The 213919-nt window shown below is 37.7% G+C and overlaps 9 protein-coding genes and 1 long non-coding RNA gene across 13 annotated transcripts; 5 read left to right on the plus strand and 5 right to left on the minus strand.

Annotated features, from left to right (window-relative positions):
- Positions 1–29226: 29226 nt before the first annotated feature.
- Positions 29227–111421, plus strand: LOC580257 (protocadherin Fat 1). 2 transcript variants are annotated; one of them, XM_030980582.1, is made up of 29 exons: positions 29227–29460; positions 43462–43529; positions 70565–70876; positions 71365–71584; positions 72248–72387; positions 72994–73480; positions 76731–78226; positions 78728–78905; positions 79622–79843; positions 80228–80857; positions 81273–81487; positions 82397–82496; positions 84387–84601; positions 85129–85273; positions 85665–86734; positions 87176–87329; positions 87754–87999; positions 88481–88870; positions 89237–89451; positions 89929–90066; positions 90747–90890; positions 91532–92540; positions 93048–93239; positions 93792–93955; positions 94634–95627; positions 96043–96252; positions 101772–101798; positions 103882–103910; positions 106073–106168. In XM_030980582.1, exons 1-28 carry the CDS (start codon positions 29340–29342, stop codon positions 103884–103886), a joined length of 9507 nt encoding a protein of 3168 aa, XP_030836442.1. In that variant the 5' UTR covers positions 29227–29339; the 3' UTR covers positions 103887–103910; positions 106073–106168. The 2 variants fall into 2 exon arrangements, with proteins under 2 accessions (XP_030836442.1, XP_030836441.1); XM_030980581.1 differs by lacking the exons at positions 101772–101798; positions 103882–103910 and having other exon boundaries at positions 106073–111421.
- A 3088-nt stretch (positions 111422–114509) lies between these two features.
- LOC580319 (E3 ubiquitin-protein ligase RNF14) lies at positions 114510–121803 on the minus strand. The gene is made up of 7 exons (XM_780386.4): positions 121670–121803; positions 118879–119131; positions 118340–118500; positions 117256–117792; positions 116135–116357; positions 115380–115552; positions 114510–114939 (listed from the first exon to the last, which is right to left on the minus strand). Exons 2-7 carry the CDS (start codon positions 119060–119062, stop codon positions 114700–114702), a joined length of 1518 nt encoding a protein of 505 aa, XP_785479.2. The 5' UTR covers positions 119063–119131; positions 121670–121803; the 3' UTR covers positions 114510–114699.
- Positions 121804–123388: 1585 nt separating this feature from the next.
- LOC115922381 lies at positions 123389–125699 on the plus strand. Its single transcript, XM_030981327.1, has 2 exons — positions 123389–124136; positions 124904–125699. The coding sequence occupies exons 1-2, from the start codon at positions 123862–123864 to the stop codon at positions 125562–125564; spliced, it is 936 nt and encodes a 311-aa protein (XP_030837187.1). The 5' UTR covers positions 123389–123861; the 3' UTR covers positions 125565–125699.
- A 2514-nt stretch (positions 125700–128213) lies between these two features.
- On the minus strand, positions 128214–134545 carry LOC575048. 2 transcript variants are annotated; one of them, XR_143688.3, is made up of 4 exons: positions 134402–134544; positions 132047–132171; positions 131022–131138; positions 128214–129163 (listed from the first exon to the last, which is right to left on the minus strand). It is a non-coding gene; the product is annotated as an uncharacterized LOC575048 (long non-coding RNA). The 2 variants fall into 2 exon arrangements; XR_004063357.1 differs by lacking the exon at positions 128214–129163 and having other exon boundaries at positions 131021–131138; positions 134402–134545.
- Positions 134546–139917: 5372 nt separating this feature from the next.
- Positions 139918–141042, minus strand: LOC100893347 (neuropeptides capa receptor-like). The gene has a single exon (XM_030981273.1). The coding sequence runs from the start codon at positions 141022–141024 to the stop codon at positions 139918–139920; it is 1107 nt and encodes a 368-aa protein (XP_030837133.1). The 5' UTR covers positions 141025–141042.
- A 5105-nt stretch (positions 141043–146147) lies between these two features.
- On the plus strand, positions 146148–176684 carry LOC762923 (CWF19-like protein 2). The gene is made up of 13 exons (XM_030980584.1): positions 146148–146219; positions 147997–148081; positions 149177–149302; positions 165249–165377; positions 167114–167329; positions 168441–169406; positions 170187–170426; positions 171488–171628; positions 172136–172348; positions 173116–173232; positions 173891–174046; positions 174473–174655; positions 175109–176684. Exons 2-13 carry the CDS (start codon positions 148001–148003, stop codon positions 175259–175261), a joined length of 2721 nt encoding a protein of 906 aa, XP_030836444.1. The 5' UTR covers positions 146148–146219; positions 147997–148000; the 3' UTR covers positions 175262–176684.
- Positions 152006–158783, minus strand: LOC580437 (uncharacterized protein PB18E9.04c). Its single transcript, XM_780495.5, has 2 exons — positions 158416–158783; positions 152006–154835 (listed from the first exon to the last, which is right to left on the minus strand). Exons 1-2 carry the CDS (start codon positions 158474–158476, stop codon positions 152353–152355), a joined length of 2544 nt encoding a protein of 847 aa, XP_785588.2. The 5' UTR covers positions 158477–158783; the 3' UTR covers positions 152006–152352.
- Positions 176685–177877: 1193 nt separating the features above from the next.
- On the minus strand, positions 177878–195255 carry LOC580557 (centrosomal protein of 44 kDa). Of its 2 annotated transcripts, none has more exons than XM_011685390.2 (5): positions 195155–195255; positions 193513–193607; positions 192325–192472; positions 180348–180538; positions 177878–178723 (listed from the first exon to the last, which is right to left on the minus strand). In XM_011685390.2, exons 2-4 carry the CDS (start codon positions 193599–193601, stop codon positions 180371–180373), a joined length of 405 nt encoding a protein of 134 aa, XP_011683692.2. In that variant the 5' UTR covers positions 193602–193607; positions 195155–195255; the 3' UTR covers positions 177878–178723; positions 180348–180370. The 2 variants fall into 2 exon arrangements, with proteins under 2 accessions (XP_011683692.2, XP_785702.3); XM_780609.5 differs by lacking the exon at positions 195155–195255 and adding an exon at positions 194757–195066.
- LOC100892520 lies at positions 181423–190405 on the plus strand. The gene is made up of 7 exons (XM_003728199.3): positions 181423–181941; positions 183845–184100; positions 184796–184884; positions 185416–185560; positions 185836–186605; positions 187280–187508; positions 188474–190405. The coding sequence occupies exons 2-7, from the start codon at positions 183887–183889 to the stop codon at positions 188629–188631; spliced, it is 1605 nt and encodes a 534-aa protein (XP_003728247.1). The 5' UTR covers positions 181423–181941; positions 183845–183886; the 3' UTR covers positions 188632–190405.
- Positions 195256–195447: 192 nt separating the features above from the next.
- Positions 195448–207293, plus strand: LOC580621 (F-box only protein 8). Its single transcript, XM_780669.4, has 6 exons — positions 195448–195533; positions 199905–200248; positions 204721–204847; positions 205138–205256; positions 205986–206170; positions 206888–207293. The coding sequence occupies exons 2-6, from the start codon at positions 199998–200000 to the stop codon at positions 207088–207090; spliced, it is 885 nt and encodes a 294-aa protein (XP_785762.1). The 5' UTR covers positions 195448–195533; positions 199905–199997; the 3' UTR covers positions 207091–207293.
- The last annotated feature ends 6626 nt before the right edge of the window (positions 207294–213919 follow it).

Genomic DNA, 213919 nt, shown 5'->3' on the forward strand with positions numbered 1-213919 from the left:
TAATTTAAAAAAAGATTTTGATGAGGATAGTGATAATTACGGTAATCATGGTTCTGATGATGTCATATGCACCACTCAGTAGGTTCCTCCTAACACCTTTCACACAACCCCCCTCGCTTGAAGATATCAACCTTCCATGCAAGGTAGCCAAACAGATCCATTGTCCCCCCTTTCATATCGTCAAGGCTCTCTCGATCTCACTCTGTAGACATTACATTAATTATTACCCAGTCAACACTGGACGATTACCCCGTACCCTGACTGGACATCGGTCCATCTTCTCTGGGATGGAGTTTGGTAGGAAATGACCTCAATCCTCTATTTACTCGGCAAACATGGCTGGAGAATAGAAGGGCTCGTTCCCATTGATAGAAAGAGTCTCATATGGGGCAGTGATATTCTATGTTTGTTGTAGAAGCGATCGGTCATGCGCATAGGACAGGGCTGTAGAATAGAAAGGCACATTCCCATAGAGGGAAAGAGTCTTGTGTTAGGCAGTATTCTGCAAGTAAGTTCTGGAAACATTCAGTCATGTACATGTACATGAGCATATGACAGGAGTACATGTTACCATAGTCATAGAATGGTACATGTGAAGTAGTTGTAGAACAGAAAGGAACATGCTCATCGGTGAAAAGAGTCTGGTTTGAGGCAGTATTCTGAGATTTTGAAATGTGATTGGTCTAAAACAGTTGTATACATGCAACATGGCTGTAGAATAGAAGCCAGAAGGGCATGTTCCCTTGTACGGAAAATACCTGGTTTGATGCAGTATTCTAAGTTCTTTAGACGTCTAAATGTGCAGTGGTGTGCATGAAGGCTGATATAAATGTCTTCCACCTCACTGAATTGATACTTGCATCTGCAACTGATTCCTTTCATGCTTGTCTTCATCTGTATGTCACTCCAGAACGATCTTTCTAAGGAAGTTAGAATTTGAATGATTTTACAGCCAATTCAAGGAATGATTTAAGTATTTCACAATAGAAGTTGCAGTAGAGAACACATTCTTTTTGTTTGTCTTTCATGAGTGATCTTTCCAAGGAAGTTTGAATTCAACAATTTTCAGGCAAATCAAGAACTAAAGAAATGAATGTACAATGATGGTTAGTTGATCACCGTAATGAAAGTATTTTAGAATAGAAGTTGAAATAATTAACATAGGCCATTCTTCACAAGACAATATTTCTTGTATAAAAGTGAGTGAAAATTATAGGATTACGCTGGTGTTGCTTTGGAGAGATGACTCTTCTTTTGCTAGTTGAAAAGGTCAGATAATTTATCTTCTAGCTGGGACATATTGGATGGCTATTTCATAGCAGGTATCCTGAAAATGTCCATTTGGCTGATAAACAGTCTTGCATATACTCTGATGACTGTCCATACATCATGCATGCATTGTGTGAGTGAGGCAAGAAATCCACCTAGTCTCAGGCATACGCTTTCAAGTAGGCCCCAATGCACCCATCTAATCTATTCATTTCATTTAGATGCATTACGATGCCCGACCAGCTCGCATCAGGCATTCATTATTTGATCTAAGGCTCTTTTTGGATGTTGAGCCGAAGAGACTGGCTAGAATGATGGTCGTGGATTGTCGAGGTAATTTAGAATTTTAGACGACTTTCAAAATTTGCATTATTTCCCCATTTTAGATCCTGTGGAGTCTCATTTTATGGAGGAAATGGATTTGTTAAGCAATGAATGTGAATAAGATTTTCTGGATAATGCATGAAATGATGGCAAGCATTGTGCTAGTACATCTTTGATGGAGGCATCTCTGATGGAGGCATCTTAGCAAGAAGATCTCAGTTTTAGAGACTTTTCTAAAGAAAATAGGTAAAATCACATCTGTTTCAAGAGTAAATCAGATATGAGATTAAATAAAGGAGTAGATTAACCATTGAGATATTCAAACATTCCATTTGATTATTATGCAAAATATCATATGGTAGACAAATGAAATGAAACAGTAGGAAACTAATGGTGTTAAGATAAAACTTCTTATATCTGTAAGAGTGGTGGGGGTCTAATGACCTGTCTAATTATTTGTGACTATTCCTAAGATTCTTGAACAATGGTGTACATATAGAAGTTCAAGGTTAGGTTAATCACGCATCACCATTGGTTTGCGAAACCAGTGTCTTTGTCAAGAGAAACCCACACTCGGACCCCAGTCCAACTCACAAAGTGGTTCTGTAAACAACCAGCTTTGTGCTGTTCTGTGATGTATAAACACTCGTCAATGAACTTCTCAAAAGCTGCCAACTGCCACTGCATAATGTATGTTTGGATGTGTACAATGCCTCTTTTGCTATCTCTCTTCTTTTCTCTCCCACCCTCCTTCCTTCTTTTTCTCTCCTTCATCCCCTCTCCCTCTCTCTCCTTTTTTTGGCCTGGCTGCTTTGTATTATGATTTTCAAATGTTTGAATTGTGTAGAAGTGGTGCATTTCCATCCTGTACTTGAACTATGACCTTTAAAGGAATATATAAACCCAAATAATGTCAAAGATACCTTGATTCCATCCATAGTGATGGCCAGTAAACTGAAATTATCAGTTGTCAAAAGTCAAATGTCAAAAGTTAGGCATAATTCAAATGATGTTAAACTCATAAAGGAACTCTATGAAATATGTAGAGTACATCGTGATCTACATGTACATGTACCTTTGCATCAGAACTTCTGTGAGCCCATGCAGTTAACTTTGAAGGGGGAATGAAATGGTTCCAGTAGAAAAGGGAATTGATGAATAATTGAATTACTGTGTGTATCCCTGTTTCCATTATTTACATGGGATGTACACGTATGGTCTTGTCCCTAGATTCAGACCTAGTTAATCGGTTCTGATGGAGACCCCTCCCCAATCAAACATCCTCCAGTGCCAGGACAATCACATTGTGCAAATTTACTTCAACAAAAAGTTTAACAAGTTAGTGAGGGTGGCATAGTCAGATTGTAAAGCTAAGAAGAATATGAATGATATAGAGGGATATGAAAATGCACTCAACAAAGAATTAAAATCATTTATAGTCAACTTGTGCTCCTTTCTGTACTTGAAGTTGAAGAGGACATATTGGCAGAATCCTTGCCCCCTGTAGTCAAATGATGCACCACTGTCTACAATTCATTCATGGGGGAAGGGGAGGGTGAACCCCTTGCCCCCTGTCCCCAAAAGTTCTCCGTTCTGTACATTTTGTTAGAGAGGAGTCTGGGGCCCCATGCCCCTTGTGCCCCTTGAAGTCAAAATGTTCCCCTTTTATAAGCCAGTATTTTACTTGACAGGAGGAGAAAGGGACCCCTTGCCTCCCCCTCATTCTCCATCTGGTTCCCTGGTGACACCCTTCCCATTCATATGAAGGTGGCAGAGATCTAAGGGGGAGGGTGTTTGCCGAACGTGGTAGACAGAGCCATACACCGGGGGTGTGAAACGACGGTATTCATAAAGTTAGAAAATTCAGTTCATGGAGTTACCAAGTAAACAAAGGGTGTATGATTTGAAGAAAGGCTAGAGGGAGAGGAAGTGATTCAGTTTGATTAAGGTAATAGCTGGACATTGTATTTCAGACAAGAATATTGGAATCAGACTGACATGTTTGAAGTGGTCATACATTGATGTCAAGTTTTGTTACAGAAATAGGGAGTTTTGATCTCTCTGTTCTTGACACAATGTTTGGCATTCTTTACTCCAATGCCTACACTGTGAATCATAACTGTGTGTCTCAACGCAGCTGAGATAATATAATGTATATGCTCAATATCAGGGATTGGCTTGTTGACTTTAAAAAGTTTATTTGCAATGAAAATAATCTGGACGTTACAAACATGGAATTTCAGTCTCTCTGAAATCTTGAAGCCTTTGTTATGCTTATGATTGAATACCTGATTCAATCACAAGCATAACGAAGGCTTCAAGATTTAAAAGATTTAAGATTTTCATCTTAATGAAATCTTATCTCAATGAAATCTTATTCCAATGAAAACTTATCCTGTGTTTATATGTAATTTGTCAGAAAAAAGTAAGACATGTTAAAGAAAATATTTCAAAGACATCCAGATTGAAACTAGAATGACAATATAACCGTAATCATTGAATTTTAAAATCCACAAAGGCATTGTATAAAAGTAGATCAATTTTCTGTTTTGGCTCTCAGCAGGCAATATATATACAGTACATGCCCTTTTTAAAGCAGCAAGAGGGGTCCATATTCATTGATCCACACCATTAATTTTTAGCAAATAGAGTCAATTTCTTTGGTGAAAAGTGGCTTTCATTAATCATTTGCACAGTCAGGTATGTTGTTCCTGTTTCTGGTTTTCCAGCATGTCCAGCAAGTAGGCAGTAAGACTAGTATTATCCATGACAGCAACAGACTTTTTGCTGGCAGCTGGTGACATCTTCATTTGTAGTTGTCCTTAGATGAACTGCTTGTATATCCACCTGCAATCTGGTTATCTAACTGTTGATCATGCTTCATTATTCTCTACCCAAACACACTACATGTGTGGCCTTCACCTTACATATCCCCCTCCTCCTGGACACTACACTGACCTTTCACCTTTACCCTTGTTATGTTGTAGCTAGTCTCAAATTCCAGGCACAGATCTGTCAAATAACTGATCTGTAATAAACTAGGAAAACCGAACAGAAAAGCCTATTATAAATCCAGAAACTTTCATAATATGAACATTTAGGAATTGTTGTTTTCATGGCAAGAAACTTTTATGCTTTAAATTTACAATTATTGCGCTAACTTTGCAAGGCCAAAGCAAGTTGGCAAGTGGGTTTGTAGCAGCACCTTGCTTGACCCTATCCAAAGGACGGGACAAAGCGCTACTATGGAAAGGTAAGGGCGGATGTCAGTGTAGCTTGGACATCTTCAGATTGTAATCTTTGATCAGAATCTCTCTCCCTCTCAAAACACATCTATTAGCTAATTGAGACATATGGCTTGATCCTTGAACAAACAGCCAATGTGTGTGGCCTTCAGCGTATTATTAGGAGGCATCATCCAGGATGGACGGGAGGTCAGGAAAGACAAATCTAGTATGATATCTAAACAAAACTTGTTCCACTGCTGATGAAAGCCAGGGATGCCATCCCTGGCTTTCCAAAGACCATAGCATCGTTTGTTGCTATGAGAAAGAAATGAAGAGAGGCCAATGTTTGGGGTTCGGAAATACAGTTCCTCTTACCAGTATTGCATAGCTGTTATGAATTGTGTAAGGATTAGCAGGTGAATGGAAAGTTCTGATTATTTGTACAAGTTTTATTACTTATACAGTGGACTGAAAACCTATGTAATGGCGTATAAAGTTGATATAAAAGGTTCTTTTATTGTAGATCTGTTAGAAGTTGTTGATAATTGGGAAGTTAGTATGATTACAAGTTTTGTTACCAAATTCATCATGGCTTTACAACCAACCATGAATCCCCCCTCTCAGTGACGGTATATTGTTTTAGAAAATTGCTCAATCTTCGGGCAGTTATGTATCCATCTCACCAAATCTGTGGAGTCAAACTCACCTTTTTGATATTTTGCATATTTTGATAGTAAAGAATTTTTTGTTTGGCTCTTAAATGGCTAAAATGTTACCCTAGTTACGCAGAAAATATGTCATCAAAGATGATTTGGATGCATGATTACCCAAGTGTTGGGTATTTTCTTTTTCATAGTATATTATTATCCTGTCCTGTATCATGCATCTCTCAATTTTGCCCCCTGCCCCCCCCCCTTTAGTCATGATTTAGGATCACAAGTCAGCTGGAATGTAATGGGTTAAGAGAGTAATCCGATAAAGCGTCATGATGATTGTAAGGCTGGTGCCAGAGAGCCCATCGTCTTGACAGTAATGTGGGTTGTGATGCTGTACAGATACCCCTTGGATACCCCTCCTGTTGACTTTAAGACTGCTCTTGATGTCCTTGTCAAGTGGCTATGCTGATGGGTAAACTAGGAGATTGCAAGGACGATGGGACCACTTTCACATGAGATTGAAAGAAAGATTCAAAGAAAGAAACATAGAAAGAAACATTGTGAAAAATGTCATTCTGTGGGCACATAACCAGTGAGGCTCTGTTGCGAGTCTTGTACGATAGTTTCTAAGAAGAAAATAATATGTGCCTCTCAGAGATGGGTTGTAATTATAGGAGTTTGTGAGTGAGTGAATGAATGGATGAGAGAGAGAGAGAGAGAGAGAGAGAGAGAGAGAGAGAGAGTCAGACAGAGACGGAGAGACAGAGAGACAGAGACAGATAGAGAAATAGAGATAGTAAGAAAGAATAACAAAAATAGAATAAATGCTTGCCCTTTTATGGAGGTTACTCCTTACAAGTTTGATTAATCAAGAAAATATACTTTGCTTTCCTCTGATTGATGTTGTGTCAAAAAACACACTCTTAATCCACCTCAAATTGAGCCGCCCTACTTATTTTGGTACTTGCCTTATATTTGAGTTGGACTTCTGGGGCAAAGCTCAGTGGGGTATAGCAAAACAGGCACAGCGGAGCACCCCAATTTGCATATCATTAGCGGCCCGTTCTATTTGAATAACCAACGGACATCTGCGTGAATCCGAACATGTGTGTGCTAGAATGTCAAATCTTAAAATTCGCGTTGCGCCTTTATTACTGCCAATATCGCTATGAAACTTTCCATACTAACTAAAATTATTATGAATTTTATGTCAGTGAAATAAATACGAAATTCCATGGAATAAAACTCGAGATATTAATGTGTTTTGAGCTTCGCCCCTCGAAAAACACGACGTCTACTTTATAATGCGATGACCCTATCAAGCAATGCACGAAGTAGAGACTTGGTATGAATATTCATTAGGGTTAAATCCATACATGGGCGAAATTTTCGCTTCTCCGCTGTATTTTTTTTGGTTATAACGTTCTTTTTCATGGGGCTTCATTTTTAAAAGTTGTAGTCAGCGAACTCATTGAACATGACGTCATCGATCTCAGCGATGTACTGCGCATGCGTCTTAGGCCCAGTGCATGCCAGATCGAAACAGCTGAGCCATTAGCGTGCACGTGTGCAGTCGGCTGGCAAGACATGTATAGCCAACGCACACGCGAGGTTCAGACATGACACACATTTGAATGTATGGGACTGGTCTAACAATTTTGCGACAACGAAGGATTATTTTTGTTCGATGAGATTCGGACATTGGGGTATGTTTTTCTCTGAGACGACCCTATCAAGCAACTATGAAAAGAGATATTTCACAAGGATTGAGATTATTAAATTTTCTTTCTGTTCATACGAGGCAATTCTTTCTCGCTCTAAAAGAAATGGTGAATTTTACGGTGATTTTGTATCTCATTTTTTTCGTTTTTGTTCGTCAAAACTATCCCTTAAATTTCACATTTTCTGTGCATCAATAACTCTTTTTATACACACGAGTGTCTTGCAAATTTATTAAATACTCGATTTAGTAGCTTTGATTGGTGATATTCATCACATTAATGAAGAATTTGTCTTCGAAATTTGTTTACTTTTTTTCGCATCGATCGGTACACAATTGTTGATTTTATGCAAATGATGTTTACTGGACGAGAGTCGATCGCACGGTAATTGGGGTGCTCCGCTGTGCCTGAAAAGGGCTAGTTTGTTATGTTATGCTGCCTGACATATAGCCATTTAATGCAACAGTGTTTATAATAAAAACATCTCAATCAATTCATAGACTTTAAAGGTGAAATTCTTCTTACTTTATGAACTTAAATGGTTGCTGCTATCCCCCTTTTTTTTAATAGCAGGAACTTGCTAAAGGTGTGTTTTCATTTTGTTTGCTTGGAAAAGGTGCCATATTAATTTATTATTAACATACTTTTTGGCTCTAAAGTTTGAGATGACCATCTCAGAATATGGAAAATTTAGAAATGATTCCTTTTCACGTTATTACTTAGTGCTACCCTCTACAAGTTGATTTTAATCCTAAAGTAGAACTTAGAATAAGAGATTATTTTTACAAACTTGTGTTCATCTGGAAGATAATTAACATGATTGTCTTGTTTTCTTTCTCTTTTTCTATCACATATACCATGCACACCCCATCTGATGGATCTGATCTTCTTATCATGTTGCCCATTCAGGTAAGAGAAATATGAAATATATAATTTCTGTAAATAACTCAGTATAACTAACATAAGTTTTGTGGTATATCAATTCCCCCCCCCAAAAAAAAAAAAAATATTAATACATGTTTGGATCATGCAGTCTGTTGCTGTTAGAGAAAACAATTTCTCAGTGGAAGATTGCCATTGTATTAGAAAAGACGACCTTTCTAAAATGAAAAATAAAATCTTAGATTATACTGTATGCCAAGAGGCAGAAGGGTGCAAGTCATAACTTTAAGTAAAATGAGTCATGGTCATTCTGGCTCTCGGCTGATGATACCCAGTATTTTGTGCATTGATGCCCCCTCCTCTGATTAAATGGTATCAACATGTTATGGCTTGTTTACCATCTTGTTCAGTCCTCACTCCTCCCCCTTTTCTCCAACAAGTGGTTTCTTTAATCCTACTCTTCTATAGCAAGGGCACTACACAATGCTCTTCGCAGACAAAGGTAATTGTCTCTTGATAAGTCTTGTCTTCAAAACAATTCCAGTGGGTCCTTATGTTTTCTGTGTAGTCCCATCTTTTATATTGAATTTGTAAGCATATTGATGGGCTTCTCAGTGAGCTACCCACTATAGGGCAAGGTGGGGTTATAGGAGCTTGTGGTGTCTTTATTGTTTAATTTTTTCCTAAGACTTCAGAATCTGTGACCCTAAAATTGGCTTTGAAAATTAAGGTTAATTGATAGCAACCTCAGACTATTAAATTAAATGACAATGAAACCTCCATGCACTGGTTTGAAAGGTTTTATATGGGAGATTTCCTAAGAAGAAGCATTTTGAATGGAGCTCAAATTATTTGTATGTGTTGAATTGAAGAGTGACATTGCCTGTTCAAGAAAAATGGCTGTTTTTCATACTTAATGGACTGGTTTCCAGGTAGAGATTAAGAGTAAGAGAGAGGGCATAGCTAATTTAAGCAGTGATTGGATTTAAGACTCTATAGCATCTATGCAGAGACTTCATGATAACTGTTTTGAGCCAGAAGGCATTAACTCATTGTTGAAATGTATGAGTTAAGCCCTTCTAGGTCTCAGCGGACCAATATTTGGCCATGCAAGCACATTTGATGTTTGCGAATGATGAGCTTCATTTGCAGAGGACTATTTACCCAGCCTTAGTACAGATATTGATAACAATCTAACATGAACTGTGCATGCAACCCTCTTGCAAGGTTAATTAAATTTACTGAAAACAAACTGACTTCAATTGTAGTCAACTACGTGGACACTTCAATAACATAGGCCGACATTAGAGTCTGTAATGAGTCTTCCAAAGTCTAGAACATCTTTGAGACTGAAGAAATTTTGTCAAATATCATTCCATTAACACTGATGTGGAATGACAACAACCTTTTAAACTGGAGGAATTTTGAGGTTATTCAATTTGAATTTACGATGATGCAGATTACATAAAAGGAAATAATTATCTGCGAATTGAATTTCATAAAGTTTATGCATCAAATTTAGAACAGAGACAAAATTGAAATTTGAAGAGCCATGCAGCTAACTGACTTTTAAGTCTTTAGTAGAATATTGGATAAATTGTCTGCTTAGAGCCTCAAAGGTAAAGACCAGAATTGGAAACGCCCCAATTTCAAAAAATGAAATGGAAACTTGTATTACCAATCATGTGAAAGAATATGTTTTGACTAATACATGATGATAACAATTTTGCCGGGAAACCGCCTACTAATTGATATATTTGGTAAATTAGTTTATCTATTGGTGTGTGAGAGATAAACGCACGTGTCGCGCACGTGTGCGTAGTCCCATATACATATTTCTGTGTACAGTGCTTGTAACTTTACGAAGACTGGGCCAAATTTCTTATCATTTTGATGATTCCAGAACCTTGCAGTACACACCAATACTTATATGCTAGATGATCAACCTTTTCTGATCGATTCCACAACGTTTCTTTCACAATGCAATCGCATGACCAGAACTGGTCTTTATCTTTAAAGGTGCAAACAAAAATTTACATTTACAGAAAGTCCTTACCCTTCCGACTCCCAGCAGACGATATAGAATGTATAAAAACCGTAGACGAGAAAGATTTTCAAAATTGATTAGAGAAATTTTTAGAAGAAAAAAATTGGGAGGGGGGTAAATTCTGGTGGTGATTGGAGTTAATCAACCCTATTGAAAGAGCGCTTTTATTGCGACATCATCACTGCACCGGGGAAGTTCAGGTCAATGATTCATCATAATTAGAGAAAGAAGAGTTTCGCTTCTTTGTTGATACGGCTTCTCTTCTTGTACATCTGTTCACTAAAGAATGGGCTTATTTGTAAATTGTGGTAAAATTGTATTTATGCCACTAAATAAACACTTATTAATCATCCCAAAGATTATAATTGGTCTGTAGTTTCTCATGCATATCATGTAGGGGGAATCTAAAAGTAGAAAAATCTGAAGTGAAGCAAAGAAAGATATAGATCTCTATCTTCTCAGTGCTAAAAGGGCTTTGGCTCTATGCAGAATGATATACAATTAATGCCTTTCTTGCTATAAATGCATATAAACCTGTTATATTTGACCACCGTTGTATATCATTTTCGATACTGTAACACTGTCATGACTTGTATATTTGTTTGCTTTCAGCCTAGAAGTAGAAGGGCATTGACTTGTATACTTTGACATAGAGTTAACGCCCTCCTGGCTCTCAGCAGATGACTTCTACTGCACTGTGTGAATGTTACATTGCTTCGGTTCTGTACAGAATATATTTTGATGTATTGATCGTGCGGCATCTTGTGGGTCTAAGGGTTCGCGCTTTATAGATTGACCTAAAATAACTCGCTTGTATCACATTGCCAAAAGCAGCATGGCAAGGGGTTACATTCCACAGCCATGTGGGCCATCCTAATTTAGTGATAATTTGTGAGCCAAATAGAGAACATCTAAAAGAAGCTACAAATGCAGGGTTCTCTGCAGGAGACTCAAAAACAGAAAAAATGGGAGATATTTTACGAGGAATCGTTTGTTGCCACGGTAAAAGGGGTAAAAAATGTGGTTGTTGAATAGGCTAGGTCAGGGCCAAGTTTAGAAGTTCTCCATTACAGGCTGCTAGGCATTGTTATCAACACATTTGTAAAGCAGACGGGCCAATTTGTTTCCCAGCACACGAGGCCTAGTGGGACGGTGGATTCAGTATTCATGAATTCAAGCTAATTAAGTTTTGAGGAGAAAAGAGGGAGGAGGTGAAACGGAGGGAGATGGGACTATGGAGGAAAATTTAGAAATAATTTCAAGGTTATAGGTTTTTAATAAATAATTATTTGCTAATGGGCAGTCATTGGACTGTGATTTGTCCTAATGTGGAGAAATAGATGCAATTACCAGAGCAAGTTCTATTTGTGTACGTCTTGTTTCATGTCTATCTGCTTCCATATGTTTTTTTTTAAACATCAACAAGCAACCATAATATTTTTCTCTCCTTTTTTTCTGTTCCCAAAGCTTTAGTTAGTGAAAATATAATAAATAATGATAAAAGCAATAAATTCAATTCTAATATTTGCTTTGTTGTTTTCATAACTTATTTTATATGGGCAAACATAATATACATGTACTTGCTGTATCAAATAATTTCATAAAAGATAAAGAACTTAGTTTTTCAATATACTCCATCCCCTTATATTTTGTGTTGTTGAAAGTACAGTCTGTAGTTCATTTACCCTATTCCAACAAAACAGAGTCATATAAACTCGATCGGCAAATATAAAAATGTCTTTTTCAATCAATCATAAACGCATATCAATATCAACATTATCTCATTTAAAGGCCCTTACTCTGAGTGATCTTGCGCAATTGTATAAAGTTCATTTATTGTCATAGCTCTTGAGATATCTTTGGATATTCTATTTGATGACATGGAATATTTTGTAGACTTTGGTACTGCAATCTATCGCCCTTATTAAACACATTGTCGTTGTGGTTTATAGCTATTAGAGGCAGTTTGTCAATTGTCCGCAAGAAGGCTGTAAGGAGTGTGTATTGTCTATGGTAGTAATGGCCTTCTTCCGGGCACCCGAGAAGTTATTACTGTACACATGCAGACTCACTATTCTGTACACTTCAGAAGAAGCGACATTTGTAGAGGCATTAGTAAATAATCTATGAACATAGGTAAACAATAGATGTTTAAACTAGGATAAGATATAGATATGGATGGGGTGGTAGAGAAGGGTCACAGCCTCAAGATTAGTTGAAGAATGAAAGCTGGTTGAAAATAATGTCCCATGCATAACAAATCACGGAATCTGAGGTTGTTTTTTGGGGGGATAATTTTAGACCTATATATGGTATTCCATATTGCCACATGTCCAACAAATATGCTCATGGGTTCCTATTCTACTTATTATACAGTTAAACCTGACTCAAGGTCTGAAATCATGTTTTTTAAATTTTTAAAAAATGAAACAACCTTCATAAAACCTTACATTGCACAAAGCCTTAAACCCGGATTCTAGGTTTATGTTCTAATAACATTAGGAGTCGTGGAGTTTATGTGTGTTCAATGTTTATTTTCATCTGTATGGCATTATGTTTTGGACATGAGACTTTTGGTCATGTGCTAAAATTATGCTTAAATGTAGTATGTGTTGCCTTTGCAATGCCTTGACTAGGCTAGGGTAATAAATAGAAGACATTGCATTAATAGAAATGATGTTATAATGAAACGAAAGTATAACATACACTGGACATCGTTTATTGACAAAGTGGGCTGATACTAAGGAGCAAACAATGTTACTTCAACCATGGACCTAGTAGGTCCATGTCTCAACCTTGGGTTCTTTGCATCATGTCTGCGAACTCGTTTGCCCCTTTTGAATCTACATATTTATCTGTTTGATTAAATAAAATCAATAAGTTAAGGAAGCGTTCTCTCCACCCGACCGACAATGAAAAGCCCTCATCAGGCATTATGTGTCAATAGCTAGGTCTATAGACACAGACATTCATCTGGGCGGAAAAATCCATAGTAATGTCCCAGCATTAAATAATTGAAAATGTCTCTTTTAGCAACCCACGCAGTTCTTAATGCAATTTTGTATGGTGTTTATATTGATGAGAGTTTGACTACTTGTAGCCTTGCAGAAAATAATTAGAATGTTTGCATGTATGTATAATGTTGTGTTACTGTTAGAGTCATGCAAGCCTTTTAAACGTACATCTTATTTAGCAACAGATTTACTCAGAGGGGTTCCTCGGTTCTCTTCAAATTAAAAAAAAATATTAAACACAATTATACAAACACATCGATAATCTAGTCTTTGATTATTTAGTTGATGGGAATCCAAATATTCTGGATTTTTTCTTTTTTGTGACAGTGTCTCTTTCTAGTCCTCCGTGTTGTCAAGGTCATGGTCACATGTTTAACATCTGGAGCCAGACGGCATATTGACATTTGCATACAAGGTGTGTTGTGTTTGCACCCTATAGGGCCGCCATGCATCAAAATGTTCCAAATATTGTTGATACATGCCCTTTCAATAGGCCATGGCTTGCCATTTGTCAGCTGATTCAACAAATATATGACTTTATAAGTGTGCTGTACTACTGAAGTATACTTGTCAAATACTCTGAAAGGATATGACTTTGAATTCAAAGTCAAACTTGTGTAGATTTATGTCTGAAATCATGTACAATTTTAAGAGAACATCTCGATATAAGCTTAGGTCACCTCAAAGTCACTTAATTCAGTTATGATGTGTGTTGCCACCTTCTTTCCATGGTCTGAATAATGTAACATGCAAATTGCTGATCTTCAAGAACATCTTTTAATTTGGAGATAGTCTTAATGAGACACTTGACTCCATCTCATTTTTCTGTATCACTTAAAAACTATATACCAACAGTTACATCAAATTACTGCAAATCTTGCTGTCAATTTAAGAACAAGCAAGATTCATTAGCCCATCTTCTTTAATTTCCATGGCAACTGCATCCTTCTCTCATAGTCATCAATGGAATCATGCTTTACACCATCACGTTACACCTCAGGCTGTTGCAGCTGGAGTCTTGTTCCACACCTTGCATGCATGCATGCAGGCATGGTATACGGTTGGCATGTGGCTAATTGCAAAACAGTATTACATTCACCATCGATTCATGCCATTTTATTTCCCTCTTGGTACTCTTGCCACGGAGATGGAACTCATATTCCCCTGTCCACGCTTGAATTACATCTTATTATCCCTTATGTTTTTCATGGATCATTAACGTTCAATATTAAAGCCTATTGTTTAGCTCTGGTGGTATCTAATATAATACATTTTAACTAACATAATGTGACAAAATATAGAGTAACTAGTAATCCTCCTGACACTATATCCTTTGAAATTACAGGAATCAGGAGATAGGGTCTCTTATTTTTTTTGACATCCTCACAGTAAATTTAAATTGCTGAATATTTTTCACTCACCCCCCCCCCCCAAAAAAAAGGTTGGCCCAACATTTATGAAGGATTCATTCATGCATATTCCTTCTTCCTCTGAGCTGCCAGTTACATTCCAGTCTCTCTGTTACCTTTATGTCTCTATATATGTGTCCCATCTCCTCACTCCTCCCTACCCCTCTCCTCGCCCTTCCCCTCTCCTCACCCTTACCCCTCTCCTCACCCCTTCCTACCCCTCTCCTGACACCTGCACCTCTCCACATCCCCATGCACCCCTAAGAACCACACAATGGGTGTAGAATCACGCACCTGACAGGAAGCAAAGTGCAAGCCAAATATCTGGCCAGGCAGGTAGGATGAGTTTCCTCCTCCAAGCCCTCGACGGGTCAAGCCAGGCATTAGTATGCACAGCCCAACCTCCGTGGCAAATCCTACAGCTTCTACTTCTTACTTATAGCAAGACATGAATGAATTATCAATGCTTTCTCCCTCCCTGCCTGCCTGTCCTGGCTGTGAGAGTAATGTAGTGTAGTGTTATGAAAAATTGGCTGCTGCAGACGCAGTGGTACGGCAAAACCAGGTTTCAAGCAAAAATAATGGAGGGTTTCAGGGAGCTGTTAATTGGTGGCCTCAAGAAACAGCAAGCTGATTCAACTATATCAGAGCTGATTTCCTAGTACTGCTTGATTTCGAGCTCTGACACACACCTCTTTGTTTCAGAAGAATTTGCCATTGTTTATTATAAAGCATTTGATTTATGCAAACAAGTTGTTTATAAGCTTTACTAAGAAAAACTACTCCTAGGTATGAGAGAGACAACTGTAAACAAAATGCCTTGCATGCAAGCTGAAGCAATTAGTATTGCCTGAAATATGGATGAAAAATACTATATGAAAATCCTTCATTTGGCAGACAAATGAAAACAGGAAATAGGCCTACAATGTTTTGGGGGTAATGCATAGTTTAGGGCGTTAGGAATATGAATTAGAGAGAGGTAATAGAATGTTTTGATCATCGGTAGGAATGTGAATGATAAAAATGCTTTTGTTGCCATGTGAAGAACATGGTGATTTAGGGGACTGCGTAGGTGTGATCCAAGCACGTTTGAGGGAATACCTAGTTGTCATCCGGCTATGTTTCAGGGAGGGGTAATATGTGTGATTGGTAGCTGCAGCCAGCCAGCCAGCCAACGGAAGTGGTTGTTGTATAATCCCAAAGCCTGCAAATCCCTTGCTATGGTCCCATGTTGACATACCTGCTCCCCGTCTGAGCTGAAAAGGAGATGAACATTTAGGCTTTCTCAAGGAGAAGAAAGCCCTAGTAATGGTGATGAAGCAAGGTAGCACGTAGTTCATGTAATTCATGTCTCGTGTGTGATAGTGAAAGGAAGAACAGGAGAGGAGAGATGGGGAAGGGGAGGAGGAGGAGGACGGAAGACGAGAAGAGAGAAAGGGAAAGGGGAGTTGAAGATGGGGATAGGGGAAAACTGAGCTGACAATATATTTTCATTTAAAATCTATTTATCGTAAAGCAACCATGTATGTGTCTGTGTGATTCTATGTTGCCTGGAGAAGTAAAAAATGGAGAAATAACAAGAAGAAGCTAGAAAACCATAACAAAAGTGACACCATTAACATGAATAATCACACATTTGAAATAAAATACAATATTTTGAAGTTATTTTAAACGTTTTAGATACTCATACATGTAGATCAACCTTTCAGATTAATTAGAATATAATGAGATGTAGATCAACCTTTCAGATTAATTAGAATATAATGAGATGCAACAAGCAACGTGGACATGCGTATGGATACTAATACTCCATGTCCTTACATCAAAATGAAATATGCAAAACAACAAGTATGTCAGACATCATCTTTGCACATCTGCTACAAGTAGAAGAGGTCCAGTCGTTGACATCTCTGTAAACGGTCCTCCAATGGCGAAGGACATTAGTAGGTTAAATGATAGAGCAGCAGTATAGGCAGGAAGCTGTAATGAATGGAGATCCCGTCCAAGAGGCCCCTTTGAAGCCATCCGTGGCACCGCGTGTCTTTTGTTTCCCCTATCGTAATCCCCTTAATCCCCCTCCGAAACCGTACAGCTCCCTAGTAGCACTAGGTCCTCCCTTTCCACACACATCCCAGCCCAGCGAGCACGGCGGCTTTTGCTTTGTGGGCCCGTATTTGGGGTGAATAGTGGTGATAACTTGACAACTTCTAGCCCTCAATCAATAAATGCGCAAACATATAACACAATTTCATTTAGTTCTTTAGGAAGATAAACCTTTAGACTACTTTCCTAGCTATGTACAAATTTCGGAAATTTTCGGAAAATATCAATAATTAGATGAGAAAATCATGATGATGAAAACCTTTCATTCGCTCTAACTCACGATTTCCTTGGTCGATTTCGCTGGTTGAAATGGCCATGCATTCAGTAGAGCTATCGGAGAACAGAAAAAGCATTTGATGACTAATATAAAGTTGCAATGGTCTTATGCTGTTAATTCTGTATTTTATATGTTATAGCTAAATACATCTTCACTGAACATGACTTAATTTTTCGGTGCCACGCATGGCTTCAAAGCTCGATGCTTGCATATATTTGCAAAAGAGTGAATAGAGAACTTAGGGAAGCAGATGGCGTTACGTAACATTTCGTACTATTTGGAATTCCAGAGAGGGACTGTGCATTGATATGGACAGCTGTTGATGGAAATGATGGTTGGAGAGGGTTACATTTCTTTTTGTTAAGCCAGGTTAATCTTGAATATTTTTCACTCGGAAAATTCTTTCGAGACGGTATCTCCATTCATTACAGCTTCCTGGTATAGGTTTTAATTAAACCTGTACACGATGCAACACGCCGGACGTCTTGTTTATTAATCTACCTGACGTAATGGTCATTGCCAGGGTAATGGTGGGAGTGCCTATACATCGGAGTTAATTAACCAACATGAAAGACAATATGCGGGGCATGCGGATTGTCATTCCAGAATCTAGAAACGCAATACACAATGGAAGCATTGAATATTTTGATGTCGGTTAACATGTTAGAAAATGATGAAAAATATTATCTTGAAAATGATAAATTTTATTTGTATATCCTTTGTGGTAGGGTTTAGAGGATGTAATATTAATAAATCTGCGGTACGATGTACAGGCTCTAATATAAATGAAATGGACTAATGAAGCCTTGTTAAATATGCCATGGTAAACTCCTGCAATTTTTAATGATGTAAGTGTAATCACATTTCTTTATCGTATAAAACAAAGGTAAGTGAATATTTGTTGGGCTTTTTTGTGTGCAGTAGCCATCCTATACACATTCAAAAACCGCTGCAGTTTACCCCTTCATATCTGAACGAGCCTTTGTGATGAGAATCTTTCATTTTGATGAAGAAAAATAAACATATTGTCTGTTTAGAGTTCAGAGTCAGAAGGATATTAATCCTCTGTTCAAAGAATATAAGTAAATGCCCTTCTGGCTCCAAGCAGGGGATGTTTCAACAAGTGAAAGTTATCTGATGTAAGTGCTGGAACAGTGTAAACACCCCTTTATTATTGAGTGTTTTCTTTTGTTTTTTTCTTCTCTGCCGCTAATCACATTTCATTCAATACGATGAGATATCAACTACAATAATGGAAAGAAAAACCTGACCAGATCTAACTCAAAGATCCTTTCATGTGTTCATGTTATGATATTGAGACATGTTAGTTGAGCAAAACCTGTCAGTTCAAAGACAGCCGCTACTGAAAATATTTTGTTCTCTGTCAAGAATATTATTAGGTCAAATGTGCACTGCACTCAAGGAAAGCTTTATAATCTATCATCGTGAAAAGATAATGGGAAAATGACTCTGTGGGATAAGTTTTGAAAACAAAGGAGATGAACTCTAAAGGGATAATCTAATGATCTCCAATTTCTGATTGATTCTGTGGATAGCATTGGTAATGTTATGTCTGGAAGATATGTAGAAGAGATAAAAGGCTATGGAATTCACCCCTAGCACTGAAGTTTAGAAAATAATAAATGAGAAGAATAGAATATAAAGAAAGTTCAGATGATTATGACAATGGAAGTGTAACACCTCCCCTTCCAGTATTTAAGTAATAAAAGTTCAATTAAGCAGAGAGGAAGTAAAACAGAGATAAAAGCCCTCCGTCATTGTTCCATTCTAACACACACAAAAATTGATAGGTGGCAAAACACATCAATCAATTTTACACCTCATGCAAATAGCATTTGAATTCAATGCTCTGCAAAGCATACAATCAATTGCAATCTCTGAAATTAGAATGTGATGCGCTTTGGCTGATTTCAATTAATAAGGTTTCATGAGCAGCTTCTGTGAAAATGATTAATTTCATTGGATATAATTGATTGCAAGGTATGTTCAATAGTATGTGAATTACACAAAGGATGCGTCTGAAGGTTAAATATAATAAAGCATACCAGAGACATACCATGTTAGCTTTATATACATAATATATCATGTCTATAGAGCCAGAAGTAATGTCTGGGTGTTGTGTTTACTCTGTTCTGTCTCGGTAGATGATGATGTAATTGATGAGAAGTCGACGTCATAACTCAATTATTCAAGAATGCTTTTATTGATTGAAATAAGCTGGTTTTATTGATTTATCATGATCTGATGCATGGCAGCTAGTGGATGTACATTTTTAAGAAAATGCATTTTGATGCTTTTACCATCCTTTCTGTATATCTATACCCTACAGTACAGTGTGTGTATGTTATCAAAAATATGAAGAGTGATTGATTGATTTTGTCTATATTTTTCTTAAATATTTCTTTAGAAATATAAGAAAAGATGATCAAAGTTGTGTTCATACCTTTTATAGGAACGCAACATATTTCTCAATGAAACTATGCCAAAATTTTGTCTACATTCAATGAAATAGAAAAGTTCTTCCATCTATGACAAAACCATGAGACGGCAGTGACTACAGCAATCAATTTACCTCATCGTATAGACGGGGCACACTGGTTATGTATGTGGTGGCCATATGTCTTGGTGAGTCTAGCTCGTAATGCCTCCATCTAACTAGCTACCCAGGGAGCTCAGACTAACGGACTCCAAACATTTATCATGGGGCTCAGGGAAAGGAGGAATCATTCTAGCTGGACCACAACTCAGCATTAGGCTCATTCACACGCAAGAAAACAAATGCCGGATTTAAATCACTAGTCAGATCCATCCCATTTTTTTTTTTTTTTTTTTTTTTGGGGGGGGGGGGGGTACCAGTTCATAAATGGATTATATCGAATTCATTTTCTTATCTCACAAATTCTGCTAACTTCAATTTAACAGAGTAATTTACTCCTTTCCTATGTTATATGGGAAAAAGGTGAGACTTAATGTGATACATAGAGTATCTCACTTCTTTTGCCCCATTCACACATGGAATAAATAATTTATAAAAAAATAAATCTTACTTTGGCTGATTTTGATAGTAAAATAAGTGCTCAACTGACCTTTTCCATAATACAGGGTATACATGTCAAATAAGCATGATTATTGAACATAAAAAGAAGGGAGGAAAAAAAAGTATTACGAGTATGATTTGAATTGCGATCAGAAGCTTTCCAATTAATGAGATCTTTTTGTTTGCCCACCGAGGGAGTTGATCACAATTCAAATATGGATTTTGCATCTTACTACTTACTCCATGTGTAAAAGACCCTAAGTGATTTACACTTTGCACACTGCAGGTAGATTGAATCATGACTTGATGTTTAGATTGCTTGAAATGACCGAGGAAGAAGAAGTCACTGCCCAGAACAACTAGATATCCGAAGATTTATCAAATCCTCATGAAATTGATTTGGTTCTCTCCTGCTAGCTACTTTGAGAGCTCCTTTTATTGCCCAGTGAAAATTAACAAAGTGTGTTTCCTGTGATGAAATACGTCCTTCTCCATGCTTGACACAAAGAAAACCCATTTGTTTGGAGAGTTCAGGGATGCCATCGACCCCTTTCTCTTATTGGGCAGTTATCAATGAAAATCTGAAGAGAATGGAAATGATGGGTGGTAATGGGGGGGGGGGGATTGGAGGGTTTCTCTCTATAAGTCGGATGTATTTTTGTACTTAATGACGATTAGTACATAGCACCCGGACTTAATTAGATAATCTTCATTGTGTGGATTGCCAGTTTTGTGCTCAAAATCATAGTTTATCGGTCGTTAAACTAGTGTAGATTTTTAAATGAATTGATGGTCGCTGTTGGTTTATTCAGAGGTTTTATGCATGTCAAGGTTTAGGAGATCCTACATTTGTTACCATCCTGTTGGTGGGTGTCCAAAATATCTTGGAATGGATGGCATAAACAAAAAGGCAGGGTTGTGGCAAATGTAGCATTCATAACTTCCACCTTCTGTTATTCTAGAAGCCTTTGAACTTTCTGATCCTTTCACATAGATCAATTCAGGTTTATTTCTGCCAAGATTAAAAAAGTAAACAATATTGCAATAACACCTAGACTACCCAATCCCATCTATCCTCTGTTTTGTGGCCTCCTTTCAAGACTTCATTCAAGCTTCAATATTCAGGTTTGGGAGGGGGGGGGGTGGCACTTTTAAAAGCGTTGATCACGATCTGTAACATTCACAAATTTCCATCAGCACGTTTTGTGTAAATTATTGATCTTGATTTAGATTATTATGTTTTTAGCACTTGATGAGTTGATTTGTAGATCAAAGTGATTTATAATTTTTTTTATTTTACATAGATGATATGATTATTTGTAAATCATTGATTTCAAGAAGAAAATATAGGGATCCATTTTGATGAAAATGAAAGTCCTCTCTGAAACCATTGGCAGATGTTTCAACGGATAACTTTTAAACTCTGCTTGGACAATGATTTAATTTCAACCAATCTCAGTTCCATTTAAAAGGAAAATCTTTCCTTTTGATCTGATTTCACAAACTGCTCCTTCCTACCTTTAAGCTAACCAGTCTCCCTCCGCAGTCAGTCTCCACGGGACAGGGCGACTGCAGAGCAACTGGCTAAAATGGCAGTTAGGGAATTTGTTGATGACCTGTTCGCATGAAGAATATCAGCTCAGATGGGAAGATGAAGGATAGGGCAATGTCCTTTTTGAGAAAGGTATCAACAAAGAAAAAAAAAATGGGCTTAATGTATGGGACCTACACTATAAGTGAATAATGAACTCACCCCTCTGACAGATTTGAACTATTTCATTTATTTTTATTTTCTTAAGGGAGCAGGACTGCAGAAGACCCTTGTAAGTTGACAAGATATACCAGCATAGAATAACTCTTTACTAAAGTTTATTTTACTGTAAACCAGACATTTTTGTGACATGAAACTTTGTGAATTGTTAAGGATTGTCTTTTTCATGGCCAGATACTTTTCAGACTTTAATTTAGCTAAGTTTTTGATCAAATCTAAGGCACCTTGAAATGTGTGAATCTTCACTAGTCAGATTTTACAATATTTTGTAATGATTTAAATCATCATTGCCTTGTTTGAATAACTTGGATTAAATTTGCAATGTGAAGAGGGGACATCATGTCTTAACTAGCACCCAGCATGCTCCTCCATGGGTCCACTCTATGTCGTCATGGCGCTGGGTGATGCAGGCCGATGTCTGACTTGGTTCGTCTTTGTCTCCTGCTCCAAATATCCCAATTTAGGCTGATCTGATTCTTAGTTACTTGAGATTCAATAACCGTCTTCTTTAATCCCATGACGGGACAAGCAAGTGCATTTTATTAGCAGAAAATTATTTGAATTAGGAGGATGCAGGTGCAAGAAGATTGTATACTGTGGTAGATGAATGAATTGTGTAGCTCTATCTGCAGTACTTACATTATGTAGCGTATGGCCAATGAACTTCTACTTCCAATGCCCTCCCCATTCATAATGTTTATGAGTTAGCCCACGCTCTACATAACATGGAATGAAACCTGATTAATGTAACACAATTTCCTGTTGTGCTGATTGAAGCATGTGTGAGATAAACATTGCTGAACTTTGTGTTGCCTGTTGTTTTATTATTTTATTATTTTTTGCCTACAAAATTAGTAGATGATATTCATCTTCAAGATTATTTTTGAAGGGAAAATTTAATGAATTAAAGTAAAGTAAATTTAAATTTAAGTCTAGATGCATATTTCTATCACATATCTCCTGATTCTGCAATCACATTTTGTTTGTTGTTTTAGCATCAGAGACAAATGGTCTGCATGTAATAACTTCATGCAGGACCTATATTTTTACCAGCCTCTAAGATTGCCTAGTAAAGTGGTTAAATCAAAATCCGGTATTAGTCATCCCGTCTGCGTAGGTAGCCATCTTTCTCGTAGCGACCACAGATAACATTGATTTATGCACGTTCCCCTTCTCCTCCCAATTGTTCCAGAGTAATAAAAGAAAGGCGGTTCAACAAAAGTGCAATATCATTTCATACAAGGTAGATTTGTATTCATCAAAATGAGATATAGTTGTGGCGAGGAACTGGGCGGCATTACACCGAGCGAGCGGTGCGAGGAACAGCATCCGCAGCTCACTGCACCACTGCCCGCAGACAAGGCCGCTAACATGAAATGCAATTTATGCGGGTCGCTAGCGTTTCATATTCGTTCCTCTCAAGAGAGAGTGTGGCGGTTGAAGCTAGTCTCGGGCAAAGATTCGTTCGGGAGATAGGAGTGAAATTTTAGAAGAGGGAGGCAGGATTGGGTTATATTGGACAATTCAGTGCGGGATAGAGACTGTTTGTAGCTCCCGGCACGCTGAGATTTTGTGATCAGATTCTAGTGTAAGCCAAGAGGCCGTTGAAGTATTGCTGTATGAAAATACGGAATGCATAGATCTGTTAGATCGACAGGGAGTGTGTAAATGTTTTGTAAATGAAAGGCTTTAACCTTATCATACCCTGTATGGGTGTATCAGCCAAATTAACGTGGACAGTTTTACTACCACAATGCACTTTTTACTACCATCATGCAGCTGCTACATGAAGGGTTAGTGAACTTTAGCCCTGATTTTAGGTAGATAATGACCCTTCAATCAGTTGACAAAGAGAACACGTACAAGGAACAAGGATATAATTATCATAATTAACAGAACATTAAGAATGAAATTAAGAAAGGTACATTCTCCATAATGGTGATCGAGAAGTAGAAGACAGACTATCAAGTAGAACATTACAATGTGTATTTCAGGATTTCACTTTGGACTATAAATTCCTGCTGAGCATACCAGCATGTATGCATTGGAATTTAACCATCATGGGAAATATAAAGCAAAATACGAGAAGTACAATGTGTAAGAAGGAAAACAAGTAGGAAATTACTATCATTACTATACTGAGATCAAATTTCTAAGAACGTGCCCTTGGGGTTCGTAATTATTAAATAGAACAGATATGAAATAATGGAAATTGCCCTGTTGGGTTCCTTGTGACCAGTAGAATAGGTATGAGTGGTTGAATCCATTGGGAGAACCAATAAGCCCCATTGACCCCTCTCAGGGTTGGAGGAAACTCTTGGAGCTAGTAGCCTGTCTTCCATACTAAATTTATTTTCATTTATTCAGTCTCATAAAAATTTAAGAATTTGAATAGTAGACAAGATGTCTTCTGACATCTATGTCTGACTGCCTTCTTTTGTAGGAGATATATACAATCATAGTCTATAATTGTTCAAGACTTGGTGATACATATGTCAGATATGATGAGGCCTACTTTCGTTTTAAAGAGAGAAGGACCTTTTGACCTGGAGGTGACCTAACAGTAACACCTTGCTCTTGTGACAATTCTGTGTGCTTTATTTCAGCAATGATGTAGGGTTAGGGTTACCTCAGGGTTTAGGTTAGGTGTAGTGTTTGGTCCAAGGTTGAATTTAGAAATTTGGTCAGTGTATGATTTTGACCACAGAGCATTTGTCACCGAACCATGTGTGAGAGAACCAGTCTGGAAGCCAGGCTAAGATGGGAGGAGAGGGTATTGCCCCTACCTCTATGATTCACTCATCCAGCCAGACCAATTCCTATCGCAGGTCAAACCAGGTCATCAGGTAAAGATGGTCCTTTATGGAAGGCATCCTTGAAGGAAGTAACCATCACATGTGTTCTTTTGATTTCAAGCCGACATGTATATCACTATACAGCACTTGTACCATGGTCATAAATGGTTTAATTGTTAGGCAAAGACATATAATTCGTCGCTGTTTTCACGAAGTGACGGTAGTGAAAAAAAATTGCATTCACTTTGCGTTACGATTTTCCTCACTACCGTCACTTCGTGAAAATAGGGACGAATTGTTCAACATTCATGGTTTAGAGTTGGATTGGACATTCTTTAGGCTTCCTAGATTACAGAACCAAGGACAAAATGTGGCCATCATTGTTTATGAATTTGTTGTTGGATTGTATGGCTTGTAGCATGGAAATTCAGTAGTTTAGACAAATATCTTCAACATTTTTGCTCAAAGACCAATCCCTAAGTAACTCCACATTAATGTAGTATTAAAACTGATATCATCAGATAATCAAGTTTCTTATTTAGTTTGATTATCTAACATCAACTTGCTTTGGCAATACCATAAAAATTCATTGGAATTCGGGTGAGAAGAGATATTAACCTTCATATATGACTTGGAATCATATAGAAACTTTCTATCTTTAATTATTTAGTGAATTTCATAATCAAGAGTCAAATGATGCAGCCCACAAAGGTGACATTAAATAAATAATGAGACCTACCCATCCACCAATCTAGTCGGATTGAGAAAAGGATCAGAGACACAGCTTCAAAAATCATACGAAGCTGCGATGTGCACGTCAGTAATAACAGCACAACTGCCCGTATACATACATTCAACATAATGGCGATCATATTTCACCGTCTGTTGGGTAATTTTCTGAACATTTATTCATCTCATCACCCAAGGTATCTATCTAACAAGATCACTGGGGAAATCCAATATCAGGCCAACGTATCCTTGGGCAAAGCCTAATCCCTCTAGCTGTAATTACAAGCCCCTATGCACGAATAGGTTTAGATAGTCTCTGACAGATAGACCTGGTGTCGCAGGTAAATGTAGAAGTTGTTTCAATATTCATGTGTTGTCTTCATGGAAGATCAGATATGTCTAACAATTCAGGGCTCCACATTAGTTTTTTTCTTTACATTTTTTACAGCATATACAAGGGTCAAGATAAAAATTTGCAAGGGACCCATGGATTTTATTTTAGGTCAGGGTTAAAATTTGGAAGTCTATATATGCCCCACCCCAGTTTGTATTGAGCTCTATTTTAATATTATTATCATTTATTTGGAGAAAAAAAAGAAAATCATTGAATACAAGAAAGAGTACTTTTGGAAAAGAGTCACATGGATGCGGGGAAGAGAAAAGAATTATATGCTCATTTAAGATTTTGTGTAAAGGTAGTTTAATATGTTGAGAAAAAAAAGGAAAGAATGAATTGAACCATTTATCTATCAAAGCATGCCGATGAAAAAGCTCCCTATGTGAGTTTGCTTTTATCGTGTTGATCTGTAATTTTCATAAATAATAATTTCTCTAGAGCATGAGATTGAATATGATATACGGCATTAGACTTGGCGGCTGTAGAGCCTTGAGAGAAATTATACATAAATATGAGGATGCAAGCTATAATGCATTCCGACACCAAGCCTGAGTGAAATTAATTGCTCATGAAAAAAATTGTCTGCAACGTTCATTAGCGGAAGATAGGGACCCCACTGTCTGAGCGGTAGAGACTACATCCATTGATTGCTATACCATTGCGGGTGCAAAGATCCCTAGTCTGTTATCATGAATGGTAGGATATCAAGTTCATTGTATCATTAACCTATACCTTCACGTTCAGACATTGGAAATTAAATGTTTCATACGATTATATGTACAGTAATTAGTAGTAATTATGCACCTAGCATGGGAACTTCCTTTAATAACATGAAGATTTGATGAAGAATCAATGTTGAACTGACTCCATGCTCCCTCATGGAAAGCTATACATTACAATACATTTCAATAATTTGTTTGTGTGAACGCGTTATAGTAAAATGGAGGTTTAAGCAATCTTTTATGTGATATTATAATAAAGAATCACGGTTTACTTGGGTAATGCACATGAGAATTATTACACATCAGTGAAAAAAAATAGTAGGCCCAGGGTGATATGCCTCCAAAAATTTATATAGATTCAAATAAATGAAAAAGGGCCCATCAGATTTTTCAATGAGTAGTACATACAAATATTTAAACACACTAGAACATTTATACCTTGGTAAATGGCTGTACATGTATACTTCCCAACAAGTTTTTTTTTTTGTATCCTCATAGATCCCTCCTGTGTGTACACCCCATTTGCCATATGGTCATCGATATTTATCTCTTCATATGTTTCTATATACAATTTTTTTCACTCGTGTGAAAGGGCAGCTTTTTTGTTACATTGTGAATGACACTAGATCAAGTTCATGGTATAATTGACCTAGCTGATGTATCAGTCTCCCATCCCTGTATCTGAAGCCATGTCCAGACTCTATTGTAACTGTGAATAAAAGCGACCCCAGTACGTTGACCTTAGCTGGACCCGTACCTTCGGAATTCCATTAATTAATCGTCCCGCGCTGAAGAGCAATAGGGTATTATCAAGGAAGTTAAATTCCTCTGTTGGTATGGAGGATTAATTGAGTGAGAATATGATTAATTCAGCATCAATCAGAAGTATGCTGATATGATATTCTATATCACTTTCTGTATATTTTGTACAGAAAGGAGATACAGTCGAAACTAATGATCATCTAGATGTAAATTGCTTGCAAACAAGTTTTGTGTACTTTTCTATGAGGTAGATTTTATCACAATAAAATGTATGTAAATTCTACATTAAAAGTGCCTATAACTAGTTCATTCTTTTTTTTCCCCCTTCCTTTCAACAATGACAAACATGACAACAATTTGCATAGAAGTGCATATTTTGAAACAGAACCTGTGAACTATTTGTCAAAGACAGAAGATAAATGGTTAAGCCATATTTTTAATTTTTTGCAGTAAAAAGAAACTAATCTCAGAAATGTGAATTGCGGTATTCCCATGTGACTCATTCACCCCTAAATCTCAACCCTAAAAAATAAAGAGGACTGGAAATAAAGCGCTATTAAACTCTTCAAATTTTATACCAGGAATTTTTACAATTGTTTGAGGAGAAGTCTGTTTGGTTGATTCTTGTCCATGCACCTGACCTAAAAATGACCTCGAGTCCAAACCCACAATGCTATGCTTGAGGTCGCTACCTGCTAGCAGTCCGAACAAACAATAGCCATTATTGCTCCTTGTGGCTATGGCTTTAATTTAATCTTTACCAAAGAATTATTGGTATTAGAATGTTTATTAATTCCAAAAAGATGAATACAAGAATTGTATTTAGTGCATGTAGTTCATGTGGACAGGGTTCAAACTGTTTTTAATTTTGATAGATTTTATTTATAGGTTTAAGGGAATGTCAAAATTGGGATAGGTAAACACATTAAACTTGAAGCAAACTATAAATTGTATTTTATTTTTATATGTCTGAAACAGTTTTGCAAGAATCCAACAATCAAAAGGTCATCCAAATTGTCATGGAATTGATAAGAAAATGGAATAGTACTACCGGTATATATTGTTTAGTATTTGTTTAAAAAATAATATCTTATTCTAAACCACTGAAAAGAAATTAAGAAGGTGTATTTTCCTCGTCTACACTTTATCAACCAGAAATAACTCCTATTTTTTTTCTTGCGTTCAGTTGCTTTGGGGCAATCTCCAATGCTTGAATATGCTGGTTTACCTAGGAATTATAAGCCTCTGATTTTGATCTTACATAAATGATGAATGAATAGTAATGAGATTTATATCTCTTGCCTCTAACGATTGGGGTGTGCTTATACCCGTGTTTGTCGACTGCTGTATTAGATTGGAGGCTTGTATGAATGAAAATGTGTTTAATGATAAATAATTTCCTGTGATCTCTGTCAGAGAAGTGTAGGGAATTATCAGATCATTATATCACATTTACTTTGTATTTGTGATTATAGGGTAATTAATATTGGTACTCTAGTTCGGCGGTTGAGTATTGATCTTGTAATTGAGAGTTCCTGCGTTGAAACAAATCCTTGTGTTAGTCCCCTTTGAAATGGTATAAGTCCTCAATTACTGAGTACCTCAGATAGGATGTATACCAATCAGTCCCCCTTGTTGCTTATCTTTAAATATCAAATATTCTTGCGTTCCCAGCATTTGACTGGGTTGCATGAATAAATTGTCACATTATATCGTTTGAACATTTTACATACAAGTTTCTATAACTTCATGAAAATGGAAGTGTAATATATAGTTTATCAGGACAGTATTCCTTATTTCCATGTCCATTCATTCTTCTTGTGTTTCATTATATCATTTGAACATTTTACAAACATGTTTCTATAACAAGTTTCTATAACTTCATAAAAATGGAATTGCAATATGTTGTTAATCAGGACAGTATTCATCATTTCCATGTCCATTCATTCATTCTTCTCATGTTATTCCTTTACTTCTCACAGGTGTGATTCGTACCACCGAGGAGCTGGACAGAGAGAGCACCCCACACTACTGGCTGACAATCTACGCCCAAGACCACGGTGCCATACCACTCCACTCCGTCGTCCAGGTCTTTATCGAGGTCCTGGACATCAATGACAATGCCCCTCTCCCAACGCAGCCGGTCTTCAGGGCCGAGGTGCCGGAGAATAGCCCTATGGGTGTGTACGTGCTGACTGTGGAAGCGGTAGATCCCGATACATCGTCTAGCGGGAACCTAACGTACAGGCTCAAGACAAACTCAGCAAAGAAGTACTTCACCATCGATGAACGCACAGGTGAGACAAATGTGTTGATTAGTCATCGTATACGATGCTGAGAATTGGAACAGGAGTATATCTTGTACATACAGAGGGGTTAGGGTAGGAATGATGCTTGATCCACAGATGTAGTTAGGAATTCAAACATTGTTCGAAATTGAATGCTGAGCAGTTAATCAGTCAGTTGTACCTAATCCCATAGTACCTTGAATGTCACAATGGATTTTATTTAAATTTATTGTATATTATAGTGCTTGTCTGTCATCTTTCAGGCATAATTTAGTTTACCATACATCACTATTTTTGCAAGAATACCCCAAATTTATTTGTGTACCCCCAATTTTTTGTGAAGATGTTAGATTAGCTGGATGTTGGCAACATAATCTGTACTGTCCCGCTTGATTGCATCGCTGCCTCTCATGGAAGGGCAAATAAAATGAACTAAGCCTTGATAGAATACGATTGTCAACGCTCTTCTACAACGCGTAGGCTTAGAGCACGGAGATGGGCTCAGAATGCTTGTTTGGTAGGATTAGTGTGGAATTGATTTATTGGGTTGGCAAGTTATTTCCAGGAGTTCATGTTGGGGTTAGGTTTGATGGCAGAGTCTGTCACAGCAGCGGTGCCTGTGATGCACAAATAAGCAGGGATGTTCGTTCGGGCTTCGATGGAAGATGAAGGAGAGGGAGGGAAAGACTGAGATGGAAAGATGGCGAGATAGGGGTTGATGAAGTAGTAGGAGAGAGGGAGGTTGAAACTGTATTATACTTTGATTTAGAAACAGAGAAAGAGCTCATAGAATTCAGTGGTGCCTGAGATGGACAAATAAAGAGGGATTTTTGGTCTTTAGTTGAAGATGAAAGAGGGGAGCAAAAAGGAAAATGACGACAGAGAGAAGGAGGTTGAGAGACAGATGGGTGAGGTAGATGGAGATGGAGATGGAGATGGAGAGGAAGGATAGAAATTGAAAAGTTCAGGATACTGAGTTATGGGTAGAAGAAATGCCGACAAAATTCAAATTTAGATCGAATGAAGTACCAAGTACAATATCTTTCAGTTATTTAGACTGTCCATGAAGAATCACATTGCACTCTTTCTTGAAAGTAGGAATGACCTTTCAATAACCCCCTTTTAAGCTACATGTTACTTGTATTCCATTCCTTTCTCTCAATAAAAGATATTCTGAAAAAAGATATTCCGTCATGGGCTATTCGTCGGAATATTAATACCCATCTTTATATGGACATTAGGAAGGCCACCGTGAAGCAAATTTTGAAATTAGAGGAATTTTTAAATTTTGTATTCTATGTTTCATTCAAAAGAAATAATACACAAGTTTTCCAGACATTTCGTGAATGGTAACTCAGCATGGGGCTAATGCTAGTATCCATGTTTGTATTTGCTTCCTAATCCCATCGTGGCAGTTTTGTCCTCTTTCTCTCAAGCTGCCCCCGAAAATTTGTAACAGTGAGCAGAACGTGCCGCTCGTCAAGCATTGAATTCGAATATTTCCGACAGAATGTACACAGAGCCCGAGGGTCAGTCCAAGTTTGGGTGTAATTGGCTTTCCACCAAATCTAGAAATGTGGTATTAATTAGCGGGTCAAATAACAGGGTTTTTATGCCTTGGATTTGGAAGGTGTATGACCTCTTTATAAGTTGTTTCCACTAGGCTTCTAGGGGAGTTTCGCATTACAGCTTGCTTGCTCAGTGTAAGCCAAACAGGAGTTATGGAGTTGAATTGGGCTTAGTATTCCTGTAAGCATTTATTGCGCTGCCTTGAACACTATATATTATGGAAATGAACTTAGATTAGAGCCTCGATAGTTAATAGGACTAAGTGGCCAATTGAAAACACATGCAGAGCCATATGCTTGTACCATTTTATTTGTCAAAATTGTGGTTTCAAAGAAGTCATAAATGAAGACACCTTTTTTAAACTTTTCAGCATATCACCATATGGGTTTATTTCATTCGGGCTAATCATTTTATTAGCAAGATTTAGTTGATGTCAGTTTGATGATGGTGGAAGGTTAACAAATGCAATGATTTGATGATACAGTGGAAGATTTGTGAAATGATTGAAGTCAAGAGCCAAAGAGGGTCTGGGAGATAGGAGGAGAAGTAGAAAGAATTGTTGGAGAAGAAAGAGTTGTATTCATTGCTCTTGGTTGAATTTTTTCTTAACAGGGATCTTTTATTAGCAAAATTTACGGTAGTCGATTTTAATTCAATAATGGTGGAAGGCTCTTGTACAAAAGAGCACACAATTTGATAATATAGTGAAGGAATTGTGAACTCGTTCAAGTCAAATGCAAAGAGCGTTGTGGTGTGGATGGAATAGAATGAGTAAAAAGAATTGTATTCATCGCATTTTGATTCAAATACCTGCTTTTGAAGTAGACAGGAAGCCCCCATTGAGAGGTCCATTCATCACGAAGGTTCAGGAGCCCGAAATAGTTTGCAATTTCTTTTGTTGCTTCCCAGACACGGTGATTTCGCTATTCACCCTGTCCTGCAAGAATGGGCCATTATAAAGATCGCAGCAAGTGCCCCATTTCTGCCTTTTGGTTGGTGGTTTGTTATTATTCTCCGCACTGTTCATCCGTAACAAGACTCTGCTAATTTGGCGAGTATCTCTCACCCAGAATAAAAAACACACTCTTATAAATACTTACAAGAAAGTGAGCTAGTTTGAGCTGATTTTGATCACCTGTAAGGATCACTTATTTCAAGAAGAATGCTTTGAAAAGGATTTTGTCCATTTTAGTGCAGATTACGTATAATTGCTTATTGCCTGGTAATTGTTATCACTGCATTTCAATCCGTAGAAAGGTGTATTTTTCAGTTTTGGAAGTAAGAAGAAAAAAGGAGATTGAGTACTTTTTATATGATTATCTAACTTGTGAAGAATTTTTTTCATGAAATGTTCCCTGAAATCTGGAGATTACAAAATGCTGAAGAATGCAACAATATTCAGTTTTGAGTGTAGAAATTTATTTTCACTCTCATAAATTATGCTTATTTGAGATTTGTGTCATTCAGTCTTCAATTTTTGTTGCTGTTTAATCATTAGCATGGCAAGTGTACAGTTGACTTATTTGATCTAGGTAGATCTATGAAAAAATTACCAAGTATCTCTTGCGCTTCAGTACAAAAATTAGTATCATGTCGGCTTCATGCATATCAACTCCTTTAAAGTTCAAAATTGTGTAAAGAATGTGCATGAGAGACTTTTTCATTTTTCGCTGTTCTATAATCATGAAATTGTGTAAGAACTTTAAAAGCACAAGCAAACAAGCATTCAAAGAGTACATACACTGTTCATCCTTGTAACAGGATGATGTCTTTGTAACATTTCCCCTGCATGCATGCACCCACCCGTTGCGCCCGTCCACTTCAACAGCCTCAAAGGCTCTCACCCTTCTTCCAGCTAATGATTTCATTGGGAGTCCTCAATGTAGGCCTTTGACTGATCAAAGATTTATCTTATTGATCCGGCCTAATCAATAAATAATGAAAGACTGGGCGAACATTAAGAATAGGGAAATGCCATCTCCACAGGGTGCATGGCTGTACGGCCCTGAGAGGTGTTTAGGATAGAATCGACCGGTGGGATTAGATCTGGATTATGTCACTGAGAAGAAAAGACGGCTGCGCCGAATTGACAAAGTTTCGAAAAGTGTTGTCACTTCTTGTTTATGTTCTGTCAATTTTTGAGCATACCTTTCCTATTTCTTTTTGATTCTGACATGGATAGTTGGCGTGCAGGAGGTCTGTAAGCATTGATAGGTCCATTGTTAACTTGTCACCTTTATCAGCGCCATTTTAAACAAGTTAGATAACATGCAAAGGTAATGAAACTGTTAACTTAGGGAGAAGAAGAGTGTCAGCTTTCAAAGTGGAGAAATAGATTAGTTAGACCTCTAAAATCATAATAACCTCATCAATGCAATACTTATGGTGTACTTCCATGATATAGCCTTCCTTTTTGCAGGCAGATAGAAACAGTAGATTGTTAATTTTCTCTTTGGAAAACAAAATTAGAAAATGAATATTTACAGCATTTCTGATTTGTTGAGAAAACCACTTGTGCCAGACTTTACATCACAAAATTGTTGAAAGATATGTTTCAAGAAGAAAAGAGAAATTACAGAGGTAGCCGGAGAAAGGGAGAGAGAGAGACAAGGGGGGAGGGGGCAGAAAGAGAGAAAGATAGAGATATATAGATAGATAGAGATATATAGATAGATAGAGATATATAGATAGATAGATAGATTTAGAGAATAGAAACAAAACAAAAGAAAAAAAAGAAAGTGAGAAAGAGAAAGAGAGAGAGAGAGAGAGAGAGATGGGGAAGAAATCAGAAGTAGAAATGATAAACTATACATTTAGATAGGAATATAGCAATAACATTTTGAGTATGTGACAGGTTAGGAGGTGACTATGAAATCATCTGCTGAGACCCAGTAGGCTTTATCTCTGATCAAAATGATGAGTTCATGTTTTTCTGACTTTCAGCAGACGATGTCTAGATGGACCAAAACAAAAATGAAATGTGGCTGATGAAGCAAGGATGCAAACATGCCAGAAAACATGTTCTTAGTTATTACAAATATAAACAAATACAATCAAGTAACAACAACAACAAGTGGGACAATAGCTCCACAGCTGACCAAGCGGATGACGAATCAATCAATAGTTTTTTGAATAGCGGATATCAATCGAAATCATTACGGGACCCCTGACTGACAAACCGGCAAGGTTTTCTAACTATCTCTTGGGGTATTTTGGTTTGACGGAATGCTTTGAAGTGGCTACGCATCCTTGTATTGTCAGCTGCACTTGTATTGTTGTCGTAGTCTGATGGATGAAGAGGGACAGAGATGGACTCTGTTTGTTTTTCACTTTGATCTTTCATTTTGGACTCTGTTTTGCAGAAGTCAAAGTCTTTCCATTGTGTAACTTTCATTGTGTTACTTGGACATGATTTGAATAGTTGAATGTGTTTCCTTATTTATTTCATTTTTCTTCATATTTAGATGTGGTGCTCTATATCTATCCCCCCCCCCCACCCATTCCACACTCGTACAAGAAAGTGTAGCCCTTTATTTCATTCATGAAGATCATGACCTGTAGGCAAATTCAAGAATTCTTAAAGGGGATATTGACAATTTCCACTCAACACTAGCCCTATCATAAATCACACTTCACAATTATGAAATGGAAATTGCATAATGATCCCCTCCAATATTGGAAGAGGGGTAACAGTAAAACAGTAAAATTTTGCATCAAGAAACTTTTGTAAATTAAAAAATATAGTGTTAGGACATGCTGCATAATTGATGAATTTTGTGGCCCAAAAGTTCGCGAATCTGGGCCATGTCACAATTTCCAAAAGCTTCTGGTTTTATAGTTTTATAGAAGGTAGACTACGGGCAACAGATCCAAAACACTGGCCTCAATGGACTGTGACCATGGAACAGAAAAGATGGTCTGGAGATGCGGGGGCAAAATCAATACCCTTCCAACCAACTTGTTTGTGCCTTGTAGCCACCCATCACTGTAATTAAAGGGCTTGGGTTTGATGTAACCCTGTACATAATGGCTAGCCCTGCCCATCATCGATACCAGTATTGACAATTAGCGCCATAATTATTGTCTCAGGGTTTTTAACGAAAGAGGTTAACCCTCCATAAAAATTGGGCGGTTAATGGTGAACCTTCAAGTAAGTTGTTTCCTTGAAAGAATAGAGATTTATAGAGTGGTCTTTCCATAAACAAGCCATGGTCTGAAAAATGGTCCAGAACAGATTGTTATTACTTTTGGCATTTTAGCACCATTGAAATAACTTTTCTATTACTATTTACAATAATCTTTATAATTGTTAAAACATGAAATATTCTGTTTACAGTCAGAATGTTTTGAGTTTTGAGATAATTAATATTCATGCTAATGTATTATTTCAAAAATTAGTGATAATATTTCTGCCCTAAAAGGAAATTAGATGAAGGTGACCCCTAAAAGGGATAATTACAGGATACAAAGTAACATTGATGGGCTAAACATTTTTCAAGCTATTTCATCTTTGCGACATTTAATCTCTACATAACATTATTCCCACTTGGCTTGGGGCAGCCTTTGAAAGCATGCGCTACAGGGACAGGTTATCTTACAATACAGACTTCTTGCAAACATGTTTTCTACTCCATTAGATGACAACCTCGTCTGCTTTCTATTAAACTATAGTGCATTTTCATTCTTTGTACAGATGCATTTATGCAAATTTCTATTAGGGTCTAGGGTCTATTCTGTATCTCTATAGGTTTTTAAGACCAGAACTTGTTTATCACAAGAAGAAACTGCTAATCTCATGTTTGTTACAACTTATTCCAAAGGGCAGAAATGTGTTTAGTTGTGCCCTGGGAATTAGAATTCTTGAGATTTAGGGGATTTTCTGACAAAAATACATTTGTCAGACTTCGGCGGGGGTTAATCTCGCTAATCCGATGACTAGCTCCCCTTTTCTTTAGACCCCTGCCTCCAAATGTGCTTAGAGTCTGAGCGAAATGAGGGTTTAATTTGGGAACATTGAGAGGAACATGGATGTTTCTTTTGTATTGGAAGAGCACTTCAGACTCAAGAAAGGAAAAAATTCTTTCAGGGCAGGATTAAGCTATGAATTACTTCTCTAACCATGAATGAACAGCTCTTGTATAGCATATAAAGTTTGTTTTGAGCCTCTAAACTTTGGATTTCCTCACAGTAAAATGGACCAAGTATCAAAGTGTCTTTCACCATAGACCTACCACCAACACCAGCTCCTATTGATAACAAGAGCAATTTAATATGTGGACATATTAAATTCCATTTTAGCTATCAGAACTATAAACATATTTTAAAAAGAAGAAGATATTCATATCCAGGGATCCAGGGTTCCAGGATTCATGTCACTGAAGAGGTAGAAATGAGAAGATTTATGATTTATACTAACAATAGTTTTGAGGGTCCATGATTTACTATGTTTGGATAGTTACATTGACATTGGTGCCAATTTGAGGGTAGGGTGTAGCAGCTTCCTCTTCATAATCTCTTTACGGTGTTTGTGTTGTGCATGTGTAATGTCCTTGTCTTCAATAATCAAAAGATGCACTGGTTCAAAACTCATTAGCACCCTCCCCATAACCCACATCCCGTAAAGCAATCAGCCGTGTGATTGGCCAGCAAGGAAAGATCCTTAAGAATTATAAGTAATTTCCTTTCCACAATTTCTGAAAAACAAACATATTTTTTGCTAATCTTTGTTTTCTTCTCCTGAGCTGGCTCCACATTTCCTTCTCTTGTTGTTGGTTATTGAGGAAGGAACTACCCCTCTCGCCTTCTTATCTCAGCCCCCTGTCTTGTAAAGAGGGGTTAGAACGAGACCAGATTAAATGTATTAGTGTGAATTTAATCTCTTCTTCAAGAAGAATACTGAAACCTTGTAATTCTCCCCCTCACAAACCGCGGGTTATCCCTAAATGTCCCCTTCAGTTAGTGGTCATTTGTAGATTTGAGTAAACAACCAGCTTTGACGTCAACTCCTCGGAGCAAATATTTCAAGGGTTTTTTGTATCGTAGTTGAGATCCTTTGCATTTTTGTGGAAAGGATTACATAACTTATAATCATATGTGAAGTGGTAATCTCTAAAAAAATCCATCTCAAGCTTCCGAGGTTTATTTGAATCTCTTTTGATTATTGTCCTTTTCAATCATGATAGTTATTTCTGTAACACAAACCGGTTTGGACCGACATACCAAAAGTAGCAGTGTCCATCCCGAAGTGGAAAAGATTGGACACAACATGGGAGGTTTTAAACGTCACCACCCATAATGCATTTTTGATTGATGTCTGGGAAAAATATGATTTAAAGAATGAGTTACACAGAGGAACCTGTTCTCTCTTGTATTTTCTTTTCATTGAAAGTGAAAGTGTCCTGCAATATTTAAGCTAAATATGTTATTTCTACCATTCATCTCTCCCCAAACTATTCACTATAATGGAGCGAAAGTGGAGAATAAATGTGCAGAAACGATTGGCCACTCAACTCAAAATGCACCTGTTCTGGTTTTGCAGACAAAATGAAATGAACCTTAATGGAATGGGGATGTTCTAATGGAAAGAGACTGGAAATGCACTTGAACTGCCAGTCACCAAGTGAGAAGAGAAAAAAATATATCAAAAATGCGGTCTTTTGATAGTTTCCCCCTCTGGTGAAATTGGGTGATGGGGCAATTTCCTCTTTTCATTTAAGCAATATTATGATCAATTTAACTTGTATTCTATTGTCTGTGAATCCAAATATACACCTTTAGGGGATCATCTTGTAATCTGTGCTGATCGATGGCATAATCATAATTTGCATTTTCCTCTCATAAAAACTTATGAATGGTTAATTCTATACATTTTTGAGTATATTTTGCTAGTATGTAATGATATTTGTTTTGTAATACCCTTTTTGTCTCGTAGGGGCAGATCCTGTAACTATGTTCAAATTATCAAATTAAAATGTTGCCATTTTGCCTGAAATGTAATTTATTAATTAGAAATAACTGATAATGAACTGAATTTAATTGAAACTCAAGAAATGGAAGAATGGATTATTAGGTACTTGGACATTGACTTTGACAAACTACTTTAAATAGTTTTGTTTAGGGTCTCAGGCAGAATATAGACCTGGGCCCCGTCGTACAAAGAGTTGATATCAATCACAACTTATTTGCGAATGATATCAACTGCAACTATATTCATAAGAGATAGGAGACTGCAAACTTGCGATTGATTGGAGGACTTGCAATTGATTTGGATCAATCGCAACTCTTTGTAAGACGGGGCCCAGTTCTAGGAGTAAACAAGGATCGCAAGCAGTCCCAACATATAACTCTCTGCTTTGCTCATGCATAGCCATCTTTCCCTCGCCTACACACATCACATCACAGGAAAGAACATGTCAGGCTCTTTTGTGAACCCGTCTTGGATAAATACACAAATGGAAAGATGAGATTTAGAATACGCCCTCTCGTCGCATTGTCTGTCATGTGAACTTGATCATGATTTTGTTGATTGAGCTAGGACAGTGGACTGCATTGTTGCCGGAGCAGAAAGCTGTCTCAGATTCAATCCCTTCGTTAAAACTTGGCAGAGAGGATAGATCAGTGTACAACAATAGTGACAATATCCGCAGGTGTGTTGCCAAATATCAATTAACAACTGGCAAAAACCAGCTCTTTAACTTGAAAAATAAGGTCAAAGCCAGTTTTTCGAGCAATGATAAATCCATCAAAATCAAAATATTGACCTTCATATAGACAATAATGATTTAGTCTTGTGCTATGTATGCATTGATACAGAGAACATACATGGACATGTAATATTAATGATATGAAATATGGATGCATTCATTTGACCTGGAGTGAGGATATAATTCTGTGAATTTTGATAACTTAGGAGAGATGTAATCGATACAGGCCTATATGGTTATGTAGACTGCCAGTCTTGCACTGTGTCTTGCCAGGAGCATGGTTTTTCTAGTGGTAGCACCAGGGCCCTGTTTCGTGACACTTTTTATCAATGAAAATGTTACAAGAACTGTTATAAGCTACTGAAATAGCTACATTTGATTGCCTGAGAGCAAATTTGTCATAGAATTTAGCATCTGTTATTGAAATCAAGTTTTATGAAACGGTGCCCATGTTCCATGGTTAGACAACATTCTTTATAAAACTTCATCAAGTGACTTTGCAGGCCCTAAAATATTTGAACAGATGGCATCATTTTGGGCGTTACCCCGCCCTTGCAACATTCCCGTTAACCTACACCCATGATTAAAACTGAAATGATATCATTCATGTGGAGGTACTAATCCAAAGGTACATAAACCACTGCACAATGTGCCTCTCTGTATATTTCCCCCCAAAATGTGATCCTGCGACTTTGTAGCCAGAAAAACTGTTTACTTAACATTTTTTCATCCCTGTGGCCCGAAATGAATGACATCCCTCTGGCAGCTGGGATACCCATCTTCTGGGCTGAACTTGCTTCGTCTAATGCATCCCTTCCTTTCTTTCTACCCCAATGCCACTAGGCAGACAGGCGGACAGACCATGAAATACCCCCAGTCCTAACTTGGTAGTCTGAAAGGGCAGACTTGAAATTGACACTCTGAAGAAATTTATGATGACTTGAGCCATGTTGCCTAAATCCACTTTAGAATCAATGGTTTTTTGTAAAGCAATAGCATGTATTATTCTGCTTGCAGATTATTCAGTCCGAATGGGTGACAAAGTCTTGTGTCTGCAGATACATCATGACAAACCGATTTAAATCTTGTGGGATCTTGTGATAAAAGAGAAAGAGAGCAGGATGGACAGAGACACAGAGAGGGGGAGATGTAGAGAGGAAGAGAGAGAGAGAGGAAGAGAGATAGAGAAAAAAATTAGATAATATGTAGAGGGCAGCAAGAAGAGAGAGAGAGAGAGAGAGCAAGAGTAAGATGGAGAGTGAGAGAGAAGGAAATTGAGATCCAAACAGACTAAAAGTGAAAGAGACTACTATATAGACTAATTCGATGGTATCGGTGGTTACTGGAGCAAGAACCAAGCTCTTTGATTGATATCATTCCTGTAGAAATATGAAATGGCATTTCATTATTTGGTTGTAATCACCTCATACACCGGATATCATCTGTCACCATTCAAGACTAAACTGGACTTTTTGGACATTTTCATCACACACATTATTGTGATCCGATATGAAGTCTTATTGCCACTAAAGTCTTTTATATTACTCCTTCGGTGGGTAGTTATTTGTTCGTTGAAAGGCTAGCTGGAGACATGGTTGTCTGAGCTGAGAGATTGGTCTGATGGTGATCTGAGAAAACTTTATTTGAATAGATTAGGATTTAGAGTATTTTGTAACAAAGTTCGATCACTATATGGACAAAAATATAGTCTGAATTTTATGTGAGTCTTGATTTAATGAGCTCAATTTCTTATTTATGATAATATAAAGCAGAAAGGAAGAGGATTTTTCATGGCATCATTCTGAAATATATACCAGTATTATAATGATCAAACCAAAAAAGGAGAATGGAATGAGTCAACAAATTACAAGTGAGCAGATTTGACTGAGGGCATGAACTTACAAAAGAACCACTGGCTGAAAGACTGAAATAAACTGGTAACTGTAATATGAATAAATGCAAAACAAAAAAAATATTATGAAGATATCTGTAATCAGGTTGATTTAATGCCAACATTTTTATAGGTAGTGACAGGATGGGTTTCATGCGGACTTATATTTTTAATCCTGTGAGCCTGCTGTTTTAAACACAGCTGCCCATTTTGTGTGCTCTCATTCAAGGCTGCACGAGTGTCCGATTGCCAATACATCCAATCCTTCCCAAAACTGTGGATTATATTTTGGCGATATGTCCGGACGTTTCTCTGTAAAATGGGTTTTAAAATGGGTTGGATTTCCAAGTTTTTCTTATGTGTGTTATGGGTGTTTTTCATCTTTTTAAAATGAAAAGGAGTGTGTTCAGCCTATTTAATCGGATGTCTGTGTATGATTCAATAAACTCATGTGCAATATGAAAGTCACATTATATCACAGCCGTATGAGATAAACCCTTTTTTGATTGATTAATTAATTAAAAATCCACGAAATCAATAATGACTCCTGAAGAGTGAAGTAATTAAAGTTTAATGTGACCGTCCCTAGAGAGGACCCTGTCCTTTAAGTGCTATACACAGTAGGCTTGAGTCGGTACGGTCGATCACACCGGGACCCGACCGTTGCCGTCGGGTCCCGGTTTCGTTTTTTGAGAACCGACGCTCCGAAAAAAATAACGAAATATGTAAGAAATTGCAGTTTTGCACACCACTAAAATCAATCCACCTTAAAACTTAAGTATTTAATTGTTACCAATCATATTCTAGCTCATCCTGAATCAATCCGAACTGTTGATATAAATATATGGGTTGCAAGGCAGTTCGCCCCATGGGGTTGTTGTTACCAGCTGCTAGCTAGCTACTGTACTGGTCGGGTCTCTCGGCAGGATTAATAAATCAGGTTGAAAGAAACATTAATGTTTGAATAATAAAACGGCTTTCTAAAAAGTACTTCTTTATAACATACCGATCGAATAATTTTTAAAAGACAAAATAGATATTTTTTCTTTGATTTTGAACACCGCATGCTTCTTTTAAAAGCTGAAAATTACTTGGTAATCACAAGAAGTTTCGATACGGATAGCTGTTGCAAGGCAAGTTCAGACTAGTCTCGGAAAATGCGCAGTGCTCCTCGTTAGCTGTAATGCGTGCCAGAATGAACCCAAACAAAGACGTGATCGTAATTCGTGACGAGAAAAAAATCATTAAAAACTACGAGAGCACAATTGGAAAGACAACTACTCAAAATTATCGTAAGCAGATACATAACTTGGAGGAAGAAAACAATAGTTGTCCAAGGAAAGCCACATAAATAGTGATATTTAAGGAGTTACTATAGGTACAATCGTTATCGGAAGGGCCTGCTGCAATATCCGAATTACACGTGTTTAAATTGAACACGAGGCTATCGAGGCAAATAACGCCCTCTACGGTAAAAAGCAGTATAACGAAGGATTCGAGTATTTGCAGCAGGCCCCTTGCGATAAAAATGTACCCAGTTACTCCTCGATTATCACAATTTCTGAGGCATTTCTTGGGCGATTATTGAATTCATTGTCCAAGTTATCTATCTGACTATGGTAATTTTGAGCAGTAGTTGTCTTTCCAATTGTGCTCTCGAAGTTTTAAATGATTTTTTTCTCGTTACGATCACGTCTTTGTTTGGGTTCGTTCTGGCACGCATTACAGCTAATTAGGAGGAGCACTGCGCATTTTTCCGATACTAGTCTGAACTTGCCTTGCAACAGCTATCCGTTTCGAAACTCTTGATTACCAAGTAATTTTCAGCTTTTAAAAAAAGCATGCGATGTTTAAAATAAGAGATAAATATTTATTTTGTCTTTTAAATATTATATGATCGGTATATTGTACAGAAGAAATTTTTAGAAAGCCGTTTTATTATTCTAACATTCATATTTTTTGACCAGATTTATTCAACCTGCATAAATCAAAATGGCGGCTCGAATGTTGTCTTTCTATTTCTGCCCCAGTTTTTTTTACTTTTAGAGGTACGAAAATGGCACTAAACATCGCCAATCATGGATGAAAATAATGTCAAATGGAAGAATATACCGATCTGAGCCGAGGTATGCATGTGTTGATTTATTTAATTGATAAAAAATGTCACTTTTAAGGGACATACTGATGATATGCGCTTTTTATAGTGGCAAGTGGCAAATCCTGCGAGCTGATTTCGGGACACCGGGTCCCGATCGGTACAAGGCCGTCGGGACCCGGTTTATGAAAATCCCGACATGACTCAGGCCTAATACACAGTTAATATGGGAATGTCACAATCAATAGAGCCCCTCATTTAATCTTGATCAATATCTTCTGTTATACTGGTATTCATGCTCTTCTTTTACATATACATCTACACGGTGGAATGTAACATAGGACAGGATAATAATGTTGGTATGAACATATATGTATACAGTCTGTATTTCCACACTGTCGTAGAAAAAACAAGCATAATATAAAGTTCATATTTGAACACAAAGCATTTAAACGTTATTACATCACAAAATGAACTTAAAATCATGAAGGAGCTGTATTGTACCACATCAAAACAAATAGCATTTTCATTTTATTAACTGAATTTATAATAATAATAATACATAAGATTTCTAAGGCGCCAAATCCACTTGACAATCAAATGCCATCTAAGTTTACCCATATATCATAAAAAATGCTGTAGTCAGAATTTGTGAGCAATATGTTTCAAACCACAGATAACACAATATACTTGAAGTTGACTATATATTTATATATATTTTTGTCCTACTTTTTTTCTCCCGTGAATTGCAGGTGTTATCAGCACCGCAAGCAAGGCTCTGGACCGAGAGGCCAAGAAGGGAGAGGAACATCACTTTGAGGTTTGTAAAGACACTTTCACTCCAAATCATACTCAATTATTGATCCTCCTTGCTTGCCTAGCGCTAGCTGTCGTATCAGCAAGCTGCGTAGTCTGTACGGCGTCATTCACCTCCGCCTCATTCATACATTTATATGCTGTGAACTAAAACAGAGCAACAAAAAATGGTGAAGTAAAATGTGCCATGAGTGTCATAATGCCAGAGATAACACAATACAATTCTTCACTGTGTTAATAAAGATAATAGTAATGATAATACTGATCATAGTAATAGTAAGAGAACGGACATTTTTGTCATTAACTATTGCCTGCTACCCGGGGCAACGGGCATAGTTCGGTTAATTGCAGGCATGGCTAAAATCACGACTCCAATTTCAGATGACTAGATTTATTCAACCTACTAAAGAGAGGTAAATAATAATAATTTTTGCCTGAACAATTTTAACACAATTTAATGGAGGGAGTCAGCTTAGGGAACTGGTTGTTGCACATAGCTTTTTTTTGTCATTGCCACTTGCCATTCCTACACATACTTCAAACATTGTTATTACTTGTCAGCAGCTGCTTTTATTATAGGTGGTTTATCGATGCATGTATGAACAGGGCTTTATGGTATACCCTCTGCATCCATGCAGTCGTGTTGGTATGCCTGACACTATCAGATGATATAATTGGAGAATGGCTTAGAGACGAGGAGTTTGCCCCGATGCTGAGGTGGTTGTGTGATTTTGTCACGTTTTGCACATCTCTGTTAGAAGATGGTTCTCTACCTCTTGTGCATAATATATTCCTGGCAGAGGAGAACAATTTGCTCCTATTTTTTTGTATTGGCATGCATAAAGATGACTGATTTAGCATTATTGGAAGAAATTGACAATCATCTTCCAAGTTCCAGAGAATAAGCGGGCTACAACATCTTTGATGTTACTTTTCAGAAATGGCCGTCATATATGAAATGAACGCTGTTAATAAGCCAGTTGAGATTAACCCCTATGGAAAGTGGTCATATGTTTAGGTTTAGGATGGATTTTTAATCTGAGTATTATGAGATTCAAGATTCAAGATTCAAGATAATTTATTGTCATGTAAAAAATACATAAAATTTGCCTTCAGAAATTTAAAGGTGCTATACATGTACATACAAATATAAATATCTAAATACAGACAAAATAATTACATTTCAACATAACATGAGGAAAAAAAAATTGTTTTGTAACCAATAATTGAAAAGACTGTCTGACGGTTTCGATTAGCTAAAAAGGATTTTCTTTAGACTATGATGAGATAAAGATGGGATTTATCATCACAATGAGGATCTCCTTATACAAATAACCCATTCTCTGTGTTTCATATGGCTTCATCAGTCGTCTTCAGGTCACCATACCCTAACAGCATCCTTTGGACCCGCAAACCCCAATCGGATCAATGTAGACTACAGACAGTAGCAGACAGACAGAAGCCTAGAGGTTGGCTTAGCCTCTGTAAACGTATCAAATCGTGGAATAACATTCCAAAACTATCATTCCCTGCTGTTACAATCAGTTACAGTAGCCTCGGATCGTAGCCTGCAACCACAAGCCAGCTTTATTCCACTTTGTGGAACCGTGAACATCTTGTGTCATCACCTCTGCCCACTTCCTTCTGCCGCAAGACAAACTAAGTAGAGTCTCTCAAGCGTCGTTGTTGTTTCTGTATCCAATTTATGAAAAGATGCGGCCTTGTTTGAGAAGTGGCGACAAGGACGAGTATCCACAAGCACGTTCATCTTTTTTTCTTTCAAATCTGGAGAGATTTGAAGAGACCAAGATCAAAGGCCTTCGTAATTTCATTTTTAAAGTATATTCAGAAGTCGCGATCTCCCAAGGTATTTAACCATTAATGACCCGGAGATCCTCCCTCTCATTCATTTCAGATTTGTTCCACACAATTTCCCTTGCAGCCTTGATATTAAATTCCTTGTAATCCATGTTATCTATCCCACAAGTGCTTCAAGACCTTCACGGTGCTACAGAAAGAAAAGTCACGATTTGAGAAACGTTTTCTATTATCCGGTCTAATACACCTGTAAATGAGATTAAAAGCCCTGTCATTCATGTGTTGCATGTGAACATTTGTTCAGGACACAAAAATGAATCTTCTTTTTGACAGACAAATCAAATTTGAAACTATTTCAAGTCTTAGGGGGTCACTCTGTGCAAAACTCTAGACATCCAGTGGAAATGTCTTCAATATGAAACTAGATATTTTCTTCAAACTTTCAATTCCTCTTCATAACTACTCACCCTTCATTATTGCCTCGGCATGGTTTCGACCTTAAAAAAGGGATCACGGTGGGATTTGTTTTGCGATGGCGTCATATAAAATTTGTTTTGGAGACCAAGTCCAATCTATATACAAACTGGGGGTACTTGTGGACACTTTTAGCTCCCAAGATTTACTCAGGGTTGTGACACATGTCAAACAATTGTCTTGCCTTATCTGTCCCTCCTTTGACCCCTAACCTCCTTTCTAGTTGCGGAAAAGACCATCTCTGCATATGTCCGAAAGTTTCTCTCTCTCTCTAAAAGCAAAATAGGAATGGTAGATAGATTGTGCAGGCCTAGAGTGTAGACACAGCATTTTGCTTATACATTTCAGTCAGCTCTGTATGAAAATGATATTCATGAATATGACATATTTTGTGTCTGAAATGAGAAGTTAGGCAATACATAAAAGGATTAGAGGAATGGTTAAGAAGTGAATGTATTGGAAATATCTAATAAAAAATTTCTATGAACTGGACCCCGTCCGTTTTTTTCTCTCTCTCTCCCGTGTCATATGTTTTTGAGGAATTGTCCCCAACCCTCATACAAATAATTGATTCCCCCGAAGACTGATTATGATGACCTCGTTTTAAATCTACATTTATGATTTGAAGTACACATTTACAATTACATAAAGGCTATACCAAGAAGGGTTGTAGACTTTATACTGCTGTACACATCTCTAGAAAAAAGAGGCATCCTTCTGGCAGTATTGTGCATCACTCCCACACAAACACATGTGTGAGTGTATCTGATATCAATGCCTAAACCGTGTAAGTCAGGGGCACATTCTTTCACTAACCTCAAGAAGCTGGACATTGACTTTGATTGTCAGGTACCCCAAGTTTGATCTGGAGCTAGGCTCGATCTCTGTTTGCTTCGGAGGCATAAGTAGACTTGTCAGTCATACATGGTCTGTTTTGTAGACTATAGCCACATGTGCCTTTGACCATGGTCAGACTGATGTAGGCTTGGCTGAAGTCTCAAATTTTGTGAAATGTTAGATTCAAGTTTGTGCTTGCAAACTTATCTCCCCTTATAAACTTTGAGCTAAACTTTTTCTTGCAAATGGAATGGATATGATTCACTCACTAAGATACATGAAAGCAAACTATGGAGAACAAAAATGATTTTGACCCCCCCCCCCCCCCCCCCCACCAAAAAAAAATATTTATTTATATATATATATATATATAAATATTTATTAGAAATAAAGGACGATATGCTTTTTGGAAGGCCCCGTAACTTGGAGAAACATTCTAAGTTACAGCAAAATCTTTTTTTTTGTCTGCAGATTTTCTTATTTGAGTCATGATTCTTGAATCATCGATGTACAATCATCTTTGAAAAGAAATAAAGAGAATAAGCTGTTTGTTTCAAATGTAATTCCACAGAGATCGGTCAAAATTGATTGCAATGGTTTGCACCTAATCCATAATCTACCAACATTCTCCCTACAGATTCTGAATGATTTCTTATTAAAGTCAAAAGGGTTGGCACATGGTGATGATCAATCATGAAATAGAGATAAATCCCCCGAAATTTGGTACATTGCAAAAACAAAATAAAATGGGCACTTGATAATGACATTCCAGCATTATCAGCAAGAGCTTTAAATTTTGGCCTTACTCACAATATGTTGACCTTATTCACAAAACAATGATACACATGAAAATATTCATCCTTGCAAGAAAGACAAGAGACCTGTTTTCATTAGACCAAACTAGCTTTAGGTTGAGATATTAATTAGACCAGTTGGCTCTTTTGGGAAAAAAAGTTTTGCTCAACGATTTCAACCAGAGTCTAGAGCAAGGAGTACCGGTAGTCCAAGTTCATTTTCAAAAGCAAATTAGCTTGAGTATTTAGTGAAAAAGTGGGCTATTTCAAACACAAGCCTTATTTTGCTTGGGATAATAAGTAGAGCTTGTAATATTCAGAGTGCAAGGGTGAAATATATATAGACTGTTGTTTGTGTTTTCACTGGGAATTAGCTCAAACTCTTTGTGATCAGGCTAATTTCTCTGGATCAGAGTCAGTGGGCTATTTTGAAAACTTGGACTAATGAAAACAGATCTTGAATGCCTTCGAGGAACCAGAGTACTCTCGTGTCCCAAAGAGAAATGAAATATTCCAGTGTCTCTTTCTCAATTTCTTTGCTTTATCTCTATTTTTGTCCATACCTGACCCAAGTTGCTGTAAATTTTCTGGATTATTTTGACATTTTCTAAAGGCAGTGGGCCTCGTAGGAGGGCTTGTGTTCGCCCATGAGGGGTGCGTGACAGTACCCGTTTATAGCTGGAGGGGCGTTATAGGGGGAACTGACATGCAGGCAGATTGGTGGTAAGGTGATGGAGGGGTGAAATTTCTGAAGAGATTTATGGAAGCTAAGTGGATTGAAATCTTTCAAAGCTGCAAAAATTATGGCCCCTCTCGCTCAATTATGGAGAAATCACGTGCTAGCGGAATCCCAAAATATATCAATCATTGTAAAATATGGATTCATGTTGAAGGAAGTATACCAAACTCCACAATTCCTCTTTATTTTCCTGTGAATGCCTTAATGTTATTTTGATATGTTGAGCTGAAACAGGCATTTATTTCTTAAATATAACAAAAAATAAAGATGAAACTACATCAGGTTAGAGGCTTGTAATGTGTTTATTTGTGGTATCCTGGGAATTAGAATAACAAAGTAATGCCTGTAGCTTATATAGAGGCCTTTTATGGTTCAGATATTTCTAATTATTTCATTTTTTAATTGCTTGCAATGACATGACTTGCATTGCCGTATTGGCAATATTTTTATAATTTTATTAATGAGCTGTTTTTATGTTAGAGCTCTTCGCTGGAACATCCTATATGGGCCCTATGTCCCCTACAGTTCAAAATAATTACATCTGAGACATGATTTAGACATGTTTAAAAGTGACCATGGACTGTTCTGTTTCAGATAAAAGATTTATCATTGACACAAAATGTTGATTGAGCCTTTGAGGTGGTGTTGTCAACAAACACCAAGTTTTATAATTGAACATATTTCACAAACTTGACTGTCTTGCTTTGACTGGTTCATGGTTCAAATTCCATCTATCAAACCAAGCTTCACCATATGTGCCAGTCCCTTCTGCTTAGGACGTCTTCCCCAACCTTGCTCATGACCCTTGACCTTACCCAGCCTTCTTAGCAAATGATTGACAGCCTGACCATCTCAAAGCTACAGACATCTTTAAGATGAAGGAATAGAATCGTGATTGGCCAGGATGGGTTGCGTGTAAACTAGCAAGAGCTATCAAGCACTTGTATTTGATCTAGATAAATTATGGTTGTCGGTACTGAGAACCGTTTCCATCGAGCTTTCATATTTAATTTGTTTGAATCACAAGAAGAGTATATAATCGAATTGAGATATAAAAAAATAAAATCTAGCTGAGTAGCTAATACTAGCTATAGTAACACATAAACAGAAACTTTGCAACATGTAGACATTAAATGATGGAAAGAAGATTAAAAATTGATATTTTGTGGCTTCTAAAACAACTTAGTAGCAGTGAGAAGAAGTCCTGTTTTCTTCATGAGTGAATCAATATACTTCCTGTTTTTCAAACCAGATTAAAAAGAAATAAAGAAGAAAGAAAATATAAAAGATTGTAAACTATGTGACTTTACATTGAATTAATGCCTTGGTCACAAATACCCTTACGGGCTGTTACGAACGCCGTACGAACAAATTTCAGACCATTTCGTAAGATCTTCTTAAGAAGGCCGTACGAAACAAACGTTCGTATACCGTTCGTAGACCGTTCGTAAGATCGCAAATTGGTCGATGGTCTTGTCCAAGATTTTTTTTAACATCGTACAAAACCCTTTCTTCGTAAGGCTGGCGTACGAACGCCGTAATTACATCGTAAGAACCACGCAAGATCTTCGTACATTTCGTAGGGTCGAGGGACAATTCTTGAAATTATTACGATGACCGTAAGAACGCCTCAAGTTGTTCATAGAGGGCTCTTACGGCGTTCGTAAGAACGCCTTACGAGCGGAGATTCTTATGGTCTTCGTACGAACGAATCCTGGCGCTCGTAAGGCGTTCGTAAGGTCCTCGTAATGTCTACGTACACACTGTATGCAAATTTTGAGTTTTAACGGTTATAAGCGCGCGAAGTTCAAATCCTCACTCTGTTCATAGTGTTCGTCGAGGGTGCATCTCCTGTCGAAGCAATATGGGACCAAAGGGGAAATCTGTTAGAGGAAAGAGAGGGAAGGGAAACAAACGTAAGGAAAGAGATGAGGAGGAAGGAGAAAAAGGAGGGGAGCAGCAACAACAATATCAAGCAGAGGCGCTGGAAATGTGGGGGGGGGGGGGCACTCGCCCCAACGAAAGGAACATACAAAAAGAACAAAACCTGAATTGAATCACATATAAATTATATTCCATTCAAAGAAAAGGAATTAACAGGAATTAAATTTGGTATACATTACGCTTGCCCCTACATTTTTCAATGGAGGTTTTTATAATATATGCGATTAGCGCATATCGTGGAAATATTGTAAGAGGATGGGAAAGTGTGTGTGTTCTTTATTATAGTGGTGAGAAGACATGAGCCCCTGAACGCTGGCGTACTAATTGGCGGGGGAGGGTATTTCTAATTCGATACCAGTGATTTACAAACGTTGCTGAAATGACATGATTTTCCTGTATTTTTTCTCAATTTGTTTGTAAATCATACCTTTTTATGCGTTTGTTGGAAAATTACTAATTCCCAAATTAACAGCTTGGCATACAAATATGCTTATTTAGAAGCCTTCATGTCAGGGCCTGCAGAACAGCTCTGGGATCGAGCCCCCTTCACCTTTTTTGAAAAAGAGATAAAAATGTGTGACCTACCAATGTCACAAATGATGTATCTGACCGTAATTAAATGCCAAAAAACCCTGAGTTTACGGGGGCTCCACCCCCTGGATGCTCATCTGACCGTAATTGAATACCTAAAACCACAAAGCTTCCGGGGGCTCTGCCCCCTGGACCCCACCAAGGGCCCTAAGGCGGGACCCTAGATGCTATGACCGTAATTGAATACCTAAAACCCCTGAGCTTCCGAGGGCTCTGCCCCCTGGACCCCACAACGGGCCCTAAGGCGGGCCCCCGGAGTGCCCATCTGACCGTAATAAAATACCCAAAACCCCTGGGCTCTGCCCCCTGGACCCCCGACAATTAGTGACCCGCCAGTGACACAAATAAAGTATCTAAATATGCTTATCTGACCGTAATTGAATGCCTAAAACCATGAGCTTCCGGGGGCTTAGTCCCTTGACCCCCGCCGGTCCAAAGCCCCTGGGACCCACGCCAATTTACTTTTCATTCGCTTCACTCACTACACTCTAACCTGATCGTTAATACTCCACTTTGAAAAATGTTCCGTGGGGCCTGCATGTAAAATGTAAGAGTGGTGGTGATGCAAATTTTCCTTCTGCCCTAGCCCCCCCCCCCCCCCCCCCCCCAACAAACAAAAAAAAAAAAAAATTTCCAGGATCGGTTGAACTTTTTTAGACCTCTTTTTTGACCTCGATAGATTACATGTATGTGCCCCCCCCCCCCCAAACATCAAACTCTGGCTACGTGCATGGGAAGGTGAGCCCCCTGGAATGTTTGCCACCCCAATCCCAAACTGCTTCCGGCGCGCCTGATATCAAGAAATGATGGCCATTGGAAGCGACCGGGAGGAGGCGGTGAAAGATGACGACGACGAGGAGGAGGGAGAACCATCAAGACGGTAGATTGATAGCGATGAAGATGAGGTAATGGGGAAACTAAGAAAGGAGAAGTATGACTTTGATGCTACCACAGAGCAAGACATTGTTGACTTCTTCGGTTAACACGATTGCTTTTATAATAAAGGAAGTAATAGATATGCTAACAGCAAGTTCAAGAATCACTTGATAGAGGTTCAGTTGCAGTTGCAGCCTTCTTGGCAGTACTGTCATCGTGAAATATCAAACTTTCAACAGTCATAGAATTTTCGACAGTAAACGGCAGCGCGACCAAATATTTAAACAAAATCGTAAGATCTTATTACGAATGACTTGTGAATGCCGTGAGTTACACGTACGACCACCTTGCGAGAACAAAAACTCGTAAAATTGGCGTAAGTCTGACGTGAGAAGAACTCAAGGCGTTCTTACGAAAAACGTACGATTTCTAGGGCCATTGTTTAACCGAAAATCACTTCATTTCTCAAGGAGGTCTTAAGTTGTTCTTGCGAATTAAACGGCGTTCGTACGAAATCCGTAAGAAGGACGTAAGAAACTATGCCCCATCTACGAATCTCTACGAACTCTGAAATTCGTAGAAACAGGGAGATTCGTACGAACGAATCGTTCGTACGAACATTTGTGACCGTAGCATTAAGTGCTGTTGTGAAAAATTTGCAAGCTGTAGACAAGTAGCGAGTAGAATAAAGCGAAGGTTTGACACCTTTTCCTCATTTTTCTTCAAGTTTAGGCATGCAAAAGTTGAATTGAGCAAATAACAACCTGGTAGCGATAAATACTTTGACACATTACCGGATGAGAAATTAAAGAACTAGAAAGGCGCCTGCGTGTAGGCGTGCATGTTAGCAACAAGTTATGGTGGAGGGGCCATGTTTGCTCGGATTGGTTGTGCCAGCGGGTAGCCATAGCTGAGCAGCAGGGAGCAGACCGAAGTAAAGACGGTTGGACAATTAGAGAAAGATCTTCTCGTAGTCTTTTGACGGCTGACCTTCAACTTGTTCTATTTCTGGCCATCTTTTTTCTCCCGTTGACCATCCTTGTTTGTTGTTGTTGTTGTCATGTCCCCATCTTATCAATCAAACAAACTGAAATATACTTTCTCTTTCAAGTGATTAGATAGATATTAGATACCATAAATCCATTTATTTGTGAAACTTGTGTGCATTGAAGCTTTGGTTCAACTCCAATGATAAATAAAAAATAATGTTTTATACTCTAGCACACACTATAGAAAAGTGGTAATTGAATCATGATTTGATCTTATATTTGTTTTCATATGAACTGCTCTGGAGAGAATTCAAATTATTAGTAATTACAGTGAAAGAGAATTGTCCAGATAGGGAGTCATGTTTGTTTGAATCATGGCTGATAAACTTTTGAAAAAGCATTAACTTTGCAAACTACAGTTTCTCTTTTTACCCTCTTGATAGCTGATTCTCTGTTATTACGCTGTATTTCTGACCTCTCTCTTTCTCTTTCTCTTTCTCTCTCTCTCTCTCTCTCTCTCTCTCTCTCTCTCTCTCTCTCTCTCCCTTTCCCCCTCTCTCTCTCTCCCTTTCCCTCTCTCTCTCCCCTTCAATATTCTCGAGAGACTTGTTAGCCCAGGCTGCCTCTGTATTCTTTCCGATTGTTTTTAGAAACAGCAACGAGATCTGCATTTAAGTGAAACAAAATACATTTGTAACCTAATGAACACAGCCATGGGCCTAGAGACTAAAGGACCAAACCCAAGCTAGAGCCTAGACCTGAGCTTTATTTACCTGGCCTTTGTAGTTCTGGGCCGGAAAGTGACTTCTTTTATAAAAGAAGTTTGTTTTTTCTGTCATTTTGGGAGATTTCCTTAAAAATATGAACACCTGGCAAGTGGATTCATTGAAAATATTGTTTTGTTGGCCGTAGAGACCAAAATGTCCAAGAATTCAGGCTAAAATTTCTGTCTCTTTGTCTCCCTCTATCTTCATTCACATCTGACATCACTTTATTCTTTTCTGGCATTTTCTATTTTGTTATCTTGTTTTATCCATTTCCACCCCAATGTATCCAATATTTATTCAATTTCTTTCCCTTTTCACCTCCTTTTCTCTCCCTTGATTTCTCAACATCCATCTCTCTCCCCTGAGCACTCTCTCAGTCTGTACTTCTCTTTCTTTATCCTTTCCTATTCACTTTTGATTGTCTTTCAGAATTTGCAAAAATCTTAATCGAAACAAAAAATAAAATCCTCTTTGCACTTATTTGCAGTCTAATGATATACAGCCTTAGATCTATGATCTATGATGTTGTAACTTTGGGGTCATGCTTTGCTAAAAGCAAATGGATAAACTTTTTGATAACTTGTGTGGTGACGCAAACTGCATCCTTATTGGTTTAGGCCTTACGTTGTGGTTTACCACCATATCCCCACTGCAAATGCTCATGGGATACCACTAGTCCGTACACCACTTGCTTGAATTCCAAAGAGAAAAGGACAATTTACATTGAGCTATTTCAGTGTTGACAGTAAAATACAAACAAACAGTAAAAATGTAAAGATAGGGCCTCAATAACCTGACACACTTTCTAAATGTGTTGGAATTTGTGGTAAATTTCATGTTTGTTTCATCTGTTTTGTTATTGATATGTGTTGATGACTTGACACATTTTCAAAAATGCTTTGGAATGTTAGCATAAATGTCATCTTTGTTCCATCTGTTTTTGTTTGCGATGTATTCATCTTTCCTCTCGTCATATTTCAACAACAACTTTCTGACTCCTGAGACTGCATCCTCCCTTGTGGCACACAATGCAGAAGAAAGTTCCATCCATCCATTGAGAGCAAGAAGGATACTAACTTCATGTTGAATGATACAAGTTAATGCCCTTTTGGTTCTTAGGAGACTATATTTATATTGATTAGTAATTGACACTCCAACACCTTTTCTAAATGCGTTGGAATGCCGAGTTAATTTCATGTTTGTTTCATGCGTTCCTTGTTTTTGTTTAGCATTCACAGTTTGCCCGGTTATATTTCACAAACAATCGTCGAACCCTGAGACCCCATATTCCCATATGGAACGAAAATGCGGTAGCCGCGCATTCCTTTACTCGGTCTCAAGTCTGGGGTTAGGAGCTGTGGTATAACTTCATAACTTTCCCTGACGTTACTGACACCTCTCACTCACTCTACCTGCGCTGTAGCTGATCATATTGAGCCCTCACGTAAAACATGATCTGCGTTGATATGCTGCCTGGTGCCTGGCCGCCCCTCGCGATGCTATCTTGAATACTAGATATGTTTGCACGGTATCATTGTAATTTTAAATCTAAAAAATAAATAAAGTTTATAATACAACAAACTTTTACAATATCAAAAATGTGTGTGTTCACATAGGACCGTAACAATGGAAGCTTGTCGGTTTAAACTGCAACCCAAGCAAGTAGTACCGGTAAGAGTACCTACAAGTTGACAAAAAATCTAAGTAAATCGTGTCTGCATGCCACAATACTTTGAGTGCCAACCATAAGACCTTTTATGGTTTAAAATGTTGAGTAAACTTTTAAGTTTTTAAACCATGAGTGCATCCACATTGTCCTTAACTACAAAATAATCTTAACATTTTAAAACTTAACTTTAAGTTTACAGCCTTTCATGTGAACCTAGCTATTGACAAGGTGCAAGACTTTTATTCTTAGGATGGGAGAGTGATATGACACTGCTAAAGGTTCTCAATCATGTATCCTGTCTTATCATGAGGTGGTAAATATGCAAACTTTGACCCCTCGAATCATGAAAATATGTGGGTTTTCACTCCGTAAAGCCATGCATGCATGGGACAGAATAAATAATCCACATTTTAAAGGCATGGCAGAGCTTATCTATGTTATCCATGTTCCGGAAATTGCCTTTTCTTTAAAATATAGTATTGCTATCAATTTCATATTGACAGTGGATTTACTGTGATACCATGTTCATAAAGGGATCATCTTTGTATTTATTTTGTTCATTTCTATCAAGAACCTTCGTAGTTTGTTGATAAAAGAGGAAAATTAGTTGCAAGTGGGGAGCAGTGAGAGAGAGAGAGAGAGAGAGAGAGAGAGAGAGGGAGAGAGAGAGAGGGAGAGGGAGAGAGAGAGAGAGGGGGAGGGGGGGGGGGGGTCACATTCGTTAAGTTTCATGTAACACTACTTTGCACACTGGTATAATGCATGCATTATAATCTTTGTTGAACTGTTAAAATGTCTTTAACCCTACTATTAATTGAGGGTAAAGCCCAGAACGCTACTAATTTTGTACATGATATATTTCAAAATGGGTTAACACTATAATCATTTGCAAGTTGATGTAACAAGTATGATGATCTTATAGCATGACACGAAAATCACTATGCAAATAATATGTTTTGCTGGTGTTTGTAATCCATATAAATAAGGGAGGTGGGTGGCTACAAGAATTGGCATTTACCTTTAGTAAGATGTAAACATAAAAAGCAATAATGATTCAAAAGAATTTTAAATAAGTAAATGACAGGGTGATAAGTGATGATTGAAAGATTGAAAAAATGGAAATAGAAAGGTAAGAGAGTGGCACTTTGGACTTAAAATTGAGAAGGGAAAGAGGCAAGGAATGGCAGGTTAGATGAAAGGATTATTTTGTTTTTTATTTGAGTTGGTAGGGGGTAAGAGAGAGTGACAGACAAACCAATACATCATCATACTTGTCAGCTGCATATTAACCCTGTAATGGAAACAAAACAAGACCCTTTTGGTCTTCATTCTGAGGAAAAATAATCCTGTTCTTTTGTTAGGTTGTCTCAAAGTTTCTGCTTAGAAAATCGGACAAATCCTCCACAATCTTTGAGTGGGATAACAGAGCTTAGGGGATGGGAGTGAGGGGTGGGGTGATAGTAAGACGAAAATATTCATACATGGATGAAAATGCAACCAAAACCGTTGAAATACAACCAGACCTCTTCCAACATCCACCGAGGAGGAATGTGAAAGATGTTGAGATGGAAGGAAAGCGAGATGGTTCTTGATATAGGGATTTAAAGAGGGATAATAATGTGTTTAGGAATTCTGTCCGAGATGAAAACATGTTGAGTGACAATGGATCGTGACAGGGGAGAGTCAATCCTGTAGGTTTATGGACTGGCTGTTGTCATAAAGGTCGTCTTGAAAGATACCAGGGTACCGCGTAATGGCTCAAAGTGGGCCCAGCCTGTCTGCTAGCTAGCGAGGGAATCGTCTGCAGCATCGCCATGGTTATTGTGGAGGCGGGTCGGAGTGAATGGGTGGAAAGATCGATAGATGGATGGAGATATGGAAAGATGAAGCTATGAAACGATAGGTGAGGGATCAGCAGATTGTCGGAGAGATCAATGGATTGGCAATAAGATAAAGGGATTCATAAGATAGAAAGATAGATGCTTTTGAAAGCTTGGTGGAAAGATAGAAGGATGGAAGAGATGGGTAGAAAATTAGAAATATTGATAATGCTCAGCTGTTTTCTAGAACTTGGAATGATAAATATTAATGTTTTTGCATATGGCACTGTAAGGGTTAGTGAGTTATTGTAAATAAGGAGTAAGGTACAAGGCTTTAAAAAGAAAGAACTGAAAACAATACATCCATAACTAAATTTGGTAGGTGTCTGTGACAGATCATCCATAACATGTATTGACATATGTCACCTGATGCCTTCTAAATCATTCCTCAGCGGCCCTTCGGGAAGCGTTGTTACATCTTCAGGGTGTCTTTGGGGTGAGACTTTCTGGGTAGGAACATTGAAAACGACTGAAACATTAGTGACAACATAGCTCTCTTCAGGGTTTCAAATGAAGGATTTCAAATCTTTAGGGGAAGGTTATTATTCGTGACATTGACATTAGGTCACGATTCCGAAGTTTATTGGACATCGGTCGGTCTCTGGAATCCCATTGACGGGTCTCGGTGGAACTGTTTTGGGTCTTCAGTGGACTGGGTTATGTTTGGAAAACATCCCCAATTAAATGTTTGTGACATGTTTGTTACTTGGTGTAATTCCTCGACTGGATTCCTCTATAGGTTACCAACATGTTTGTCATATGATACCGCATCGGCAGGTGCTGGAAGACAAGTAGCAGGGCCCCGTTCCATAAAAACTGTTTATGAAATATCAACTGCCGCAATTCTGCTTGCAGCCAATCATTATATTATACTCTGTAACTTGTTGTTGATGAGAAGTTTTACAAAAAAAAGGGGTCCATCTTTCTTTTTGCTAGTGTGTCCGTCAGGCAGGGCCCTATTTCTTGAAAAAAATCCTATGAATAACAATTGGCACAATTCTGCTCACAGCCAAGAAGATGAGTATAGGGTAAGAAATAATGTGAGAAGAATGAAGACGGTAGAATGAAGATGAAACAAGAGTGAGGTCTCTGCACTTTCACAATCTAACACTTATTTGCTGGCAGAGAAAAAAACAAGAGAACATCAAAGTTTACCTGTGCTATTCGCCGCTCTTGTTCTAATTGAATGTCGTCACGCTGTTTGAAGTAGATGGATGGTAGCTTGCAGCCACAGACCCTGGTCAGTTGTAATGCGTAATTGAATGTCTGAACTGCAAGACTACTTGGACCTGCACAGTCTTCTGCACTCCATAGGACCTGTGCTATAGCTACTCCTGACATAGCCAGGGACCGTCAGAGTTAGTCTTTATGTATTTCTCTTTAAGTGTCGAATATAGTCTGTTTGTGTAGACTAGATGAGGAGGGGGTTAGCATCATCTTTTGATACAGTAAAATGTCATTGGATGAAATAACGGGGTCTATTCGCTATTCATAAGGACCGCTATTCATAAGGTCCACTATTCATAAGGACCGTTATTCATAACGTGTAAATTCCCGTACTTCCTGGTCCGCTATTCATAATGGCAAAAGAGGGTCGCTATTCATAAATAAATAAGGTTCGTTAATCATAAGGACCGCTATTCATAACGTGAGATGAGGGTCGCTATTCATAATTCATATTAAGGGTCATTAATCATAAGGACCGCTATTCATAATATGAAATCAGGGTCGCTATTCATAATACGACGAGAGGGTCGCTATTCATAATACGAAATAAGGTTCATTACTTATAAGGGTCGCTATTCATAACACGGGAAGAGGGTCGCTATTCATAATACGAAATGAGGGTCGCTATTCATAATAGGAGAAGAGGGTCGCTATTCATAATAGGAGAAGAGGGTCGCTATTCATAATAGGAGAAGAGGGTCGCTATTCATAATAGGAGAAGAGGGTCGCTATTCATAATACGAAATGAGGGTCGCTATTCATAATAAGAAATGAGGGTCGCTATTCATAATATGAAATGAGGGTCGCTATTCATGATAGGAGAAGAGGGTCGCTATTCATAATAAGAGAAGAGGGTCGCTATTTATAATAGGAGAAGAGGGTCGCTATTCATAATAGGAGAAGAGGGTCGCTATTCATAATAGGAGTTGCTATTCATAATAGGAGAGGGTCGCTATTCATAATAGGAGAAGAGGGTCGCTATTCATAATAAGAAATGAGGGTCGCTATTCATAATAGGAGAAGAGGGTCGCTATTCATAATAGGAGAAGAGGGTCGCTATTCATAATAGGAGAAGAGGGTCGCTATTCATAATAAGAAATGAAGGTCGCTATTCATAATATGAAATGAGGGTCGCTATTCATAATAGGAGAAGAGGGTCGCTATTCATAATAAGAGAAGAGGGTCGCTATTCATAATAGGAGAAGAGGGTCGCTATTCATAATAGGAGAAGAGGGTCGCTATGCATAATAGGAGAAGAGGGTCGCTATTCATAATAGGAGAAGAGGGCTGCTATTCATAATAGGAGAAGAGGGTCGCTATTCATAATAGGAGAAGAGGGTCGCTATTCATAATAGGAGTAGAGGGTTGCTATTCATAATAGGAGAAGAGGGTCGCTATTCATAATACGAAATGAAGGTCGATATTCATAAAAAGAAATGAGGTTCGCTATTCATAATAGAAGTTTAGGATCGCTATTCTTAATAGTTGCCCCCCCCCCCCCCCCCCCCGTGGCTACGTTCCTGGTCCTGTAGGGGGGGGGGCGTCATATAGCCCTGAATAGTTGTCTCTTTTTAAAGTAGTTATATTTTATCTGTTATCTTTGATAATTATATAGAGCTCATGTGGTGACGAAAAAAAAAAGTAAAACATAACACACATGTAGTCCTATCGTAAATTGTCCTCCTTGTTGGACATCTTGCCCCACCACCCTGCCCCCGACTGATCTTATCCAGGCTACGCCACTGAGATATTAAGTATGCCAAGCAGGCCCATTATCCATTTTAGCTTGCTATTTAAGAAACTAGTAATTGTTTATACGACAATAATTGGACCTATGGACCTAAAAAATTGAGCGGGATTGGACCTGACCATAAGCCTAGTATCTACCTACCGAGCCCCCTCCCCCCCCCCCCCATCAGTACGCCCCGGCGCGGATCAAGAATTTTCCAATAGGGGGGGGGGGGGAACGGAAATTTGAAAAATGCGCAGACCATTTTTTCAACTCAACATACCAATACTGACAAGGTCATATTAGAAGCACAATACCGGTACCTACAAGCAGGCACAATTTTGGAAAGGGGGGCAAGCTCACTTAACGTCTCTTGTCCGATATAAACATTCCCCGTTTTTAAGATATACATTTTTTTGACATTTTCATCGGGGGGGGGGGGGGGGGGGCTAAAGCCTCTTGCCCGAAAAGGGATTTTTCTAGTTCACAATTCGGCTAGTAAGTGAAACGAGCGAGCAAAAATTTGAGCATAATATGTATTTTGTGAAAGTGTTATTTATTACCAAGATAAACGAGAAAAGATATCAAAAATTCATATTCGGGCAGCTCGCTGTTCTCCCCCCCCCCCACACCCATTACGCGCGAAAGTTTTGAACTTTCATTAATTATTATAAAAAGAAGACGATTTATTGTACCATTCTCGACTCTTAATCCTTGTCTGAATTCAGTTTCCTCCCTCCCGCGCAAAACGTGGAAGCTTTGATGTTTCATTAAATTATTAGAGAAAGAAGAGGATTTGTTGTACCATTCTTGATTATTAATCCTTGTCTGAATTCAGTTCCCACCCCCCCCCATCCCCTCTTGCGCAAAGCGGGTAAGCTTTGACCTTTCATAGTTTAATAAAATTATTAGAGAAAGAAGACGATTCGTTGTACCATTCTCGACCCTTTTTCTTTGTCTGATTTGAGTTCCCCCACCCCCTCCCGCGCGAGGCGCGGAAGCTTTGACCTTGCATAGTTTAATGAAATTATTAGAGAAAGAAGACGATTCGTTGTTCCATTCTCGACTCTGGCTACGCGCCTGCTTTAAAGGGAAAATGAAACAATCATGATTGTGATAGCACACAATAATGTTAGTAGAAATAGTAAATAATAAAAATTATTGCAACAACCATGGATAAATCACGGCCGGGAGCGTGGGCCGAGTGTCATATCATACATAGTTTTGTTTTATTGGGCGAGGGGGCGTAGCGACCAAGCAAAACTTTGCAATGTTGAATGCTATATATCTTTCTAGCTATATTTCTAAATTTCATGGGGGACGTGTCCTCCTATCGGGCCCAGGATTGCCGCACCTGTCCATGATTACTACCAACATGAGCTCAAATACAAGCTCAAGCGAGTTTATATGAGCTGAAGCCAAATGAAGGACAAAATAAGAGTTGAGAAGCGGCCCCCCTACCGTTAATTACAAATTTGACTTTGCATCGCAGGGGCTTTTTTAACGTTTAACTTTGATTCCGTGGGTCGAAAGTTACTGTCACTAAGCGCCATTTCCTTGTCTTTCCACCTTTTTCACCCGACTCCCCCCCCCCCCCCCCCACTCAGTGTTATCTAGAGTACGCGTAACTTAAGTCCCTACAACTCCCTCTATGTCGCTTTTTTTCTTTGCTGAGGATAAGATACATGATAGATCAACCCCTTGAAGGCAACACTGATACAACCCCACCGCCCCCACCCTTGAACAGACACAGGCCACGCCATCTATGAACAACTTGGACGAGAATTGTCGCAAATATGTACATGTACCAAGGGAATACTGCCGGGAGGGTGGGCCGAATGGCGCAGCGTGGTCGGGCTGAATTGGATTGGGGGGGGGGGGGGCTGGTGACCGGAATGATGGGACACGTTCATTATTTAGGCACGCCTTTCTTTCTTCAGAAATGTGAGTTTTCAATAAATGTTTTCTTCAAATGTTTGGGACCATGTGGCCTACCCCCCCCCCCCCCCACCCCGGCCTACGCTGTAGCCATTGGGTGTCCTCTATCCAGTATGTCGCTTTCTTATTAACATTTAGTTTATTGCTTATGTCATTTGGACTTTTTCGGTATTATGAATAGCGACCCTCTCGTCACATTATAAATAGCGACCCTCATGTCCTATTATGAATAGCGACCCTCTTCTCCTATTATAAATAGCAACCCTCTTCTCTTATTATGAATAGCGACCCTCACGTCGTATTATGAATAGCGACCCCCTTCTCCTCTTATGAATAGCGACCCCCTACTCCTATTATGAATAGCGACTCTCTTCTCCTATTATGAATAGCGACCCTCTTCTCCTATTATGAACAGCGACCCTCTTCTCCTATTATGAATAGCGACCCTCTTCTCCTATTATGAATAGCGACCCTCATGTCGTATTATGAATAGCGACCCTCTTCTCCTATTATAAATAGCAACCCTCTTCTCCTATTATGAATAGCGACCCTCATGTCGTATTATGAATAGCGACCCTCTTCTCCTATTATGAACAGCGACCCTCTTCTCCTATTATGAATAGCGACCCTCTTCTCCTATTATGAGTAGCGACCCTCATGTCGTATTATGAATAGCGACCCTCTTCTCCTATTATGAATAGCAACCCTCTTCTCCTATTATGAATAGCGACCCTCATGTCGTATTATGAATAGCGACCCTCTTCTCCTATTATGAATAGCGACCCTTTTCATTGATTATGAATAATGACCCTTGTGAATAATGACCCTTATGAATAGCGACCCTCATTTTCCATTATGAATAGCGACCCTCATTTTGTATTATGAATAGCGACCCTCATTTCGTATTATGAATAGCGACCCTCTTTCTGTGTTATGAATACCGACCCTTTTGTAATATTATGAATAGGGACCCTTATGAATAGCGACCCTCATGTCGTATTATGAATAGCGACCCTCTTCTCCTATTATGAATACCGACCCTCTTCTTTGATTATGAATAGCGGTCCTTCTGAATAATGACCCTTATGAATAATGACCCTTTTCTCCAATTATGAAAAGCGGACCTTATGAATAGCGGTCCTTATGAATAGTTGACCTTATGAATAGCGGACCTTATGAATAGCGGTCCTTATGAATAGCGACATTGACCCGAAATAACATTCAAGATTGATGTTAGTTTGTGGGAGGAGAGATGAGTTCATACAACATCCATATTAGACATGAACGTATTACCTTGCTGTGTCAATGTCCTGTATTTGATGTCTTACATTTTTCAGTTGATTGATATGTTCAACCTGAAATAGAACGAAGCATAAAATGAAAGTGTTATTTTGTTAAATGAAAAGTATCACACAGTTAACAAAAATTTCATAAAGTAACCTTAAAATTTTATGATGATTCATGACCCATTTTTGGAGGACAATCCTTACATAGTGGGTGCAAGATTTAAGTCTTGGGTAAGTTTGCCGCCTACGACACTGAAAAGGTTAAATGCATGTCAGGGATTGTTTTTAAGTTCCATTTGCATCAATAGAAACAATGCAGCCCCCAGAATAAGATTTATTCATTTTCCTCTTACACTAGCAGTAATGAAGGTGATAATTGACTGTTTTTATTTATACAATTCGATGAAATATCTTAATCTAATACTAAAAGAAAAGAACTGCAGATAATAAAGATAGGAAACCTTTGATGAGATTGTCGCGTCTGCGCACCTCTTGTTCTTGATCTGAGGGGAGATTTTTTAAATTGAGATATTCCTTCTATTTGCCTCTTGAAAATATAGATATGTTATTAGAAATAACATTCATGCATTAATATTGTACACGTTTTGTCACGAAAGGAAGGACACCATTAGTTGAGCAATCACTGAATAGGTGAGATGGTATTTATTTGCTCTTACCCACATGTTCATAATGTTAAGCAAACATTTTTGGAGCAATTTCAAAAGGCAAAAGGGATTCAAAGGGAATTAAAAATTATACAAATTTAAGAACAATGGTCCATAAAAGGGGAGAATGTTTGTTGGATCCAAAAATGTTTGTAGTTAGAATGCAGCCTTGGGCGCATGCAAGGTGTGGACTTATTTGCTTGCTTCAACGCTCATGTTCGGCCCCTGTAGAGCGGTGTCCCGATTTCGGCGGACGTCATGGTGAGAACTGTGACATTCGTTTCATCATCACGTGATGTTTTGATGGTGTTTTTGTCTGAACATGAGAAGGGTATCCCTGAACATCTCACAGATTCCCCATGATTAAGCTGGTGTTATCAAACTCCACTGCGCCTGTCAGAGGCGTCATCAGTCGAAATGAAATTATAGAATATGAGATTAGATTTCATGTGCTTCAGCAAAACATGATGTCTTTATTGTTTCTTTTTGAAAGTGCGTTTGAATCTAGATAAAGGGAAGAGAGCTATGTTGCTGAAAACTTGTAACATTATCCAAAACATTGACAAGGTTTCCGTATATAGGGGATATTTGGGAATTTCTTTTTTTAAATGAAACTTATCTCTCTTATTAAAAAAAATTAATATGTAGACATGTTTCCTGGGAAAGCGACAAAGAATATTGTAAAGCCTGAATATTTTTTGACTTCAACAAGTGGTCTTGATTTGTGTAAGTTTCTTGTTGCAAAGTTATTAATCCACAATGTTAAATTTTTGCAATGTGCTCAGGTTTCTGCTTCAAAAATAGCTGTCTCTAAAAAGCAATCAGTGGCAGTTTGTGGTTTCCAATACAAGTGGTGAATTCTTTTCATTACCACCTGGAGATAAGATGAATTCAGCAATTTATGCCTGCAATTAAAACAAAAAGATGAAGACATATCCTGTATATGCAGAGCATGATCAAGCAAAATTAAGATAGATTATGTAATTGAATGACTTCATGGAAGGCAGAGGCACTCAAGAGACTTGATTTACATGGGGGTTAATCAATATAGAGTGTTTTATTATTAAGATATTCATCCCCTTGTCATGCTCTCTCGCTCATTAAAAGGGACACAATACTCGAATGGAATTAGAAAGCAGTGGGATTGATTATAACTTCATTAGGAACCCATGGGCTTGTACTAATCACCGATTTAATGAGGTTACCAGGCCTCGTCTTCTTCTCCGCCCGCCAAAAATAGGCTCGCTTGTCTTCAGACGCTCTCTACGGAGTTCATTCATGAAGAACTATTGGAAGGTTATGATTTTAAGATTGAGAGAATCTAGTTGCATGTATGTACAATGTGTAGTATGGAGAATAAGCCGTTGTTAGCCCTTTTCATTTTAACTGATTATGGTACAACACACATTTTCCATTGACGCCAGCCTTGGTTGTCTAAGGCTGAGCACTTGATGAGTTAAGCAGTGATCTTGGAAGAAAAAATGCAGGTTGGAATATTAAGTCATGGTATACATGTTATGTACAGGCCCTTGGATAAGGTATTTAACATCCAGTATCCCGTCCCTCAGATAGGATTAGGACTTTTTTTTTTAAAGTAGGTCCCTTGTGGACTTACCTTGAGGAATGTAATTGCATTTGTAACATCTAATATGCAAACACATGCATTAGCAAATATAATTTCATTTGATTAGAGGAGGAATATTTGCGACCTCTGACCTATGCTACATGATTTCAAAGTGGAGAAAATTGCTCTTATGTTTCAGCAATTCAATAATGGTCAAAGGAACCGCAAGAACATCCTTGACTGGTACGCAACACTAACATAATCAGACTCTGAATTGAGTTGAATTTAAAAAGAGAGCTTTCTTGGTAGCGGTTAACCAACCTGTGCCATCGAACGTGAGACTCCTGCGTGTATGTAGCCGATCCGGGATGACATTTTGGCCTGTAATTCGATTGGAGTCGGTTGCTGGGTCGGTGGAGCTATTATAAGATGAGCAGACCGTGTGCGGCTTGATTACCTTGTCTTGTTAAGCAGTCACTAGTCTTTCAGTCAGACCCATACAGCCGTTTCCCTATGCCTGTTTTTAGGTTGGTTGAGCAATTGATGTGGACATTACCCGAGAGCCTGAAAGATTACCAGGTTCTCATGTCAGGGTCTCCGACTAGCTTTCTTTTTTATTGGGGAAGGGGAATATATGTAGAAAAAAAAATGGGGTCCATGTGCATACCAGGGCCTATATTTTCATATTTGCAGGTTCATAGTGAAGTTTGGGAGGCCCGTTAAGAATGTCCCCCATTGAATTTCATGCTCAGCTTAAACTAGTAGGTGAGCATATAGATGACATCTTTTATACCACCTCCTACATGTATGTAATGCAATGGACAGGTATTTGAGGATTAATCCCTTTTTTTTTGGATTAAGGAGTGTCCTGATGAAGTTTGAACCTAGTACCTTCTGGTTCTGAGACCCCTGCTCCAACCACTAAACCAATGTGCTTTAGCAACAGAGCAACACCCACCATGCACTCATGGTGGTATCGGTGGTCTTGACTCTTGAGCGAGATCAACATACCACTGTGCACGTATTCATGAATCTTTTGTGTCAAATGGCCTCAATCTCAAGATCTCTAGTATTCTAAGCATTCATGAGTGTTGATATATCTCTCCTTGATAACTATTATCCACTCCTAATAGGATCATTTGGCTTGTCCATGGGGAATACCCAAAGGATTCAGATGATATTGAATGTTACTTAACAGGTTTGTTTTTATCCCTCTTTTCATTCTCTTTTATTCCTATACATGGAATGATGTGATAAAGAATACCCGAGGGTTAATCCAATTGCAGCAATCGATGGATCGTGCTTGAGACATGATGCATTCACTCGGTGTGGTCATCAAGGAGTCCTAGAGATCAGAGTGGGACGGCAAGAGATTGTTAGATTAGCTGAAACAGTCCTCCATTCAGACAAGCAAGAATGCTTTGGGCATAACTATATATCTAGCTATGATATATATTTTGAGAAACAAAAATGTTGACTGTAAATGTGGTATAATGAATGCTGCATTACAAAACCGTTTACGTGCAACAGAGGGTTCAGTCTTGATAAAGATTCAAAATCTGTTGCCCGGGTAACCATTGTGTCATGTGACAGCCATACAACCACTATATTGGCGGCTAGCACTTATTTGAATGCTGGAGCAATGCTCATGGTGTAAAACGGCATTAAACACTGGGTGCAATTAACCTCACCAAGACTAGTTTCTTAAGAGTACATTAAATTATTCTAATACGATATACGGATACTTATCTTGCATGTATGCTCCTTTCGCTAAACGATGATTCTGTATGGGACATTTCTTTGTATAACTTCTTGTTGTACGAACATTTGTATAAATTTTCTCTCGTGTGAACACCCTGCAAATGATGTGAGTGAGATGGCAATAGATTTTGAGATTAGTTGTGGATAGAGGGGGATAGAGCGTGTGCTTGTGGAGACTAAGGAGACATTAGTGGGACATAACTAGCTGTGAATTCAAGCTGTCACCGCTATGTGCAGTCTTGATGAGCAAACATTGCCAAGTTGTGACTTGATGTCTCATTAGGCGGCCATCAAATACAAGTTGAGAGACGCAACCGTGGACATGAAGCTCAAGATAGATTCTATCTCTCTTTCTCTTGATCTTGATTAGCTCTGTATTGCTATCTCTATTTGCCTTCCATGTCTCTTGATCTCTTTTACTCCTGTCACTCTCTTTCTCTCTCCCTCTCTTTCTCTTCTGTCACACTTTCCCTCTCTTTCTCCCACTTTCTCCCTCTTTCTCCCTCTTTCTCTTTCTCTTTGTCTTTCCCTCTTTCTTATTTCTCTTAATTTCTGTTTCATCACTCTTTCTTACATATTACCATAGAATGGTTACTGTTACCATTTGTTTGCCTCTTTCTTGCACTCTTTCATTCTGTCACTCTTTCTCTCTCTCTCTCTCTCTCTCTCTCTCTCTCTCTCTCTCTCTCTCTCTCTCTCTTGCTCTATTTCTCTAGGGACTTATTATCCCTGGTCTTTCTTCCACTCCCTCTCTCAGTCCAAGTCCTTACCATTCCTTTTCTCTATCGCTGTCTCTAACTATCCTATCAACATAGAACTTAGGTTCTGTAATATAATGAAGATCATTTCATAGTATCTTTAAAAGGATAGATATATTCTCTTTTTGTAGATTGGAAGTAAAATTACCAGAAGAAGTAGAAGTATTATACGCAGAACGGCATTGGGAGTACCGGTAGTTAAAGTATTTTTTTCCTCTACTCTTACTTACATAGTTATCTTGTAATGTTGATTATTTGATGACATTTCTAGTGTTTGTGTTGTTTTGGTTCCTAGTTTATTAATTTGTACCGTCTCATCTCCCGTCTTCCACTTCTAGTCTTCAACCTTCTGATGAAGATGTCATGTTCTAATTGCCTCAGGCATCACTGTGTTGCTTAGTAACCAACATGTCATCTGCTAGCTGGAGATTGGCAAATATTTGAAGGCATATATGCTTGCATCTGACCAGTTTATCAACATAATTACCAATCTGTCTTTGTCTCTTTCTCACTGTCTCTATCTCTATCTCTCTGATTAATTTTCTAGTACATGTAGCATTGGTTATAGTTGCATAATCTGTGACCTTTATCATTTGGATGAGGTAGGCTTCAGAGTGAGAAAAAAAATCATAACAGGAAATACAGTGTAGGTGTGAATTTGCCAAAGCATGATTAATCGTCTTGTCTCTAAAAATTAACAAAGGAGTCCGTCATGTTTAAGGGAGTGTTGTTAGTTTGTCCTGGTTTTTCAAGATGACTTAATGTCATGCAAACATAATAAACAGTGAACAAACTCTCAAATTAAAGTGTTAGTTCCTAATGTAGGCTTCTAAAATCATCATTGTTTAGCGATTCATGTAGCATTGGTAAGAGAACTATATAGACTTCCGATTGCCAAATCACCCTTATACAGACTGATTTTGGTAAGCTGTCATGATTAAGATTGTAAATACTGCAGTTGTTTAATATGATGTTTGCTATTTCTCCTAATTGTGATGTCATCAAATTCAGCATCAAGAGCCAAACTACATTTTAAATTTTTTAGAGATTCTTCATTAGATTTATCAAAATATCCCATTGCTTATCTGTAAAAAAAAAAAATGACAGAAATTGGGGTGCATCTGTGCTTTAACAATAACATCCCTGATCCAACAATCTATCTGTATTGTTGCGTTGCCAAAGTGGAGTCGTAGTTGGCCGACCGTCAAGTTAAGGCGTCCACCGCGTCTGCTTTTCTCATGTTCATGTCAAGAGGTTAACCTTGGTGATCTGGAAAGTGACTTTGAGAGCAGATTTCTTGCTGGAGATAAAGAAGCAATGATCTGTTTTCTCCATATGTAATAATAGTTCAACTTGATAACATCCTAGAAAATGTAACACTTGTTCACCGGCCATCTTTGTGTGGTAGTGGTTATGAAGATAGTGTCTGTGTATTACATGCAGGAATAGGCGTATAGGTTAATGCATGATATTTTGTTTGGCGGTGGCTCTCTATATTTTGGGGAAATCAGTCAGTTGTTTCTTTTTTACCATGGGGAAACATGTCTGTATTCAAAAGAAAATATTCTTATTTTTTATTGTGATGAATTGGGAAACAGTTTGTGATCATCGCAAGTTTTGTCCTTGTGCAATGAGTAAAAAGCAATAATAAATGTAATACGCAAAGAGAGAGATGACTTGTTTGATTGTAAAAAAAATAGGTGAATTGCGAAACGTTGATGTTGTGATGAATTTTTTCTTTCTTTTTCATTCCTGTATCTGGACATTTTGTTAAAGTCACTTTAGTTTATTTTAGTTGAATTTATAAAGAAAAAAGTTTGCGGGATGTATGAAATATATTTTGTCCTAAGCTCATTGTGACTGCTCTATATAAGACATTTTTTTTTACTAGTCTGTAGAACCTGAAGTGAATAAATAAGGATACCGGTATATATATATCTCCTTATCACAGTCATCCAAAGTCTTTTGGTAAGAAAAGGATTTCAATCTTGAAAATGTCATGGCCCTTGAGATGCGACCTTTGAATGAAAATACCATGGATTTTGTTCCATGGAATGGTCAAAGTTTATTGTTCCAGGGTTGTAATTGGGTCATATTCTTCTAGTTTTGTTTGACGGAGGCTCTCCTATGGTCTCCCAGAGGTGGTTTAGAGTTTAGAGTCTTGACAGCGCTCACTTGTGGGCAGAGAGAAGTGACCCAAAGTGACATTCCACACCTTTTAGATTATTTACAGGAAAACAAAGCCATCGCGGAAAGTCTATATGTGGGACTGATCAATTCACAGAGGAGTCTTGGAGATTAAAACAAAATGCCTGGTTATAGATGACCTTTCTTTCTCTTTGCAACCCTTCAGAATTTTTTTCTGGAGAGGATTTGCATTCTTCTTTTCATTCTTCTGAAATTTCTTTCATTTTGTTTGGCTCATTTTTCAAGGTTCAAATATTTCAAAATTTTATTTTATTTCGGTAGATTTCGAGTTATATCCTGCTGGATTCGCTTGAATGAACAAGTAAAATAAAAAAATAAAAACATCTGTTTATATCCAGAAGGGCATTAACTATACTGAAATGATATGAATTAATGCTCTTCTAGCTCTCTAGCTTCTAGCTCTAGAATACAAGACCTACGTGCATAAATGGACCTTCTTTGTACCGTAATCTAAAGACACATGCAATTCATGAATTTTAATTAATGATCAATTCTCTTTCTCTGTCTTTTTCCTTTTTTCCATAGGTTGAGGTCTCGGACAATGGCATCCCATCCCTTAAGTCCATCGCTAAAGTAGTGGTCACCGTCGAGGATGAAAATGACAACGATCCCAAGTTCATCCCCGCCTCGACCGTAACCATCCCGGCGATGGATGACCCCGGAGAGCGACGCTTCATCTGCCGTATGATGGCGACAGACAAGGATGTGGGTTCCAACGCGGAGCTCAGCTACTTCATCCGAGACGGGAATACGCAGTCACGGTTTTACATCGATGCCACGACGGGAGAGGTGACGTGCAGTAAAACCCTGATTGATGGGGAGAGATATGTTCTTCAGGTGAGCATATATCAACATTGCCCATTTGATGTTGTAAGGATTTTTGCATTCAAGGAATATTAGACAGTTTTTAAAACAGTGAAACCTGTATATAAAGATCATTCTAGGGAGACATGAAAAGAGATCTTCATAGTGGCAGGTGGTTTAAAAGAGTACAATTTCCTTTAGTAGACCTTTCTATGAGAAAAACTTTTTAAAGGAAAGAAAAATGTGTCCCTTGTGAAAAGGTGGTCATTCTTTATATGTGGTTGGCTCATAAAGAGTCCAATAGAGCTCCAGAAAGCTCTCTGAAGAGCAGTGGAAAACTGCAAAACAGCTCTGGACACATAACAATGAAATACATAAAGATCAATCTGATGAAATCTTGCTAATAATATAGAAAATTCACGAAGAGCTCCAATCGTAAAACAAAAATGTATGTTTGAAACGATGGTGAAGATTCATGTAAACATGATGGTCACTGTCATTTATTTATTCGCATGTTACAGATTGAAGTTAAGGACAATGGGCCGATGCGTCGACGGAGCGATCTTGCGAGGCTCCCCATCATAGTGACCGCTGCCCCGGTGCCCTCCTCCAGCGCCCCTTTCTTTGAGGAGATGTTGGAGACGGAAACCCGAATCACAGAGAACTACGTTGTAGGAAGCTTCATCAATGCGATCCTCGCAATCGATCCCGATGGCGATGAAGTCAGATATGCCATAGTTGGTAAGCTACATAGTTACGGGTTGCAATAGTATGGGAGAGAAAATGATAATCATCAAGTCATGAAATAATCATCAAGTCATGAAATAATCATCAAGTCATAGAATAATGAATGGTCATAATAGAATAATAGAATAATCACAGAATAGTAAAAATCATGAAAATGATTATCATGCTTTGATGCTTTCTGTAATGCGGTAATTATTGATCATAGAACAACAAAAAAATCATTGAGACAAAATATTTGCTGAAGTCTTATTACATCTAAACTAGTTTGGGGCTTGTGTTGCTTGTGCGATTTAACATAGATTTCTGATTAAGGTTAAAGGTAGTTCTTAGTCCAGTGTTAAGGTTAAGAATTTGACTTGTGTCCAATAAAAAATAGCTATGGAGCAGTTGTCATGAGAGCAAACGTAGCAAATCAAGAGCACATTTTGATATTAAAGCCCCTCTGCACTAGTTTGGCCAGGAGGGAATAGACCTCCCTGCATGGTCACTGACAGGTGGTTATCTCATCCGATCAGCTCTCAACTAACACAAGAAAAAGGAGACCACGGGGGACCAATGGTCACCGACTAGGCATTATTTGCTACATAGAGGGCGCAAGTAGCTATAAGTAGTGCAGTGGGGCTTTAAATTTCTTGTTCCTTCTTGCCTTCCTTTCAGATGGTAATGAGGATGGAGCTTTCTTCATCGATCCTCAAGGAGGCTTCATCTTGATAGCCCAGCCCCTGGACAGTGAGACCAAGTCTTCCTATGATCTCACCATCTCAGCATCAGATGGGTTCAATGAAGCTACCACAATGGTAAACACTCTATTAAGTTTTGTAAACAATCTGTTTGTAAATGATTTATTGGTAAACAGTGGTTTTTTTAAACCCTTTGTTGGTAATAATCTATTTGTAAACTATATATTGAGATCAAAGATATTGAAATCAAAGAAATTCTTTTTTGTGCCTTTGCTAGCAAAGGTGATATCAGAGGCATATCATGTCTTTAATAATGTGTATTTTCTTAATATTATCATTATCATTACGGTATGATTATTTTCAAATTTTTTTTGCCATTTTTTTTCTTCTCAAAATAAAATCTTTAAAGCTTACATGTACCTGTACTTCTGCTAGAAATCTGTTACCATCTTGGAAATTGAAATGTTATGATAGGCAGTGATCTCAATATCCTGGGTACATGTACATCTTTGCTATGGTATTCAGTTAGAAACTCTTATGTATCATCAATAAATATGATTAATGATGAGATATGCTAATGGTGATGGCAATAATAGTATGTTTATGTTATGAATATGTACATCCTCAGGGGTGGTCACGTCATCTACTAAGTACTAATATAAGGTGTTCAAATTGGGAATATGTTTTGTTGAGATATCATTCATTGGTACTGTTTTGTTCCAGATTCGCATCTTAGTAACAGATGTCAACGACAATCCTCCCATACTTGAGCAAGAGCTGTACGAGATAGACATTCCAGAGAACACTCGGGTCAACACCCCCATCCTCCAGATCATGGCCACTGACCGCGACGCCACCGACCGCCTCGTCTTCACCCTCCCGAGCACCTCGGACCCTGCCAGTCGCTACCGATTCCGTATCGACACCCACAACGGTTACATCTACCTCAACGAGAGCCTGGACCACGAGTCCCAGCGCCAACACGTGCTCAACGTGGAGGTCAAGGACTATAACTACGGCACACATCGGACCTACGCCAGGGTGGTGGTCAACGTGATGGACTCCAACGATCACATGCCGGAGTTCAGCGCCGAGAGCTACGAAGGGAAGGTGTACGAGACAGCTGCTGTTGGGACGCGAGTGGTGGATGTCTATGCGTTTGACAGGGATCAAGGGTCGAATGCTGAACTGACCTATTCCATAGTGCAAGGTAATTATTTACCTCGTGGCTTTTCCATCAATCTTATCATTATCTTTTACCAAGTTCTGTGTACCTGTCTATTCCAGGTTCTTTTGATAGAGAATCATATCTGTTGAGAGCCAGAAGGGTGTTAACTCTATGTTAAAGCAACTGAGTTGATGCCATCAGCAGAGGCTCTCAATGTTGACCGATGCTTACCCTGAAATATTAAGAATTCAATTGGTTATTCATTTTCACAGTTCGCTCTTAGCACTATCCATATTTCATGAGTTTCATAAACAATATTCACCATAAAGTATTTGGATACTCAAATGATTGATCATTTTCATGATTTGCTCCTGGCATTTTCCATATTTCATGATCATATTGTTTTCAGCCAATTCATCAAGCAAAAGAAAAGTTTCTTGGTTCATCACCTGCAAAATCATGTTCATTCGCCCTCTCAAAACAGCAACATATGGAGCACATTGCACCACTATTATATTCATTCAAAGCATTTGGTTAAGGGTAAATAAAAAATATGAGTATTCGTCATGATTGCATAAGACGAGACTTTTAATATTTTATCATACTTACTGTGCATGGAGACTTGTATAAAAGCATACATGTACGTAAGCAGCTGATGTGTTGTGTATGCAAGTTTGGAATTACAACAAAAACAAATTGTATGTTTAATTTTTTTTTAAAATAAGTTATTGATAAGGAAAGTAGAGACAAGGAAAGTAGAGACAAGGGAAATATAATTGTATTTCAAACAAAAGAGAACACAAATTTAAATGTGCAGATCATGTTATTACTTCGTGCATCTAAAAAAACAACGAAATCAGCAAATCTATTTTCCAAATGAATATAGATTATTGCGTAATCACTCTTCATTCTAATTAAAGTTTTCTGTTGTTTTGAATGTGAGGTTCCCTGTCGTTTACACATATCATATAAACGCAGCAGGAAATATGAATCAGACTTTTGTTCGTGTGAAGTGATTTTAAGTTGATTTTATGATTTTGACATGAAAAAAACATTCTTTCTATCCATATGGAGATAGCGTTCCCTATTTACCCATCTATTATTTTTCTTGACACCCCCACCCCCCACACCACCATCCCCTTACCCCTTACCCCCCTGCCTCCAACCCAACCCTGGTTTTATTTTATTATCCAGTGACAAGGCACGGCGGTCTCAGAGGTTGGCTGATCATTGAATCATTATTTTTACCCCACCCCCTTGCATTTTGCCCCCCTCAGCATCCTGCCCCACACCCTTAAATGCTCATTCAGACTTGAGGCAGTAAACTGTGGAATAATTAAAATGAGAACAGCTGATGCTCTTCACTTTTCTGTAATGTTTAACATTCAGATCAGTGAGTATATAAGGGTCGTTCAAGAGTAGCTGTGCTAAACAAAAATTCTGAAGAAATATTGCCCTTTTGGCATTTTTTGTTTTTTTGTTTTTTGGGCCACAGTGGTTTACTGCAACTTGTCTGAATGGGTTTTTATCTTTATACCAATATCATTGCACGCCTTGCCTGAAAGATATGCTTTGCACCAATGATTCTCCTATTGACACATTCCCAATTTTTTGTAACCACAGAACTTATCCCAACACCAAATTTTGTTTACCCAACCATCGAAATAGTAAAAATTAAAATGTTAACCTGACCAATCATTAAAAGAAGTACTACAAATCAAAATGTTTGCTTGCCCAACTGGACAAATGAAATTCTAAGTAACTTGCCTATTGCTTTTGGCTTGCCCTGGTTACCTCAGGGCATGTGGGCAAGTAGCTTTGAGTTACCCATCTTCTGTGTCCTATTACAAACCTTGGCCCTGATGCTGATGTATAATTTGATTGCAACTTTCTTGGAACCTGTATTTAATGAGAAACTATTTGAAAACTTAGTCCTGATTGGCTGAAATTGAATTTGTTTGTAACCCAAGGCCAATCAAATCTCTTGAGCCAAAGGAACGCATATATTTTGATGTAATCCACTGCTGCGATATTTAACCAATATCACGTTGAGGTGATCCTTGCATGTTTTGATGATTGATGCAGAATGTGTTTCTGAAATGTTTTGCAAATTACAGAAAATACATTTTTCTGCCATATATTGACAAGTAATAACAATGTGCTTCACTGACATTATTCTTATTTATTTATTTAACAAAGGGGGGGGGGGGTGGCTGCATTTTTGCATTCTTCATGTGTTATTTAAGGACTGAACATTTTGTGCCCATTTAGTACCATCAACATTAATTCACTCTTTAAGAAGAAAAAAAATGTATATATGCATCTTCAGATTAGAAAAACATTGTAACCACTAGTTATATATTCTTCATAATATGTTATTAACAAACATAGACTTGCCTTGCATTATGAATTTGTTGAAATTCTAGCCTGAAATAGAAAATAAGAAAAATTGTAGAATGCATAATCCTGCATGAAAGTTTGAAAATGAATATTCTTATTATAAAACATTAATAGTATAGACAAAATAAAAAATTCAATGCACTAACATGTGATTAAAAAGTATTTATCATTAATATTAGAAAGGAGATATACTTACATTACAGCTGATAGTCCATCTTATCCCATATCATATTCTAAATAACCTGCCTCATTTGATACTTATAATCTTCCCAGTTGCCTCTTTTCAATAAATAGTAACATAATCTTTTCATAAAGATTGTCAATCTCATTTATATTCATTTCTCATGTGATTGCCATTGCATGTGATACACACCAAGTCGAAGATGGTAGTTAGTATATCTACTAATACTTAACCCATCGTTTGTCTAGTGTATATATTTACTCTAAAGTTGCATATAATGTAAATGTTAATGCTGATTGATACATGTATATGATGACTTTACTAGCTACACTTTATTGTAGGGTTGATATTGCAAAATACCTGTATGTATACATATATACATGTAGTTAATAAATTGAATGAATAGAAGTAGCTGACTTGTATAACAGTGGGCAAAATGGGATAAATTAAATTTGGAAAGTTCAACAGATGAGGCAATGATGGTCAATGTAGTAAATTATTTTCATTGCAGTCGTTACATTGTATATTAAAGAATGATAATGATAATCTGGATTGATTAGCAACTAATACTTCCTTGAGGTTTTGAAGTACGGTATGCAAGTAAAAATAGTGTATTTACCTAGTTCAAACTGTACATCCTCTAATAATTTCACTTTCAATCTGCAGAAATTTGTGTATTATTTATGTCTTTTTGGTATCCCTCTTCCACAGGAAACATTGGTCAGGCATTCAACATTGACCCGATTCTGGGCACAGTGACTGTTGGACATGAGCTGGACATTGAACAGGAGGCCGAATATGCCCTGGTGGTCCAAGCCATTGACCATGGTGTCCAGCCACTCAGCAATGTATGCTTCGTCAACGTGACTGTGACTCTCTCCAACAATGCTCCGCCCAGGTTCAGAGAGGAGGAGTACATTATGGAAGTTGCAGAGAATCTTCTTGGTAACCAGTTTGTGGCCCAGATCTCCGCTGTGAGTCGCTCATCCGTCTATTACGAGATCACCAGAGGTAATGATGCCAGGCGTTTTGATATCAACTCCAACTCTGGTATCATCACAACGACGATGCCTCTGGACTACGAGGAAGTCACCATGTACAATCTGACGGTTCAGGCCACCAACATGGTGGGTCTGCGCACCAATACATGTCTGGTGATACATGTCCAGGATGCCAATGATAACGCGCCCACGTTTAGTTCCGTGGAGTATGTCGGTAGCATCTCGGAATCGGCTTCACTCAAGAGCGTCGTCTTGGATGAGAACAGTCGTCCGTTGGTCATCAGTGCAGAGGATGCAGACTCGGGTCACAACGCTCACCTTGTCTATGAGATCATTGAGAGAGATGCACAGATGTACTTCAGTATTGATGAAAGCACTGGAGCCATTCGTACCAAGATGTCTCTGGATCATGAGCGTATCCCCGAGTTTGAGTTCACGGTCCAGGTCCATGACACAGGCAGTCCGCAGATGATGGCCAACAAACCTGCCAGGGTAAGGATCACCATCATTGATATCAATGACTCACAGCCGCAGTTTGTCAAGGCAGTCTTTGAAGCACAGCTTCTGCTGCCGACCTACGCTGGTGTCTTCATTCTGACGGTAACAGCCATTGATGATGACGACGTCAGCATGTCTCAACTTGAATACTCCATCCACGAAGGCGACCGTAGTCACCACTTCAGTATCGATGCACAGTCTGGTGACATCTTCGTTGCCAATGGCACCAGCTTAAGCAGTGAGTATGACCTGACTGTCCGTGTCACTGATGGTCTCAACTTCAACGATGCCCAGGTTCTGATCCACGTTGAAGCTCGCCCCACCTCCAGCTTGCGGTTCCCTGCCAACGAGTGCTACGCCATCATCCGCGAGAATTCCAGTACTGTCCATGACGTTGCCGTCCTCTCCGTCATAGGAAGCACCCTCAATGAACCACTCACCTTCACGATCCTCAACCCCTCACCCATGTTCTCCATCAAACCCACCTCCGGGATTGTGAGAAACACAGGCATTCCCTTCGACCGAGAAGAACAGGACAGCTATCACATCGTGGTGGAGGCCAGGGATAGACGCACACCACCTAGAGTGGCACACATCATTGTCAATGTGGAGATCTTAGACATCAACGACAACCCGCCTATCTTCATCCATCATCAGTACAACGCCATTGTCCAGGTGGATGCCAGTGTTGGAGAAGTCGTAAGACAGGTAAGAAATACTTAAAAGATGTCAGTTGATTCTGGACAGTCTACAAAGAAAACAAACTTTACCTCTGTTCAGAAGTTAACCGACATGAATGAAAGTATGAAGATCTGCAGACAAAGCTGATACTTGCAGTGATGCTTAGTTTGTCTATTTTTTTTTTTTCTACAATTTTTTTTCAGAAATAAAAAACAATAGCATTTTGTTTAACCTTAAGAATGATATTTGCCGACCCATTTGTCATTCAGGATTGGATAACCCTGCTGCGAAGAAAGAACACACAATCGGAGAACGATTTAAATTTTAAAAGCTTCAAAAGAACTCTGGAAAGATCCCTGCTTTGGAGAGGAAAAAGGACTCAAAGGAAATTTAATTTTCACTACAGCAAATATTCTTTAGTGAATCCAAATAGAGTTTCTGTGAACAAAAAAGTATTTTTTCTAACACTGTAACATTGACATCCATGTGATGATTTCACCTAACTCACTACTTTGTTTCGATTCCTAGGTGACAGCCATCGACCGAGATGTGAGTAAGAACGGTGAGGTCCAGTACACCCTGGTAGAAGGTGGTGAAGGCCACTTTGCCATCGATTCCAGCTCCGGTGTCATCATAGTGAGAGAGAAGCTCGGAGCCAACTCCCAGAATAAGAACTTCACTCTCAAGATCAAGGCCAGTGATAGAGGTAAGTCAATTTCTTCCACAGTCAGATATAGAAATCAGGAAAGCAGCAAATGTTTACTTGTGGGTATTAGTACTAGTATTGGATGTGTGTGGGGTTTTTTTAAATCTGCATTACACAAAGACGTGAATCAAAGTTGTCACCATCTTTTGTCGCTGTAGAAGGGTAGTTTTGGGGGTGGAATGTTGATCGAGTCATTCTGAAAAATTTTCTCAAATTATTTGCATAAAAATATATTATTTTTCATGCAGTTACACAATCTTTATTTAGGTTACTCAAACATATTTGTTGGTGATACTGTTTACATTCCAATTGAATGATATGTTTTTACCTGTTTAAGACATTTTTTTTCAACTAACACAAGCAATCATTTGGTTAGACCACTTATATTCTTGGGTCCTGCCTTCTTAAAGTGTTAAAAAGGGAAACTAATAGTGTCCACCGAGAATGCGCGTTCCGTGTAACTATTATGGAGTTTATAAGAGAAAGTCACAATGGATTAAAAGCATGATGATGTACAGTCAAACCTGTCTATAGTGACTGCCCAAGGGAAACACAAAAAGTGGTTTTTGTAGACAGGTTCTTCTAGTACATGTTTCAATGAGAAACTATTCTCAAGGGAAACAAAAAATGTGGTCTTTGTAGACAGGTGGTCCCTAAAGCAGGTTTGACTCTATCAAGTTCCACTCTGACCTTTGACATTTCTCTCTATGATGCAGGCAAGCCCAACCACAGCACCGTTGTGGACGTTCCAATCACCGTACGCAACAAGGCCATGCCTGTCTTTGAGGAGCAGTACTACAGGGCCACCATCCCTGAGGACCTGGAGCTGCACTCTGCCGTGGTCCAGATCCATGCCATCTCACCCAATGGAAGGGACCTCATCTATAGCATCGGTGAAGGAGATGAATTCAACCAGTTTGATATCAACCCTCTGACAGGTGGGTTGGGTGAAGTGTACTGTGTTCCATTCTTTACCCAAGTCTGGAGATATTTTGCATTTAAACATTGAGTCAATATTACAGGTCAGGAATTCTGTAACGGTTTCCCTGATGGTAACATTTTAAAATGATATTTTCATTTCTAAAATTTTCTTGGATGGAATTAATCTGTTCATTTTAAACATAACCATATTTGGCATGTAGTTATTATTCTTTCACTGGAATCAACTTTAAAATACTAGTAAGTTGAAGAGGGAGCTGTTTTCTATGTCTTGTTGTAAATACCCGGTATTCAGGATTCAGCATCATAAACTAACTATCAAGTGGCACATCATTAAATACATTGCACTAATATATTCATCTTTCGATTTTGTCTCGTTTCAGGCGTAATTAATCTGATTGGAGCTGTAGACTACGAGACCCGTCAACTCTACGGCCTTGAGGTCCTGGCCAGTGACACCTTGACCGGTGCTTCGGCCATGGTCACTGTCGACATCACTATCAGCGACGTCAACGACGTCATGCCTAGTTTCAACCAGAAGATCTACCAGGCAGTGCTCTCAGAGGCCGTCTCCGTCGGCGCAACCGTGCTCCAGATAAGCACCACTGATCAGGATTCACCCAAGAACAGTGGTGTTCGCTATCAGATCGTCCAAAGCGACAACCAGACGGGACACTTCCACATCGCTGCCAACAGCGGACTCATCCTCACCTCGCATGTGCTCGACTACGAGGAACACAAGATGCACAACTTTGTCGTTGTGGCAACAGACAGCGGGATGCCACCGCTGAGAAGCGAGACGAGAGTCAGTATCCGCATCACCGACATGAACGACAATCCTCCGCAGTTTGTCCACAGGGATTATTACTGTTCCGTGAGTGAGATTGCAGAGCGGGGTGCCTTTGTGACATCTGTTTCGGCAACGGACAGGGACATCTCTGACATTGATCAGCTGACCTACTCCATCGTGTCAGGAAATGAGGATATGACCTTCACTATCAACAAGAAAACAGGTAACATATTCTTAATCCACAGACTCTCATTTCTACATGTAATCTCATCAAATCATATATTTGGATTATACCTTATATTAAAAATAAGAATAACTCTATCTGTTATCTTTTGTATATCAGGAAGATTCATAGAATCTTAACTCAACAAGATGGGATGTTGCCTACTATTTAGTTTTGTATGTACATGTCATTTCTTGTAGACTGTATAATCATGACGGTTTTTATATGAACGATTCATTGTGAATCTATGCATAAATTTATCTATGTAGGTTTCCAAAGTGGTTTGGTACTCACACTTTGGTACTAGCGTGTTTCAATTTTGGTTACATTGATCCAATCAAACACAGACTGTCCAACATTGCCAGTGTTAACATTATTTGATTGACATTTTTCTTGAAATTGTGTTTGATAACAGGTGTAATCAGCCTATCCAACTCTCAGAAGCCTCAGCTCATGTCAGGGCGTGACTACCACCAGCTGAACGTCTCCACCTCTGACCACGTCTTCACCAGCTCAGCCACCGTCCATGTCAACATCACGCGAGTTAACCGCCATTCACCGGTCTTCAGCCAGGACGAGTATGTCACTGACTTCATGGAGAATGGCACTGCAGGAGAAGTTGTCTTTCAGGTAAGAAATTTGTGAGAGATAAAAGTAGGTTATTGTATAGCATCCATGTCTGTCAGAATTGGCACTCCTGGCGCTCCCGATTATAACCCTGGCTTTCGCACGGCTACCATTAAGGCACTCTAGCATTTCAAGGAATTAATTCCTGGCAGGTACCCATTTACATCACCTGGGTTGAGTGTGGCAAATGTAGACCAATGTCTTGACAAAGGACATTAGTGCCGCGGCGGGACTCGAACCGCGGACCTTGTGATCCACAGTCCGGTGACATATCCGCTCGACGACGACACCTCTAGATGAGATGATATGAGAAGAGAATGTTACCAGCAAGATCCTGTATTTGCTTTAGAGACATTTGCTCCATGCTTTGTTTTGCCAAAGACTATAGCGGTAGGGTTAGAGTTACATACAGTGTTGGGGCACAGTTGAAGTCAGGAATTGAATAGTGTTGGAAATTGATCCAGGAGCAAATATTGTAAAGTTGTGAAATGGTATTACATAGCATTGCCAGTGATATCAGAAGATATGGTCTTCAACGATTCTCCTTTTGTAAACCGGTGTTGGTAGTGGTCTCAGATTCAAAGAATACCATGGACCATGACAGAAGGAAAAAAATGACTATACTTTTGTGACTACAAGGATAGAATATTAGCCCATTAGTGTTTTTCTTCTTATTTTCTGAAGCTCATGTATTCTTTAGAACCTTGTATAAGTTGGCTGATATTAGTTAGTTTATATCAAAATATTTTTGTGTAGGACATTGGCTCATGATTATGTTAACGACAGGATGTGTTCATAAGGAAAGTATGGATGTCTCCTGGAAGAATTACAGAGAGAATTGGTTCCAAGCTATGATAACCCTAGATCTTTGAAGTTGTATTCCAATCTTTTTTCTTTTGTTTTGTTTTGCAGGTGATGGCTACTGATGATGATAGTGGGGACAATGGTGTCGTCACATACTCCATCATCAGTGCCGAGGCGAGACGAATGTTTGACATTGACAGTGCAACAGGTATGAACACAGTCTCTTTCATCACAACAAAGCTTTAGGCATTCTTCATAGATTGACACGTTTTCTGATGCTCTGTAGATATTTTGCTTGAATGAAACCAGACATGTTTAGATCTAAGTTTCTTCATATTTCTACATAATCATCAAGGGATATAGAAAATATAATATCTTGATGCATTCTTACATTTTAACAGCATGCTATATCCTTTATAATTTATTATTTAGAATTTATTTATTCAGCTCAAGATTCTTCTTATACTTATTGAAAAATAAGAGGGGTCCTTTTTGAGGAGTATATAATGAACATGATTAGGATTCAAGAAGAATAATTAACCTGTGTTTTTTAAGACTTTTGTGTTAATATTTAATTATCATTTGTTATAACCACTGCATGATTTCATCTCACATTTTGATTGTTTTATCCAATCCGTGTCCGGGAAATTATTGTTTTTAAACCCTGCATGGATTTTCTTTTTCTTTTCATTCCCGTTACCTACTACCATATGTGTTGTAGGTGTTTTTATTTCAGAGATGCCCATTGAGGGAGACTCAAGTATGTCTGAAAATAAAAGTCGTAAAAGTCATTGTGTGAAATTTTATTTCCCCAATACTGAATTTTGTTATCACCATTTCAAGCAGGTTGCTGTGAATTTATGCACTTTCGTTTGAGTATTATGATAACAGCAGTGGGTTGTTCTTTTTTGCTTTGATTTTGACAAAAATATCTTGGCAATTTATAACTCATCATGGCCTTGAATGGAACAGATTTGGAGTGATGTGGCAGGTCATCTGAAATTGTTGGCAGATGTATTGTAAAGCTTGTCATACCAGCCACAATTAAACAATTAGCCTAATAATTGATATGGACAGAGACTGAGGGATGATCGCACTGTTTGCCAATATGACACACTTTTTCACAGAATCTAAGATAAACAAACATGCACTTAATTAGACCTTCACCTCTTGAGTACAAATCGTGAGCTTTCAGAAAAAACCTTTTGAAAGGTGAAAAAGTACTTTATAAACATTCTCAATACACTTTATACACAGTACAGTGTACTCCACCAAGGACCCGTTCCGCATTTGTTTATGCTTATTCTGTATGATTTGCTTGATTGTTATTTTATTTTCAAGGTGTGATATATCTTGGTTCAGGGAATAACAATTTGATGTCAACAACTAACCATTCCCTTTAAAAAGAAAACCCTTGAGTTTATAATGTGTACAAAGTTGAATTGTGATTGCAGTGACTTTTTTAAGCCTCTGATTTGGCGAATTGTTTGGTATTTAAAAAGATATTGAGTAGTTGTTTAGCTGCAGAATATTACTTATTAAAAGATTAAAGATGAATGATATGAGTAACAAAGCAGTACAAAATTCTAACACTGAAAAGCACTGAAAAGTACACTATCTGTATAGTGACATTATTATGCTTTGAAGGTGCTATATGAGAACAACACAAATGAATAGGCTTCAATAAGGTTAGATTAACAACAATTGGGTTTAAAAAAAAAATGTTTTGCGTGTGAGATAGGAAGGGTTGGATTGACATGAAAGAAAGAATTAATTCACTCAATTTATTCATAATCAAAAGATTAATACTTTTGCATATCCAGATAAGAGTTTGATTCAATTATTTTAGAAGCATGCCAAAATATAATTTGTCAGACCATTTAGAATGCAGGCACCCCAGTAATACAATTTAAAATGTTGTGTCCTACTCTTACGGTCTATCCAAATATAGTTTTATCCCTAAAAGGAGTTGCTGTATGTTCTTTGTGTCCTATACTAACACTACTTAAACCTGTAGCTGCTATTACAAGAACATGTATGTTTATGATTACTTGACCTTGTATTTGACCTTGTATTTGACCTTGTCTTTGACCTTCAGGAGAGATCCACAGCAGGATGCTCCTTGACCTTGAGTCCGTCAGTGACAGGACGCTACCCGTACCTATCATGGCTGTGGATGGCGGAGGAAAGACGGCCTACACCACCGTCAACGTCATCCTCAACGACAGGAACGATAACGTACCACGCTTTGAGATGAGGGAGTATAAAGCATTCACAAGATCTGGCGGGGAGAGCCATGTCCCCATTTTAGTGGTACGTTTGTTGATAGCACAGTGAAACCTGTCTATAGTGACCGCCCAAGGGAAACACAAAAAGTGGTCTTTGTAGACAAGTTCCTTTAGTACATGTTTCAATGAGAAACTATTTTCAAGGGAAACAAAAAATGTGGTTGTTGTAGACAGGTGGTCTTTGTGGATAGGTGGTCACTAAAGCAGGTTTGACTGTATTGGAGGAATAATATACAGTTGGATGGAAAAAAATTACATATAGTTGCTTTGTTGTTTTCTCTTTCTCTTCTTTTTAAAGAGGAATGTGAACTAGTAAGTTGTGTGAGAAATCTCACTTTCCAATATCAATAAAACTCATTTCTCATATTAAAATGGATACTCTGTTGTCTCGTCCTTACATTTTTTAATTCATTAAAAGTCTGCCGCATAAAGCATGTACAAGTTCATCTTTGAATACCACAATACTTATCGTTCGTATGGGGTCATTAGACAATAGCATATATTTCTATGACAGAACCTTCACTCCTGATTGCTTTCTCTTACCATCATCAGGTCACTGCAACCGATGTAGACTCTGGAAGCAACGCCTTGTTGACATACTCCTTTGAGAGCGGTACAGCTCAATCTGCGTTGGATCTCTTTGAGATTGATCCCAAGACGGGAAGCATCTCAGCATCGTCATCTCTGGAAGGAGAAGGTACGTCATGATCAAATTTAGCTTTTTAATCATGACCGACCTTGTGGGTTATGAGCTTAGTCACACAGGTTTCAAAGGACAGTATTGCTGGTCAAATGATTGTGATATTTCGGTGTATAAGTGGTTATTAAAAAGTAAAGGTACATATATCTTCTTCCTCACTGCAAGTGATCAACAAGAGATATTGGAATTGACATTTAAAAGGTGTTGATCCATTCTGCAGGTTTTCTATGTTTTGTGTCACTGTACTAAGCATGAGCTTTGGAAAAACAATCATTCCAAGCAACATTATTAAGAAATAAAATTACTTATTTATAAATAAAAAGTGACTTAAAAAGTGGTTGAATTTCTCATATTTATTTATGCCTCGTTTTCTAAACCTATTTTGCAGAGGGATCTACCTTCCAATTCTTTGTTGGTGTGACTGATGGTGGAAATCCTCCACTGAACTGGGTGACAGCAGCAGAGATCTACGTTCTCTCCCAAGATGATGAACTGCCATTCTTTGATGGGCTGGTCAACGAACCTGACATTGATGTCGCAGAGAACACACCAGTGGGAACAATCCTATCCACCTTCTTGGCTCATAGCAACTCATCGCTCACCTATTCCTTGGTTCCTGGTAACGAAGCCCACACCAACGATCCATCGCACTTCTCCATCGATGAGCACGGCAACCTGACGTTGGTGAGCTCCTTGGACTTTGAGTCTGTCTCTTGGTACAAGCTCATCATCAAGGCCAGCACAAACACAGAGCCATCTATAGCTACCTACTTCACCGTCCTTGTGACTGTGACCGATGTCAACGACAACATGCCTGTCTTTGAAGACACAACGTACAGCATCAGCGTTCCAGAGAACACTCCGGTTGATGATGCTATCCTGAAGGTTATTGCTAGGGATGCGGATGCTGGGTCCAACGGCCAAGTCCTCTACTACCTTGATGTTGAGAATGACCTGGAAGTGTTTGAGAAGTTTGAGGTCAACGAGATGTCAGGTATGTTGACCATCCAAGAGGGTCTTGACCGGGAGACGGCCGTCACCTACGACATCCTCATCCTAGCCAGGGATGTCACCAACGCTGATTTCTCAGCAACTGCCACGGTTCACGTCACTGTGGTTGACTTCAACGACTCGCCGCCACGTTTCACGCAGAAGGTCTATCCGGGAGAAGTCCTCGAAAGTGATCCCATCGGAACCGTGACTGTCTCCATCCAAGCTGTTGATGGCGACGTTGGCACCAACGCTCACGTCGTCTACTACATCACATCAGGGGACCCATTCAATCACTTTGCCATCGAGAGCAACTCTGGCAAGATCTACGTTGCTAACCCTCTGGATCGGGAGCTGAAGGATACGTATCGCCTCAATGTAACAGCCACCGATGGGCTCTTCTCAGACACTGCTCAGGTTGTGATCTCAGTGCAAGACATCAATGACAACTCTCCTGTCTGTGCACAGGTAAGACTACATTTTCTATTCCGTAATGACATCTGGATTTTTTATTTTCTACTTAAAACAAGATAACAAATTCAGGTGCTTTGTAAAGCATTTTTATCAAAGATACAGTAATAGAATACTGTTTTTAGCCTATTTTAATTTCGATTTCGATTTCAGTTTCTTTCAGTCATTTTCTTTGTGTTTTTAACATATTTATTTTTGGTCTAAGTTTCAGAGAGCTGAGGCAAAGAAATGAACTGTGTAGGCCATTGATCAACATTTTTTAAACTTTTTTTTAAAAAGCTTCAGTTATCTTCTGTGTGTATCTGCAACATCAAAGTGCCAATGCACTAGATTAAAACTATATAAATTAAATACTAGCTGTATACAATATTGTAAGGCAGCACTGATACTTGATAGTATAATATGTCTCTGATCAATTTGATATCATGTTTTCCATAGACCCTGTACACTGAGAACATCCGAGAGAACTTAGCAGCAGGCCATTACATTCTCTATGTATCTGCATCTGATGCAGACATTGGAAGCAACGCTGAAATAACCTTCTCTCTGGAAGGTCAAGGGTCAGAATTATTCACTATCGAGAAAGACCTAGGTAAGAAGTGACAAATTAAATTTCTGTAACCTCATTATGCAATAAGTTTTCTGTAAAAGGGATCCGGTAACTTTGTCTTAGATCTTTTTAAAAAATCTTTGATTTAGCTCATGCTGCATTGATAATTATGAACCTTTAAGTCAGTCAGGAACCCCATGACTTTAACATTGTTAAACGATCCCTTTAATCAGGATCGACAAACAATTTTTGTTAAACATTCACCAGTTGTGAGGTACCTTATAAAAACACTTTTGTTTAATTTTTGGTTACTTAAGATGTGCAAAAGTAAGAACAGTAATATACCTTTGTAAATGATAGCTATATTGTAGTTCACGTTGGTGTGACTTATCTTTCATTATGGAGCTGATAAGCATGAGACTTCATATGAAATTTCAAAGTTTGACCCTTCCTCTTCCCATTACAGGTGTAAACACTGGCACCGTCCGCACGTCTGGAGCCCTGGACTACGAGACACAGCAGTTCTATCGCTTCCAGGTGATTGCCAGCGATGGCGGTGGACTGTCCTGCTCCTCAGACATCTCCATTGGTCTACTGGATGTGAACGATAACCCTCCGGCGTTCACACAGCTGGTCTACAACGTCAGCGTCAGTGAGAACACAACTGTCAACACATTGCTGACTAGAGTACAGGCCGTCGATCCCGATAAAGGTAGGCTAGTTCACACCCGCAGAAACGTAGAGAAGCAGTCTATCGAATGCTATGCAGCTATTATGCAAGTTCTTGTGCGTAGCCTTGTTAGGACCCTTCTTTAATCAGGGTTTGTAAATGCAATGCACAAGTGCTCTTCTGCTTACGCCAACAGTTTATACCACTTTGAAGCAGATTACTAGTTAATATGTTTGCTTTCATTTTACATTTTCTCTTTCCATCGGGTACTTGTATGTTAGTACTGTGTAATTCCATTAACTCTGCAATGCTTATTTTGTTTGATGAGACCCAAAAGAGCATTATATTATATCAATTTATTGAGAGTTGATGCCTGTTTGTTTTCTTGCAGATGTTTTTTTTCTCAATCCTAATATCTCTATTGAAGGCTGTTCAAGCAAAATGTGATACATAAATCTCTCGTAAAATGAGTTTGCAAGAAATTCTATAAAAACTAATCATGCATTTGATGTTTAACCTGTAGATGCCAACAGGCGACATAGGTACAGCGTAAGAGGTGGTAACAGTGAAGGAACCTTCTCTCTGGATGACCAGTCCGGTATCCTGACCCTGACGGAGCCCCTGGACCGAGAGCTCCGCAGCCATTACAACCTGACCCTTGCAGTCACCGACATCCTCCAGGCAAGTCTCTCCACCTCGTCCCAGCTCATCGTCAATGTCCTGGACGAGAACGACAACGAGCCGCAGTTTGAGAGCGATCTCTACAATGCTTCCATTGCTGAAGATGCGGAGATTGGAAGCACCGTGGTCACTGTGATTGCAATCAGCCAGGACGTGGGACTCAACGCTGAGATCATGTACCAGATTGTCTCTGGCAATGAGCATGGAAAGTTCAAGATTGACAGTGCCATAGGTAAGTTTCTGGATATGATAATTGGAGCCTTTTTAATGATTTTGATCTCCTATCATTGGAGGGCTCATAAAAGAGATAGGGATTTTCATAAACCTCTCTGGTTTCAATTTTTTTTTTCCTGCGTATGAAATTCATACCTTTCCTCATTAAGCACTCTTAATTTCCATAAGCCTGTAATGTATTTGTTTATAAAGATCTTAAGGAATGGTATCGACAATGCCAGAAATGCAAAAGAAACAAAAAAGTGGCATCACACATTTATGAAGAAAAATCGATACATTCCTAATCACTGCTGCTTTTCTTAGACTCCATTTGGATCATTGAGGAATATGAACGCTAAAGATCTTATCCCACTTATCTCACCAGGTGAGATCACCGTCGCTTCTGAATTGGACTTTGAGATGTCCAACAAATACTACCTGACGGTCAAGGCCACGGACATGGGCACCAACCCACTGTCCGACACCACCACCATCAACATATTCATCACCGATGCCAACGACAACGCTCCGCTCTTCAGCGAGGACATCTACAGCACCACCATCAACGAGGCAGCGAGAGTGGAAGGGGATGTCATCCAGGTAGGTCTTGGTGATGTGGTCTAGTGGTTTGGGTGCTTGTTGCTCAATGGTAGGGTCATATTCTCAAAACCCATCTCTCGTGGGTGATATGATCAAGGTTTGTCTCAATTTCAGTGGTATTTGAGCTTATTTTTATGATAGCAGTGTCACGTCTGATTTTTGTCCATGTGACTCTATACACTTTATCATTATAGTTTCTCTTAACCCAGCAGAATTAAATGGCTATCAAGCAGGAATGAATGGAGAAACAACAAAAACAAAAAACAAATCATTTTATATAGTGTAACATCACCTAATGTCAGGGTAATGAAAGATATGTATACCTGCCAGATTTATACACAACATTATTAACTCAACATTTGGAGGGGGTGGGAGGTTGCCAAAAATAACCTTTTTCACACTGCTACTACGACCCTTGACCTTCATCATTCTGTTGTCAATGATTGAGAATGATATGCTATCTCTGTCCTACTCCAGGTGATGGCAACAGATGCTGACAGTGGAGCTAACGGTAGAGTGTCTTACTCCATCATCCATGGCAACCTCTTCAATCAGTTCATCATCAACCCTGACAATGGACTGGTCAGTCTAGCAGCTAAACTGGACAGAGAACAGGTAAGTGGCTCAGATAAGACTACTCTTAAAACCAGAAACCTTTGTGAATTTTTAGTGATGACCATTTTCGTGGAAAGAACCGTGCAGACTGCAAAAATTTCAATTTTGTTACGCTTATGATTCATTCCATTATTTCGCAACATGAAATTGAAATGAGTGTGAGCCTTACTTTTATTAACGTGGAAGTTTCATTTGTTCGACTAGATTTCTTGAAATACTAGGTATAATCACAATTGAACATAGATAATGATGTTTTCAACCAGAGAAATAGATGAATGAAATTAAATTTATATCTCATATGATTGAATGACTTAATAGCTTATTTGAGGGGTAAATTTTTTCAAAGGAAGTTTTAAAGAAATTCAATTTGTAACCAATATACTGTCCGGTTATACTTGTATCTAGTTCACAATGGCACATATGGATTAGTTTCCGATGATATGAAGGCATAGTAGGTTCGCAGTCAGTGCAGTGATCTTTAAACCAGAAGGTTCATGGTTCAAAACCAAGTCAGTGCACTAAATGCTCTTTGGCAAGGCATCAACCTTCAGTAACATAGAACATAACTTCAAAGTGTAGGTTCAGTGGTTGCACAGCTTAAAGTAAACATGCCTGTTTCCTAAGCATCCCCAAGTAAAAGAAACTCCAATCTTTATAATTTGTTTTGTTTCCTGTCTCAGATCGCTTCATACTCCCTGGGTGTGAGAGCCAGTGATGCCGGTGATGAACCAAGTTTCACTGATGTCACCGTCCAGATCATCGTTGACGACATCAATGACAACCCTCCTGTGCTACCAAGACAGAACTATACCATCATACAGCAGGTAAGATAAACCATTTCCTCATTTTGATACGCATTAAAGCCCCACTGTACTACTTGTAGCTACTTGCTCCCTCTATATAGAAAACAATGCCTAATCGGTGCCTGTTATTCCCCCATGATCCTCTTTTTTTATGTTAATTGAGAGCTGATTTGATGAGATTGCCACCTGTCAGGAACCTCACTGGGTGGTCTAATCCCTCCTGTTCACACTAGTACAGACGGCCTTTAAGTCTTATTTCCTCTCTGTGTGAATGAGAGAAGAAATGCCAATTAAGAGGAAGTTAGGGGCTTTCTCTCTTCTGATATTTGGGCCTCTTGTAAATTTTCTCATCAGCATCAAGTGTAAACAACAACAAAAAATTACAGTTTTGTTCTCAGCAAGTCTGATATTGATAACAGGTTTTATGAAACAGAACTCTGCTCATAGTAGATACTAGGATATAATATACCAAATATTCCAAACATAAGAAAAACATTGTCACTAGACTCCCATTTGCAGCATACCAAATAAAGAGATTGCTGACGAGTTGGGTATGGATACTTCAATCGATAAAGAATGACTCTTTAAATTCGTTCCACTTGTCCTGTGACCTATTGGAGAAACTTGACTCATGTGAGATATGTTTCCCTTATTATCTACAGGCTGATACTCCAGTGGAGTCTGATATTCTTCAGCTAAATGCTACAGACCTTGACACGCTAGCCAATGGTCCTCCATTCACTTTTGAGATCGTCAGAGGCAACGACAACGGGGCATTCGTCATCACGTCTACCAAAATGTTGAAAAACAGGATCTGGTTCAACCGAGACATTGAGACACAGTACAACTTGACCATCAAGGTGACCGATAGCGCCCGGTCGCCGCTCTACTCACTCTCGTACATCAAGATTATCATCGTTGATCCTATGAACGTCCCAGAGGTGGTCACGCCGGTCAAGATCACCATCAGTTCCTTCGAGGAGACCTTCCCCGGTGGCTGGATCGGACAGATCTCTGCTACCGACCGCGATCCTTATGACGACCTTGTCTTCGAGCTCCAGAACGACAATGTCTTCCGCATCGGTCAAGAAGATGGCATTATCATCGCCCCACCCGACCTGGATGAAGGCTTCTACCACATCAACGCTAGTGTCAGTGATGGACAGTTCACTGTATACGCCGAAGCAAACGTAACCGTCCGGATGCTGAATCAGGCCATGCTCAATAACAGCGCCACCATCACCTTTGCTGACGTCACGCCCGAGGAATTCCTTCCAAACTCTGGCATCTTCATGTACACAGTGGCCAACCACTTCCCGGGTGCGACCCCAGAGGATGTTACCATCATCACCATCCACCCATCGGAGGAAAACATCGAGAATACCGACGTTGTTTTCTCAATCCATCGTAGCAAGAGCAGGGAGAGTTTCTTCAAACCGAAGCAGATCCAGAGACAGGTCGAGGCCCTCAGCGCCGCTCTCCAGGAGCGGATGAAGCATGATGTGGTATCGGCAGTCAGTGACCTGTGCACTCTATTCTCCTGTGAGGAGAGCTACATCTGCAGTAATGATGTCAGGTTGGACTATTCCAACATCTTGACGTTCTCAACCGATGATGAGAGCTTTGTGTCGTCCAGACTCTATAGGGACTATACCTGCACCTGTGTCGTAGGTAAGTAGAAGCATTCAATATAAAGTGATACTTGACTTAAGCCGTCCACGCAGGCAGAGAACTTCATGATGGCTTCTGTATGGTGATGGTATGCCAGGTTCTTCTATCTGCAGCCTGTCTTGAGGCATCTGTCAGCCTGGTTATGGATCTACTGTTCTTGAGAAAATATCAAATGGCATTGGTAACAAAATCAAATATGAAATAAGACATGTTTTTTCATTCTTTATAAGTACCCATTACATTGTCCAGCAATAATTGTTTACATCAGTGGTTTTTCAGTTGTTCCTTGTCTCAGGGACATTGGTTTTACAGCTTTTGTCTGATTTCAGTCCCTGAGGACACCTCCCCCATTTTAGGTTTTGTTAATGGCTTCATATTGTGCAGTACATATGGATCTCCAGCTTTTTTGAGTGTCTCACATCGGGGACAAACCAACTGGTATCCCTGTTGCCAAGTGAGCCGAACCTTCTGTAACCCTTGGTGAACTCTCTCTCTCTTTCCTTTCAGGTTCATGTGCGACAACCACTAAGAAGCCTACCACTACCAGGGCCACGACGACCCCTGCACTCCGCACTCCCTCCGTCATCAACCAAGACAACCCTTGTGCTAGCAACCCATGCCATGCCAACATGAACTGCCGCTGGGATGGCTTCGATGGCTACGTTTGTGTATGCACGGATGACTCTTTGTCCTGTCTACGTAAGTGTTGAGAAGCCACTTTCTTTTTCGGTCTTACATGTATCTCTGGTCAATTTGCTGAAGTTGTAGCTGAAAATCATGTTCAGTAGAAGATGACAATTAAATTACAAACAAACATGAACATTTAAATGTTTATACATTAATTTTGTGACTTATTCACCAAACAGTGTATCAAAATATTTAGAAATAGATTTAATTTGTCAGGAGAATTGTCTTTCAATGGGTGTGTGGTGCATAGGCCATCTTAGTAAAGAAACAATTCTCCAACACAAAGCAATACCTCAATGTACACTATGCAAAGGCAACTTCAAATCAGATATTAGCAGTTAGTAAAGATTCTGCTCTGATAGAAATAGATAATTGGGTTTTATAGTGTAGTTCATGTATTGTTGGTCATAGTGCATTCTGTGTGAGTTAGCTCTAGCTATGTCAACTATTTCATATATAGCAAATTTTGATATTTGGTATGATAATTAAAACTTGTGTTGATATCAATTTAGTATCATCCACAACCTGAATGATTTATTCCCCCCTCCCTCTCCCCCTCTATAGCTGGACCTGACGAGGCCATGAACTTCAACGGCCAGAGCTATGTGACCTACAATCACCTTGTGCTGTCCACTACATCCACTCAGTTCTCATCCAGTGTGAACACAGATCGTCCGAACGGTATCATCATGGATGGTGCTGGAGAATTTGACTACAGCGTCCTGGAGGTGTGTTCCCACTCCTCATTAAAGAGTCTGAACATTAGATACGTTTAAGCGCAATTTACCCCAATTTACATCTCTACTTTTATTTCATGCCCTGTTGGACTGCATGATTTTGCAAGAAATTATAGGAAAGGGCTTTGAATTAAGGCTTTCTTAGCACAATTTTATGACTCCATATCATACTTTGCATCATCAAGAAAATGGCAGCCTACAGGTTGTAGCTGGAGATCATAAATTTCGACATAAAAATTGTGGTTTATTTCCCTTTTTTTCCATTTCTATCTTTCTTTTTGTTTTCTTCCATGTGGTACTAATAGGCAAATGTACAGGGGTGGGTAGGAAAATTTAAAAAACTGTAAGAATAATTATTTTTTATGTTGGGGTTATTTTCTGTTTAAAAGCCGGATAGGGGCTGCAAAGTAAAGGGATTCGTGGTCAGAACAGTTGATTAGATTAGATTTATTTCGCTTGGGGACAGATTTGAAAGTAAGAAAAATTAGTTTGGTGTTTGTAGGTTTTGTTGATATTTGATTGGTGTCTTTTCGGTACTATTGAGATTATTGTACTGTAGATTAAAATGTTGATAACCAAGGTTTAATACAAATATGTTATGTGTGTGGCTTAATATTATGATGATTTTGGTTTTAATCATATGTTCACTTTTGTTCCCACCATATGTAGATAGAGAACGGATACCTGACTTATCGCTTGAACTGTGGTTCGGGAGAGGCCAAGATTCGCATCACTCAAAAGAAGGTGAACGACTTCGGCTGGCACAAGATCTCAATCAACCGAGAGAAGAACCATGCTGTACTGACCCTCGATGAGCAGTACACAGCGGAAGGCACAGCACCGGGTGAAAACCAAGACCTCAACATTGACACCATCAGCATCGGCTCCAGTCCGCCTGCCAAGGGGAGGGTTCGTCGCTCTGCGGATGTTGGTTTCACAGGATGCATGGGAGGACTGAGCCTGGATAATTCACCGCTACCTCTCCTGGGCGATTCTGTCCAGCCGCATAACATCGGCAAGTGCCAGCGTAAATGGCCGATGGCCTGTAGCCCCAACCCTTGCCAGAATGACGGGACCTGTCTGGATTACGGGTATAGTACCACCTGTGACTGCCTTCATAACTGGTCTGGAGAGCGATGCGAGAAAAAGAACTGCTTGGATGCAGAGTGCGAAGGGATCCCTACAATCACAAGTGGGTTTCCTATGCGCCTCATCATCATCATCATAGGCGTCTTGGTCGCTATCATCATCATCGTCTTCATCCTCGCTGCGTGTCGATACCATCGTAACAAGAGGAGACGGTCACGCTATCCCGCCCGTGACGGAATGGGCCGAAGCTACGATGATGATTACAAGCGTGACAGCAAGCTATCGGACTCTGATTATCTTCAGAGTCTGCCGCTTAACCCCGTCGCCGCCACCCCACCGAGCCCGACGCCTCCTCCGCTACCGACACGCCCAGCGTCCTACACCCGTAGCAACCACAATTCGCTGAATAATCTGGACCGTGATCGTCATGACGACATACCGTTCCATGGGCAGCCGATCAGTATGCCGCCCTCTCTAGCCCCCGTTCCATCAAACTCTGCATCAGATAGTGACTCCATTGCTAAACCTACATGGGAGTTTGACACCCCAAGTACACATAACAGTTTTATCGATGGTGAGTTCCAGAAGACTATCTCTCCTACTTGTGTAAATCATTTTGTACATATATGTAGCATTAGATTCAGTTGTTTGATATTTCAGTTTTTATATTTAAAGAATGTAAGGGGTCCAACATGTTAGGGTTTCTTTACATGCTACTTTAAAACCCAAAACTATTTGTGTTCAAAAAATTTTATCTGGCTTTTGCAAGTGGGCCGGAGTCGTTTTATGCTGGAAATAAATTAATCATACTAATATATCTTATTAATTAATTGGAAGTTTCTTGCAGGGGAAATGGCTGTCATTGACAGTGGTTGAAAGGTTTGTGTCATGAAATTATGGTTTTACAGTGTAGTAGGTAAAACAAGTTAGTATCCCCAAAGCATATCACTTGATAACACTTTTTTTTCTTCTGTTTTCCTTTTCTGCAGGGCGTGACAGCAACAAGGGTCTTAGCCCTCACCCCTTGCAGCACTCTCAACCCAGCATCCTACCCCCTGTAAGGCGTGGCCACAACACGCCCATGAACATCCGCCATCCGGTAGAGAGTCCCCCTGCCTACCGGGCAGTCAACCCCAACCAGGCGGATATGGTCTCCATGAGCTCCGTCAATACCGAGAATGAGGACGATGGCCTCAGAGGTAGGGTTTACCTTTTCCATCTCACCAAAAGTATTAAAAATGAGTGATTCATGAATTTTTTGGGGTTTAGTAAGTGGTCTGTGTTCAGGTGTGGGAGCACTCTTTCAAGGTCACGATTTTAGAATGTTGAACCTTGTAAAAAAAAATCATCTTTTCCAGGATGGTGTCCTTAATGGAACAAATTTGTAAATGTTATCCTAGAATTTGATTATTTAGAGACGAGCCTTATTAATGTTGAAAGTGCTCCAGTCCCTCTATATCTGAAGTTTTTATATTCTATCATTCATCAAAATATCCAGCACTACTAAATCAGCTCTATTTAATCAGTGTCTTTCTATAATGATGAATTCATATCACTTCAGAAACATCTCAAAATGGAGATATTGTACATCACAAATCAGTTATTATTAACTTTCTACGAACTATAAATTTGTTAAGTCAGTAAATCCTAAATAAAAGTTATTCACTATTAAAGAACATTTAGAATGCCTCATGATATAGAAGTAGGGGCTTTCCATAAAAATGTATTCTTTTATTCTTTTGATTAAATCACGCAAATCATGCAAATGCACCTTAATCACGAGGGAAAAAAATCCATATAATTGGGTCTTTCTCGAAATAGTATACAAAAAATCTTCACTTTGCATTAGTATGAATATTTAATTGTCATGTAGTTGTCATTCATCATGAATGCAGACATTGTATTGACTTTTCATCTTCAGATTTGGTGTTGGGGAATATATTATTGCATGTTTTGTGTGTTAACTTTCAATCAGTCATGAAAAAAGGTAGCACCATACAATATTGTATTACTCCAATGCATATATATTGAAGAATTCTCTAACATTTGACGAATATATTCTTCTCTCCAACTATATTCTAACCCACAGTCATTTTGTGCATGGATCTCCACATATTCATATTCATGTGTTCCATTACACTCAATGATACCGAAAGGTTTGATCCCGTTAACCCCTCCAATCCTGCACTATATTCTATGTATGTTCACACTTAAATACTAATAACATTCTTCTTCCATCTTTTCTTCTAACATTTTTTTCTGTCTCTTATTGCTCGCATGACGGAATGGTCTGAATGAACGTAAAAAAATGAAACAAATTCATACTGGTAATTTTATGTGTAATGTTTGGAATGCGTAGGAGCGTTAAAATCAAGCAATAAACCCAAGGGGTCTGCTTTGGCGAAGCCAGGTAAGATGAAGAAGGGCACCAAAGATGGCGAGAACCTCACCAAGGTCACTGAGAAGGACGCGAGTACAGACAATGACACGGACGTATCCGAGGATGTTCACAACACGAGCGATGAGGGCGAGATCATCGGACTCAACGATTTGGAGCAGATGGCTGCACTCGCGTCAAAGAGAAACTCGACGTTCTCCATGGAGGATGAGAATTCGTCAAAACGTAACTCGCAGCATTCTGAGGGAGGCGAGCCAGAGCCTGTGGTGACAGCGAACATCAAGTGCGTGCGCTTCAACATGGAGCCCGAGATTAACCAGTTTGAAGTTCTAAGCTCGCAGTCTGAGGCGCCCACTGATTCGGAGAGCGATCTTCCATTCATGGATCGCGATCCAACGTTGCAAAGAAGTGGGGGGCCTATGGAAGTCGATCAGGAGCCGGTTGATTTGAACACTAACGTAGATCCAACAGAGTTTGGCATAGATGGGCCTGTCCTTGTCGTCACCGATGTCAGCTGCCAAACGGAGGATGAACTTGACGATGATGACGATCCCGGGGAAAACGATCCTTTCCTACCGGCAGGGAGCCCTCTGGAGACCACGACAGAGTTTCATGATACGCATCAGACAGTCTACATCCATAGATCACCTCAGGGTTCTCCCGAAGAAGAAGAGCGAGAAGGCAACCATTCTATCAATACTCAAACACATCCACAACCACATCGTGAGAATGCATGCTATATCATTTATAAATCTCTGGTCTCTATATTAGTCCTGTCCTATTGTTCCAAGTATAAATTCCTTCAGTATTAGATGTTGTTTTTTTATGTTTTACACATACTGTATTGTCAGAGAATGATGGATCTCAGTGCAATTCTGTTTCTGAATGTTGGTTCTGTTTAGTGTCAATACTATGGTTTACTTTGAATCCACTCTATAGTCTAAGTCTAGTACATGTATAATTGGTCCTTTCATATACATACAGCCAGACCTAAAGATGGGTACATACCAAGACCAACAAACTTAGCCCTCCCTCCATATTGATAGCACAGCACCAAGTCTAATCTATGAACAATCAGATTTTCACCCCCCCCCCCTTTTGTTTAAAGTGCTAGATCTAAAACTGGCATTTGCATCTTACAATTACTATTAGCAACTGAGTAAACAAACTTATAAATGTTTCTGAAAGAAGCATAATGTTTTACATTTCCATAAACTTCTTCATAGGTTTGGCTGTTTGTTTCTGTTTTGTGAGGGTACACTATATATCTCTGTGTCACTCTATGAAGTTGTAATATCCAGTAGAAATAAACAGCAACAACAACAGATAGTGCTGCACAAATGTTTTTTTCTTCTTCAGAATACATGCATTTCTCTTTTGTGAATTAAGTGGGGAAAGAACTTGAACATTTTTCACTTCTAAACGTGTGCTTCTTAAACAGCCAGTATGTTAATTCAACATCTATCCATAAAAGAGAGTTCACATGAAAGACTTTATTACACATAGAATCGATTGAATAATATTTCTAGAAGAACAAAAAATGGTAGAGATTTTAAGAAGAGGTGAGACACACTCCAACTCAAAGTATAAAAAAATCAATTAACAAAATCAGAGTACGGTAAATTGAAAAAAGGGAAGGATGTTTTGAGGTACCTTTGGAAGGCATGGATATTTTGGGCAAGATTTTATGACATTGGGATAGTGCAATAATAAGTTGCATCATTTTCATATCAATTTCTTACATTGTGCTTTCTATGAAACTATAGAGAAATATTTAAGATTTATAGTTACAATGTAGTTTGAAGACCATAAGCCATTGAAATTACCCTGCTTTCTCTCAATTTCTCGTCATCACAAATTTACTAAACACACATATGTTTTTAACCTCCTCCCATACATTCCCTCCCTCTACAATTTGATATATATCGTATAAGTGAAATTGTATATATCATTCTCATTCCAACCCTAAAGACCCTTGTATTCACCCAAGTATTATTAAAATATAAAAGATTATGAATATATAATCAAACTATATTCACCCAAGTATTATTAAAATATAAAAGATTATGAATATATAATTCAAACTATTTGACAGCCATAAAGTTATAAAACTTTTGTGTAATTGTCATCAAGTTTAATATCCTTGTTCCTTTCATCCACATCCCCCTCCCCTGTTTGGACCTAACATACATATAACATCATGAGTGTGTATCAAATCATACATTATCTAAACTAAACACAATAATAGTTATCCAATATGTGATGGTGTGTTCAGATGGAAGTCAATAGGTTCTGGTCAATCATGATTAAATTTGAATTTTAAGACTTTTAAACATTTTTTTGCAGTATACCTAAAGGATGCAGGCCAAAATAAACTTGTTTATAATATTAAAGTCTAGCACTGACTACTTACAAATTTGAGGATAAACAAAATCATTTTTTTCTATTTCGGTGACCCACAGATTTGGATTCAGATACTTTATTCATGAAGAAAAGTGCTTTTCCTTGAGTTTTAAACAATGCTACATACATCAATGAACTGGTTTGGAACATGTTTTCATCTTAACACAACTTCATAATACAACAATCAAACCTCATACTTATACATGTACATGTGTGTTAAACATTTTATTATGTATCCATATTTTACTTTCAGTTGTAATCTGCATGGGTTTTATTATTATTGTCATAACTATATTCATATTTACTACCTGATTGATCATTTGTAATAATAGTGTTGTCTGTAAAATATACATATATCATGTAACAAGGTGTATTGTATGTAAATGCATGAATTTGTATTTGATATACATCTATGTATTTTCATATCTCACAAGATCTTTTATCACATGTACTACTCAATATATGTTTGTTTTGAATATGGTTTAATGTATACCCGGTACTTATTTACAAAATACAGAATTGACACATGGATGATATTTTCCAAAAATATTTATTGAATTGATATATACTTGAAAGAATTTAAAGTTGAGTGATTTATAGCAAACATTATCAAGAATTTGTAACAATTATGTTATCCATTTCCACATTCAAAATTGAATCACTTTTTAAGTTTTGAAAGATAAGTCATATTATTCAAGTCACTTGGCATTGAAATTTGAATATTTGAATCCAGGTGAACTGAAAATTAAGATTTCAAAATTGATCAATGATATTGAAACAGTGAATTCAAATCTTTTCACCTTTTTGTTTTTCGGTTGCTAAGGAGACAGATTTGCTAAATTCAACTTTCCAAACTATTACAATTACTTTTACAACTCTTGCCCATGTGTTAAGGAACCCCCCCCCCCCCCACTCCCCAAGTGTGAATTCTGTAAATTTAGTTTGCATGACTATGTATAGTCTCTGATTTTCATTAATCTCTATTGATGTTAATACTAGATGATACCTATTAATTTGTATTCTTTAAAGTTTCTATCTCTGTCTTTGATAGAGTTGTGTCTAATGATATTAGTTTAACTTTGTTATATTTTTTGTTCTACTCCCCCCTTATGCAATTCCACTTGGTAACAATCAATTCTGAAGTTGGCAAGTAACATGGACAATATATTCTCTTTTATTCGGGAGGGGGGGGGGGCTTTTTCAAAACTTACTGTAAATTGTGTCATTTGCTGTACATTTGGCATGTTATTATAATGACATGCTTGCCCATTTCTGAATTCTAGTTTACTATTCTTCATAAAACTTGAAGTTCATCCATTAATGATACTATCAATTGGACATGTATGTATCATTTTGCATCAATATTCCATTTTCATAAGTCTTGTATTTAGATATGTAGCAGTGAACCTTTGTAAATGTGGTTAATAAGGTCTATCTCAATCATATTTCTTGAATGTCATTTTAATACATATTGTCGTACAATGTAGCTTTAATGATGTGTGTCTCTGTCAAGACACCTTCGGAACGCAATGCATCATGGGATATTAAAGATGGCTGATTTGTCTTGCAATGAACTCGCCCTGCTTAACATTCGGACGTCATCTCTATCTGCTATCTGCCAAAAAGTGGATTCCATTAATTTTGTCATTGCAACAAAAATGGATTCCACTCAATTTTCAGATCGGAAATGTAAAGGCTGAATTATTTGTATGCTGCATGCATGGAGGTTGAAAAGCGTTAAAACGTCATGAGCTCTGATATGCTCTCTTTCTCTTTCTCTCTCTGATATCCCAAGATGCACGGCATGAATCAAATAAACTATAGGGTGTTGAACAGCGCCCTCTCTGTCCCTTTACTTTGCCTTGACCTTTAACCTCAGTGTTGTTTCATCTTTTGCGTATCGTATTTATCCAACAGCTCATGGTCTACAGCGGGGAAAGAAAGGTATTTTGGATTTTTATTTGAGCCGCTTTGTACGAAACTCTTAATAATATACAATAAGATAACGAGATACACTTGTACACATTGACATATCATCAGTGTAATACCATACATCAGCATGATATAATTATCAGTGTTCATTTACAGTGCCCTCTACAGAGTAAAGAAAACAAACAATGCTGCATTCTTTGAAGTAAAATAGTTTAGTTTGAGGGAGAATGGCATGATTCTCTTCACTTTAATACTTTGCTCAGAGAAAAAGCTAAAAAGGGAAGGTGGATAGTAAAAAAAATAATGCTAGTTTAGTCCTTCAGTTAAGATCTATTAGAATATGCACTTGCAGGTACATGTACTTTCGTTTTTTGATTTTAAAAAAAATCTTTCTTTATAGATTCTTTGAAAACAATTGGTGAAGAGTGAGTTCATTAATGCAACCCAATTTCAGGCATACTTGCATTTTACTGGTATAGGCTGTGCATGGCAACTTTTCTTCAGCTTAAATTTCTGACTGTATTTTATTTTTCTTACCAGAGGTAATTAATACGGGCATACTGCATTATGACTTTTTTTTGTTTTTTGAAAGAGATTATCCAGAAGTGCAGAATTAAAATAAATGCAATATGCATTTAATGTTTTAAAACATATATTGAAATGAAAATTATATATCCTTTTATTTGAGTCAAAATTCTACTTCTGGACACTCCTTCCCTGGTATTTTTTTCTTTCTAAGTAGCATTGATTTGAAGAAAGAAAAAATTAGCAAGCATAGAAAAAAAAATTCATCAATGCTACTTTGATTATATTATTTTGTTGAGCACAGGTGAATGAGGCAGTTCTATAAGCATGCGCAGAAAAGTATGAACTGAAAGCATTTGTAAACCAGTGTTTCTAGTATTCTCATTTCTGAATGCAAAAAACAAAACAAAATTAGGTTAGATCAGTAGTCGTCTTCCAGTTCTAGAAAGAGAGAAAACAAAAGTTTTGCTATGAATGGATATTTTAAATGATTCTTGCACTGTCAATGAACATCTGGTTTATTTACATTTCACACACATATTACAGAGTGAATTCTTGAAAACATGGTTACGGGAATGATACAGACTCTTTCCACACCTCTATTCTTTTATTTCCGTTATTATCAAACTTTTTATTCCTATTTCCCTTCCCTCAATATCTTTTATCTTCTTTGTGTGTTACCACACTGGACATTGACTTTATCAAGAAATACCACTCCCTTTTCGTTATCTGTGTTTTATTTCTATCATTCAACTTGGTTTTCTATAAGATATCATCCCTTTTCCATGTTGTTTTCTGTCTTTTGTTTCAAGTTTTTCTCTTCAGGCATCTTCCTTTACCTGTTATCTTTCTTCCATTCCTCTTTATTGTTTCTATTTTCCCTGCCAATCTTCCTTCAAATTCTACAGTTTATTGGTATTTCTGTTCCGACTCTACCATGCTGTTAGCATTGTCTGTCATTCTTCCCAATACCTTATTCCTTTCCTTCTTCAAACACTATTTTTCTGCTTGAATATCCTGTGACATATTGTCACAATTACCAGATTATTTTATTTTCAAGGACACCATCCTTATTTATATTTCTATCAGATATTTCACATTCACATTATAAACACATACATGTATCTGATCCTACATTGATAATTTCCCTCTTTGTGAAACAATATATGTATCATTTTCAAGAAACACTGTATATATATATTTACATTTTACCCATCAGTATTACAATGTATGACCCTTATTTTAAGCTGCTAAGCCATTTATTTTCAGGCTGATTCTTTTTATTGTTATGATTTTGAAATACTTGTATGGAGCTGTAATGTATTGCATGCACTCAAAGAATGTACAGACTGGTAACACATCTTTTTGAAGAATAGACATGATTTCTGTTGTTCACTTACCATTAACTTTGATGCCATTCTAACAATCGAGCATGACCTGAGTATTAATTTGCTACAATCCATCAGCTTTCGCCTGTGGTTTCTCTCGACCTTTTCATGATGATGCAATGTTTATTTTTCATCCGACTTGTTTTATTTTCCATCTCTCTTTTGCATTGCATTGCACAAAGATTGATGAAGTAATTAGAATTCATCACAGGTTAGATGCTACAATTTATATTTGGTATGGTTAACCTGTTCTATACCATGAGATTGTGCATCGTGTGTGGTTTATATATCTTACATGTACATGTGTATGTGTATGTATTCTCGTTATTAGAGAAATGTCGATAAATTTTTTAAAAACTATTTTTCCAAATATATTTAATATTACAGATCTTCTATTTTCACATATATCTGACTTTCATAATGATTAAAGTGACCATTTTAAAAGATTTTTTTTTTTACTTTTTAAATTCAAGAAAAACCAAAATGGATTCCTTTGAATTTGACCTTTGTATACATTTGAATTTGACCTATGTATACATATCAAGAAATAGATGTATTTTCAGCATATGATGTTCTGGAGAAAATTGGGTTCAAACATTGTTGATTGACTTTTATTTATAGTCATGTATTCACATATTTAACAGAAAAAATATTTTGACAATGATCTGTCAAAAGAAACTATTTGATGCAAATTTGTAACTTAGTAGGTGAGGCATTGTTGGGAAAGGCTGGTCAGGCTTGCATCTTAATGATTCTTGTCTTGTGATTTAATATTCATAACCTACATGCATGACTATTAATGTAGATTTCAGCACTAGATGAATGATGCTCTGTTTGTAATATGCATGATATTGTCAATGAAGGAGATGGATTTTGATATATTTTGTATTTTCTCCAGTGATTATGAAACCTTTTTTGTTTTGTTTAGATGTTTCATTACCATTTCAATTAGTAACACATATTCTATGTGAATTATAGTGATGTATCAAGGGAAAGACAACATTTCATGTCATAGTTATGGAATAAAAGACTAGAAACAGAAAATAACCTTGCACTTCCCAACTAAAAACCCAACTTAAACTACCCAGCACCCTATCCTCCCATATTCAACTCTCTATTACACATTTTCAAAGATTTTAATTCATTTATATATCAAAGAGTAGGTCATTTGTTATTGAATATATATATAGTTCATTGTGTGAAAAATATGCAAAATTTGGTACATTATGTCTAATTGAAACTTTAGGAAAATATTTATAGAAATGGTATACTGCTGTCTGAATTACAGCAGAGTCAATTTCATTCCTTAACTCGTCCATTTATTAATTTTTTTCTGATATTTAGACAGGGTGACTCATTATAACTAATAATGGTGGTCTCCCATGAGGCCGTGTTAAACATAATGAGGAACGATAGAGATGGATGCTAGGTTTGATAGACATGGCCTTAATTCATTTTGGTGCATTGAAGGCACTGACAAGCTAGATGGGTGGCAGTGTGCTAGAGGTGGTGATGGGACGTTCTAAAACTGGTCTTTAGAAGAATCCTTTATAGTACCCTCTCTTGGGCAAAACAAAAGGCGGGGAGGAGTGTAACCTACAAAATTTAAAGCTCCTTATAATTCTTGGGCCTCCAAACAATCATCACATTTTAAAAACAGTTAAATTTGATTGTGGAACCTAGATCTTAAATACGTTGGGGTAAATCGTAACTGTTGTGTGTATTTGGGGGCTGTTTTATGTCTAGCAACATTTGATTAATGCATTTACTAATGCTGCTCTATCATGCAGTGAGCCAGAGGTGTAATAGATTTCTGTAGTTTTATGGAGTCTGGTATTTTCAAGTATTCAGCTATATTTGTGATTGAGAGTATCCGTATACCTGTTTTAGTTGTGAATTTATTATCAGATTGACTAGTGATCACTGTCTTGTTTTGTAATATTTAGAATGTTTTATGGTTGTTTGAAGTCTTTCAATCATATTTGATGGATAGAAAATGACCCCACCAAAAAAAGATCACCATCAAAAATACTTCTGTTTCACAAACATTTGGGATGTTAGATTTTACTCTCTGCAGGGCTCGATACGAACAGGCACCCGGACCCCTAAAATCTGAAATTTTAACCCAATTTTTTTTTTTTAAAGAAGAAAATATATATGGTATGTCATATTTTAGTATTTCTATAAATTGTTTTGACTTATTGTCATGGGTGTGTTTGTATTATATTTGATGCACAGATAGTGGCATTCTGTTCTGTTGCTTGTACTGGTATTTGTTTTTATAGTTATATTTGCTTTCACATTTATATTCATATTACCCAAAGCATGGCACAGTGGAACTAATGGTTGTTATTGTTTGATTACTTCCATCAGGATTCCAGTGGGATTACAGTGACTGGGTTCAACATCCTGAATCCCTCAACAACATCCCAGAGATACCCCCTAGAGCCCCTCGAGACAGCCCCACCAACGTCTCCACCACCACATCCCACATCAACGAAGAGGAGGACGACTACGAGACGGATGAAGACGAGTACGTGGGTGGGGATGACACAGACTACCCACCCGAGAACGACGACATGCCCATCGCCAGAGCGGCTCTGCACTTCCGACGTGAGCTGGAGAACTACCCACCTATGGATGATGATTATGGCGGGTTGCCGTTGAACGCCATCAACATGCGACCGGGTCATTACTTGCCATCTCACGGGGGAAGCACGTCAACGGTGCCGCCGGACTATGACGGTATCGGAGGCTCCCCGGATCAGTCTACACCGTTTTTAGTCCCGCAGAGGAACCACCTGGCGAGGGGGCCAGACTACCGACGACCTATCAGTGACATTTCCCAAGATGCACTGTCCATGTCGATGTACACGTCGACAAACGCTTCGTGCTCCGACGTGTCGGCGCTGGAGCCGGACAGTGAAATCAATTTGAGTGAATTTGAGTTTGACCTTGAGGACCATTTAACAAATCTACAAACGAGTACAGATGTCTAGCATGAAGATGATTGACGACGAATTAAAGACTTGATAAAGAACATTTGAGGAGTACATTAGACTATGCTGCTCAAGACCATGTGATCAGCTGGGTATCGATTGTGGGATACAAAGAGCTACAGAGATAATGTTATACACTCAATCATGGCAGCAAGAAATGGCGTTAGTATTTGATATACATACCTGTACATCATTGTAAAATCTTGCAGTACGTCATTGAGTTTGAATCATTTCCCTGTCAGCTGTGTCAATGAACAATTAAGCCCTTTTGCTTCTAATGTCATTAGGAATTCTATCAAGCTTCAATTTCAAAAAGTTATAATTCTCTGTCATGAGGGTACTTCCTTTTCAATGTTTCATGGAATATTTTGGGAAGCCAGTCACTGGAATACTGCTGATCTTTAACAAATGTAATCTCAAATTTCTAGAATTTCATATTTGCTGAGAGATATATGAAAGCTTGTAATAAAGTAAGCTTTGTATGTATATTTGGAAAATTATTAAATAAGACAAACATGTACAGACGGCTCAAAGTATTCATTGATTTTTACATACTTAATCTTGTATCACATAACAAGGTATTGACATATATATTTATATGAAAAAGATATGAAAACTGTTCGCACGTTAGGTTCCATGTTCAGAATGTTATGATGTTGTATATTGTAATATATTATAAAGGTAAGCTGAAAATGCCTTTGCTCTATCGGACTATGAAATAATAACCATTAATAATTTCATTCATCAATTTACTACTGATGATCAACACTGTCATAGAGTCATGTGTGAATGTTTCTGGTAAGTAAAGTGTCAAGACAGAATTGCACAGAACTTTTGTCAGAATTACTCCATCAATACTTTCCTCTTTTAAAGTTTTTAAGAAATTTGTTTTTATGTTTTTTTAAAAGAGAAGAAAATGTATATTTGTTTCTTTCTATGCTGTCTTTGATTATGAAGAGAAGATTTAAAATCATGCATATCTGCATGTTTGTCATATATACAAAAATAACTTTCAGTACCTTGCTTGTGTATATGCCTGGAAGAATATAGTACAACATTTTCTCTGTATCTTTTTTTTGTATATTTAAGCTCTCAGTACAACTTTGTGATCTGAAAACTCATACTTCTTGAAGGATGTTTACGATTATTATTGATGTGATTTTGGTAAGAAATTCTAGTACTCTTTGTTCGGGATTAAATCCTGAATGTTGTATGTATATATCTGCTAAGGGGTGTATGATACCAGGTTCAACTACAGCTTAAAAGCATTTTTGTCTCTTTAATTTTGTGTATTCGCCTCTCTTGTTTCGAGGAGCATATACTTTACACTGATTGATTTCACTTCTTGTGTTTGATGATTATTCTTGTCTTTTCTGATTTATTTTGATGATTTCCTTCTCTGTTTTCTGAGGAGATAATGGTTTTGAATTTTGTTACATTTTCATCTTATGCAAATAATGACAATCGTGGGTGCATGCATGATAATGACTGTTTTTATAATTGGTTGAAATAATGGTGGCTATATTGTAATGTAAGCATATGGAATAGGGCTACATGGTATTGTTAGAGATAAATGTGTAGGAGTTATATTAATATGTATATGTTAAGTCTTTATTCTGTTAAAGTAGCATATTTCATGTGTTTGTAAGCCGGTTTTCACCACCTTCAGAACATTCTATATTTTGTTCAGGGATATGATTAGTACCGTGGCTATTATCTATTTTCTTGTCAAACTTGATATTTCTTTCTCACTTTTTTGTAATGACTATCAGAATCGGAAGTTCTTTTTCAACAAATCATGTTCTTTATATAACTTCATTTATTTAAGAATAATAGTTTTGAATTCGTGGAAAGATATTCAGTCTGCTGACCTGGGTAATGTATTGCACTTTAATCGGTCCATGTTACTTGGAGGGCAAGGTATGCATGTACAAAGATTATTACTACTACTATTATTATGATAGATGGTAACATTAAATGGCTGTATTTTGACTGAAAAGATGATTTTGATGCAATATAAACCCCATCTGAGCCCTTGAGCTTGCAATTTCTGTTTTAGACTATTTGTTTTCCAAGCCAAGCAGCATTCTTCCTCGCAGTGATTGAATTGTTTTGAATCCAACAGCATTTCATACACCTTCCAATGTCAAATTGCATCTCAGAAAAGAGTTTAGTTAAGAGGGTTTTAGCCCATAGAGTATATTTTTGTTAGTATTGTGGTATTGACTGATAAAATGGTTATGCTAGAAGTTTAATTACACTGCTTACATGAAAGTGATGAATTGGGACACACTTTGATGACATATTCAATCAAAATTTACATATTTATTCTGAGAAATTACCCATAATATTGTAAATAACTGCTGCCGATGTTTATCACACAAGTATAATCAGGGAATCATTGTATTCAGCGGTAACGACAAGTCAAAATGATTATAACAATTTTCTTTCACTTATTGTATTCAGGAATTCTTGGGATAACAACATGTATAGTTTCATTTATAAACAAAGTATTCAATTAGAGGTTTGAGTAGGGAAATATTGTGCCATGATTTGAATTTTATCACCTGATGTACATGTGTATCGTTCAATGAGAAAGAAACAATTTATATATCTTTATAGAGTTTTGTAGGTACACTTTATTTATCCAGTATTACAATACTCAGTTTTACAGCTTCCCAATATGATTGACCAAATCTTCCAGTCTTTAGTTTTCTTCCCTGGATCATTCATTACACTTGCTTCAGACGTCACTGTCCAAACTCTCATGGAATTAATACCTCCGATGAAAAGTGGGTATAGATGGACATATACCAGCAGTACTGCCCTTCTGCGTGCAAAGCCAATATAAAAGCGTAGCGTTTCTCTTCTGAATCAACTGAATCAGCTTGTTGCCATAGCAATAAAACATGGCGGATGCAAACAGACTACCTAATAAAAGATCAAATGGCCTACAGCCACGTACAGTTGCCATTTCGGCATTTAATCTTTAAAAAATAGTCGAAAGGGCATGTATTTGTATCCTTTGATATGTTATCAATGCCCTTCTGGCTTCAAACCAGACGATGTGGTCTTCGACGACCAAACTGTTACGATTTGAAAACTCTTAAAAGTTGTATGTTTGCCAAGTTGATGGGCATTTTTTTTGGGGGGGGGGGATTGATGGGCAAATAAATAATTAATTTTCTACATGAAGCATTTTCTTCCATAGCTGGCTGGATCTGGACAGTGTCTGTGTGTTTCTTTGTTTTCTTTTTAACATGGTTTGTCTTTGAAGCAACCATTCTAGTCATCAGCTTGCACTTCTTCTTTTGACTCCTTATCTTTACCCTCCAAAAAGATAAGTACTGTACACGTAGCTTAGCCATTTCAGTGCACAAATGTTAACTTGTTACATGTGTGTAATTGTTCTGTTCAACTCTCAGAAGTCAGTTCCTGTAAAAGAGCAGTTTTATGGCATTTTAAGCAGTCTAATTTTTGATAACCTTGCACAAAGTATGTTTTCCCTTTTATCAACTTGAAGATAAACATTTAGGTAGATTTTCTTGTTGGATGATATCACCTTTTAATAATCTGTATAAGCCTTACCAAACTTAAGGCACTACATGTAGTTCTTTATATTTTCCACTACATTTTATTCTGATTTTAGTAGCATTTGTTTTTATCATGTATTGCATTTCTGTTTTATTTTTTATGAAAACTTGCTTCCAAATCATTGGCTCTTCATTTCTACTTTTTTTTCTTCATAACTTTTTTCATTGTAGGTATGTCATTATAAAATGTGCATCGGCAGAACAGACTTTCTGCTGCTCTGAAAGTTTTCACCAAAGTGTTTAATACCTATGTGTATTTGACTGTAGGATGTAGGTAGGATGATGATGGTAATGGTGGTGTATTGATTGTTTGCAATAGTACTTACAAATAGGCTTTTCTGTCTCGTGTATTCCAATCTATTTATGCTTGTTCTCTAAAAGATGTATTCATCCCGAGAAATAATGTTGTAATAAATGTTTCAATCATCTCGACAGTACTCCTTAGCATAATATCTTCCCTCGATTTTCATTTTTCAGGGATATTACTATTTTACCCACATATACCTTTTGAGAGATCCGATATAGAGGATTAATTTTTTAAAATTAAATTAGGCTAGGAATGATGAGCTTTTCTTTCTTATTCCTCTCGAGTTAACTTTTATATCTCACAGCAACAATAAAATATATGCTTGAATTTCTTTGAGTAGATGGAGGAATATGATGCATTTAAAAGGTGTAAATTTTATTCAATTTTTGCCACTTCATAATAATGCATGCATTGTTTATTGTACATTATCATTTTAAGTTATATTTCTGCAATTAAGAAATTAATATGCATAAGACTATTAAAGAATACTTCAGACATTTAAGCCTTTTGTTGAAAAGTACCTTAATTTATTATGTATTTTTGCCTTTGTGTTGTATGTATAGCTTATTAGCATTACTTTCTTGTTTATAAAATGAAGTGAAAAACAATCAGTGTTTTAAAATGCAAGTTGGTGCATGATAGTTTCACGTCATCAAAAGTCGTGATTATTGTGTCAAGCATTTGTTTCTTTTTGTTTTCTAATATTGAAATATCGCCAAATAATTTCTGTTCTTGCGTATTTCTGTGTAGCACTATTGTATTTTGTTTATTTCATTGTAGATACCGAGATGTGTCCAAATAAATACAATAACGTGTACACGTACATTTTTGTTCTATAATTATTACAGAGTACGCTGAGATCTGTGATTTATACGGATGAGTATGTTATATATAAAGGTGATGCGGTCTTGTGTGATAGATATGAGCATTAAAGAGAGATGAGAAAATGTTTGAAAAGTATTTCTGTGGGAAGACAACAGAACACAAAAACCAAATCACAAAAACAAATCAATTTATGGATATATTATTGTTTCCTTCATAATAATTTTCAGCCTATATTTACAAGTACATGTATTAATAAACATAAAACGAGTTGATCTCAAAATAATACAAACACGAATATCATTAGGTGTTACAAAATAACATTAACCTCAATAACAACTTGTTATTACCATCAAATACAATCAACTGTAATAAAAGTGATGACATATATACAAAATGGGCACTTGAATGGCACATCAAATGCAAATTTTGTGGACTAAAAGTAAAGAAATTTGGGTATTTATATGAATATTTTGGTATTTACAGGCAAATATCCACAAGACCAAGCAAAACAAGTTGTTAAAAGAAAATTAAATAACATACTCCATTCTAATTGCTCAGAGTCAAATGGAAATTGAATGTAAACGTTTACATAGAATTAATGACCTTCTGGCTCTCACATGTTATCTCATCAAAATCATCAAAATGGTTCCAACAAGACATGCTTGTTAACACAAAGGCACATACACCTCTACAAAGTTGATCATCTAGTCTTGCTTGTTGCACGTGATTATTCATCAAACCGATGAATTCAGTTTCATCTGTACTTCAGAACGATGAAATACATTTATCACTTCCTTCATATTCTCATGAATTGGACAGGCGTCAAAGAAGGATTTCTATTCTAAGTTTACAAAATAATAATAAAATAAAATGTCAACATATTGTATGACAGTGTTTTTAAAAGATAATCAATTTTATAAATCAAACTTTTTTCAAAGTTTCTCAACATTATTGTTACAAATATAAAGATTGTAACGATACCTGAAGTATCACAGTATACAGCCAAATTATAGTCCATTCTATATTTGGTCTACATTGTAACTGTTATTATGTCTTGCCTGATATTATGTCATATGTCATAAAACAATGTATAAATAATATAGGGTATATAAAACATGTATCTGAATAACAAAATTGACTATAAAATCCTCAATTAAAAATCTATCTTCCCAATGTAATTACAAAGCACTCTTCTTAAGCTGCCTTAAATTTAGATAAGTACATCTATGTTACTGCTATAAATATTTCTTCGTGGAAATATTTGAAAGACCTAACTTTGTCAGAAGTGTCCATTGTTGGTTTGTTTATTTTACCTGATTGCTAAGAAAGTTTCAATATCTCTGATATAAGAACATGCCCTCATGGTTATAATCTTGTACAATGGCTTTACATGGTACAGGAATCGAAGCATAGAATACGAATATAAATGCACCAAGCTGAATAATGATAAATTCGCAATCGATGGCATGGTAACGTGGTCTATCATTCACATGGAAATGTATGCAGTTGTCCAAGACGGCTAGGGACCCTGAATGAAAGCAAGGAATTTTCTCCTTATTCCGATTATCTCACACACTTCCAGCATGTCCCAGCTACATTTCTTTGTTTTGTACCTTTACAAACTTGTACAGGCACATAATGAAAAGTAATGTGTATCATACGATTTAGTGACAAGTTTACATCTCTCTATGAGGCTTGCTTAAAAACAATTGATGCATGGGAGCTTTATATAAGCATGTGGCTTAACAACATGAAGTCTTCTTGTATGCTTTGTAGAGGAATACCCATTGGAAATCAAATGTTGAACACACACACATAAATGAAACATGATTGCATATGGAATATTTTTTTGATTAAAATGCATTATTCATTTTGGATAGACAAAATTTGCACAGGTGAAGCTCTCAGTGAATGGTAAAAATAATGTAGGTCATGTGATGTGAGTTAGCCAATCAACCTAGATTTCGGTTGATAAAATAGTACAAGCAATAGTACAAGTTTTGTGCCGTGATCAACGTTATGGTGTATACTATTTTATGATGTCTTTGTGCTATTTGAACCAGCTTCAATACCGATCATATAGGGGCTTGGAAGTACAAAAAACAATGATTAAAAACAGTGTAACATACCATTAAACGATATGTAACAACCCATCAGAGAGTTATTCAGTTGCGCAAAAGTTGTATTTTTTCTTATTTTCAAAAAGAAATCAATAATGAACTTTTTCAGGCTATTTTAGGGAGTTGGAGATATGAACCTAAAAAGGGTATTCACAATACTTCTTGATAAAGCAAAGCTGATATTTCATTATCACAGCTGAATATCCAAAGCTCATTGGAAGCATATAGAGATTGTGACAAGCGCGATGCAAAGAACTGAATTAAATATGATACATATTATATAATATCATCATATTGAGAGAAGCAATTCTCGAGTCCAACTTCATTTGTGTTTGGTAACTAAATTGGCTCATAATTTTATTTATGACTACTGGTAGAACTTTAAACAACTATTTTTCTTGCACTTTGATCTTTGATTTCAAGTGGATTGGTACCTTGAAAATCTCATATATTACCATTATCATTATTAAAAGAATTGTGAACCATGCCGACTCTTAATACTCTATAAATGTATGGAAATTTTGCTTGAGATGAACATTCTTTTAAGTACTTCTATTCAAAACAAACAAAAATGGCACTATTCATTTTAAAAATGTGATCCACTTTGAATGTTCAAAACAATCACCTTATACCTACACGTAGATGCAAGACATTTCTTTGAAGAAACATGAACCTGAATTATTTGTCATTCAATCTCCTAAATCATCCCTCTTCTCAATGTTTAACTCATCAATATGTGTTGGATACTTCCATGTGAGACACAAACTCTCTCCATTCGTCATAAAACCTGCCTGGGCCTCGTTTCAATACTTCATAATATATTCATCTCATCTGAATGTAAATACTTCCATGACAAGATATAAATCTGTTGCATTCATCATGAAAGCCCCACTGTACTACTTGTAGCTACTTGCTCCCTCTATATAGAAAACAATGCCTAAGCGGTGCCTGTTGGTCCCCCATGATCCTCTTTTCTTATGTTAATTGAGAGCTGAGTTGATGAGATAGCCACTTGTCAGTGACCTTGCTGGGTGGTCTAATCACTCCTTGCCAAACTAGTACAGATGGACTTTGAAATACCTCTCACCTTCAACACGTAACAATGTTCAACTCATCTATCTTCATGTTCATTAGGTTCAATTATCCACTCCACTTGTCATGCAACAAACTGCCACCAGTTTTCAATGTTGACGATATCCATTACATCATCATCTTCCTCATCGTCCTCCTCATCGCCCATGTCTCCCCCTTCCATACCAGCAAAGAGGCGATTGGCACATCTGCCTCCTCCTCTGTAATGGCTGTACGGGTCGGATCGCGGTAGGACCAAGAAGCAGAGCCAGCAGAAAAAACAGCGACATTTCATGCAAGTCATCTTGTTGCAGCCGTCAAATTTCTGTCAAATGCAAACCAGAATAGTCAATGTAACCATGCAAATGGGAAGGGTACTGTAAGACTACACAATTTTGCCAGTTTTGTGAGTAGTTAATGAATCTTTTGCTGTATATAACTACATACACAATTCACATTCTATTGAAAAATTATTGTTAGTTGGTATCTTCTTAAAGGACTGGTACTGTATCCTTTTGCAGCCAACATCAAATTCTGTAGAACTTTGCAGGAATTATAAATATGTCACGTATGTCAAAAAAAGACATTTTCAAGTCCTTATGTTTTTAGGAAAGTTCTGAATTAGTATTATCTTTCAAATGCCTTTATTTAACCATTTAATTTTTTTTGGCCTGCAAATGGGTCAAATGGGACCTTTAACAGGATTTAAATTAAGATTTTTTCACAGGCGCATTACTTAAGAAACAGATTTAGATCTGCACATACCTGGATGGCTCTATCACAGTTAGGACAATTCTTGCTGTGTTTTCTGATCCACTCTTCACTGTTACAGTTCTCAATGACTTGACGAAGGTTGTGCTTGCCGTACCTCTGTTCCATGATGGACTTCTCATCCTCGGTGGCATTCTCGTAATTATCTGCGAGCCTTTTGTATTCCTCTGATTATGAGGGAGAAAAAAATGGGATTAAAAATGTTTTAACAAGTAAGCCTAAGTTTTATCAGGGTGAATGATGTGAAATTGATACATTAAAAGACTTTATATTAAGGTTTCACAATACCTGGTAACCCCCCCCCCCAAAAAAAAAATGATAATGATGATGATAATGATGATGATAATAGGCATTTCTATAGCGCCGACTATCTATTCCTGGGCGCATTTATTGCAGCGCTCCAGCATTTCATGGAATTAATTCTTCCCAGGTACCCATTTATATCACCTGGATTGAGTGTGGCAATTGTAGATCAACGTCTTGCAAAAGGACATTAGTGCCGCGGCGGGACTCGAACCGCGGTCCTTGTGATCGACAGTCCGGCGACGTATCCACTCGACTATGACATCTCTACAATTGATTATGACGATGATGATGATGATGTTACATGATTACTTTTTTATCAGAAAATGTAGCAATAAAAGAACAAAGTGTATCCAATTTGAAGCAGAGCTGATTAATATATCCCTCAAGCAATCCCTGCCCCTAATAAATGTAACATAGTTGACAGAGCCTGATTCATCACTCACCTTCAGAAACCTTGCATGGTTCTAACCCGTGGTACGTAGTCTTGCAGAGGATACAAAACGCCAGTCCACACACAGTACATTGTCCCATATTACCCTCTTTAACCACGGGAGTCTCGCAGCTCTTACGAGGGCAGTATACAATGTCTCCCATCTCGCTCAATGAGAGGTCGAGCAAGGCTGCGTCGTATTTCTCGAACAATTCGGGCTCGACTAGCGCCTTCACCTGGAGATTGATAACAGAGGTACTTTCGTGAAAATGGATGAGAAGATGAAACTTTGTCCATGAATTAAAAATGATTTGATTGGGAGCCAAGGCTACTCTGCAGTAAACCAATGATACATAATGACTTAATTCCTGTTCAAAGACAAAGTGATAGAACACATGTTTTCAAAATTGGACTTTAAAAACATTGAAGCATTGCTCCAATATGTAGAATCTTGGACCAGAACTTTGGCTATATTTCCCCATGTACTCAAGCTTTGTACAAAAACATATTGATCAAGTCGTACTTATTTTACTCATCTTATTTTTTTAAAATTTTTAAGAGAAAATAAATCAATCTACGTGTATATGCCATAAGTAGGCTAGTAAGTGTCCCTTCAATACAAAAGGCGAACAAAGCGTTCTGTAATTGTTAAAATCATGCATTACGCAATTTGATATGACAAATTGAGGTTTGGACATTATTTATTTATTTGATGCCACAACAAAGTCTAAGTTTGCAGACCGGAAATGACCTTTGACCATGACTTTGTGACCTCACATGATTGGAAATACTTGATAACCCTTTACTTCAAGTTTCATTGAATAAGAACTTATACTTTCAAAATCATAATAAAATTTCAAAAACGTAACCTTGGTTAAGTTTATGATGCTGATGCCGCTGCCGCTGCCATTGCCACCGGAAAAGTGGCGCCTATGTCTCGCTTTTTGCTACGCAGGCGAGAAAAAAATCGGAGCATTGTTGCAAAAATGTTCCACATTGTCTCTCAATTACTTTAGATGGGTAATTAATTGCTTTGAGGGTAGTATTCCAGGGGAGACGTCCAGGTACAAATGACATTCCATGCCTAATCATGACATCACATTACGTATTTAACAAATATTTTTTGAGACTAACCTGTGAGGGTAGAGCAACGCTTTCGCAATCTATGTCTGGACACAACAATCCTTTCACATCGCCATCCCTGATCTTCACGCTGAAATGCTCCTTCATACAATCTTTACAGTACACATGTCCACAGGCATCAAACATGATGCAGTCACTACCAAACTTCCCTTCAAGGCACACCCCGCATTCATTGGGCGTCTTGTTGAAGATGTATTCTCTCCGATCCCTGTCGTACTTCACAATGGTCGGTATGAGATTGGGTAAAGCAGCGATGTCCTGCACCGCTCTGGCTTGGGGAATCCCCGCGTCCGATCCTGCGTTGCCTCCCACGGCTCCCTGATGGGTCCTGCCATCATCCCCTCCTGGTCCCGGCAGGTGGGACCTCTGTCTCATTGTACGAGGAAGATCGGACGTGTCCAGGGTGATTGGAGAGCTGAGTTTGAGGAAACTGAGAGTCTCGCTCTTGAGGAAGTCGGCCCAGCAGTAGATGACCTCACCTTGGTTTTCAGTCCACATCTCATCCAGCTTCTCACATAATTTGTTAAGCTGTAGACCAAAGTAACGCAAAACACCATTAAAATAATACTTACATATTGGATACATCATGTGAGTCATGAGGTGCTAAAACTGCTCCAATATTTCCCCAAATCTAGCTAGACTACTGATGATAGTGCTCACAATATTCAAGGAATTCTTTCCTCCCAGCTACCCATTTAACATCTGGGTGGAGAGTGGTAAATGTAAATTAATGTCTTCAAAACATTGGTGCCACATCAAGTCTCGAACCCAAGTAGGCAAGTATTTAAACCAATCAACTACAAAACATCATAAGATAAAAAAGGATTGCAATAAATATCACTCAACCTCCCTATCCTTCATTTGATATGTATTCAAATTGGTGGAGAGGAAAATGCTGTCCAAGCCAATAGAGGGGGGGGGGGGAGGAGGCTTAAAAAATATATATATTTATGGAGGCTCTTAAGATTTATGGGGGGGGGGGGGAAATCTCTAAGTCTCCCTAAACACCCCACCCCTTATCTATTCTTCCACTGCTACAATGTTGAGCTTAATACTGTAGTTTTATTGTTCTAACCTGTTTCACAGACAGCCACTTGCAGGAGAGAGTAAAGCTAGGAGCACTCTTCGATGGATAGTCTCTGGGGTAATTGAAGGTGAGCTCGATCGGTGGAAGATGATTGACCAGCATGAACCTTGCCTTGTTCTCTTCATCGTCTTCACCTCGGAGCAAAATTCCTTGTGTGCAACAAAATTAATAAATAATTAATATAAATACATAAGGTGCAAAATCTAGACAAATATTCTGCTGCACAGCAAGTGTTCATGATGTGATTTAAAACTACTACAGGTGATTAAATGAAAAGATGTCCTATTAGTTTTGATTTGAAAGGATTTCATGATGGTCATTTCCTGTTTTCTAACAGTAAGTGACTCAAATCTTCATATCCAAATTCAAATTCATATCATATTTAGCAAAGCAAGGAATGAAGTAGAAACAAGTACAAAGACCAAAAAGCTATTAAACAATACACTTTGATGAAGGAATGCCCTAATCTTAATTTATCTTCATATACATTTGAGTTATAAAAAACATACATCACTAATTTCACACACCTAATGCTCTTGCTTGCTGTACCATTTGTCCAATGAGTTTGATGGTGCAATCGGAAGGGAGCTCCACATCAGTGTAGAAGCTGCCACCAGATTTGTCCTCGTGAGCCATAAAGGTCTCCTCATCTTCAAAGATGCTGCTCAGAGCTAGCAGCTCATTCGCTTGGCTCTCCCGGTCTTCCTCCATGCTCCCTCCTGGTCGATGATGTTGAACTTGGTGTCACCTCATGCTAGCCAAAGGCCCTAACAGCCAAAACTGAACATGTAAATAATAATATTATTGAGGAGGATGAGGAAGAGGAGAAGGAAGAGGAGGAAGAGGAGGAGGAAGAGGAGGAAGAGGAGGAGGAGGAGGAGGAGGAGAAGGAGGAGGAGGAGGAGGAGGAGGAGGAGGAGGAGGAGGAGGAGAAGGAGGAGGAGAACAAGACCAAAAAAAAGAAAAAGAAAAAGAAAAAAGAAAAAGAACAACAACAATAACAATAATAATATTAATATTAATTGGGTGAACTCTTATTACCCAGGGTAGCTACATCAACGTTACTCTTACTCTTCCTCCAGGCCTTGGTCTTGCAGTTACTTTTACCCTAGCAGTTGTCAGGTGACAATTTCCGTATGGGTGGAGAGTGGCAATTTTATATGTACTGAAACACTTGGACATACACCTCAACAATTTCAAATGTCACTTCACAAAATTCACTTAAAAATCAGCATATGAATTACAAATAGTGACACCTACACATGAATAAAATACACTAAATTGAAATCACTGAAGGTGAAAAATATTTCAAAAACAAAAAAATGCAATTTACTTTCAGTACTAGCAAATTAGTAGTAGGCCTACATCAAAATCATTAGAGATTATTGTGTATACCCAGATATTGTGTGTCCAGACAGTTGATTTGAACCAGCAATTTAAACAAAATTACATGCACTTTTTCATTTGTAAATATTTTTGTTTTGACTCTATTGCGTGGCTTGAAGTCTGGCCTTTACCCTTTAGGTAAATTGTCACCCATTTCTATAGTTACACCTGTAACATTATTAGAGTGCCACACATACTTTCTCTGGCAAGCACATTCTAAACCCTATTGTATTGGGATGTGCAACCATCCAATGTACTGGTATAGCATATATACATGCATATTACACTTGCTTTTTCCACACCTATTTTTATCACTTCTCCTGAGCATGAGCTGTTCTTACAGAGCACATGGTTTCAACAGGTGTTGCTAGGACTAGGAGTAGGAGTAGGAGACAAGGTAGGAAGAAACCACTTTCTATTTTCTTTAATATTTTAGGTGACCAAGGGGCCGTTTCTCGAAACCGTCATAACTACAAGATCAACGACATCTCGACATTGTCACGCAACTTGTCAGCTAAGTGTTTCACGAAGCTGTCTTTGCCAAGATGAGCGACACCTTCCGCGACAATGAGTTGTCACTGCTCCGAACCCTTCATATCTTTTTAATTGCTGTAAAGCGCCATCACAAGTCAGTTTGTTACTTTGTTGCTATTCCATGGGCCGCGAAATGTATGATTTGTTTCACTATCATTTTGAGAAAAATATAGACGAGTTCGGTACGTAATTCTCTGGGATGCGAAATGCAAATGTAAAGAAGTGATAATACAAATTATACAGAAATTTTAAAAAGCTGAATATAAACATTAAATCACAAATCATTAAACTATATCATATAAATAAAAGAGATAAGAATGTTACACACCGTTGTCCATAGTTGATCCATAGTCTTCTCTTAGGATACCATCATACCTTTGGGGCCTATGTGCATTATTATTCCCTCTCTAATTACTTCTTCCAAATTATATTTTTAATATCGAATCAATTATATAACAAGTATTTATGAGACTCTAGAATAAAACTGGCTGAGAAAAGGTATTTTGCCTAAAATTCCTTGTCCAAGTACATTGATAAACTATCACATTACGGTATACTTCAACTACCTTTTGATTGGATTGTCTAGAAAAAAACACTCACCGGTTTTTCTTCAATTTAAGAATTTTTACAGAAATATCAAATCGTTTGATGATCTGCATTTGATAATGACACTATTTGTTATTTATTTAAGGAGAGTTTATATGTATATGTTTCTTTTTGAACAATTTTAGCCCCAAAACTTGTTTTGGGTTATTCGTGATAAATCAAATGGATCGCGAGTTCGCGACAAAGACTATGTTCTTGAGCTGCTAGACAAAGATACGACTGTCATGGAGTTGGTTTCATGAAATGGCCCCCAATTCCCTAAAGATCATAAGATGCTTCCTATGTTAGACAATATAGTGCTGGTTCCTGGTTGATGCATAGTTTTTGTAAAAATCCAAAGCCAAAGGTAAAATTGAAGGCTTTATTTTTTTGTTAACATGCAGACACATGCCACACCCCCCCCCCCCCCCCCCAAAAAAAAAAAAATCTTTGCTTGGACGTGGACTTGGTTGCCTGCCCATGTCCATGAGCACTACCGATGGATATCTGTGTTAAAAAACAATCATGATTAACAACTTTGTGAATTTCTCACCAAGTTACATACACAGATGCATGAAACCCCATCCATTTTCACTATAACAACAGGTTATTTAAAGTAGACTCTACTGCATTATACAGGCCTCGTAGCCTACATTGTATTGGATGACAATCTTGAAAACCTCACTTTAGTCCCACTCGTTTAAAAATAATGTTGCGTTTTTGCAATTTCAGAATCAGATTGAGCAACTGCGCTGCCATCTCCAAAATCAGGCCAAACATGCACTTGAAATTTAAGTGTCATCTTATACTCACATGCCTCGTTTCCGAATCCTGAATAAACAGAGTAGCTATGTAGACTTAATACTGAATTGTGCAACAAATACGATGACAACTCTCGGGCCAGGGTACAAGATTATTACAGAGTTTGTTGCAACAACTTGTCAATTATAGGAGCGCCATCTAGCGTGTATATCCATACAGTGCTTCCAGAAGTAAACGGACAAAAACAAAACTATTCAAGAGTTATATAGTCTGAAGAGGAAGAAGAAGGTGGAGAAGGAGGGGAAGAGAAGGAGGAAAGAGGAGGAGGAGGGGAGGAGGAGGAAAAGGAAAAGGGAAAGAAGAAGAAAAGAGGAAAATTGCATATATCCAATTACACTCATGATGTAGGCCTAAATACATTTTCCCAAGCCACCCACCTATACGGTAGGCCTATATACTTCTACTTCTACGACGATACTCAGCAGGATCCATAAGTCAGGATGTAGTGCTGAGGAATAAACTATCTAGTTCTTGGTCAAAATAACTTTCCTAAAATATGGCACGTGATAATGAATGATAATGAATGGACTGATGGCGCATATTTAGAAAATGACTGATCATCAAGCATTTCATTAGTTTTCATAATTTCCATCTCTTGACATGGGAAAAATTGCTAAAATGCGGGGTCGATAACATAATTTTCACTGTCAACATTTCAATTATCATTTTCATTGCTCTTTCGAACATATTTTTTTCAAGATATTATCTTAATAACAATGGTGTCAGCTTTTTTTAAATGGTTTTATGCATAGTCTGCTCATTGAAATGATAAAGGCCTTCAATGTTGTCTGTCGGGAGTGAAACTGGAGGCCCATTAGTATATAGGCCCAAGTGCCACAACAGATTATTGTTTGCTGTTATGACGATTTGTACTACAAAGAGTAGCAGTTATCGTCATTAAAACTTTCCAAAAGGGAAATACAGTTCCTGAATGAATCGACATTGACATGTTTATTGACTCTGAGGCTCTACATACAACTCCTGAGTGAACTGACCTTGATATAGTCATTGACATTGACCGAATGGTTCGACCTTAAAGGTAAAGACAAGTATTGGAAACGCCCCAATTTCAAAAAATGAAATGGAAGCTCTCATTACCAATCATGTGAAAGAATATGTTTTGAATAATACATGATGATAAAAAATTTGCCGGGAAACCGCTGTGGCATCGGAAGAAACGGATACATTAATTTCAATTCTTGAATCACAAAACAAAAGTTTATCAACTATATTGTTTCGATTTATATATCACTACACTTTTGACAGGCCTGTTTCACAATTAAATGGGATTGGGTCTTTAACAGTGGAGAAGGCTATAATATATAGGTGCCCCAGGGGCTGCCCCCCCCCCCCCATCAAATGACAAACAAGAGCAAAACAGGAAGAGAATGGGGAGAGAGATAAGTGGAACAAAAAAAAAGGAGATAACTGTATATGCTGTTTATTATTTTGTGATGCCGAATCTATGAGAGAAAAAAGGCAAAAGTCAAGGATAAATATATTTTAATGAGAGCCGTCTAATTCGCAATAATGTCACTTGTAGTGGCATATCGAGTGGTCTTTCACAGAGTTGGGCGGGTGGGGTCGGGGTGGGGGGGGGGGGGCAAAACGGGTGATTCATCTATTTCAGCAAGAAAGTCGCTAAAACATGGGGGCAGGGCGTCGGACGATCTGTTATCCTATCTATTCATACCAAAAGGGTCTATAATGCATGCGGATACCACGTTCAAAAGTGCATGCAGTGCATTCCCACCACGCAATAAAGAAGGTCACGTGCACTTTTTTTTCAAACAATATCCCAGACAAGTGAGACAACATAAATCTTGGGTTAAAGAGTAAAGAGGGGGAAAGACAAACACAAATGGTTATGCGAAAAATGATACAAGACGGTTAAACCTAAGCAGGATTATTCTTAATTGCTCTCTTTTGTAAAATTATAAACAAAGTATTGATGTTGACTTTGATAATGGGATAACAATATTAGATTGAGGGAGCTGTCTGAGCTGCTAAAAGCCCCAGACCATCCCAGGTAGCGTCGGCTCGCGTGTTGTTATTCTATATGTTTTCCGCGTCTAGGCATACTATCTAAATATATAACCCATCGCACTTCAACTTCTATTTTCATTTCGATCAATACTCTCTAACAAGTTGGATGTCGACAAAATATTGAGTATCCTCTGAAAATGGCGGGAAATCTAGAAGACGGCAAGACGCGAACTTTTCTCTGGTGCGTCCCGCGCTCGATCGCCTGCGCGTTGACTAAGTCGCTCAGTGCCATCGACGGCATCGAAGTCTGGTACGAGCCTTACTTCTTCAGCTTCGTCGCCAAGCTCGATTCGAAGAGACGGTTGGACATCGAGCTTCCGACATCGTACGAAGGAAACGAGGAGACGTTCCAGAAGGCTGCCGATATGTTGAAGAGTTTATCGCACTGCACCTTCAAACCGGATTACTTACCGTAAGTGCACTTTCATATTATAAGAATTTTTAAAAATGAACAAAAAGTAATGTCTAAAGTAAGAAATGTCTAAAAAAAATCACAAGAGTTTATAAAGTGCCAACTTTATAAGCTGATACACACGAAATACCTGTAATGTAATGGATATCAAACTTTGAAATTGACCTAATGAGTGTACCGCTAAGAACACCCCCCCCCCCTCTCCCGATCCCCTCTACTCCAAGAAAAGTTTGTCGGTAGCTGTAGATTTCTACCTGATGCCTCTTGTAGAACGTGACATTTTCAAGCATTTTACCACCTTACTTTCTGGCAATCCCTCGATCTGCCGTAACTGGTGACTGTTTCATAAAACTTTTTATCTATAACAAATGCTATATAACAAATGCTAAATTTCTATGACAAAATTGCTCTTAGCCAATCAGATGCCTTGATTTCAGTAGCTTATAACAGTAGCTTGTAACTTGTTATTGATAACAAGTTTTATGAAACAGTCACCAGCTGGCCTCTTATACTACAGCTATGAACCACATTTTCAGAAGGATTTTATGCGAGACGTCTGCCAGGTTATAACATGAAGTTACAAGGGCTTTTCTTTATTTCCAATGTGATTCAGTTGTACCATCATAATACCTAAATGACATGGGTTGCATTTCTTCTTCTCTTCAAAGAGAACATCGTGAGACTAAAGAGTGTTTATAAAGAGTGTTTAATGCAAACCAAGAAAATATTTGGTTTATAAATACTTTCTCGACTTCCTTCCCAAACAGGTTTGCGTCCGTGAAGGGCAACCTATCCGCTTGTACCAGCAAGCATGTCTTGGTGAAGGACATGGGTTTTGCAGTCAACAAAGATGTCTTCCAGTTCTTTCCAGAAGGATTCAAACACACTTTTATTATTCGTCATCCTCTTCGCGTCTTTCAGTCCAACCGCAAGGCGATGTTCACCCAGCTCTCTATGGTCGGTATCTTAGAAGGTGACGCAGCCGACGAAGAAAAATTCGATCTCGAGCGTGACGACCCCTACGTAGGTCCTGGACTGCTCTTCAAAGACATCTATGATGTCTGGCAGCACTGCCGACAGAACCTCGGTGATGAGCCGATCGTGATCGACGCTGACGATCTCCTGGCGAAACCGGCCGAAGTTTTGACGAAGTACTGCCAAGCGGTCGGACTGCCGTATGACGAGTCGCTCCCTATGTTCGGCGGTTCGTCCGATCTAGACGTCTTCAAGATCTGGAAGTCACCTATTAGTGAGGAAGAGCTTAGGCTGACCGTGTCGGCTTTCTCGGCTAAGGCGGTAGCAAGCACCGAATTTTTACCAGCGAATGAGTTGCCATCACGTGAACAGGTCACTCCTGACGTCATCAGATGCACCGATCAGATCATGGAGTATTATGATGAGATGTACGAAAGCAGGATTAAGGTTTGAACTGACTTGAATGAAAATCTGTTTAAAAGGCACTATATAATGCGAATTACTTGGAAAAGTCCGCAAGAATTATCGAAAGTGCCTTACACCTACAATTATTATGCATGCATTATGGGTGACCATAAGGTCGAAATTATGATCCCCGGCCCCCCCCCCCCCCCCACTCAGTGTTATTTAGGGTACGCATATGCTCGTACCCTTTTTTTGAAAGCACCCCCTATCTGAGGACTGCCAACATTTTCGAACCCCCCTTTCGCGGGCTTTTCGCGTGCTTTTCCTGCCTTGGAGACCCCCCTAAATCAGGAAAAATGCTCAATGTACCCCCCTTAATTCGGAATAATTTCTCAGGAGTCCAAAGAGATGAGAGAAAAAAAGAAAAACACCCCCTTTTTAAAGAAATCTCCCCTTTTTAAAGAAATCTCCGGGTGAAAAGTCAAATACACCCCTTTTTTTACAATTCTCGGGCCGGACTTTGTCGCACGAAAAGTACCCCTTTACCGGACATTTTGGCAACATGCATGCGGTCATTCCGACCTCTGAGTGGGGGGGGGGCCGGGTTATGATCTAAGCTACAGGCGAAAGCAAACAGTAAATGTTACACATCTTAATTTGAATTTTATGCCAATAAATTTACTATTTACAATTTTATGCCAATAAATTTACTATTGGCGGCTTTTTGTACTTAATCAATTATTATTATAGGTTTGTGCTGGATATTATAAATTCGTGTCTTTACAATCATTTTTTTCTCTCTCTCTCTTTGGACTCCTGAGAAATTTTAAAAGGGAGTTATAAAATATCTTGAATATCATAGATAGGGGTTACATTGAGCAGTGTTCCTGATTTAGGGGGGTCTCCGAGGCAGGAAAAGCCCGCGAAAGGGGTTTCAGAAATGTTGGCAGTCCTAATCAGATAGGGGGTGTTTTCTAAGGGAGGGAACGAGCATACGCGTACCCTAAATAACATGAGGTGGGGGGGGGGGGGGGGGGAGCTGCTTAAACATTGGCATAAATGGCTTGATTGCAAGACGAAGGCTTTGAATGCAAATGTTCAGACAATCTACTCCTATAATTTACAGTAATGGCCCTTGTATACTGAAGGAAAATGGGCTTGTGTTTAGGTCTATATTTTAACCCTGATAAGGCATGGTTATTGTGGTGATTAATTCTGTTCAATTCAAATCATTTGTCATGTATGTGGGTCTATGTAAGAGGTCGTTTTTGAGACAATACGAAAGCTGTCATTATCCATGATACCTTCCTTACTTCTAGCAAGCTTCCCCTATTTTATCCGTTTGATCCACAACTCGATCTACTACGAGTTAATAAAGATAATGAAACAATAATTTATCTGGGTATATTTCATAACATTTCAATTTGAACTTGAAGTTCAAAAGAAAAACTTTTTAACATTTCGATCTTTTCTACACATTTACAAGAATGCCTTTGCGTGTTTTGTTAAAACAGATAACTTCCAAATAATAGGTTTCAGATGTATGTTTACGAATAAATAAATTGTAATGATATCATGATATGAAATATACTTTTCATAAAAGCCTAATAAGACAATACTAATTTGGTTGTTGCTATACTTCTGTCGAAAAATTTGTGAAAGAAATTGACTTAAATGGAGTAAAAGAGAGGAAGAGTTTAGAGAAAGAAGAAAGAAAAGGAAAGGGGCCGAGAAAAAGGGGAGAGGGTGAAGAGGGGCGAGAGCAATTGAGGACGGAGAGAGATAGAGAAAGTGACAGAGTGAGAGAGATATATATATATAGAGAGAGAGAGAGAGAGAGAGGGGGGGAGAGAGAATGGAGGGGGAGGGGAGTTAGAGGGGATGATTGTATGGTGAGAGAGTGAGACGGAAAAAAATCGAATGTGAGAAGTGAGAAGAAAAAAGAAAGAAAGAAGGAGATGGAGGAGGAGGCGGAGAAGAAGGAGGGTGGTGGAGAGAGAGGGAAACTCAGCCAATTCAGACATGTGGAAAAGAAGATACATGACACTCATTACATTTATACACGTACTAAACATTGGCACTACAGCTCCTGTGTCAATGTTAAAAACGACCACCCAGCCCTATGAATAGGTCTCTCCTCGTGCTTTAAATGTTGGCTGAAGGTTTTTTTTCTTGTTCACTCCATTTAAAATCACATTATATAATTGTCTCTCTTTAATTTTATTTCTTTATCTGTATCCCCGCCCCTCTCTTAATTCAATCTCTCTCTCTCTTCCATCCTGCTTAGTTCTCTTATATCTCCTTTTTCCCTCACCCACTGCTGTCTTACTCTCTTCTCTTTTTATCTCTCAACTCTTTCTCTCTCTCTCTCTCTCTCTCTCTACTCTTTGCTCTCATCTCATCCCCCTCCTCTCTCTCTCTCTGCATTACTACAGATCATCTCTCTCTCTCTATCTTTGGTTCTTGCATCACACCATACGCATTTTGGAGGACAAATTGTGGAGTTTCCACGATTATTCAGAAATGGTTAGAATCCCCCAAAAGAAAAATCTTAGGTTACAATTGTCATTTGTATTTATGCTTTTAGTCAACAAATTAATATCAAAATAATGTTAAGTTAAAGTAAAAAAATCTGTTGGTTGGAAAACAGGCTTATGATTGAGGGGAAAAATAAGAAGCAGCTTTAGAATGCATTTGTATGTTCTGGAAATAACTCCAAATTTATTCAATTTATTCCATTTAAAAACATCAGCAGTGCACTTTAATATTCATTTAAAACACATCTCTATTTACTGCATGATCTGTTGGCCGTAGCCTCATAAATAGGTCAACAATCTGTAGTCCAACACTATTAGCTTTACAATTTACAAGTTCATTCTTTCTCTCCAATATATCACAATATGTGTACATGGTGCAATTGAGGATCATGATTAAAATACAAAATTAACCATAATGAGTAACTGGGTAAACTTCACTGGAAATGGGTGATATTGCATTTAATTCTTGGTTAAGTGATATATTACTCTACACTATATTCCCTACAGCATGGTGAGATATTGGCATACTGGTTTCTTGGATAAACATGAATTTGTGCTCTTTAGAACATGAAATAACATGAAATAAAGGCTTTAAAATCTTTAATGTTCTTGTACATGTACTGTATATGTGTATAAAAACACTGTTTTCCGAGAAATCCTAATACTGTATCAAACTAGCATTAAATTGTAGTGCATGGTGCATTATACATACATGTATTACCCTTGACAGTACAGTTGTAAAATAGGACTTTTAGAGACCCATAAAACCCTGCAATAACCACTTTATTACTTTGAACACCTGAATTTGAGCATATTACGGTATACACAATTACAGTACTGGTATATCGTGTGTTTTAATCAAACCATGATATCACCCTGCAATAATCACTGAGTTACCTTTTGAATACTTAAATTCATAATCCTTGTATATTGAGCATCATACTGAACATGGTAGTACGTTTTTAATGCAAGAACTATTTTACCCTGCAATAATTAGTTTGTTATCTTCTGAATACCTGGGAGAGTAACATATTATCAACCGGAACATTTCACATTGTTTCATTTGTTTGGAGATGGTGGTTTATTTTGTTTCCAGACCTGGCACAGTTCCTGTTTAAATAAGAACAGAATAAATAGGAAATCAGGTGTTAATCAAGTTAGCACAAAAAACAGAGGCATGTCCAGTGTCAGGTGTACATCGGGCTGGCATATAGAGAGAAAGAAAGAGAGAACGAAAGAGAAAAGAAACACATAGGGATTAGGGATGGCAAGGGGGAGAGAGAGAGAGAGAGAGAGAGAGAGGGGGTGGTAGGAGAGAGAGATAAAAAGATATGCAAAACATATCTTAATAGGAGAGTATCAACATATGGTACTTTCTTTTTTCTTTGATGAATTTTTTTAATTTAATCAAAAATTCAATTCATGCCAACAAATAGTCCAAAAGAAATGACAAATTGAGGTATAAGATGACACTAAGTGAAATTAGCAGCACTTAAATGGGATGCAACGGGAAATACCATAACTAGCTGTTAATAATCAACTTTCTATTTTAGCAGCTGCAACTTTAATCAACGTTCAGGTTCATACAGAGTATTGACAGACCCAAATTTTTTATAAGGGCAGTGGTGCTAGGTGAAGGTCACACCAGACCCAGTAAACTTCCTAAAAACATCACCCTGGCAAAATAACATGACAAATGTGCCTGTGTGCATAACAAAAATCTGTATTTTATTACACATAGATCATAGAACATGCATTAAGGGGTTTGTTGTGCACATATTTTATTGTTTTACCCTAATTTGTAGTTCACTGCAGATAAAATGGTTTACATTTTGCACAACTTAAAAAAAAAATTTAGTTCCTAAATCAAGTGTACTGGTAAAGGAAACCTCACCCCAAGAAATAATTTTACATATTCTGAGAGATTTATTGTATTCTTGCCCATTAATCTACAAGATTCCCCACCAAAGTGTATGAGAGAGGCATAAAAGCAAGAATTCTGTACAGTTTCTCAGCACGACATGGGCATCACCATTTTTTTTTTATAACATGACCTACATGTACTATGTGAAGTCATTTATCAATTAAACGTATTCAAATTGATGGATGCTTCCTTCCCAGGTGTGTATGGTGATGAGGCATTTCATTGACCTGCTATTATCATTTAAACTGTAATTGCCAGAACGCAAATTGCATAAATAAGTTGGTGCTCTTCTGGGGAGAATATTGGAAGAAGTAGAGATAGCTGCAGAATTTCACATTATAATGAAGAAATGATATATGGGAAAGTTTAGGAACACAACTTTATCATCAATTTAAATACATGTGCTTGGATATGCCCCCATCTTTTTAAGGCAAACTTAACAGCAAACCATAGCCCTTGACCATTTTTATTCAATGTCAATATGATTCTATTATTTGCTAAATATTCATGTAAATGTAAGAAGACACAAGCTAAATTTACTCATTTCAAACTTGGTTTAGATCAAATTGAAAAAATAGAAACTGAGAAAAAAATTGTCTAAAAATAAAAAGTGATGAATTTACATCAAATAAGAGTGTTTTATGTCAAGAACAATAACTAAACTGGTATATATAATACATGTATGCCTATCAGGTTTCCATATGTTTGTAATGTACAGTATGTTATTTTTGTTCCTAATTTCTTTATGCATGTTCCTAATTTCATTAAAAAAAATAGATACCGGTATGCACACTGTACAATATATCCTTTCTCAAAACAATTACAAATGAAGTGATGATTCTAGGCAGAACTGAGTGTCTAGAGATATTATTCTTAACCCCTCTGTAACATTACCCCTACCCTACTCCGTAAATTTAGCATTTAAAAGTCTCCAAACAACACCCCATGTAGAGTATAGCAACCTGATATCAATCTAAAGTTAATCCCTTCAAACTATGGAAAACCAACAAAGAAATAAATTTAATTAAAATATCTAAGGTTTACCTTGAAAATATGGGGAGAAACTCTGAACAATCAACATCTTGTTTTTATGGTCTACTTCTTCAGGGCAGCATTCATGTCTGGTGAACTTCCCCATGTGACGAGTCCATTCAATTGTACCTGGTTGAAGAGAAAGAGGAGATTTGGTAAGAGTGAAATATATTTTTGGCGAGCTTTTTTCATTCTTTTACTTCAGTATGAAAGAATGTTATTGTACATGTAGCAATGTCACAAGAAAAGGATTGTTCTTAATATGGATTCATAATTTGAAAACATATCACTATTAAAAGTTTTGAATTCTAGAGATTTTGGTCCATTAGACTACATCAGAAATTTTTTAAGATTTCAACTAAAATTTAAAGATTTCTTAATTTGGCAACATTCCATTAATTGTGTGATGGCAAACAGAGAAATGAATTTCAGTCTGTTCTGTATATGTGTTTCACCAAACAATTCTTGAAGACAAAACATGTGTCCATTTAAAAGGTGTTGGTGAAACAGAGATGAAAATTAATTTACAATCTATAACTTTTGGCTTCACTATCCATTAGATTTTATCTATTTGTTTTCATTGAGACATTCTTTAAGTTATATTCAGCGATACTTAGAGATATATATTCAGTTATTTTTTGAGTTATATTCAGTTATTCTTTGAGTTATATTCAATTATTTTTTTAGTTATCTTTAGTTATTCTTTGAGTTATATTCAGTTATTTTTTTTTAGTTATATTCAGTTATTTTTTGAATTATATTCAGTTATTCTTTGAGTTATATTCAGTGATACTTAGAGATATATATTCAGTTATTCTTTAAGTTATATTCAGTTATTCTTTGAGTTATACTCAGTTATTCTTTGAGTTATATTCAGTGATGCTTAGAGATATATATTCATTTATTCTTTAAATTATATTCAGTGATACTTAGAGATATATATTCAGTTATTCTTTGAGTAAATATTCAGTAATAATTAGAGATATATATTGAGTTATTCTTTGAGTTATATTCAGTTGTATTAAAGGTCTCCTTACCATTGCAGCAGAACCAATCAAAAAAGCAATGCTTCCTGCCAAGTAGAGATTACCACTTTCTTTTTTAGGCATCTCTGAATAGATATGAGCCATGTTCCTCCTTGCGTTCATGCGAGCGGCTCCAGCTGAAAACAAAAGAAAAGAGATGGTGGTTAGCTTTCTCATTCCTTCATACTCACATGAGGAAGAATATCTTTGTAGAAAATGTGACATGAGAAGCATTGCCCTTGGAGTGCTCTCATATCAAAATTACGACTGCGAAGATTTTAAAACTTTGATATACTTCTAAATGATTTTATTCATAATGAAGTCAGACTCATAAGTAATCAACATAAAATAGGGGGGTGTTTCACAAAGACTAAGATCGATTTAAGTTGGACTTGAACTATAGCAGGCCATTTATGCCCTTAAAAAGTCTTGAATCAGATGTAAAATTAGAGGGGGAAAAAAATGTTATCATTGTAATTTACACTCATTTTCATAGTTTAAACAAATATAAAGTATATTGGATTAAATTGTGTGAATGAAAATTACAAAAACATCAACAAGAAATTGTCAATTTGTACACAAAAGTAGTAATTAAAAATTGAGTCTGCAATTTCAATATATAGAAACCTTCAACCATTAATTTCTTTTAAATTGCTCTTATTCATAAACCCAATGTATTGCAACAGAATTTTTCCAGTGATTTTACAATTTCTGCTCATGTACAGTTTGTAATTCAGAGCATTCTAGATCAAAATATTTTTTAAAAAACATCAATATGGATCAAGTTAGGTTCAGGTGGTAATTAGGTTCAGGTTAAGGTTTTGATTAGCAGGTACTCTAAGAAACTGACTTCTTAAATGTACATGTCATGTATCAATTATTGCCAAAGCATATGTCACCTAACTTCTTGAGAGCCTTTATAATTACAAAAAGTGGTTCCTTAGCTACTTTGGCACTCAGTTTTCTTGGCATTGCCTCATGTCAACATGTGCCATACTGCCAAAGTAGCAAAATGGTTTTTGATAAGTCAATTTAATACAACTGACAGGTACTTTATAAACGTGTGAAAATACAAGTGCACTATTTGACCTATTTATCACATTCTCAATTAAAATGGCATGCTGAAGGATTAATAACAAATCTCACTGACTCAAGTTCCCATCAAAATATCTTTATAAATGATTAATGAAACATTTCACTGAGTTGGCACTTGAGCATTCCATTAATCTATTTTAATTTTCATAATTTGATAAATGTTGGCAATTAATTTTATCAAAATGTAGTTCACTGGAGAATAATAGAATACTCATTTTGGTTGACAAATTTGGATAGAATTTGACATCTACTGCTTCAAACAATGTTTTCATTTCCTTGTCATAGTTGACAGGGTTGTCACTAACAAATAGTCATTAGCAGTACCGTACATAACTTGGAGCCTTAGCTTTAGTCACAGGAGATAAATGTGTTGTCACACACTTTGAATATACCAGTACCCATTAAAAAAGAATCATGTCTTTATACATTTTAGAAATTTATTAATCCAAAAATTCCAGATATCAAATATTGCAATGTCAAAATTTGACATTCAAACCCTTAAGTTTGAAACACTACATGTATTAAATTAAATGAATAGTCCAGAGTAGTTCAACATTTACACATGAACATGTATAAGTACATTTACATGTACATATTTGTCATGTAATCATATTCAAACACTACACCTTTCTCTCCTGTCCCCATTCTCTCTATAAATTTTTCATTCCTTAATTTTCTATCCTTCTTTCCCTCTCTTCCCACCATTTCTCTCATGATATCTCCCTTATTCATTCTCTATCTTTCTAATTCTCTTCTTTCTCTCAATCTGTCTCCTAGCTCCTCTCCCTTGCTATGTCTTTTTTATTCTGAATATTTTCTCTTATTATTTCTTTAACAGGTTCAATATCTTTCTCCTCTTTTCTCTCCACCTCTTATCTAAAAGTCCCTCTTCTTCCTTTCTCATCCGTCTCCTAGTCAGAGTCTACTATTCATATTTATCTTTTCTATCTCTTTCACCATTCACTCAATAGTTTCTGTGTGAAGGCTGTAGCTTGCACTTCTTGAAATCTAATAGCAGATACAGAGCTGAGCAATGCCGAGTATTCGGGGGTATCGAGCTCGAGTCACCCGGCCTTCCTGATCTTGGGCCTTGAGCTTGACTTCCCATGAGTGAAGTGCAATGTCAATACCGTACAGCAGGGCAGTGCACACATAGCGCCTGTGAGTGTGTTATGCTTCGAAAGCGACGCGACGCCGCGCCGGCAAAATTGCATGCACGGTACCGGTTTTTAGACCCATATCAGTAAACAATGATAATAATTTTATATCTACCTGCACGAGTGAGCATTCTTCTTGAAAGTACGCCGAACATTTTTGAAAATAGGTCTTTCTTTCAGCAAATAATAGCAGTTTTAAGTCAGTCAATATTTCTCTACTGGGTGATTAATCGCCGGTTCAACTTATGGTAAGCTAAACGACCGTCACCGCAAAACTTGTTCTCGTATCATTTCACAAATAAAACTCATCAATTTCTCCATTTCAATTGAAAGCCTATTTCAGAATACAATTAACTTCACGAAAATTTGCATGAGAATTTCAATATTTCTGACTGAACTCAAAGACCAATATTTCCCTAATTACAATTAATACGTTGTCCATATGGCATACCATAAGTCGATCGCAAAGCATCTCTCCGTCGTCTTTTGCAAACTTTAGGAAAGGGAAAATTGTTTTTAATGAATCTCATTTTAGTAGAACATGTTTTTGTTCAGATGTCCCTCCTAATAGTAAAGTAATCTCATTGTTATATAAAAGTGCAAACCTATGAAGAGAAATATATTGTGCTTCTGATTTTCTTTAAAATTTCAGCTATGGAATTATTAAAATTCAATTTCATTTATTTCCACAGATCACGTAACAACATAAAAAAGACAATATAATTATTATAATCAAATATAAAAGATGAACCAGCAGACAGGGGGTGATCAAAAACCACAGAGGTTTTTTTAATTAAAAAATAAACACATTATATATATTACAATCAAATCTATGTGTGGGTGAGTGGTAGTGGGGTGGTGGTATACCAATAAATACAATATATAGATATATACAACAACAACAACAATATATATATATATATATATATATATATATATATATATATAGACGGAATGAATGACAGGAAAAGAAAAGTAGTGAGAAACACCTTATGTCTTAAGAGTTGGATACATAATCAAATATTGTTTCATATTTGAGTGATGAGCAACTGACAATATCATTAGGAGTTTAGGACTGAAGTAGATTCCATAGGGAAGGTCCACGACTAAAATAAAGGTTCCTTTGGAAAACAATTGTTTTAACAGAGGGCAAATGAAACTTATGAACTTGTTGTTTTATAAGAATGGAGTTTACAGTCGCGTTCCTCTAATAGTTTAGTTGTTTCGTGTTGACATCTGACCCGACCCAAAATTGTCCTAAGATGAACTTCAAAAGGTGTCCCTATCCCAAACAGAAGGAGCATGCATGCTAGCCCAATTAAGGCCATATTTATTTATCTTTGGGGTCGATCGAGGGGATAAAGCTTATATCCAATCACATTGGAGAACGAAGATTAGAAAGAAAAGAATCCTCCATACTCACTATCAAACTATTTATCTCAGTCTTTCTATCTCTCTCTGTCTCTCTGTCTCTCCCTCTCTTTCTCTCTCTTTTATTATAATTATTGATGGATTAAGCATAATAACTACAATGTTGGCTTCTCCACAAGAGACTAAGAATGATACGGAATATATACGTGTGTTTTTAATTTTTTAGGTCAATCTCTGTTTATTCGTTCTTCAATTTTTCATAATGTACTGATTTCAGTCACATTATTGACTCTATAGAGATACTTTAATATATTAAATGTTAACGGAAAGTTAAAAATAAATAATAAAAAAGTGAAAGAATGTGGAATCATATTATTTTACACTTGTCTATAAGCTAGGCCCTATACATACAGGCTATTTTACAGTAAAAAGGACAGTATCCTATTAATTACACCTTCAATATATACAATCATGCAACAAATTAATTTACAAATTGGTTCACTAATACACATCTTTCATTAAAAAAAATGACGCGGGAAACCGCCACAAAAAAGCCGCCTTTGCTTATTTAAGTGTTAAAAAAGACTAAACAAAAGACTTCGCGTATATTTCCTGAGGCCTGTGTTATTAATTTTTTTTAATGCAGAAATGTGAAGAGTATTTTCTAATCGTCATCATTTAAAAAAAAACTATCAAAAATATGCGGCGATTTTTCCGAGTCATATCTGAACAAACCTTAAAAGTTTGTTTGTTCCTATATACTGAACGTTCACCAAAATTAATATAGTACATTATAACATAATTATGTTTTTATTCAGTTGTCATTATGCAAGAGACGAATAATACACTAAAAAGAAAATAATATTTCTCAGTCTCGCAAAGATTGCGTGAAATGAATGTACTGTATAATAATTCAAAAGATTATGACACCGATATGCATCGTATATAGTTTGTCTGAATTTGTTCGCCGTAAAATTGTCAGCAAGAAATTAATTTGGCAATAACTGTTTCTTAGATCGGTATTGTCCTTGAGAAGATTAACAGAAAATGTCTGGCTGTATATCAGCAGTGGAGTAGCATGGGGGCGGGGACCGGACATGAGCCCTATCCAAATAGCGTAAAAAGAAATGAGATATAATAGAGAAAAGGAATGGGAGAAGTATATACGGAAACATGAAAAGGAGGCAAAAATAGCTTCTCTAGCTCGCATCCTCCCCTACTAAATGGTTTTTGAATAATAATAATAATAATAATAGAGAAAAGGAATGGGAGAAGTATATACGGAAACATGAAAAAGAGGCACAAATAGCTTCTCTAGCTCGCATCCTCCCCTACTAAATGGTTTTTGAATAATACTAATAATAATAATAGAGAAAAGGAATGGGAGAAGTATATACGGAAACATGAAAAGGAGGCAAAAATGGCTTCTCTATAGCTCGCATCCTCCCCTACTAAATGGTTTTTGAATAATACTAATAATAATAATAATATTACGCATTTTCATAAGATGCAAAGCGCACAAACAAGAAATACAAACAAACAAAAAGAGAGAACATTATCATACGAAGCTTGAATTACATTATATACGAACAAAGAGTAATATGACAACAAATTAGAAAAGATGTTTTTTCAGACAGTCGTCTTGAAAACTGTGAGAGTATGGCAATTATTAAGTATACAGGGCGGCATGGGTGTCGATCCCGGGGGGAAGGGGGGGGGGGAATATACCCCCCCCCCCCCCAATATTTCAGGTGGGGGATGGCCTGTACAATCATCCCCCCCCCCCAATAATTCACCATCAAAAAAAAAATCAAGAGAAAAATTAATGATGAGAGCCTGATGAGAGTAATTAATGGTTATTACTCGCAAGATGACCATCAATATACACATTTTGCTATCTCATTTTCATAATACATAATTATATACGAAGTAAATGAGACAACCGTATATGAGACAAGAATAAATTGAATTCTCGCTCATACGGCTTCATCAGGAATTGATCAATTTATTCAATTTATTCAATCAACAGCATCATAGTGCGCCAAATGCAAAGACGCAGCGTTAAATCGCAACAAGCTAAATGTTAGGCGCGAAGCGCAAAAGTAGCAATCTGCAATGCACATCAGACAATCCTGGACAATGTAAACATAGATGAACTCTGTGACGAATTCGTGATGAGATCGGAGACAAGGATTAAGATTCGAGAATGGTACATCGAATGGTCTTCTTTCTTTAATAATCTAATGAAACATCAGAGCTTCCGCGCTACGCGCGGAGGAAGAGGAATTTGATTCAAACAAGGATTAAGAGTCGAGAACGGTCCAACGAATCGTTTTCTTTCTTTAATAATTTAATGAAACGTCAAAGCTTCCGCGTTTTGCGCGGGGGAAAACTAAATTCAGACAAGATTTAAGAGTCGAGAATGGTACATCGAATCGTTTTCTTTCTTTAATAATCTAATGAAACGTCAAAGCTTCCGCGCTTCGCTCGGGAGGGTGGGGACTGAATTCAAACAAGGATTAAGAGTCAAGAATGGTACATCGAATCATCTTCTTTCTTTAATAATCTAATGAAACGTCAGAGCTTCCGCGCTACGCGCGGAGGCAAGGGAACTGAATTCAGACAAGGATCAAGAGTCGAGAAGGGTCCAACGAATCGTGTTCTTTCTCTAATAATTTAATGAAACGTTAAAGCTTCCACGCTTCGCGGGGAAGGGGGAAACTTCCTCTCCCTGCACCCAACCACCCTAGGGACCGCGCTTCGCGTGTCCACTACCGCCCCCCCCCTAAAATGAAATCCTGGCTACGCGCTTGGGGAGGGTTGCAACCTGCCACACGCTTCTACCTCTTGGTTGCTTTGATCCATTGCCGAAAATATTTTGGCACCTATCATCCCCCCCCCCCCCAACCATGGATACAAATCAACACCCTTGCAGGGCGGGTAAGGAGTTCCTGGTTTGGGGGGCAATATTAAACAGGAAAAAGCCCTATCACCTATTTTGTTTACTGGTTCGAGTGACAGTAAGTGTTTAACTGGCTGATCGTGTATTATACATGTACATAGATGTGTGCGAATGGAGTAGATCACCCAATTATGCTGGGGCCTGACTATTAAGACACTAAAAGGCAAGTCTTATGTATGATACGATTATTAACGCGTAGTCAGTGAAAATCAGTTGTGAGAGGGGAGACATGGACAAATTTCGGTTTACAATGACAGAGCTGTGCATGCTGCTTTATTTTGGAGGAGTTGAAGGGGGATAAGATATTCCTGATATGAACGCCCCCATAATGAACCCACAAGGCTTAAACCAGTGCTAAGCCGGATGTGCTCACCGACGGAATATACAGGCCCCCGTTGCATAAAACTTACCATTGATGGTAACTTTGCCATCAATATTAACCACCATGGCAACATCACTCAACAGCCAATCAAATCAAGATTTCCATGGAAGTTATCATTAAACCCCCTTGTATAACTTATTTGGTATGGTATAGGAACAGAAAAACAAGAGAAACAGAATTGGGAAAGTTTGAACTAATTCAGGCCAATAATGAGGGGGTTACAAAATGCTTGAAAAGATGCGATCACAAAATCCATGCAAATCTCAAATTGCATGGCAATATGGAGAGTAGGTTGTGCCGTAGTCATGGGATAACTTTCACGTTTGTCGTGTACAAAAATATAGTTTATTTCTCTTTTTCTTCGAAGTGTCTTCTCTCTTGGAGCACTACTCAAAATATATTATGGAAAGCATATTATCGTATAGATCCTTTAAAATGAAAAGACCCTCCATAATTTTACATTTTTGAAGAAAAAAACCCCCAACATTTAACACTTTTGGGGAAAGCAGTACCCGTTTCAGCCAATTTGAAGTGCCCAGACGTAAAGTGATAAAAACTTTTAAAAAATGCATAACTTTTTTTTGTTTGTATGTCCGATTTAATTCAAACTGTCATCAATCTGCTAGTCATATTTTTCTGCTTTTTCATTGCCTGTTAAGGTTGGATTTCCCTGTAATGGTAAGTACTGCGAGCTGCTTGTTTGATGTGTTTTTACAATATACCAAACCAGTAAATTATTCAATTCAATTATGCAACGGGGCCAAAAATACACTTTTAATAAACACCCAATTAGACAATAATATTATTATATAGAAGAGATATAAGGGTAGGACATATTAATAAGTTTTTGTCTAATTCTGAGAAGATATACTGCTCGTAACGCTTGATGTAGTGCTTGAAATAATTCATGTAGGATTTACAATTGACAAATTGCATCAGTTTCTGAATGGTCAATAATGGAATCCGATATGTAACTGAGTGTTTGTTCGATGTCATGATGATTATCCTGCTCGGCTGTTTCTTGTGTGGAGTTTTCAGAAGGCGATTCTTGGTTTTTGTTTTTCGATTCATCTGTGGAGAGTTGGAGTTGGACTGTTCTCGGTAAGGTGCTTTGATCTGGTTTGCTATGTCGGAGGAAAAGTCGTTTTAGGCAAGGAATGGCTAAGATGAAAGCTCGGCGGTAGCGCTTGTTTGATAAGGTATAAATAAAAGGATTCACCGCGGGGTTGATGTAGGATAGAGTACGAAATGCCCACACTAATTGACGCGTCCGTGTTGCGACGACGGCATTGGTATCAGTTACTAATCCTTCTATCATTCTATAGAAAGAAAATATTTGAAACGGAGATAGTAAACAAAAGAATACGACGCCATTGATGACAAGCATACGAACAACTTGGTTTCTGGTGCGCTGGTTTCGCGCGTTGATGATTCCATGAAGACGCTCATTGGCTGCGATGGATCCCGGATGTGCGCGCATCCGCGTTGTAAGTGCTTTAACGATGCGCACATCCATGTACACATTGACGATCATGACCACGATGAAAGGAATGGTTTGTATCCCATTCGCGATATAATTTGCTGCAATAGAACCTACAGGCTCACATTTCCCAACATCGAACGGAAAACTCGAGTAAACATCTTCATCAGGCCAAATTACTTGGTAGTCATTGTAAACTGCGTGCGAGGGAATCAAACAGAAAGCAAAAAGTAACGCAACAATCCAAACCGTAACAATAGTTCTGACAGTCCTCTTTATCCCACTAACCACACGGTGCCGCAAAGGCTTGCAAACCGCGTAAAACTTCTCGGCCATTGCAGCTGTGATGAGAAACATGGAGGCGAAGAAACAGATATTGGTGGTGTAGTAGAGGAGGGTACACCCCCATACCCCCAAAACTCGTTGATCGTCAACCATGGGCGACGCCAGATACAAGGCGAGCTTATCCCCCGCTGCCAAGCTCAAGAAAGATAAGTCAGAAACGGCCAGGTTCAGTAAATAATAATTGGTGATGGTGTGCATGTGCCTCAAACGCAATACCACAAAAATAAAAGCCAAGTTCGCAAATACTCCGATTCCGAGGATGATGGGAATAATGATGACGATGAGAATTCGTTCGCCCTCTGTATATTGTAGAAATGACGCTACGTCGGTTCGATTTGTTAGATCGCAGTGGGTCGGGTCCTCTCCAGAACATGTTCCCTCAGCCATCGTGACTATACAACTTGTCCACAAAACGCACTTTCGTCTAATATATACTTGACGAAATTAAGATGATTTTGTCAAGGCAAATATAAACAAACATCGGGCGTTTCAAATGGCGTATAAAGCACGGGGTCCGGGCATAGAAGGAGCGCTGGAATTATTGGGGGACATCGGTCTATTACACAAAAGAGTTAGTCCACTGTGCAAGAGGAGGCCGGGTTCGGAGAGGGTGTTATCATCGGTATGTCGTTGCTTTCCCTGTTTTCCATTTTCTCTCTCTCTCTTCCACCCCCTATATCTTTGTCTTCGCCATTGAATATATTGGGGTTGGTGGGGGCAGTCTGGGTGAGGGGGGATATCCCCGACTCCCCTGTAGCTGCAGCACCACTGGGTGTTTCAATTTAGCATACAACATCATCAATCTACGTTTAGTTCAATATTTACCAACGTTCATATATTCATCCTCTATCTCTGAGAATAATTAATCTTATCATTTCACGCTTCCAAGACGTGGGGCAGGTATATATCAGCAACACGGTCCGACATCACCCAGCAATGTGATATCCAAAGTGCAATAGTTGCCAGGTTACACATTTCTCACCAATTGCGACGGACAACCAAAATGATATTAAGCCTATACTAATTAATACAGAGTTCAAGAAGAAAATGACTAATTAATATTTAATGACAAAATGATTGAGGTGAACATTATTGTAGGCCTACGTGTACGTACAAAATAGTTAGAAAACTAGGGTAAATGTGTGCAGGGGTGGTTCAGATTCATGAATTCGAAAGTTTTACAGTGACAGTTGACGAAAAAACAAAAACATATTTTTCAACATCTGTGTTCATTTCTTTGTTCGTTCCCCCTTCTCTTTCTCCCTTCTCTCTCTCTCTCTCTCTCTCTCTCTCTCCCTCTCTCTCTCTCTCTCCCTCTCTCTCTCTCACCCTCTCTCTCTCTCTCTCTCTCTCTCTCACCCCCCCTCTCTCTCTCTCTCTCTCTCACACCCTCTCTCTCTCTCTCTCTCTCTCTCTCTCTCTCTCTCTCTCTCTCTTCCCATCTTCTTCCCCCGCTCCTCACATTTCCCTATCCGTCGCTCTGCTCATAAAATAATATCATCGGTTGATTGATTGACTTTATTTTATTTCACATGCTCGAATGTAGTATACTGAACACAAACACAACATACAAAAATGAAGGATATTAAATCTGTAAACAATATTATATACATTGATATCGTTCAGTTGCAGTAATGACAATTACACAAATTGGAAATTTTAAACATTATTTAAGGTATTTCTATTAAAAAGCGTAGCTTGTACTGGTAAGCTTTGGAGTTTTTTGAAGTGGGACCAAAACACAATCAGGATGGAATTCACTTATGTACGATTAGGGGATACGGGTCGACCAGTGGGTGGGGGCTGAGGAGTATTGGGTAAAATAGTAATGTTATGGCATGGACCTGGTGGAAAATTTGCCTTTATATTTGAACGTTGAGGTGTACGTCATTCGACGTTCTTATTAATATACAATAAGAGGGATGTTAAAGCAGAAGCCGGTATTTTGCTCCGGGATTTTCGGTCTTTATTAACGTGTTTAAACAAAAGTGTTTTGATTCACAGGCCAGCGTATAGTCATTGAAATGAGGGAATTCGATCCCATCTTCCGTCTAGCCTTTAATGTTAGAATGTTGAAATGTTAGAATGTTGAAATGTTAACTGTTATAAATGAATTTTGGGTATATTTGATTTGTAGTATACGAAAATAATTTACTCATGCTCAATTTTATTTTTTCAAAATGCGATATAAACCTGCAATAGATAACAATAAAAATAAATTGAATAACATACACGAAATGTAGACAAAAAACAAGACATATCGGTAAGAGGAAGGTTAAAAGAAGAAGAAGAAATTGTTACGTAAGCTATTAATATAAGAATACTAATTATACTAGGGCTTGAGATATTAAGAACAATTTTTGAGTTATGAAATGGTGAAACCCGTGTCATTTATGTGGCTAGCTTCATTATTAGAATTAAAGTTATATGAATAAAAACAACGAAAACATCTACAAAAATAGCAACAGCAACATCATCATTATTATTGTTGTTGTTGATGTTTTTTGGTAGTATTATTTTTATTTTAAAAATAATTATTATTGACATTATTACTGCTAGTACTACCTGTGGCGGATCCAGGAATTTCTTACCGGGGGGGGGGGGGGCACAAAATCGCACGGGGTAAATATAAGAAAAACGATGGAGCGAGGCAACAGAGGCGAGGGAGGGGAGCGACCAAGCGGTGTTGGGTCTGGGAGGGGGTCAGAACTCCCTCCCTGAGTAGGAAGCATTTGCAATTTTAGAATCACATTAGGCGCATTTTTAGGCATTTCCTTGGGTAATATGACGTAAAATTGCTTTCTACTACCCCCTCCAAGAGTAGAGATCTTTTGCAATTTGAGAACCACATTTGGCACATTAATGTCCACCGGCACTTCCTGGAAAAAAGCTTTCACGTTTCATTAAATTATTAGAGCAAGAAGACAATTAGTTGTACCATTCTCGACCTTCAATCCTAGTCTAAATTCGTTTGCATCCCCCCTTCCGCGTGAAGCGCGGAAGCTTTGATGTTTCATTAAATTACTTTTAATCCTTGTCTGAATTCAGTTTTCCCCCTCCCGCGGAGGCTTTCGGATGATTCTCAAAATTATTTGAGACAGAAGACGATTCGTCGTACCGTTCTCTATTGTTAATCCTTGTCTGAATTCAGTTTCCCCCTCCCCCGCGAAGCGCGGAAGCTTTGACGTTTCATTGAATTATTACTCTTAATCCTTGTCTGAATTTAGTTTCCCCTCCCTCTCGCGGAAGTTTTGACGTTTCATTAAATTATTAGAGAAAGAAGATGATTCGTACTGTTTTCGACTCTTAATCCTTGTCTGAATTCAGTTTCCCCCTTTCCGCGCAAAGCGCGTAAACTTTGACTTTTCATTAAATTATTAGAGAAAGAAGACGATTCGTTGTACCGACTCTTAATCATTGTCTGATCAAAAGATTACATGAAATGCAATTTATCATGCTATCGCTGCCTCTCTTCTATCGTTGTTTAATTCTCTTTCATCTTTTTACCTTTCTCCTTTAACTCACAAAAATTGTCTCTTTCCCCCTTTTTCCATCTCTTTTTTATGGTTCTTATTGTGCTTTTGGGGGAGGGGGGTACACGCCTGGCAAGAGGGACCCCATATTATGTAGACTGCGAAAGTGCGTGCCCCCCGCCCCTTTCCCGGTAAAAAAAACTACTTCTTATAATAATATTATCCCCTCTCTTTCTTTTTCCCTTCTCATTATTCTCCTTCCCCCCCTTTTGTATCCTCCGTCTTTCTCCCTTTCTTCCTTTTGCCGCATTTTTTCTCCTCTCTCTTCCCCTTTCTTCCTTTCCCCCTCCTTTTTCTTCTCTCCCCTTTTCTCTCCTCCCTCTTTTCTTCTGCTTTCTCTCATCCCTTTTCTTTCTTTTTCCCCTCCTTTTTTTTTTACCGGGGGCCACGTGCCCCCTGTGCCCCTCTGGATCCGACATTTTGCCCCCTTGCGAAATTGTCCCCAGAGGTAAGGGATAGCGGAGAGCATTATCAAAGTCTATTTTGTGGTCCCACTGTTCCCTCAGATATCCTTCTCTTGTCCAAGTCCATTTCATCTTTCTCCCCAATCATTCTCTTGTTCAACCTGTAAACGAAAGAAAAGCGTCTGTTAGGCGATTCCATGCAATTTGTCTATAGCGGCTAAGCATGATGACGTCTGTTTCTGATTCATTATCTACAAAAAATGTGAAATATCTTGAAATGTGAAATGACAATTTTGTACCGGAGAGAAACGTTTTCAATTTTTTTTTTAAAGGTTTTCATTTTGTATTAAATACAGTCAAGCCCGTCATCGTAGCCACCTTTCTCGACTCCCTCTATAAAGAAGAACATGTCAAGAAGGTGTACCTATCTACTTCGGCAGTGGTGGATCCAGGGGGGGGGGGCGGCACCCCTGGCGCTCAAGGGGGGGGGGGGGGGTTCAAATTTTCGAGGGCCAAAAAAAATGTCCTCACTACCCCCCCCCCTTCTCCCCCCCCCCCCTACTGAGCGAATTTTCGGCGGCGCGATTTGCACATTTTAGCAAACAAAATTAAAAAATTGGGCCCCCACCCCTAAGAAATCCTGGATCCGCGCCTGTACTTCGTTCAGTTTCCCCTTTTTCCTTTGGTGGCAGATTTTAATGGATAAAAGGCGTCCTTTTGAGTCAAGGAACTGCCCTTTTTAAAAATAAACTGAGTTCCACATAGGCTCGAAGTTGCAATACACTTCTTTGTGTTCCAAAAACAAGCTTCACATTTCGGATTTTTGCTTCTCTAGCTGACTAAATATTTATTTTCAATGGTATTTTATTGATATAACAAAAACTGTCAAATTGTTAACCAATTTAAAGCTTGTCTTAAGACACATTTATTCAAAATGACTCTGTTCACATTGATGTGTATTTCATAATTGTAATTTGTAGGTTTATTTACACTTTTTTTTATTTTAAATAATATTTAATTGTTTATCAGTCTATTTTGTTTGTTATAGCGCTTAGAGACTTCAGTGGTAAGTGCTTTATAAGTAACGTTGTTATATTATCGTTTCGCATAAAAGAAGTAAATTGCAATATGGAAATAAAATAAAATATATAGTCTATGTGACATTTTATATTATGCAAAGGGCAATTTTACATGTTGATAAGTTTTCAGAAATAATAATGATAATGCGTTGGTACTATTAAACTAGGGCGCTGTGATGGACACATGTTTTTTTTTTAATTTTTATTTAATTGACTTCAATTATTGACATGGTTCAATTTTACAGTTCTGTGGGTTCAATCCATCGAGAAAAAAAAATCCTTCTAATTCTTGGTGCAAATCGCATATCGATGTCGTTAAATGACGTTGAGGGCGTACATACTATTTTGTTCTGATCAACGTTTACGTTTGCCTACTCGTGAGTATTCATGAAACTTTACATTATTTATTTATAAAATCACTAAGATGAGTGAGTGAATTTCGTTTAACTGGTGTATAAGACTGTAAAAATGAATCTTATTATTAATCATAGTGATTGAAAAACGGCTCGCATATTACAGCAAGACGGGTTGTTTATTTGATGTCAGTCCCACATAGGCTGTTTTGTGTTTGTGTGAGATATGGTCTAGAGTCTGTTTTTGTGTGGAGACTGGAGCTGGAAAACATCAGCTCCAGAGTCCAGGGAGCTCGGAGCGTCGGTGTCGGAGCTCCCTGGAGGCAGGTGCAAATGTTCATTAATGACATGGAAGGGGAATGATTCATTTTTAGCCAGTGCTTGCCAAAAACTGAAGAAGTTGTAAAATTTGGAATTATTCAATTAGGCACTCCAGCAAAGATAGAGACTTTAGTCTAGAGAGTCAATGCTAATGCGTATTGACCTCTAACAGTTAGTGCTGCACTACGTCCATGCTAATAGGCAGCAGTTGCACACATGAATGGTATATTCAATACACAAATAAGCAAGTTTGACAGTAGAATCACAATTTTAATTTTTAACTTATTCTTTCCAACATCGGTGAGTTGAAAAAAATTGTATTTTACTGGTATTTAGGTGTCATCAATTGTCACTAAAGTACCGATTTTTAGTGACATGTTGAGAGTCAATAGAACAGGTTTTCATACACAGCCAGGAAAGTAATGCAGCTATGTGTGGAATTTGGAAAAAATAACTTCTATTATGAAAGACCCATCACATCCACTATTTTCTTGTTTTACTTTTAACCGCTCAGGAATCCGCCTGCGTGTACCAATTACCTGTAGAGCCAGATACAGAAATTCTTTTATTCCAAATTCCATGCACATCTATAATGCACAAGTATCACAAAATTCTCAGCTTTAAGCGAAATAATAGCGATTATGATTATTTGTTAACTTTTTCTCTACCCACCCAGTAAATAAACTTGTAGGGATTGGGTTGGAAAGTTTTCCACCTTATCACCTTTGTGGGTCAAAACATCCGTTGTTAAGCTCTGCTGCTGATTTTGTTGTATTTTTCTGTCATGCATTATAATCTGATTGGAAATTATGCCATTTCTCCTTCTCTATCTCTCCCCTTTCCCTTTGGACCCTTACCAACTCTCCCTATATTTCTCTCTTTTATCAGTCCTTCGAGCTTGAGGTCTCTTTTCCTTTCTCTTTCTGCTCGTATTTCGATTGTGATGCTGCTCCTATTCTACTTTCATATTCACATCTATATTCATACCTGAATTTATTCATGATGTGTTTCAGAATTGTATTTAAAATTCTTGATATGTATAAGTCATATAACTGTCTTGTCATGTTTTGTGCTGAAAGCCAGAGGACCGTACCTGCTCATAGACTTTTTCTTATATAGTCTTGACGCCCTTCTGGCTTTCAGCACACGACACCATGTTTTTGTCTTATGTTTTATGTATTACATGTTATACCAATGGAAAACAAATTTCGGTATTATATTATGGACAATAAAATCTTGAATCTTGAATCTCGGAAGTTTAACTTACGATTTCAGAAGACTTTCCTTCAAAATATTTGGAAGTTAAACTCTTTACCATGTTTACTTTAGAAGACTTCCAAATTCTGAGTTTGAACTAAATGCCGAAAAGAAAAATGTCTTTTGTTGACTATAACCTGATAACTATAACCTTTGAATGTGATTTATTTATTTCCAGTTGTAATGAGGGTAAATGTGTTTTTAATTTTGTTTTATTTGTCAGAAATATGAAGAGCAAAAAGCACAAGAAGGACAAGAAGAAGCAAAAGAAGAAGAAGCACAGACAGAGAAATGAGACTTCTTCTGAGGTAAATTCATCATGGAAAATGAGAGTATTCTCAAGTCATTCCGATAGAGGACTTCAGTTCTCGCCCAATCCAAATTGCTTTTCGAGGGCAGGTCAAGAAGTTACATACAGAGTGTCTGTCTAAAATGCCTAATCAAGAAATGTTAAGGACTATTTACTCACACATTTAAAGGATTACCTTGAAAACCAGATGACTACACTGGAGTGACAAGAGTCCAGCAGCAGGCAAGGACATGTGCAAAACCTTGTGTTAGAGTCCCAAAGGAGCAATTCCACTTGATTAAGATATAGTGAATAAAAGGTACTACAATGTTTGCTCATCTTGCAATGTAATAGAGTACCAAAGCTGTGATGTCATTAAAATCTTCTTTTAGAATTTCTCAATTTTTTTCTTCATTTTCCGAAAGAGCATCACAAATAATGTCCAAACGTCGAAACCAATTTAATATATATATAAGTATTTTTGATGCTCTTTCGGAAAATGAAGACAAAATTGAGAAATTCTAAAAATAGATTTTTGATGACGTCACACTTCACCACTCTATAGGTGAGGTTTTATTGATGAGTATTCTGGCGTAGTTGCCTCTGCAACTTAGAAGCCCACTGCGGCTGAAATTGACAAAACCCTTCATATGCCTACCTACCTAGGTTTTGGGAGTTGGCATGTCTGAATTAAAAATTAAAAAATTAACATTCTAAAGGGGACCAATCACATAGGACAATAATTTAAAGAAAAAAAGAAGAAGAAAACATTGTAAAATATTCAGAAGGTGAAGGAAGAAATGCACGAAGGGAAAAGTAATTCATAGCAAGGCTCATGTGTAGCATACTTTGGATGGTCTATTATATGAATGAAAACACACAAGTTAAAAAAAAAAAATATTTATAATATAAATATACTTCCATACTAACGTAACCAACCAAAGAATCTTACAAGTACATGCTTGACGTTCACCTCCTACAGGGTACCTACTTAATGTAGTATTCATACAAAAGGAAGGTATGAAGTTACCCTTATGGAGCAAATAGTTTCTGTGGTAATTGGTCCCCTTTCACATAAACCATACTTGAGGTATTGTCATATTGCTTCTTTCAGGAGAGTTCTGAGCCTGAGATGGAATGGGTAGAGTCGACATCTTCCTCCTCCCTCCAACCTCCCAAGGCACCATCCCCTGATCCTGTCCCTATTACTGCAAGTCAGGAAGATTCTCCTTTGCCTCAGGTAAGTGCAGTCTCTTCCAGTGTACACAATACTTCTTTGTTGGTAGTAGCCTATAATCTAGGCGGAGTGCCGAGCTTTTTTCTTTGCTGCTAGACTAACCTTAAGCAGAACGTCTGATACGGCGAGACTACGAACCGTGAGCCGTGAAGCGGCTCACCGCCTATAATCACTGGTCTAGCTTTAGTCGTTGTTTTTTTATTATCGACCATGAATCCGTGTCAGTTTTTCGTACGAAAAAACCTCATGAATACGAAATGAACTCAACCAATCAGAAACACGTATGGAGAAAAGTCTATGCATATGCATATTATAAATCATGTGACATTACGTCATTTTCTTCGTCCAAGATGGCGGGTAGTTCATGCGACGACGATCTTCTGCGAGAAAGTTTATCATATGCGGCCAACAAACTAGGCATTCCTAATGGAAAATTCAGAGAACTGCAGGAATCCGCTATTCGTAGCGTTATTGAAGCCGGCAGGGATATTTTTGTTGCATTACCTACTGGTTTTGGAAAGAGTGCAATATACCAAGCAATCCCCTTGTGCTGTGATTTTCTACGCGACCACGGGTTCTATGATCATGATGACTCGAGCGCAATCTTTTTTTGTTGCGGTTTCTTATATCTGATTTGTCGAACGTAACATAGGTGTACCTTATTTGGTAGGGCTGTTGAATGATTCATAGATCCGCCATTTTGAATATATATGAATATTGATTAGCTAGACCAGTGATTATAGGCGGTGAGCCGCTTCGCGACTCACGGTTCGTAGTCTCGCCGTATCAGACGTTCTGCTTAGGGTTAGTCTAGCAGCAAAGAAAAAAGCTCGGCACTCCGCCTAGATTATAGGCTATGTTGGTAGCAACTCTTCACCAAACTTTTCAGAATTCACGCTAAAATCAGCTTAATTTCTTTTTGGATTTGCTGTAGAGGAAGTGATATGTCATCACAGATATTCTTAAATATATTTTGTTTTAACATAGTTCTAGGTGTAATAGAAGTTTCCTGCTCTTAGTAAAATATCTTACCTTGGGGGCATCCAGTGATGTAGCCAAGGTCAGCATCGGTCTGGGGATTTAGATGTCTCTGTCTTGATTCCGAGACCGAATGCTAAATGGAATTTACTTGTTGGCCTCACTAACATCTACCAATGTGTGTGTTTTGCACCAGTTAATGTCTTTTTTAAAACTCTTTCTTTTGTTTGTACATTGAATTGCAGAATATATTAAAGATGTGTAGCAAATGTAACCATGACTATTAGCCATTTTGTCTCTTTTGTTTGTGCTTGTGAATATTTTTTTAAATTGGTATGAAGGATGAAGGTTAAAAACATGAATTCAGCTCGTAAAGAGTCGACTCAGTACTATCTCTGTTTCTCTGAATACATTTGCTCTGGCTGAAATTTTGTCAAAAATATAGGGATAGAGCATGGGATGAGATTAATCTTAGGTTAGATTTAGGGATCTGATTAGACAGTGTTTTGTGAATGGTTGAATTTGGACATTTGTGATACAAATTCACTGCATAGCGATTGTTGCCAAAACATATATAAACAATTAAAAAAAGAAAGCAGATGTTTAAATTTTTAAAATTTATTGAAAGACCTCCATTTTGAAACAGTTGGTCAAACATTCAATACACAACATTGAAACATTGTTACATAATAATTAATAATATTTAAACATTATAGAACTTTCAGTCAACAAATAAATTGTAATTCCTCAAATTGGCAGGTAAATTTCAAGCCATTAGAACAAACAGTATGAAAAGTAAGAGAGATGGAATACAGTCACAGAGAGAGAGAAAAACAGAATGAGATATAGAGAAAGAGAGAGGGTGTCATCAATTGTCACTGAGGTACCGATTTTTTTTAGTGAACTCAGTCTCAAAGAGAGATGCTAATCATAATTTTTAGAAAAATGTCTCCAAAATTACTTGGTGACCCCCTAAAACGGTAATTTTAGACAAATTCTGTAAAACTAGTAATTATTGTGTGCATGAATTTTTAATGAATTTAGTAATAGTTCAAATTTACAAAGCTTCATGCCACAAAAATTTTGACTCACAACCGATACAACACTTATTTCTGCAATTTGCAAAAGTCTGTTGCCTTTGAAAAAAATTGTCGTAAACAATTTGCAAAACGTTCATGTTGTGAAGTTTAATACATTGGTTCTGCAGTATGCAACCTAAATTTTGAGTAAGAATTAAACGTTAATAATTCTTTTGAAAGTAGGGGCTTGAACCTAGATAACACTTTTTAAATAAATTTTGTCATTCTCAGTGTAAATTGAATACCTCGCCCTGAATCTAAGATTCTGAATACATTACGCTTACATTGTACAAGAGTAATGTTATGAATGTAATACACAAGTTAACAATGTCAAGTTTAAATACAACATAACAAATTCTGATTGTTTAAATCCCCATAACTACCAGTATGCATTCTAACATTGCCATTTACACATTGCCATTGTCTGGTTTTTTGGTCTCACCCCTCAAAACAAAATGAAACTGATGAGGGTAATGAAAACTGCAAGTAAGGTAATTGGCTTACAGGTTAAACAACTCGAAGAGATAGCTAATTCAGCTGTAATTGATAAGTTAAATCACATCACTAAGGGTGAAACTCATCCTAATAATACACATTTTGTTTTGTGTGTTAAATAGCCTCAATGACCTTTTTGTGAAAAGACAAAATCTATCCCCATTGACTTTAGAAATTGAGGTAGTCAAATAATTTACTGGCCCATGCTAGTAATAACTTTTCTGGTAATACATTGCTGATGTAACATCCATTTTTATCTTGTAAAACGTTGAAAATGGATAATATTATTCCAATGTTGATCACAGAAATAGACAAAAAGATCTGACCTCTTGTGTACGTATGCTTATATCTCGCGTGAAAGCCAATAATCTGAGGAACTTACTCCTGAAAGTCTGTAAATGTCATAAAAATGATTGGGAAAAGTAGAGATCTGTACATACATTGTACTACATGTACATAACAGTCTCAACATTGTTTTTGAGATTTTATTTGATTGTCCATTCAGAGGAGATAATCAGAGGATTTTTTTGCTTGTTTCTTCAAATTCTGTTCTTCCAATTCTCCCTCCTCAGCTTTTCTCTTTCTTCGTCCATCATTTCCTCCTTCACTTTCTTGGACAGTTTCATTTTGCTGAGTCACCGGTATCTGAGGTGTGATTCCTAATCTTGCTCCAACAAGCTTCACAAACTCTTCCATGTCGGTTCTTATGTTATGAATATCAGAAGCCACTTTGGTCTTTATGGTCTGAATCTCTGTTCTTAAAAGGCTAATCTCATTCCACACCATGCCCAGGTCAACTTTGGTTGCAGGTTTGTGAATTTCTTTCAGGTCAGCAGTGAGAGGATTAGATGTGGATTTGGGGTTGAGTTTATGTTTGTAGCGCTCTTTGGCGGAACTTGGCAGCATGACGGTAAGGAGTAATCCCATCCCTGCTGTTGCTGTTTTTGATGGGGAAGCACCAGCCTGTGCAGATGCCTTTGAAGATGATGATGTCCTGTCACTAAGATCCTCGTCACTTGTGCAGGAACGCACGCTTGCTATTTTGATGCCCGGTGATTCTGCTCTGTTAGTTGTCAGAGGTGATTCATTCCTTTTATCAGGCGTCTCACTTGAGTGATTGATAGCAGGAGAGACGGTACCTGTTGCAGAAAGTCTATTTAAATCTTCTTGTTGAAGGTGTAACAGAGAGTGTACAGGAGGGCCTGGTGGTCTTGATCCCGATGGACATGTGCAGTTGACATGGGCCCCCGGTACTGGAAAGCGCAAGGCATCTGGTGGTAGCGCTACAGGAACCATACCAGCAGGAATAGATCCTGGAGGAAACATGTGAGCTGGAAAGACTCCTGATGGCCTTGCACTAGCTGGTGCCAGACCTACAGGAACCATCCCTGGGGGTAGCAATCCTGCGGTCAAAGGTGCTCGAGTCGGTAGTATCCCCGGTGCAGCTGAAGTGGCCGACTGTGGATTTGGAAACACTCCAGCAGAAGGAAGTGCTGCGTTTGATTGTGTACTTAGATGCTGCAGTGGGGATGATTGGAAACTAGACCGTCCTTCCTGTTTAATATTTTGAATTGGAACAGAAGGATTTTCATCGTTGGATCTTCTACTTGGAGTGTCTTTACCACTTTGTACATTGGATTTCGGGCTTCCTTCCTCAGAATCTGATTTAAAAATAAGGTTACAGGAGTCTAGGGGGATCCCCATGAAAGGTTCTTTCATCTGCCCAGTAGCGTCAACAGGAACTAAAACATCCAGGGAACCTGCAGGACTTGGATGCAACTCTGGGATATTCACAGTCCGATTTTCTGGCATAAAGATTGCACGTGTTGGGGGACTTGACATATCCTTGAAACTGATGTTTGTCTGTGGCTTTAAAGTGTCCTGCAGTATGTTGCTTCCGGGATTAACAGGAGTAGAAGTTACAGCCACAGAAGGTCTGGTAGGTAATGCTGGTACTGAGTTCATGATTCCAGAAGGTACAGAATTTGAAGTCATGGCCACAGAAGGTCTGGTAGGTAATGCTGGTACTGAGTTCATGATTCCAGGAGGTACAGAACTTGAAGTCATGGCCACAGAAGGTCTGGTAGATAATACTAGACCTGTGTTCATGACTCCATTATTTTGCGGGAGACATGCAGCTTGCAGAGGTTGCTTCGGGGCTATCGAACGATACACGTAAGGTGGTGGCGGCAGTCTGGGTTGTGCTGGAGGAATATCGGGCAAACTACCCTTACTCTCACCTTTACTATGATGAGCTGCAAGATGAGCTGTAGCCTTGGCCAAAGTAAGCGGTTGATGAGGTGCCCATTGGGGCATTGTTTTCTGAACATGTACTTTAACAGGACTTGGTGTTTCAATAAGTTGTCTTTTCACCACAACGTTTTTGTATTTAAGCCTCTTTTTGAACATTGAATGTCCTCGCTGAAGGTCTTTCAATAATTTCAATTTCAGTTTAGGCCTTTCATCCATTTGTTCTTTCAACAATCCCAATGTAGCCACATTTGGTGTGCTAACACCGTAAACTACTTCCATAATTTTCTTCAAGGTTTCCTCCGTCAAAGGTTCATCCAGATCGATGGCGCCAGACTGCGTAGATTCTTCTTCCTTGCTCTCACTGTTGGGTCCATCATTTTCGTCAGAGTCGCTTCCTGGATCAGGAATCCAATCACCGTCTTCTCCGTCATTCTCATCAATATCAAAGTCCGATTCCATACCACTCATATGATCATCACTTGATTGCTGGTTATCGCTTTTGGGAGACTTGGGCTCTCCCTCGATCCAGCCGTCCTCAGAAACCATCAGCATGGTACCTTCTGAGGGTTTCCCTTCCTGGGTGCCGGCAGTGGTGGACGATTCCTGATTGGGGACGATCAGCACAGTACATGCTCCTTGCGGTTGCATCTCCCCTGAGCCACTGGAGGTGGACGGTTGTTGATTTGATTCATCTAGTGCTTCACGGAAATGGTCTTCTTGGTTCTTCATTTCTGTAAAAATAAACGGAAAAGAATGAAAAAATACTCAGTTATTGTAATTGAATTGTAAAATTCAAATGAAAACTACATTGGTTCAGGTCCAAATGATTGATTAAATTTATTTATTTCAACCCAAAGCCCAAATGCAATTAAATCTTCATAGCAATTTGCTTTGAAAGAAGCAGAAAAACAAATTGGTGTAAAATTGACATAATTTGATAAACAATAAGAAAGTCATTAATTGTGGGAAAGCTGTAATCACTATACATAACTGAAAAATGTTTATGTGGTGTTAAAAAAAACTCCCCTATTTGTTGCAGCACATAATAAAACTGGAAAAATGACGGGATAGTTTTTATTCTGCAATACCAAATATTTAATAACTTTTTTCTCATTTTATCTTTTTCATGCAATTCAACATCATGTTCAAAAGATTTTTATTGCCCTTGCATCACTGATCACTGATCAATTGTACTATAAATACTAAATGGAAACTACATTGGTTCAGGTCAAAATGATTGATCAAGTTTATTTATTTCAACCCTAAGCCCAAAGGAAATTTGCTTTGAAAGCAGAAAAACAAATTGGTGTAAAATTGACATAATTTGATAAACAATAAGAAAGTCATGAATTTGGGGAAAGCTGTAATCACTATACCGGTACATAAGAATTTTAAACTGAAAAATGTTGATGCGGTGTTGGATAACACTGAACAAAATGACTGGATGGTTTTTATTCTGCAATACCAAACATTCAATAACTTGTTTTCTCATTTTATTTTTTGTCATGCAATTCAACATGTTCAAAAGATTTTTATTGCCCTTGCATCACTGATCACTTGTACAATATGCAATTTATCATTATTTGTGTAACTGTACTTTTTTATAATTTTTTCTTTTGTCAAATATTCCACCTTGATGTTTAGTGCACATTCTCTTTATGTGTGTGTGTGTGTACATGTATGTGTGTGTGTACATAAGATATGCCAGACTAGGTTTTGCTGGAGCCCTGTGTGGCACTTGCCTACCTATACCCCCATTTACGCAGCTACTAGACTATATGACGTATCAAATTTCCTCATACATGTGAGTGGCACTTGTTTGTCAGCCTATTTCATTCCTCATGATGGTTTTTTAATAATAGAATATGTGAGTTTCTCTTCCGCATGCTCCTCTGTTTCAGCTGGGGTTTGGACCCAGCCCCCCCCCCCTTCCCCACTCCTGGAACGGAGGGACCCCATTCATGTTACCAAAATGTCCGGTAATGGGGTACTTTTCTCGTAACACACACAAAAATCGGCCTGTATTGACTTTGGGGGTGTTTTCAAAAGGAGGGAACATGCATACGCATACCCTAAATAACACTGAGTGGGGGGGGGGGGGGGGGGTGGATTATAATTTGTAGAGGGGCACATATTCTTTGTGTACATATGCAAGACTTGATTTTGATGGATAGCACTACCCCCCCCCCCCCCTTGCTGCGACTAGCTCCTTGAGCAGTTGAGATGTAATGATGACCTCATTATTCGTACCTCATGAGTTCCACTACGGTAGTTAGCCTGGTTTTATATCTCATATTAATGCATAATTATTGCTCACCAATGCATTATTCAAGTCTTATGTTGTATTGTAGCCTATATCTGAATATATAAGGCTGAATTTTGCCAGATAATTGGGGGCACTGTAACATAATGATGTTGGTGCATGGTACTAAATGCGCTAACTGTACCCGCCCCCTCCTCCTCCTCCAACTTCTGAAACCGTCAATATTGACATGCCAAATCACAATACTGTATTTGCCGGCGTAAAGGCCGCAGTATTTTTGGAAAAGAAAATATCAAAAAGTCGGGGTGCGGCCTTTACGGCGAAAGAGTTAAAAAAAAAAAAAGTAAGTCAAAACCAGCACGAATTTGCACATATGGGACTACAAACGATACAATAATGGTACAGAACATTTCCACACATCTTACCGACAATTTTATTTTGCATTGTTGACATGAAGACGAAAATAAACTTCCAAAAACAACATCTGCCGATAGATCTTGATCTAAGTTCGTGCCAGTGCATTGCAAAAGTAAAAGAAGGGCCCGTTTAATGGAGCTGCCGCGAAGTCGCCATTTTGAAGCCATTTCAATATACACAAGAGCTATGGCGCAATACACAAGAGAGAGGTGCAATGTATACATCCAAGAAAACTGCAGATGATAGCATCAGTGCGGGATGGCCGAGCGGTCTAAGGCGATGATTTTAGTCACATCAACATTTGTACGCAAGAGATCAAATCCCGTCTTCGACAAAAGTTTTTTTTTTTTTTTTTTTTTTTTTAATGTCAAAATCAGGGGTGCGGCCTACAAGGCGCTGCGGCCTTATCCTTGGCAAATAGGGTACTTAATTCTGACAGATTTGTAAAACAGGCCCTTGATAATTACTTAAAGGGGGTGTAGCATAACAAGCCTGCCTCGGTGCCTATTGGGTTTACGACTCCAGACGACACAACCACAGTATGAACATGTGTGCAACATACGCGAAACCGAAGCATGAGGAGTACTTCAGTCTGTTTCTCGAACGCTAGCACGCGCTGACCATTAATTGAGTCCATTCGTTTACATGCGGTTGTCCAAAAGAAGTCGTAGAAAGCATTAACCAATATTTGCCATATGCTTCACCCCCTTTAACTAGCTTACAATGTTACTTCTATGTACATGTGCATGCATCCACATGTTTCATTAGGCGGTGTCACACAGAAAAATCCCTTAAAAAATCCCTTGAAAAATCATTTCAAGGGAGAATTTTCTTGCTTCGTTAAGGGATTTTTAATGGGATAATTGAACTAAAATCCAGATTTTTGGCCTCTGTGTGACACCGCCTGTATATTAGTAGGTATATTTGGCAATCTATTTGTATTTTACAAATTAATCAGGATTTCTCCGGATGTGTCGTTTAGAATACATTTTTTATATAACTCCCCATCTATCTATTCCCAGAGGATCTAGTGTATTGTAGGGCTCATGTTACTGGGACATGTCCTGAGGCATTAGGTCCCGGCCCCCCCCCCCCCCACTCGGTGTTATTAGGGTACGCATATGCGTGTTCCCAGCACCACCCCCCCCCCCTATTCTGAATAAGTCTGGTGTGTAAAGTCAATACGGGTAGATCTTTTTCTTTTTTACGAGCCAGAGATTTTGGGAACACGCATGCAGTCCCTCCATTCGATCCCGGAGTGGGGGGGGGGGGCCGGGCATTAGGCATGACTGATCTACAAGATTATAACCATATACATGTTGAGCAAGAATTTGAAAAAGAAAGACATGATATCGAGAGTGCTAATGCCCACAATTTTATATGATAAATATTGCATGCTTTATCATTTAATGGCATAGGTTTTCTCCATATTATTAAGAATTCCTCTTATACAATATCTTTCGACCGCAGTCTGCTGCCTCTGATAAAATTCTGAATAAAAATTATGTTGGTTTGATCATACTTACTCTGTTCATTTTGTTGATCTATATATTTGATACACTACAGGGCATGCAATAAACATGAATTGTGACTGAACATCATTAATATTTCATAGAGATCTAGATACTTACTTCTCAAATCTGTAATCTGTACTCTGCATGGCTTGATAAGTTGTGATGAAGTCGAATCCATGCTTGGTTTCAGATCCTCTCAAAACCTGCAGCTGCAGCTCACAGCATAAACATAATTTCAAAAAATGATCCGCTAGCAGCAGGGAAATGGATGTTGCCAGAACACAGTAATACTCCACAGCTAGAAGACAGAAGGCTACTTATGATGACAACTAATTAGTATCCATGCAGCAAGAGTGTAGCAGACAGCTACGTTATGTTCACAATGGACTTGTGCATGTACATGTAATGTAGGCCTAAAAAGCGCCAGCATGACCATACAGAGCTGCAGTGTTATGTGTGTGTACACTGGTGCATTGTTCTTTATTGCACACAGAGCTAGCTAGCTAGGAGCTCAATGCTTGCTGTACAATAATGTGGATGACTATTCTACACTTTCAGACCCTACAAAAAAAAAATTGGTATTGAATGAATGTATTTGATTTGTACCGTTTGATTTAATGATTTATTTTACCTGCCGGTCTGCTAAGAAACCTGATGCATGCTTGTTCAAGTTTCAAGTTTATTTTGTTTCACATTTCACAAAATAGAATTCACATAATAGAATTCTCATAATTGACAAAATTAGAAGATACAGTGTGTTTAAAATATACTAAAAGTATGACATTATATAATCAATTCTTTGTAAAGACATCAAAATTAATTGTATTGAATAGTAGGTTATACAGGGTGAAATGTGAGGAACCTATTAAAAAGCTCAGCTTGTAGATTATAGGTTCCCCTAAATAAAACTAACATTTAATCGAAATGGTTGCAATGGTGAAGGACGTAACAATAATAATAGGCAACTAGACCAATTATACTCACACTTGTTCTGCTTAACCCGTACTTTGCTTAGCCCCGCACTATCCTTAACCCCGGACTAACTTTTAGCGCTTTTCTCACTGCACTTCGTAAGCCCCGTATAGCCATAGCGATGATAGCGTAAATATTCATTTCATTCGCTCCACTGCGTAGTCCCGGACTAATTTTCGTTTCTGTTCTCATTCATTTGCTTGACACCCCAATGGCAGAGTTAGCACCACAATTGCGGGGCCAGCTAACCCTGTACCATAGGTGGGGCTAGCCCACTTTAGTAAATACGTGTCTGAACAGAAAGTGGAATAAGCTTAACCCTGGACTATAGGTGGGGCTAAGACCCCCCCTTTAACCCCACCTATAGTACGGGTTAAGCAAAATTTGGCCTGTGTGAAAACAGTATCTGTCCGTCTTTATTCTGCAATCGTATTTGTCCTCCCCCTGTTCATACACTCCACACAGCATGGTGTCTAGCTCCGGCCCTGATCTTACATAAGGCAAGAATGAAAGGCAAGGTTGCTTTGAGGGTGTGTTATTTTCTCGGCTGATTAGGCCAGGCCTCCTTTTATAATTGGGAGATAGACGGACATGAGAGCATCCAACACCCATCCCACAAGTGAATCACAACCTCATCACGTGAAAAACAGAGTTCCAGTATCAGTATAGGCTATAGCCCTACTGTAGCTCGGAACAGACCAAACATAAAACATGATTATGATCACCAGCCCCCCCCCCCCCCACTCCCAAAATCTCTGGCTCGTAACAAAAGAAAAAGGTCTACCTGTATTGACTTTACACATCGGACTTATGCTGTAAAGGGGGGGGGGGTCCTGGGAACATGCATATGCATACCCTAATTAACACTGAGTGGGGAGGGGGGTTGGGTCACTAGTCCATGATACTCCGTAACCTTTGGACACAAACAAATATTTTGGACTTCCTCATTTGTATATAAACATGTATATGAAATTGAATTTTGTATTTTTTAAAAAATAATGCCCTCATGGCTCTGAACAATCAATATGTTTAATGAAATCTTCGTCAAATAGATCTACCTGCCTGTAACCTGTTGCCGTGACAGGCGAGTTGATCAATCAAATTTATATGTAATCAGTGACAGGCTGTAAATATTTTGCTCTTTCTTGTATGTACTGCTACTGTAATTTTATCATGGTTATAGTATGTGAATAACTTAGGCCTGAATATCCATGCATAGTATAGTATTAATGACTGCTTTGAGAGAAATAGTTGTTTTATTACGCTCAAGGGAAGGTTAGAATTGTGCTATTCCCCGAGGCTTGCCGAGGGGAATAGCCCAATTGTAACCTTCCCGAGAGCGTATGAAAACAATTATTTCTCGAATATTAAAGCAGTCATTAATACTTTTATATGCCGAAAAAAAATAGACTAAAAAATAAAAAATAAAAAATACTTTTTTTTTTGGTCGAAGATGAGATTCGAACTCTTGCATACAAAAGGTGATGTATTTAAAGTCAGCGCCTCAGACCTCTCGGCCATCGCGCGTTATTAACATGCTTGGCAGTTTTGTACGATATATACATTAAAATGGATTGAAACCGGCTTCGCGTGTGATGAATGCTTCGCAAAAGCTCCATGAAACGGACCCTTCTTTTACTTTTGCAATGCATATTGGCACGAACTTAGATCAAGATCTATCGGCAGATGTTGTTTTTTTGTTTTTGAGAGTTAATTTTCGTCTTCATGTCAACAATGCAAGATAAAATTGTCGGTAAGATCGATTGAGATTCAATTGTATTGAAATTGCCGACCAATTTTTCGCACACGTATGGTATCCTCCATCGCTCAAACCATTTTTTAACATGTAAACCTATGGGGTAACCATGGAGACTGACCTATTTTTTTAATAACCATGGTTATTAAAAATATTGAAATGTTTTATGCATGGTTACCGGGAATTTTACAGGAACAGTTGAAGTTTATGAATGCAATTCGACCAATCAGATGGCTGGATTTCTTAAGTGAGGTATATAATTTAGTATGTTTATGTAGTATTGTCTTGAAGTGATCCAGAATAGTTTTTTTATTTCTTCAATACATTGATTTTATTTTATTTTATTATGCTTAAAATAGAAAACTGCTTTACAGTCTGAACAAGTAGACTAAACTGTGTAGACTTTCACTGCTGAATGCCCCCCCCCCCCCCCCCTCTCTTGCTCTGTCTCCTTTATCCTCAACACGCAGCTTGAAAGGAGCGCAGGTTATCAATAGCTGAGGGCCAGGGCGCTGGCTAACAAAAGACTTCCTGAGTTGGTAGGCCAGGATTAGAGAAAAGGGATTTAATATGAAAGGTCAGGAGTAGATCGAGCTCCACCACCAAGCCAGGGATTTATTGATATGCAAATTACTTTGTGCTGCTGGGAGAATAATAGGCGCAGGTGGTGAGCAACCAATGGGGCGCAGGCTATGTTGCTTTTTAAAGAAAATAATTGACTCTTTTGTTAATATGCCTTTTGTTGCGATGCCTTTTGTTTGGTCCTTTGCCATGTCATTCTGGAAACTATACAGTGTACTTTACGTGACGCATGTCCTGGAAATGAGGAGTACTTCATTCTCTCAATTGAATTCGTATTGCTTTTATCATCTATCTTTCTCAAATAAGGTTTATAAGAAATTTTGAATGAACAAAATATATTTCACCCAATTATATGCATCTTTGAAATTATGTTTTTGTGTTCAAGAATTGTATGGCTTTTAAGAGCAATCCAGCAGTAGTTTTAAACAGTAGATTTATATGGTTGTTATATATGTTCATATATATATATAACCAACCAACCAAACAGCCATAGATATATTCAGCATTTTGAAAATATTAATTGTAAGTCCTGTATGATTTTATGCTTTAAAAGTCTGAAATTTTCAGGCAAGATGTTAATCATAATTATCATATATACATGTATGTATATAAGGAGGGTTTAACTTTGGTATTCTATAATTGTCTTGTTCTGCAAAGATTGGTGAATAATCAACTATTAACTTTTCGTTGTAGGCTGAAGTATCATCAAAGTACATGTATAATGAAAAGATTATTATTAAGTTGAGTATACAAACCCCCCAAAAAATCAGCAAAGACTTGCAATGACCAGCAAAATAACTTAGTATACTGGTAATGGTTTTTCATCTGTTTTGATATTGAATTTTGTCCTTGTTTCCAATGATTTATTTTTAAAGTTCGGGGAAAAAAAAGTTTTTTAGATTCCTTTTGATCTTTTTTTGGGGGGTGGAGGGGGGAGGGGGGGAGGGAGGGGGGGGGGGAATGGGAGATCTAATTTTCTACCTTTATTGTTATTGCTATCCATTATACACAGGACTTATTCTGCATCATAAAACTCATATCATGCCAAAAACACGGTTCCGTGAATATGTACTTATTACTATTCACACAGAATCTCTCATTCACTCGCCTGCCACGTACACATTTTCGTGAAAAGTACACACGCTAATTGTTTATGCCTATTGTGCGATTGTGTGCACACACAAAAGCTTGTTTTGAAAAAAACTCACAGGATGTAGCAGCTAGGCTGACAGAGTAATTGTTTGGTTTCTTTTCTATGGAACATGTACACTTGGTTATCCAAAACAAAAAAACAATGATGAGTGTAAACAAGCACAGAGTAACACCTCAGTATCATTTAATAGTACTGTGTTGTTATACTACGTTGTTATATTATACACAGAAACCATATGAGACAACGGATTAGTTTGATAACCAGTAGGAGATCAATTCAAGAATTTTTTTTTTTTTTTTTTTAAAGCTATCATTCTATACACTACTGGAAAAAACCTATGATAAATGGCAGGATTTGATAACTCTTTTTTTTTATGCCTCAGCTACAAAGCAACGGGGCAGACGGGTTGTCCGTCCGTCTATACGTCGTTCCCGTGATCCTGTTATCTCAAGAACCAATTGATGGATTCATGCCAAACTTGGGTCATGTATGTAATGTATCATGCAGAGCCAATGAACTGATTAGATTTTGGGGTCACACGGTCAAAGGTCACAGGGCTCATTATGTATTCAAAAATAGCTTTTGATCGCGTTATCTCAAGAACTGAAGGATAGATTACTGCCAGTCATGCATGTATCTTGCAGAGCCAATGAACTGATTAGATTTTGGGTTTAATTTCATCTTTTCCAAGACAAATTTTTATGCGATTTCACTCTTTGTAATAGAAATGTTTTTTTAACAATTGTTAAATACTTTTTGAACTCTTTCGCTCAAACAACTTCCATTTTTTCCTTCTCCATTATCTCCTTTTCACGTATTGGTCTTTCAACATAAAACTGTATTAGGTACTACATTAAAAAAATAACTTTCTTTTACAATTTTTTATTTTATCTTACCGATGCTAGATATCTGCAAAAGTTGACTTACAATATGTATTTTAGTTTTTTATGTTTATATCTCTCTATATTCTAAATTTGTTTGTAGAAATAACACTTTCAGCATGCGAGCTGCTTGTTTGATGTGTTTTTACAATAAACCAAATCAATTCAATTCAATTCAATCTGCGTGCGCCAAATATGCAAGATTTTATGTTAAAATCCTATATTTTCTTCATATACCCTGGAACCGTTAAAGGTACAGGGGTAATGCAAAGTTTTGGGAAATTTTGAAAATAGGATGGATAGTACCAGTAATTCTTTAAAATTTTGATATATTTTAATAGATGACCCTGTCGATATAAGCCTTTGAAAATTGAGCCCCTAAAACACTTATGCTTAAAGGTAATACAAAGTATATGGGGTCATGAATTTGGTTCAAATGAACATATTGGAAGCATATGCGACCCTACGATATTCTAAAAAATCGTTATCGCAGTTGAAATCGATTCTAAAGTTATGAAATTGTAGATAATAGACTCTTAATGTTGTATAGCTCCCTCTCAAGGTCAAGATATTAATTACACAATAAAACAATGTTTCTTGACTGAAATCGACTGATTAGCTATTCCCGTTTGGAAATTATATATCACAACTACATATTCTGAGATTTTCATGGTTGCAGCTACCATTGTACGGCCGTAGGCGCTATTTGAAATTTATAAAAAAATTACTGGTGCTCCCGGTAAATTTTATATTCAATTTTTCTCAAACGCAGAAGTGTTTTAGGTGCTAAGTTTTCTAGTGCTTATAATGCATTCACAGGGGCATCCAAATATATCAAAATTGTAAAGAATCACTATCCTCCCAATTTTCAAAATTTCCCAAAACTTTGTATTACCTTTAAGAGAAATTGAATAATGAAAATTTACTGGTGCTCCTGCTAAATTTCAAATACCGGTATTTCAAATAGCGCCTAATAGGCAATTCCATGGTAGCTGCAACCATGAAAATCTCAGAATACATGTATGCAGTTCTGATATATAATTTCCAATCAGGAATAGCAAATCGGACGATTGTATTCAAGAAACATTGTTTTATATACAGCTAAAGTAATATCAGTCTTGAGAGGGAGCTATACACCATAAAGAGTTTACTATTTACAATTTCAACTGTGACAACGATCATTGAATATTGTCGCATCATGCTTCCAATATGTTCATTTGAACTCATGACCACATACCAAAACTTTGTATTACCTTTAAGCTATAGAATGCCAGGTAATTTTTTTTTTTTACCGGTAGGTTGATTCTATACATTCTACCTAGATAAACATATATCGGTAATTTTGGTTACCCATTCAAATTATTGATATTTTTTCATATTTAGGGTTGTTTCGTCTGCTTGGAGTCAGAATGGTAGAAACTCAAACAATTTTACACGGAGCTAATGCCTCTCTGGCTTAATTTGATGTCTTTTACCAATATACAATTTTTTATTTTTGTTTATGGGGGGGGGGGGGGTAATGGATCTCCTGTAATATCAAGTAATGCCTTCAATGAATGTGAAAAAGATTAGAAGATTACATGTTCTTCTTTTCTTTTTCCTGCAGGGAGAAGGTAATTGGTTAGAGAGTCCATTCCTGACTGCAGCAACATCTGTGGCTGACATCCGCAAGAAGAAGAATGCTGAGAAAGAGAAGGAGAGAGAGAAGACAAAGAACCTTGCTGATGCGGATTATGTAAGTAACGAGTAATGAATGTTTTCATGTCTAATCCTGTATGAAAGATAAAGTTAAGTTTTGGTCATGCGATTGCATTTTGAAAGAAACGTTGTGGAATCGATCAGAACAGGTCGATCATCTAGCATATAAGTATTGGTGTGTACTGCAAGGTTCTGGAATCATCAAAATGATAAGAAATTTGGCCCAGTCTTGGTAAAGTTACGAACACTGTACACAAAAAGATGTATATGGGACTACGCGACACATGCGTGACACGTGCACAATATCTATCAGGTCCAAATGGATATAATATTATTCCAAATATGTCAATTAGTAGGCAGTTTCTCTGCAGAATTTGTATCATTACGTATTAACAGTCAAAACATATTCTTTCACATGATTGGTAATAAGAGCTTCCATTTCTTTTTTTTTGAGAGGGGGGCGTTTCCAAAACTGGTCTTTACCTTTAACAATGTTGCTATTTAGATGGAAACAATAGGTTAAAAGATTTTTTTGATAATAAACAGGTTTCAATCTTCAAACAGAACGACCCATCTACACTGGTAATTCTGAGTTTTGGTAATGACTAATACTACAAAATCTCACAGAATCAGCAAAAGTGTCAATGATTTGAGTTGAAGGTTGAAGGTTTGACTCTGTTGGAAAGAACATAATCAACTGTTTGGAGAAGGGTGTTAAATCTATGTAAAATAATATTTGTTAATACTTGTCTGGGCCAGTATTCAATTAAATAGTTAGAATAAGTAAGAAATTTATTAAGTAAATTACTAAGCTATTCATTTCTGTTTGATTTTCTTTTTCTTTGCAGTTTAATAAATATATAACAAACAACATTTAACAAATTATTGCAAATTGTACACATGACAAAAGAGTACATGTTGAATAAAGTAAGACTGGCTGTTTCTAATCGAAAACATCAAACAGGAGGGTTGACAAAATAAGTAGAGCTTGATAGCATGACTACCCTCAATGGATACATAATAATACAAATATGGAGGAAAAATATTGGTAAAAGGGGAAAAGGAGAGAGAGAGAAAAAAAAGAGGGGGTTGTACACCAATATTCACAGATCATGTGCATGTGGTAGTTGGATTTCAATTTGATAAATTTGATAAATGAAGATAAAAAAGAAGATGTACATTTGAATATTGGGTGGCCAACTTGGGATATATTATAGAATGAGAAGACTCGCAAGGTTTCTGGACAATATAAATAAGAACGTGAGATCAGCGAGCTGGTTTTAAACCTGGGCCTGCGAGTCGGAGCCTTGAAATGTTTGTATACAAAACAGTGTTTAGCCAGTATCCCAAGTAGGCCACTCTTTATTCATACCAGGTCATGGAAGGTTATAATCAACGTTTCAATGAATGGAAGCTAAAAAAGCATTGAATTGAATACCGGCCCTGGTTCTAAACAGATTATACTGTATTGATTTACCTAAATCCTGTAAAGTTTGAAGAAAAGAAGTTTGAAGAAAGATTAATATTCATTTTGCATAATTGTAGAAATAAATATCCTATGTGTACTGTGATATGAATAATTCTAAAAGCATAGATATAATCATGACCAGAGGAGTAATTTCAAAGGAATTCCATACTATTGTGGCATCCCATCACCCTTTGAACTGATTTTTGCAAGTTAAAATGGAAATTGATTTTAATTATCATGTTTTTAATTTTTTTAAAATACCAAATTAAGAAATTAACACCTTTCACAATATCTTGATTCTGCAGTCTGCCAGAGAGCTGAATCCGTACTGGAAGGAAGGAGGAACAGGTCTTCCGGAGGATGAAGAAACGTCTCGGCACAAAGCACCTCCCCCAGCCAGGAGGGTGGGGCATGGTGTTGATGGAGGGGTCAGCTGGCTTAAGAAGTCCTACCAGAGGGCGGTGGAGCAGGCCAGGGAGAGTGGGAGACCAGTAAAGGAAGTGGTAGCCGAAAGATGGGGGGTAAGTTTTTCATGAATCATTTTTGTATTTAAGGGCTATCTTATATTAATAGTAATATTAATGTAACAGCAGGCACAAACGACACATGACAAAGTCATTCAGTTTTATGTAGTATTTATTTTGAGGATGTATCAACCCCCCCTCTTGAGCTCTCGAGGAGAGACTCCTAGCGAGACACCGAGACTATTTGACCAACTAGCTAGTGCACCATCTCCAACTAAAAGTGTGAAGTTCTACTCAGAGTTAGCTTCTCTGTCAACTCAAACCGCCTAAGTCATGAGTGGATGCATAGTCCATGCTCATCCCTCTCAACCTGTGATGTGGCAAAATATCCTTTCTCTCATTACCCTATACCCTCTCTGACCCAAGGTCAAAGTGCACTTCCCCTGTGATTTGGCAAAAATCCATTCTTCTCTCCAAATTACCCTTATACCCTCTCAGAAGTACACTTAAAGGGATCTCCTTATTCAGAGACATAGATCCCTTCATTCAGGGACCTCCTCAACAAATAGAATTAAGAAACATTTCGACCTGTCACATTAATATAAAGGATAGAGGCGCAATGGCTCAGTAGGAGAGCAGTGGTATCGTAACTAGGAGTTTCTGGGTTAAAAACCAAATTGATGTGCTAGTGCCCCACTTCCATTTATTTCACCTAAAATTGAAAAATCACTCAAACTGACCACTGGCTACTGCTTCTGCTTTCTTCATCGGTAAATTAAATTAAAAATAAAGTGTGCGATGTCTATTCATCTTACTTTCAGATATGCAGAGTGATACTGTTTTTTCTCACTATGAAAACCACAATATGTTTTTGTCACATATGACATGATAGAGCATATTTTGGAGAAAGATTAATCTTTTCAAATCAGACAGCCTTAAGACCCAACAACAACAACAGCAGTTAATGTTTGGGACTCATTCTCCCCAAATGAAATAATGCTATACATATTATGTGGTAGTAAGAACTATTTGTGTAAAACGAAGTCATCTCAAATAAATGAAAATAAAAGGCACTGACAAAGAATTCTGTGTTTTCCAATTTGATTGATTTGATTTGATTTGGTTTGTATACATTACATTTTTGTTTTTGGATTACCTTTGTTAACAGTCTGTTGCGGAGTATGAGAAACTATTTGCTGAGGCAATGGAAGCAAGTAGAGGATCTTCAGGATCCAGGGGGCCAAGAGGACCACCTCCAGGTTGGAGGAAGAGAAGGGATGAAGATGGGGAGGACAGACGAGGAGAGGATGGAAGGAGAGATGGAAGGAGAGATGATGAGAAGGAGCGTAGGAAGGATGACCGAGAGGACAGATCTGAATCTAGGGATAAATACAGGAGGTATGACTCTGATTCGAGGAGAGACTCAACCAGTAGGGGCTTCAGGAGGCCTGGAGAAAGAGATAAGGATGACAGCTTGCGTTCAAAATTCAAAAGACCAGGTGATGAAGATGGTGGTAGGAGTTATAGAAATGATGGGCATAGACCACGCCCATCTTACGATAAGGGGTCATCGTCACGGGAACGGAGTAGGAATGATGACCTACCAAGTTGGAGGAAGACAGGGTTTAAGAAACCAGGGGAGGATGATGATTCCTCATCTCACTCAAGATCATCATCCTCCAGGATGATACCACCTCCAGCATCAGCCTCCTCTAGTGGGGGTTGGAGGAAACCAGGATTCAAGAGACCAGGCGATGAGAGGCAAGATTCCAGGTCCAGCCCTTCATCATCTGGAGGATCGAGGAAGTCTAGGGATGAGGAACTTGACAAAGATGATCGGCATTCTCGTGGAGGACATTCATCGTCCCAAAACAACACCTCCTCCTCTGCTCTACTGCCAACATCATTTTCATCTGCATCTTCCAGGAGGTCTGGTAGAAGGAGTGATAGTGAAGAGGAGAACAGTGACGATGTCGGATCATCTGGATCCTCGTCACCAGATACCAAGGAGGAGAAGGGTGGAAGAGAGGAGAGGGAGAAAGACAAGAGTCCTAGTCCAGTCAAGCTTTTATCGGATATAGAGATGAACCAGCTTGGAGCCAAACTGATCAAAGCAGAGATCATGGGCAATGAGGTAAATTGATGATAATGGTGGTGGTGGTGGTGATGGTGGTGGTGGTGGTGGTGGTGGTGGTGGTGGTGGTGGTGGTGGTGGTGGTGTTGTTGGTGGTGGTGGTGGTGGTGGTTGTGGTGGTGGTGGTGGTGGTGGTGGTGGTGGTGGTGGTGGTGGTGTTGTTGATGGAGATGCTGATGATGATGATGATGATGATGATGATGATGATGATGATGATGACATTGATGATGATGATGATGATGACAATGATGACATTGATGATGATGACATTGATGATGATGATGATGATGATGATGATGATGATGATGATGATGACATTGATGATGATGACATGGATGATGATGATGACATTGATGATGATGACGATGATGATGATGATGATGACATTGATGATGATGACATGGATGATGATGATGACGATGGTGATGACGATGACGATGGTGATGACGATGATGATGATGATGATGATTTACAGCACTGTTGCACTATTTTGCTTTTAATATGTATTACATTTTGTTCATTTAAAAAAAGCGTAAAAAGGAGTCTGCCAAAAATGTAAACCCAAGAAGGCTTTTATAGAAAATCTCAAGATTTATATAGGTTAAATGATCTGTAATGGTGTTTTTTATCCAGCCACAATTGATTGATGATATCTGATCGTTTCATCACACCTACCATTACTAGAAATGTTTTCTGATGCTGGGTAACAGTAAGCTTATAATGTAGACTTTACCATGTATACAAATTAGATTATAAGTAAAATTGCTCTCCTTATACTAGGCCCAGGCTCAGAAACTGAAGGCAGAGATTGAGAGTGCTCGACAGGCCAGGGTCGCATACAAGACCAAACAATTGGAGAGCAAGGAGAAAGAGAAGGCCCCTTCAAAGCAGACCAGTAAGAGGCCAAATGCAGAAAGGGAAGAGGTCATCTTGACCAGAACTGACCACAGTGGACAGAGTTGGCCACTGGCCGAGGAAACAGCAGCCCCTACAGGCGGCAAGAAGATAAGGAAAAAGAATGTGAGTTTGAGTTGGCTTCACGCTGTTTTTGTTGTTGACCTTAAAGTAAGGAGATTTAGCCCCGTTGGAAATGGTTTTTATCCTTTGATTTGTATTGTCTGCTTGAGATTTTTAGGGTATTCATTGATCAGATAATGATGATGATGAAGATTTTAATTTTTTGTGGGGACAATTTTGAAAGTCAGTGTAGGGCAATTCCACGGTAACGGAAGGACACTCAGACAAGATTTTTGAACTTCAGGTTCATACTAAAAGAACTGTTTTATTAGTATAAGATGTGAAACAGTACAGATATAATACCTATATAAGTGCCTTTAATTCTCCCCCAAAAAATTGTCATTATAGTTAAGTAGTTTAAGAATGTGCATATTAATTATCTCGGTAACGGAAGGACATAAAAATGGACATGGTTTTTCCAGTTAATTAGTGTTTATCCAAACTTTGTGAAGTTGATGAAGCTTTCCACTTGACTGAAACACATTTTGTTCCCCATAGTTTAATACATACTAATAAAACATTTCTTTTAGTATGAACCTGAAGTTCAAAAATCTTGTCTGAGTGTCCTTCCGTTACCGTGGAATTGCCCTGTACCATATGGCATATACAGATGACATTATTGTGAGTTTTGAATTTTGGCATGCGTGGTTTTTTATCACTTCTTTTCTTAAACCACAGTGGAAAAACAACAGCATTCAACAAACATCTAGGGACTCAAAGCCATGTTGCCTTTGTTACGACTGAAATGGCCCATGTAACCTTCCAAGTAGCCCCTGTATTTTCCTTCTTTAAAACCTGTATTCCCTACTGTAGACTTTTGTTAACAGTTTGAAAGTAGCCCTTGAATTTGCTTTTTTTTTCTATTTTCATATTTTGGTAGAATTTTTGCCATGCAGTATGCAATTTGTCTCCAAAATATGAATCAAATTTCTGCCACAGCACCAATGTTCTCTGCCAAGATATTAATCTACATTTGCTACACTCAACTACACAGGTGTAGTAAGTGGGTACCTGACAGAAGATTTTACCTTTACATTTCTTTTCCATTTCTTCATTTTGAATAGATTGTAACCCATGACAAGGGAGGTGAGAGGGAGAGATACTTTGCAGACGATGATGATGTCGACCTTGAGACGATGGTTAGAAGAGAAAAGATGGGATCTGGTGATGATAACAATAGACTTCTCAATAAAGTAGCAAGCAAGGTAATGTATCCCAAACATTTCTTTCTTTTCTGTTCTATTCTCTTTCTTTCTCTACGTCTTCATATGTTCATTTTTCTTCTATTTGTGCCAGGTAATGTATCCCAAACATTTCTTTCTTTTCTGATCTATTCTCTTTCTTTCTCTACCTCTTTATATGTGCCTTTTTCTTCTATTTGTGCCATATCTTCTTTATTTATTTCATATTTACCTATTTGTGTACTGGTATGACATTTGTTCTTTCATGTGGTTTTGAGGTATATATTATCAAATTAAAGACTAAAATCTGTTTTTTGCTGAAAATTATTTATTTGATAACTAAAATCTGATATTAAATAGTATTGTAGTTTGGAGTAATTTAAATATAACTATAAAGTAACATAAAGACAAAAAAATATATTGTCTATCTATGTGTTAATAATTTTCAATACCGGTACATGCAATGTATGTGTATTTCTTTTTAGCTCTAAATATATGTCCTAAGATCATTCTATCCTTTCGATCAATTAGAAACTAGCCTTGCTGGATTCAGAATTCAATACCCTGGATGAGATGTTTGTGTCATCGGCAGCAAAAGCCGAGCCCAAGGCAAAGATCGAGGAGCGTGAGAGGTCAAGGGCCATCGCTGACCACCAGCACACCGTGGCCAGGCTGTCCAAGTGTTCTTTCTGTCTGGAGAGTGAAGAGATGAAGAAGCATTTGATTGTAGCGCTAGGGTTAAAGGTATCATACATGTTGTTTATCATACCAGGGCCTGGTCTTACAAACAGCCACGATTGATCCAAATCAATCGCAAAATTGCAGTTTCCTATCTCTTATGTACATAGCTGCAATTGATATCAATCGCAAATAAGTTGCAATTGATATCAACTCTTTGTAAGACGGGGCCCAGGTACTCATTTGTGGAGGTGTTGTGGTATAGTGGTTCATTCACTTGACTCTTAATCCAAGGGTTGAGGGTTCAAATCCCAGCCTAGCACTAACGCCCTTTGACAAGACATCCATCCACATCTGCCGCTCTCCACACTGATGTAAATGGGTACCCTGTATGCTAGAGTGCTACATATTTGGCTGCTCGGCTTTGACCGGGGTTGTTCAGTTTGAGTGCAAGGAGTATCATGGCATGAGGGACATTTGGCTATATAAGAAACCACCCCCACCATCATCACTGTCATCATCATTTGTTAGATATACAAAATTAATCAAGCATTAAGAAAAGCATGGATGCTTTTGAGGGATGCTGTTGAGGCTTCCTTTGGTTTGTTAAAAAAAATAATCATATATATTACATAATTTCTTGAAATGCTAGAGCATTAGTCAGGGTAATAATCAGGAGCGCAAGTCTGACAGACATGAGTGCCATACAAGAACCCACTATTATCATTATTATTATTATAATTGATATTGTTATTATTGATATTATTACTATTATCATCATTATTATTGTATTATTCATAACTCAAAGAATTTCAACGATTTGTTCATTTCAGGTGTATCTTTGTGTGCCGCAGACAAGGTGTATATCTGAAGGCCAGTGCTACATTGTTCCAATGCAACACGCAGTAGCTAGCACTGCACTGGATGAAGATGTGTGGGCAGAAATACAGGTCAGTTTGACATCTGCGATCTGACATTTCAATTCTCATTTATTTCATTCTCGATTAAAATTACATTGATACAAAAGATACAAAATAATTCATAAACAAATTTAGAAAATGAAATGGGGAATTACATAAATAAAGCCCTTAGGCCTTGTACAGGCGCAGTTCCCAAAGCATTCATAGCATAATGTAAAGCAATGATAACCCCCCCCCCCCCCCCAAAAAAAAAAAAAAAAAAAAAATTGCTCCAGGCTATATCTTATCCAAGATACAGGGCTAGGATGTTGTTTGCAATCTTGGGTTATGGTTAGGTTTAGGCCCGTCAAGGTAGTTTAGGGTAATGTATAGTATTTGGTCTGGGATTGATGTCAGGGGAATTGGGTTTGTTTGAGAAAGTAATTGTAGATCAATTGTGGCTGTTGTTCAGCCAGTATGAAAGTTGTTTTAAACTCTTCATAAGGGTCGTTGTTATGATTATGCAAATTTTCTATTGAATATTCATAAATGCCATCAATGCACTGAAAACTCCGGTTGCCCGAGCTAAAGCCAGGTTTATGATACCAAAGTCCTTTGAAGATGCATAGAGAAATTATTTCATAATATGATATGTACTATACAAGAACGGCATACTATGAATATTATTTCCTGTCATATTTCTGCTCAGGTGTTCCGCAAGGGTTTAACGAGGATGTTCGAGGACCATGAGATGGACGTGGCGTTTCTTGAGACCTGTATGAACCCCAAGAAGCAGAGGCATATGTGTATCGAGTGTCTTCCTATCCCCAGAGAGCTGGGAGAGATGGCACCTATCTACTTCAAGGTAAGCATGCACAGTGCCAGGCAGATTCCCTGTTGTGTCACTTTATATTCAGAAGGGTAGTGCACGATCGTTAGTGGAGTAAAAAGTGATCCCTTATTTGAGGCCATTCCTGAATATTTTCACCAAAATGTGACCCCTTTGCTCATGCACGGCCTTCTCTGTGGAATGCTTTCCCTCAAGAGATTTAGAAATAGCAGATCAACTGTTAAAATGTTAAAAATAATCTGAAAATGTATTGTTGGTTCTCTTTCTTTTTAATACGTTGCATCCTACTCAAATTATACTTTTGTGTATAGTACTTTTATGTAGAATCATCATTCGCACTAGTGCAACTTGAGCAATTAATTTCTAGTCGATTTGGTGCCTTAAAAATCTTAAATATTATTTCCGGTGTATATTATTATGATATATAATTATTGTTAACAGAAAGCTATCCAGGAATCAGAGTCTGAGTGGACACAGAACAAGAAGCTGATCGACACCAGACAGAAGGACATCCGTAGATCAGTACCTCGGGGATTCCCCTTCTTCAGTGTTGATTTCGGGCTAGACGGTGGCTTTGCCCATGTCATCGAAGACGAACTCCTCTTCCCGCATTACTTTGGAAAGGTAAGCACCTAAACTAAAGCTCAGTAGGTAGAGGTGTATCCTGTGATTGCATTGTGTGGGAGGGATTGGAAAGGGTTGATCATGTAGCACGTGCGTTTCAGTGTATACTGCGACGGTTTGGAAGCATTAAAATGATAAGAAATTAATCCAGTCTTGCTATGAGTCACATGAACTGTCCACAGAAAGGTGTATATGGGACAACACAAACACATGCCATGTGCTGTGGCCAAACACCCAACACTTCAGGTATTTCATGTCATAATAATAGCAATAATAATAAAAACGGTGCTTATAAAACGTCATGCATTACAGGGGACGTTTTTTCTATGATACTCTTACACAAGCTAACATAAAAAAAAATGAAATGGCTCACAATTATTTTTAAACTTTTCCACAACTCAACCTTCTCTTTAAGCTTTCAACATTTTTGTTCCGTTATTTGCTCTCTTATAGGAAGTGATTGGTGGTCTTCTTGATGTCGAACCTCGTCTGTGGAGACATCCACCCAGAGAAAACTTCCAGGACCAGAGTAAACGAGTCCTGGAACTCAGTCAGTGGTGGAAACCCTTTGATTGGACTAAGGAAATTGATCGAGAGAAGAGTTGATTAAGAAAAGGTTGAAGTCTTGCATGCGTATGCAGTAAACACTTTAAAGATCACAGCAGGAGAGTCCTGGAACTCAGTGAGTGGTGGAAACCTTTTTAATGGATCAAAAAGATTGGTCAGGACTCAGGAGAAGAGTTGATGAAACAGTTTTTGGAGGCCTTGATGTTGAACCTTCTTTCAACATCAGAGTAATCAAGTCCTGACAGTCAGTCGTAATTTGGAAGCCGGTCGACGAGACCAAGAAAACAAAGAATGGGAGAAAACTTGACACAGATTTCTTTATTCCCTCACCCATGGAGAACTCTCAGGACTCATTAAATGGTGGAAACATTTTTTATTGACAAAGAAAATTGATTTAATATGAGAAGAGTTAATAAAGGAAATGTCTTCACCCAAAGAAAAGCTTTGAGGATCCAATGAATTATCAAGCTCGGTCAATGTTGGAAGCCCTTCAGCTGGACTCTGAACATTTTTAAGAAGAGTTGATACAGATTTTTTAGATTCATTCACCCGAGAAAATATGAAACGACCAGTGCCCGTTGCACAAAACCTACTATTAATGGGAACTTTGCCATCGATGGTAACTACCACGAAAACCTTAATTTTGATTGGTTGTTGAGCCTTGTTACCATGGTAGTTGCCATTGATGGCAAAGTTACCATCAATGGTAAGTTTTATGCAACGGGCCCAGATGGGACAGCGTTGGTATATATGGGATATTTTGTTGTTAAAGAGGTCCAATGTACATCGGTATTGACAAATAGTTTCAGACTTTGCACTTCTTGGGTGAAGAATATGATGGATTGATGCACAAGATGATCATTAGTTTACAGACTTTTAAAAAGCATAATACAATATTATGAGTAAATTTATTGAAGACAAGTTCCAGATATCCTGTTAAAGGATCACATACAAAAGCTGAACTTGTGGATGTTTAAATTGAAAAAAACTTTTACGGTGACGAGGCAAAGATCAAATGTTAACCTTGTGATAATAGCACAAGTGATCTAATATTGACCGAGTGTTTTAGAAAAGGATAAAAGGGAATCTTGTCATTTGCAAACATCAATATTGTTTTCACTTTTGCTATTTGTAAATAAATCAATACTTTGAGATAAAATTGTCATGTCAATGTTACTGCTTGTTGAGAACTGATTCCAGTTATCCCTAATCCATTGTATCCATTAATTTCATCTCTTCACTATCTATTGCTGTCTCTTTCTTTCACCCCTGTCTCTCTCTTTCTCTCACTGTCTCTCTTTTTCTCATCCCTCACTTCCCCGTTCCTCTCACTATTTCAGCATTTTGCTATAATGAAAGTTTCAAGTACCTGTATACACAATTATAAACAATGATAGAACAAAATCAAGATATCTCAGTTTTTATTATGAACCAAATTAAAAGATACCATTTATGCAAACAATTTTGTATATACCTGAGTACAATATTTTGTTTTAAAATTGAATTAATTGTCTATATATTTATACATATACATGTATTTGCATTTCATGCAAAAATACAAACAAACAAATCCATTCAAATGTTTAAATGTTGGCATGAAATTTTGGATGGCCACCATTCTTTGGACAATTTCTTATTGACAAAACATTTCCTATGAAGGCAAATGTTATCTTAAAAATAAAAACAAAAAATAATCAAACAAACAATTGAAATACAGATATTATAATAACAAATCCCAATCTGTGACCTTGCAACTAAAGATCAAAATATCTTGTCAATCCACCTGGTTGGTGTGCATTATTATATGGCACTATTATATAGTTGACTCAACTTTTATTTGAAATATACAAAGTTCATGTAATTCATGCAGGTTAAGTCGAAATCAGATTATGCAGAGACTTGGCTAGTTCAATATCCAGCCCATTGATTGCACTGCATATGTACAAGTTTCAAAACATAAACTATTTCAAGTCAAAACATAAACTACAAGCCTGCGAGGTGTTTCACAAAGACTGAGATCGAATTTAAGTTGGACTTAACTATGGCAGGCCTTTCATGCCACTGTTTGCTCTCACTTACTGGCATTGGTCTCTCGAGCGACATACGAATCACGGTCACAAATCTACAGAACTTACATTTTTTGATAATTCATTATTGAAAGAAAAACTATTATTTTATAGATCATAATGGGGAATGGAAACCCTTTTGTATTGCGGTATAACAACATACATGTAAAGGATATACTGATTTTGACCCCATTCTCACTCACTTTGAAAGTGGTCTTAGTTAGACCGCTCCAGAGGAACGGGTCTTGAGGAACGGTTTGCGAGCGTTCACACTCCGAGCAGTTTTTATGGCTCAAACCGCTCCACGAGTCAAAGTGGTCTTGTTGCTATGGCAGCTCAGGTAGGCGGGTCAATTTTTTCGCGCGCGGAATACAATCCGTATGTACTGTACTACATGTTTCGCACCGAAGGTCACGAGCTCACTTCCGTTCAAAGTACGCTTTCCGTTCACATTGCACGTTAGAGCGCTCTGGAGCGCTCTTAATAAGACCCGCTCCTCAAGACCACCTCGGAAGGTGGACTTCTGGAGCGGTCCAGAAGTCCGCTTCCTGGACCACTTTGAGCGTTCTCACTCACCTAAGAACTTGGTTAGAGCGCTCCAGAGCGCTCCAACGAAGTGAGTGAGAACGGGGTATAATGTTCTGGTAATTGAATCAAAATGGCTATGTCATGAAATGTAGCCGAAAACAACAACATCAATACACAATTTCAGTCATTATCATTTCAGTACAGAATTATGCATACATCAATGGATCAACTCGACCGACCGACTTAATCTGCTTCAATGTAGATGAATACCAGCCAGTACCTCTAGCATCATATAATGGCCTATTCAGACATAACAACATTCTGCAGCAAATTAAAATGAGATTTAAGCTTAATACACTTGCTCTTCACATTTCTGTATTTCACAATACATCGGCGAAAAGAAATACATGGGAGCAGTGAGCAATTTAGTTTTTGAGGTTTACCACGCTGTGTCTGAATGGGCCGGTTCCAAGAGTTAAAGGGGGTGTAGCTTGGCAAATACTGGTTAACGCCATCTACGTCTTCTGTTGGACAACTGCACATAAACGAATGGACTTGATTAACGGTAGTCAGCGTCTTAATCCCTACATGGTCAGTGTTCGCAAAGTTCTCCTCACGCTTCGGTTTCGCGTATGTTGCACGCACGTGATTGCTGTGGTGGTGTCATCCGTAGTCGTATTATAGGCCACCCGTTTGGCCTGTGTCAGGCCACGTAGAAGATGCGTAGTCTTGTATATGACCCAATACTATCGTCTATTTCAGGTGACACTTGGACGTTGACGTCTTTTTCCGACTACCGGTACTTGAAAATAGATTTCTCTTCCAAGACGGTCTCTAGCTGGTCCTCTTGTTCTTCACTGTCTCTAGAAGATGAGTAACCAGTGCTATCACGTTTAGAAATTCCCATCTGTAAGAGGTCAGAAAAACTGTTGAAGAACATGAAGAAAGAAGAGGGTCATTCTAGTTACCTTTATTCCTTGTATTCACTTGTGATATATAATCTGACATGTGACATAACCTGGCCTTGTTTCCGACCTTGTACTTGACCCAATACCTGACTTAGTATCTAACTTTGTATCTGACCCTCGACCTGAATTATGACCAAACCATGGTGCTTGAAAAACACCCATTATAACCTTATATTAATAAATCTAATATTATTGAATGTGACCTTGCATATGAATTTGTGACCTATATCACAGAGCTAACATGTCATTCATCCTATTTCCTGACTTTGTGACCTCGTATCTGACAACATATCTGAACCACTACCCAATCTTGTAGATGATCCTACATCTGCACCTGTAATACCTACCTTGTGTTTTCCGACCCACTACAGTACCATACATGTATAGTTTACAACTATATTATTCATACCTTTACCAGGTTTTGTAATTTTTAAAGAATGTGAACAATTAATTTGTCCTGATTCATTTTTTCCTGAGAATGTTACATATATCAAAGCTTACATCTCAAATTATTCCACAAATGCCCTAATTCAACCAGTCACTTTTATTTTTGACATATGAAAAAGAAAAAAAACATCAGATTTACAAGGGGTATGAATATGTTATATTTATCTGACCTTGTATGTCATTACGAAAAGCTCTCGTTAAAACTATACCCCACCACTATAACACAGTCAATGTAATCTGGTGGGGTGTCACTACCCCAGTTTCGTTTCTCTCATTAAAACTTTGAGAGAGCCTTGAGGCTCTGAGTGAGAGATTAAGATATTGGATTGCAGCCGGACACTTCATCATCTTACGTTATAATAGTGTAACAATTAAGCTCTTACTGGGGCTCTTCCTGAAAGGAAATGAGAAGTAGGAAATAAGTATTTTACTTGTTTTAAGATATTTTCATGTCCTAAAGTCACTAATAATTTAGATGAAGACAAAAATGAAAGTTTGAACGAAGCAAAATGACCCATAATTGGCGATATAACAACAATTTTAACTCTGGCAGCGAACCCCTGCATGTGTCTCTTTCTCCCTTCTCCCTTCCTTTCCCCCTCTATCATGCTTATCTCTTGCTCTCTCAAGGTCTCGGTGGGGTGGATTACAGCGCTAGTGTTTACTTAGGGCTTATCACAATATCAGCTCTAGTAGTGGTGAAAGTCAAATGGGGGTTTCAATTTTAAACGACGAGTTTTCGTCATGGTGACCTCAAATATGGCATACTACATAACTTTTTATAAATTACCTGGGGGGTGTATCATAAAGCTGTTTGTAAAGTTACGCATGAAATTACGAATGACTTATATATGAAAAGCCAAATGGGATGCTCATTTTTAACTGCATCAACTAAAGTTGAACTGTGCAGATGTAGATTAACATTCTTATTATAATAAACATTTTTAATGCAAAGTATATTTTTTGCTATAATTTAATTGAGGTTATTGCAAATATAGTCATACTTTGTTAAAACATCAGGAAAAACTTTGGCATCCTATCTGGCACTTAATTAATATTCAAGTCGTTTGTAAATTAGTCATGCATAATCTGACCTGACCTGACCTAGGGACTGACCTTGGATCTGACCTTGTCCTGTGTTAGGGCGCACTCACTGTTGTCTTGCTAGCTCTAGTCAGCTGCTTGTGTTTGTTGCGCACCATGGAGACCACGTCTCTGGTCAGCAGGATCTTGTGTTCTGCAAACCCACTCTTGAAGAACTGAGGCCCTGTGATCCGTGGGACGTAGTGGAAGAGGTCCCTCAATAACTGCAATGATAAATTGCAATATTCTATTTGTGTATATATATATATATAGTTTGAAATTATGATGCAAGCAAAGGATCGATGACACATGCAGGCTATCTCTGTTTTAAGCTTTTACCTTCATCAGACTTCTTCAGAAATACATATTACATATGCATGTATATCACAGGTCTTAAATTTCATTATTTTTAGGGCAAGGCCACTTTTCTGTAGGGCACATTCCTATATTACAGCACAAATAAGAAGAATGGGAAAGGGCACAAAAAATCTCCAAGGCCAATGAGAGGGGCATTAATTAAGGCCAATCAAAGGGGCATCCACGGCCATGGCCTTGGTGGCCTTGGATTTATTTAAGCCCTGATATCATATATATTCCAATCATTTAAATTTGAAATAAATGACCAAATATATTTCATATCTACATGTTCATATGTATAATTTCATATTCTTCTTCAATAGAGGTTTAATTTATATATGTGTTTTTGCATATATATTTTGAACTCTAGCTGAACTCAAGTTTCTTCTTTAATATATAAGCATGTGACATTCACAATTCAACTTAGCTTCATTTGACAGGATATATATATTTCAATAATTATAACAAAGCAACGTATTGTTAACTGGGCCCCTGATCCATGCAGCACTCTTTTTCATGAACTTTCTAATTGTGTAAAGACGACTAATATGCACAGTTACAAGCCATATGAAAATGATTGCATTTGATTTTTAATACCTGTGAGCAAATATGTTATTGAAATATGGAAGTTTTTACTTAAAAGCTACCCTCCCCACCTCCCCCCCCCCCCCCCCCCCCCCCCCAACAGCTCACCCAATGCAGTATACACAGTGCAGACATATGAGGGTTGGGAAATTATAGGGAAAAGTGTATAAGTGTATATGCATGCACAGCTCCACTATCAAGTGCACAGTCACACACATGCACCCACCAGTACCAGTACAAACTCGATCAAGATGTATTACACACACACACACACACACAGTGCATAAGTTATAATGGGATATGCATATGGCATGCACTCATGCAGTGGCTGCTTTGTGTGTGTGTGTGTACCCATACAAGTACAGTGCCAGTAGCACCATCTCATGTGCTATGCATACATTGTAAACACCCAAGTCACAAACACAAATACACACACAGTACATCCTATGTACAATGTTCCAAGGCAATGCCAGGACAGGACAATCAGACTCCTTTGTATATAGGGTACAGATCTGATTTCCCCTCACTTTTCACTGAGCTAGCTGCCAGATAGTGCATTTTCTCTTGAATTATCATCTGTAACAGCTAGTAAATTAAAAGCAAGGTGCATTAATGCTGCAAGATCTTCCATTTGGGGCCTATACAGCTCAGAAACCTAGCTGTGCAGAGTAAGAATTACCAACAGGTAAAGTATAGAGTCTTATGTGCATGCAATTGGTGCACATGCTTATGTATGCATGCAGGCATGGCATTGTGGAGTATAAGGTTGAATGCATTGCATGAATGAGAGTTCAAATACACTACTAGTATCAAAGTGATTGATGCTGATGTGCAGGTAGGTGTATCACATTGTGGCTTGTGGTTTGTCAGCTAATTATGGTAACATTTCCAGTAAGTTTGAGTTTGATAGAGTATGGTGATCTAATTGTGTAAGGATAAATTGAAGTGACCAAATCATCAGCTTTCAGAAAGTTTCTGCAACAATATGCCAACTAGCTGAATTCTGTCGACAACAGTTTTGCTGTTAATTGCAACTTTGCTGTTGCAACTAACCCTGGGATATAATTGGTTTTCACTAGCTGATAATAATCAATTTAGCTGCATGTGCATTTGCTGACTTCATTCATATATTCCTTTAGCTAAATATATATAATTGGCTATATATTATACATGTAGATATTTTTTAGTTTTTTGTTCGATCTGCAACATTTTTGGGAGAAATTATGTAGATTTGAAAACATAAAATGAGGTGATAGAGTCAGTGAAAGTTTAATTAAAAATGTAGAAAATTTAATTAGGACCACAAACTGACAATTAAAGCAGAAACTCTTTAAATGCATGTGTGCATATGAGCAAAGCTAGCTTCTCTATCAGCTAGTTTCTTGATTTTATATCTTGAAGATCGGTATTATGAGAAAATTTCATTTGGGCCCTGCAAAAAGTTGCAATTATATATATATATATATATATATATATATATACCAGTATACTGTATATCTCCTTCACATTAATTGTAATTCGATCATTCAATCAGTCATAATTTAATAATAAAAAATATCACCTTACAAATTTGTTTTTGTAAGAGATCTTATAGATACAACATTGTCTAGTGGCAACATTGTGAATAACAATAGATTTTCATGACTGATACATTAATGTTTATGATAAAGGGCACAAGATTGATATAGAAATTTGTTATGTCAAATAAAATATATATGGGTATTAGCTAATTGTAAGCAAAACAGACCATGTTGCAAATTACTGAGGCTGATGGCCCCTCTTCATCTCACTTGTACTTTCAATTTACTGCATGCAAACAAATTTATACGATGTACTGTTAATATGTTCATGTTTATTTGTTTCATTTATTTTGTAAAATCATGGCAAAATGTGAAATATGAAGAAGAAAAAACTTAGCTACTGATCTTTACAAGATTAAAATTCAGTCACTTTCTGTATTACTATCTGTAAATTCTATACACTCAACTCCCCCCCCCCCAATTTGTTTTGTTTCCATGCACATATTAAGTAAATTTGCCACTTTTAAAAAACAGCAACACTTTAAAAAAAAAAGGAATGTATTTAATGAAAAGAGGATAATGATTACTCTTGTATAAATACATATGTATTCAATATTTTAATTATCTTGATGAGAGAATTATTTTGTAGGAAAGTTGCCTAGCTAAATATATACACTGTATATAGTGTAACCTTTATAAAGTGCCTTTTCACTATATACAAAAGACCTAGCTCTCTTCATCAGCTTGAGTTTGCCAAATAACCCACTATTTTCAGAATCAGGATATTATCCCGAAGCTCGAAATTGCATTTCTACCAGACCAGACTGATACATGTACGCTCATCACAAACTAGCTCTGACAGGCGCAATTAGCACAATATTTCCTTTAATTAATAGCGGGATTTTGGAAACAAGACCAAGATTTCTAGGGATATTTTCTAAACCAAATATTCTGCTAATTAAAGACAGGCCTTAAGTGATAATTCCCACCTAAGGATGTAGATTTTCTTAGCTACTTTTGAAAATATGGGTCACTATATAGTTCTTCTGTTTTGTTTATCTCTCCTAGACTAATATCTCAAAGCTGATCAAGGAGCTGAACTAGACCACCATGTCCTCCACATTCTTCTTGGTCCAGTGGATGCCAGGACCCTGCACAGAGCCAGGAACCGGTAAAGAATTCAGCATCATCGGCTTGGAAGACATCAAGGAGGACTATCGCTATGCACTGGAGAATGGACGTATCACCATGGCAACGTATCGCTTTAGGAATGGTACCAACGTGGGCACCATGCATCGCTTGTGCAAGATTCTTGGATCAGCAGGTACTGTATAGTCATATTTTTATTGATAAAGTCCCCTAGCCCCCCCCCCCCTCCTTCCTGTCACTCCATATAAATTATCACACAATCACACTGAAATACACGTAAGATCTCAACACTAATAGCCAGTTCAGACTTACAGAAATTTATACTGAACTTGTATAAAGAAACGTTGTATATAGAATCATTGCATATTGAAAGGAGCGTCACACTAGGAAATATCATCTTGTAAAGAAACCATTTTGAAGAGGTCAATATATTGATGTGACAGTTGCAGGCCAATCATCAGTAAGTGTTCATGAAAAGCCCTGCCCAGTTACACGATTTTTATACAGTACGACACTGCAAAAATACTTAATTGAGTTTTAGTTTGAAATGATGCTCCAACATGCTATACAACCTTTCGTTTATACAACATTCCTTCATACAACGTCCATACTAAGGAAAATTTATTAGCTCGACCGGTAGCTATATAATTCCTGTATCCTGTAAGTCACCTGAAATAATAATCAACTTGCATTTTAAATGTTTCTCATATATAAGAACAGGCCAACAGAGTTTCCAAGCTAGGGACTTTAACGACTCAACTAGACAACTACCTCAACTAATTAACCAGACTAGACATAAATAGTCAAATTTGCCCGAACACCAAAAATATACAACCAACAGCAACAACATTATCTATTTTGTTATGATAGGAGACAAGTCTCCCTTGGAAGTAGAAATGATGGCAGTTATGAACAGCGGTGAGGATGGGAGTGCAGTCTATACCATCGAGGATGAAAAGGTGAGTAACATTTTTTTTAAGCCTTTTTTAATGGGCATATTACCTTTTATACAATTTAACTTCTAGATACATGGGACTCGAGCTGATTGATTATTAGCTATGTTGATCCTAGCAGTGTCAATCCCATGAAAACGGTGCTCCATCTCCTTGAATTTCATGCTTAGATCTTTAGTAGGATTAACATTTTTAAGATGTATGGAAGGTTGTAATTTGTATCATTTCAAGTTCATCCAATATTTTCTAATGGCCAATGAAGTATTATTGTTTGTCTAAAATGGGGATGGATCAAGGATTCTGTAAGGGGGCACAATTATAAAGAGAAGAAAATTGTTTTAAAATCACTAAAACAATTTTGTTCTTCAGAAATGCCAGTTGAAGTTCAAAGGAGCTAATTCTTCCACTATACCCCCATATTCTCCAGTGATCTAGAAGATTGTTTTTTTGTGTTGTAAACATGCATGCTTGAATAATCTAGCTTGCTTGCAGTGACAAGGTCTGACCTCTGACCTTTGAACCCTTCCTCCCATTCAGCCAAACCATCTGACCCTGAGGAAGCAGTCCTGCTCCAGGCCTCCACCATGGGAGGTGGAGAAAGAGATGCTCACCTTGCTGGAGGAGAATCACAAGGTCAGAAGAGAGAATGAAGCACTTAGAACAAAGCTCACCAAAGCAGTCGGTAAGAAGGAACAGAAATATTATATTCACTTTAAAAAAAAGAAGAGTTTCTCCATGGATCACATGAAACTGCTTGGACCATATACAACTAAATTATTCATACCCAGATGAACTGAAATACCATTTCATCTTTCAGATCAGTCAAACAGTGTAAAATAATTCAGTACACAAAAAATTATATCTTGAAGCCAAATGTTGTTAAAATAAATAAGTAGATATACATGTATATTTATAAGGATAAATTAATAGGCAATTTTTAATTTCTTTGAATATTAGATGTGGGTGACCTGAAGAACATCTTGGAAACAACTATACTCAACATTCAGCAGAAACAGATCGTTCAACCATCACTTGATGAGCAGCCTTCCTCGAGTCAAGCATCCCAACCTATAATTGAAACTCTATCCTTGCCTCAGAGTATGGACATGAGCTCCCAACCGCAACTCTCTAACCCAGTTGCCAATGGTCACACCATGTCAGCACAAAGGTTCTCCATGTCACCACCAGGGACTCAGAGACAACCCGTGAGCAGACGGACCCAATCCATGAACCCCATGAGCCACCAGCTACCACGAACTTCATCCGCCCCTACTGCCCCGTCCCACAGTCAGTCTAGAGTACCAGAGTCAGAGTTGGACAACCCTTACATCGTCAGAGTCCAGTCACTAGCCGAGCCAACACCAGCAACACCTCCAGCACTACCACCACCAGCGCCACACCCTGTAGGTATCAGGCCAGCTGTAACGACTGCTTCCATCAACCAAATAGATCGGGGGTACATGCGGCCTTCACCTCAGAGTAACCAGCGGAAGAGCGGTGTGAGACAGAGGCAGATCAAGACCCCGCAGTGGCAGTCTAGCTATATTTCTGATGGTATCACAGAGCGCCTCAGGATTGGACGAAGTGGAAAAGACCAAACATCCTCAATAAGTGCTAATAATCTCGCAGGCATTCCAACAACATCCGAGCAACGCGTACACACTATTCAGATGAAGGGTGCAGCTCAACGAAGCGTATTAAAACTAGATGATGTTGATGGTGATAAGGTGAGACATACAATGTAGCTCTTAGTCATGATTATGGTTGATTTATCTTTCAGATTATAACAGATTTTACATCTAAAAAGGTCTCCTTATCAAGCCTATGGTAGTTGGCTAGTTGGCCTGCCATGCAGAGCAGATTGTAAACTTCAATCAGTTTTATTTAACCATATCAGGACAAAATGTTCAACCCATGGACAACTAGCTGCCCCCCTCCCCAACCCCCAAAACACAGCCCTGGGGCAACTACCCCCATGACAAATAACCCCAGACACCTATCTCCAAGATAATAAATCCACTGGACAATATCCCCCCTCCCTAATATCTTTAAAATTACCCCAAACCCCATCATAAACTTATCTACATGTACGTATGTGGGTTTTTTTTTTGACACTCCACAAGAATTCTTTACATTTTCTTTACAAAGCTACATTGTTTTCTTTTCTTTTGAAAAAAATAAAAATTCTGTTTTGCCTCTATTTGTTTTTTGTTGGATACTTTTTTTCTTTGGTTTGCATTTCCCTTTGTCTTATCATTTATAATTTGTTTTCTTTTTCTAATAATTGCTGTGTTTATATGACGAAGTTAGTTGCAGGCATCACAATTATAAGTAATACATGAACTATTTATCAAATTAAGAGATTGGTCCATTTTTACTCATCATTTCATTTAATCATCAGCTGATTGAACTGGTTCCGGGATTGGGCATCTGGTTGCCAAGGAAACATCTCAAACTGTGTCAGAGGACCAAAGGGTACAGCCAGTACACCAGAAAGCTTGTCATGCTCCTATTCAACATGAAAGAACTTAGCACCAGCTCCGTTACCGGCTTCAAGGCCACGGGAAAGGGCAGTGAGAATGCCATAGCACGCCCAGCTCTAGACCCAAAGAGAGTCCAAGCAATTATAAGTAAGTACCGTAAGGTGACGTGGTAATTGCTGCAGCAAATTTGCAGAGATGCCAACCAGTACGATTAAATCGTATTTAGTATGATGATAAGAGTGAAATACGATCTTAAAATCTTAAAATACAATCTCTTTTTTTCAACAACAAAAACAACAAACAAACAAATAAACAGCCAAATCGTATAGAAACATGTACAAGTAAACCCCTGCAACCCCAACAAAAACTTTACAATTTTCTCATTAAATTTTAATGAAAGAGAAAACATTTTTCTGAAATTTTACTGGCCCGGGGCCGACGGGCCAGTGGTAGTGTCAAGTTTTCGTGAAAATCTGATTTTTCTCTCCAAAATCTGATTTTTTTTTTTTAAGATACTCAGTCTGTTTTTTTGTGTCAAGAGGTTGGCATCTCTGAATTTGCCCTGTAAATTCATTATTTCAAGAATTTATATGGTTGGCATTTGGTTTGCAATAGGGTTGGGGGCGGGATTACAAACATTGTTTGGTCTAAGGTTGGTTAAAGGGATTTTGAACAGTGTAGGAAAATTAACCACAGAGCAAGTCATGAGAGCATAGAAGTATAATTCTTTTGATTTTCTCAGAATGTGATGGTGCCGATGTAAATTACTTAATGGAGAGGGAATTGCTCATATATGACCAGAGTGGCACCTGTAAAATGATTTCCTCAAAATTAATAACCTGTAGTCAATCATACATTTCAAACAGAAACGGAAAAACAAAACACCTTTTTCATTTATCTCTTTCAATCACCATCACAATGTTTGGAATAATTAATTTTCAGTCCCATTTGAGAAGCACTTGTGTTTATGCAGTTGCACTAAATTACTGCTAGTAAAAAATATCAAACTGCCAATCGATCATCCCATAACCTTAAATAAAAGACAACAGAGAGTTATGCTAGCCAGAGAAGGTACTTATTTTTTCCATATTTTTGTGAATTGTTTTTTCCAGCTGCTGTTCAGAAGCGCTTCCCTGCAGCTTCACCTTTCAAAGTCAAACAGGTCATGAGTCAAAAGCTTATGGATATTCGCAAGACAGTCCGGAACAAGCAACTCAAGAATGCCACATGGAAGCAGAGAGGAAGCAGAGTAGTGCTGTGCAGCGCCTGATGGTTGCTCTCACAGGCTCTCCCCTTTTTCCTGATTTTCACACTTGAATTGTCAATTTCATCGAGTGATTTTTATATCAGATGGAAGGGAATATCCCATAGACAAAAACTATGGATACAGCTGTAACGAAGAAGTTTGCAATCTCCTTCAATTTTTGCTTGATTTTGGTTGTGATTTTGTTCCAGAGTACTCAATTTCTACATTGGACTTCTACATACAGCTATTCATCATCATCATCTTCAATCCAGCCCGTTGGACCCTTTCAGACTATCTATCCAACCAAGCCTTTCACTGGAGAGACAGATTATGCCAGCCCTTCTTTTGATACTTTTGTTGCTAATCTTCACTCCTTTGATTTGAAACCAAAGTCATTGCGTTCAGGCATGACATTGGGTCTGAGACTAATCCAGTACTCAGCGTTGTATCTTCATGGATTGTGTCCCTATTACTACCCTGAGGACGAATGTAGTTTAGACAGTGACGTCTGCTTCAGTTTACAGTCCTTAAATAAACAACTCCAGAATGCCACATGGAAGCAGAGAGGATTGCATCATGGGTTACTCTAAGAGAGATCAGTATTACTGTAGATGTCTGAGAAACATTCAAATTCCTGAATTTCGAAAAATACAAGGGGTCAGAGAAAGATGTTCGTAGGACAGTCCGGAACAAAAAACTCCAGAATGCCACATGGAAATGGAGAGGACTGCGCCATAGGTCACTCTAAGAGAAACCTGTAATATATGCAACTGTGTGAGGAACATTTAACCCATTGCATACAGGAACCGTTTTGATCCTGTATAGAGTCTATGGGACTGAGAGAATTTAGCTGTCATCAGGTTCATGCAAGAGCACTTGTTCGTAGGACAATCAAAGGAATCAGAGAAAAGATAATCTGTACAGATTTAACTTGTTTGAGTTTGTGAAACTGCATAAGAAATAAAGGCAGTATGGCCGTCATGTATCTGTATTGAGATGATGCATTTACATGTACAGGTACATGTACTTGTACAATGTGTTCATGTTGAGGTTGATGGGTTAATCTGACCAGTTTTACAAAATTTGTAGCTGAAAAGCATGATAAACATGGAGTCTGGAACTATGTCTTAGTGTAATAATAAATGAGTAATAATAAAAATGGTGCCTGTAAAGCGCTTTCCACCAAAGTCTCTAAGCGCTAATAACAAACAAAATGCAGTGACAAACAATTCTAATTAAACAAAAAAATTACAAATAAACCTACAAATTATAATAATTTCTGTAATGCTCATCATGCAATCAAGTCAAACAACTCATTTTGTTTGGCAGCTCCATCATTTATTCAGTCTTAAACATTTCATTTAATCATGCTTGACTTTGTAAATGTTCATTATCTGTTCTAACCAGAGTTCTAGATTAAACTTATTATGTACTGCTCAAATTTATGAAAATTCACTCGACTAACCATAATCAAATAAGCTACCTAACCAATTGTCCACTGTTACTGCCAATGTGTACAACACTGCAGTAGTTCTGATCATGCTGTAGGAGGATAGATTGTTTGGTTGGAGAGTAGTCAGTTCACTGCCATGCCATGAGCTAGCTGTGCCATTTTGGTGTTTTATTTATTACATGTACAGCACAAAGGCTGATGTTGTTTAGAACTTAGCCTATTGATACATGAACTACTCTTTTTATAAATGTGAATATTGCGATCAGAAGTGAACCCGAAGTGCTATTTCATCAATTGGTGCAGAAGTTATTTTCAAATGCTGTGCATCGTTTCATGACATCCCACTGAAACATAGTTTGAATAGAACTTGTATTGTTTGACGGTTTCATGAAGCACTGCCCTTTATCCATGTGGTTGCCAAGTGTCAACTTCTGTAAAGGTTAATCATATGGGGAGGCTGTTTGAAAGCCAATCCATTTTGTTGTCAACTTGTCGTCAAGTTCTTTTAAGCCTTCAAACCTGTACATAACGAGAGGAAAACTGTATGGACCTAACCATCCAGTACTGTCTATTTCTTTACATCACAAGAGTCAGTAAAAATGGGAAGTAATTTAGACCTTTTGTTACTCTTTCATCAATTTAATTCAAACTTTAAGTCCACTCAAACAGTAAAACACAAATATGTAGACCAATATTTTCTAGCATAAAAAGTTGATAAAAAGCATTGATAAAAAAATATATGTATTTGACAATGCACAATAAATACAAGCACATAAAATGTGGACATGAGAGGGGGTGAATTAAAGGAGGGGATGAATTAAAGATGGTTAACATCTTAAAACCTTTATCCAAATTCCTGATAATTTATAAATACACTTCAATCACTATCAACATGACTGACAATGAAAGCGGACAAAATATACAGTTCCTCAGGTGCAAAAAGGAACATCCCTTCACTGCTATTATTTAAAAATGTGTAGAACAGGTGTCACATGCATAGTCACCTTTTTATATAATAGCAGTGAAGGGATGTTCCTTTGTCCACCTGAGGAACTGTATATTTTGTCCGCTTTCTTCGTTTGTCATGTTCATAGTGAATGCCACTGCCAGGTTGTGATAAAGGTTAAAGGTCAAAGCAACTATTTGCATCATTAACGATTACGAGATCCATACAGCAAAGGGCATTTTAGTAGACATGAACATAAAGTATTTGACATTAAGCTTTTTAAAATACCATTATGTGCTTTTCTGTAAAATGCGTTCAGCTTTTGAAAAGAAAGTATCAGTAATGTTAATGTATCATACGTAGATGTACATGAAAGTGGTTGTTTTTTAAAACTTTAATTGTTACAAATCTATATTTTGCAACTGAGTTTTGTAAATAAACACAAATTTTGAAATTGAAAATAACATTTGTATATTTATTTTGTGAGAGAGATCCATATCATTTATACACTGTATGTGCATTAATAAAAGTAAGCACAGAGTCGCAGAGAAAGAGAAGGGAATAGAATTATACGAAAGGTCAATATATATTTTCATTCTCATTGCACGCCTTACAACTTTTCTGTCATTTCAAACATTTTCACTTGATAGCCTACTGGAAAGAAGCAGCACTTTGATGAAATCACTTTGATAAAAGCACTTTACCATATTAACATATTCTCATTCTAATCAAGGCTAATTAAAAGCACTCAGTTAAAGCCCACTGTCCTACTTGTAGTTGTAGCTACTGGCTCCCTCTATATAGAAAACTTCCCCAATCGGTGCCTGTTGGTCTCCCATGATCCTCTATTTCTTATGTTATATGAGAGCTGAGTTGATGAGATAGCCACCTGTCAGTGACCTCACTGTGTGGTCTAATCCCTCCTAGCCACACTAGTGTTGATAAGCTTAAACATCATCATCTATGATTCTTTTTTAAAATCAAAGACAAAGTAAATCTAGGAGTACCGTAGGCGGAATGAAAAGGAAATGGTATAAAATGAAAATCAGAAAAGATTTTCCAGTTCAGGGGTGATAGTGAGCACTAAAAAAAAAGGGGGGTTTATTTAACCACGCCTCCCTTGAGTAAAACGAAAAAAGAGAGGATTCAAGGGGGAAAATGGCATCTAACAACATCCCCCCCCCCCCTTTTTGAGTAAGAAAAAATGGGGAAAAATAGGGAAGAATAGAGAAAATAAGGGGAAAATTGGGATTAAAAAAAAATATTTAAAAAAAATCAGGAAGAAAAAAGAAAAAAATCTGGTTTTTATCAGACATACCTTGTACACGGCCTCCATGAACTTCTGATCAGTCTTGGCTGCAAGTTCTAGGTTGCTCTCCAGAATCAGATGGGTGACTGGCCTTGAATAATCACACAACATGTAGTGCATGATTGGAAGGAACTCTTTTGGGGCACCTCGTGCAAGGCTAAAATAATAATAATAATAATAATAATAATAATATTTAGTTTTTATATAGCACTTATCACAAATGTCTCTAAGCGCTTTACAAATATACTATTACCTCGATCATTGGATTCAGTGCTTGCCCGCACACACTGTGTGCACAATCTACACTCACTGGGGAGCATTCCAGCCAGGCGTTACTTGACGCTCAAAAACTGTTTGACCAACAATGACGGTCGCATCTTACCGGGTACCCATTTAACACCTGGGTGGTGAGTAGCAAGTGCAGGTTAATATCTAGCAAAAGGATATCAGTGCCGTGTTGGGATTCGAACCCTCGACACAAGTTACAAATCTCATTATTTGCACTAATTGATGTCCACATTACAGGTACGAAAAACTTTTTCTTTATAAAACAATATTCTTTAGGAAATATTGATTAAAATACAAATTATTGCTATTTTTTTCTGCTGGAACAGCTAGAGTAAATTGGAAGACCACCACCAACAAAAAAATTAAATTGCAACTTGTAAGACATATATGATTTAAATCTGAAATCTGAAATAGTAGTTTTCTAAATTCTATTCACTTGCATACATCGTATATATATATATATCAGAAATCCAATAGAAAATATATACCGGTATTCAAAAATTTGGTAAAGATATCTTGCTGTCAAAGGAATGAAATTGCTCATAATCTCATTTTGTATGGGCACAAAAGAAGCAATGACAAAATCACTCTTTTAATGGCAAAAAATGGATTGGATACATGTATATGTACTGTACATAGAACTGCTGCTAAATGCGACATTCCTGGGAAAATAGGCAAAAGAGTCTTTAACTCAAATGCAAGCTTTATTTCTATCAAAAATTTGTTAGGGTTCTGTTTTTGTTTTTTATTTGAACTTTTACATGAATATGGAATACATATTGTCTCCAATCTAATTTAAGACAATACTTTTCAGAAGAAATGTCAATATTTCATTAAATCAGTCTGAATCAATAAATTTGTTTAACCCTCTCAACAGTTTCGAGATATAAAATATAAACAACACACTACCTGATAAAGTCGAGGTCCTTTGGGTATTTTGCATGCTTTAACTCAGTCCGTAAGCTCCTCAGGTTTCCTTTCACATCACCCGTTGCCATGACAACCTAATCAGATGATAGAATATTAATGAGACAAATTTTTATGATTTACTATAAACAAGACCAAGATCAGGTGATAAGGAAATTTAGTCCCAATATACACTGGTGTACTCCCTGCAATTCAATTGATGGACCGATTTAGACTACACCATTCTCCGACTCAGTATAGCCTATCAACAGTAGGGGCGCTGGTCCAAGAATAAGGATCGTCTTCAGAAACAAGGATCGACTTTGTAAACGCGGACCGTTGCGTCCTCATAAGTAAGGATCGTCTGCATTTTCTTATTTTTGATCGGCCCATTGGCGATGCAAAAAAACGGATTCTGTGATGATTTTCTTGATGCATTTTACATTGACTTTGTACAGAGATCTTCACATTATGAGCAATAAATCCTTGGGAATTAAGACGGACAACCCATAAAAGTAGACGGCTAACTAGGCTTATTTTCCCCTGGGAAATCCATTTTTGGCATCGCCAGCAGGCCATTGAAAATAAACGTCCGTGAAAATGCAGACAATTCTTATTTTTTAAAACGCATTTTGTCTGCGTTTATGAGGATATCCTCGTTTGCGAGGACGATCCTCATTCTCGGACCAGCTCCTCTACTGATCAAGTTTTCTGGGGTAACCTCACACAACAAGAGAAAACTATAAAATGCCTTATGCAAGGCGGTCGGCATTAAAAACAAAATTAAGTTTCATTTGTCCAAGGAGTAAGAACACAAGGCCATATTGCTTCAATAAAAAACATTATGCACAAGTTCGCCAACATGAAACGCGTCTTTATGAAATTTCAAGGGTTTTAATGGTATGTTAGACTATGTCTATACTAGACCGAATTTTCTGTCTCTTTCGTTCGTTAGCCTCTTATTGGGGTAGGGTCGGCGGCTCTAGAGCCGACCCTACCCCAATAAGAGGTTAACAAACGAAAGCGACGGAAAATTCGGTCTAGATCTAAAGCCATTTAGTCTATATGCCTGATTATTCTTAAATCTAAGTTGGGTCTAATTAGATCAGCTATTTCACAATTGCTCACAATATTTTATTCTAGACAATCTAGATCTTCTTATCTTTTTGCATTTTTTCATAAAATCCAACGGGCAACGTACAGCAATCATGGTGTAGCCTACATTTCAATCTATATCAAGTTCTTACTCAAAATATGTGGTTATACTTGTAAATCCAATGAACATCAGCTCAGTACACGTCAGTTCCACTGCACTCCCTTCCAGCCTCTAGATCAGACACAAGTTATCGTCTCACTGACTCACTCTAAGCTCGCTCTCGATCTCAGCTCACACTGCAGCAGCTCATTTAATCTATCAAATTTGATTTGATGATCTACACAAAATCTTTGCACGGAAGTTTAAATGGCGCGCGCGCGCTCCTGATAAGCTTTACTGGGGCTCGGGGGTTCCCCCAAAATTCAACTCTTTCAGAAAGAGCAATAGCCATTGGTTTACTTTTACCGTCTGTCCATCGATCATCCAATGATATACCTCGTAACAGCATTGACATAATGTACATGAATATTCATATTTGATCATGTTTACCTTGACAAAAGTATTGCCATTACTTAGCTCCACGTCAATCCCGGGTTGTCATCACGGTATCGTTACTTAGTTATATAATTAGATGGTCGTGATGAGCCATCCAAATTTGTTGAGTATGAAAGAGCGCCAGATTTTATCAGTCGGTTGAAGTTGCTGATGATTATATTTATGCTTTTTACGGCTGGGACAAACTGGCAGTGGCCGAGGTCGACCTAGGTAGAAGTTCTAGACAAATCTCACTCACTGCATGCACACACTGCACTGGTCGCAACGTCGAAACAAATACACTGTGATCCGTGGCCGAGCTCTCCCGCTCCTTGTTGTAGAGCCGATCGAGAGCCTGTGCTGAAAACCGTACACAGCTCAGACTAGTCAGTAGGTGAGTGTTTCTGTGACTATAATTTATAAAGGCAATTTTCAAAGATAAGATCGACTGCTAACTCTTGTAGACTATATCCATAAATGTGACGCTTTCATAAGTTAAACAAATTACCTACGGCGCGAGTTGGTAATGCAATGGTATTCTGAAAATTGTAAATTTGCTTGGAAAAATGGACTTTTTAAAAGTTTTCTTTCATCCGTCAAAGATAATACTACACAGGTAGAGTGTGTGTGTGTGTGTGTATTTGGTTTTTTACAGACGTGTATCAATCAGATATGATTATTTACGTCTGGGGACCGACCTTTAACGTCACCATCCGAAAGACGTGACTCAGTTTCGAACCTGCGTCCTCGGCTGAATCAGTTTGTAACTTCCACTGTTAGCTGGATTACAGGCGCACGCCACAACGCCTATGGCTTCTATTGGTAAATCAATAATGATAAATTAAAATCGATTTTAGCAACTGTCTACACAGGTAGAGCAGTGCATGAGCACGAAAGTTCATGTCTAAGTTGGTATTTGAAAATTGTCTTAGTGGTCTAATTATCATCTCTAAGCTTCTTCCATTCGAGAATTGGCCTCTTGAATAGAGTGTTTTTTGTACTTTATCTCTAGAAGGACCACCTCCACCTTATCTTTGAGTAACACACCCTTCTTTTGAGACCGTACCAATTTAGATTACTTTTTTATTCATTCATGAGGATGCATTTGCATGTTAAAGGTACATGTGGATTAATTTCTGGCATGAATAAGAAATTACATGTTGTATATTGTCTTTGTGCTACCAACTGCAATTAATTACTGAGCAAAATGATTCCTGCTTTTGTGCTTGAATCAAAGCGCAAATTGATGTGAAATCAATGAATTTTATTTGAAGCACTAAATACAATTATTGAAAAATAAATGCGTTCTTTCATTTCATGAATCCTGAAGGCCAAACTGTCAAATAAATATTGTTCACACTTGTTTTTTAATATAACAATTTTTGTATGACCTCAATGAGATTTGTAATGCTATTTTAAAGAGATGTTTGTCACAATTAAATCTTGTTTATGTATGCTGTGGTTAACGGCAGCAGTTTCCCACAGGTCTTTTTTTAAAGCATATTTTCAATTGTACTGCGTTTCACATCTGTGTATCTTATAACATGCAGATATAAGTGGGTATGCATATAACCATTGTTACGGGCAGCTACTTCTTTCATTATTTCTTTAAAAAACTACTAGAGTAAATCGTCATGGATTACCCAGGCATGTGAGACTGAGTCTTATGTTTGTAGTAATCACAAGCAGGGCTCAAATTAATTTTTTGTCCACGGGGGCTCTTCCCCCCAAAAAAGAGCCCCCGTGAGCCTTCTCACGGGGGCTCTTTTAGTACTGACGGGGGCTCTTTGTTATACAAATGTCCATTGAATTGGTACATATGATACTCCTCAATTATTTGCTATTTCATCATTATCACTTTAATCAGCATTTTCCCTCTTACAAATTTACAAGCTACATAGCTGTTACTGACTTTCATCCCGTGATGACATTCTCTCGATTTTTTCCCGTTCTGCACATTATTTGCTCCTCATTATTCGGAGCAACCTTTACATTATTTCTTTACTGAGCCGCGTAGCGGCGAGGCGATTTTGTGTGTGTGCTATTTTGGACAGGCGCGGATCCACGGTCCGATTCTACGCCCCCCCCCCCTAGCCTCCCAAACCGGTAAAAAAAATAGGATAGTAACGTAAATTTTACCTTAAAAAATTAAATAAAAAACGCCCCCCCCTGACCTGCCAGTGACACAAATGCGGCATCAAAATATTTGTGCTTCTCTGACCGTAATTAAATGCCTAAAACCCCTGAACCCCCCCCCCCCCCACACACCAATTTACGCTCGCTACCCTCTACCTGATCGTAAATACTTTAGCCCCCCCCCCCCCAGTCCCCCACTTTGATAAACGTTCCGCGGGGCCTGTGTATATATACGCATACAACACTGATCTTTATGATGTCTTTAACGTGACATAGCTTCTTCTCACCTTGCAAACGAGAAAGAAAACAAGGTCATTAAAAGGGATTAAGCAACAAATAATGATTGTGATTCAAATTGATACGAATATTTGTTTAAATAAGCACTGCTATTCACCCGAATCTTCTTTGTAAAAACAACTTTTACAAATCTCAGCCATGTTTACTGAGTTGAGACGTTCCATTCAATGTAAAATACTCATTAAAGAATACACTTCTCCTAATCTGAAAGTGATCTTACAACACAGTGGCAGATTTGCATGGCTGAGATTTGTAAAGGTCGTTTTTACAAAGAAGATTCTGGTGAAAAGCATTGCTTATTAAAACAAAATCCTTGCACAATTTGAATCACAATGATTATTTGTCGCATGATCCTTTTATTAAATAACCTTGTTTTCTTTTTTGTTTGCAGGGGGAGAAGAAGCTATGTCACGTTAAGAAATCATAAAGATCAGTTGTATTATGCGTATATACATATGATACCAGAACAAAATGTTGATTATCAGAATGTCATTTTGGAATACCTCTTTACAAATACCACATTGTCTTTAGCCCGTATTAGTATTGGTATGAGCCAATGTAAAGCTATTATTCTTTATTTAGTTCAGTATAATGCTTTTCCTCAAAAATAGTTTTGCTATTTTGTTAGGGTTGAGACGCTAAGAAATGGTTTCAAATATACATTACACAAACCCTGAACCATTGCAAAATGATGGTGGTTCTCTCTCTCTCTCTCTTTATTTTAATCATGCATTATCAACTACATATAAAGCAGCAACCAAAAACTTAGGGTTATCTGAGATAGGTGAAAGTAAGAGTTAAAAAGAAAGTCATGCTAAAACGGGGCTTTACCTCCCCCCCCCCCCCCCTGAAAAAAATATAATAGATTAGTGGTCCTCCTGTCCAGCATCCCCCCTCCCGCTTTAATATTCACCGGCCGGCTGAGTAGGCGCAAAAATGTTCCCAAAAAACTGGACCCCCCTAAACAAATATATGTGCATTTATCCAGCCCCCCCCCGCTCATTCGCCGATAGCTGGCTGGCTGATTCGCCGCTAAATATTTTCTCAAGATTTGGTCCCCCCCCCCACCTCTTGCCAGCGGCTGGTTCGCCCCTGATTTTGGACCCCTGTAAGTGATGTTTTCCTGGCATCTACTTACATGCGAAGCATCGTCCACGAGCCGCATAGTGGCGAGGCGATTTTTGTTGTTGTTGCTATTTTGAACCCCTGTATTGTTTTCCTGGCATCTACGTTTTTCTATGCACATCACATTTTCACTTGGCAGCCCAAGGGGGCCGGGGGGGGGGGGGGGGGGGGGGGGGGGGGGGGGGGGGGGAGGAGGGGGTTATGTGTGTTACCAAAATGTCCGGTAAAGGGGTACTTTTCGTGCGACAAAGTCCGGCCCGAGAATTGTAAAAAAAGGGGTGTTTTAACTTTTCACCCAGAGATTTCTTTAAAAAGGGGGTGTTTTTTTGGACTCCTGAGAAATTATTCTGAATTTAGGTGGGTACATTGAGCATTTTTCATGAATAAGGGGGTCTCCAAGGCAGAAAAAGCCTGCGAAAAGCCCGCGAAAGAGGGGTTCGGAAATGTTGGCAGTCCTCAGATAGGGGGTACTTTCAAAAAGAGGGAACAAGCATAATGCGTACCCTAAATAACACTGAGTGGGGGGCCGGGGTTTCTGCCCTTGCGCGATCGCCTCCAGCTCCAGCAGACATGGCGCGGCAGCGTGCACACATACCGTTACTAACAGCGCAGTAGGCCTATAACCACTGCTGACGGCGGCACTGCACTGCGAGCTGAATCGGTAATAATAGGCCTACTCATAGAACGGTAAATCATGCACGCTAATCTAAGTTCTATTTAATTGGTTTAAGGTTTGAAAATTGAAACTCAATATTGTGTTAAAGTTATAACAGAAAAGATAATCTTTATTTTATAATTCCACGGGGGCGATTTTTAATTTTGCAATCGCCCCCGTGAGCAACCTGACGGGGGAGATTATGTAGCTCACGGGGGCAAATCGCCCACCGCCCCCGTGTATTTTGAGCGCTGATCACAAGACATTGGCTTTACAGCTCTTCCCCCTCAAAAATAATAAATTATACTAATCTTTATCATGAAAATGTGCAATAAATGAAAATAGGACCCATTTCTCTTATTTTTTTCTGAAAGGGAACCTGCCCAGTGAAGAAGTATTTGTATTTTTCTTGAACTATTTGTATGGTCTTTTTCAAGCAAGGACTGAAAGCTTTAGTTGCCCACAACTGCAATACTACATGTATACTTTGTTTTTGTGTTCGTGAATTATCAATCATTAATGCGTCAGTGTTTTCATTTCATTCCTTGACAGAAAGTCTTCAGAAGCAACTTTCTGACAGCCTGTCTTACATGTACTTAGCAGTACTTTCTGAATAAATATCTGGGACAAGAGTAGCTATAAAGCATGGGGCAGGCGGTGAGGAGGATTCGTCGAGAGCCGAGCCTGACATCATGGAACGTAGTTGGAAGCAGGAGCTACATGAGAAGGTTTCCCAGCTTCCTGGACCCTCATCAGAAATTTCCTGACATCATCAGCCTTCCTCCCGAGATAGCACTGATGGTGCTGTCAAACCTCACTGCCACCGACCTCTGCCTGGCGATGACCGTCAATGACTTCTGGAGGGAGCTCGCCAGCGACGAGATGCTGTGGCAAGGGTAGGTCCAATTTCAAAGCTAAAATCTGTGATAAAATGTTACTGTGAGTCTGGACCTAGAAAGTATGCCTTATGCCATTTATAATTAAGAGTTTCTGGTCTACCAGTACATGATACATAAATGAACAAGTCAATCAAAAACACTATCAAGGTTTTGAACACTGTTATCTAGACGAGGAGGATAACATTGATTTTCAAAACAATAATTTTTGTAAAATGAGGTAAGTATTTAACAGATAAAATATGTACCGGTAACATTATCTCTTTTGTATGACCTTTGAAGGGTCACGTCCACCATGAATACAGAGAGGGAAGAATGATTTAGGATCATAAATACGTAGGTGATCTTTCTATCATGACTGCATTACATGTGAGGTATTTGACCATTTAAAAAACAATTGCTGTGGCAAAATAAAATGTGATGAACGAGCTACTCATACAGATGTGTACCGGGTAAGTACACATAGGAACTTTGATTGTGCACTGCCTCTTCTTTCACACCCACTCGCCTTTCATTTACATGTGAAATAGTTTTCAAGTTTGCTGCAGCATTTTATGAGGCTGTTTTCCAAATGCTGTGTAAACAAGCCTTGATACTATTTTGTTCCATTTCCTAGTGTTACCGTACTTCTTGTCATGTATCTGTACATGTATTCAGAAAAAAGCACCAAATTTGGCCCAGAGGTAGATTATACCATTCTATTACGATTTCTGCCGGACGCCAAGAAGGGCGCTCTCTGGGACAGCCATATTGGGCAAATCCAAAATGGCCGCCATCTGGTCAAGCGTAGTTCCAAAAGAAAAAGCGCTTGTATGATAATAGTTTATATATTTATAGGGTATTGGGGGTCAGAGAATCTGATTATAATGTTCTTTCATTCATTTGAGGTCTGCTTGGGGCTGCCATACTGGTCATATTGATCAAATCCAAAATGGCCGCCATCTGAGTTACAGGTCATGTATAGTTTCGAAAGGAAATGGGCTAGTATGATGAAAGTTTATATATAAAGGGGCTTTTCGGGGTCAGAGAATCTGATTTTGATGTGCTTGTATCGATTTGAGGTCTCCTTGGGGCTGTCATGCTGGTCATATTGGCCAAATAAAAAATGGCTGCCATCTGAGTTAAAGGGAAAGTCCACCCCAAAAATAAGTTTGTTTCGATAGAGGCAGAATAATAAGAAAATCAGGTGAGTGAAAGTTTGAGCAAATTCTGAATGAAAATAAGAAAGTTATGAATTATTGAAGTTGTGATCAATCAAATACAAATTGGCAACTCTGTGACTTATCATACGAGCTCTCCTTCATTTGCTTTGTGCATAATATTCCATAAAATCATGTTTTCTTCGTTATTGATGACGGAATATATATTTGTTCCTTGCAGGGGGAGTATAGAAACATATTTGCAATTATTATATTTAGGGTGCATGTATGGTTGAAATTTTTCTTGAGGGAAAATGAAAATTTTAGATTTTTTTAGTACTGAGCAAATGGAAGTTGAGCTCGCATGATACGTCATAGAGTTGCCAATTTGTGTTTGATTGATCACAACTTCAATAATTCATAACTTTCTCATTTTCATTCAGAATTTGCTCAAACTTTCACTCACCTGATTTTCTTATTATTCTGCCTCTATCAAAACAAACTTATTTTTGGGGTGGACTTTCCCTTTAAAGGTCAAGTGTAGTTTCAAAAGAAAAAGGACCAGTATGATAAAAGTTGATAAATTCATGGGGTTTCCGGGGTCGGATAATCTGATTATGATGTTCTTTTATCAATAAGCGAGTTCGTAATTGCACACTCTGCATGCGCCAAAATCGGGAACAAACTTTTACAAAGGTCACATGAACATAAAGAGAGCTGAGAGAGGAACTGTAATTTGTTTTTGTGTGCTGGCCTTTCCTTTGTGAATGATCACATCTGACACATCAGTCACCGAAAATCATTTCTGAATGTCGAAATTGGTTCTTTATAGTAAACTTTACTTGGAATCTGGTCATCGGTAAAGTATTATCGGCTTTATCGTGATCCAAGTCCCCAGGGATCCATAGACACTTTTTACTCTGAAAAAACATTTCTAACTTCCAAAATTGTATTCACCAAACCGCGTGTTTAATGGATTATTACTTTATTTAGTCAATCCAATTTATCTAGTAGGCCTATTAAAGTCATTCACTATTTAGAATAAAGCGAACTATAATTTAAATTTATTTAGTCAAGCATTGATTAGGCTGAATAAATGAATATTATATTTATTAATTCACATTGCCTTTAACGATTATTGAAGACGAAATATAACTTTCATCATTAAATTTTGTTTTAAATGATATTACTGATTTATTTATTGATTGATTTATTGAACACTCTTGTACACGTCATGTGATTCCTGACTGAACTAAAGGTTTAATTATGATTGCAGCATGAGCTAAATCCAGCTTTTTGTGTGCCAATATCTTAAAAACAAATGGAACAAGCTGTTTATTTCTTTATTCATGGTCTATTTCTACTGTTTATCTATTTTCATTGCCAACCCTCAAAAACAAATTTATTATGCATTTCACAGAGGAAAGTTTGCATAGGAGAACTAAATATATATATATATATATATATATATATACAAATTATTTATTGGGCTTATTTTGCTTTCCAATAAATCCATACAATATGGCACAGCTTTAGGGGCCTGGCAGAGCCCAGGATGCCCGAGTTTATTTGACTTTCAAGAGAAAATGTCTCTAAGATATAAAGAGAGGTTATTTCTTAAATGAAGTGAAAGGACTCTTGAAAATAAAATAGCCATTTCATTTCATTTTAGAAATAAACTCTAATCCATCCCTTGATATTTAAATTGCATTGCTCCTACTTTGTGCTTTTTTCACACTCTCCCTGATCTATAAAGGGTGCTTTCTTTATTTGATCATCAACAGAAGCAAAATGCTAGGCCAAACTTTTCGAAGCATGACCAGATCTAAAGTATGCTTAAATGGGAGCATTGATGTATGTAGAAAAAACAGTATTAAGATCCCATGCAACGCTTTGAAATGTAAAGAAGAATGAGAAAAATAAAGTTGAGATTTAACCTTTATGTCTAGACGTTGCTTAATGCATTTCGTATTGGTATTATCTCCCATCTGACAGTGATTATAGACGTTATTTATATGGATAATAAAGATAAAGCTGTCCGTGTCTTTGAATGTAATGCTTCAAAACAAATCGAACAACCTGTTTATTTCTTTATTCATGGTCTGTTTCTACTATTTATCTATTTTCCTTGCCAACCCTCGAAAACAAATTTATTATGCATTTCACAGAGGAAAGTCTGCATATTGATGAAACATATGGGCGCAGGCCAAGATTTATACCCACTCAAGTGTGAATTTGGCGCATCTTCCCTCATCTTCTTCAACCAGGAAATGGACTCCATTGTAGCCTTAGGACAGGATGGTGACATAAAATTGATATAAAAAAGAACTTCATAATCAGATTATCTGACCCCGGAAACCCCATGAATTTATCAACTTTTATCATACTGGTCTTTTTCCCTTTGGAACAACGCTTGACCTTTAACTCAGATGGCGGCCATTTTTTTTTTGACCAATATGGCCAGCATGACAGCCCCAAGGAGACCTGTACTTGATACAAGCAACATGATATCCAGATTCTCTGACCCCGAAAACTCCATAAATACATAAACTGTTATCATTTTTGCTTTTTTCCTTTTGGAACTACTATTAACCTGTAACTCAGATGGCGGCCATTTTGGATTTGACCAATATGACCAGTATGACAGCCCCAAGGAGAAATCGATGAAAGAACATCATGATCAGTTTCTCTGACCCTGAATACCCCATAAATATATAAACTTTTATCATACTAGCCCATTTCCTTTCGTAACTACACTTGACCTGTAACTCAGATGGCGGCTATTTTGGATTTGACCAATACTACCAGTATGACCCGAGGAGATCTCAAATGGATGAAAGAACATCATAATCAGATTCTCTGACCCCGAATACCCATAAATATATAAACTTTTATCATACTGGCCCATTTCCTTTCGTAACTACACTTGACCTGTAACTATCAGATGGCGGCCATTTTTGGATTTGACCAATATGACCAGTATGGCAGCCCCAAGGAGACCTCAAATCGATGAAAGAACATCATAATCGGGTTCTCTGACCCCCAAAACCCCATAAATATACCAACTATTATCATGCAAGCGCTTTTTCTTTTGGAACTACGCTAGGCCTTTAACTCAGATGGCGGCCATTTTGGATTTGCCCAATATGGCATACCCAGAGGGTGCCCTTCTTGGCGTCTGGCAGAAATCGTAAAAGTATGTTATAATCTACCTCTGGGCCAAATTTGGTGCTTTTAGAAGAATCTGCACCAAACAACCCCTATTTAGCCCTAACAGCCCCAACGTATACCGGTAGATAGAATGCACTTCACAAGCCTTTATTTTGCCATCAGGTTATGCAGGGCTACTTGGGGATGTGTCACGGCGTATGAGAGAGGAAACGAGGATAACTTCTCCTGGAAACGTCTCTACATGACCCTAGATGAAGCCACGCTCACATTCAATGCCAGTGCAGATCTGGTAAGAAACCAAAGAAAATTACTTTATCCAGTTTGGCAAGTCCAATATTTCCTTTTTTCTCAGACTTGTAGATTCATTCAGCTTTTTTTAATGGCCAGGGCCCCACACTAACCTTGTTTGAAGGGGTCCAGAATTAATTTAAAGTCGGTATGCATATGCCCTATGTGAAGGTTCTATATTTTGGGGTCCAGACAGTGGATTTTGGGCACCTGTAATGGGACACAAAAAGTGAGGATATATGATATGTATTAAAATTAGAAGCCAACCATCTCTATTTTGTATTCCTTCAGGGGCTTGAGTACTTATTTAGCCATCAGCTGATCAATAATGATGTTGACGAAATTGCCAAGTTTATTCACACTACCAACAAGCTTCATCGTAGAGGCGTCAGGGACTTACTTTCAAGGAGGTAAGCTGTGTTTGAGTGGTTTAAAGGCCAATTTTAGTTTTGTTTTTTGCTTTTAGATGATAAATAGCAAGATAGTAGCAATACTCAAGTTTTTTCCTCAAGTGAAATAATAAACAAGCAAGAGGCAAAAATTAGTTTATAAACCTGGCTTAGAATATCAACCTACGCTACACTCGCTACACACATGTAAAACCTATTAAGGTTGTGTGCACGCAACACATAGGCTATCACGGAATGAAGCACTGACATTGTTGTTGTAAGCTGTCGGAGTTGGAGGGTCCCAGCATAGGGTAGTGTATAAGCCTTAAGTCTTTCTTTTAGATATTTACACTAAAAGTCACTGATGGACTTTTAAATGATTTCGCTCATGTATCTTTTGATACAAGGAAAACAATGTGAGACTAGATTTTACTTTTTCCCCACCAAAACTGTCAAAACTGTCTGTGAGCTTGACATGCTTAGCTGGAGATGTGAAGGTCGTTAGGTTCATCTCTCGGCATGGCAATTACATTGTTTTGTCAATTTTGTCCCGCAATGTCGTAGAGGGATGATATAATTTCACAAGATAAAAGAGTGGCAATAATTAGGATTTCATTATTTGCTGTTCTACAGAAATAATACAAGCAGCAAGTTTTATTAGTAATTGCCCTGTAGTGCCTCTCGAGTGCAATATCATGATCAACCATTAGGAATTATATCATGTCAAATATGTCCATTTAACAATACTAGGCAGGACATCTTGGAGGTGATCATTAAGCTGGACGACTACGCCAACAAGTTCCTTCCTAATGCTCTCAGGACATTCTTCTCCAACGTTGACTCGCCTAGTGTGAGTGGCAGAGACCTTAATGAGCTTCTTCAGAAGTTTGCAGAGAGATTCATCAACTGCAACCCTGACTGCGGCATGACAAAAGGTACGGATTTCTGCAATTTGATTCAGGAAGTTATAGACTGCATTTATTGACAACTTTGAAGGGCAGTGGGGTACGGTTAATACTATTCCCAAGGTGATCCCGGAAGTGTACTGTACCCTAAGATGAAGACAAGGGGCGCAGCTCAGTCTCAAGATCACAGAGAATCTACAGGTTAATCATGACCCCATCCACAAAAGATAATAAATGAATTATTTAATTAATAAATGAATAAGTAGTCAATATTTGTTTTATACACTGAGCATCCCCTTGGATTAATACATGCACAATACAGAGCTGCCAACCAGTACGATTTTATCATATTTCGTACAATTTTTAGAAGTAAATACGACAGTACGATTTTTCCTAAAAAAATAGCCCATTAGCCCAAATAGCATCTCACATCGGCAATTTGGGGAATGTCATTGGTTCATCAAACATATCAGTCATGATGAAATCATGCTTATTCAACCATTCGTCCATTAAAAAATTTCTTCCTGTATGTAGGAACTTATGCAAATTGGAACCCCCCCCTCCAAAAAAAAAAAAAAAACGCATTTCCGCAGTGAGAAAGTACTTATCGATCGAAAATAGGATTTTTTTTGGAAAATAATAAGATTTTTGTTCAGTTGAGGTTGGCAGCTCTAAATACAAATGAAGCTAATATTACCGGTAATGATATTATCACTATCCAATTTCTCCTTCCATCTTCCAATTTAGATGCCATTTGTATTCTGTCCTACTCGCTGATCATCCTCTCGGTTGACCTGACCAGCCCACATGTCAAAAACAAGATGTCCAAGCGAGAGTTCATCAGGAACGTTCGGCAGGCAACAACAGAGGTAGGGGATGAGCTCGCGGGTCATCTCTATGACAACATCTACCTTGTAGGCCACATCGCCCCACAGAAGTGGATTGAGTAGGGCCCCCTTGAAAACCTTGCAGTGACTTTTTCATACTGTTTTATACTCTGTAAACTAGATTGAACATATTTCTATATGTGTTGAGTCGATTTGAACGTAACCTGGTATAGACGTGAAGCACAGCTTGTGGCAGTGTTGTGATCGTGAGTATTTGTTTCAGCTTTTTCGCGGTTTGGCGGCTTTTAAATCACAGTGATTTAAAGGGATGACCATTACGCAGCTGAAGATGCACTAAATACTTAATCAATTGAGAAACAGAAGGATGTTGATTCAGAGAGCTGAACATGGAGTGTTAGCCGCCATTACTGGGATCATCAAGTGTACTGAATGATTCCTTTCCCACTTGAGTTCAGGGACAGCCATGCACCTGCCTAATTATATAAGACATTAAATCATCTATTGTTCCATGCTCTTGGATGGCCCCCAGCAATGGTAGACAAAGTATTACGGTACTCCTGGTTCCCATGGAAACGGAAACGGTGTACAGTCAAACCTGTTTGTACAGCAGCCACAGCGCTGTAAAAGCAACCTCTGTAAAGTGGCCATGTATTTTGTCTCCTTTGGGAAAGAACTATTCGTCATAGAATCTGTCTAGAAAGGCCAAATTTCTATAGTGATGTGTTTTGTCTCTCAAGAAATGAATAACACCTGTCTACAGTGGCCACTATATCTGTTTCCCTTGGGTGGTCTTTATAGCCAGGTTTGACCGTATATGTATTATTGCCCTTCTGGCTTTCAGCGGACAGTTTTTCTGTCTGCTCCGAGGGAATTGGAGATTTCATTGTTCTCATGATATTCAAATAATTAAATTAAGATGTCCTGTGGGTTACATTGCACAATGGTTGCCCTTATGATGTAAAGACTTTATAAATGGGCATGAAGTAAGACACGAACACTACTCTCTTTTTTAATTTGTAATTACCCCTACAAATCAACCAATTTTGACAGCCAACTTTATATTAAGATGTTTGTTTTTGTTGGATCATAATTTAGATGAGATATATGAAACTAGCACGGACTGCTATTTTCTTGGTCAATGTTAAAACTAACACTATAGCTCCTCTGTGATCTTTGGACCGTAGCATGCCCCTCGACTTCATTTTGGGACACAGCGCAGTTTGATTATCACTTTGGGCGATAGTTTTAACAATTCCTTCAAGTAGTCAATATCCATATCTTTCATCAGCCTTTGATAATAGCTATTAAACAGTTATCTCAAAATGGCTCTCATCAGAATTCTGGTTAATCGTGGCTGCAGATGTTTTTATTTACCGGTATTTCCTTTCTTTTGGGGGTAATAGTATATTTGTAATAGTATATTTGTAAAGCGCTTAGAGACATTTGTATTAAAGGCCCACTGCACTACTTGTAGCTACTTGCGCCCTCTATATAACAAACAATGCCTAATCGGTGACCATTGGTCCCCCATGATCCTCTTTTTCTTATGTAAACTGAGAGCTGAGTTGATGAGATAACCACCTGTCCAGTGACCTTGCAGGCCGGTCTAATCCCTCCTGTCAACTATGGCAGATAAGCTTTAAGCGCTATATAGAAATTAAATATTATTATTATTATTTAAACTTGATACATTAATGTTGTACTATTATTAATTACTGGTATTTAGTATCAAATGTGCTGGGAGGGGGAAAAGGAAACACACTGTGACCCTTTGATCTCTCTCCTTGGCATAACTGATTTTGAGGTGCAGGTGTATGACTACCATAGGGGTCCCTCTACTCATGTTTTTTTGTTCTTCTTTCTTTTAAAACTTTTATTTATCAAGTAATTCATACATACATCATGATAACAATAATCATAAAAATCACTGCACAATACCGGTAATTACAAAAGGTAAAAACACATGAAAAACGTCGCAATACAGAAATAGTGGGTAACACTTTCTTTTTCACAGTGTATATCATAGGATTATAATCAAAATACTTCTTCCACAGGGGCCCTCTACTCATGTTACTAAGCGTGAAGTGGAACCTTAATATGGGGTGACTCTCCTACACTCCTCCATAAGTAACGTCCTATCTGAGAGATAGTTATGGACTAAAGTCTTTGATATTTTTCTTGTGAGAGCTAGCCCTTCATCTCACCACCTCAAATATATAGTAGCAAAACCAGTATTTTGCTCATACATGTAGATGAAGCCTGCACCCTAAGCATCTGTTGATAGACTAATGCACTAGACTAATGCTTTGTAGAAATATGCTTTGAGTTTGGAAAGAATATATTTCAAGAAAATTTATTTGAACTGAATGTGCCTACAGCTACCAAAATGCTATTTGCAGAGCTCATTTACTGAAATTCTTTTTTTCCATGTCTTATATCTTTTGTGAAATTGTGCTACACATCAGTCGTCACCATATAGTGTTGAATACGTATATAATGAATATAGATATTACTGAGAGGACTTATATTATGCACCGTATGCTTATAAAGTACTAAGGGAATATATATTTGTCATTTATAAGGCATAATGACCTGTTTGTTTTTGTCTATTTCTTCTCTCTTTATAGTTAACCTTTTGAAAAGAGAGATTTTGGAAATAATTTCCCATTTGGAAAAAACAAATAATTATTATTGTGCAAGTAGAGCATGTAGAGTTATTCGATACAAATCTATGCAATTATTTGTAAAAAGTTATGAAAAATTGTTTGTTAAAATTGCTGCAATGTTTGTCTCATGTGTGTCGTACAAAAACCCCTATGCATGAATTTTGTCTTGTATGCTTGTTTTGCTCAATTTGGACAAACATTGATTATTTCTTGATAAAGGAAATATTAAGGTGTACCAATTACTTAAAAAATAATTTGTGTACAGCAAGAATGTATGAATTCAACTTTAAAAAAGGATACCAGGCATTTTATGGGCCATCAGATAAGAATTATAAAAAAAATTAAGAATAATATAAAACCCTTCGCAATGGGACCGAAGTCGGTTCCATATAAGCCCTATTCTATGCAAGTGGTCATATTTCCTTTTTTTCCCTGTATCTTAAGTTTTAGCATTGAACAAGTGCTAGGGTTACCTTAGGGGTTAGCAACATATTTTCATGCAAATTCATACTGAATTAGTGCAGAATACCATGAGATTAAATTATGCTTTGAACTCAAATGCTGGGTTCAAAGCCTTTCGTCCAAAATTGTGTTTAAAAAAGGAGGTTAGTTTGAGGTCTAAACTGATTCTTTTGTTAAATATGATTTTAGACTGGGTCAGGTTTAAGTGAATCTGTAGAATACTAACCAGTGTGTTAGAAAATCCATTGTTTAAATGATGACAGTAATAATGGGCTAATTTCTGTTTCCCGTTGTAAATATGTGAAGGAAGGTGCAAATAATTTTCTAGTAAACATAGTTCTAACATTTTTTTAAAGCCTGATATCCATCATGAAACGCAGAATGAAAACTCTAAATTCAAACCTTGACAATTTAATTTTCAATAATTATAAAAGAGACACTTCAGGCCCCATCCATCATGAAACAAGGCACAAAACTCTAAATTTAACCCTGAAAATGTATTTACTGATAAGCATTGTGGTGCAGAAGATTATCTGCAGTGCCGTGTTTTTTGTCATTAAGGATGTTTTGTTTTTTACCGCAGAAATTTGGCAGATTTCCATAATATGTGTACATGTAGAGGTGTTGCATAATTTAAACATAATGTAAAGTATTTAGTGCAATATATTGGAGTCTAGGATCAAAGAGCCGTAAACCTAGACTTCAAGATTTATTTTCTTTACTTTGAATGTGTATGTGGGTAGTTAAAAATCAACATTTTGAATGAATTGTAAGGATGAAACTGGTGAATTTTATCATTTTTTAAAAGAATTTCATCACATAATGTTTAAGGTTCTATGTTCACTCAAAGTGTAACAAACAGATTTATTATTCTATTCTTTTCTTTTCTTTGTCCTTATTCTCTTTCCTTTTCCTTATTCTCTTTCCTTTTTTAAAAAAAATATTTTCTTTTGGTGCTTGCTAGTATATTCTTTAGTGGTTATCTGGAGAATTGCTTATCAAGGTATGCACATTTTAGTTATTTTAATTTTTGTTATTGTTTTGAAAATCAAAAAGTTTTATTTGATAAATTCTTGATGGAGCATAAGCCTGTTTGAATTTATGAATGTGCTGATAATGGTTTCCTTCATGCTTGGTAGCCATGCCCTGGTTTATGTTGTAATCATATTCAAAAGCACAATACTGGGAAGCGATTAGTACTACTATATAGAAGCAATGGCCATTTGCTTCAAAAGATGACAAGAGCCCTCTATTGGTAGAATGGGGCTATTTGCTTTTCTATGGAAATTTGTTTCATAACAAAAGATTTGTCTATGAGCCTCACTCATGACAGCGGCAATAATCTGTTGAATCAGATTCTTTTCAGATAAAAAATGACAACAATTGCAATGGATTTAAGAGCCAGAAAGATGCTAACTCTGTATTAATGTATATTAGTTAGTGCCCTTCAGGCTTCTAACAGACGATAATTGAGTTTAGAATAATTGGACTGAGCTGATTCACATTAAAATATGTTAAAATATCTTGCTGTTTGCTATTTCAAAGGCAAGGAGACTGTAATTCCAAGATTTGTATTACATGAATGTATCAATAGTATATGGGTTTACCTCAAAATATGCTCGATCAAAACAACATTCATTCTCACAGTTGTCATGGTCTACTCAGATTTACTTTGAAGATTTCATTTGAATAGTCACATGTTTATGCATATACTTTATGAAAGGATAGTTTACAGTATGATAATATAAGCTTTGGATACATGTAGTCTCAATAAGGCTAATATCTTTTTAACTTGTGGCCAGAAAATAATATCTGTTCGGAACCAGAAGGGTGTTAACACTGTGTGAAAGCATATGATTCTAATGCCCTTCTCGCTCTAAACAGATAATAAAGTAACTTTTCTATGTATTTTGTGATCCAGGAATGTATCTGGAGGTCTGTATTTCAGCTCAAAACTTGCCATTGAATGTACATGTCTCTTTTGGGGACAGAAAGGCATTAACTTTATGTAAATTTATATGAGTTAATGCCCTTCTGGCTCCAAACTGACCATATATTCCTACCTGATAGTATTCTTTAAAAAACTAAAACAGCCTGAAACTTATTACAAATTGTTAATGAAGGCTGTGAAAATCAAGAATTGCGCAAAATTTGTGTTTTTAATTGTGTGGCAGCCTGAAAAATTCATTAAAATTAGAAATCCAGGAATCTGGACGACTAATGATACACAAAATTTCTAGCACAAGATACTTACAGGATTTACAGTACAAGCCTGTCTTCTGCTGCATGAAAGCCAACGTGCATGCATGACAATGTTTCATTTCCTTGGCAGCCCGACTAGAATTAACTTTATGTGAATGTATATGAATAGCTATTTGGAGCTGAGAGATTGATAACTCTGTGTAAAGACCGGAGCCATTGGTTAGGAAAGTTTGGCCAACATGATTTGAGTTGGGCACAATACAAACTTAAAACAAATGACTATATAGATGCCATGTTGTGACCAACTGAAACCAAGTTGGGCATACTCTGTGTATAGAGGCTCTGGTGAAAACACATGAATTAATACCATTCTGCCTCTAAGCATATCAGTGTATCTTTTAATATAGCAAAATCGTCAACAGCCAAGGATAAAAGCGAAAATGAACCACCCCTCCCTAATTCAATGACCCTCTATATAGGTTGTGTAAAGGTAATTTGTGTGATTTTATTTAACAGGGTACTTTCCGGGGTAAGGTACTGTACATGAAGTAATTGTCCAAAGGTTAGGTGTCGTGTTTGGTAGTTTTCATCTTTAAAATAGTGATATCTGACAAGAATTCACTGCTCTAAAAATGACTGCAGATTCTCTGACTGTGATTGGCTGTTGATAGCTGCATGTAATACTACATTATATTACTAATTTGAAGTTATGTTTTACATTCAGGGGTGTTGATATTGGAGGGGATGGGGTAGGTTGTGACAATACCTCCCCCATTTCTATTTCTGGCAGCAAATATGAACATTTGCATTTTTGTTGTTTAGGCTGTCTTGAAATTTAAAAAAAATAATAATTTTTTGTTTTGTTTTGTATTTGCTTTTTACTTGTTGGAAGAAAGCAAATGAGCAAATTCCATTACCACGTTATACCCTTACCAGCAAATTTGAAATTTAGTACTAATTAAATGTTTGGTTGTTGGAAAACTGCCAGCTATATTGTCTGCAATTTTAGTCACCCCCCCCCCCCCCACTCTCCGCCCTCCACCCTCCGCCCTCCACCCTCCGCCCTCCACCCCAATTTGAAATGGTTTAGTAACACCCCTGTACACACTGACATGTTCAGAGCAAAACTTTAACTTCTCAGTGATGAAGTGATACTTAAATGTGCTACCTTGTTGAAGAATGTCTTGATGTTTGCATGATCATGTGACCTATTTGTATGTATCAGGTGACAACGTTACATAATGTACTTGTGACTTCTGTATTATGCTTTATGTGAAAGTATACTAATGATTTAGTGTCAAAATCAGAGCTTATTGTATATTTACATGTATAGTGTATATGTATTTCAAAGAGTTTGAAATTCTGTATATTTTGCTGTGTGACTAATGACTAATGCTATTCTGCATCATATTTTGAAGAGTGCTTGTAGAATAAACTTATCAAATTCTATCTAAACTTAATGACTGCCATCTTCTTTTTATTAACGGTATAATGTGACGAAGTCTGAATTGATCAGGAATTTTTTTTTGTCTGAATGTACAAGTGAAGACATCGATTTGTGAAAGATATTATTTAAATTTCGACATTGAAGTAAAAGTGGG

Source organism: Strongylocentrotus purpuratus, unplaced genomic scaffold (genome assembly GCF_000002235.5).
Source record: "Strongylocentrotus purpuratus isolate Spur 01 unplaced genomic scaffold, Spur_5.0 spur5_scaffold_11, whole genome shotgun sequence".
Taxonomy (NCBI): Eukaryota; Metazoa; Echinodermata; class Echinoidea; order Camarodonta; family Strongylocentrotidae; genus Strongylocentrotus; species Strongylocentrotus purpuratus.

What these genes read in the sequence shown, in the direction of transcription:
- LOC580557 (XM_011685390.2), bottom strand. Translation starts at nt 193,601, where the DNA reads ATGGCAACGGGTGATGTGAAAGGAAACCTGAGGAGCTTACGGACTGAG. An exon ending in AAGGACCTCGACTTTATCAG is followed by an intron (nt 192,473 to 193,512) that starts GTAGTGTGTTGT and finishes TTATTATTTTAG; the next exon opens with CCTTGCACGAGGTGCCCCAA. An exon ending in TCATGGAGGCCGTGTACAAG is followed by an intron (nt 180,539 to 192,324) that starts GTATGTCTGATA and finishes TTATCATTGCAG; the next exon opens with TTATTGAGGGACCTCTTCCA.
- LOC762923 (XM_030980584.1), top strand. Translation starts at nt 148,001, where the DNA reads ATGAAGAGCAAAAAGCACAAGAAGGACAAGAAGAAGCAAAAGAAGAAG. An exon ending in ACCTTGCTGATGCGGATTAT is followed by an intron (nt 165,378 to 167,113) that starts GTAAGTAACGAG and finishes TTGATTCTGCAG; the next exon opens with TCTGCCAGAGAGCTGAATCC. An exon ending in ATGTGTGGGCAGAAATACAG is followed by an intron (nt 173,233 to 173,890) that starts GTCAGTTTGACA and finishes ATTTCTGCTCAG; the next exon opens with GTGTTCCGCAAGGGTTTAAC.
- LOC580257 (XM_030980581.1), top strand. Translation starts at nt 29,340, where the DNA reads ATGGGTGTGTACGTGCTGACTGTGGAAGCGGTAGATCCCGATACATCG. An exon ending in TCAATGAAGCTACCACAATG is followed by an intron (nt 72,388 to 72,993) that starts GTAAACACTCTA and finishes GTTTTGTTCCAG; the next exon opens with ATTCGCATCTTAGTAACAGA. An exon ending in ACTATACCATCATACAGCAG is followed by an intron (nt 90,891 to 91,531) that starts GTAAGATAAACC and finishes TATTATCTACAG; the next exon opens with GCTGATACTCCAGTGGAGTC.
- LOC580621 (XM_780669.4), top strand. Translation starts at nt 199,998, where the DNA reads ATGGGGCAGGCGGTGAGGAGGATTCGTCGAGAGCCGAGCCTGACATCA. An exon ending in GACGAGATGCTGTGGCAAGG is followed by an intron (nt 200,249 to 204,720) that starts GTAGGTCCAATT and finishes TTTTGCCATCAG; the next exon opens with GTTATGCAGGGCTACTTGGG. An exon ending in TGACTGCGGCATGACAAAAG is followed by an intron (nt 206,171 to 206,887) that starts GTACGGATTTCT and finishes CTTCCAATTTAG; the next exon opens with ATGCCATTTGTATTCTGTCC.
- LOC100893347 (XM_030981273.1), bottom strand. Translation starts at nt 141,024, where the DNA reads ATGCACACCATCACCAATTATTATTTACTGAACCTGGCCGTTTCTGAC.
- LOC115922381 (XM_030981327.1), top strand. Translation starts at nt 123,862, where the DNA reads ATGGCGGGAAATCTAGAAGACGGCAAGACGCGAACTTTTCTCTGGTGC. An exon ending in TTCAAACCGGATTACTTACC is followed by an intron (nt 124,137 to 124,903) that starts GTAAGTGCACTT and finishes CTTCCCAAACAG; the next exon opens with GTTTGCGTCCGTGAAGGGCA.
- LOC100892520 (XM_003728199.3), top strand. Translation starts at nt 183,887, where the DNA reads ATGTCCTCCACATTCTTCTTGGTCCAGTGGATGCCAGGACCCTGCACA. An exon ending in CAAGATTCTTGGATCAGCAG is followed by an intron (nt 184,101 to 184,795) that starts GTACTGTATAGT and finishes TTGTTATGATAG; the next exon opens with GAGACAAGTCTCCCTTGGAA. An exon ending in GAGAGTCCAAGCAATTATAA is followed by an intron (nt 187,509 to 188,473) that starts GTAAGTACCGTA and finishes TGTTTTTTCCAG; the next exon opens with CTGCTGTTCAGAAGCGCTTC.
- LOC580319 (XM_780386.4), bottom strand. Translation starts at nt 119,062, where the DNA reads ATGGAGGAAGACCGGGAGAGCCAAGCGAATGAGCTGCTAGCTCTGAGC. An exon ending in GCGTTGCTCTACCCTCACAG is followed by an intron (nt 116,358 to 117,255) that starts GTTAGTCTCAAA and finishes ATCAATCTCCAG; the next exon opens with GTGAAGGCGCTAGTCGAGCC. An exon ending in ACCATGCAAGGTTTCTGAAG is followed by an intron (nt 115,553 to 116,134) that starts GTGAGTGATGAA and finishes CCTCATAATCAG; the next exon opens with AGGAATACAAAAGGCTCGCA.
- LOC580437 (XM_780495.5), bottom strand. Translation starts at nt 158,476, where the DNA reads ATGGATTCGACTTCATCACAACTTATCAAGCCATGCAGAGTACAGATT. An exon ending in ACAGATTACAGATTTGAGAA is followed by an intron (nt 154,836 to 158,415) that starts GTAAGTATCTAG and finishes TTATTTTTACAG; the next exon opens with AAATGAAGAACCAAGAAGAC.